The following is a 288,358-nucleotide window of genomic DNA, read 5'->3' on the forward strand; positions in this document are numbered from 1 at the left end:
TCCTCCTTCTCTCTCTCTCTCTCTTTCTCTCTCTCTGTCTCTCTCTGTTTCCCAGTCCCCATGATGTGAACAGACCTCCACCACCACACACTCCCACCATGATGTACTGTGATGCCACAGGCCCAAAGCAACAGGGCCAAGTGACCACGGACTGAAAGTTCTGAAACCATGAGCCAAAACAAATCTTTCCTCCTCATGAGTTTATCATTTCTGTTATTTTGTCATAGTAATGGAAAGATGACTAACACAGAGAAGAAGGAAGGCACAAAAAAAGAGCAGTTGGAGAGGAAAGGGATGGGATAGGCACAGAAGGGCCAAGGAACTCCTTGTCTGTGGGAGTAGAATAGGACCAAGTGCTGGGTCCCAAACTTCTATCTCATGCTCTCCTTGAAGAAACTTTTCTCTTTTGGAACCATTTCTAATCATGCCTAAGATTTGGACTCAAAGCCAAAGGAGCATTAAACTGTCAAAACTCAAGAAGTATTAGTTTAGCACTTACCTTTCCAGAAAGGCCTGGGTGGAATGGGGTATGGATGCATTTCCCAGTGGATCCCAGATGAAAAGTAAACAGGAATGAGCTTGTGGTCATCCCTGTTACCTGATCAGTTAATGTACAAGTGGTGTGGTAAGAGCACTGTGCCTGTACTCTGTCCCTGGCTCTTAGGCCATTGTATTAGAATCCTTCCATTCCCCTATTCCAACTCAAGGTCCTTCTCTACTGTGGGTCCCTTCCCACCAGGACTGATCTCTTTCTCTAATGTTTACTTGCACTGTGTCCCCTTCTGGGCTGATAGTTATTTTAGTGCACACCCAAGGCCAGGACTAGACCTGGTTAATTTTTCATTTCCCACGGAACTTGGTGAAGAAAGGTGTTGAATAATAAGACTTCGGAAGTTACTAATACGAGCTACACATTAGGACCATGGGAGGGCAGGAATTGCTCCAACCACTCTGCATGTGTTCAAATCCCAGAGCAGCCCTGGGAGGAGCTACTATAGTTTTCCATGTTTTAGGAATAAGGCATCTGGAGTCCAGTGTTTGAACATCTTGTCCAAAGTTATAAGTAGTAGAGCTGGGATTTGAACCCCAGGCATATGGGGCTGGACATTGTCTGTTCAACCATGATACTAAATCCCCTGAAAGCCACAGTTGGTACCTAGAGTCCAATTTGAACACTTAAGTCAACATTTTTGACTGTTCAATAGTCCAAATATACGAACATTTATTCGCCTTAAAATGCTTTTGTTTGTTTTTGCCATGTTTACACTGTGCCTACTGCACACCATCTTTTCCTACCTTCCCTGCTTGGAATTGTACAATGTGCCAGCCCTCTAAGATTCAAATGTAGTCTGCTAGATCCAGCACCCTTTTTTCTTACTGAACCATGTGGACATGGAGTCAGAACAGCACAGGAAAGATCAGAGTTCCAATCTTGTCACTTGTCTGTTTTGCAGGGTTATTAAGAATCAAATGGGATGATAATGTAATATCCTTGCAACAGGCTGGTATCAAGCTATGCACGATGCCATCAATGTAACAGCATTATAAGGCCATTGTGATTGGCATCTGTCTGAGATCTTTAAGCCCTGCTGTCTCCATGGGCCTTCCATGACCACTCCAGCTCCAGAAGACCCCCCCTCTCTTCTGCAGGTGTTCTGCACTACACAGCCCAATAGTACAGGTACCTTTTGTAAAGGACCCATAAGCAGGGACAGCCAGTGGAGGTAGATTATCGAGGTGGTAAAGCTTTTCTGTCTTTAGTCAGCCACCATGACTGTGTACAGCCTGTCTTGAGACCTACACATCTACAGGGGGCACCATATTCACCACTACAGTGTGAGTAGACTCTCTGGAGTCCAACTCCCAGTAATCCTCAGTCAGACAGACCCACCTTCACTTCTTGGACATACCCCCCCTGTTACTATGTGATCTTAGACAACTGGTGGGCCTCTGATCCCTGTGCTCCAATGGTAGATGGGTAGTTGGTCCTGTCTCACAGGATTGCTGTGCAGGTAAAAGGAGACACAGGCAGGTTTAAGTGGCTAAGCACAGAGACTGCAGTGGCAAGAGCTCAATATGTCAATTATTACTTTTTGAGCCTGAACAGAGGGGTAGGCACAGAGGAGGTGTTCAACAGATGTTCATTGATCGACAAGTTGCTCCCCTATAAAGCTTGGACTTGTGGCTCTTCCTCCAAAGAATTCTGCTTGAATGAGCAGAACCTTCCTGGAGCAGTAGGTGGAATGTGGCAGTCATCAGTATGGCTTAAGGAGATGAGATGAGACAGAAGGGACTGTGAGAGACTGCCTTGCCCAGGGTGAGACTGGGAATGAGCCCTTGCTGGGGATAGGGCTGCCTCCTGATTTGCCCCTGCCTTGCACAAAGTGCAGAAGGCACAGTAGTCAGCGACCTTATTGATGCTGCTTCTCATGCACCAGGCACTCTGGGGTCCACATTCCCAGCCTTGTCATTCATTATCAACCAAGAACGATGCATGTGCCATCTGCAGCAATAGAAATAGCCCTGTCAGAAACTCGGCTGCCTTGAGTTCTGGTCTGATCCTAGGACCATGTGACCTTGGACACTCCCAGCTTCCATCAGACTGTGGTTACTTGTCTCTACACAAGAATGGCTAGCAAATTGTCTGCCTTATGGGATTGCTAGGAATCTCAAATGGCATAATTGGAAGAACTTTAAAAGGTAGACAGTTGTCCTTTGTATCTGCAGGGGATCCCTACAGATACCAGAATCTACAGATGCTCAAGTCTCAAATACTACGGCATGGTGTTTACATTTAACCCATCACATCCTCTGACATACTTTAAATCATCTCTAGATCACTCACAATACTGAATGCAATGTCCATGCTATGTAAATAGTTATTCTACTGCATTGTTGAGAGAATAATGACAAGAAGAGTCTGTACATGTTGAGCACAGATGCAATTGTTTCTTTGAATCCTTTCAATCTGTGGTTGGTTGGATCTGCAGATGCAGAACCTGTGGATCCAGAGGGCTGACTGTATTGAACTACTCAAAAGCTAAGGCAAAAGATTACACACATAATAATCCTTAATTTACCACCATACCCACCAACATCGGTGGGCCTTTTATTGCTCATAAACTTCCCCAGGTAAGAGTATATGTAAGCTGACACAGAAAGGCTTTGAGTAGTGACCACTGTGAAAGCCTTTTTAAAAAGAAGTATCCCAAGCAGAGGGAAAGGTATGTGCAAAGCCCCTGTGGTAGGGAGGAGCTTTGAATGCTCTAGAAATTGGCAGAAGACCACTATGGCTGAAACATAGTGAACAGGGTACAGTGATACATAGAAGATATATAGAACCAATATGTAGAATATGCTCAGTAACATTTGGTAAGTGAACAGATGGATTGGGGCTACTAGACAGCTCTTGAAATCCTGTGCCTTTGACCCTTTTGTTGGGATGCATACCTGTGCAGCACCACTGAGTGTTTCTGGCTATCTTATCCTGGACTCTGTGGAGTTGCCTGCTCTACTGGCAAAGACCCCCTCCCTCAGAGCTCCACCAGCTCACCTGGCCATCAGATGCCAGCTGGAGGCTCTGGCATTTCCACTTGGCTGACCCTATCTGTCCTGCCCACTGTGAGAGCCTCCTCCTTCACTCCTGCTCTGGTGCCCCTGGGGGACCACACTGCCTATGTTTATGAAAACTGAACATGTCATTCAAACCGGCACCTCTGGCCTCCTGACACCAAGGATCAGCAGCCACTATTTTACCTTTTCCTTCTGTCACTGGACTTTACAAGTGAAGGCTGGTCTCCCCGTTGGCTGTTCCCAGAACCTTGCAGACAGTAATGAGTCCGGGGTTGGTGTTAAGCTCAGATGTCAAACAGAGTGGCCAGGGCCTCCTGAAACGCCGAGAGAGCTGCGAGCTTCTCCCTCTACAAGGTCAGCTTGTGTGTAACACTTCATTAAATTGCTCAAACACTCAGCCGTGTCTTTAACCAATACCTTTAATGTCATTTTCTGCAGACTTAATAGAAGAGCATTAGCATAGCTGTCAAGTCTTCCCATTTAAACTTGGAAGCAACTGAAGTTTAAAGTTCCTCCCTCAGCCCACTGTGGATTTAGCTTCAAACTTTGGTTTAGGGAAAAAAAAAAAAAAAGAAAGCAAAGGAGGGGGAATCCCCTGTGGGGTTGTGTGAGGAAAGGAGGGAGCCAATGTGTTATCTCTGTTGCAGCCTCCTTCCCAGACTCTCTTCTGGCCTCCAGGAAGTGGACACAAGTTCAGAACAGTGAGAGTCAGGTCTCTGTGTTGACTGTGAAGTGATCTTTCTGTATCTCCAATTCACGGATTGGAACAGAGCCCCGAGAGTTCAATTAGCACATCCAGCATGTGTGCTGTGCCTAACAGGACAGTGAGCCATTCTGGCTGGAGATAAAGACCAGGCCAAGGAAGAGATTATGAATGTTTGTGTCCCCCCGCCCCCACACACAACATTTAGTTGTGGACACCTACCCACTAATGTGATGGTGTTAGGAAGGGGGCTGTTGGGGGTGATGAGGTCATAAACCCTCTTGAATGGATTAGTGCCCTTATAAAGGAGACCCCAGGGCTCTCCTCTTCCCACCCCCCACCATGAGAAGATTCATTGAGAGGGAGCCCTTTCCAATGTAGAGGACCAAGCCCTAGCCAGGCACTTGAATCCACTGGAGCCTTGATCTTGGACTTCCGCCTCTAAAGGTGTAAGGAATAAATTTCAGTTGTCTATAAGCCACTATGTCTGTGGTATCTTTGCTACAGCAGTTGGAGCAGACTCAGGGGTTTTGGGGAGATACATTCCTGGTAATATAGTCCATATGGATCATTTAGGGACAGAGTCTGAAGCTCATTCTTTCTGAGTGGCAGGAACTATAAAAGTGGGTGTGCACAACTCATCTACAGACCACTGCCCAGCTCTGTTCTTGGCCATGCTGGAGTGAGGAAAGGGACGTGGAGCAGAAGAGGAAGCCATCAGTCAGGTGCCTGTGAGAGGGTGTGCAAAGGCTGCCAAGCTTTGGAAGAGAGTGCCGAGTCACAGAGCCTTGCTCACTGGCCTGGGAACCCCATATAGGGAAGGGGGTGTCTCAGTCTGTTCAGGCTGCTATATAACAAAACATCATAGATGAGGTGGCCAACATTTATTGCTCACAGTTCTGGAGGCTGGGATGTACAAGATCAAGGCACTGGCAGTTTTGGTGGCTAGTGAAAGCCTTCCACCTGGCTCATAGATGGTGTCTTCTCTGTGTCCTCACACAGTGGAAGGGGGAGCTTGCTCTCTGTGCTCTCTTTGATAAGTACATAATCCCAATCATGATGGCTCTGACCTATGATCAAATAAACTTCCAAGGCCTCAGCTCCTACCATCACTGTGAGGGTTCAGATTTCAACACTCACTTTAGAGGGACACAAACATTCAGACCATAATACAAAGGTTTATGAGGAACAAGGTGACCAGAAGGTTTTCCTCTTCTGTTGGGAGTAGGAAGACTCCATCTTGATTCTTTATTATCTGTTGTCCAGGGAGGGCAAGTCCAGAATTGTACTTTGGTATTATGGATAGATCATTGAGCAGGCATTCAGCCCGAGCCCACCCCAGCTGTGAAATGGGTGCAGCTGTCAGTAGTAAGTCAACACTCACAGAGGTGGTGGTAGTGTGAGCCATGAGTACCTGGCATGAAAGCCTTGGTGGGTTTGGGAAACAGGATAATGACTGTACTTCTGTCATTAAACCACTAATCGTTAATTATCCCCCTAGACATCAATAATATGCTACCCAAGCAAAAATAAAATTGCTTGAACTTTTCCACCAAGTTCTAGTTTCAAACAAATTACTCGCGTCAAAACTATTTACCAAAGTGAGTAATTTTAGACATTTATCAGACTTCATAACATGCTTTAATTAGCGCCAGCTAATAAAGTCCTCATGTAATTAAGCATACATACATCCTTGTTGTTTCTTTATTTTAAATTTTTTGCTCACCATGATTTTTTTTAAATGATTTGAAGTGTGGCTTCCAGAATATGCACACAGGCGTGGAGGTGTGTGCCTTTGTGTGAATATTTCCAATGTCATCTGCCATGTAATTAAAGCATCCACTTAATTATTAATGCTGCAACTGAGTCGAGAAGGGGGAGTTTTTACCCCCAAAAGTGGAAACTTGATCTCTGGCTCCCACTGCAGTGGGAGCTGGTACAGACTGATGTTCTTGCCCTCTCCGTCCCAGGGGGCAGAGCAGGCGATGTGACTTGTGCCTGAATGCCCTTAGGGACAAGCAGGTCTATAAGGAGCCTGCTGGTTTCCCTGACATGCTCCTCCTGAGTCACTCCACAGTAAGAATGGCAGCAATGACAGTTCCCAGAAAACTGTCACAGAAAGATCAGCATTTTAACTACCCCCTGCCCCTCAAGGAAAAAAAAAAAAAGGACACCTTAATTTACCCTTCTGTGTGGCTTGAGAGCTGTCAGAGTGACAACCTTTCTCTGGCTGAAAGGGACCTGGTGTTAGTTCCTGGGTAGGCATTGTGTGCATTATATGGTTGGCTGGCTCCCAGGAATGGCAGTGCTAAGAGAACTACACTCACCCTGAACTCTGCTTTCCCCAGGTTTTGCCTCCAGAGTCACTGGCCATGAAGGTTGGTGACCCCTGGGACCAGATGAGCCGTATTTCCAGTTTGAGGCTGGCCCCCATGACTTTTCTTTCCCTGACCTTTGTGTAGCCAATGGATGTTGCAGGGCATAGGGGCAACATGGTCAACAAGGTTACCTGCTGCCCTGTGGGTTTAGAGGAGACATGGCTGGCTCAGACATCTGAGTACGTCCAGGGTGAACTGTTGTCCTACCTAAAGCCTGAGGTGTCATTTAACCTCCATATAAGGCTATGCAGTTCTTGGTCTCTCAGAAAATGAGTTTGCTAATTTACATCATGATGACAACAATATCATCTGAGAAGTGATTCTTTCCCAAAGGGCTAAGTATATTCTGTAGTCTTTGTAAATCACGCTCATTTTTAGTAAACATAAAAGAAGCCCCAGGCCCCTTAAGACTACCAGAAATCCTAATATGCCTCCCACCTCATGTATGACTGACAGTCTGTCCTCAGTGTGTTCTCACTAAGATTTTTGTCAAAGTTTACTCTCTGTGTTTCCTAAGCATATCATAGTATTTATTTGCTTCTTCAAAATACACATACCCTCCCCTAAGCTCTGAATGCTTCCCTAGGCAGTGTGAATAAGTCTCTGTACCCACACATCTCAATTTCGAGCATTTACAATATGGCAGCCACTGGCCACACAGTCACTGAGCACTTAAAATGCAGCCAGTGAACACTGAGTTGTGCAGTATGTGTGAAACACATTCAGAGACTTGGTGTGAAACAGGAAATGTAAGATGTCTCAATAAAGTCTGTATTGATTGTTTATTAAAAGGATAATTTTGTTTATGTTTGGTTATATAAGATATATTATTAAAAATAATTTAACTCAGTTCCTTTTACTTTTTAAGTGTGGCCATTAGAAAGTTTAAAACTAGCTAAGTGACTCTCACTATTTCTCTATTGGCCAGCACAGATCTCAAGGATGGGCACAGTTTTTAACACCTATGGAAGCTGAGGATAGATGGTGGAAAGAGTTCTGGTCCTGACCTGGGTTTGGTCCAGCTCTGCCATTCATTGGCTGTGTCACTTTAGGCATGTCCATCTATAGGCCAGAAAACATTGACGTGTATGACTTTTGAGACCTGATCCAGTTGTAACTCTCAGTGATTATACAAATGGGAATGTCATCTCTCTGGAGAACTTAAAGGAGTAGACAAAGTTCCTTAGCTGGCTTTAGACAGAAGCCATCCCAGCAGGAGAGAATAGGGTTACAGCGACCTATGACTGGCTCTCAGTGACTTTGTATCTTCTCTTTCTAGTCATCCTGGGAATTACTTCCTAAAGGTGTGGTCATATAAATGCTGACCTTGGTTTCCCCATTCCACTTTGCCAAGCCAAACAGCACCTGAGGAGGGGCACACCTGTCCTGTTCTTTAACCCATGGTGATATGTCACTGATCAGCACAATTGGCTCTAATAGTTCCCCAGGTGGATTCCAGAGAGCAATGAGCCGAACATAAAAATCCCTTTATTATTGCCATTTCGCTTTTATATACCCATCAAGCTTTCATATTTAATCTCCTACATCACAATAGCTGATCATTTTTAACATTTGACATTGATAGAGTGCCCACTGCTATTATTCTGACATACTATAAAACATTACACCCATTTGCAATAGAAAAGGCCAAGAATCAATACCCAGCCCCATTTTCCACAGTGGTTGTAAATCATGAAGCACCTAACAAATTGGTTTAAGTAGAAGAAACTTCAGAACCAATGAATGGCCTGACCAATCCCACCCTCTGTGAGAGCTGACAGGGACCTGGAGGCCTGAGGGTTGGGGGATGGGACCTAGAAAGGACTGATGAGGAGTCAGCCTGCTCCACAGGCAACCCAGATTCTCTAGGGACAAGACTGTTCACCTAATCAGGCCCTTGGGCCACCCACTGAAAAAAAGGGCACCTTTATCCTATTAACATCTGCTTTAGCTCTTGTCTTACAGCAAGTAACCCTACATTGGGTAAGCTGGTGACTTCCTGCTTATACCCCATCTTTCTAAGGCTCAAGATTATTGGTCCATTTTGTTGGAACAAGATCTTAACCTGAGTTTATTGGCTATTCAATCAAACTGACTTTTAGATTAATTAATTGATCAGGCTGCTCAAAATGGCCAAAGTCAGGAGCTAAGAAAAAATACTGATTTAGTCATTACTTAAAATATTTAGGGTAAAGAGTTGGGCTAAGTATTCAGTCATTATCCTTGGATTTGAAGTGAATGACACTGAAAAATCTAGGAGTTTAGAAAATTAGGAGGTAAGCATGATCCACAGTACCATATATACATGTACAATAATGTCATATGAAACCCAGGACTTTGTACAACGACTCTACATTAATAATAAAAAAGAAAATTGTGATCACTTCTCATTCCTGGGCATAATCTAGATTCAGCCCGAGGCGATGACTTGCTGGACTCCTTTTAATGCTTCTTACAGCCCAAGTGGCCAAGTTGAAAATACAGGAGCTCATGGTCTGACTGAGGACAGATGCTGGAATGCTAGAAGACTCTAAGAGCATGGGAAGCTGGCTCTCGGACAACAGAAGAGAAAAACAGCTTATTTGCTAATTTAGTCTCAGTTCAGGACTGGATTTCTTATGAAAATCTGGAATATGAGTATACAAGTAGACCTGACTCCTATGATAGATTTACTCCTAATATTCACATATAAACCAGATTTTTGTAGAGCAAATCCTTTTTTTCCTATCAACTTACAATATGAATTCAGAGATCATTTCCTGCACTTCAATTAGCAGTGAGTATTTCTTTACATTATCTGTCTTACTCAGCCTCTTAACAATCCTTCATAAAATGAAGAGCTTTTGTCAAAAGGGAGTCTTTGATAAAAACAAAAAACAAAAACACACCTCTACCAGAGATTTGTGGAGGATTCCAGTCATTCTGACTCACGCCTTTGGAATGGTATATATAGTAGAATGCCGACTTGTGGGTTGTTCTGAAAGCTTGGTATCGTACTCAGAGAGCAGATTGTGACACAGGAGTCTCATCTTTGCTATTTCCCAATTGTGGGATTGCAGGATAGATGAGATATTTGACCTCTTTATGCATTAAGTTTTTCATTTGCAATGAGGATAATAATTCTCTATCTCTTTCATGAGATCCCTAATGAGGAAATGAGATAATGTGAGTAAAAGCATTTACTATTATTGTTATTACTGATAATATAATAATACTAATAAAATATGATGAAAGAAGAAACAAAGCAAGCCATTCTTATACCAGATCTGTTTTATGCCATTTATTTCCAGTTTATAAAGTTTCATTTATTCATTGTCAACTCACTAGAAAGCACAAAATTCTCAAAGATAGGTCTCTCAATTTTAGACTATGAGAACTGAGAATCAAAGACAATTAGGTACAAGTGGATCTTGGAAGAACTCTAAATCCTAAAAACCTTTTGACTTTTGCAATGCATTGCTTTTTTCATTGAGAATATTGGGATATATTTTAATGACTTCATTTATTCACTCAACAAACATTTCTTGAGTGTCCATTCTGTGCTAGGCACTGTGTTCCATCCCAAATGTGTATCAAAAATTGACAAGATCAGGTCCCACGTGGAATGTCTACTTATGAAGTTCTCAAGCTTTCTAGAGCATCAGAATCACTTTCCAGGCCCTAACCCCTAAACCTTCAAAGTCAGAATTTCTCGTGGTGAAAGTTAAGTGCCTATATTTTGACAACTTCCCTAGGTAGTTCCAACATTTGGGCCCACTGGCCTATGTGATAACACATCAGCAGCCAGAAGATACCAGGACCAGGAACCAACCTCCTGTAGCTACCTGTAATTTTAAGGAAGTGAGATTTCTGATTTCTGGTTTTTCTAAAATAGGGACACTTCTAGAAACTTATGTGTGCCCACCTCAGGGATGTGGAAATGGGCCAAGTCCTTTGTTATTAGCCTACAGTTCTGCTGCTCACTCAGTCCAAAATAAACTGATTTATTTGGCATGCTGGACTGCAGACTTCCAGAAGTCCCATTGTTCCTTTATCACCAAGAATAGGATGGTTCTTTTTGGTCTAAGTCTCCATATAGAGTGTGAGGAAGGAGAAAGCCTGTACAAAAGCCAAGGAGGGCTAATTCAGCTCCCTATGGACTCCTCCACATTGTTCTCAGAACTAAAGCCACACCCCAGTACTTCCCACTTTACAGACCTACAAAATACCTCTTCCAGACCAGTTTTCCATGAGTCATCTCCTGTGAATGAGCCTTGGCAGCTCTGAGAAGGTGTCATGACTTAGGCTCGATAGATGATGGCGTTGAAGTTGCAGTGACTTCCCCAAGTCCGACAGGCACATGATCACTGCGGATGAAGGCAGTATTGATCCCGACCATCTTTGTAGTTCTAAGAATATAGTAAATCCTTATAAGAATCATATTTGTTAAACAAATAAATGAATGAATGAAGAAATAATGAAAGAATGGATAAGCAAGTGAGAAAAGAAAGCCAATAAATTAGAGCAACATGACTCTCTTCTAAGCCAGGGACCTGTGACACAGAGCTCTTAAGCTGCACCAGAGAGGAGAGAACTGACCCCCATTGCCCCTGTTAAAATCTCATCATTTTCAATACACATGTAGTTTCAAAGGTTGCTCGCTAGTGCCTGCTGTAGTCCTCTCATTGTGGACCCCGAGGGGCTCTTTCATTGCCTTTTTATCTGTTGCTCGAGCCGTAGTGAGTCTGGCCAGCAAACTTTCATTTTGCCTGTGGTCCCTCCTTCTCTGGATGGGGAGCTATTCTTGGCTTATAACTACTGCTGCTGCTGATTTTGCAATATCATGACTTCAGAGGAATGGAAATACGTCCTATTGCCACAGAACTGCCCAAAGCCCTTTGACAAGAGCTGATTTGGGTGAACACAGTGTTGAGATGAGAAGTAACAGTGCTTCCCAATGAAAAGTCTTAGAAGTAGAGGGCTGGGAGCCTACCAGAAGTCACCTGCTCCTTCCCTGCTGTGGACCCCCTCAGCCCAGCCAAGTGAGCACTGCCATGCAGCCGCCCTTGACTGGGAGCTTTTACTTAGCACCAAGTTCATTTCTTGAGCAGAAATATAAGTTGCATTTCATCTTGTTCAATCCCCAGTGGCTTTGGAGAACCTGCCAATCATTTAAGTCCAGGATGCTGGAATACACAACCAAGAAAATTTGTAGAGTCTTTCCTTAGTGTGTTGGAAGGAAAGATGAGAAAGCTTTGACTCCTAGAGGTGAGTGAGGCACAGGACTGCTCAGAGGCAGGGGCTACAGCCTGTGGGCTCCTGGGTATCCTTGGTTATATCTGGTTTTGTGGGATACAAATCTATTTCTAGCAGCAAGTTTCAGAGGATAAGAAGACATGGGAGCTTAGATCTTATTCTGGCAAATAAGGAGAACAAATAAGTTGTAGTCATGAAGTTATGCACCCCTTACAACAAAGAAGCCAAGGGGGCAAGTAGTACCAAAAATTCTGTTTTTAGACCCATTTAAACACCCTAGTCTCCCCTCACTTCCTCCTTCCTCTTGGTGCAGGTAGCCAGGACCCAAGCTGTCTTTTGTTCCATCAAAAGTGACCCTTTGATATCTGATCTCCCATCTGCTGGACTAGGCATGTGGAAGAGACAGCTGGCACAGCCCCTCCCAAGGGACTGCAATTAGGGGATATTTAATCCTGTCACCTGGTTCATTTGCAGTGATGGATTTGGGCTGGAGTGCTGAGTGGCGCCAAGAGGATATTGGATTACCAAGGCCCATCCTCTTCACCCCTCAAATAGAGCTGGCCCACCCTCACCCTGCTCCTGACTTCCTGGCCCTAAGGTGAGCCTCCTGGCAAATATGAATTAAGAGCAAGTACTTGCTGTTAACCTCCGTCCTCCCTCAATATTTCACCTGAAGTTTCCTGTAGATATGAAAACACTGGGGAGATTTTTACACACCCCCGTCACTGTTCCCTGTCCCCACATATTTCATAGGTTCTGAGTTATAGATTCTGTAGCTTGAGAGTCCTAAGGATTCACCATCACTCTATTTTACATTTTCCAGACTCTCCATGCTTGGAATTTTTCATTGGCTATTTAATGTGGGAGTCTTTCCCTGAATCCTAGTGGCAGTATAGCCAAGCACACTGAAAAGAAATAAGACAGGGACCTGAAGACCTGGATCTGTGTTTTTTATCAAGTCCCTTCCCCTCTTTGGATCTCAGCTCACCCATCTATAAACTGAACAAATGGATCAGATGTACTCCATGGCACTTTCTAGATCATTTATTGGTAGGGGAAAGTTCGGCTACGTAACAAGATGAAGAGTTGAACTAGACAAATGGAAAAATCCCTAAGGGAACAGCCAACAGAACAAGATGCTTGCTAGAGAGTCTTAGCATGTGGCAAAAGCACTGGTGTGTCTGGAATAATTTCAAGATGGCCTTGATGATTTGTGGAATAGCATTTTAACCCATCTTCTATCTACTCATCAGCCTGAGCTTTCAAAATCTCACAAGAAAAAAATGCTCTTGATGTTCAGAGATTTCCAGTTCTACATATTTAAAGCAGCCTTCGAGAACGATGGCCAGTAGAGATTGCAGAGCCCTTGCAACATGGCGAGTTTCATGTTTCAGGGAAGGTGAGGGGTCCAGGTCACACAGGGAGTTCACTGCTCTTAAGATTGCACACCTGCTGCCACTGCCCCCAAGACAAGCTTGGGGCTCCAGCTCTTCCTGAAGGTTGTGTGCAGGGTGGTGTGACATCATTCCCCTGCTTCAAATGGTTCAATGGCATCCCGTTGTCTGCAGAATAAACTCCCACAGGTTGCTAAGCTTCATGATTGTGCCTTACTGTCTTCTGTCTTGATTCTCCCCTTACTCTCCTAGTCCCTTTGCTTAGGCCAGTGTGTGTGTGTGTGCCTGTATGCTCGTGATGTGCATGGGTGAGCAAGCACATGTACATGCCTTAGAGTCTCCAAACTTGTCCCTACCTCAGCAGCTTTGCATTCCCTAAACTACCCTTTTCTTTGTACTTGGTGTGGCTATTCTTCACTGTCCTTCAATTGGGTCTTGGTGCAAGGGGTCTTGACCCCTCTCTATGATACCACTGTTTATTTTCTTCATACTGGCTACATATTACTTTGCATACAATGAACTTGCTGATTTTCTTCTTGCTCTCATTTGAATATAATCTCCATGAAACTAGTCAACTTGTTTCTCTTGTTTGCAGTTATACTCCCAGCATCTAGAATAACCAGCAGTACATCATAGAAGTACAATAAATATTTGTTGAATGAATGAACATAGAATTCCCATTGTAGGATGAGCTTGAAGCAGTATTTTGGATTTTGTTTGAGGGCAGATTGTGGGTTAAGTGGAGAGTCTTCTCATCACCCCATCCAGCACAGTAACCCCCAAAACTGGTGCCTGGAATTTCCTACTACAACCTTAAGACAGGTAAGCAGTTACCAGCCTGGCTCTGACCTACTCAAATGACCTGTTTCTAAGATGATCAAAGGACTGGAACAAAGAATCCTAATTGAGGGAGAGTTCTGTATTACATCCCAGAGATGGAGGCATTTGCAGAGCAGGTCCAGGCCTGAGAGAGAGCTCTTGAGAGCTGCAGAGCTACTACCTTCAAAGGGTCAATGAGAAAGCAAACTAAGAAGCACTTGAGGAGAGAGGATTTCTCTCCAGAGAGGGGAAGCACTTCAAGCCCATCACCCAGCCTCTAGCCATAGAGAAGAGTGTGTGTATTTGTGTGTGTGTGTGTGTGTGTGTACTCGAGTGTGTACACATTAGGTGAACTTCTCCAACACAGGGACAGAACATCTCTTACAAGCATTGTGAGCACTTGAAACTCCCAAGCACCCTTGCAAATAGCCAGTGACCCACTGCCCCTCTTCTCCATCACAGAGGGCAAACTCATGAGTTTTGTTTATCTTCTACTGACTCTCATGTAATTCCATTTCTTCAAGAAGCAGCACCCCCAAGCCCACCCTGCCCCAATGGCCTTTCTGAAATCCACTGACATCTGGGTCAAAGTTTGAACATGCAACCATTTCTAGGTAATTGATAAATCATCACTAGGTATTTTCATATGTATGTGCTCTGCTACTTGTCCCATTTTTGAGATCCTTCAGGGCAAAATCTATACACATTTTTTTTTCAGTTGTAACTCACTCCACACGGTTCTTAAGACAGACTTTTTATCGGTGTGCTTATTGTCTGAACATATTTTTGTAGTCTGAGAACACTTGGATGCTGACATTATTTCATTCATTAATTTGTTTAAAATATTTACTGAGTTCCATTATGTGACAGGCACTGGCTAAGTGCTGGGGATTCTGTTTGGAAGCTCACAGTCTGGGGCAAAGATGGAAACACACACAAATGACTATAATGCAGTGTGGTGGGTGATATAATATAGGTACTGTATGCTCAGCATGTGCTAGATCTCAGGAGGGAGCTTAGGGAATAATTTAGTTAATGTTCCAATGTCTACATATGAATGTTTAAATAACGCCTTTCCTTTATAAGTGCTTCCTGCTCCCACAGCTATTCTCATGTCTATTATCTTATTTGATGCTTCTAGAGATCCTGTTAATAAGCTTTTGTTTCACAAACTCTCCTTTACACACAGTAGGTACTCAAGAAGTAACTACCAAAAGACAGAGTAAGTGAATGGAGAATCTATGTAGTTTATAATTACTAAACTGAATGTCACAGTGTTTTGCCAATGGCCATAAACAAGAACCCAGGTAATCAGTATAAACACATATTAATATGTGAGGATAGCTCTCTGCAATGCTACTGCAGGTACACAGGTGTAAGACATGTTCTTCTCTCCTGGACTTCTAGTTTCATTGGTAAAATGTGATATAAACCACAGATAGTTAAATGATGATATAGGAAGCAGAGAACAGTTCAGGACAACAGCATAAGGTGGTCCATGGTTAACCACCTAATGAATATTCTAGACCAGAAGGACCATAGCAGGAAGGAGAGGTCAATGTTGATTAGGATAGTCAGGAAAGACCTCAAAGGGGAAGTGGAATTTGAGCTGGATCATTAAAGATGGGTTGATGAAAGCTGAAGTGTAGAAGAAGAAGAAAAGAAGAGGTATAAAATAAAGGATATACTCAAAGGAAATGAGATCCAGTGACCCCTGTTCATCTTTTCCTCAGTCTTACCCACTGGCCTTTCCAAATTCTCTCCATATGACTCTGCATCTACCATCCTACCTGCCAACTGACATCCTACTGTGTTCTTTCTTTTCCCAAGTCAGACTCATTGGGTTGCTAAAAAAAAAAAAATACTGTATGCTCAACTTCATCCCTTCTCTACATCTGTGGGCCCTAATCTCTGTACCACCCCCCTCCTCCAAAAACACTTCCAGGTCAAGGCGTCTTGTAAAGTTCTCTCTTGAGAGGCTCTACTCCTCTCACTTATCTTGGGTTATCCAGACAAGGCATGGATTTAGGAGTCAACTTTGGAGAATCATTTCTGTTTGAGGATCATTATTCTTCTTCTCATGACAAAATGCCTTGACACAATGAGAGGCTCACAACATCTGAAACCCCCGTTATTACCTACCAAACCCCTGGGCAATCTGTGAGAAATGATGCCAAGGCTAACAATTCTGCTTGGGATGTAGGAACTATTTTGAGAACTACCTTCCTCACCCTCAGTCTTCCTGTTCTTTCACCACTGCTTGACATAGGAGCATGGTCCAGAAACTATGCTTATATTATGTGGCCCTGCTCCCTTATCCATAGGTGAGAGAACCAAGGTAGACTTATGACCCAGGAGACCAATCTTACTCTTTCCTCAAGAAGTAGACAAGGAGAACAAGAGATTAGTCAGCCTGAGCTAGTCCCTGAACTGCAGTAATGATGAACTGAAAACCCATGGAGGAGCCATATTTGTCATGTGCATGCAGAGCAGAAAAAGCCAATCTGAAGGAAGATAGAGAAGAAAAAGACAGATGTGCGGGGAAGTGTGAGGCCAGACATCTTGAGAGAGCCTCATGTGGGCACCTGTCAGCTTTTCAATCTATTATGGGACTACACTTCCCCTTCTTTATGTCCTTAAGACTCTCCTATGTTCATCAAATAATCTACCCCCTCTCAGTTTATGTACTTTTAGTTCAAATCTTGTTTGTTTTTAAAACTCACAACCAAAAAACCACTTGGATAAAAAATAAAATTGGATCAATGAACCCAACTGTCACCACCATTTGAAGTGTGCAATGATAGAAATGGCTCAATTAAATAAAGAGGAGTTCTCTGCTTTCATCTGGTTACCTATATATGGGAACAGTCATTAAGAAAGCAGAGTTAAGGTTTGTGGTTGTGGGAACTTGCAAATCTTCCCACTAGAATCACCTAGGAATGTTTATTATTTAAGCAAAAACCATCTTGTTGTTTTATCTCTTGTTTTCTTTCTCAAGAAAGAAATGGCAAAATGAAAGAAGAAACTAGGGCCCAGGGACTAATTTGATACTGTAAATGCCCTAGATTGGGTGAAGTGGAAGAGATTTTTGTCTGGTAACCTTGCATCCACACAAGGCAGAGTGTGAGATCTGTGCAGAAAGCCAAGGCCAGATCAAAATGCATATTCAGTGAAGATATGACATCAGGGAAAGGAAGGAACCTATGGGCACAGGGCAACCATAAAGAGGGCTGTTTGTCTCTGCCTATGCAATGAGTGATAAAGGAAAATGTTCTCTGTGAAATAGAAACCCTGGGCCTGCATATTACATAGTTCAAATTTATAATGACCCTGTTGCCTGGAAAATCTAAACTAGTAAATTAACATAAAAATGGTATCTTGTTTAGTAAAGCCCTGGAAATTGTTGGTGAGTGCAAATGTTAATATTCTTTGCTCCCACAGCTGATCTTCAGTGGATTTTTCACAAGAGGAGAGAAAAAGCCCACTCAAGATGAGCTCACAGGATAGGTAAGACACCTAAAAAACTAGCTAGCATTTGTTGCCCTTAACACAGAGAAACTAAAGCAGATACCTTAAAGCAACTGAGGCCAATAGGAAAAGGGGGACAGGTACTAGAGAAAAGGTTAGATCAAAAAGAATTAACCTAGAAGGTAACACCCACGCACAGGAAATCAATGTGAGTCAATGCCCTGTATAGCTATCCTTATCTCAACCAGCAAAAACCCTTGTTCCTTCCTATTATTGCTTATACTCTCTCTACAACAAAATTAGAAATAAGGGCAAAATAGTTTCTGCTGGGTATTGAGGGGGTGGGGGGGAGAGGGAGGGGGCGGAGTGGGTGGTAAGGGAGGGGGTGGGGGCAGGGGGGAGAAATGAACTAAGCCTTGTATACACATATGAATAATAAAAGAAAAATGAAAAAAAAAAAAAAGATGAGCTCACAGTCAAAAACTGGCAGAACACACATGAAAATGCTCTACCATGAGGGACAATCAGCATATATAAGTAATAGGAAGATTTAGGCATCAAATACTTGACATACTAGAGGGACAATCTAAAAAGTCATGTAAAATAAGTGTGTTTAAAATGAATAAAGATCTTTTAAAAGTAATGTAGGTTCTATAGGGTGAATAAAACAGAATAAGCGGGCATTAAGGTAAACCTAATAGAAATTTAAAACACAGACTTTGAAACTCAAAGCTCAGTGGAAACCTGCTGGAAATAGAGGAAAGGTACTGAATGAACGAGAAGGTTCAAGAGACTTTAACCAAAGGATCACAAGACTTTGACAAAAGTAGAGTTCGATGTGTGACAAAAGACAGAAAATGTGAACACAGAAAAGCAGGGGTTGAAATGATAAATCCTCAGTAAGTGCCCAATAGGACTTTCAGAAAGAAAGAACCAAGATATTGCCTAATAGGCAAAGCTGTCCAGAATTGAAGATGAATTTGATTAATCACATTTTAAAAAGCACAGTGGTCTGGCAAGACAAAAAAACATAAATCCTAACTACACACATAATAGTGAAACTTTCAATGCCAAAGACAAAAGAGAAAACCTGCACAGGAAACAGAAGAGAGCTTACTAGAAACAAATGACAGTCATTTGTGACTTTTCAACAGCAGTATTAAGGCCAGAGGACAATGTAATATGTCATTAAAACCCTAAAAGGAAATAATTGCTAAGCAAAAACTATTTCTGCCAACCAAATATAATTGCCAATCCTAAACTATGGTTTGAAAAGTAAAGGATAAATAGATATACTCAGACAGGTAAAGATTTAAAAAGATTATAACTCAAAATCCCATACGGAGAAAAAGAGAGGAATTGAAAGAAAAGATTAAGATGAAAATATAATGGTGAACATAACATAAGCAACTATTGATTCTATAAGATAATAATCCTGACAACACTTAGCTTGGGGTTTACAAAACCAGGTGGAAAATAAAATAGTAGGTGACAATACCAAGTAAAATCATTAAGGCATAATGGTTGGGAGTTAAAATGTTCCAACTTTCTTATTTTGTTCAGGGTAGAGATATTGATTAACTTTACATTTTTCAAGTCAGCACTCATGTTAAGAATTTAGAGCTAACCACATGCACATAAAAAGCTAAGAATACAATGCATAGAGGAAAGAAATTAAAAAGAAATGCAATCAATCAAAGCTAATGCAGGAATGTCTGAACAAAGCATAGAAAAGTAAATCCAAAGAGCAGAAACACAATGAATATACCTCATCGGGTGTTGTTATGCACCCTAACTATATCCTGGGACTGTCTGGGGTAGATAAGATTATAGGCACCATTATAAAGCATCTAAGAGTGGGGAAATTATATTCAAAAACTTATAAAAAGAAAAATACTCATTCTTTTTTCTGTCTGTACTGGGATTTGAACTCAGGGTCTTGTCCTTCCTAGGCAGGTGTTCTACCACTTGAGCCATACCCCCAGCCCTTTCTGCTTTAGTTATTTTTCAGATAGAGTGCTTTGTGGTATTGCCAGGGGCAGACCTTGGATCATGATCCTCCTACCTACTCCTCCCCTTAGCTGGGATCACAGATGTGAGCCACTGCACCTGGCCAAACAAAACAAAACAAAAACCTCATTCTTACTAATAACTAGGAAGTGCAAAATTTAAAAATCAGAAAAGGGGTGGGTATGGTGGCTCACTCCTATGATCTCAGCTACTTGGAAGGTAGAGATCTGGAAGATCATGCATGGTTCAATGCCAGCCTGGGCAAAAAGTCAGCAGGAGTCCTCAACCAACACGTTGGGCCTGATGGTGTGTGCCTGTTATCCCAGCTACACAGGAGAGAAACAGGAGGATCACAGTCTAGGCTTGCCTGGACAAACACATAAGACCCTATTCAAAAGATAACTAAAGCAAAAGAGCTGGAGGGATGGCTCAAGAGATAGAACACTTGCCTAGCAAGCATGAGGCTCTGAACTGAAAACCTTGTACCCTAAAAAAAAAATCAGATGTTACTTGACACCTATTTGACTTACAAAAATAAGTATTGGTGAGGAATGAAGGAAATCTTAAACATGGCTGGGGGACTGCAGACAGCAGTAACTGGGAAACACACCTAGTGAGGTAGAAGATGAGCATCTAATAAGGTAGTTTCCACTCTGGTGCTGAAGAAGTAACAAAGTCCACAGGGACCCTCTAGTATTGACAACTGGAAAGCTGGACAACAAAAATGAAATGGCACTTTTCAAACCTTGAATAAGAGGCATTCAGGACTATAGTCCCCGAGAGAAGGAGAACAAACCTAGTGAATCCTGCAATCACTCTGACTTTCCTCATAGAAGCGAGTCCTGGCCTGTGCAGAGCAGAACCCCAATATTTACAATCTCACTAAGTTGAGAATTTAGATATCAGAGCCCAGCAAGACTGAAGTGGCAAGAACCAGTGAGGCTGAGTACTGGAGAGGGAGCTATACAGAGAAAGAGCTATAGAAAATAGTGTAGGAGTTCCCTTGAGTCATTGGCTGAAAGCTACACTCCACATGCATAGGGCAAAACTCCATGAGAGTGGATAAAGAACACTTAACAGAAGATACAAGTTAAGCAAAAATTATGAATTTTTTGAGGAATGATTTGAGTCCCTCTAGCAAGAATGGGGAGACTTTGTTGATTATACAAAGAATGTAGTGAAGATGCAAAAAAGATCATCCTTTACCCTGAAGTAAACTAACCTTAAAAGGAATTCTCTAGACCTGCCCCATAATAGCTTAAAAAACAAGACTTGAAATGATCAAATTGATCCACAAGTAACGTAACATCCTTCCAAAGAAATATTAATATTTTTTAAGTGAACACAACAAAATCTAGCACCAACATCACAAAATTCATAATTTCTGGCATCTGATGAAACACTGTAGACGTGAAGAAGGAGAAAATCTAGCTGTAAATGGCAAGAGAAACATACCCAGAAAAGAAATGCTGGTAGATGAAAACTTACACGGACTTACATAAAGAAATGCAAAGTGCTAGGAAGATCAAATATAAAAGCAAATATAAAAGATATTTTTTGCTCATTTATTTAAAAGATTATTATTTGTAAAATAATAGATTATTGTGGGTTTTATAACATGGAAAGGTAACATATGTACAATTAGACGTAAAGAATGAAATGAGAAAAGGATGTATAAGATTCTTAGATATATGTGAAGTAGTGTAATTCAATTGCAGTGGATTATGATAAGTTAAAGGTGTATATAATAAACATGGAACAACCATTAGAAAGAAAAAAGAGCAATATAGTGAACATTCCACATAAGTAGGTAAAGTGGAATCACATAAAGTACTCAATGAAACACAAAAAGTTTTAAAGACCCTCAAAGTAGAAGAAAAGAAAAAGAGCAGAAAGGATAAATTGAAAACAAATAACATGTTAGATTTAAAAATCCATCAGATAGCTGGGTCTGGTAGCATATGTCTGTAATCCAAGCTACCTGGGAGGTACAGATTGGGAGGATCGTGGTTCAGAAAGTTAGTAAGATTCCACCTCTGCCAATAAGTCAGGCATGGTGGATGATGGTGCACATCTGTGAACCCAGCTATATGGGAGGCAAAGTAGGAGGATTGCAGTCTGAGGCTGGCCCCAGGATAAAACACAAATCTGTATCCGAAAAATAACTAAAACCAAAAAGGGCTGGGGGCTTGGCTCAAGAGGTAGAATGCCCCAGCAAGCCAAGGCCCTGAGTTCAAACCTCAGTATTGCCCCCCAAAATAAAATAAATTGAACAGATAAATACATTAAAAGATAATGATTTATATACTCTAATTAAAAGGTAGAGAACATAAAAGTGGATAAAAACTATGATAAAACTATATACATTTATGAGAAACCCAAATTAAGTAGAAAAGCACAGATAAGCTAAACTGAATAATCTTTATGAAAATAATTATCATAAGAAAGCTGGAATGTATTAATATTAGGAAAAGTAGACTTCAGAAAAAGGAACATATCCAGGAATTAATAAAGTCATTTCATGATGATGACAGGATCAATTTATCAAGAAGACATAACAATTCTAAATGTTTATGCACCCAATAATACATTTTAAAATACATGAAACAAAAACTGGTGGAACTTATAAGCGAGAGAAATCCATTATTATAGTAGATGACTTCAGTTGCTCTCTCATTAGTTAATAGAACAAGTAGACAGAAAATCAGTAACAAGACATGCCTTAGACATCATTAACAAACATAGCCCAAATGACATTTATACAGCACCCTACCCAACAAGAGGATACAGTTTCTCAGGTGTGCATGGAATGTTTATCAAAATAAATCATATTCCAGATCACAAAGATAATAAAAACAAAAAATTTAAGATAATTCATATTGAGTATATTCTCTGGCCACAATGGAATTGAAATAGAAATCTATAAAAGAATAATATCTGAGAACATCCCTCCAAAATATGGAGATTACACAATATACTTCTAAATAACTAATGGATCACAAAAGAAGACACAAGGAAAATTAATAATCAATTTTGATTTAACAAAAATGAAAACATAATTTGTGGAATGCAGATGAAGTAAGTTCTTAGAGGTAATAATAATAATTTAATAACACTAAATATTTGTAATAGACAATAAGAAAGGTTTCAAACAAATTGGTTAAGTTTTTCCTTTATAAAATGAGGGAAAAAATGAACAAAGCAAACATCAGAAAAGTAACAATACTTGTAAGAGCAAGAATAAATAAATTGGAAACAGTAAAACAATAGAGAAAAAATAAAATCAAGGTTTTTCTTTAAAATCAGTAAAATTGGTAAATCTGTAGCCAGACTTGATCAACAAGAAAGATAAGAATGAATGATATCACAAATTAAAAAGAAAATAAAGGAATTTTTAACAATGTTGTGCCATGTGCCACATATAAGAAGTCAACATAGATTTTTAATAAATATGTTTCTTGAGAATTCCAAGATGGCGGCTAGAGGTAGGAAGCAGAAAGCGACCCTCCTATAGTGAAATCTTGGAGAGACGCTGGAGACACACTTTGCAGGCATAATCACCGAGAAAAGGCATAACTTTGACTCCTCCACACCTCCAGCCGGCGCAGAGAATCTCCACTTCACGTTAAACGGAGAACCGAGGAGGCCCCCGGGCCGCCAGTGGCCGGCGCCCATACGGCTTGGGAAGACGCGGACCAGCTTACTGTCGATTAGTACACTAACACTCCCTGTTTATACCTTTGAAACTCTCTTGTCTGATACCTTGTTCTGCTTTCTCCCTCTTGTCTGTATATTTGTTTTCCCCTTTTCTTTAACTTCTTGCTTTCCATCTCAGCTCACTCTTCCATTCTCAATATTACCATTGTTATTATTACAAGCTAGAAAATACTTAATTACACACAGTACAGGGACAGTAACAACACCAAGGACAATGACAGGAAGACAGAAAAAACAAGGAAACCAGTTTCCCCACAGCAAAAAATTAGTACAGGAACCAGAGGGGAATGAAGAGAACAGAAACTCAGAGCCAGACTCCAACAAAATGAAGATAAACTATGCCAAAGGACCCAATGAAGCCTACAAGAATAATTTAAAAGAAGACATACTACAAGTACTCAATGAGAATTTTATAGAGATGATACTGGATAGGGTCAACCAAAATGTACAGGAGACACTCAAGAAATTCCAAGACAATAAAAATAGAGAATTGGAAAAAGCAAAAGAAGAAATAAAGGAAACCATAGAAGCACTGTATAAACACCAAAATGAAAGAGAGAACACAATGAATAAATGGATAAATGAACTCAGGACAAAAATAGACAACAATAAAGAAGAAAACAGCCAGGATATGGAAAACCTCAGAAAAAAGAACGAAACAGAACTGCAAAACAAAACGGAAGGCCAATCCAGCAGAATAGAACAAACAGAAGACAGAATCTCAGAACTTGAAGATGAAATGGTAATTAAAGGAAAAACTGAAGAACTACTAATTAAACAACTCAAGACCTGTGAAAAGAAAATGCAAGAACTCACCGACTCCATCAAAAGACCAAACTTGAGAATCATGGGCATCGAAGAAGGAGAAGAGGTGCAAGCGAAGGGAATGCGTAATATATTCAACAAAATAATAACGGAAAATTTCCCAAATCTAGAGAAAGATATTCCCATACAAATGCAAGAGGCCTCCAGGACACCAAACAGACCAGATCAAAATAGAACTACTCCTCGACATATCATCATTAAAACAACAAGTTCAGAAACTAAGGAAAGAATATTGAAGGCTGCAAGAGAGAAAAAACAAGTAACATACAAAGGTAAACCCATCAAAATCACAGCAGACTTCTCAACAGAAACATTAAAAGCAAAAAGAGCGTGGGGTGAGATCTTCCGGGCACTGAATGAAAATAACTTCAACCCCAGGATACTCTACCCAGCAAAGCTATCATTCAAAATAGATGGAGCAATAAAAGTCTTCCATGATAAGCAGAAACTAAAACAATATGTGACCACAAAGCCACCATTACAAAAGATTCTGCAAGGGATCCTGCACACAGAAAGTGACACCCAACTTAACCATGAAAAGGCAGGCAGCACCAAACCACAGGATAAGAAAAAGCAAGACAGTAGAGAGTAACATCAAGTTAGGTACACACAATCAAACCTTCAAACAACTAAGATAACTAAATGGCAGGAATCACCACATACCTATCAGTACTAACACTTAATGTTAATGGACTTAATTCACCCATCAAAAGACACCGTTTGACAAAATGGATTAAAAAAGAAGATCCAACAATTTGTTGCTTACAGGAGACTCATCTCACGGACAGAAATAAGCATATGCTTAGGATGAAAGGCTGGAAGAAGATTTACCAAGCCAATGGCCCCCGAAAACAAGCAGGAGTAGCAATACTTATCTCTGACAAAGTAGACTTCAAACCTACATTGATCAAACGAGATAAAGAAGGACATTCCATACTAATAAAAGGGGAAATAGACCAAAAGGAAATAATAATCATCAATCTGTACGCACCCAATGTCAACGCACCCAATTTCATCAAACATACCCTGAAAGACCTAAAAGCATATATAAACGCCAACACAGTGGTTGTGGGAGACTTTAACACTCCATTATCATCAATAGATAGGTCATCCAAACAAAAACTCAATAAAGAAATCCAAGATCTAAAATATGCAATAGATCAAGTGGACCTAGTAGATGTCTACAGAACATTTCATCCAACCTCTACACAATATACATTCTTCTCAGCAGCCCATGGAACCTTCTCCAAAATAGATCATATCCTAGGGCACAAAGCAAGCCTCAGCAAATATAAGAAAATAGAAATAATACCATGCATACTATCTGACCACAATGCAGTAAAAGTAGAACTCAACAACAAAAGTAAAGACAAAAAACATGCAAACAGCTGGAAACTAAATAACTCATTACTTAATGAAGAATGGATCATCGATGCAATAAAAGAGGAAATTAAAAAGTTCCTAGAAGTCAATGAAAATGAAAACACAACCTACCGGAACCTATGGGACACAGCTAAGGCAGTCTTGAGAGGAAAGTTTATAGCCATGAGTGCATATATTAAAAAGATTGAAAGATCCCAAATCAATGACCTAATGATACGTCTCAAACTCCTAGAAAAACAAGAACAAGCAAATCCCAAAACAAATAGAAGGAGAGAAATAATAAAAATAAGAGCTGAAATCAATGAAATAGAAACCAAAAAAACCATACAAAGAATTAATGAAACAAAAAGTTGGTTCTTTGAAAAAATAAACAAGATCGATAGACCCCTGGCAAACCTGACTAAAATGAGGAGAGAAAAAACCCAAATTAGTAGAATCAGGAATGCAAAAGGGGAGATAACAACAAACACCATGGAAGTCCAGGAAATCATCAGAGACTACTTTGAGAACCTATATTCAAATAAATTTGAAAATCTAAAAGAAATGGACAGATTTCTAGATACATATGATCATCCAAAACTGAACCAAGAGGAAATTAATCACCTGAATAGACCTATAACACAAAATGAAATTGAAGCAGCAATCAAGAGTCTCCCCAAAAAGAAAAGTCCAGGACCTGATGGATTCTCTGCTGAATTCTATCAGACCTTTAAAGAAGAACTGATACCAACCCTCCTTAAACTGTTCCATGAAATAGAAAGGGAAGGAAAACTGCCAAACACATTTTATGAAGCCACTATTACACTTATCCCAAAACCAGGCAAAGACACCTCCAAAAAGGAGAACTATAGGCCAATCTCCTTAATGAACATTGATGCAAAAATCCTCAACAAAATAATGACAAATCGAATTCAGCAACACATCAAAAAGATTATTCACCATGACCAGGTAGGCTTCATCCCAGGGATGCAGGGGTGGTTCAACATACGAAAATCAATAAACGTAATAAACCACATTAACAGAAGCAAAGACAAAAACCACTTGATCATCTCAATAGATGCAGAAAAAGCCTTTGATAAGATCCAACATCATTTCATGATAAAAGCTCTAAGAAAACTAGGAATAGAAGGAAAGTTCCTCAACATTATAAAAGCTATATATGACAAACCTACAGCCAGCATTATACTTAACGGAGAAAAATTAAAACCATTCCCTCTAAAATCAGGAACCAGACAAGGATGCCCACTATCTCCACTCCTATTCAACATAGTACTGGAATTCCTAGCCAGAGCAATTAGGCAAGAAGAAGGAATAAAAGGAATACAAATAGGTAAAGAAACTGTCAAAATATCCCTATTTGCAGACGACATGATCCTATACCTTAAAGACCCAAAAAACTCTACTCAGAAGCTCTAGACATCATCAATAGCTATAGCAAGGTAGCAGGATATAAAATCAACATAGAAAAATCATTAGCATTTCTATACACTAACAATGAGCAAACGGAAAAAGAATGTATGAAAACAATTCCATTTACAATAGCCTCAAAAAAAATCAAATACCTAGGTGTAAACCTAACAAAAGATGTGAAAGACCTCTACAAGGAAAACTATACACTTCTGAAGAAAGAGATTGAGGAAGACTATAGAAAGTGGAGAGATCTCCCATGCTCATGGATTGGTAGAATCAACATAGTAAAAATGTCTATACTCCCAAAAGTAATCTACATGTTTAATGCAATTCCCATCAAAATTCCAATGACATTCATCAAAGAGATTGAAAAATCTACTGTTAAATTTATATGGAAACACAAGAGGCCACGAATAGCCAAGGCAATACTCAGTCAAAAGAACAATGCAGGAGGTATCACAATACCTGACTTCAAACTATATTACAAAGCAATAATAATAAAAACAGCATGGTACTGGCACAAAAACAGACATGAAGACCAGTGGAACAGAATAGAGGATCCAGATATGAAGCCACACAACTATGAGCAACTTATCTTTGACAAAGGAGCTAAAAATATACGATGGAGAAATAGCAGCCTCTTCAACAAAAACTGCTGGGAAAACTGGTTAGCAGTCTGCAAAAAACTGAAACTAGATCCATGTATATCACCCTATACCAAGATTAACTCAAAATGGATCAAGGATCTTAATATCAGACCCCAAACTCTTAAGTTGATACAAGAAAGTTAGGGTTTCTCAATGAAACCCCAGCAGCACAGCAACTAAGAGATAGCATAGATAAATGGGACCTCATAAAACTAAAAAGCTTCTGTTCATCAAAAGAAATGGTCTCTAAACTGAAGAGAACACCCACAGAGTGGGAGAAAATATTTGCCAACTATACATCAGACAAAGGACTGATAACCAGAATATACAGAGAACTTAAAAAACTAAATTCTCCCAAAACTAATGAACCAATAAAGAAATGGGCAAGTGAACTAGACAGAACTTTCTCAAAAGAAGAAATTCAAATGGCCAGAAAACACATGAAAAAATGCTCACCATCTCTAGCAATAAAGGAAATGCAAATTAAAACCACACTAAGATTCCACCTCACCCCTGTTAGAATAGCCATCATCAGCAACACCACCAACAACAGGTGTTGGCGAGGATGTGGGGAAAAAGGAACCCTCTTACACTGTTGGTGGGAATGTAGACTAGTACAACCACTCTGGAAAAAAATTTGGAGGATACTTAAAAAGCTGGACATCGATCTACCATTTGATCCAGCAATACCACTCTTGGGGATATACCCAAAAGACTGTTACTCCAGAGGCACCTGCACATCCATGTTTATTGCGGCACTATTCACAATAGCCAAGTTATGGAAACAGCCAAGATGCCCCAGCACTGACGAATGGATTAAGAAAATGTGGTATCTATACACAATGGAATTTTATGCAGCCATGAAGAAGAACGAAATGTTATCATTCGCTGGTAAATGGATGGAATTGGAGAACATCATTCTGAGTGAGGTTAGCCTGGCTCAAAAGACCAAAAATCGTATGTTCTCCCTCATATGTGGACATTAGATCAAGGGCAAACACAACAAGGGGATTGGACTATGAGCACATGATAAAAGCGAGAGCACACAAGGGAGGGGTGAGGATAGGTAAGACACCTAAAAAACTAGCTAGCATTTGTTGCCCTTAATGCAGAGAAACTAAAGCAGATACCTTAAAGCAACTGAGGCCAATAGGAAAAGGAGACCAGGAACTAGAGAAAAGGTTAGATTAAAAAGAATTAACCTAGAAGGTAACACCCACGCACAGGAAATCAATGTGAGTCAATGCCCTGTATAGCTATCCTTATCTCAACCAGCAAAACCCCTTGTTCCTTCCTATTATTGCTTATACTCTCTCTACAACAAAATTAGAGATAAGGGCAAAATAGTTTCTGCTGGGTATTGAGGGGGGGAGCGGGATGGGGTGGAGTGGGTGGTAAGGGAGGGGGTGGGGGCAGGGAGGAGAAATAAACCAAGCCTTGTATGCACATATGAATAATAAAAGAAAAATGAAAAAAAAAAAGAAGTCAACATATTCCACAATAGTCACAAACATAGAAAAGCTTACTCAAAAGGAAATATATTATCTGAATAGCTCAGATAATCTGAATAGTTCTATATTTATTAAGGAGATAGAGTTTGTATAGTCACGAATCACGTAACATTTTGGTCAACAACAGACTGCATATGTGAAGGTGGTCAAATAGATTCTATCGCCTAGTGATTTCACAGCTCTCTTAATCTAGGTAAGAACAGTATATGATATTTGTGCAGTGACAAAAGTGTCTCATGACTATATTTATGAAATATAAAGAAAGAAAAATTCTAGGACCAGATGATATTGCTATTAAATTCTGTCACTCATTTATGAAAAAGAGAATATCAATTCTATACAATTGTGTTCTCTTACCTGTCTTCCAAAAACATTGTGCTGGAGGTCCTCAACAATGCAATAAGACAAGAAAAAAAATAAACAAGAAAAGCATATCAATTAGAATGAATGAGGTAAAACTTTTGTAATTCTCAGAGAGTGTGGTTGTTTATATAGAGCATCCCAAAGAACCTCACAAAAAGGCTACTAGAATTAATAAGTGAGTTTAGCAAATTTGTTGGTGTCAAGTTAAAAAAAACAGTTGTAGCAATGAACAGTTAGAAAATTATGTTATCAACAATTATGCAACAGGAAATATGAAGTCATAAGAGATAAATCTAGCAAAATATATAAAAGATTATTATGCCAAAAGTTATAAAACATTGATGAAAGTAATAGACCATAAGACTTAATATTTCTACACATAAATCTGTGTAAGTTGATATATAGATTTAATGGAGTTCCAAACAATACCACAAGATTTTTTTTCGAGTGTGGCAGTGGTAGAAATCAACAAGTTTGTTCTGAAGTTTATATGTATAGGCAAAGGATGTATTGTAGTAATATGTTCCCAAGATGATGCTCTCCAACGATGCCAGAAATAATGATTCTCTTTCCCTCTCCCTCTCTCACACATACACACACTATGAAGGATGCCAGCTTCCGTATTGTAAGCAGCCTAAGAGGGCAGACACTGAAGCCCTTGTCTAACAGCCACTTAAGTAAACTTGGAAATGAATTCTTTAACCCAGTCAAGCCTTCAGATGACTATAGTTCTGGCTAACATCTTTTTTTGCAACTGATATAGTAATCTTATCCAGAAAATCCAACTCACAGAAATTGTGAAATAATGTTTATTGTTTATTATTATTTTAACCCTCTAAATTTTGGGCCAACTGTCATGCAGCCATAGAAAACTAATATATTTAAGATTAACAAAAATACTCTCAAAAGAGAACGAAGTTGGAGGACTCGCCATAAGGCTCACTATTAATAGCTAGAGTAATAAAGACCACGTGATATTGGTCAAAATTAAGAAAAATCTTGACACATTTGATCACACTGGAGAATCTAAAAATAGAACACAAATATATAGCCAATTGCTTTTGACAAAGCTCCAATGTCATGCAATGGTACAAGAATAGTCTTTTCTACAAATGGTGCTGGAATAGTTGGACAGCAATATGCAAAACCAAAGCAACCTTCAACCTACTCTTCACACTACTTATAGAAATTTACTTGAAATCTATCTTATGACCAAATATAAAACCTAAAACTATAAAATTACTAGAGGAAAACAGGTGAGTATCTTCATAAACTTTAGTTAGGTAGAAATTTCTTAGAACACCAAAAGTATAAACTTAAAAAGTTTTAAAATTATACTTCAGCAAAATAAAAATATTTATTCTTAGAAAGAGATTATTAAGGATATGAAAATAAAAGTCTCTAGGTCAGATGAAAAATTCTGGCAGTCAGATTATATAACAGGTTATTACAGGTCAATTTCAAGAAACCAAGCAACTCAATAAAATCAGAAAATATTTAAACAGACACTATACCCAAGAAGAGATGTGAATGGCAAAGAAGCAGATGAAAATATGCCCACCATTGATTAAAACTCATAAAGAAGTACCACTGTGCATCTATTGAAGCAGCTAAAATTAAAACCTGAAGCCAGAGCCTGACATACCAAGAGAATATGGGGTAACTGGGTTTCTCATAATTGGTGACAGGCATGTAAAATGGTATGACCAGTTTGGAAAATAGTTTGCATTTTTGTGTTGAATTAAACAGATACTTACCATATGAGCCAGCAATTTTATTTCTAGAGATCTTCCTAGCAATCCAGTGAGAGCCTCTCAGGGACCTGGAAAAGGCCACATCCATCCATGCTCAGGTGACAAGTCTGCCATCTGTAGGTCCTTAAGCAGATTTTCATCTGAGAACATGTATGGACCACGTTCCTAGAGACAGTCCATCCATGGACCACATTTGGTAAAGGATATACCAGCCATGGACCCACCGTGGACCTAGCAACACCACATGACTTGGATCCAGCTCCACTCAACCACCATCCTAGAGGAAATTTCCACCAGCTGGGAGAAAGACTTAACCTGTTGAAACCAGTCTTTAAAGACTAGATTAGTCTTCTTCTAGTGTTCCTGAAAATGCAGACATCAACACAAGACTACCCAGATAATGAAGAGTCAGACAAAAAAATGACACTTCCAAAGGAAACTAATAAAGCTCTGGTAACTGACCCCAAGAAATGGAGATGTACGTATTCCTTGAATAATAATTCAAGCAATCACCTTAAAGAAGTTTAATGAAATGCAATAGCATACACATGGGCAACCAAATGAAATTAGGAAAACAATTTATGACAAAATTTGATTAATAAATAGAAGCCACCAAAAAGAACCAAATGAGAATCCTGAAATTAAAAAATACAATGACAGAACTGCAAAAATTCCATAGAGCTTAACACAGCAGACTCAATCAGGAAGAAGAAAGACTTACCAGTTTCAAAGGTAGGTCATTTGACATAATTAAATTAGAGGAATGAAAAGAAAAAGATTTAAAAAGAGTAAAGAAAGTGTAAGGAACCTATGGGACACCATCCTTCCCAGAAAAAGAAAGACAGAACGAGTGAGAAACTTTTTAAAAAGAATACTGTGGGAGGTGTAGATAAGAAGATCAAAGTCTAAGGCCAGCCAGGGCAAAAATCACAAAAACCAGTATGAAAATAACTAAAGCAAAAAGTGATAGAGCCACAAGTTCCCATACTCGCCCACAAAAAATACTGGCTAAAAATGTCCAAAATCATGAAAAGGATATGGATATCTATTTTCATGCAACTCAAAGGATCTCAAGAAAGATAACCTAATGAAGAATACTCCAAGACACATTACAATCAAATCATCAAAAGTTGAAGACAGAGAATCTTTGGAGCTTTTTTCCAGGCTCCAAAGAATTGAACTCAGGGCTTCACAAGTGCTGTCCCACTAAGCTACATTCCCATCCCTCAAAGAGAGCATCTTGAGAGCAGCAAAAAATAAGACACTGATCACATACCTGGGAACACCAGCAAGACTGTTGTGGATTTCTCTACAGAAATGTTGCACACCAGGAGAGAGTTGGAATTTATATTCAAAGTGTTGAAAAAAACCAAAACAACAAAAACCTGACAAATAAGAATGTTATACTCAGCAAAGTTGCCCTTCAGAAATTAAGGAGGGACAGATATTTTAAGAAAATCAAAAGCTTAAGGACACAAATGTAGCTCAAAATGAATAAAAGACCTACATGTAAGATATGAACCATAAAGCCTGTAAGTGAACACAGAAGAAAAGATGATTGACATTGGCTTTGGGGGATGACGTCTGTGATATCACACTAATATATGAAGCTATAAATAAATACAACAGCATCAAACTCAAAAACTTCTCAGCAAAGGAAATAATCAACAAAATGTAAAAGCAACTTACAGACTAGAAAAAAATATTTACGAAGACACATATGTAAAAAGGGGTTAAACCCCCAATTCATAAAACAAGCTTTTACAATTCAAAAGGCAGAACAATAACCTGACTAAGAAATAGGTAAAAGACATGAATAGACATTTCTCCAAAGAATGCATAAAAATGGCCAACAGATATATGAAAAGACATTCAACATCACAAGTCATCAGGGACAGGCATAACTTTCAAGGTATTAATTATCAAAAAGATGAGTAATAAATGCTGTCAAGGATTTAGAGAAAGGGAACCCCTCAAACACTTTTGGTAGGAATGAAGATTCAGGCAGCCATTGTAGAAAAATGGCACAAGGGTTTAAAAATGTTTTTAAAAATAGAACTACTATATGACTCATCAGTTCCTTTTCTGGATATGTACCCAAAGGAAATGAAATCACTACCGCATAAAGATATTTGCATTCTTGTGTTTATTGGGGCATTATTCACAATAGCCAAAAATGGAAGTGACCAAAGTGTCAGTCGATAGATGAATGCATAAAGAAAATGTGAGATATATATATATATATATACACACATATATATATATACATCAAAATCAAAAGAAGCCTACCATTTTCCACAACATGAATAGGCTTGAAGGACATTATGCTAAGTGAAATAAGCCAGTCACAGACAGAAACTCATTACTCAATCTCACTTTTACATGGAAACTTTACTTTAAAAGGTAAAATATACAGAGCTAGAGAATGACGTGGTTTCAGGGGCAAGGGAAGGGAGATGTAGGTCAAAGAATACAAAGTAGCAGATACACAGAATAAACAAATCTGGAAATCTATCTGAGAACTATAGCTAATAAAATCGAATTGAATTAGGGATTTTTGCTAAACAAAAAGATTTTATGTGCTCTTGTCATAAAAAGTAACTATGTTATGTGATTTATATGTTAATGTGCTTTGCTGGAGTAACTTTTACAACATATGTATTCCATAATATCATCTTATAAACTTTAAATATGTTGAGGTATTTCTTTACCACTAGACCTTGCTTATAAGAAATGCTAAAGGAAGTTCTTTGAGTTGAAATGAAAGAATGCTATGTAACAACAGGAAAATATATGAAAATATAAAATCCACTGGAAAAAGATAAATATATAGTCAAATCCACAATGCTCTGATACTGTCAGGATCATGTGCAAATCACTTAAGTGTAATGGAAAAATTGAAAGACAAAAATTTCTTAAATATCATTTATAAAATAATGACTGAATAAACATATAAAATGTACAGCCAGGTGTGAAGGATCACTCCAATAATCCCAGATCCTAGAAGCAGAGATAGGAGGATCATGGTCTGAGGTTGGCACTTGGAAAAAAATGAAACCCTACCTGAAAAATAAACTAAAGTAAAAAGAGCTGGAGGCATGGTCAAGTGGTACAACACTTGTCCAGGACCTGAGTTCAAACAATTTTTAAAAGAAAAATACAACACATGACATCAGTAGCATAAAATATGTGTGTGGGAGGGGAGGGAAGTAAAAGTATAAAGATTCTGAATGTAACCAGAGTTATTTTTAGCTTAAAATAAAATATATTATAACTATATAATATTGCTGCATAATACATTGCTTATAAAAATCTGTTTTATGTAAACCCCAATGTTACCACAAAGAAAACTCAAGTAGGTAAACAAAAGATTAAACAGAAAGGAATCAAAGCATACCATTATAAAAAGTCTACAAATCACAAAAAAAGATAGCAATATAGGAAGAAAAGCATAAAGAAACCACAAGAGTCAGGAAACAATTGACAAAATGACAATTCTAAGTTTTTACCTATTGAGAATTACTTTAACTATAAATGATTTACTTATCCAATCAACATCTCTAACAAAAGTCATAGAGGGACTGAATGGATTTTTTAAAAAACACGATCCAATGATACACTGCCTACAAGACACACACAGACAAAAAACAAGGGATGAGAAAAGATATTCCATGTAAATGTTACCTGAAAGAGGGCAAAGATGGCTATAATTGCATCAGAAAAAATAGACTTTCAGTCAAAATGTGTCATATGCTACTAAGAAAATGACTATGAGATGATAAAATGTCAGTTCATCAAGAAGATATAACCATTGTAAATATATATGTAACCACTCCCAGACCACCTAAATAAAAGAAATATCAATAGAACTGAAGGAAGATAGCAACACAATAGTCATGGGGGATTTCAAAACCCCATTTCCAACAACAGGTAGGTTATCCAGACAGAAAGTCAAGAAGGAAACAGCCCGCTTGAATAACACCATACACCAAATAAGAAAATCAGACACATACAGGATGCAGCATCTCACAGCAGTGGTAACATATTCTTTCCAACAGTGCCTGGAACAGTCTCCAGGATAGATCTTATGTGGAAACACAAATCTTACCAAGTGAAAGAAGCTTGAAAGAATCTCCATTATCTTTTATGATCACAGTGGAATAAAAGTAGAAATCAAAGCAGGAGAAATTACGGAAGATTCATAAACATGTGGAAATTAAACAGCACTAACTAGTAACCCAAAGATGAAATCAAAGGAGATGTTTAAAAATGTTTAAAACAAAAGAAAATGGAAACACAGCATGTCAACATGTATGGAATCCAGTGAAAATCAGGATAAGGGAAACGCTTATAGTGAATGCTTAAATTAATAATAAAAAAAGAAAGATCTCAACCTAATTTCACACCTCAGTGGACTAAAAAAAGTAAGGAAAGTAATAATAAAGATTAGAGCTGAAATAAATAAAATAGAGACTAGAAAGAAAATAGAAAAAAATCAATGAACCTGAGCTACTTCTTTGAAGAGAAACAAATTTGACAAACCTTTACCTAGACTTATGAAGAAAAAAGAAGGAAGAAGGTAACATTAGAATTGATATTACAGAAACATAACAGATCGCAAGAGGCTGTGAGGGATAATTATGTGCCCATAAATTAGATAACTTACAACTGGTTAGATTTCTAGACAAATACAAAATACCAAGAATGAATCATGAGGAAAGAAGAAGTCTGAACAGACCAATAACAAGTGTGGAGACTGAATCAATAATCAAAAACCTGCCAACATAGACCATTACAGGACCAGATGGTTTCACATGTGAATTCTACCAATGGGGTTGGAACTCAGGGCTTTGTTTGCAAATCAGGCTCTCTATAACTTGAGCCACACCTCCAGTCCATTTTGCTCTGATTATTTTGGAGATATAGTCTCTGAACTATTTGCCTGGGCTGGCCTTGATCTGGGATCCTTCTGATTTCAACCTCCCAAGTGGCTAGGATTGCAGGCATGAGCCACTGACACCCAGCTCTACAACCATTTAACCAAGAGGAATTAATGCCAAACCTCTCAAACATTCCAAAAAAACTGAAGAAGAGGAGGAAGTATTAACCTCACTTGATGAATCCAGCATGATCTTCACATCAAAACCAGAGGCTACTATAAAAAATTATGAGGTCATATCCCTGATGAATATAGATGCAAAAATCCTCAACAAAATGCTAACAAGCTGAATTTAAAAACATATTGAGAAAATGATGCTCCATGATCAAAAGGGATTTATCTATGGGATGCAAGGATGGTTTGACATACTCAAATCAATAAATGTGCCATATCACATGAATAAACTTAAGGATAAAAATCATATGATCATCTAAACAGATGCAGAAAAAAGCACTTGACAAAATTCAACATACTTTAATAATAATAAAAACACTCAAAAAATTAGGTATAGAAGGACTATACCTCAACATAATAAAGGCTACATATGACAAGCTTATAGCTAACCCTATACTTAATAGAGAAAAGCTGAACACTTCTTATTTCAGATTAGGAACAAGACAAGGGTTCCCTCTCTCACCCACTTCTATTTAACGTAATACCAGAAGCCCTAGCAGAGCAACTAGATATGGAAAAGAAAATGCATCCATGGATGAAGTGAAATTTTCTCCGCTTTCAGGTGACATTATCTTATGTATAAGAAACCATAGCATAAATAGCAATAAAAACAGCATGGAACTGGCACAAAAACAGACATGAAGATCAGTGGAACAGAATTGAGTACCCAGATATGAATCCATACATCTATGCCCACCTTATTTTTGACAAAGGCACTAAAAATATACAATGGAGAAAAGACAGCCTCTTCAACAAATGTTGCTGGGAAAAGTGGTTATCTGCCTGCAAAAAAAAATGAAACTAGATTCATGTTTATCACCCTATACTAGTATCTAATCAAAATGGATCAAGAACCTTAATATCAGACCCAAAACTCTGAAGTTAGTTCAGGAAAGAGCAGAAAACATTCTGGAAGTAACAGGTTTAGGCAAGAACTTCCTCAATAGAACCCCAGCAGCTCAGCAACTAAGAGACTATGAACAAATGGGATTTCATAAAACTAAAAAGCTTCTGCACAACAAAAGAAATGGTTTCTAAACTGAAGAGACCACCCACAGAGTGGGAGAAAATATTTGCCAGCTATACATTAGACAAAGGACTGATAACCAGAATATACAGGGAACTCAAAAAACTAAACTCTCCCCAAATCAATGAACCAATAAATAGGCAACTGAACTAAACAGAACTTTCTCAAAAGAAGAAATTCAAATGGCCAAAAAAACACATGAAAAAATGCTCATCATCTCTAGCCATAAAGGAAATGCAAATCAAAACCACACTAAGATTCCACCTCACCCCTGTTAGAATAGCCATCATCAAAAACACCACTAACAAACAACAGGTATTAGTGAGGATGTAGGGAAAAAGGAACCCTTTTACACTGCTGGTAGGAATGCAAACTAGTGCAACAACTCTGGAAAAAAATTTGGAGGCTTCTTAAAAATCTAAACATAGATCTGCCATATGATCCAGCAATCCCACTCCTGGGGATATACCCAAAGCAACATCACACAGGTTACTCTAGAGGCACCTCCACACCCATGTTTATTGCAGCTCTAGTCACAATAGCCAAATTATGGAAACAACCAAGATGCCCCCCCACTGACAAATGGATTAAGAAAATGTGGTATTTATACACAATGGAATTTTTCTCAGCCATGAAGAAGAATGAAATCTTATCATTCGCAAGTAAAATGGATGGAACTGGAGAACATCATTCTGAGTGAATTTAGCCAGGCTCAGAAGACCAAAAATTGTATGTTCTCCCTCATATATGGACTTTAGCTCTAGGGCAACTACAGTAATGTGGTTGGAGTTGGGTCACATGATAAAGGATGAATACACACAAGAGGTATGGAGATAGATAAGAAACCCAAAATATGATAGTATTTTATGTCCCCACTGCAGAGGAACTAATACAGAAACCTTTAAAGTGACAGAGGTCAATATGCGAAGGGGATCAGGAACTAGTGAAAAGGTCAAGTAGAGATGAATCAACTTGGCATGTAACACATTTATACATGGAAGCAATGTGAGGAATCTCTCTGTATAGCTATCCTTATCTCAACTAGCAAAAACACTTTGTCTTTCTTATTATTGTTTATACTCTCTCTTCAACAAAATTAGAGATAAGGGCAAAACAGGTTCTGCCTGGAAGTGAAGGGGTGGGGGGAGAGGGAGAGGGTGGAGGATGAGGGGGAAGAAATGGCCCAAACAATGTATGCACACATGAATAAACGAATATAAAAAAAGAAAAAGAAACTATAGCATAAACAAAACCCTAACAACTTTACAAAAAAAAAATACTCATTGAAACTAAACAAATTCAGTAAATTTGCATATCTAAAATCAACATATGAATCAATTGTGTTTTTCTAAACAAACTATACCAAAAGAAAATTGAGAGAATGATCCTATTTACAATGGTATGAAAAGATAACTTATTAGAAATAAATTTAACCAAAGAGGTGAAATAAAAGTTATAAGACACTGACAATGGAGATTAAAGAAGATACAAAACAGGAAAGATTTTGCATGTCCATAGATTGGAAGAATTAACATCACTAATAAGCCCATATTACCTAAAATGATATACAAATTCAATTGAATATGTATCAAAACTCCAGTGTTATTTTTTCACAAAAACCCCCTACAATTTGTATGAAGCCATAGGAGACTCTCAAAATACAAAGACATCTAGATAAAGAAAACAAACCTGGAGGCATGACATTCCTAATCTTCCTATACTACAAACCTATAGTAACCAAAATAGTTTGGTATCAGCATAAAAACAGATACATAGGCAAATGGAACAAAATAGAGGGCCTGGAAGAAAACCCATATATGTGGCAACCTCATCATCGACAACCTAATCCCTTTGACAACAGGGAAAGGAAAGTCTTTTAAAAAAATTGTTTTGGGAAAACTAGATAGTTATATGTAAATGAATTAAATTTGATTCCTGTCTTTTGTCATACACAAAAATTAACTTGAAGTGGATTAAAGACTTAAATGCAATATCTGAAATTATAAATCTCCTAGAAGAAAATATATGGTAAAATCTCTTTGATACTGGCCTTGGAAATTATTCTTTTTGGATATGAGACAAAAAGTATATGGAGCAAAAGCAAAAATATACAAGTGAGACTACATCAAACTAAAAAAGTTTCTAGAAAGCAAAGGGGATACTCAAAAATAAAAAGGGGACTTAAAACTGAAAGATATTTATGGGCTATACCTGGCAAAGGGTTAGTATCCAAAATATGTAAAGAATATACGCAACTCAATAGCACAAAAACAAAACAAAAAAAAAAATAAACCCATTGAGATGAACAAAGGAACTGAACAGACATTTTTTTTGTAAAGAAGACATCAAACTCACCAACAGGTGTATGAAAAGTTGCCCCACATCATTAATCACCAGAAAAATGCAAATCAGTCATCGTGAGATATGTCTCATGCCTGTTAAGATGGTTATTCAAAAAGGTAAGAGATAAGTGTCATATGTCATAGGTTATCAGTTGTATGTTATCAAATATTTGCTTTAGTTATACAAAACTCCAGATAATGCAAACTGGTTTTCAGTGATGGAAAGCAGATTGGAAGCTGCCTGTGGGATGGTAATGGGAGGAGGGCAAAGGGGCACAAGAAGACTTCTGATCTTGTTGGACATGCTTGTTATTTTGATTTTGGCCATGGTATAAATATGTCATAAGTTATCAAGTTGTATGCTTTAAACAGGTATAATTTATTTTATGCTATTTATACCTCAATAAAACTTTTTAAAGGATATGGATGACTAAGAGGTACATGAAAAAGTGCTCAGAACCACCAATTGTCTCACAACCACCATTGGATATTACCTCACACTTGTTAGGATGGCTATTCAAAAAGATAACAGGTGGGAAATGGTGGTGAGGGTATGAAGAAAAAGGAAATCTTATACACTGTGGAAGAGAAGCCATATGGAAGTTCCTTAAAAAATTAAAAGCATAACTACCATGTGATCCAGTGATCCCACTTCTGGATACATATTCAAAGGAAACAAAATCATTATCTTAAGACATCTGCATTCTTTGTTCACTGCAACATTATTCACAATAAAGATATAGAAACAACCTAAATACCCATCAATGGACGAGAGGCTGAAGAAAATGTCACCACACACACACACACACACACACACACACACACACACACACACACACTACTCGTCTACAAAAAAGAAGAAATTCCTACCATTTGGAAAAAACATGGTTGAACCTGAGCAGAATAGTAAGAGCAGAATACTAGGTCAAATAAGCACCTCCCAAACCAAATGCTGTAGGTATCGCAGGTGGAATCTAAAACAAAGTCAAGCTGACAGAAGCAGAGAGTAGAATGGTGGTTGCCCAGGGCTGTAAGGTGGGGAAATGAGGACACATTGGTCATGGGCTACAAACGTTTAGCTATGAGTATGTTTTGAGGATTTAACATACAGCATGGTGATAACTTTAACAAAATGTGAAGTGGTGGATGTGGTAACTTGGTTGTGTATAAATATACCAAATCATACATTGTACACTTTAAATATATACATTTTTACTTGTTAATTCTACCCCTGTAAAGCTGAACTTTTTATATTCAAGAACAAAGAGAACAAAGAGAAAAAAGAGACTCAATGTCGTCAGCCACAAGGAAAAGGCAAATTAAAACCATACCCACTAGGATGGCTATAATAAAAAAAAGATAGAAAATTGCAAGTATTGGTAAGAATGTGAAGAAACTGAAATCCTTGAGCATTGCAGGTGGAAATGTAAAATTGTGCTGCTGTTGTAGAAAGCAGTTTGGCCATTCCTCAAAAACTTAAACATAGAGTTTCCATGTGGCCCAGCTATTCTCCTCTTAGGAATATATAATCCAATTAATTGAAAGCAAACAATCAAACAAACACAAACACATAACTGTTGGTAGCAGCACTGTTCTCAGTAGCCAAAATGTGGAAACAATGTGTACGTCTATGAATGGAAGAGCAAGTAGATAAATTGTGACACACAAACACACACAATGGAATGAAATACTAATACATGTTGCAATGTGGATGAAGTTTAGAAAAATTATGTTAGGTGAAAGAAGTTAGGTACAAAAGGCTACATGTTTCATGATTCCATTTGCATAAAATACCCATAATTTGTAAATTCATAGAGGTAGAAATGAGATTAGTGGTTGTCAGGAGCTGGGGAAGAGGACAAGTGGGGTTTTGGAAATGGGGATAATTGCTTAATGGGTAAAAGCTTATTTTTGGGGATTGATGAAAATGTTTCAGAACTGGATATAGGTAGTGTTTGCACAACTTTGTGAAAATACTAATAATGCCACTAAGTATCTTTTAAGGAGTTAAATTATATGTTATGTGAATTTTAATTCAATTAAAATAAATAACTAGAATAATGGTTTTAAAAATAAATAAAGGCATACAGATTGAAATAAAGGGAGTAAGTTATGGTTTATTTTCAGATGATGTAGTGTGTATAGAAAATTCTAAGGAATATATAATAAAAGCTATAGAGCAAGTGACTTTAACAAGTTTATAGGATACAATGGCTATGTACAAATATTGCTTGTATTTTTATATGTTAGCAATAAACATTTTGAAAGTGAAATAAAAAATTATATCACCTATATTAGAATAAAATATGAAAATATGTAGATTTATAATAAAATATATGCAAGATTGCTACCTAAAAACCATGAAACATTGCTGAGATGAAATTTAAGATCTACCTCAATACCATGATACACCATGCTTATGGGTCAAAAACTCAATATCGTTAAGATGTCAGTTGTTTTTAATTTAATCTATAGATTCAAGGATTCAAAGTCCCAATAGGATATTTTTAGACATTGGAAAGATGATTCTAGAATTTATATGAAATGCAATAAATCTGGACTAGTAAAATATATTTTAAAATAACAGGGGTGAAAGATTTATAGTGCCTAATATCCTGACTTCTATAAAACTGTAGTAATATAGGACTATTCAAATATACTATTCTAAGTATATAGGATTAATAGAATAGAATAGGGGGTCCAAAAATAAACTTTCCTATATATATATATATATATATATATATATATATATATATATATATATGTGCGTGTGTGTGTGTGTGCTGGATTATTTTTCAAAAAGTAACAAGGTAAATCAATGAAGAAAAGCTCTCTCAACAATGATGTGGAATAACTATATAGAAAAGTAAGAGTCAACTCTTACCTCATGATGTACACAAAAATTAACTAAAAAATGGATCATACACCTGAATATAGAAGCTAAAATTACTAAACTTCTAGACTGAAGTATAGGAGAAAATCTTCATGACTTTGAAGTAGGCAAAGATTTGGATAAGATTAAATGAAAAGAAAGCAAAAGACATAAAGGAAAAAAATGGTTAAAATTTTAAACTTCTGCTTTCCAAAATATTCCATCTGGAAAATGAAAAGATAAGCCACAGACTTGAAGAAAACCTTCTCAATTCATGTATTTTACAATATTACAGAGAATTTTAATCCAGAGTATGTAAAGAACTTACATCAGCTTAGTAAGAAAGGTAATAACCCAATAAAATAGGTTAGCAAAAAAATTAACAGACACTTCACAAAGAATGTATACAAATGGCCAGCAGTCATCTAAAAAGATACTCAACATCACTAACCATCAGAAAAAGGCAAATTTACGCCACACTGTAAGAAACTCTTATACCAATTAGAATGACTGTACTAAGACAGACATAATACCAGGTGTTGGTTAGGGTGTGGAGCTACAGGAACTCTCATATCACACATTGTAGGGAAGATAACAAAATTTTGCATGGCTCAAGTAGTTAGAGCACCTGCCTACCAAGAATGAGGCCCTGAGTTCAAAATCCAGCACTGAAAAATAATAGGCAAATACTTTGGAAAACAGTTTATTCATTTCTCACAAACATAAACATGCCATTATCATGCACAAAATACTACATCATCCTTTCTAGAGTCTATCCTGTAGACACCTTAGACATTGCTGTGCACAGCAGACATGCACAAGGAAACAAGGTCAAAGGTTCTCACTACAGCACTACTTGTAACAGTGAGTAAATGGAAACCAACTGTTCCTCAAACTGCACCATAAATGTTAGGAGTTTGCTCCACAAACTGTGGTTTATTAATATATTGAATTATTATAGAATAATTACACAAATGGACTAGAGCCACATATATCAAGATGCATAAATCTCAAAAGCTAAGTTGAGTGAAAAAAAAACTAGGCATAATAGGGTATGTATTATTTACAGATAAAACCATAAATAGTAAAGGTACAGAACACAAATGGAAATTACACCAAATTCAAGTTATCAAGATATTATGGGGTAGACAGATGGGGGAAGGTTGCATATGGGCATTACTAGTATCTGCAATGGTTTATTTCTTATAAAAAGAAGATCTGAAGCAAATATGGCAACATGTTAATTTCTGTTTAATTTTAGTTATGGAAACACGGGGTATATTATATTTAGGAAATTTCTCTTTATTTACATATGATGGCATAAAACAGGTAGATTCTGGACTGTTCTAATAGAGAGAGTACAGGCAGTCACAGAAAGTGGTTTGCTTGTCTCCATTGTTAGGAATGCAAGGAAAATAAAATTCCATGCAGCTTCTATTTGTGCTTCCAGAAAGGAGACAAAAAATACATAGTAGAGACCATGCCAAGGGTGAATGGTGTATGAGTCTCGAAACTGCAGCTTCCTGTGTTTGGTACCTGTCACTTCCACTTCAGTTTCTGACAGCAATCAGCAATAAAACTCTCTGAACCAAAAGGGCTTACTGGCTTGTCTCCAGGAACAGTAGGTACATGAGAATTAGGAAAGCCAAGTTTCACTCCATCCAGTTTTGGAGACAGAGTCCAAGAAATAAAATGGCTCTGATCTCTGTTATAGAGGCAAAGAAAGCAGAGTATAGCCCTGCTGTGGGGAAAAAGAGGTGAGCTGAGTGAGGCTGGAAGGGACTGCAATTCTACATTGATCTCAGAATGCCCTAAAACATAGTCACATTTCCATAGGAACTCACAGTCTTCCCTGCATCCCTCCCCCAATAAAATAGCTTGTAAGTTTCTTTTCCTTCTCAATCCAACTGAACATTGCTTCCCCTCTTATATGACCACATCCTACCTACTGCTTATCATCTGCTTCTTCCCTTAGTGTGAAAACTTCAGTTCTGTTGTCTCCCCAGCCAAAACAGCTCTGTTACTTCGAATTCCCATCACCCTTGCTCTTCAATCCCACCGATGTCTCTTGCCTCTTGATTTCCCCATCTTCCATTCATCTGTCAACTACCTTTTCTGTCTCTTCTAATCAACTATAAAAACCACAATTGATAACTTGAATTATTCACTTGCAATAAACTTTTTTGCTTCTACTTTTTTGCATGCACTCTTTCCAAATCCATTCTTCAATTTCCATCTCCTGCCCCCAAACATGTATGACTGAGTAGAGCTGAAGGGAAGTGTACAACCATGAAGACTGACATTATTTGAAAGCTGCAATTTCCAATATGAGCGGGACTTTCAATTTTGTTTAGCAAACTTTTCCTTTGGTTCTTCAAGAATTCACTCCTCCCAATATTTCAAACCAATCTTTCCATTAGTTGTGCTTTCTTGTGCCTCTTGCTTTCTACTTCACAAAGGAATAAGAATACTATTAAGTGTGAATGAAGTAAACTTATGTCTACACACATGGGAAATTTGGTAATATCTATAATTATATGACCATTCTGTTCAAGATTTGTTATTCATGGGGGGGTGGAGGTGGGTACAAGATGTAGCTCCCAAGAGTACACCCTGCAACTAGGTCCTCCTGCAACTCATTCCCTGCAACTAGGTCCTACTTCCTAAGTCTCCATCACCTCCCAATAGCCCATCAGCTTATAAACCCCCAATGGAGAAAAAAATTTGGAGGCTACTTAAAAAGCTAAACATTGATCTACCATATGATCCAGCAATACCACTCTTGGGGATATACCCAAAAGACTGTGACATAGGTTACTCCAGAGGCACCTGCACACCCATGTTTATTGCAGCACTATTCACAATAGCCAAGTTATGGAAACAGCCAAGATGCCCCACCACTGACGAATGGATTAAGAAAATGTGGTATCTATACAAAATGGAATTTTATGCAGCTATGAAGAAGAACGAAATGTTATCATTCACTGGTAAATGGATGGAACTGGAGAACATCATTCTGAGTGAGGTTAGTCTGGCCCAAAAGACCAAAAATCGTATGTTCTCCCTCATATGTGGACATTAGATCAATGGCAAACACAACAAGGGGATTGGACTTTGAGCACATGATAAAGTGAGAACACACAAGGGAGGTATGGGGATAGGTAAGACACCTAAAAAACTAGATAGCATTTGTTGCCCTCAACACAGAGAAACTAAAGCAGATACCTTAAAAGCAACTGAGGTCAATAGGAAAAGGGGACCAGGAACTAGAGAAAAGGTTAGTTCAAGAAGAATTAACTTAGAAGGTAACACACATGCACAGGAAATCAATGCGAGTCAACTCCCTGTATAGCTATCCTTATCTCAACTAGCAAAAACCCTTGGTCCTTCCTATTATTGCTTATACTCTCTCTTCAACAAAATTAGAGATAAGGGCAAAATAGTTTCTGCCGGGTAGTGAGGGGGTGGGGGGGAGAGGGAGGGGGCGGGGGGGTAAGGGAGGGGGTGGGGGAAGAGGGGAGAAATGACCCAAACATTGTATGCACATATGAATTAAAAAAAGTAATAAAATAAAATAAAATAACCCCCCCGCAAAAAAACCCAATGTACTCATCCATTGATGGGGTCAGAGCCCCCATAATCCACATTCCCAAAGCCCTCCCTCTGAATGTCACTGCACTGGGGACCAAGCCTCCAACATGTGAGCCTCTGGGGGACATTTCAGATCCAAACCATAACACCTGGTATAGAGTAGATGCTCAAGAATCATTTCTTTAATGAAAAAGTAGATTAATAAACGGGTGCATGAATGAATAAACTTGGATGGAAGGGAATACTCAGATCAGAGGAGAGCTTGGAGAAATATCAACATTGCCTCATTTTGAAGGATAGTTCAAGCCAGCTCTGGACTTCTCATAGAAAATGAAGAACACTTGAAGTTTTTCTGACAAGGGAAGTGACCTGTAATACTCATGTTTATCATGGTTAACATGACAGCAGTCAGTGTTCAGGACGGACTTGAGAAAAGAGGAAGCAAATACAAAGAAACTGGTCAAGAGGATCAGAGGTGCAGACCAAGAGGCAGAGGAAGGAAGGTGGGCTCAGCAAAGGCACACCTACCCCCACTCGCATCTTGGGATGTGTCTAAGGGAGAATGATTGTGATACTGAGATGCCCAGAAATAGTAGGAAGAATTTGCTTTGCTTGCCCTGAAGCCGAGAAAACACAGGGACACATTGATGGCTTTCTTCAAATCTTTGACAATCACTCTCAAGGGAACAGGAATTAGTCAATTTATTTCTGTATTCTGAACTGCCTAGAGGTCAGATCTAAGACAAATATAAGGGAGAATTTTATATCCACTAGCCATGCCTAAAAATGGAACAAACAACCTAAAGTAACAGTGGGTGCCTTGTCACAGGAAATGATAAGCAGGTACTTGGTGCAATTGTTATAAAGGGAATTTAAGAGTTTGACCAGATAATTTTTCGTGCACTTGAGATTCTGTTATTTTCTGATGGGTTTAGTCCCTGTGAGTTTGCGATAACACGTGTGACTTTTAGGTACAATGTCCAGAGTTAGAATATGTGACATAAAGCCGGGAGGAATTCTGGCGGTCAGAATGTGGTCCTGAGTATTGGGCAAACCCAAGGCTGCTTGCATTGCTCCACAGTTACTCCAAAGAAGTACAGCCAGTGCCAGAAGTGGCTACTGTACGTTAAGAAGTTTCTGGACCCTTCCTAACCACAAAAGGGTCCATTAATTCCACATTAATGGAATATGGAAGGATGTCAGGAGGTGACTGAGAAAACATCCACAGTAACTTACCTTCTCCCTTTCCTTCTCAATCTGTTGGCTCTATAGATGCCCCTCTTAACATCGGAAGATAATCTCAAGGTTTCCTCACCCAACAATAGGATGTTCCTGAAATTCTTCTGTCTTTGGCTCAGAATGTCTTCTGCCTTTTCACCCTCATAGGCTCTGTTTTGCTATGACATATACCCTGCACATGTGTCCTTGACCTCATATCCCTTCTTCCCCTTCTGGACCTTGCTTCATTTTTCTTGACACCCAATCTTTCTTTTTTACTAGCCTCAAACATTTACAATTATTCTTATCCTGAAACAAAAATGTCCCTAAAATTACTACTCAACCTTTCTTTACCATATCAATTTTTAAAGCAAGTGCTTGACCTTTGCTGCTGTTGAGTTTGACTTCTTGTTTGTACCTCACTCCTTTCTAGCAGTCCCGTGCTGGCTCCAGGTGCTCTCTTGAGAGATACTGTATATTATGACAGAAATATGATAAGATTTGGATTCACAAGATTTGGGTTCAGGCTCTTGATTAGTCATATGATATTTGAACCTCACTTCTTTATCAGATTTGTTATGAGCAATAGATGAACTAATGGATAAGAAAGACATAGCTAGGTATGGTCACACACTACTGTAATCACAGCTACTCCAGAGGTGGAGGCAGGAAGACTGAGAGTTTGAGGGCAGCCCAGGCAAAGTTAGGGAGACCCTATCTGAAAAAGCAAAATGCAAAACAAAAGGTCTGGGGGCGTGGCTCAAGTGATAGAATACTTACCTGGCAAGCACAAGGCACTGAGTTCAACTCCCAGTACTGCAAAAAAGAAAAAGTTGTGTTCATTCCCTTCAAACTGAAAAGTACTTTACAGATTTGAGTGCTTAGTGTTACTGAAACTGTTGCCACTAAACTGCTGAGTGACACCTTTGGTCACCTGCCTCAATGTCTTTTTCTCAGTCCCCAGTCTTATAACTTCTTAGCCACATTTAAACCTTCTGGCTGCGCTCTGCTTTGTGAAACTCTTTATTCCCAAGGTTTTCTCTTCATTTGTTTCTAAGAAATAAGCATCTCTTTCCAGTTCCCTCTCTGAGTTCTCTTTTTGCACCAATGTCAACATTCCAAAAAGTTCTCTTTGCATCTCTGCTGTTACTTTTTCACTTAGAAGTAAAGGAGTGATTTCTGTCCCCAAGGATCCAACTGTCTCTTCCAGTAGTATAACCAGTCCAGAGATGTCTCCAAGCTTTGGTCCCACCTTTACAGTCCTGTTGGATTTCTCCTCCGGTTTTCCTGCCTGGATCTCAGACTCTTTATTGTTGTCACAAGGTAAATCAGTACATCTTTGTAGAGCCTCCAACAGGATGGTCCAAAAAGGCCAGACACTGAAAGATTATTGGCCAGCCTTGCAAAAGAGTACATTTATCACTGGAGACCATCTCCTCAACTGTCAATCAGAGAGAACAATCCCTTTTATTTAAGCCTCATGTTGTAATTTATAGCAAATGCATGCAAAGTAGAAGGTGGGTACACTCCCACAGGTCTCAGTATTGTTAAAACATTTCATGGATTGACAACCTCCTGATATTACCTCTTTTTGAGTTCTAGAGTTTTGGCTTTTGAAGGTGCTAATGGCAAAATTGCAAGTTAGCCTTAAGGATGACAATAAGTCATCTTTAATAGACAAACAATATGGTCTTCAAAAGAGAAACAAGTCACTTCTACTTCTTTTGAGAACCATTCAATTCATTTGCCCACTTATTAATTGGATTATTTGTTCTTTTGGTGTTTAATTTTCTTTGAGTTCTTTATATATTCTGGATATTAGTCCCTTGTCAGATGAATAGCTGGCAAAGATTTTTTTCTCATTCTATAGTCTGTTTCTTCATCCTGGTGGTTGTTTCTTTGCTGTGCAGAAGCTTTTTGATTTGATGCAATTTAACTTGTCAATTCTTGCTCTTATTTCCTGAGCTTTTAAAGTCCTATTCAGAAAATCATTGAGTATGCCTTTGTCTTGAAGTGTTTTCACTATTTTCTTGTAGTTGTTTCAGTGTTCAGTGTCCTTAGCAACAAAGGCAAAGCAAATCAAAACAACACAGAGATTTACTGCATCTGATCCCAGTCAGAATGGCTATCACCAAGAACACAAACAACAACAAATGCTGAGGATGCAGGAAAAGGAAATTCTTATATATGGTAGGTGGGAATGTAAATTAGTTCATCCATTATGGAAATCAGTATGGAGGGTCCTCAAAAGAAAGAAAAATGGAACTACCGTATGATCCTGCTATATACCACTTCTAGGAATATACCGATAGAAATTTAAGTCAGAATAGTAAAAATACCTGGACACCCATGTTTATTACGACATAATTCACACTAGCCAAGTCATGGAATCAGTCCATTGACAAATAAATGGATTAAGAAAATGTGGTATACATATGGAGTATTAGTCATAAAAAGAATGAAATGATGTCATTTTCAGGAAAAATGATAAAACTGGAGATCATCATGTTAAGTGGAATAAGCCAGAGACAGAATGACAAATATCATATGTTTTCTCTCATATATAGAATCTATGTTAAAGAAAAAAAGACATGAAAGTAGGAGGGGGTAATGGGAGGTGGCAAGGGGCAAGAGAGGGTGATGGGGGATGAATGTTATCAAAATATATAATATGCCAGCATGAAAATGTCATAATGAAGCTCACTATTTTGTTAATTATTATTATTAATAATAAAAGTAATAGGAACAATTCTCATCTAATGTGTGTTTCCTGTCCTCAACCAAAGAAAACCATTATCCGGTCAATGTGGTTTGATTCAGAAATTCTGTCCTTGGAATTCTGAGTCACATCAAACATGAGCGATTCATTTCTAGCACAGCAAATACACATGTTCTCCCACCTGGTGTCTCCAAGTTACATTAGTGGTAGGGATGTAATAAATATTACATCCTTTCCTCTTCCCTTTTCTCTACCAGACTGTCAGAGCCATGAGGACAAGGACTCTGCATTTCTCACTTTTATATCCCCAGCACATGCCTTACCCACCCATCCTTGAATACACATATACACAAATAATAAATTGTACTTACTGCATTAAGTAGAAAATAACTACAAAGGTGCTGTGAAGCATGAAATTTTAAATGAAATTAAGAAGGATCAGGAATGGTGTCCTTTGCATTGAAAGGGTGAGATGTGTAATCCACATGTGTGTGGTTGTTGCATCTGATCCCTAACCTGTTAGCCCCAGAGAGTTCTTTATGGCCCCATCAGTCTGGTTATCTGACCCCTTAGCATTAATCAAGACCCCTTCCCTGCTTGCCCCTTGGTATGGCCAGGTAACTGCCATGCAGTGGTAAGCTGGAGGTGGCATGCACAGGCTAGCAAGAATCTATTGCATACACCTCTCTTCCAGAGCCTGTGCTCAGTGAGATCAGGTTGGCAGCTTTAAATTGGCATTGTGGGAGTATTTACACCATGGAGACTGGCAATCACTACAAATCAGGGCTTTCTATTCCCCAGAGAGCCAGCTGTAAAATATTTACCAGCACACCACTATTGCCAACAGTGTTCCTCTTTATCTTTTTGCACGACTGGCTTCTTCTAACCCATAAATTTCAGCTTCGATATGTCTTCTGAGAGACATTTTTATCTGAAGTTACCCCCACTCCACTCACTTGCTATTTCACCCACTCTTTCCTTCAGAGCATTTATTTCAATCTGTAATAACCCTTTACATGTATTTCATGTACTGGTTTATGGTTCCTCTTCCTCCTTAGAAACCTTGTCTTGTCTCATTCATTGCTGTATTCCCAGCATCTAATACAGGCCCAGGCACATAACTGATGCTTCATAAATCTCTGTGTGAAGAATGAATTAAAAAGTAAATGTTCCAAGAGCTCAGACATCAGAAATGCAAGGAACAATAGTTTATAGGTTGCTTGTATCTTCTAATACACTCTGAGTGGTTTTTTTTTCATTGCATTATAAGGATCTAGTACAGGGCTTAGAACATAGTAGATGTTCACTAAATTCTTAGGATGAATATAGTGTAAAACCAGGGACCACCCAATTCATTAAAGTTTCCTTTGAACAGCAGAGTCCTCCATTCCTTAACCCCCATCAACAACACAAAAGCACCACTGTTTCATTCTGACACACAAAGCATCTAAGGCAGAAGTTTGTCATCACCAGGAATGCTGGAAAGACTAGAGTGGTATCAATTTATCTCATCCAACCTGTATTTTTCTTCTCTGACTAGGTCAAAGAAATTCATTATGTCACCCTCAGGCAAGTCACCAAGTGGGAATAAGAGAGGCCATGGCCCCCTTCCCTTCCAGCGGCTGCAGCATAGATAGCTTTCCTTGCATGGATGAATAGCTGTAAGGCACCTTTGCCCCAGCCTCCTGAAGAAGGCAGAAGAAGTTTTCTAAATGTTTTCCTGCCATGAGGATCACTGAATTATGAATGAGGCCAAACTTAGGGAATAGCAAATCACAGTGGGGATGGAGGGAAGGGTTCATTCAGAAAGGGAAATCAAAGCCTAACTTGCCTTCTCCTTGTCATGGGCTCCCTCAATTGATAACTAGTGTTATATTATCCCATGTCTTTAACAGATTATCGAGGTGTTGGCAGTGATATCATTCTGATGTCTAGATAATTCTTTCTTTTTAGTATGCTGCACTCACTACACTTGAACCAAGCAACTTGGACGCAGGGCCTGGCTGATCCAACTCAAATCAATGAGATCCACTACTCTCTGGGCATTGACATGCAGAGTGAAAGAACGGATGCATATTCATGATTTGTCTCCAGTGCAGGCTTAGGGAAGTCTGTGGGTGTGTTTTGATGATGCAGCTGAGAGCTTCCTTCTCACATCATCTTTGGGTAGAAGATGTCACACGTCCTGTGGTCGTGGCCTTCACTCTCACCAGAGCTGTGCTGCCAGCCAAAGGCAAGGGGAGGCACATCTAACTGAAGAGTGGGAGAGGCCATCTTCGTTTTGTTTGTCCAAATCCTTCTGTGAATTTTTCTCCCTTTTCTGGTTCCTTTGCTCATGGGCAGCAGTGCTCCAGCCATTTCATAAGGTCAATGAGCTTCTACTGTTAAATTAGACCATTAGGAGCAGAGCAGGGGGAAATCTGAAGTCTTTTGATGTGGATCTTGGGTAGGCCATAAAATCCCTAAGCCAAGGGGACCCCACTGAGGTCAGCTGTGTGAATCTCAGAAATCCCAATAAACTTGTGAAGAGGCTGAGGAGTGGCAATAAGTGAATATCTACCAGCAAGACTTCAATCCTTCAGGAGAGCATGGTCTTGCAGTAAGAGACACTTTCTCTGGAAACTTCCAACCTTGCCACTCACCTGCTATGTAAAGGAATGAGTACTGGTATTAAAGTTTAAAAACCAGATTTGAATTGAGTCCTGGATTGGCCATTGTTAAAACTATGTGAACTTGGTTAAGTTACTTAGTTTCTCTGAGCCCCATTTCTCCCACCAGTAAAATGGGAACAATTATAAACAACCTACACTCTTCACAGAATTTTGTTTTGTTTTTGTTTTCAATTTTTTTTTATTATCATATTATTGTTGTTTTGAGGAACAAATAAAATGTGATGATACCTATAAGAGTCATTTGTAGACAAGTGCTTTATGAACTCCAGGGAATGACCTTATCCCTTTTTGTAGGAAGTGTCCCCATTTTCTTTGAAATGTCTCTTCCTCCAAATGAACCATGTGGTTTGAATAAAGGCTGCCATGTTGATACTTTGTGTGTGGGTATGTTTCCAAAATAGGCCCAACATGGCAATCCCTCTCCCATGGCTGCCATAGTTGATTGAGATGGTTCTTAGGTTCTTAGGTCCTTCCCCCAAGGGCTTTAATCTTACAATGAGAAAGAGTGTGAAGCAATTCTCTCTGAGGACAGAAACTGTTAGATGCAAGGCAAGGAGGTTGGTGGTAGTTTTGTTCCCTAATGTGTGGAGGAGGCCTACCTACTGAGAGAGAAAATAAAGCCACACAAAAATGGAGGCGGGTATGAAATACAGAGAGCTGTGACAATATATCTAGTTCAGCTTTTCCTGTGGGTCCAAACGAATCCTTTCTTTTCCTATGGCTTGGAAGGACATTATTTCAATATTCTTCCAGTACATTCTTCTTTTTGCCCAAGCCAGTTTCAGTCCTATTTCTGTCACTTACAACCAAAAGAGCCTCAAGAAGGAGGTTGCCATTCATTATTCTGGTTCCCAGCTCTGGCTTTAGTTTGGATTTCATATTCTGATGTTTTTGCCTTCCTGTCCACAGGCCTCTTTCTCCAGGGCCATTTTATTTGCCTTGTTCTTCATTCACACCACAATCAATTTGTGTTTTTCCCCGGTGCCAGGCACCCTCTTGAGCCTCAGTGCTCTGCATATAAACTAAGGAAGACATTTGGATGTTATCCCGAGGAAACTCACACAAGCATGTGCCTTAGAGGCTCCCAGTGAAAAGGTCAAGTCCAAGTATTTACTCAGATAGGCTAAGCTATGTATTTTATTTTTCTGTAGCATGTGTTTATGGAGGATTCTTCAAATCCTTGGTGAAATGGGATAGGTAAGGTTATAACTCTAAAAATTTCTGAGTGCCTACTGTTGGCTGGTAGTAACTGAACTATTGGGGGAAAAAAGAAAGAAAGAGAGAGAGGGGGAGAGGTGGCCTCACCTTTGAAAGGCATACAGTCTTCCTGAGCAAAGAATGCAAATCTGGAGGAGGAAAAGGCAGAAAAATTGAACCTGGGAAGTCATGGGGCTCAGACGGTGAGCTTCCTATGATCAGAGAAGGTAAGTTCTTGATAGACTAGGGTGTTTAGGGTAAAACTGATATAACCTGTTGGAATTGTTTTATTTGATCTACATAGAATTTATTTTTTTTTAATGAGTGCTCACCACTTGAAAATCAGGAGATTACTTACTTTAAAAAAAAAGAAACATAGATGTCTGGCTTCTTATGATATATTAGGAGATTTGGCCACAATTCCTACCAGCTGGAGTGGAGTAACTGCTGTCTCTTTTGGCAGAGCAGCCATACTCCAATTATCACCTACCTGGTTCAGAACTTGGGGAATTTTGGTTCCTCAGCCTGGTTCCAAAAGGCATTTGGTTTTGCTACCTGAGGTTCAAGTTGGAACTCAAATAATCCCAGCTCCCCAGAAGCTTGGAAGTGGGGTTTTAGGACCAATTTGTATCTAGGGTTGACACCTACTTGGCAGGGATCCCATCCAGCATTTCAAAGAATCGTTGACCAAAGCACCCACCACCAGCTGATATAGTCTGCATCCACCCACCAAGCTACAGGTGAACTGAAGCGAGCACCTGCTTCTCTGAAGGAACAGAAAGTTGCAGAAGCCTTCGTTGGAGTCAGCAACTACCAAACACCCACCACTTGGAGCCTCAGATTTTCTTCAAAGCATCTTCTTTCTTGTCCTTCTATCTTGTGTCCACATGTTTTCCCTTTGTCTCAGTTGAATACAGATGATACAGAATGCAATTCCTTTGGCGGCTGTATGTGTGGGAGTGTGGCACAAGTATTTATGAATCTTCAATCAAGCTGGCAACAGAGCCAAGGAACTCCAGCAGAGCTGGAGTGTGTGCCCACCAGAGTCTGATCTCTTACATGGGAAGCTGCGTTTGATATCTCATTTGTTGGCTGTGTTCCTTGCAAAGCCGAGCTCTGTTTAACCCACTTTGCCATAACAGAAGAAGATGCAGAAGAAGCTGGCTGGGCAAGAGGAAGATGATGCCACCCACAAAACCACACAGGGATTGGGAAGCGCTGGGGCCATGTATAAAGTGCTACCACCCTCTGATTGGGCATGGCACTGCACCCTCCTGGACCGTGTGGGCACCCCCTGAAGGGGCCTCCCCTGCCTTGGCCCTAAAATCCCAGAATTGCAGGTGAGTCTGGACTGGTTTGGCTTTTATTTGTGTTCTTAGACAAAGATGTGATTTTCTTGCTTTTCAAGGCACAAAGAACCGGTGGGGCAAACTCAGATCCCCCCCTCCAACCTTGGGCTAGGAGTGACACAGCATGTCGCCATGGCTGAATCTGCCTCTTTCTGCTAGATATTCTGCCCACGCATGACAGAGACTTTGGCAAAATGCTAGCAATCAGAGAGCTGCTCTTCGTAGACATAAAAGAGTCGGTACATAGGTCTCCCCAATAATGATAGTCTACATGCATTAGCATACATTTTCTTGAGAAGTGAACTACCAGACTAGGTCCCTGAAAGCAATTCATTCTATTTACAGCTTTTCTGAAACCCCCAAGAGGGAATCATCTTGGAGCCCTGCAGACACCACACTGAAAATAGTGAAAAACATTCAATTTGGAAACAATTTTACCTTGATTTTTCTCTTTTCTCTCTCTCTTTTTTCCCCCCTTCCTTGGTGAGTCAGCCCACAGCTTCTGCTCCTCCTCCTTCCTGAAAGTGGTCCCTGGTTTGCCTTCTCCTGGGGTCACAAAGACAGGAATGGTGTGATCAGTAACACCTGATCTTTCCTCCTGGTGAGAACACCTCATTCTCCAAACTGAGGAAGGGTGGCCAAGGAGGCAGAGAACAAGGATTGATGCTGCAGCATCAGCCATGTTATCACTCCAATACATAGATCATTCTCCAGAAGGCAACTGCAGCTCTTTACAACAGTGGCAATGCCAGTGTCCTGTCCTATTACTCCATCCTTGGGGCTAATAATAAGAGTTTGTAACCATGTCAACAGCAAGAGAAAGGGAGCAAGAAAGTATCCCTTTGATTACATAAAACATCCAGACACTTAGCACAGCCTTGTAAGTCACTCAACTCCCAGCATGCACTGCCTGAGAAAGGCTAAGGGAAGGGCAGGCTTTGCATCTCCAGCAATGCCAAGGTTGGACCTGACACTGGACTAGGTAAGAGGTAATCACCTACTGTGTGCTCACTAACAATACTCTAAACAGGGAATATAACAGGATAAATAAATTACAAAGACAAATTCAGAGATAAGCCATACCTGAGTATGGGCTGTCACTGCTCTAGATTCAGACTTAGGAGACAGGAGGTGGGAGTCTCCCTCTCCCTTGGTAAGAGGCTCCATGAACCTCAGGTTCCCTAGCTCCAAAGTTGGTGACAGTTCCTAATCTTACATGCTCACAAGCTTCCTGTGAAGATAAAATAAAAAAATGCAGTGATTTTCAAATCAATAGTGGAATCCTTTTTAAACAGAAAAATCGTACATGTAACTCTTAAGATAACACAGATCAGAGACAAACTACTGCAATTGGAGGGGGGTAGGAGTGAAGTTTAACCCACCTCTTCAGTTTTGCCTTGTCCGCAGAGTGGCTTCTGAGGCACCCACAAGTACTCTCTTGCACTGAGCAGTGTAATGTGAAGATCAGAGAAAAAAATGCTTTGAAATTGCATGTTATTATTTTTATTAATAATAATAATAATAATACAAACTGTCCATTAATGGAGGTAATTGTAGGAATCGAGAGAAGGGATTGATCAATGTAAGCCTAAGTGTTCAAGTGGCAGGAGGAACATGCCAATTCTTGAAAGACAGGCGAGGACCAGGAGAGGATTCCAGGTGAGGGTGCACATGTGAGTCAAGGCAGAGGTGAGAAAAAGCACTCCCTGCAGGCACGAGGGGGCAACAACCTAGGTTAGAGTGGAGCCTGCGTGGGCAGTAGCGGTGGGGGTTGGTGAATGGTTGTTTGCCATCTTTGAAATATGTTACAGTTGGGACCTTGCTGGCAGGTCCCATGGGACTCCCAAATCAGGAAGGAGCAGGACATCTGGTAGGGGATGTCCAATTCTAGTTGGGCTAATTCCTTGGCTTGAACTCTTACCAATGTGTTGGAGTCATATTTTCCTTATTCTTTGATTAGAAGTGATAGTCTTCACTTCAGACTCTGATGGCAATTTCCAATTATCCCTCACAACTCAACTGTGTGACCTGCTCTCCTCTGTATCTAAGTGATGTATAAGGAGTGTTAGTCTGCAACATCCATGTAAGCATGCCCCAAGAAGTTACTCAGGACTTCTGGTTTATTTAGTCCCCCACATGCTCATGGAGCATGTACGTGGCCTGGGTACTTCTTTTGGCCCTTGCACCTCTGGGAAGGGCTGTCTCTGCTTTGCCTTCTCCCCTGCAGTCCCTTGGCCTCCAAGGATGCCTGACCTTCCCTACTTGTCTCAGACCACCTTGTTGTCTTGCCATCTTTGAAATGTCTGACAACAGCAAATGCTTGGGTCTAAAAGCAAAATAATGAAATCAAATGAAAGCTCCCCAATTGCACAACTGCTTGTCCTTGGTCCAGTGTGATGCACAGCATGCATTGTTCAGGGAGGAGCAACTGTATCACCTGAAGCACAAATGCTGTTTTTCAGGCACCAGTATGGAGGGGTGGCTGTAGTGGAGCCAAGGGCCCTGCCTTGGAGCCTGTGGGCTTTAGGGGTGTAGGATGGTCCATCTTTAGCATAAGATGTGATAGGTCATTCAAGTTGCTTAGTCTGATGGGAAAGGTCACTTCAGTGAGCCCAGTGGGAGAAGAAAGTCCTGGTGGGTAGGGCAGAGATGAAGGAGTCCACAGGAGAAGTGAAAGGGGGAAGAACACAGACAACCTGGATAGAAGGGCACCAGCTACACAGAAGACACCAAAGATATGATCTATACTAAAAATCATCCTCCACGGAATGCACCAATACATGAAGAAAATAGAACTTTTCCTTAAGAAAATGCTCTGTAAATCCATGCAGGTGTGTATGGAGTGAGAAGAGAGGACCAGACCCCAAAATGGTGGGGTGTATTGTTCCACATACTCCCTCCCTCCCCCATAAGAGCATTATGCATTTTGCTGTTTCCCTGTGACATTTGGTGGCCTTTAGAAAATGGAGCATCCACACTTGCCCCTGTGCAACATCTCCCCATTGTCAGATAGACCATGTGACTTTATTGGATTAATGGAATGCAAGCCAGTTAAGAAGCTACAAAAAGTATGGCAGACTTGGCCAGTTCTCTTGTTTGGTTCTTTCTATCATCAGAGCAGCAGTTCCCAAATGAAGAGCTATCCTTTCAGTCGAAGTTCCTGAATGAGAAGACTTGTGAACATGTCCCCAGCTGCCAACATGATCTATGTACAAGAAATAAATGCATGTGGTTATTAGCCACTAAGATTTTAGGGTGCTTGTTACCATAGCAAAGCTGGCTAATATAGTTAATGTCAATCAGTGATGAGGAAATTAATCACGTCTGCCTTGAGTTAAGCTTTTTTAAACTTGACTTGTTTATTTAATTGATTGTTGTCATCTTCACTTGGGGTGAATAGCATTGATAAATACAGGGTTGTTTACTTTAATGAATCCATGGAAGAATGTGGTTGATTTTTACAGAATCCACATATTAAGATTTGACAAGTTCTATGGCTGAGATTCTTGCTGGGTTTCCTCTCATTAGTTGTTGACTAGGTCTAAACATACTATAGAGTTGTCCATTTGTCATCCACCTGTTGGGAATGTGTTCCCACTGGCCCCTCCCAGGATGTCAACCCTCCTTCAACTCTGACTCAAAGGACTTGTACTGAGCTCTCACTGTGCCCTGGGTCCTGGGAGTACACACCCATTATCTCATTGGGTTCTCCCACCAATATTTTAATAGTAGGTATTGTTGTCCTAGTCCATTTGAGCTGGTGTAAAAAATTACAGAATGTGTGGCTTATAAACACGAGGAATTTATTTCTCACAGGTTTTTGAGACTGGGAAGTATCAAGGTATCAGCACATTCAGTGTCTGGTGAGGGCCCATTTTATTGTTCATAGATGGTGCCTTCTCACAAGTAAAAGGGGTTTGTAAGCTCTCTCAGATCTCTTTTTCAAAAGCACTAATCCCAGTTGCCAGGGCTCTGCCTCATGACCTTATTACCTCCCAAAGTCTGCTTTTCCTAATGATATTATCTCCTAATACCATCATTTGGGGGGATAGAATTTCAACATTTGAATTCCTCAGAATACAAACATTCAGACCATAGTAATTGTTAGGTACCTTTTGAAGAAATCAAGAGTCCAAAGGATTTTCCAAGGGCCCAAAGCCAGTGAGGGGCAGATCAAGATTTCAACCTAGCTTGCTTCCTTCTTGGCTAAGGGCTTTCATCATCACACCAAGCTTCATGAATTTAGCATACTTTGTATAAGGTTAATGTTTATGATCCAGTTTTCTAAAGGCCCAGGAACATGGGCCCATAAGCTGATGGCAGGAAGGTGAAGTGGAAGATAAGTCTCCTTACACTTTAAACGTTTATATTACAATTTATATTTTATTCTCAGACATAAATTCTTTTTATGTTACATTCCTAGAATGAGTCTAACAAGCTTTGAGCTTCTGACCTCTGGGTAGGTACCATCTGCCTTTTTGGGTGGGACCTCTATGAAGAAAAGTGCTACTGGAATAAATAATTGGTACTTCTTCAAGAGGGCCAGACTTCAAGGGGGCTGTAGTCTTAGAAGAATATTCTTGCTGTCAATTCTCTAAGAGTGGCAAGGATTTCAAATTATTACTAACAACAACAACAATAATAATAGAAAAATAGCTTCAGTGTCAACAAATATTTTACAAAACACTTTCACATAAATTGCCTGTCTGCTGCTTGAGAAAGCCTCCAAGAGACACTTGAATTTACCCTGTCACCAGACTGTTGACTGCCATCTGTCCAGGACTCAATAATGTGAAGAGTTATGACGCTGACCTCATCCACACTGTGGCAGTACAGATAGGCAGAAAGAGGCAGAAAGGCAGGTGATGAAGAGGTGATTTCAAGGGTAGATGTGCCTGTTCTTGCATTCCCATTCTTTTTCTTTTTTGCCATACAGGAGTTTGAACGCAGGGACTTGTGCTTGCTAGGCAGATGCTTCACCACTTGGTCATACTCCAAGCCTTTTTGGCTTAAGTTATTTTTCAGATAGGATCTCACATTTTTGCCTGGGGTCAGCCTCAGTGATTCTCCTACATACGCCTCCCATGTAGCTGGGCTTTCAGGCATGCACCAACTTGTTAGTTTAAAAAGGGTCTCACTAACTTTTTGTCTGGGCTGATCTCAGACAACCACAATCCTCCCAGTCTCCACCTCCCAGGTATCTGGGATTACACATGTGAACTACTATGCCTGACCCTGCATTTCCATTCTTAGTTTGAGGATTGAGCAATTCTCTCCATGAGTTTAAAAGATGAGAGTTGAGTAGAAGAATCCACCAATACAGTAATGATAAGATCCGAGTATAAGAGGCAGACCTTCAACATACTGGTGAAGCTGAGCTGGTTTGATTGCACAAAGTCAGAGACACCCTGTCCTGATCCCAAGATCCCTCTGGCTCCTTACAGATAGAAACCAATGGGGGCCAGGCCTGGCAGGGCTTTGTGGAGTCATTTAGTACCTCTCTTGGCTCCAGGAAAATACTCCCCCTCAATGATCTGGGAAGCCTAGCAGCAGCTTAAGAGCCATTCCCCATTCCAAGCGCCATCAGTTGATTGGACTAGAGACTTGCTTTGGCTTCTCATAGGGAGAAAAAGGTAGCAGTCGCTACATTCCCTGCATTTGGCTCCCATACAATTTTAGCTCTCAGGTGGAAGTTCTTGTGGGACCCACTACCTTCTCCCTAGCCAGGTGAATTGTTAATACACCTTCTAAGAGCAAAGGGGTCCAACAAGACAGAAAGAATGGCTCAGACGCATCTATGGGTGTCAGGCTATTAATTCTCCCCAGTGAGTTCTGGCTGATCTGGATGGTGATGAACCACATGGGTCACACTCTTCCTCAGACCTTTGGATGCAAGAGATACAGAGTCAGCAGGTAAGGTCATCAGTGGAGGGAGGAGCCAATGAAGCCTAAGTTGCTTGGTCTCTGTAATATAGGAACTCTAGGTCAGGGTTAGTGCGTGCTCCTATGGGCTTGGTCTGGTGACCCTACCACAAATGGTGGGTTGGTGAGGGACTCCAGGCCTCTTTTCACAAAGCCTTATGAAAACAACCTCAGCTATTCAAGTATATTCCTTTTTTTTCTTTCTTTCTTTCTTTTTTTTTTTTTTTGGTGGTACTAGGGTTTGAACTTAGGGCCTACACCTTGAGCCACTACACCAACCCTTTTTAGAAATGGGGTTCTTTTGATATAGAGTCTCACAAACTATTTGCCTGGGTTGGCTTCAGACCATGATCTTCCTGATCTCAGTCCCCGGGCAGCCAGGATTACACGTATTTCTTTTTCTTGAACCTAAAACATACAAAGAAAGCATATTTGAGAGCCCTGGCTGTAAAAGGCAAAGCCACATGACTCTTCTCCAGGGCTTCTTTGGATCTGTTCTTGCCATGTTTGACATAATTCAGAGGCTGTCTGAGAAGCCCATCTGCATGAGGCTAAGAGGTGCCTGTAGTTCTGCACCTGGGAATAATTGTCTTTGGGAGGCCTGGAGGACTCTGGGTAAAGATGCTCTGCCTCTGTTCTGGCAGAGTGGCTCAGAGAAAGGAGGAATGGATCAGGCCCCCATCCAAGAAGGTCTCCTTTTCCCCTTCTCCAGACACTGAGCAGAGGGACGGGAGTGATGAGTAGCAAAGTGCAGGTGGTGGTAGAGGTGGTGGATGAGAAAGGGAACAGATCTCAGTCCCCAAGGTCTCCAGCTCCTGGCTGGAGCCCAGACAGACAGTGGGGAGATGAACTGGGCAGATGCTGATGTCTGGACTGTCCTTCTTGCCTCTGAGTTTGGCTTCTAGTCTGATGTCCTCATTTCACCTTCTCTGCAGCCAAAACTGAGCCTCCCTGCTCCCAGGAAGCAGGGGAAAACTAGCTCTGTGTGCACAGCAAATGGAGAGGTAGATGACTTTGGAAGCCCACCTCTTCCAGGAAGTTTTCTCTGCTTAATCCCAGCTGGACACAGTCTCTATTCAAAGTCCTACCACTAGGGAATGTGAGAGATAGACTGTTCCAGCAGGAAGACAGGAACCCGTAAGAAATGTGCTGAATGTGTAACATACACTTGACCTAGAGAGGGAGCTCAGCAAACATTTACAGAAGGAAGAAAAGAAAGGGAAGAAGGAAGGAAGGGGAGGAAAGAAAGAGGGGAGGAAGGGAGAGAGGGAGGGAGGGAGGAGAAGGATATTTCTTTTTTTAAAAGCCAAAGTGCCTTCATCAAAATGCCAGCATATGAAAGTAGGAAACGATGGCAGAGGGTTCAGAACTCCGCATCCCAGGATCCCTTTGAGCCTCTGCAATTGTCCCTGAGGAAGATGTCTGCATCTTTTAAAATTCAGAGGGAAACTCACCTTATTTTCCCAATGAATAAGCTGAGGTCGCTAAAGAAGACATGGCTTGTTTAAGCCAGAACAGATACCTGGTCTCTGACCCTCAGGCTACAGTTGGTGTGCTCCAGCTAGAGCATCCTAACTCATACACACTAGGTGCACAGCAAGCGAGTGCTGGGTGCACAAAGCGTTGAGAGTAGGAGAGAGGGACTTGTCAATTCCCAGTTTGTGTTAGCCTGGCAAGAGTCGTGAGCCATGACAAAAGATGCCGCACCAAAATAAAATGTATTGTATTTAAATATTCCCTAAGTCATTTTGTGTATTTAAGTCTTAATTCATCTCCTCTAAATCTCTCCCGCTACATTAATGTGACGACTTTGACAGGAAGAAGAATCACATTATTAAAGAAGCTTGTGAGCAAATTTCACTCATAAAAATCCCTCATTCACTCACTGCGCTCTGCTGTTCCTGCTCCGTGTTCTGTTCCTGTTGACTTCACAGATTCCACCCCTCCGAGCCTCAGGTTGCTGGGGGAGGGTGGTGCATGGGAAGTTCAGCAGAGGGAGGAGGATATGCACTTCACACCCACACCTAAATCTTCCGCTTTCATTCAGAAGTAAAGAGAATCACTTAAGGCAAACTTCAAGTGTGGTTAAGATTCACACTGGAGAAAAGAAGGGAAAGTAGACCCCCCCTTCCTCTTTGAGAAAATCTTCTTAGCAGGATGGGGAGAAAACGTGGCCAGTGACCAGGCAGGGTGTCCATCTTTGGGTGCACATCTCAGGAGAGGCGGGACCCTAACTGCAGAACTCACCTCTGCGGATTCCTTCAAACTGACTTTTCGTGATGCTGGTGTGGCCCAGCTGGAGGCAGCCCTGGAAGCTGCCATCGTATCCTGGTCATCCTCTCAGATCCCTGCTCAGGCTGGCTGGCTGGGGATTTATGCTGTCTTCGCCAAGCTACTCTGATGAATCGCTTCCAGGATGGCAGCAGAGTTAGTGGTATTCATCTCACCGACGTCTCAACCTTCTCCTTTAAATCATTGCTCATGTTGGTAGTCATTTGTTCACTCCTGACAGCCTGGCTTGGGTCTGGCTGCTCCATTAGAGAGCCTTCCAGCCAAGGAAGGGCCTGCAGGTTCCACCTTGGCAGGGGCCAGCAGAGCCTCTGCAACTTTTCCTTCACACACTGTCCCCTGCCCACCTAAACAAGCCTCTGGGAAGCCAATCCTGGAGCTCCAAAAGGTTCCCTTGTTAGACAGGCCTCTGACCTAGAACTTACAGAAGCGCATAAAACTCATCTGTTAGTGTTTCTGTCAGGCTAAGAGCACTTACAGGCCATGGATGTACCCATGTTGGTATTTCCAACATCTATGGAGTGCCTCGTTCCCTATAGGAACTCAACTTTTACAGTGTGGAGTGGAGGATACAACCTCTTTGGAAAGTTGTTTGTCAGTGATTAGTAAAGCTGAGCATATATAAACTCTGTGATACACCTGTGTGTAGATCCATCAGATCTATAAAGACACATTCAGCCAGGTGTCCGGTGGCTCTGCCTGCAATCCTAGCTACTTAGGAGGCTGAGATCAAAAGAATTACAGTTCCTGGCCAGCCTGGGGAAATAGTTTGGGATTTTCTACCTCACGCAATAGCTTGGCATAGTGGTGTGCCATCTGTCATCCCAAGGTATGTGGGAGGTTGAGATCAGGAGGACTGCAGTTCCAGACCAGCCCAAGTGGGGGAAAAACATTCATGAGACCCCATCTTAACAGAGAATAGCTGAGCATGGAGGCACACAGCAGTCATCCCAGCTATGGATGGCAGGAAGCTTAAAATAGGAGGATTATAATCCAGGCCAGCCTGACCAAAAGTGAGACCCTATCTCCAAAATAACCAAAATACAAAGGGCTGTAGGTGTAATTCAAATGGTAGAGCACCTAGCAGGCACGAAACCCTGAGCTCAAACCTTAGTACCACCAAAAAACAAAACACAAAAGCATACATGTATAAAAGAATGTTTATGGCAGCCTTATTCCTATTATGAATAAGGCTGGAAACAATTCAAATGTCTAACAGTAAAACAGGCAAATAAACCACAGTGTATTTATATAGATATTATTGTATGGGCACCGTGCAGGAATGAGAAGAATGCATTACTACTCACACAATAAGATGGATGAATCTCACAGAAACTGTGTTGAACAAAAGAAGCCAAACACAATTGAATATACTGTAGGATTACATTTGTCTGACATTCCAACACATACAAAAAACTTACCAATGCTAAGCAGAGGTCAGCAAAATGCTGATCTCAGAGGGCTGCTGATGATGGTGGCCACTGGCTGGGAGGAGATGCAAGAAAGCCCCTAGGGTATAGAAAATATTCTAAATCCTGATCTGGAAGGTGGTTACATATGTAAAAATTCATTGGGCTATGTACCTATATACTTTACTATATGTAAGTTAAACTTGATTCAAAATAGTAAAGAAAATGTGGAGTGGTTCTCAAACTTTTTATAGTCTGTGCCTCAATAGATTCTCACGGCAAAATTATTATATTGGGATTTTCCTGTACTTTGTAATATAAAAATTGATATATTGCACATGCATTTTCTGTCTTCTTGGGAGCATACTCCCCAACACCATGAGTGAAAATCATTGCATTAAAGTATATTTACCTCTTAGCATAGAACAGTTTCAGCTGGGGGCGGGGGCACGTGACTATTATCCCAGCACTCAAGAGGTGGAGGCAGGAGGATCACGAGTTCCAGGCTAGCTTGGCCTACACAGCGAGACTCTATCAGAGAGAAAGAGAGAGACAGAGAGACACAGAGATGACGTATTCATTGCTTTCCATGACCGAGTCTCATTAGAGTGGGATGGCACATAGTAGAGAAGATGAGAAGCTCCCAAGGAAGTGTTATGGGGAATTTTCATAAAGCAAAAACAAGTGTGTGTGTGTGTGTGTGTGTGTGTGTGTGTGTGTGTGGAGGGTTGTGTCCAAGAACCTTGATGGCATTGAGAAGCCCAAATTCAAGGACATTCTTTCAAGAGCAAATGGCATAGAATATCCCTTACTTTATCTCAGTTCAATTCCCTGAAAACTAATCTGGGTGTGCCCTGTGAATTCATTTGTGCCTGGGCATACATGAGGCTCACAGCTTGAACCACTAAAATTAGTTTGGACATAGAGAGAAGCTGTGTAAGGACATGAGAGGCAAGGAGTCAAAGCTGACTCTCAAGAATGAGAAGTGACCCACATGGGTCAGTTACAAGTGGCCCAATAGTTCACTACTAGCTTCCAAGATCTTTTGCTACTGCCCCAAGAAGAGACCCACAGGGGACATCTTGGACTAGTTTATGAAAGTATAGGTCAGCTTTGATTGAAAATAGCAGAACATAACTGGAACTACCTTAAACAAAATGGTAATTGTGACTAATTGTTCCTGAGACTAATTGTCTCACATGGTAAACAAACAAACAAAAACACTCTGCAACCGAGTTGCTGGTGGTTCATTGGCTTTAAAACTTCTGCCTGGGTGTGAAATTCCAAAAATCTCAAGAAAGAGATCTGGTTGGCCCAGGCTGAGCCCACTGACTATCTGTAGACCTATCAGCTGAGACAAGGGAGGTAGACTAGGTGTATTAAATGGCTAATACTGCATTAAACATGGGGACAGCAGATGCTACGAACTAGTGAATGGGCAGTGCCCTGAAAGATGGGGCCAGTTGGAGACAATATCATAAATATCCCCTGTGAGGAGCATGAAGATAAGTGGTCCTTTCCTTAAGCTATCATTGGAGTCGGAATTAGACAAACAGTGTTTTCTCCTAACCTGTGCCTATTCTCGGCTGATATAACCTATTCTTGTTCCCATATGGTAAGAATTTGTTTATGGTTTAACCTTACTTGACTCCCCAGTTGTTCAGTTTGTTATTTGACACCATGATTCTTCTCTTTTTTTTTTTTTTGTGGTGCTGGGGTGTGGTGCTTCATCTGTAAAACAAGGTATGGGTCTAATGTTCCCTAGGCAGGTGCTCCACCACTGAGCCATATCCCTAGAGCCTTTGCTTTAGCTATTTTTGAGGATAAGGCTTCATATTTTTGCCCCACTGATCCTCCTATTTATGCCTCCTGTCACTTCTGTCCAGTCAGGAGGAGCAATCATGGGACCAGAAGGAACCTGGCATACCACATCTTGAAGTCAGGGAGTGAGTTTCTCTGACCACATGGGGAAAATAAAGAAACTTTTAAGAATTAGGGGACGGGGACCGGGTTAGAATCCTGGACCTATATTAGTTGGTGACTTTGAGTGGGTAAGTGACATTCTCTGACTTAGAACATAAAAACAGGAAAACATGGGTCTAGAGCTCTCAGTCCATTGCCTGGCATTTGATGGGCACTCCTTCCCACCCCAGGTGGTAATTAGTGTTTGTCACAGTGGAGACATAGGAATGTCTGGGACATCCCTGTCCATAAACTTCTAGGAAGGGTCTTGTGTCTGCTCCCCACCTCTGTCCTTCAGAAGGACGAACCTTGCTGAACCTTTCGCATGCCTGGATCTGAAATCTGAAGAGATTCTTTCTCTTCTATCCCACAAACTAGTGGGATATGCCAAACAGAGCAGAAATTGCACTGAAATCAGAGCCAGTTGAACTAGACTTTAGATAATTCACTCAGTACACTGAGCTCCAGTTGCTTTATCTATAAAATGAGGAAGACACTATTTGAAAGGGTAGTTGGGAGAGCTAAACTAGGTATCATTTGTACAAACTGATGGTCAGTGCTAGCTGAATTTGCAGTGACTCTATAGGGGTGGCCTGTCTTTGCCTCCATACCTCAAACCTCCATGCATCTCCTTATCAGCAAAGCTATTCCTGCCTCGACACAGTACACGCTTGGTTCTGCTCAGGAAGCCTTGGCCCCTGCATGCATATGTGCACACACCACACACACACACACACACACACACACACACACACACACACACGAGATTGTTGTCATGTGGAGAAATAGCAGCAGGAAGAAATCCCCTATTCTCTCGCCCCATGTCACTTTGTTCTGCTTTCACAGGCAACAAATTAAAACAAGAACCCCCCTATTGCCCAGAGTTGCCTGGGCTTCTGCCACACCAGCTCTAATAATAGCCGAGCAGAAAGGCCCCCCTGTCCATCAGGCTCCAGAGTGAAGAGGCAGTGCTTTTCATTCACATCTAGAGAAGTGGCTGGGAGCTTTTGCTATGTTTACTTGGTGTGACTTTGGGGCGATTATATATTGTTTCTTGTCCCCTGTCTAAGTGCTTCATCAGAGATGGGGGGGGACAAGGGGTGAAGGGGCAGGAGTGGAAAGAAAAGCAAAAAAGAAATTTCAACTTCCTCGGGAAAACACACCCGGTGCGCTCAGTCAATGCCGGCACCAGCACACAGCAAAATTGAACTTTCCCTGCCTCACAGTGGTCTTTGAAAGCATTCAATTATCTGTCTGCACCTATAGAAAATGTTAGGGATTGCTTCCAGAAGCCTTTAAAAGGGTCTATACATAACAGAGGCGCACGCTCTCAGCGGCGGGCTGAAAAACAACAACAGTCTATTCATTTACCTTTGAAAAAGCCAAAAAGATATAAATTCAGCCCAGAAATCAATCTCCCACTCTTTCTTTCTTTGTCTTTTGCTACATCCCTTCTCTAACCTCTCACCCCATCTCGTGTTTATTTATTTATTTTTCAGCGAAGGCCACAGAAGTAGCCAAAGAAGGCGACATTAATGCAGAGGAAAGAGGTAAGAGTTTATTTTGATAGCATGTTGGCTCCACTCAGGCAAAACAGAGGCCGTGCAGGCTGGCTCCCTGGGGACCTCCCGTTCCAATGGGATGCATTTTCATGAATACCCACTACGTGCAGGCCGTAGCACTTAGCGCTTTAATGGAGGCTACCTTATGGGACTCTCCAGATAAATCCTTGGAGTGGATTACTCCTCCCCTTTGCAAATGAGAAAAGAGAGGTGCAGCTGGAGCATCTATGTATTAACCACAGCACTGGAGCCAGCTCAGATGGTCTGCCTTCAATCCTGACCTCTTCTAACCATACCATTTCTGCCTCCCTCCTGGCCTGTTATGCTGTGAATCACTACACTGTGGGCTCAACAGATCATATCCAAAGTTACCAACAGCCACAAAGAGAAGCTGGCTTAGCAGACAGTCTGCACTAAAGGCAGAGAGGTATGAAAATAATGATGAGACTGGAGAAGATGGTGATGATGTGGACTTGGGAGGAGAGAGCTCTAGGTACTCATCTCAGTTTTACTACATAGAGCTGTGCAACTCAGCCAACAGTTACTTCACCTCTCTGTGACTCCAAGAGGTTGGACTGGATCGATGGTTTTTCCAACTGGGCTCAGCAGAGTTTGGTCTCTAAGGACCCTCCCTTTGAGGGGTTGCTTGGGAAATGGGAAGAGGTCAGGAGTCTGCTTCTACCAGACAAGCCTCCACGTTTTTTTTTAAAAAGGTAGTTGAAATATTATAGTTCTGCGTGATGTTTCATTAGAAGAAAGGATCTTACTATTGATGGATCCAAAGGCTCTTCCAGCTAGAACATTCCATGTCATGATGATGTTATGACATTCAGAATCCAAGCAGCACACTTCTTCTCTTGGGGTCTTAACACATAGAAGGCAATGGCAGAAATGACTGGTGCCTGGATGCACAGCTCTGTGGTGGGCACATGACCTCTTATCACTCCTGATGTAGGCTGGTAAGGTGAACTCAAAACAGAAGTCTTGAGAGAAAGCAGGGAGTCTGAGACTGGAAAGACCAAAAGAAACACAGGCCAGGCAGGATAGAACTGGGGATCTGGATCAAAACGGGGGCTAGCAGGACAGGAACAAGAGGTGTGGAATCTTTGTTGTACACATCAAGAACATGACCTCACCTTTATGAGTAAGTAGAGTCCATGTGTCTGGCTTAGGAAGGCAGTTCCATGATGGACAGAACTCGACAGCATAGTCACTTTTCACCAGTGCCCCACTGTTCTCTGGGACAGAACCCTGGGTGGAGCTGAGCATTCTCTGTTCCCAAGTATGTCTCTTAGGTGTTTAATGAACCAGTTGATTCCAAATCTGAGTGGAATTCAAAGCATTGTGTCTGTATGGTCAAAAGCACAGGTTTGCAGCATGTGGAATCAGACATCTTATAGACCAGTTAGCACAGCTCTTCCACTATCCAACATCAGGGCTGGATTTTAAGATCAGCTTGCAGTTCAGAGAAGATGGGCAGGGAAAGACAGACTGTATATCAAGATGGGTCCAGTGCCTGGGAATGACTACCTGAAAGCAATGCTTATAGCTCTGAGTTTGGTCTCAACCCATTTTATTCATACTATGTTCATAAGATTGCTGAGATAGTGGGTTGTAAGCCACTCTGTTCACATCTACATACCTCTCAGGGACTTAAAGAAAGCATATTGTTTCCTAAAGGTATGCCTAAAACGTCAAACCACTTACAAGTTTTCAAAGAGTTCTCTTATCTGTTGTGTCTAATGTACCAAAATGTCTATCAGTAAGTGTCATCTGTTCCATTTTGTAGATGAATAAACTGAGATGCAGAGGGCCAGGTGACCTAGTCAGGGATATCCAGTGAGTCCAGAGCAAAACTGGGGCTGGAATGAAGTCCTTCCTTACCATACACCCACCTTCCTCCCTGCCAGCCCACTCCTCCCCAGGACCCCAATCTTCTCATCTGTGGAGCTCCCTAGTGAGTGTTTTCCTGACTCCTGGAGGCCCAGCTTTAAGCACTTAGGGGTTGAAGGTAAATCAAAGAGTGACTTTGCCATGGTGTGTGACTTGTCAACCAATTTGAAGAGCATTTCTTGGCCAGCGTTCTAATCCCAATGCTTGACTAATGCCCTGAGCCCACATCGATCGGGATCTGGGAAATTCTGACCCAACCACAGCACATTGTAATGGCCTCTGCCCGGCTGACCTTCTCCCTGTCAGAAAATACATCTTTTCTGCAAGTCCCCAGCCAGCAAGCATCACCCACAGCCAGCTTAGCCCAGACAAAGGCCTTTGAAATGGTCCGGATAATGCCTCGAGAGGAGAACTGTTTTCCAAGTGTGTAACTCGTTCACTTATTAACCTGCTGCTGCAAGCATGGCTATGCCTTCTATTCCCTTTTCCAGCCAGGGCCACTCCTGTCCTGTGATGGGATGCATGGCACATGGTGGTAGATAAGGAGGTGGGGCTTGTCATATTTTCTGAATGCTAATGACCTCCTAGCTAGCTCATTGACATCCTGTTGGCCGTCTGGCTGCACGGCAGGCCTGACCCACCGTGGAACTTGTCTGAGGCTTGGTTCTACCACTGCAGTTGTCCTGGTGTTCAGCTGAGTGGCATGAGAAGGGAGCTGGAATCCCTGGCCATCTGGACCTGTGTGTTCAGGGTGGGACTTGATACAAGAACAGGTGAAGTCTTCTCATTTTTACCTTGGAAGGAGGACTCATCTCTGGGTTGAGTCCTGCTGGATGGCATTGTGAGACTGTGCCTTTGGGAAAAGCATTTTCCCCTGTGGGGGCTTTCTCTTATTATCTATAAAACAACTGAGCAAAGTAACTGGATGTAGATTCTCTGGATTCTTGTTTTTTCCATATAAATCTATGTATTGTATTAAGTTGTAAGTAGAACCATTTTTAAAAGATGGTGGAAGAAGAGGAGGGAAAGAAGAATGTTGCTGATATGGGTAGATTTTCAGCCCTAAGCACCACAATATGCCAAGTGTGAGGTAAGAAAGAGGGATGATTTCCATAACTATCCACTTTTTATCCCTTTTTTTTCATCATTATTTCCATCTTAGAAAGTATTCTGACCTCCACTCTAACACTCCCCCTACTACCAAGCTATGCTGGATGTGGGGTTTGAAGAATCAGGTAAAGAGAGCTCCAAGACAGGTCCCAACTCCCACAGGTTAGTAACTAACAGGTTAGTTACTGGAGTGTGCTCACCAGGTGATGGTGGTTCAGAGAGGCACAGAGAGACCCAGGCAAAGGGATAAAGAGCAGGTGTCAGAGGTGAAGCAAAGGTTTGACAGCATCGGGTGAACAAGGCAGGAGGAGGTGGTGGAGGATGCATCAGGTGAGATTTTCAAAAGCAACGTGAGTTCGGGGTGGGGAGGAGCTCAGATGAATATCTAGGCAATTCAATGACTATAGTTTTGAACAAGGAATTCCCAACCACTGGCAAATTTTCAATATTTAGCCAGCTAATGTCTGGCCTGAGGCTAGGGATCTGTTTAATATAATAACCCCAGAAATCCTAAACCATAGGAAAGAATCCTCTTTGTTAATTTTTTTTCCAGGCCTCAAATAAAAGATAAAAATTAGAAAAGCAAAACTGTACCCACATCCTCAAAGGAGTGTGTCTTCTCCAGGCTTTGGTTTTCAAATGGCAGATGATTCACCTGTAGAGTTTCTGTAAAACACAGCGTCTGGGCCTCATTCCAGACCTAATGAGTCAGAGATGAGGCCTCCCTGTGCGCACCTTGGTTTCCCCTGCCTGTTGAGCCCTGGTAACCCGGATACCAACCACTCATAAAACAACAGCAATAACAAGTACGGGACGAAAAACAACTGCTGGAGAATTGAGTGCAATCAGGCCAGCTGTTTGTTCTGCTAAATGTTAAATATTTGTTGAATAAATATTTCAGGACCAGACTCTGAGTTCCACTAGCTTCTGCAATCTTTGAGTGCAGGAATTGTGTCTAAGCCATCCTTGTGTCTCTAGTGCCTGGTATACAGTAGACACCCAATGCATGAGTATATAAATAAAGCAATGAATGAATACACAAATATGGAGTGACAATTCCTATTGGAATAGCCCAAGTTTTGACACTAGAAACCTTTGTTCAAATTGTTATTGCAAGCCTTTCTTTTTTTTTTTTGGCAGTACTGGGGTTTGAACTCAGAGTCTCATACTTGCTAGGAGGTACTCTACCACTTGAGCCGCTCCACCAGCCCCAAGCATGGCTTTTCTAATAAGGACTCTTCCAGTAAGTTGCATTGCCCCTCTGAGTCTCAGTTTCCACATTGGGACTAATACCAGGTATTTCATAGACCGAATGAGCTCAATTACATGAACAGGCATATGTAACAGTTCAAAGCAGTGGATTCAATTAATGTGGTTAGAACCAAGATCCACCTGGGACTCCGTTGCAGATGTCAGCTCCACTTCTTTTTTTTTTTTCTTTTATTATTCATATGTGCATACAAGGCTTGGTTCATTTCTCCCCCCTGCCCCCACCCCCTTCCTTACCACCCACTCCGCCCCCTCCCTCTCCCCACCTCAATACCCAGCAGAAACTATTTTGCCCTTATTTCTAATTTTGTTGTAGAGAGAGTATAAGCAATAATAGGAAGGAACAAGGGTTTTTGCTAGTTGAGGTAAGGATAGCTATACAGGGCATTGACTCACATTGATTTCCACTTCTTAATGTTCATCAGTTGCTGGTCACTTCAGACCCCACAGCTGAGAGAGGTGCAGAAAGGGTCAGGGACAGTGGAGGTGATATAAGCTCCCTCAAGTACTTGGGAGTCTTCAAATATGACTACAGCCCAACCTATGTTTGATTTTAAGTCACTTAGATAAAAATGAGTCATTTTCCTTTAAATTCATCATCACACAAAATCCCCTTCTCCCAGAGCCGTACAGGAGTTTGGGTTGACATGACACACCAACGTAGCAAGACAACATAATTTAAAGGAGCCCCGTGGCTTTTACATTTGAGGCTGACTGTTTCCCAGTATTTGAGCCAATGCTCAGAGAACAGCTGAGAGATTAGGTACTAACGAAAAGGAAATGATTTGAAATATCCACGCTATGCTCCCTGCAAATCACAGCGCTGTGACTTGGCAAGCTTCATCTTTCCTCCCCAGCCCTGCCGCCCCCATTGAAATGTCTCCATACGGGGCTGTCTGCAGAGCCGCTCTGAGGTGTTTACAGCTCTCTCACACTTGGCTTCCTGGGACGTTTGTGTGATAAAGGTTTGGCTTTGTTGTATCAAGCAAAATTACAGGGCTAGATGTTTCCCCTTCTGCCTAAGAAATACTGCAAACATTATTATTATCAGTATTTGAGTCCTATAATTCATCTCCCCTATAGCTACATCTTCTAGGGACTGTAGTGGGAAAGAGAGAGGTGGCTACAGGAGGCTATGCCACATCACCTGGTCCAGTCCTCTGTCTCTGGGCAAGAAAATTTCTCTGAATTGTTCTAAGTAGAGCTACCTGGCCTCTGGGGGCTTTTCCCTACTTGTTCAATTGAGATTGAATCTCTTGATCATCCAAAAGGCTTCTTCTCAGTCAAATCAATTCTCCCCACTTTTGTTTTTCTGAAGTCCCTTGGACTTTTTTCCTTTGGTCTACTTAATACCAATGTCAGTCTTCTTCACTAGTCTTCCTCTTGAGACAACTAGAATTGAGGAAAGAGCTGGTGTTCTTCTCCACTAACTTTCTCAAGGATCATATCCACTGAGATCTTCCTACCTCATAAAGCAGCCTAGTTTCACCCTCCCAGGCTGGTATAAATGATATGTAGGCAGATAGTAATGAGAGCTTCATGGCTATTGGGGAAGGTTGGGGACTGAGAAAAAGGTTCTCTGTCTGATTAGGGTTTGATTCTGGACAGTAATGCTGAGCTGTGGCAGGAAAGGAGGGAATTCGTTTCCCAAATATTTTGGAGCCTCTCCAGACATTGGCCATCAGTATAGCCCTTCTACCTTCCCCAGTTCTTCACTTTTCCCATCACCCTAGTTTCTAATACAGAAGACATGTGCAAAGCAAACAGGGAGTGTTGGGAAGAAGACTGGGGAGGGGAAACTGGGAAGACTCAGGCTCTTCCTGTTGTTCCTATTGCATATGCTTCTCTAACTAGCGTACTTGTACCCCTGGAGGAATGTTGTGGCAAGCTAGTCGCTATAGAGGCACAGAATAAACAAGCTGTACCTTCCTGGGGCATCAATTTTATCTGAAGATTCAGGGTGAAGGCAGGCTTATATTAAAACAAACAGCTATGCATTATGAAATGGAACACAAAATTCACATGAATTCCTGAGATAAGACTTCAAAGAATTGTTGTGGTGAGGCAGGGCTGCTTCAGGCTGTACCCCCAGCCCCCCTAAAGGGACACTGTGGTCTCTTCTGATAGAGGGAACTCTGGTGGGTGGAGGTAGTGGAAAGTTGCTGGTGTATCCCACTGTCGAGACCTGGCCAGTTCCCCTGCAGAGCAGTGCAAGGTGTCTCTCGCTCTGAAGTTCATCTAGATTGAGTGGGGACCAGGGAACAATCTAGAAGGGGGTGTTCCTAAGAGCAGAGGGACCTGACAGGCTGCCACAGGACAGCTCTGAGAGCTTGCTATGAAGTGAGGAAAGGACTGAAATAGCTGATCTCTCCCAGTCAGGACCATGCATCACCCCTGGAGGCCTGTCATTTCCTTGGAAGAAGTGCGATGGATTATGGTTATCAGGAAAGAAGCAACTAACTCACTGTACTGCTAGAGAACTTAGTCCCCAGGTGCTCCCAGGGGACAGACACACTCACATACACCTACACACACAGAGGCTCCACACATTTGCCTGCTGTCCTCAGAACCAGCCAGAGAGAGGAGAGAGCAAATGTGATTAATGGGGCCACCCCAGGGGACTCGCTGGATGGCAAGCAAACCTGCAGGTACCACAGAGCCAATTTCAGTAACAGGTTTAAGGGAGCCCTGAGATGGGAGAAAAACAGCTGACTCAGCCATTCCAGCCCCTCTGTGTCCAGAGGGAGGCTCAGGAGCAAAGCAGCTGGCAACTGCTGCAAAAAACAGTGCCAGGGAAGCCGAGCCTGCACCCACCCGCAGTGGGGCTGACTGGGGAAATGTAGGCATGGCAGGGGAGAGGGGACCTCTTCCATGCAAAGAAGCTCCATTTCTGTCTCGACGAGTGTCCAAAAAAAACCCATTGTTAAATATTTCTACAGTGCTTCATGGTTTTCAAAGTCTTTTCATGAATATTATCCAATTTAATCTTCATGACAATTTTGTGAAGAGACCTAGGAGGGTTGGTTTGTTTGTTTGTTTGCCAGAAGGCCATAGAATCAGGAATAGAAACTTGGACTTGGTCTTGGGGTTGCTGTCCTTTCCCCCATTTCATGTTGCCATTAGAGGTGAATGTCAGCCCTTAAGATTGCAGGACATTGAAACAGGAAACTTGGGAGAAGGTCAGAGGACAAAGAAGCTCTGAGGCCAGAAGTTCCAGGGCTTTGTTTTGGGCTTCCCTCCGGAGCCAGTTCTTTAACTCTCTGGGGTTTTGTAAAATGGGGATATCATGCATACATCACAAGAATTAATACAATATCTCATGTAATGTGTTTGGTACAGTACCTGGCACATACTAAGTTTTCAATAAAACAAGACATTATTACTACCACTTTTTTGAGACAGGATCTCACTATGTAGCCCAGGCTGTGCTCAAACTCTCTATCCTCCCATCTCTGCCTCCTGAGTGCTGGGATTACAGGTGTGTACCACCAGGCCCAGGTGTCATGATTTTTTGAGAGTAGAAAAACAAATTACTAGTTGGGAACAAGAAAGTCTCTCCAGCACCTGGTCTGTCAGAAATTTTCAGAAGACACTGTTAATCCAAAGAAAGCAGCAGAAAAAAAAAAAATCTAAGACCCAGAATGAGTTGTCGATAAAGCTGTATTTGAACAAGCAAAGACATTTTCTCTGCAGCCTGCACCTTGGGTGCCCCGTCACTATAGATGGGGAAGAGAATCTTCAAGAATAAGCAGGGGGATCCCAGCGGATATGGACATGAGGATGAGGTGGGGATAGGGTGGGTTCTCAAGTCTCCCTGTCCAGTTGTGGCTTCTTCCAATCTGGCAAAGGTGTGCGTGGTCTATCTTCAGAACCCAGGCAGGAGCAAGTGAGATGCTGTTTGGGAAAGTGTTTCCCTTTCCCTCCCACCAGGAGAGTCCCAATCTCAGATTGTTCCTTGGAAACCTTTGAGAACCAGGATGAGGAGTGACACCTCCTTTTACAAACAAGGAAGCAGAGGCCCACAGAGAGGAAGCGATTTACCCTGGAGCTGCACAGCGATTTCTCAACTGTCTGGCGACCACATGGACTTCCCGGGGTGCTATCCACAGATACTAAAAATCCCTGCAAGCTGCAGGTACAGGGCCGGAGGTCAGGACACATCTGCTGTGCAGTTTCCCTGGCTCCAGGCTCAGGGCCAGCCTGGAAAAATGTGTGTCTTCAGAGGCTCCCTGAGTCCTTGACCAGGACTCAGGCACAATGCAAACAGGAGAACAATGGAGAGAGTGTGAGGGAGCCCAGCCTGAGAGGGTATTGATCATGTTTAAAAAAAGAAACACACAGAGGAGCACAGAAAAACCTTACCAACGCACCAGCTGGCTTAGCTAATTAGCGCGGGTGAGCCGAGTCAGCCGCCAGCTCAGAGCCAGGAAACAAACAATTCGCTCAACAAACAGAACATCTAAGGAGGAACAAAAAGAAAACAGCCACTGTCCCCTCACCTCCTGAGACTTCTGGCACTCCAGGGAAGGGGGATGTGACAGGACTGAAGTGGGGAGCACAGAGAGAAGATAAGGATTCTCTAAGGTGGCCCTCACTGTGGGGTGCTGAGCAGGTGGATCCAGTCACGAGAAGGGTGCCATTGTACCCAGTGCTTAGCTCCCCTTTCCTCCCACAAAGGGGACCTTGCTGACCTTAGATGTGCAGGCTCGGGGCTTGTCTCTGTTTGGTGGGTCTTTGTCATCTTGCACTAGGATTCCTGCCCTGGGAAGTTCACAGTCAAAGTAGGGAAAGTAGGAATAGACTCTGGTTAGAGCCTAGAGGCCTGGAATTGGAAAGAAGGCCTGATGCACCAAAAGGCCAATCATGTAGGTTGAGGGTCTGATCTGAACAGTTAGTACTGCTGGGTGAGAGGATGGACATGGGCCCTAGGTGGGAATGGGTGTGGTGAGTGCCAGACAGGGGACCTGGGTGTGACCTACAGGTCTGGTTGTGAGAGCTGTCATCTCCAGCCTGCACAGCCTGGGTCATGAGAGTGGATGGAGTGGGGAGGAAAGGGATGGGGACAAGGAGGAGGGGCCATTGCACAGTTCAGGTCCCTGGAGTAAAGGAATTCAGGCTGTTTGGGTTCAAAGTACCAAATAATGCAAAAATACAGAAGAGAATGATGGTAGAAGGAAGAAAGGGAGAGAAAGGGGAAAGGAAGGAGGAAGAGAGAAAGAAAGGGGGAGGGAGGGAGTGAAGACCTTCTGTGTATCAGGTACTTCAGCTAGCCCCGCAGTGTCTCTGTGAGGTCACTATTATCTGTCACTTCTTTTCTAAAGACAAGGAAATGGAGCCCAATAGGGCCACATAGGGAGTGAGTAAATGGTACAGGTGGACTTGATGGTGTGGCCTACCCAAGCCCAGGGTTTGCTGCCCACTCCCCTGGACCCTGCAGACAGGGCGAGTACAACTTGGGTGAGCGATGGTTGTCCCCCCCCCATAGTGCACCCACCTCTCTGCCGGTGCCTCCTCTCCCCACAGTTAGGCTCCAGCGTTCTTCTTCATACAGACTGGGACCCTGTGACCATCAGGCAGCCTAGCTCATAAGGCAACTCACCTTATATCTCAGCATCCTCCAGGAGGTGAAGTGATAGAGTAGGAAGGAGGCTGGGACCGAATTCATGAGGCCATGACCGAGTCTCTGCTATCCTACTTCCCAATGGTGTGTTGCTCAGTGTGGTACCTTACTCCCGTGGACCCCGGTCTCTTCATCTGTAAAATGGGGTCAGTAACATTCCCTTACAAGTTCATTGTGCAAATTATATATGACATTAATTACATGTGTCAAAAAATAATCCCCTTTGAAGCATTCAGCACAAATGTTATACTTCAGTATCATATTACCAAAAGAAAATTTCAGGGCACTGAATATGTTTTTCTGTTTTTAAAATTATGCAATGGGTAGATCTTTAATGGTGATATTTCCAGCAGTAAGGTACAATGATCAATGAAATATACTATCTCAGGGTTTTCCTTGTCCCTTAAATCACATCGTCTGGTCATATCTTTCTTTTCCTCCTCCCATGCATGAGGGATTCTGGGTGCTGGCAATGAGCTAGGAGGCCACTTTGTGGAGTCTCTCTCCCTGTGAGAATGGACTTGATCATGTTTGTAAATGTACATGTGAGTATGCCCACATTTGTCCCCATCCATTTTTTGCTTTTATGTCTCCGTCGATAGTTTTTGGCAATGCCTTTGCAACACCATGGACTGCAGACAGGAAATAAGGCCCATCCATTTGTGCTGGTACAAGCTAAAGATTTTCTATAAAGTGCCCACATTTCCAGGCTGGGGGAATGGATTTCACTGCAGGAAAAAAAAATATTGTGAGGTGAGAGAAGTGCAGCAAAGGAAAATATTGGCCACTTTAATGATTTACAGAAGCATAAAAAACCTCCTGGCCTGCTGAGATCTCATAGTTCCCCTCCTGCCAGTAAGGGAGCCGGGGTAGGTGGGCTGATTCGAGCTGTTATGTGAGGAGGCATGAAAAAACCAGGCTGGCCCCTTCCTGAAGATTCTGGGATCCACATTTGGGGCACTGTTTGACGCTAAGAGAAAGGGCTGAGGCCTGTGGGGGAGGGATGGGAAAATGAAGAAAGAGGATGCTAGGTGTTGTAGGGTTCATTTGCAGAGGTGACTCCATTTTGGATAAGAGAGGCACTTTAGGAGCAGACATGTAAAATGGATGTGGGAAACAACAGGTTTCTCACAAAAACAACAAGCATCTCACTAAAATAACAAAATGCAGCTGCACAATGTGGGTAGTGGGACCCAAGGCCAGGATGAACTGAACAGACCTTCTTGGAATGCTCAGTTCCCTAAGGAGTGGGATGGACAGGTGGCCGAGCTCAGTGAGAAGCTGACTTGGCACTAACCAATCACAAATATAGTTTCAAGGCAGAACAGTTAGATCTAAGCCAGTTAGTGCCCTATATCACTCCTAGATTTCAGCCATGGTTTGGCCTAGCTCTTTCACTAAGTCCCACCCTTCAGGGTACTTTGCTATCCTTATCTCCTGGTCCCGCATCTTCAGTTATTGACTTGGTCAGGATAGGAGCTCGGGATCAACAATCCATTACCAGTGTAGCTACCTGTTGTACAAATGGCCCAATGATGCTAACTCTGGCTGAGAAGCTAAGACAGGCTGCTTCCTCATTTTGTAGACAGGAAAACTGAGAGATCAGAGGTGCAAAGTGTCTTTCACATTATCACCTTTCTAGTTTGTAGGCAAACTGGAACACAGCCCAGACCTTCCAACAGCCAGCCCCAAGTAACTCCTACCCATTATCAATATTATTACTGCTATTGTTATTACAATTTCTGTAGCAAAAAGACTCCTAAGTGCCAGAAATTGTCCTAACAATGTTACATACTTCATCGTGTTTAATTTTCATAACCACTCCACAAGAAACGTTAGGAAACAATGGGGCTCAGAGAGATTCAATACTTAACAAGACCATGGATTTGAATCCAAACCGTGTGACTTAAGAATCCCTGCCCAAATCATTTACCTGGGAGTGTTTCTAAAAAATAGGAAATGTAGGGACAGAGTAAGAACTGCTGCTTCCCAGGAAAGCTGCCCAAAGTCATCAACAAAGTAGCACAGTGAAAAAATAACTGGCTCGAACTCACTCGAGCAGTTCAAAGAATGGAGGCTTGAGTGCAAAGCCCAAGATGGTTAGATGTAGATGGGAAGTAAATGGGAAGCAGCCTCTGTCCTGTACAGTTGCTGTAATTTGAATGGCTTGCAGTAGTGAGTAGTGGGAATTGGGCCATTAACAAAGGGAGCCAGCAGAATGATTTACAATCAGGCATTAATATGGAGATTTTCATAAACACAATAATTCACACCCAAGCAGAGTCATAAATGTAAAGTTGCATTAACTATTCTAGTTGCCATGGAATGTCACACGCAGTGTGAAATTGAACATTCCATTGTACTGTAATAATGGACTAATGGAAAAATCTTTCTTGGGGGAAAGGAAGAAAGGAAGGGTAGGGAAGTGGAGGATTGGATACTTTATATTTCAAACTTGTTTATTCCTCAAAAGCACGAAGCCATGGATCTTTCCTAAAAAAAAAAAAAACAAAGCTTTTTATATTGGAGTAATTTTAGATTTTCATAAAAGTTACAAAGATAGTACAGAGAGAGTACATCCTTCACCCATTATGCCCTATTTTAGCATTTGATGTGTCTGTGGTATATTTGTCAAAACTAAGAAATTAACATTGATAGAATACTGTGAACTAAATTCCAGATTTTATTCAGAACTCACTGATTTTTCTAGTCTGTTCTTTTTTGTTTTGGGATGCCATCCAGAAGACACATGGCATTTAGTCACCATGTCTCCTTAGTTGCCATCTGAGACAGTTTCTCAGTGTTTCCTTGTTTTTCATGACCTTGACAGTTTTAAAGGGTACTAGTCAGGTATTTTTTTACAATGTCTCTCGTTTGAAATTTTCTGATGTTTTTCTCATATTTAGGCTGGGGTTATGGGTTTTGGGAAAGACTACCACAGAGCTGAATTGCCCTTCTCATCACAGCATATCAGGGGGCATATTATGTCCATGTGACTTATCGCTGCTAATATGACCTTCAACACTTGCTGAAGGCAGGTGGTGTTTGCCAAGCTTCTCATCTGTAAAGTTACTATTTTCTTCTTTTTCCATATTCTCTTTAGAAGTCAGTCACTAAATCCATTCCAAACTCAGAGTTGGGGTAGCAAGAAGTAAAATCCATCTCCAGGAGGGGAAAGTATCTACCTATATCCTTTGCCATATACCTTTTAAGCATTAATTTTAGGTTCAAGTCTCCAAATTTTATCTTAAAATTTTCTACTTTTTTAGATTATTTTGAACACAATTTGACTTTCTTTTGATCATTTCCTGTCATAAGTAAACTCCAGTCCCTTAAATTTTGTGACCTTTCTCTACTTCCTTGATCTCCCTGCAGAAATTGACATGGTTGGCCACTGTTTCTTATGGAAAAAATGCCTTCCTCCCACAGCCCTTCCATTATTCTCTTCTGCCTTCTCTTTCTCCTTAACATCTCACCATTCCATGTTATCTGCATTTCAGTCTCACTCTCTGTTCCTTTTCTTCCTCCCTCCCTCCACCAAAGCAAGGTGACAGAGTAAAACTTTCCAGTGTTTGCCCCTTGCAGAAACATCAATTTGACCAATAATGCATGGAATAATAACATCACAAGAGCTAAGGAAACCAGTTGGGAGACTGTACCACCCAGGTTTAACACAGAAATTTTAAAAGAACCATTGAAGAGGATAGAAAATACAGTTTCATACTATCTGAGTCTTACCCCCACCTACTCAATACTGGGCAGCACAGAGTGATACCCTGTGTCTGAGGAAAGGATATTGAAACTAGCAGTGGACTTTGCCTCAGATTCCAACATTTGGGCCATCCTAGCAAAACCAAGATTCCAACATTTGGGCCATCCTAGCAAAACCAAGCCCTAGACTCTTGGCCAGGACCCATGCACCAGGTTCCAGCTACATCTCAGCATCAGGCCAGTAACTATAAGCTCCAGGTCCAGGTCAGTCTTTACTGTCCAGGTCTGTCCTAGTATCAGCCAGCTTTTGCAGCCCCAAACTCTAGATCATTATCCACAGATCTAGCCTCCAGGCCTGCCCAAACTCCAGGCTGCCCCCACAACCCTACGCTTCAGGCCTACTCCAGTAGCTGGTTGACACCTGCAGACCCCAGCTCCATCTTGTCCCCCATGACTGCAGGCATTTATGCCAGAATACCCAGTCTCCAGCCTGGCCTTGGCCCTGTGGAAACAGATTCCAGGCCTACCCAATGCCAGGCCATGCTCTGTGGCCCCAGGCTGGCTTCCACAGCTCCAGTCTTTAGTCAGCATCCAGAGACCCAGTCCCAAGTTGGCCAGGTTGGTACTCTTATGTCCCAGGTACCAGGCAACTATCAGCCTGGTAATCTATTCCCTGTGATTCCATGCTCAAAGAGACCCAAGGTCCAGACCCTAGCTCCAAATCTGTCCAGCATTGAGCTGCTAACACATACAGGGTCCAGGTTCTGCCATGTGGAGCCAGGTTCTATGTTTGCCCCTAGAACCCCAGAACCAAGGCCTAACCCCCATGGACTCAGGTTCTAGCCTGGTAAAATGATAGATAGGTACCTATGGACTTAAGATTCAGACTAGTTTCCAAAGATCCAGGCTCCAAGACCATTCTAGTATCTGGTTAGCCCTGCAGACTCAATCTCAAGGTCTACTCCAACGCCAGGTTAGCCCCTATGGACCTAGGCTTAGTTCAAAGCCCATTCTTATGAACCCAAGCTCCAGTCCCAACTCAGTAGACCCAAGCTCTATGCCTGTCACAGATCTAGATTCCAAGAACAACCCCATGGACCCAGGTATCAGGCCTGCCATTGTTCACCCAGGCACCAAACAAGCCTGCCTGAAGATTCCATAGCAAACCCACCTAGAAATCATGTCAGATGGTCTGCCAAGGATCTCTGAACAGGATGATTGATGAAGGTTTCCTTGCTGAAGTCAGTCTGTAAAAACTGAGTAAGTGCCTATTTCTTCAAATGCGCTGATATAAATGCATGTCTTCAAAGATCACAGACAATCAGACAACATGACATCACCAAAGGAACAAAACAAAGCACTAGTAACTGACTCCCAACAATGTAAATTTATAGGCTGCATGACAAAGAATTCAAAATAATAGTCTTAAAGAAACTCACCAATCTATAAGAGAATACAAATAGATAACTGAACAAAAACAGAAAAGCAATGTATAATCAAAACTGACAGGAACCACAAACAAAAGAAGAAGAAGAAGAAAGGAAAAATAAAAGCTGAGAAAAGAAAAGAAAAAGGACAAATTCTGGACTAATGAATGCAATGACTGACCTAAAAAATCCCATAGAGAGCTTCAACAGCAGACTTGATGCAGCAGAAGAAAGAATTGGTGAACTTGAACACCAGTCACTTGAAACTGCCCAGTCAAAGGAACAGAAAGAAAAATGAGTGATGACAGGTGAAGTTATGGAAATTATACTATCAGGCTAACTAATACATATATTATGAGTATTCCAGAAGCAGAGAAAGAGAAGATGAAGAAATTTTATTTTCTAAAACAATAACAGAAAAAAGTCCCTAAGTTCAGAGAAAGAAACAAATACCCTAATCTATGAAGCCCAAAGAACCTCAAATAGTTAAATATAAAGAGATTTTCATTGAGTCACATGATCATCAAACTCTCAAAATCAGACAAAGAGCATTCTGGAAATAAGAAAAGCAACTCATCACATACAAGAAGACTATGGGCAGATGCCTCAGCAGAAACCTTTGCAGACCAGGAGAGAGTGAGAGGATGGGGAAAAAAATGCCAACCAACCGCAGTATACTCTCTTAGGCAAACAAAAGCTATGACTGATCATCACCACTAGCTCTGCCCCTGTACAAAATGGACCCTTACATGTTCTCATTCTAAGATATATAAGTGGATTCTTAAAGCTGTACTAAAAGGTCACTAATTTGTAACATAATAGATACATGCAAGTATGTTTCTTTTCCCCCCAGAATTCCAGAATTATTCTTTACCAGAATTCACTGGAAAAATTCAATTTCATTGTAACAACAAACTTTAATAGCAAAAAATAAAAATTCTCAAAACAACTCCATAAGATAAATGATAATTATAACTGTTATACAAATGAGGGCTGGAGATCTGAGGAGTAGATAGCCCTCAACTTTTATGGTTAGAATGTGACAAAGCCAAGCTTTGATCTCAAGCCTGAGTGAATTTAGAGTCTGTGTTTTTATTCCTAGGCTAACTACATCACTTTATATTACATGGCCTTCTATCAGCTCATGGCACAATCTTAAGCATCTTTCAAGATTTCCTTGAATGCCGCTTCTTCCAAGAGACTGCATGGAAACACCCAGTTGGAACTTAGCCCTCTTGTCTACATCCCGTAGCCACATTTCTACGTAGATCTTTTACCAGCACTTAGCATCTCCTACCTCATAGTGACTTAGAGACATGTCGTAATTTCTCTAGCTTGGATCCTTAACTCCAGGAGGTTGAAATGACAAGTCAACATAGGACTTTCCCCCCACGAAATAGAGCATTTATTACCTTGCCTCAGCCTCTGTGTGTAAATATAGCATCAAAACATTTTTCAAATCTAACTCTTCTTTCCCATCTCTGTTACTGCTTCTCCCATTCAGGTCCTTAGCATGTTTCTCCTGGACCACTTATTGTCCTCTAACTTACATACCTGACCCACTCTTCACTTTCGTCTCCACAAGGTTGCCAGGGCGGTCAGCCCCCTCAGTATCTTCCATTGGCCAGTGCTATGCACTGTGAGCACCTTATCCTGGTATAGAAGATTGTCAGTGATGGTAACCATACTCATCTCTTATAATCTGGAAATATTGTGTATACTATGCAACGTTTCACACATCTATGCCTTTCTCAGGCTATTTTATCTTTCTGAAAATTCTTTCCCATCTTTCTTTGTTAATCCTTATATCAAGATTTATCTTGAGCAAGGTGACCTTCAAAAAATAAAAACATTTTCTAAATTCCACTTTGGGCTCTCTGCTCATCTTTTCTATTATAGTCTGTTCATATCTCACCATGTTCACGTGCATACCTCTCAAATTAAAGGAAATTATCTATTTTTGTGTATATCTCATCCATCTGCATGGACCATTTTGGATATCAGGAACCAAGCCTCAGTCACCTTTGTCTTTCATGCATCTAGACCAGAACATATATTGGATATTCAAATGTAATCACTTGTTGAATAAATCATAAAAATGAATTGTATTATACCTTAATGCAGTGATACCACCAGGGTTCAGTAAAGTTATAGGGATTATTGTCTATGTTAAATGACCCCCATCTTGCTATTTTCCCCTGAAGTCCGTCTGTTGTCATTTCACATTGCAGTTAGGATTTGTTCCTATATCCAATGACTCTCCCAGTGGGATTGTATTGAAAGACCTTCTAAGAAAGGACTTTGGCTATAAATCAGAAAACCAAGATGGCTACAATAGTATTAGAAAAAAGAGTATGGTGCTTCTGTCTGGGTTTCACAAGAGCTTTTCTGTCAGCAAATTTTGAGAATTTTATAATGTAGCAGAAATACCTGGTATTTTTTCTGATTATTTTTGGTCCTGTTTACAGTTTGCAGTATGTTCTGAGGAGATGTGGCTCCACGATTCAGATAAGAAAGCCAGACCCATCTGGGACACACCATTCTGCTGGAGGTTTTTTTCAGTAGGATAATTATAGTTTGACTAGGACAATTCTAGACATATGCTCTTTGCATTCATGCATTTTATCTCATTTGATCCCCATAAGATCCCTTCGCAGCTGACATATTATCTGAATTTTACAGATAAAGAAGGAGATGCATAGAGGTTAATGGGCACAGCTAAGGTCACACAGTCAGTCAGTAACTGAGTCACGCTGTAAATCAGGCGTCCTCACTCCGTACCCAGTGTTCTTTCCTCCATCCCACACTTAGCTCCATATAATTTTCCTGTGGGGAAAATATTATCTAAGTCAATGCTTTTTCAAGTTATAGTTTGAAGCCTACTAGTTGGCCATAAAATAAATTCAGTAAGTGTCAAGCATTCTTCTGAATAAAAAGCAGAATAGAATAGGCTAGGCTAGGCTAGGCTAGGACAGGAGAGAATAGGATAAACTTGAAATATGGGAGAACAAGTATTATTTCATGAAACTTTTGTCCCACATCACAATGTAAAATATTTTTCTTAATGTGGGTCACAGGTAGAAAGAAAAACTGAAATGGCCTAAGTGACTTGGTCATTGCCCAATCTGTAGACATGCTTTAATTTTGGACTGCTCAGTGGCATTTGATCTACTTTCAACCATCACAAAATGCTGTCTCCTCTGGCCTCTGAGACCTCCTTTGTCCTGGCACTTCTTCCTCTCTAATAGTCTCCTTTCTAGTACCTACACATTGGCATTCTTTGGAGTTCTGCATGGCCTCTTTTCTTCCTGCTCTTTCCTCTACTTCTACCATCATCTCCAAGCCAATGATCCCTGAATGGATGTATCTCACCCTCTATCCTCTCCCAAGTTCCCAACTCATGTTTTAACTATTTGCTGAACATCTTCTCCTCGATGTCCAGGGGCCTCTTAGAATCAAGAAGTCCAAATGAATCTGTAAATGTTCCTTCAAACCCCCTGCCTTTCTTGTGTCAGTGAGGAACATCCCATCTACCCAGTCATCTAAGACAATACCTGGGGGTCCTTCTAAAGCCCTGTCTAGTACTCATGCTCCCACATCTAACCAACTGCCACCTCCTGCCAATTCTGCCTCCACTATGCCTCTGGAAGTTATCCGCTCTGCTGCTTTCATAGTTCACAGCCTCATTATCTCTCATTGAGCCTCTGCCTTTGTCCCCTTTCTCCCTCAGCCAATCTTCTGCATTGCTGTTGCAATGTCAAAAGCACAAATCTGAACCAGATTGGATCTCTGTGTAAATCATCACAAGGTCCACTCAAGAGTGGATGGGACCAAGATGCATGATTCCCAGCAATACCGATAAGGCACTCCACTCGCTCCTGCCTCCTGACCACCTCCCTCTGTCTCTCACCTGCCTCCTCCAGTACCCTCAGAGCTGCAGGAAACACAACAAGCTCATTTGACCCTCTTGAAGAATGCTCCCACCTTCCCCTTAACCTGAAATACCCCTGTCCTGCCTCACCCTTACCCATTCGCCAAAATTCTACTGCTGCTTCCTCTGAAGGTTCCTCTTCATCAGACTCAGAGGGCGTGGATACTCCTGGTACACCCATGGCTTTAGGACATTCTCTAAAGACTTTCTGTCTCCCAGGTCACATGAAACTATAATTGATTATTGGCACTCCACTGTGAACATTTTGAGACTAGAATTATGTCTTATCTACTTTCTTATGCCCCAGGCACTGGCGTGTAGTAAGTGTTCAATAATGTTTGCAAAATAAATGAAGGCTCAGATCTGTTGTTTGCTAGCTGTTACTTTGAGCAACTCCCTTATATAACCTGTTATATTTCCTTTTCTTCTTTTGTAAGTGGATAGAACAAATGATCAGCCAGCACTTCTATGCATATGGCCCAACAACGTGAGTCTTTACATAAGCTGTTTAATAAGCCTTAGGAATAGATAGGATTCCCTTTCTTATGGATAAGAAAAAGGAGACTGAGAGAAATGAAGCAACTAGTCTGTGGTTGGATAGCCAGTGGGAGTCAGAGCCAGGATTCGAACTTAAGTCTGTCTGACACCAGAGTTCTTTCTGCTACACTTAAGCTGCCAATAAAATGGAGAAGGGACTATCGACCTCCCACGATTAAATGTGATAATGTATGTGAAAGCACTTTGTAAACTGTTAAACGCCATTAAAATGTGAGATGATATTATTGTCATTAAGAGCTTCCATGGTCTGCATATCATGGTCAGGATTCTCAGTAAGTGAATATTGGAAATCATTCCATTGTAGCTGGCTGCAAAGGCCTGTGGGAATTGGATACCTCTCTGGGGCTACTTCTGTAGAATACCTGCTCCCCTGCTTGTGGATGCAGATACATAGGAGCAATGCAACAGGAGCCTTCATGGAGCTCAAGGATGCTGCACTGGAGAGAAATGACAATGGGTGTGCTTGTCAGTTACGGGTTACAGCACCCTATGGATGTCCAGTTGACACCATTGTGTTTTAGAATCTTCAGGCAGCTTTGTTGTTGCAACACCCCATTTAGAATCTTGGCACTGTACTTAGGGTCACGAACTGTGCTGCTTTTAGCTGCTGCCACCAGTTTGTGAATCATCCTGTTTACAATCTTTCGGATGCTTTCCAGGTGGCATGCCTGCAGAGCGGCAGTGATATATGGCTCTGCCTCCATCGGGGAGGTATCAGGGAACCATGGAGAGAGGCAAGATTCACAGTCAAAATGTACTGCACTCAGCTGACCACTTAGTCACCCAAAGCCATCAAGAGGGTCCTGAAAGGATGGGCAGCTAAGGACATGTGACAGCCGTTGGCTTCTGGCCCACCAGAAGAGAGTTACTTTCTCCTGTTGGTGGGAAATGCAGCCTTATATTTTCACTGACCAGGTAACCTACCCAGACAGTGCAAGGTTCACTCCTTAATTTCCCCTTTCGTTGTTTCAATGCTACTTAATTCCATCTTACATCATTGCTTGTTAATGTCTCTTGTTTTTTATTGCCACAAAGAAACGTGCTCTAAACAATCTGGACAGCCATGGACACATCTGTAATTTAATGTCTGCTGACCTCAGTTTGTGACATTTTTCTTCAAGCACATTTTCCAGAGGTCTGTAAACCCTTCATTGTGTCTCTCCAACATCCCTTTCCAAACTCGATTCATTTTCTTCTTATGTCAATGTTACAAAAAGGGAGAGACTTTACAATGACGCTCTGAAAAGGCTGTGGAGAGAGACCCCACTGGATACAGAATCAAATTTTGGAAAAGTTTGCCTTATTTTTTAGACACACTGAAATGTAGTTTCTTGTAATGAATGACAACTAGTTCAACCCTGAGAGCTAATGCAAATTCTTCCCAATTTTATGGTTCCAAAGACACATTTCTCCAAATGCTCTCAGCTTTTCCTCAGAAATAGTAGCCTATGATCAAGTTTGGATAAGGGCTAAATCAATTGATCTTAATATGATAAATTCCCTGTTCCAGCTCTCCACACTGGCCCAAGCTGCTTCCCGACACACTGTAGGGAGTTAGTATTTAGTTTTGTCTGGCCTCCATCTTTGACAAACAGTTCTGGTGTCTCTGAAAGCTAACTGCACCTGTAAGGAACCAAATCTTGTAAACCCAGTTCTTGAGTTGTGGCCTTAGAATGCTTAACTGCACAGATAACAGCAGAATTTGCTGGCTCACTTTGGAAAATTCCTAATACACGGAGGAGTGCTAAGATGCTTACAGTAGTCTGGCTTGTTTACCACAAGTAAATAATGAGTCATCCTGGTGTTAAGACATCAAATTACTTTAAATGTTTTTTTTGGAGCAGGGGTATACATTAAATGCCTTTCCTGTCTTTCTCCATAAGGGAATGGTGGATTACAGATCCCCTGCTGGGCATGTTGTTACTCCTTACAGAATGGTCAGAGGAAATGTCAGATCACATGGTAGAATATACTCAATTGTTATCACTTATATCTTAAGAACTTAACATCTCAGCTCACAAGACTTTTGTATTTAATATGGAGGGACTGAACACATACATGTCATCATTTTTTTTTCCTTTAGCAGTACTGGGATTTGAACACAGGGTCTTGCTTTTGCAAGATAGGTGCTCTACCACTGGAGTGCTACTCCTGTCCTTTTTGCTTTGGGTTATTTTTTTTTAGATAGGATCTCACTTTTCTCTTGGGGAGGCCTGGGACCATGATCCTCCTACCTATGCCTTCTGCATAGCTAGGATTATAGGCATGAGTGACCATGCATGGCCCTACATGTCTCCATTTTAAAGACAGCAGAAGCGAGTCCTGAAACACTGAGTGCTTTTTCATAGGCTGCACACTTAGTAAGACTGAGAATAAAACTCACTGCTCTAAATTCCCTATTCCAGCTCTCTACACTGGCCCAAGCTGTTTCCAGACACACTAGAGGGAGTGAATATTTAGGTTTGTCGGGCCTTTTTCCCTCCTTCTTTACAAGCCTTTCTGGTTCTCTGGGAGCTAAGGTCACCTGATGGAACCAAATCTGATAAACCCAGGGCCTGAGTTGTGGCCCTAAGATGCTTAACTGCACAGATAACACCTTGAGCTGAAGCTAATAACTCAGCATGGCTCACGGCGGTGTTCCAAGCTTACCTACAGACTCACTGTGGTGTTACTTATGGAAATGACAGATTTACTGTAGCTCAACTTAATAAAATAACATTTATGAACTATCTGCACAATTAGAGCATGCTTCAGGTCATAAATATACCCTAGCCAGTCTCATCACACCCATTTCCTACGTTTGGACATGGTTGCTCTTTGAAGGTCAATAGGAACTCCAGCAAGTAATAAGCAGCTGGGATACACAGAAGATGTCCTGAAAAGGGTTAGTAGAAGATTCCCAGTTCTTAAGAGGCAAGTCTACTTCATGTCCTATTCGTCTGACTATTTCTATCACAAGTGCTGAAATTGTACCCAGGTGTCTTGGTTTATGAGCCCTGTCACTGAAGACTGGTAGGCCCAATTGAACTTGGCCAAGGAAACATTCATCTTTTACTCATGGGATCCTTTGCACATCTCCTACCTCCCTGGGCTTCCCTTTCCTCATCTCTAAAATCTGGGAATTGGGTTAATGATCTTCAGAAGGCTAGAATTAGAAGTTCCTTTTCTAGAATACTTGCTTAGCAAGCATGAAGCCCTGATCTCAAACTCCAGTACTGCCAAAAAATAAATAAATAAATAAATAAATAAATAAATAAAATGATGAGAAGTTCCTTTCTTTGAGCCATTCACTCAACAATCTTGGATAAGTAAAAACATTTAGTCAGCATGACTTGGGGGATTGTCTCTGGATTCCACCATTTTGCACTCACCTAACCCATCTCTGCCTCCCACCCTACTAGTAGTCCCTAGACCAAATGCAATAGAAGTGGAATGGCACCCTCAAAGTCTATGGTAATTTTTGATGCTCCTCCCCCCACAAAACATCACAAGAACAGAAATACCACAGAGGCAGACAGTGACTGCTTGATTCCACTGAGTAACTCTCCAGATGGTTTTAGAGCTATGTAGATACCATCCAGGTCAAAACTGTTAAAAGCAGGCAAGCCCAGCCTCACTCAGTGTCACAGTGACCAGCTGGAAAGTGAAAAATGTAACCAAACAATGGACAGCTTTCTTTTCATCATGCCAAATAACCAGTTGTACTGATTTTCCTTTCCCACTGACTTCATTGTTTTCTCAACTGATGTGACTCACTCTGCAAATTGCTTCCAATCTCACAGGCACAGCCCAAGTAGCTGAGTGTTGTGGTGCCTTGTCCCTGGACCCTAGTGAGGTGGGAGTGGAGTAGCCTACTGACTCACCACAGGCTACCAGCTGCGCGACAATGCATCATCACAACCTCTTCTGGGATCAGGGTACTTTGCTGTAGCCATGGAAATAAACAGAGGCAGTGAGATGACAATGACAACAATAATACGCACACACACGTACACACATACACACCCCTATACAGTACACACACATAGCATATTTGCCATATCACAAAAGTGTGGTCATGACACAAGGAAGCTCACAGCGGGCATCTTGAAATTTTGCAAATAGCCATTAACCCAAGACAAATTGGGCCCATTAATAAAGAAAAATGCCGATTTCATTGATTTGCCTGTCTTACAGTTCACTTGCTTCTCTTCTCGGGATGCCATGCTCTGCTTCTGACTCTCCTGCTCTTCCTAACAGAGAGGCCAGAAGCCAGGGCTGGCTTGAATGAAGATGTGGAGCCCAAACCAGAATACTTTCCACTCCATTCTGCAGCATGGGGGTGGGAATGAAGACAAGAGTTTAACCAGGGGCCAGATGTGGTACAGCATACTTATAATCCCAGCTACTCAGGAGGTAGAGGCAGGAAAACTGTGGTCCAAAGATAGCTTGGGCAAAAGTGTGAGACTCTATCTGAAAAACAGACTAAAACAGAAAGGGCTCAAGTGGTACAGTGCTTGCCTAGCAAGGGCAAAACCCTGAGTTCAATTCCTAGTACTGCCAAAGGAAAAAATAGAGAAGGAGTTTAACTGAGCAGAACAAAAGTGTTCAACAAGTCCTGGAAGCATCTCTAATGGGGTCATCACTGCAAGAGAGGACCTGAAATCACAAGAAGTCAGCATCCATATGCACTAGGCAAAGAGAGAATGAATACAGGAAGTCAAATATTGAACCAGACACGCAGGAACCTGGCCTCCCAGAATGTCCAAGACAGGCAGCCATGATAGCGACTAGTTTTTTATCACTTCTGGGCCTTGTGGCATGGTGGATGAGTCCCGTGGTATTGAGCTGAGACATTGCACAACCATTTTGTAACACCCTCTCCATTATAAACTGTTTCTACTAAAGCTGAAAATACCCATGCCCACTGATTCTAGCAGTTCTACTCCTGTTCTATAGAAATGCTGTGTATATACACCGGAAGACCTGTCAGAGTGATGAAAACAGCATTACTCAAAATGACCTAAATCTAGAAACAACCAAATGTCTGTCAACAATGGAACAGACAGTTCTGATTTACTCATAAATGAGATAGTATACAGCAATCAAAAATAAATAAATGCTAGCTGCTTACAAACATATTTTGACAAAAAGAACCATACATGGCTTGCGTTCTGTTATCATTCCACTTGTATAAAGTTCCCAAAAAGTCAAAATGAGTCTATGGTGATTAAAGTCATGTGGACACTTTGGAGAGGAAGGTAGGAGTTAGTGACTAGGGTGGGACTGAGGGAAGCTTCCAGAACATTGGGAATTTACTATTTCTTGATCTAGGACTGAGTTGCACCTGTGTTTAGTTTTTGTGTATATGTTACTTAAATAAAAATATTTATAAGAATGACAGGTTGTAAAAGGGGGCAGGCAAGGTAGAGAGGAGGGTATGAGAGTCCTCTGCCATGGGAAAAGCACGATCATATGTATAGATGATGCGTGTTCCACCTGCCTGGTGTCTGAGGGTGTCCAGCCTGTGTGATGGTCTGAGAGCCTGGTGGGACTGAAGACTGGGAGAGGGCCATCCACATCCCCACGCCCTCCACCTAGAGGGGATGACGATGAAGGCGAAGGCTGTGTTCAGAGACCAGGAGGAGCAGGAAGGGGTGTGGCGAGGAGAAGGACAGACAACTGGCCCCTCACATCTGGTCTCTGAAGCCACCATCTTAACACAACGCCCCTCAGAAGCACCCATGCTACTCACCACCAGCTGACACCCCCAGCCACATCTGCAACATCCCGGCTAATCACTGCCTACGATTGCCTACACCTGTCTTCCTGGCCCGCCGACCCCCACCACCTGCCTGCCTGCCACTTTCAGTCCTCACCCTAAGTCCATAACAAAGACCTCCCAGGACTGCCTCGCTTCTAGGCTGATGCCCCCTCCCCTCCAAACCCGCCACCCCTCCCTTCCCAGGCCGCATCCATCTGCCCAAGTTCAGATCTGCTTTGGCAGGACTGGCAGGCCGGATGTCGTTGCATACAGCAGCTGCCAACACAGCAGTTTAAGAATCACCATGACTCAGGAAAGTCCGTTAAAAGACAGTAACAATGTATATTGTGCAGTGACCCTGGGGGCATCCAATTCCACCTTGCTAATGATCTCTTTGAAATAGCCAAGGTGATGGAGAAAGACATGGTTCAGAGGTCCCCAGGACGATGTTGATAGGACACAGCTGCATTTGTTATGTTTGAACAACATTCAGGAATCACTTTCATGCTAATGGGGGCAGGTCCTCAGCGACCCACTCAGCCAATTAAAATGCCTTTTGGGAGAGTGCTGAATGTCCAGTCACTGGGCAGATCAGCTAATATTTAGCCTAGCAAGGAGAAATCTAAAAATCTGGCCAACTGTTCCACAGTGGGGACCGAATGCTGTAACAGCGAGTCTCATAGCTGTTTCTCCCAATCAGTCTGGACACTTAGCTAAAAGTTACACTCTTAAAATACACCTGTTGCCTTAACAGAGGTTATACACAACCCCCTGTGACCCGGCTGTGACTCTACCCTTGGCTCTCCTGCTCAAGACAGGAAACTGAAATGCAAGTAAAGCAAGAGAGATACGATTAGAATTCTTCTTCTCTATTTCACAAATAAATCCTTCCCACACCCAGTGCCTTATTATTGGTAACCAATTCCTTGCAATGGATTTCAAAACAAAGAGACAAACCAATGAGTTTTGACACCCTGGCTTAGAACTGCCACCAGAGAACAGGAACCAATAGCTACCCGCACTCTGAGACATGTCGGTGGCAGGATATAAAGAAAGCTCCAAGTAGAAGACTTGTTTGGTGTCTAATGACAACAAACATTTAATGAGTGCCCACTTGGTACCAGGATCTCTGTGAGGTACAGGGCTTGGTTGGCTATTGCAAGAGTAGTGGGAATCTATGAATATCTTGAAGAATGATTTAGAAAATCACCTAAAGCAGAGAATTGACAGAAAATGGGCAGGGCTCATGAGACTCTGGGATATTTCATTTTATTTCCTGCTATTCTTCTCAAGCCCGTGGTGATGATTTTGTGACTAATCTGCCCAGGCCTCAGGACTACAGAATGTGAGAGTCTATGAAGCAACCCTAGCATGTGGCTTGTCCCCTCACCTGCCCACACTTGGTGACTGTGTTCTGCTAACCCATAGGCCCTTAAATCTGTCCCTCCGTGAAGGATTGTGGTTCAAGTCCAGCCCAGGCAAAAAGTTTGCCAGACTTCACCTCAACCAATAAAAAGCAAAGCATGGTGGTACACACCTGTCATTGCAGCTACACCAGAAATTATAAATAGGAAGATTATGGTCTCTACCAGCCAGGACACCAAGCAAGATATCATCTGAAAAATGACCAAAGCAAAAAGGGATGAGGGTGTGTCTCAGGTGGTATAGCGCCTACCTAGCAAGCACGTGTTTAAACCCCAGTACCACCAAAAAAAACCCCAAAACAAAAATGCATCCTTCCGTGGACATCAGTGCCCACCACCTTGACCTTGCCAGTATGAGCAGTGTTGTAAGGGGTCCCAAATCAGAAGTCAAGAGATATAGGTTCTAACCCCACAAAAACTTGACAATGTCAGACAAGACATTGTCAGCCCAAGGCCTCGTGTGTCCATCCTTTAAAAAGATACATAGTTCTCCATGACAGCCAAGGAGGGGCCACAAGTCAGAACTCTGAGCTCTTCAGAAGAACACAGCTGTTCAAATGCAGAGCCCTAGAGGCTGGGGAACCTCTTTCCCTAACTCTTCCTGTGGAACTCTCTCACTGTTTGATCCTAGAGTCTTCTTGTGACATGACGAAATCTTGTCCACTATTTTTACACCATGAGCACACCTGTAAGCCACTCTACTTCTGTGAACACACAAACGCCTTCCACCCCTCATCTCCCATTCCAGAGTCCTCCTTAATTTCCTAGAGCATTTATCCCCTCTGACCTCACTGTCTAACCCAGCCTAGGCCCTTGGCAGCTACTTCATCTGCTCAGGGTCACTCTGAAAGTTCCCATTCTCCTGACTCATGAGTCTGTAGGTGCTAGAACCCAAACACAGCCCAGTGTCATACTGCTGCCCTAGCAAGCAAAGAAGTAGACAAAAAAAAAAAAATGGACCCACCCTTACTTAGCTGGGTCAACTTATGTAGCCTTAATTCACATCAGCACCATGGCTCTTCCAAAGCATTCTCACTCTCCTCCATCTCTTGTGTCTGTTGACCTCTCTTCATCCTGACTATATTAGTTTTCTTGGGTACAGCAACAAATACAACAAACTGGGCTGAGGTTGGGGTGGAGGCCTAAACAACTGAAATTTGTTTCCCCACAGTTGTAGAGATTAGAAGTTCAAGATCAACAAGTCAAGAGTTGGTTTCTTCTGAGGCCTCTGTCCTTGGTTTGTAGACAGCTGTCCTCTAGTGTGTGTTTGTGTCTGGGTCTCTTCTTAGAAGGACTCATATGGGATCAGGGTTCACCCAGTTGACCTCACTTTACCTCAATCTCTCTTTAAAGAGCTTACCTCCAAATAAAGTCACATTCTGAAATATAGGGAGTTAGAAATTCAACATAGGAATTTTTCAGAAGTGGGGTACATAATTCAACCCATAACACCCTCAACACAGACACAAAGTCATGGACAACTGAAAAGACAACCTTGCTTTCTGTGGATTGGAAGACCAGAGCCCTCTGAATTACTTTGCTCAACTGCCCTCCTCTTGACTCCTGTTCCCAGTCTTAGCACATCTGTCTTTTCCTAAGCTACTTTGAATCTAGCTTTTCTGGGAAGTTTCCTTAGTCTTCTGGACAGAGCCAAACATTCCTTCCTTTGTGCACCATTCTGTTTTGCAAGCCCCCTCCTCCCAGATAAAAGAAACTGAGTTTCCAGAAGACTTGCTGTGTGCTCATTTCTTTGTGGAACACTTTAGCACAATATTCTCACTGGGTTATGTGACCAGTGGAGAAGTGGTCAAAGAAGAGCAAAATGAGTTCTGGCAAGTTACTGCCTGGTGGACTTGAGGGCAGAGGTGCTGTTCACACTGGGTTTCTTTCTTTCACAACCTAAATGCTTCTATTCTAGAACATAACAAGTTCTAGTGCTTGTTTCTTTCTACCTCCTTCCTTCCTAGAGGCGAACAGCTGTGCCTTGCCCTCCTCTTTATGCCAAGTGCACTGGTGGATAGGAATCTGGTCTGTTTCTGTTGAGTGGAGGATAAATGGATTCTCTGTATGAAGTTAAACTCTCCTGCCTACACTGGTGTTCTCATTTCCTTCTCTTCCACTGAGTCCTTCTCTGTATGTTGTTCCCCTTTTCCTGCATCTTTCCTTTCTACTGCTTAACTCTCTCTGTCTGGGATACATCTCCTCTACCTCTCTTACTCTCAATGACACTGTTCTCCCAACCCTGATGCCCCAAACTGTCAGACTATGACCTTTTCTCTCCTCTCTAACTGGGAGAGAAGCCCCCCTCCTTCCTTAAAGATTCCAGTTCAGCTTATCTATGTGACATATTGATATTTTTAAAAGTACCCCAAGTGTCAGATTTAGGGAACCTCCAAATTGTGCTCTGGGCCTCCACTTCTTAACACTTAATATTTACTTTTTCTGTCACCAACAAGGCCACTTCTCAAGGTCATGAAGGACTTCTGAAATGCCTCATCTTCCTTGAGCCTCTGCAGCATTTGTCTTTGAGAGCCACGCTCACAGTCTCTTCAGTTCTGCCATACTTACCACCTTGGTCCTCTTCTTTTCTCTGTTTCCTCTGCTGCTTGTTCTCCTATCCACCAGATGGACAATTCCCCAAGGTCTGGTTTCCTTCCCTTCTCTAGTGTTTTCACCATATTCTGTCTTTGGATCATTGCATTCACTACCCTGATTTACATCACCATGTCTATGCTGATGACTTCTAACTTCACATCTCAAACCCCAGCTCTCTCTCTAGAGTTCTGGACTCACATTTACGTTTGTCTTAGGAAAAGCTCCACCTGTATGTCCACCCTATGAAGCCAAAATAATAGTTTATTCCTTCTCTCCTGAACTCCAAACCCTTAGTCTCTTCTGGCATTTATCTTGTTTTCCTTTTCTCTTTTATTGTAGTATGATTATTTCAATCTTGCCTTCTTTCCATGTAGAATGTAACAGGTCCTTGAGGGTGGGGTTTATAGCCACACCATATTTGGCATCCAGGCTAATGTCATGTGCAGTCAATGAAGACGGAAAAGAAGGCAGGAAACAGGATGAGGAGGGAGAGTAAATCTGGTCCCATACTGAGAAACAAGCTGCATAGGAGAACAAATGCTAGAAGCCAAGTAAGGCCTGACATATGCTAACTCATGAAAGCCTTCAACAGGTTCCTACCTCCTTCAAGAGGATTTCCTCGTTGCTCATTACCTTAACCTGCCCTTGCTGCAGAGTGCCCACCTGGAGTCAAGCGCCTTCTGTCTGAAACAACTGTTCCTGATGTATGGGTAAAGGTTGTGTAGACTTCAGCTGGGGAGAACTGGCGGGAGGAAGACGCCTTTCCTAGTTACTGATGGCAAAGGTGAGAAAGAAATAGAGGAACACACATGCCAACTGTTCTCAAACCACTGTATCAGCTGTGTCATGTCCACGACAGCCCAGTGGAAAAAAAGAGATAGTCGATCAAACATTGTTTTGACCATTTAATGTCAATACTTGGTATCACTGAAGTTGTAGCTACCCCAGACTGTCAAGTTAAGTGAAATAACTGGATAATTTGTCTCTATATTGAATGGTTTTAACCAAATTACCAGTGTCTTCTAGCACCATAGTAGTACCTTTTGCTAATAAGTCTTCAGATATCCCAAATGATGGTCTGATTTGGATAAACCTGGGGCTGAACTCAACTATCAATGACATGACCACGTCACTTGTTACTTTGGCTCTGTGCCAAGTCAGTCTGTGCCACAGCTCAGCCACGCTTAATTAAATCAACAGTCAGAAAGAGTCTGTTGCTCCTCTGTTTCTTACCCACATGAATGGTAGAAGGCCAGAAATAGGACCTGTGGGATTTTTCATGAACTGTGGCAAATCACAACCACGTACCTTTTCCTCCTGCCTCATGTTCCCATTAGGTTGGAGAAAGGCTTTGATTTTTATTGCTCTCAACATGCTTTGCTTAAAAACCAACTAGCTCCAGCACTGGCCTGGGAAGAAATAGAAAGGAATGGAAATTATCTTAAGGACTTCCTACCTTTTCCTTCTATGCCATCCTCCTTCATTTTGGAGTGCACATTCCAGTCTTCTGTCTCCCCAAAACAGTGCCATTTGCTCTTGTGTTTATTTCACAACTGAACCTCATTCCTTTCCTGCTCCTCTTCTCTCATTAAAACCTACAACTCTGCATTATCATGCATTCATCTTTCATTTCTCCATTCAACAAATAGATACCTAGCATTGTTATGTTCTCAGATGGTGCCCCAATGTGTTGGGACAGATATGAATGTGACAATATGATCCTTTTATAAATGATACTTTAACATAAATGGTTGAGATTATAGGTTCCATGGCAGACCCATGACTGAGTCACTATGCAGGGGCATATAAGACCTCAATGATTCTCTGAAATCAAAAAAAGGAGGCAATCTGTCTTCTTTCTTGGTTGAAAGCCTGGATTCTCTTGCCATGCACACAAAACTGTGTAACATAAAGAAGACTAAACTCCCTCAAGAACATTATGACTGATGGGGTTCTGTGCCTTACTCACCATATAAACTTGAATGAAGGACAGGACCATACAGAAAGCACACTGGGCTCATCTCTCCCTCCTAGGAAAAGTAAAAATGCAGCTCTGCTCAGGCCAGCAGTCTCAGCCACAGCATCTGTTCATGGTGTCCTATCTGTCTCGGAACCCAACAAGTCCACCACGTGACTGATGCTGTTCCACTTGACAGGGGATGGAACAAAAAATGATTTGTCATTCACCATAAAATATTGCTATTTCATCTGTTCCCATTCCCCAGGACACGGAGCTGGCTCTTTGCTCTATGCATCAATTTATAGTTTATCCTAAGACTAATGATGCTGCATTTAAGAGGCAAGGTGGGGCTTTGTTTTTGTGTTCTACCAGCAGAGGATTACATTACTGATTGATCGTACATGGTTGTCTGAAGCAAAAACATTTTGAATTGATACCTGGATTTGGACTACAATCAACTTCCTTGACAATTGCCTCTTAGTGCTGAATAGATCAAGAAGCTACAGCTTTCTAATAGGGCCTTAAGGAGATTTTGACAATCCCCATTAGAAGTAAGCAGTTTGTTGTGGTGGATGGGAGGCAAATGGATCATCCAAAGGGCTGGCTTGTAGCATTCAGGAGCCTGAGGACATGCTCCAAGACTGACATGGGCTGAACAGTGGAGGGGAACATTCCCTTCTTTTGTGAGGGTGAGGAACATCTAATTTGTAGCATTGCCAATATCTCTGGTGTAAATACTCCTACCATGGCCAATTTGTGCTACCTTGTGATGTCTCTGAACCCAAATTTGGGAAGAGAAACACAGCCATCAGCTCTCATGAGCTGGTAGAGCAGGTTCCAACACTTCACTGGGCAATGAGTACTGCATATAATTCATTATATACTGTCCTGTTCTAGGAATATTTAATTTCTGATGACAAAATGGAGACCCAGAGAAGGCATATAACTTTCCCAAGATCACACAGCTGTAAAGTTGAGCCATTTTAGCCAAAGTTTGCATGTTTTTCATGATCTCCAATAGTCCAAGGCATAGAGCTAGCATGTAATAGGACCAGCTTATTAATCCCAGGCTCCATCTGATTCCAAGGCTGATGTTTTTCAGCACTTTAGGCTGCTGCTACAAAGGAGAGTGGAATCCAAGGTTGATTTCCTTCAGTCTAGACTTTTGCTGTTTCAGTCTTAGTCTGGTCTTTACCTCCTAATTTGCTTTGGTGGGGAAATTCAGATCAGCCTCTGAACTCTTTTGCCAATTTCTCTCAGCCCCAATAACTTTAAGGAAAAGTGTACAAGCTTTCAGGGTGACTCCAGCCTGGAGGCTGAGGAAGAGCCAAGATGACCCCTGGGAGATCCAATCATAACAGCCCAAGAAGCCAATTCAACAACCAATTTGGCTGAAAGATTAAATCACTTCCCACTTGGATTTGTTTTCTCCCCTTCTAATTTTCTACCCACTGTCTTTACTAGTTCATTTCCTCCCTGAAATTCTGAAGCAAATGAAGCAGTGCCTGCGTGTGTGGTAGTGGTGGCACTGGGGGTGAGCTGAGCAGGGGCCAGCAGTGACCTGCCCCTGGTGCTCTGTCTGGAAGTCTCTGGTGCAGTGCAAAACAGCAGGACATTAATGGCTATTAATACCCACAGAGGAAGGGCTGAAAGACCAACACCATAATTACCATTTACTTATTCATCATACCAACTGGTCTTCAGCTCCTTCCAGCAGCATGTCATACTGTCCTGAAGTGGAAAATTTGGGAGGATGGGAGAATACTGAGGGGAATTTGGAGACCCTCTTCCCTCCCTCCCCTCTTCTCCTGCTGTGATGAGACAAGGACACCAGGGCCTGATGGTTTCTATGGCTTTCTGAGCACAGAGGCTAAGCAGGAAGCTGCAAGGCTCAGTCTGAACAGTAGCTATGGTCAGGGAGGGTGGTGCCAACCTCAGGCACCATGCCAGGCTGTCGTCCCACCATTGCCTCTTTCCCTAAATGTTGAGCACCATGCTGCAGAGTCTACATGAGGCAGGCAGAGAAGGATGACACGGAGATAGTGCTGGCCACTTCCAGTTCCTGAGAACTGGGCTACCCAAGAGACCAAGTAATTACCTGAGGAGACAGAGAAAGGAGGTGACCCTTCCTTCCTTTTTGGCACCCATACTTTATATCCATGGGGCACCCTGCTGCTGAAACCTACCCTGAGAGAATGGAGTAGTTTGGCTTCTGGGGATTCCAGATCTGGACAGGGATGGGGGGAAGAGATTAGTGTGTTTTTTTTTTTTCCTTTCCCCCTGGTACCAGTTTGACTGGCAGCCTGGGCAAAGAAGAGCCCATTCTAAATGCTCCCCGGGGTCCAGAATGGAACTCATTACATCAAACCTGCCGGTAGCCAGCAGCTCTGCTTTGTGAGCTGTGAAACAAATGTTTATCCACCACTCAGTGCGGTTCAAAGCTATTTAAGGAGCTCAGGGTGTTGAGCTTCAGGCAAGAGCTGTGTGTGCAAGGCCAGCACTGGCACAGAGCAGGGCAGACAGATCTAGGGCCTAAATCATCCAGCCTGCCTGGCTCCAGGACTCAGCCAAGGGCAGAACGATTGCGACAAGACTAGGCTCTTTCTCCATGTTACATTTTGCCCCTCTCTCTTTCTTCTTTATTTGCTTTCTCTCTTATTCTCTTTCCTCTCTTCCTTCTATTTTTCTTTCTTTTCTTCCTTTGCCTTTCCTTCCTTTCTTCATTCTATTCTCCCTTCTCTTTCATTTTCAACCCCTTCTGATCCTGTGCAGGGGCCTGTGGCTCCATCGTTAAACTCTAATAATGTGCATTGTTTTATGTCTCCATGATGAAATCCACAAAACGAATCGAAGAATAAAACCAAGCTAAGGCCTTTACCCTTTGCAAAACTTATAGTCTAAGGAAAACTCAGCACAGTGGGACGCCAATGGAGAGCCCAAGGTCAGCAACAGAGTATGCTCTGTTCTGTGGGCCTCTCTGGAATGACATGGGTACCAATAGTTCTCTGACTATGTACGTGCACTGCCCTCCACCCACTAGGATCACTCACAACACTTTTGTTTCTGAAAGGGCTGTGGGAATCATGAGCTAACATGAGAAAGCCGCAATCCATGGCCTTGGTTTTCATAGTTTTATTAAGGTGGCTGTTCAGTTCAGGTATGGGTAGCTTTTGTTTTGAGACAAGGTCTTGGTGAGGACACCCAGAGTGCTGATGGAGAAGAGATGGGAGGTGGCATTCCTTGCCCTGGATTTGACATGTGCATTCTCAACTATTCCCAACAACTATTGCAAAGTGAGTACCGTGATCAAGTACTACCAAATAACAAACCACTTAAAACAGTAGCTTACAACAATAGCCATCATTTATTCTGCTCACAGATCTGGGGGTTGTCTGGGCTTGGAGAGGCAGCTCCTATGGGGGGGTTCTCTTTTATAGTTGTAATCAGAGGGCATCTGGACAGGGGTCATCTTAAAGGCATCCTTAATATACATGTCTGAAGCTGGGCTAGGAAAACACAGACAGACAGGGCTCTTGGGCATCTCTCCCCTTTTTGTAGTCTTACCACACAATAGCATCAGGGTGGCCAGGCTCTTACACGTGTCCTAGGAGAGATGGAGAGACCAGCAGAAGTCTTTCCTAACCTGCCTTCAAAATCACATAAACTCATGGTCACTGCAACTTAATGCTTTAAGGCCATTACAAAATCTATCTAGGACTTTCAACAGGGGGAGACCTAATTCCTGCCTTTTGATGGAGGCGTATCAAAGAATTAGCAGACAGAATTTCTACCACCACAGTGTTAAACAGTTTCTTATGTTCAGGTGGTGATTCTGCCTTGTTGAGAAGTATCATGGTGATTTAAGCAAGAATGTTGAGGTGAGACTCAAATCGCATATTTGTTATGCATTGAGTTACTTAATATTCCAAGTCTCAGTTTTCTTATCTGTTAAATCGGGATAATATTCTTGACTCAGAAGATTGTGATAGACTCTGTCATCTTGCTATCATTCCATAAATATTAACTTTCATTATCATCCCCATTCTATGGATGAGAAAGTGGAGGGGCCTGGAGTAAGGGTTGGGTTTTGTCACATAGCTAGGATTTGAACATTGTTTCAATAGGTTCCAAAGCAAAACTCTCCCCTGAGTTCTTGATGATAGCATCTCTTCCCTCTGATGCAGCACTTCTAATCTCAAAATCCTTCTCAGGATGGAAATTTGTAACTTAGGTGCCTAAGGCCATAGCAGATGGTCTCACTCAAGAGCTGTGCTCTGGACTTGTGACTCCCCTCCACCTTGACCATGTAAGCAAGCCTCAAAATCCATGAAAGGGGAAAGCCAGACCCCTAGTCAGGCAGGCCCTGCACACTTCTGACCCATAGGAGTTGACAGGGAAGAGATGTAAGTGGAGATGGTCCAAAAATGGAGGGAATGGTACTCAGTGGCATTTTTGGACAAAGGAAATAATACTGGTTTCTGACTTCAAAAGACAGAGCCTGTGAGATCCCAGTCTGATTTCTGTTTCTATGAAGAGAACTGCTGTGTAAACTGCACAGGAATTTTTTTGTGAGGATCACATGAGAACCATAGGTGAGAGTCCCTGGTGAGCTGCTAGGTCTCACATCAGTCAGAAATTCAACAGCAGAAAACAAGGAGTTGGCCTTGAACTAGTGCTCCATGTGAGAGCCTGCTTGAGATGAGAAGTGGTCAACACACCCCAACATAGAGAAAAGGCTGTCATTTCTACTGATGTGGCACGGGTTGGTGGCTAATTGTGGTTTAAGACCGCCATATGCCTTTTTTGACAGGACTGTACACTCACGCATTCTGAAATGCATAGATGTGAAAGCATGTGGTCCATAGGCTGATAAATGTGTCTGCCATATGCATACACACACACACACACATATGCACACTCCTTGCCTGATGCAGAGACTCCACTCCATGAAGAGACACTTCAGATAAACACCTGTTGGCCCTTTGGCCAAGCTGAGGCACACAGATGCCCTGACTTTCACCCCTGAGAGTACTGCCCGAGGTCTCCAAGGCTCCCGTTGGAAGACAAACTGTCTTGTTTGGCTCCTAGAACAATCATTTCTGCTCAGAAGCAGCCAAGCAAGCAGCCTCCATGAGCGTCCAGCTCCTGGGTACACTGCGTGCACTTAAACACCTTTTCTTGATCCCTTGTAATCTCTTGGCTTTTCCTCCTGTCTTTCTTTTCTACTTCCTCAGCTCCTTCTTTTCATCCTCAGCTGCTGTCTCTCCATGAAAGCCTTCAGACAGGCATGTAAGCCCTTCCCAAGGCCCTTGAGGCAGGAACCCCACTGTCTCCATGGAAGGGGACAAGGAACAAAAGAAGGTAGGGTGAAGGTCTCTGGGTCTGGCACATGAGCAAACACCTGAACCAGAAGGGTATCCTGCTTCCCAATTCCAAATCCCAAGAAGACCAACTGAAAATACTGGAAAGCAGCTGGCAGAGACGTTTGAAAGGCAGCAACATGGACACGGTATCTGGTCCCAGGTCCCATCCTATGGCTACTCCCCGCAGGGGAGCAAGGCTGAGTTTGGACTCCCAGGCCCCCAGCCACAGTGCAGCTGTATCTCTACCAGGAGGGAGATGTGTTTCTCACTAGGTGAGAATCTGCTTCTGCAGTGGGCATGGAGCTGTGGCTTGGCCACCAGGGTGGCCATCTGCTGGATAGAAGAGCAGAAGTGAACATAGGTACAGAAAGGCACTCACATGGCCCAATGCCACAGCAGTCCTGGGGCGAGCTGGAACACACAAAGACTGGGAACATCTCAGGCTTTTCAAATCAATTTGATTCTGTGAGCTGCATAGGACAAGAACCACCATCCCTCTTTTTAGACAGGAAATTGAGACACAAAACTCAGAAGGTTCACTACAAAGTCCCACCAGTCTGAGGTAGAGAGATAGTGGCCATTTACTGGTCACCAGAATTCTCCTTTGGCACTAACTTCTCATACAATTCCAACCTCTTCTTCTTGGATCTTCTGATCAGAGGAGATGAGCTGCTTTGGAAAACCCAGAGCAACAAGGAACAGCACAGAAGGCCACACTGTATCTTCCTGGATCCACACCTCCAGGGCTCTTGTGACCTTACTCTAATGAAATCACCTCCCTCATGGAGGGCACATATAGCCCACAAGGTGCTTTTACATTCTTGAGTCAGATGCAGAATTGATTCTGTCGTTGTTGTAGTTACTATTACTCTTATCGCTACAATGCCTCAGGAGAAGAGGGCCCACTTAGTGTAAGCAGCCTTCTCAGACTCTGGAGACAGGTGAGTGGCTGTGTTGGCCATTGACTGATGGCCTCAAAGAACAGGACCCCCACCACATTGCTGCTGTTCTACTCTGGTCACTGCTCAAGTCACAAACCAAAAGACCTCTCTCAAGATTTCCAAAATTCTAGAAGCAGGTCATTGCCTCTTTAGGATGCCTGGGAAGGAACTGTAGGGGGAGCTGAAAGAGGGGAGGGGAGGGGAGAGGAAGGGAAGCAAAGAACCTCCCCCTGCCTACTTGCTGCCCTTTGCAGCTGGAACTTGGTTGGGGGAGGGTAGTAAGGTCCGGCCACAAAGAGGTATCTGCTAAATACTCGGACTGTAGCAAACTCCTAACACTTACTACTTATGTGAAAATAATGTAATTTATTTTTAAAATCTCTCATTTTTCTTTAACTATATTTTTATGACAAAATAATATGTCATGGAAAATTTAGATATGAAAAATAATAAATTATCCACATCCAAATAAGAATTGTTAAACCCTTTGCAGCAAATAGTTGGGTTTTAGTTCTTTGTAAGTATAAATGTCCATAGCCATATAGCTAAGTACAATGAATTTTTTTGGCGGTACCGGGATTTGAACTCAGGGCCTCAATGCTTGGTGGGCAGGCACTATACCAAAACTTGGGCCACTCTGTCAGCCCTTTCTTGTGTTGGCTATTTTCCAGATAGGCTCTCACAAACTATTTGCCCAGGCTGGTGTAGAACCAAGAGTCTTCTGATCTCTGCCTCCCAAGAAGTTAGAATTACAGGCATGAGCCACTGGCACCTAGCCTATCATGAATTTTTTTAAAGTAGAATAATACACACACACACACACACATTAATCTATTATTATAATCTATCTATCTATATATTAATTCAGATAAAATACATATAACATCAAGTTTACCATTAAAGCATTTTCAGGTATACAGGTCAGAGGTATTAAGTACATTTGTACCATTTTGAAACAGATGTCCAGAAAGTTTTCATCTTGCAGAACCAAATCTCTATATTCAAATAAATATATGCCCCCAGTTTCCTGGAAACTACCATCTAATTTGTGTCTATGAACTTGACCACTCTCAGTTCCTGACATAAGAAGAGTCATCCTGTGTTTGTCTTTTTGTGACTGGCTCATTTCCCTTAGCATAATGCCTCAAGGTCCATCCACGTTGTAACATGGGTACAACTTTCCTTCCTTTTTATGCTGAATCCTTTTCCACTGTATATAGTTGAACAGGTGCTTTCAAGTTCTCTGAACCTCAGCTTCTCCATCTGTAAAATGTTGAAAGCCGTGGCAGTAGCATCACGGGGTTGTCCTTATTTGTTCATAAATGTAAAATTCCTCGAAAACTTGGTACATCATTAGCTTTTCATAATTGTTAGCTGCTACCATTGTTATTAGTCTTGTATTCCGTTTCTCCAGAATGACAGAACTTTCTGGACTTAGTAATAATACTGACTATTTATTGAGCAATTTATATGTTCCAAGCATGGGCCAAGTACTGTACATTAATGATCTTAATTAATCCTCTGCAACTGTATGATGCAGTCTTATTATTTCCATGTTCCAGGGAGGAGTTCATTGAGACTCAGACAACTTACAGTCTGGGTTCAAAGTCAGGGTCTTTTGATTCCAAAACCCACATACAATCACTGCACTATACCACTTCCCAGAGGCAATGTTGGGTAGGTATATGTCATCATCTTAGATGGAAGAACTCTCATGAATGAGATTAGTGTTCCTTTAAAAGGCCCCCAGGGCTGGGGTGTAGTGCAGTAGTACAGCAGAAAGAAAGAAAGAGATAGGTAAGACACCTAAAAAACTAGATAGCATTTGTTGCCCTCAACACAGAGAAACTAAAGCAGATACTTTAAAGCAACTGAGGCCAATAGGAGAAGGGGACCAGGAACTAGAGAAAAGGTTAGATCAAGAAGAAAAAAAAAAAAGAGAGAGAGAGGGAGGGAGTGGGGAGGGAGGAGTGGGGATGCAAGGAAGGAAGGGAGGGAAGGAGGGAGGAAGGGAGGGAGAAATGAAAGGAGGGAGGGAGGAATGAAAGGGGGAAGGAAGGAAAAGTACCCCAGAGAGTGCTTTCTCTCTTCACTATGTAAGGACACAATGAGAAGACAGCCATAGATAAACCAGGAATTAGACCCTCACCAGACACTGGATCTCCCAGCACCTTGATCTTGGAATTGTCAACCTCCAGAACTGTAAGCAGTAGATATCCATAATGTTCTGTTAGACCAACCCAACTATGTCTCCAACCTGAGCACCTGGCTCCACCAGGATTTAGGATAGCAAAAAGTCATCCCACAGGGAGGTTGAATCTAGAAGAAGGGAGACTTAGCAAGAAGTCAAGACCAAGGACAGCCGTCAGTCAGAATCTGGGTCTAGATGGGAAGGAAACAGGATTGGTCCCTTACAGATATCAGTTGTGTGCTGTGCACCTGAAGAACAGACCCAGGAGGAGCAGATCAGTCTCAGAGGCACAGGAAGGCATACTGTGATGCACTGCCAAGGTCTGATTGACATTAGGGAATGAGCACAGGAATAGTTTCAACCAAAGGAACTGGAGCTGTGGACAATGCTGATGGGCTAGAGCAGGCTTCCTTCAGGGGGCAGGAGAAGAGGACAACCCTGTAACACTGGGGAGAAAGGGTCAAATAAGGAACAGACACCTTTTGTCTACCCCAAAGAAGCATCCCTACACACAGAGTATCAAAGCTGAGCTCTGAATCCTGTTGGTTCAGGTGGGAGAATGGTTGTATGTTGCCTGACATCCTGGGAGAGGTACTGATACTGTTGGGATAACCAGCACTCGTTAGAAGACACTGCCATGGAGCCTAGCCAAGACCAGGCCTGAGACAGATACCAATCACTCCCTTCCTCTCTTGGGGGTCAGGCACATCTAGCTGGGGTTGGGTTTGGGAGACTCAGGTCTTCCATTTGGGCATTCACTGGGGTGTGGCCTTTGGAGAGAGTAGGAAACACAGGGAGCTAGGGCACGGAGCTAAGGAGGGTTCAGAGCATAAAATTGAGGGAGGGACTGTGCTTGGCTTGTGCCTGGTTCCTCCAGCACCCTGGGGTGGCCAAACGAAGAGTATGAGCTACAAGCTAGACTGCCCCGTGGGGAGGATGGCTCAACTAGTCACAGTTTCCTGAGGTTAGAAAGCTCCTCCATGTCTCTGCTCTTACTGCTGCTGTAAGGTGGGGAAACTATCTTCTTGGCTATCACAAGGCATAAATGAAATTGTGGGTATAAATGATCAAACATCTGGCTGGTATCTAGCAGACACTCAAATAAATTTAAGCACCCTGCTCAACAGGTAGCCCCTTCTTTTTCATGCCTCCAGCTACTCTTCCTGCATTTCCCCCAGAAATAGGCTGTGAGCAGAAAGCCACTGGCTTGCAGGAGCTTGGGAAGATATGTAACAAAAATATTCCCCTCATCATGAACATAATTAAGCCTGGTGGGAAGGGCTCAAGTAAAGCCCTGCAGGCTTTGTCCCTAACTGAGAGACAGGGAGGCCTTTTGTGGAGGAAAGGCGGGCTAGGGAGGCAGAAAGATGGATCACATGACCTCACAGAGCATATCTCCTTCCTTTACTCTGTTCAAAGCCAAAGCGGCACTCCTCTCTCTTCCCTCCCCCACTGCATCCTGACCATGTAGGCGCTTTATTCTACCCACGCTGGGCTGGCCCTTGGAGAATTGGCATTGTTACTCCAACCTCACCTTGGCTGGAAATATGGAATAAATAAGTGAAACTGTCTCTTTGAAGTTTAAAACAATATAGAGCAGGCCCCTTCACCTGCCCCAGAAACCCCAGACCTTGGTTCCCTCACCCATCCCCACTCCCGCTGCTGTCTTCAGCACAGATTAAAATTCCTCTCCAAGGGATGCTGGAGAGGCAGGATGGCAGGGCCAGTGATATAATAACAGACAGCAGGACCCCTGGGCAGGAGCTTCTGATAGTCTATACACCGAGAAAGGCTCACTGAGAGAGCCTTTCTACCAGCCAGAGCCTGACTAATTGCCACCGGGGAGAAGGGCAGAGTTCATGCAGGTAACAGGTGTGCCTTGTCTTAATGAAGACTGACTTGTTTGCCCAGAGCTGCCTGCAGAGGTAAGAAGAGGAGGAAGAGGGGCATGGTCTGTTTTGGCTCAGTGCTAGACTCCACCAAATTAGAGGAGTTGGCTTTGTCCCCTTCACAACCCACCCTGGGGTAGGACTTGTGGGAAGAGGAGGAGATAAATGGAATCCCCCAAACAGTGCTCACCTAAGAGAATGGTGGCAACTCCATTACTGACAGGTGATGGATTCACTTTTCATGGCCTCACTGGCCTTGCTACTGGCCAGAAAAATTCAATTAAAGGACAGAAAGGACAGTGATGGGACAAAGGAGAAGAAGAGGGCTAGAAGGAGGGACCGTGAGCCTGCTGTGGGAAGGGAGAAGGGGAACAAGAGAGCTGGGGCAGGCACAACTCCACATACAATTCAACAACAAGGGTTTATTAATTGTCTATTGTCTGTCTGGCACTATACTGGGCACTGGGGACATGAGGAAGAATAAGCACAGTCCCTGCCCTAAATCAGGCAGGGGAGGCTGCCATGTAAACAGAAAATCGCAAGACAATGGGAGGTTGTAGCTGACATTTATGCTGTGTGTCCTGGGAACAGGGAAGGGGGAGACAGGTGGAGGAGGAATTTGGAAGTGACATGCAAAGAGCAGAGATGCTTTTTTACTTGCTTGTTTTGCAAATAAAAAGAGTTTGAACTCAGGACCTCATGCTTGGTAGACAGAAGCTCTACCACTTGAACCATACACCCCCAGACCTCTTTTGCTTTAGTTATTTTTCAGATATAGTCTCACTTTGTTTGCCCTAGGGCCAGCCTGGACTGTGATCCTCCTACCTATGCCTCCTAAGTAGCTGAGATGAAAAATGAGTACTACCATTGCTGGTTGAGATGGGATCTCATTGTTTGCTTGGACTGGTCCCAAGCAGCCTCTTCCTTCCTTTTGAGGATGAACTGGAGTTCATCTGGTAGGCGGTGCTGGGGGGAGAGGGGTTGAAGGAGTTCATTTCAAGAAGAGAAGATAGTCAAAGATTGAGGGAGCCCAGCACATTCCAGGCAGAGTGGGTGGTCCCCAGAGTGAGAGAGGGGAGCAGAGAGAATGTGGTAGATGCACCCCAAGAGGTAAGACCCCTGCCAGGAGGCACCAGCCATTACTGAGCAGACCTGTGGGTGATCCATACCTATAGAACCATGTTCTCTCCTCCAGAGCCTCAGGTCATCAGGAGTGGGCAGCAACAATTGGGCTCATGTTTCTTCAATAGACTTTGAGCACTTCGGCTTCATACCCTTCTGCTAAGAGGCAGCAATAGTATCTCCAATCAGGGCACAACAGATGGAGCCAAAAGCACAGAAAGATCAGGGGCTTGGTCAACGGAGCTCAGGGTGGGCCTACCTGCCCTGTCCCCTTCCTGACCCAGCCTTCCACAGTCCAGATTAAGCTGATGTAAATCACTCATCTTTGAGAAGCTCAGCACAATGGTACAAAGTGGGTATTGCTTTCTTATGAGGTGACTAATGCTAGAAAAGTTAAGTAACAACCTTATCATCACGCAGCTAGTGACAGATGGAGCTGGCATTTGAAGCAGGCCTACTTGACCTTGTACTTGTTCCGTGTACCATTGCTTCTCAGAGCAGTGAAATTAGGGGAAAGATTGGAGATGGGAATGGGTGGAGATGTATCTCAGAATTGATCCGACGCGAAGGACTTGAATCTTAGTTAATTCCACCCTCTGATTTACTAGTTAGAAACAAGGGGAGGGAAGGGGACATGCAGTTGTGTTAGTTTTGTGTTGTGATTTTTTTTAAATCTCTGAGATGTCCCATAATGTTTACTTTGTAAATTTGTTCAGCGAGAGGTGGGTAAACAAGCATTCAGAATGTTAACAGCATCATCCATCCCAAACGCCTGGCAGGTTTGCAGAGGTAGATGAAAAACTCTGCAAATGCACTGGAGCAATGAGACCTCCCGGAGCAGGAAGTACAGCCTCAGTGTGGAGCCTGAAAACCCTCAATAGCATGGTGGGCTGAAGAGGAGGAGCAGACACCAGGCTGTCTAGCTAACCCTTGGGGTCCACCCCTCAGGAGGGCGAGGCTGTGCAGGTCCCAGAACATGCATTTCAAGCCTCATTGCATGTGATGAAATGCCAGCTCTGCAGGTCAGCCTTTCACACTCCACCATCCCAGCGCCCCTGCTTAGTAGCAAATCATTAACTGAGCCCTCCCTCCATCAAACGTGCCCACATGGGTAGCTACAGACAGAAAGTTCAAGACCTGTGGAGGTAACCTTGTGTGCTACACAAGAGTCCAATGGGAACCTTGGGTGCAAGTGAGCACCTCGTCACTTGTGAGCATCCAGGAAGACACTGGATGGCATCTGCATTGGCCAGCATACTTGCCAGAGTCACGCTGGTCTGCATTGGTGGAACATCCCTAATCTAAAAATCTGATGCTCCAAAATCTGATGTTTTCTGAGTGCTGATGTGACACAAGTGGAAAATTCCACATTTGACCTTGTGACAGTCACAGTCAAAATGCAGGTGTGCAACACACAGTTGTATAAAATTATCTTCAGACTTTGTATATAAAGTGAATGTGAAGCATAAATGAATTTTGTGTTTAGACTTGGATCTCAACCAGGTCCAAAATATCTTCTTAAGTATAGGCAATGTTCCACACATTGAAAACATCCAAAATCTGTTACACTTCTGGTCCTATGTATTCTAGATAAGGGGTACTCAGCTTCTATGGACTCAATACTCTTCAGCCTCAATTTACCCATCAGAAGTGGAGGGGCTGGTGGAGTGGCTCAAGTGGTAGAATGCCTGCTTAGTAAGTGTGAGGACCTGAGTAGTTCAAACCCCAGTACCACCAAAGAAAGAAAGAAACGAAAGGGCTGATACTGGTATCTCTCTCACAGTGGGGTTTTGTTGTTGTTGTGAAGAGAAGATAATGCAGGATGAGGGCTTAGCCCAGTGCCTACAACTTAGATGTGCTTCATAAATGGTAGTGGTAAAGGATGAGGGTGAAGTTGGTGGAGATAGCAGTAGGGAGGATGATTGGGAGGAGAGAAGAAGTATCCAGGATTCTGAAGGGAGTTTAGGGAGGAGTACACAACTTTAACAGTCCAGTTTCTGTCCCAATCACTAAACAGAAGACACTGTGAGGAAGTTACCCCACAATAAAACTCACTCTACACCTCCTACTCTTATTTTGAAGCAGATATGTCCAGCCATCCCTAACCCTACTTATGTTCTTTCTTGTGGACAGTAGGATGTAGTTCAGCCACTTGGAGCACTGCTTAATCTTTAGCATGTCGTAAACCACTGCCTTTTTGGGTAGGAGGACAATGATATCAAAAAGACCCCCTGGTGACTTCACAGTTGGAGAAAATGGATGTTCTTAAGACATCCCCTCTGTCCTCCTTCAAGTATCAAGCCCCTCTCCCCAGGGGAAATTCCTCTATTCATTTGCTCTAAAGTGACTTCTGCTGAAGCGCGTGTTTTTGAAGTGGAAAATTGAAAGTACACGATTCATTTCCAAAGAAAACTGTTAGTTCACAGCTGAGAAATCACTTTGCCATTGGTCCAAAAGGGTTGCTTCTGGGGGCAGGTGCAGCTGCTTTCTTCCTACCCACATCCACCAACATTTTTTTTTAGTGATAGATTCAGAGTCAGAGAAATGGATATGAAAACACTCCCTTTATTACTGATGATTTCAAAAGGGGGGGATATGCTTCTTGTCTGACCACATGACTTGCTCTCCTACCCGTGAATTGATCTGATACTCCAAAAACTTTAGGCTTTCCCAATGGGGAGGGAGCTTCTGCACTCATCTTGTTACATGGTGGCCTACAGAGATTGTGTGTCCTTTGTAAGCAGGAACATCCCAAAAAGAAAGAGGGAAGGAGGAAGGAAGAGACGGGTCACACAAATCATAAGTGACAAATCATTTCTCACTGGGTGGGGAAGAAAGTAGAGAGTCATAGAGAGAGAGTAGGGAAAATTGAAAAGCCGGGGTGAAGTATTCCCCAGCTTTTTATTTTCTTAACCAATCAGGCTTAACTTTTAGCCCTTGGCCAACAGGGTATGTGGTCAGCTGCTCCAGGAAAGAACCAACAATCTGAAATGTCCTGCCTCCCTGACATGAGGCTGGTCCTCAGACCAACCTCCCCAATCCTGCCTGCATTTTCCCAGGACCATCATAAGACATGGTTGATTTTGCTCCCATAAGGCTCTGTAATGGGCCAGAACAGTACATTAATGAAATCAACTTCAAAGCTATGCTGTGCCCAAGGCTGAAAGTTCAGAGCCTATTCTATTTCCAATCCAAATTTATGTCCAGCCACATGGCCCAATAAACTCATCAGAGGTTCTGTAATGAGATTTAATAGCAGTGTGAAGATACTTCAATAATAACGTGCATAAAGAGCTAATAAAAATGCACAAAGATTCTTCAATAATAAATGCCAAAATAAGATGCTCCCAATTTGGATATAAACCTTTTCCATTACCAAATTCCTAGGGAAAATTTAGAGATTAAAATCCCAAAGAGATTAAAGTCCAAAATCAAACTATTTAGTCCTTGTGAATTAAAACCCAAAGAAAGTCCAATGTGTCCAAGTTAAACTCGAGTTCAAAGAAATGGAAGTGCTCCCCAGATTCTCACTTTGCTGGGTGTCAGGCCCATTCTGAGTGTCTGAGTGGAGCTGCAGATTCCTTGAGTGGTCACATTCTGAGTGGCCTTTTACTGGAGTGCATATGTGTCCTTCCCAGAGCCTTAAAAATGAGACAGTTCAACTCCAAGTCTATCATGCACTCACTTGTTTAAGATTCCAGTAGCTTAATAGAATAAGTAAAGATTGTCAAAGTTCTGTCTCCATACCAAAAATATTTAGAGAGCAGGACAATTTGAAACCTCATGAACAGCTATCCCAGGGAAAATTATGCTCTTAGCAGCCATGCTCAGTGTTGCCAAAGACCATAGAAGAGTATCATGGTACCTGAAGGAAGAAGGAGACCAGAGATGGTTTTAGGCAGCTACACAGGATTCCCATCAGTGAATGCCAAGAGCCCAGAGTCTTGGACTTTGTGCTCCAGTATATAAGGTTAATTGTGGCACTGTTCTATCAACACACCTCCTTCTCCATCACATCTCCAGATGTTCCTATCTCTGAATCTCCCAAACAGAAGTAACCTTGTCCTTCTCTGACCTCCCAAGTCAGGGTCCAGAACCTAAGATATAGAGTATTGGATAGTCAAGCAAGGAGTCAGGCTAGGATGCAAAGTTTGAAGGAAATATCCAGAAACTTGTTTCACAACCCTAAAACCTCCACACCTCTTTAAGGTTATGAGAACAAGAGTGCTGAACACCAATGGGTCACACCTGTAATCCTAGCTACATGGGAGGCTGAGATCAGGAGGATTATGGTTCAAGGCCAGCACAGGAAAATAGTGTGAGTGACCTGATTGCCAAAATAAACAGAGCAAAATGGACTGGAGGTGTGGCTCAAGTGGTAGAGCATTTGCTAGCAAGCACAAAGCCCTGAGTTCAATCCCCAATCCCACCAAAAAAAAAAAAAGAACAAGTGTGTGGTGTATTATAGATTGAGGGTAGGGTATTTGTGAAAAAGAATTTCTTTAGAGAGAGTTGAACTGTGAGTTCTACCTCCCTAAGGGAGAGAGGTGTGTATGACTCACTTTGAACTTGCTAGTAGTCTTCAATGGGCCCACTCAGAGAGAAGAGTCTATGACCCCTGTAGTATCAGGGAGTCAGTGTCTGGAATTGACTTTTGTCTGGTAAATCTGTCTGAGTGACAGAGGGAGTATCAAGGTAGAAAGGAAAGCAGAGCAAGCTTTAGCAAGAGGACTTGGGTAAGTTGCACTCTGAGAATCTGTTCTTGCATAGACACAGGAGTGTTTCTGCATGTGGGTCTTGTAAGCAAGAGAGCTGGGATGATTCTGTATTGGGCTGTGTCCACGAGGCCACATGCAAACATGGGACCTCAGCAAATACATGGAAGCTGACTGTTCAACCCCTGGCTAGATGAAGGAGGCCCAAGCTGGGGAGAGGGGAAGTAGCCATAATTGTGTAAGAAGTTGGAAGCTTTGACTATTGCCTAGAATTAGGCATTCTAAATATGGGTTCAGTCCAAATGTAATTTGTCGTTGAACTTTTTATTACCAAAAATGGTTCATAGAAGTCATGAATTTGCCCAAGAATATATCCATGGGTAGAATTTTCTTCCTTGGATGAATGTAAATGGACAGTGGGAAACCAAAGAAAGTTGCTTTGTGATTTCATACTACACATCAAGGTTCTCAAAAACCCTTCAAAATCATATGTGTTCTTTCATATATAGAAGATAGATCCAATACAAATACAAGCATTATCATATATATATCATATATAAATGATACATACATACACACATATACAAATATACAGAACATACATACGCATAAACATGTATATGTATAGATACAGAACGTATTTCCAAAAGTAGGACTGTTGGAGGAGACTGGGAGGAGGAAAGGAAGAAAAGAATGAGAGAGTGTGAATGACAATGAAATACACATTCATCTGTGTAGGAACATAACACAGTGAAACACACTGAAAACTGTTGAACAATACAGGGTGGGGGAAAGGGTGAGGAAGAGTAGTGGAGGGGGCTAGACTGATTTAAGGCACAATGTATTTACAGATGAAATATCAAGGCAAAATCCCCACTGAATAAACAGACACTTCGAATGAAGAACAGGAATGTAAAAGTGGACATGCCAAGGGGAGGGCACTGGTAGGAGGGGAGAGTAAATGCAGAGGGTAAAGGAGGGTGAATATGATCAAGGTACTTTCTATACATGTATGAATGTGGAACACTGAAACATGCTGAAGCTATTTTAAGGGGAATGGAGAAGGAGGGAGAATAAGGAAGGGGATGAACCAAACCAGGGTATAATATATCTATATATAGAAATGTCACAACAAACCCCTGTATAACTATCATATCTTAATACAAATAAACTAATAAAATGTTTAAGATTAATAAATAAATGCCTCACCACAACCCTCTAGCAAACAAGACTGGACAGGTCTTTGAAAAAATAAACATTTCTAAATTCCCTGGCCAGCGTAGATATAGGCAGGGAACTACAGTCTTAGGGACTAGCCCTAAGACTTTTGGCTGAGCCAGGAGTCTGTGAGGTCAAAAATTCCCCCTGCCACATTTAGTTAACAACACAGGAGGTATAGAAGTTAACAAAACAAAAAATCCCTTCCAGTCCTATAGCCCTTGATCTGTGCCTCTCTGTGGATTCTCCTCTACCTACCCTATAGTAAGGCTGTCTGTGGGCATATCACATTTCTGGGCAGCAGACTGAACTTCTCACAGACAGATGTCTTCTTTATTTATCTCTTACAACTTCTATTTGAGTGTCGGGATACAATAGGTATTCTGTAAATATTTCAGGATAAAAGGCAGTAAAGAAGGGGAGACAAAATATATATATATATTTTATTTATATATATATTTAGAGAGAGAGAGAGAGACAGAGAAGAGAGAAGAGAGAAGGAAGGGGGGCAAAAGGAAGGAAGAAGGCAGGGAGGGAATAAGGAAGGGAGGGAAGGAAGGAGGGAGGGAAGGAATAAGAAAGGAAGGGAAAGAAGGAGGGAGGGAGGGAAGGAACGAAGGCAAAGAGAGAACTCTGAGCATCCCTGAGACACTCATATGCAGCAATAATGTAGTCACTGCTGGCACCAGAGAACTGCGAGAGTAGAGACTGAAGGGCAGCTTCCCCACACCATGCAATTGTTTTTGGGTTTTGAAGCCTTTGTCAAGGATTACTCTTTGGACCTGCTCACAGCCTCCAACTGCTGGCTACTAGTCACTTTAGTCCAGTGAGTAGGAGAACTGCCAGGCTAAGGGAGAGATGATTGGGTCCCAAGGGAGTCCAGAGTTCCTATAATGAGGTCTGGGTATGCCTACTGGCGCTCTTCATGTGGCCTCATCTAGTCAGGAGGGGTTGCAATGTCTTCCCAGCAAAGTTCTCAGGATTGTTATGGAGAGTACATGGAAAGGACAGGGGTCAGCATGAACCCAAGGCTTCAGGAGATTCGAAAGCCTCTCACAGCCCAAAGTGGCTGAGCTCTTCATCTTGGTCCTGAGGGGCATCCCACTTGATCCCATGGCTGGGATTAAGACACCATGCTGTAAATACTGCTCCTTGTCTACTCTCCTGAGAGCAGAAAACAAGCTGTTCATAGAAACAGAAAGTTGGGGTTTCACTTTTGTGATGCTGCTCTGTGTCCTCCGCCTTCACACTCCCTTGTAGAAAAGGGACTCAGAGTGTGCACTGAGAGGCATGGCATTAAATGTCACTCCAGCTTACAGTTGGTTATGAAGTAGTATAAAAGTCTCTCTTGATGTGTCTTCTCTAATCTGCATATGAAATAAGAGAGAGAGAGAGAGAGAGAGAGAGAGAGAGAATGAAGAACGGGGTGGGGGTGTTGTTAAGGGGAGGCAAGAGGGAGCAGAGAAGAAGGGGAGAGGAAAAAGAGAGATACTAACCAATACACCATCTCTCTATAGTTTTAATTACATAAATAATACATGCCCATCAGAGCAAATCAAATAATTAATAGATATGTTTTTAAGCACATAGTCCCACCTTTCTTCTCTTCTATCTTGAAGTTTGGTGACAACCCTGAAATCTCATGAACCCCAGTGTATTCATTTGACCCTCAACCCTCCCACATCCTGCCCTTCTCACCTAACCTTCCCCTTCTCAGACTTCTATACACCCCCCCCCATTATCTCATCTCTGTCCCAGCCACATGTGTCCCATCCCCTCCTACAGGCACAGCCCAACAGCACCCCAGTTGCTAGTCTACACTAGAATTCATGACCTGTTTGGCCCTGCACTTAGGAGAATCCTGATGCTGCCAGAGTAAACTCCACTGGCTGCACATCCTCCCTTTAGTCTCCTCCCAAAGAGGAGGAGCCTCCTCCTGCAGGCTCTGTTAGGAAGGCTGCAGAAGTGATCACGAAGGGGCCAGTGCAATACTAACATCAGTGAAATGCGTCTGAACATTTCCAGGGCTGAGCAAACCATATGTCTTCATAATTTGATTGTGTCCTGGTCCCAGAGGCCCCCTCCCCAGCTCTATTGAACGCCGAAGGAGTTATTTAGAATCATAAATAATATTATCAGAGAGGGTCCATTGGGTAAACAGAGTCAGTGTGTAAATTGTCAGAGTGTGATATTGATTATTCTTCACTAACTAATGAATTATTCTGTTTAAGAGCCCACAGAAGTAGTGCATAGCATTTCAAGGCAATGGGGCCTTTGAAGAATTTTCTTGAAAAGCAGCTTCTGTCTGATGGTGTTGACTGCTGAAGCCAAAGAAAGTGTTTCATCAGCCACGGTGCTGTCATGGGAAAATTACAGGTAACCCCATGAACAGGGACCCCAGCCAGGGTCATAGGGTCAAGGGAGCATGACAAATGGAGGTAACTGTCGAATCCAACCAAATTCAGGCTCTGGCTGCTGCAGCTTCATGTCTCCACGAAAAGGCACCCAACATATGGGCTCTGGATGGGGGTTATTGGCATATGACTTTGCATATTTCCCATGACTTACTCACTTCATGCACTTTCCCCCAGCCACCTGCTAGAGGCAGAGGAGACCCACACACTTCATGTAAGACTATTGGAGGGCTTTACAAAAGGTGGGTGTTTTAGCTAATCTCTGCACCTGCCCCTCCTCTTTTAAGTACAGTCTTCTGCTAACTCATCTATGTCTGGTCCCTCTCCTTACTGTGCCTCTAAGCTGCGCAGTTCCCACCGGCTCTTGACCCTTGGTTCATATTTGTCCTCTTTACCACAGAATGTCTTTTCATGATTTTACCCCTCTACCTAACATTGGACTGTTCATCTTTTTCTTCATGATGTTTCTGAATTCTTCGTATTTGGTATACTGATCTTTTACTGAATCTATTTGCTGCAAATAGATTGTCTTTTCCCTTTGTTTTTGCCATTGTTTTGGTGAACACACATTCTTACTTTTCATGTAGTTACATTTACTAGGTTTTGAATTTATTATCAATGCTTTTCATGTTTTGTTTAAGAAATCTTCCACTGCTCACAGTTACAAAGATACCCTCCCCTATTTGCTTCTAAAAGCTTTACAGTCTGGTCTTTTGAAGTTTTTAGTTTGTCAAGCAATGATCTTTATGACAATATGCATTAGGACTCAGTCTCACTGGATCTCCCACTTGTTTCTTAGAACAATTGTTCCAGCTCCAGTGTTAATATCTCCCTCATCTCCCAGTGAACTGCAAGGACATCTGTCACATATTAAATTTCCACATATGAGTGGGTCCATTGCTAGATCTCAATTCTGATTCAGTGGTCAATTGATCTTTCCCTATGCTGATACCACAGTCTTAAAACATTCACATGAAAAATCTCCTTCTGTTCACTGACTCCTCCCCAATGACTCTCTGATCCATCCAGTCCTCAACCTTAAGACTTACCACTTCCCTGATCTCCTCTATCCACCAGTTCTCTCTCTCTCTTTCTCTCTCTCTCTCTCCTTTGATTTTGTACCTCTACCATTTACTTACAGTTTACTCTCTAGCGTCACATGTATATGTCTTTATGTCTCACACACTAACTCCTGAGAACAGGGATTATTTCTATTACATCTTTTTTCCTTGCTCTGCCCCCAGCCCATTCCTAACACCTTCCTAGTACTAGACTCCCAGTGGACTCAATGAGTACCTATTAAAAGGATCCAAAGATCAACCTCAGCTTAGGTCTTGATGTCTCAATGCATCTGACCATCCTGGGTAAAGCAACAATACAAGTCCTTCAGGACACACTACATCTTAACCACAAGTTAAGTTTTCTGACCCTATCCAAGCAAACTTGGTGGAGTTGGTAAGACTGGAGAAACACTGTGGGGGAATGGAAACCACTTACATGGCTTTCCCATGGTGATCTAAGACTCAGGCCACATGTTTCAAGAACAAATACCCCCAAGCTTAAAGGTGATCCTCACATCCATTCTGTGGCCCAGGGAGAGCAAAGCTGCATGGTCAGCTCAGGAGACTGAAATCCTTTGCCAACCCACAGAGAATCCTTGGAGATTCTTGTACTTGCTGTCCCCACACAAATAATAAATCCACTTCAGTCTTCCCAGTCAGATATGCAGCTAGAAATAAAACAGACACCGTAAACTAGTCTCGAAAAGTCCTTTAAGTGAAGGAAACTTCCAGTCTCCAGCTAAAACCTGTAGTGCTGCAATATAGGTTCCAACCAGGTGAGGGAAGTAGAGGTTTGTACTGGTATAAACTGGTCCAGGAAAGGAAGTGGGAAGCAGGAAGAATAAGGAATGCACTTGGTGGTTGAAAGAGAATTGGCCACACCTCATCATTCAATCAACTAATATTTTTAAAGGACCCACTTGCTATAGATTGGGGGCTCTGCTGACTGCTGAAGAATGAAGCAGATCCTGTTTCTATTCATTCAGAAGCTCACAGCATTGAGCTTCTAAGCACACCTCCTGGTTTTAGGGCAGCCTCCTTGGTTTCCTTGGTGTCCAAGAAGATTGAGAACAGCTAGATTCTCTGCCCCCAATTAGCAAATCTGAAAACAACCATTGGTATTCCCACATGGTGTTGCCACTGGAACAGCAGTGGCTGTGAAACAAATGGCCTCGCCCTGAGTCATTGCCTTGTTTTCTGAGTTCAATCTTCAAGTTAATTCAGAGCACAAGACAGTTACTTAAATCCAGATATTTTATCTTAATGTAGGTAATTCCCATAATATCATACATTAAGATGTCTGATTTCAGCTGCCACCCAACAGGCGGCTGGGATGTCGTTTCAGATCTGTTTTATCGCTGCATGTACATATGTTTCTGTTTTGTTTATGGCACATGAGAAGCTGTCACCAAATTGTTCTCACATTCAAGTGGGGAAATAGAAGCAGATAGATCCTGACCTTTCCATAAGGTATGAGCTTCATGCACCAAGTGTGTACATGTGTGTGAATGTGCGTGTGCGCGTGTGAATGTGTGCGTGTTTATGGCTGCAAAGAAGAAGGAAGCAAGGCAGTGGAAAAAATTCCCATTCCCCACAGAGGACCCATGTAGTTCACATATACTAACAGCAGCTGGAAAAGCCAGACCTCAAGGAACCAATGGCCCATTGCATCTCAAAAGCCCCAAAGAGGCAAACCCAGTGGCTCTCAGCCAAACCCAGTTCATCAACAGTAAGAAGGTAGATTGCAAGGAGGGCACTTTCTGCTCCCAGCCCTCCTCACCCCACTCAGCCAGCCCAGCCAAATTAGCGACGCTTTGTGGAGCTGTTTGTTTGGGGCTGGCTGATTGTACTGCCTGTGCTCTGTTGTTCACCAAGATAGGCTGGGTCGTTGCCAAACGATTAAGTGATCATGGTTAGCCTGTTACTCGAACTGCTTTCTTCTGGAATATTAAAAGTTTTATAGCCTCAAGCAGTGCACTTTGGCTCCTAGTAATTAATACCGATTTTGCCATAATATCTTATTTTTATGGGCATTATCTTATTTTTCATGAGCTGAAAAAAATCACTGCAGCTTATGAAATACGTTATAATATCTCACTTCGCACAATCATATTTGTGTCATTATCTGGGCCCTGGAGCTACAGGATACAGAGAAATATTTATTTTCCTGCTGATAATTTGAGGGGTACTCTTTCTATCATAGGGCACAGATGGGCAAGTCTAACTTTGGTCACAAATACATCCTTCAAGTCTAGCCCAGGCCATCTCTTCTGAGTGCTCCATCACTTTAACTTTGAAAACATATATTCCCATTGTATCTTTTAATGCATTATATTGTCGTTCTACATTCTACATAAGACCACCAGCTTTTTGAGAGAAACAATGTCTTTTCACCCCTGTGGTTTGGTCCCTATTTTAGAGTCTAACACATTGGATATGCTCAGTAAATATTTCTTGAATGATTGGCCGTGATCTTGACCTTGTTTAACATATTAAATAAGTTCATAGAGGCAAGGATCTTAGTAGAGGACTTGGCACAAAGCAAATACTCAATACAGACCAATTGGTATTTTTATAGTAATTAGGTGAAGCCAAACTCTCTCCCTGTAATTTGTACCTGTTGGTTCTATTTCCACCCCTTGGGTTATGAGCCAGTGTTGGTAAGCCTAAAAATGCTGCTCTCAGCAGTAATGAGCTCAGCTTTGGTCTTCTTCTGCCAGCAGCTGGGGTATGAACACCAGGCTCTGGAAAATGGTTTTTTTTAATTGTTTTATTATTCATATGTGCATACAAGGCTTGGGTCATTTCTCCCCCCTGCCCCTACCCCCTCCCTTACCACCCACTCTGCCCCCTCCCTCTCCCCCCCACCCCCTAAATACCCAGCAGAAACTATTTTGCCCTTATCTCTAATTTTGTTGAAGAGAGAGTATAAGCAATAATAGGAAGGAACAAGGGGTTTTGCTGGTTGAGATAAGGATAGCTATACAGGGCATTGACTCACATTGATTTCCTGTGCGTGTGTGTTACCTTCTAGGTTAATTCTTTTTGATCTCACCTTTTCTCTAGTTCCTGGTCCCCTATTCCTATTGGCCTCAGTTGCTTTTAAGGTATCTACTTTAGTTTCTCTGTGTTAAGGGCAACAAACGCTAGCTAATTTTTTAGGTGTCTTACCTATCCTCACCCCTCCCTTGTGTGCTCTCGCTTTTATCATGTGCTCAAAGTCCAGTCCCGTTGTTGTGTTTGCCCTTGATCTAATGTCCACATATGAGGGAGAACATATGATTTTTGGTCTTTTGGGCCAGGCTAACCTCACTCAGAATGATGTTCTCCAATTTGATGAAAATGGTTTTTTTTACTTTTGTTATTGAGGATGTCTCTTCATATCTTCCTGCCCCAGGGAAAATACTCATATTTGTACCTTATATACACATTTCCAAGGAATTTTCATAAGTGCTATTTTATATTTGTTCTTCCTAAAAACCTGGTGGTAGCTGGGAGCATATCATCTTATCTCCATTTTCTGGAGTCCTGCCCAAGACCATATCTGCTATGAAACATTGAAGTGGGACTTGAATCCAGGATTTCTGACTCAACTTCAGAAGCCTGCAGGCCAGTATATTCCCTAGGGTCCTTTGAAGTAACTTCAAAAGATAAGTGGCATCAATAGACCTGGGGACCCAGAGCAGCAATACCTGGCTTGACTCAATGCAAAAAAGGCTGCCCTTGCTACCCCTTCTAGAAAACCGAGGCAGAGAACTTATCTGCCAACCCAGTCTGTGCCTTTACTTTGTACCTTTAGTTTTGGCTATGGCCCAAAGTCTCCCCCATGCTGTCTTCTCTTGACACCTTAATACATTTATGGAGTTGATAAGCATAACGAAGTTAGAGCCTCCTCCCACTGTCAGCTGATTGGACCGTGGGCCCAGTAGGTCATGCCATACTAGTGATCTGGAGAGATGTCTGGTGCTGGCAACCCAGAGGGTCTTGGGAGGATTGCATTCTTTGATACCCCCACCCATGGGTGACGGGAGCCTCTCAGTGTACAGAGAAAGGATTCTTAGTCCTCCCACAGATGCCTAGGGTGCAGCATGGGGTGTTGAGGAAAAGCATGCTCCAGTTCTACCACTGGTCGATTGTGTTGGCCTGAGCAAATGACAATCCCACCAAAGAGTAGGTAGCCTCTTCAATAAAATGGGTGGAGAAAAATCAGTACCTTAAGAGAGCCAAAGAGATAATGTACGAGAAAAATATTTTGGAAACCGAGGTCCACATAATGAAATGGATTATTCTGCATGAAGTTAATGTCTATGTGCTTTTGAGGAAGATCTCCAACCTCAAGTTTATCCTAGCTGTGGTTTTAACACACTCCTTCTATTTTTAGCAGCAGAACCACAGCAATTCAGCAGAGGTGAGGCACACAAGAGAGTGACCTGCTCTTCAGGGTGGCTATCAGCAGAGGCCAAGGCCAGCTTGGATCAGAGCTGCTCATGACTCCACTCTGTAGAAGTCATGGATGGTGCAGCATCTGACCCAGTGTTGTGGAGACTGCTCTGAACCCAGGACAGTTCAAAGATCAACTAGCTTCCACATAAAGCACACTCTTCATAAAACCCTCACCACTGAAAGGATTTAACTTTGAAGTCTCAATAATACCAGGTTTTATGCAGCATAGAAACCATCTGCAATCAGCACTTAAATCATGGTACCATAGAATCTCAGAATTAAGAAACTTCAGAGGCTACCTTTCTCACTCAGTTGTTCTGGTTGGGCACACCTTCTCCACGACATAAACATGTTTTGACCTTCTCTGATGGTGGAAGATGTTTCTTGTCCATCTTTGTGTCTCCCATAAAGTGACTTTATATCTCCCATCACAGTGGCTTGCATGTAGTCAATGTTAAATAGCTGGTTTTTGAATGAATGAATAAATAATTAAATGAATGGAGAACACATGAATAAAGGAATGAACTTTCCTTGCATAGTTAATGTGCATTTCAGTTCAACTAGTACAGAAGCTGCCTTACTTGTTAATAGGGACTTGAAATCAATTCACTCAGTCATCAAATTTGCCCATCCAATCATTCACTGAATAAATATTTATTGGGTGGCTCCTATCTGTCAAACACTGTTCTAGGCACTGAGCACATATCAATCGAGAAAATAGATAAAATCAGCCCTCATAGAGTGAGTTAATCTTTTAATGAAAGACAAACAAATAGTCAATCCAATTGATCGAAGCTTAGCGGAATAAAGTAATTGAATATTTCACCACTGATCTTGCTATTTTAGCAACATTTAGTTACAACTTTTTAAAAATAATTTGTTGACATTTACTACACTCTTCTAGGCATTTAGGGAGAGCAAGATTGATTCTATACATAAAGGCATCAAAATGTATGCAATGTGAATGAACAGTGTAATAGTCACAAACTTTAGTACATCTGTTTGAAAAAACTATTTACAGACTTTTTTTTCTACCATACCAATGACCTGGGTTATTAAAGTTTTATATTCCACAAGGACTTCATGAAGACAGTGTGTCTATGTATGAGTACCCAGATTTGTATTTATCTGTCATTTATTTTAGAGAGTGGTGGTTCTACAATAATTGTTATTTGTGTGTGCGGCCCTGGCTGAAAAGACCATCCTGGGACCAACTGTCCTTTCCACACTGTGCACATAAGAAGATTACTCATTGGTTTGGGAAAGCACACACTGTTTGCAAAGTCAATGATTGTTTACTGCTCAGCTTGGATTCTCAGTTTGGGAAAGTCATTGCTTCAGAAGGGCCTGTGGTGCCCCCTGGCCTCCCACTCCCTTTCCTTAACACTGAGCCCTCCACTGCCTTGTTCCTGGTGTTCCTCTGTTGCAGATACTTCTTGGCCTTCAATGGCTTACTTTCAGGCTTGGTTCCGAAGGTGTCTCTTCTGCTGTGGCATGGGTCTCCTAAAGCCATCTATGTAGAGATGCACTAAGTACACAGGACATTTCTGTTCCTTCCCAAACCAACTGTTTGTTTTAATGTAGAAAACCACCCACAGATCAAGTGGATTTGTGTTTTACAAAGAATAGAGCAGATTTTTGTGATTTATTTGACACATGTGGAAGCATAAAGGTACGTTTGCAGAATTAATATAGCTGGAATATGATGCATAATAATAATGAATATCATATAACAATATATAAATTCTTCCCTTATTTTATAGCTTTTAAAAAGCATTTTACCTCATCTATTAGTTGTCTGCCAAACTTATGACTCACTGAAGTATAAGACTATAGGATGAAGCCAAGGCTTATATTCATCCTTTTATTCCTTTCAGGTAAAACAGTTCTCTGCACATGGTGGGTTTTCATTGTATATTTATTGAACAATAAATAAGTTTTAAAAAGAATAAATAATCATGTTATTTTTTAAAATGGGTTCAGAGAGGTGTTTGAAAATCTTCTGAAATCCCATCATACTTATAAACAAAATATCATAATTTTGACCAGTTATCAAAGATAATAATATAATACTTTAATCTTTATAACTGTACTTTAAAACAGGCAAGGCTAGCTTTTCTACCTCTTGTGACAGATAAAGAAACTAAGGCTACAAAGATGAATTCATTTGTCCAATGTCACACAGCCAGCAGGAGACAGAGAAGCCTGGGCTGTGACCCAGATGTTTCCTGCTTACCAGGCCATATCTTAAGAACAGAACACAGGTTAAACACAGTGCCTAATGAACACAGTGTTTAATGAGCATCTTTTTGTCCTAAGCAACATACAAGGATCTTTGGGAGCAGTAAAAATTTAAGACAGGGTCCCTGTGTTCATGGACCTTATAACCTAGCTAGAAAGATCTGAAATCCACAAATGTTTAAATAGCCAGAGTGTTTCAAGGCAGAGAGTGAGAAGGGCCAAAATAAACATGAGAGGCCCTGGGTGGTATGGCATTCAGAGAGAAGGGAGGCCAGCATGTGTGGCAGTAGGCAGGGTTGATGCCAGCACATCTCAAAGTAGTCCAGAGTACTGATGGCAGCGCTGCCAGTGGACCAGGCTGCAGGACTGCTGAGCCATGTCTGATACCTGGAAAGAGGGCATCTTTGGGGCCACAGCTCCTCACTTCCTCTTATCCCTGTTGGGCAGAAAGACAAGTGGAGCAGCCAGCTGAGGAGCAAGGGAGGCCATGCTCTCCTGAGTGACCCCATTCTAGGCACAAATGCTGTTTCTGTGGGCAGTAGTGGTTGGGGAGCATCTATTAATGGGGGCCCCATGGATCAGGGCGTAAATCCCTGGAGGAGTACAGGGAGAAGAGGTTTAAGGGGCAGACTCCCTTATTCCCAGAAAGTTGCCCAGACCCTTTAATTAGTGTCCCCGCTTGTTACATCTGCCACTGTTTTCCCCCATGGGATACAGCCGGGTCTCACTTGTGCTGACTGTTATCTTTCAAGAGCTCAGAGCAGAGTGCTTTTTCAGTAACCTCATCAAAGGATAAGCTAGGATTCAGATAAGCTTTTCAAGGAGGAAGTCAGGGTTATAATTTTCAGAGACTTCTGAATGTCACCTCCAATTTTCAACTCTTCAGTTCAAATGCCAGTTTGGGGGAGTTGGGCTGCCTCAGATATTGAAATGGCGACCTCTGACCTCGGTCCTTCTACATTTCTGGTCATCTTAGAGCCCGGCAGATCCAAGAGTTGAAAGCGCTGGAGATGTCTGACTTTATAATAATTCTGCTTTTCAGTAGTGCAAATTACACAGGAATTGGTGCTAAACTCTCCATTAACTACAGAGTCCAAGGAACCTTTAGTTTCTCAAATTACCTGTCAGTTTCTTGGTGTCGCCATATAATTCTGTCGTTTGGGGGGGAAATGGTTGTAATTTGAAATTTCAGGGAAATTTCTAATTGGATCTGTATTTAATTTGGAAGATTTGCTGTTCCTCCACTTCAGCAGTGGATTGGGTCACATAAGAAATCTCTATCACATGTGCTAAAATCTACAGTCCTTTACCCTACCCCAGGCAGGCCTGCCTGTTATGGCAGCTTCAGCAGTTCATATTTCCTCATATCATCTTCATCGGAAACAAGACCTTCAGAGATCACCTCCTCCATCCCCATCTCAGTGCTGGGAGGGAGAAAAGCAGAGGAAGTGAGAACCAAGCTCAAATAAGGTTTAAAAAATAATTGCTTCCCCTTTAAAAAACATCTCATAAATGATCATACACCATGGTTATTCTTAGTAACGAATTCTGTAACTCATTTTCATCCCAGTGATCATGTTATAGAATATTTTGATTTTGTGGTTTTTAACCTTTCTCCACTAGGAAACTTTGGAGTAGACATGGTGCCTGGGGAGGGGGGCTTTAATTTATTTTCTAGCCTCATTTCAACCAGAAGAGCTAGTTAAACATAATTAATTAATATCATTAAAAGTAGAGCTCTTCTGGTTGAAATTATCTCTTTGATTTCTGCTTAAATATATATTCACTTAAAGAAAACATTCCCTAGTGTTAGGAGAAATTATGTTTAAAATCCACTGAACGTATACTATATTAAAGCTGGGGAAAGTTGTCAGACAGACAACTTGGTGTCTAATCCAATCCTTTGCTCATTCATTCCACAGATATTTACTGATGTTTCTACATGTCAGGCACATTCTAGGTAGAGGAGTAGAGCACTGAACAAATAAGCACTTGCCTTCATGAAGTTTATATCCTAGTGGGAGGAGACAAGCAATAAACCAGGACTCAATGTCATGCAGTGATAAATGATATTGGGAAAAATAAAATGAGTAAGCAGGAGGGGGCAGAGTTTGGGGTGCAAGAAAAGGTGTGCTGTTTTGTATACAATGGCCAAGTAAGGCCCTATGATGAGGTAACATAAGAAGACCTGCAGGAAGTGAGTCAGTGAGCTATGCAGAAAACCAGGAAGAAGCCTTCCAGTAGGGGAAGCATCCACCAGAAAAGGCTCTTGCCTAGTATGCTCCAGGGGGAGTGAGAACTGTGGTTGAAGTTGGTGAGCAAAGGGGAATGGTCAGGGGAAGCAGAGGGGCCTGATCCTCTAGGATGTTGTAGACTGTTGTGGGTCATGCGGACTTTATTCAGAGCAAGCTGGGAGCCATTGGAGGATTTTAAGCAGAGGGTTGGAATGAAAAAATTCATTTCCTCAAGGATTGCTCTGGCTCCTGGAAAGAGAATAGACTATAGTAGAGCAATGATGGAAATCAGCAGATAGGTGAAGAAGATATGGCAATGATCCAGGCAAGAGATTACACAATGTAAACCAGGGTGGTAGCAGTTGGAGTGATTAAAAATACCTAAGGTCAGGTCCTGGATATTTTCTGAAGCTTGAGTCACAACAATTTGTTGATGACTGGGATTTGGAGCAGGAGAGGAAAATAAAATGACACCAAGATTTTAAGGATTGAGCAACTGGAAGAATGCAATTGCCATCTTGTGAGATGAAGAGTAAAGGAGAAACAGATCTGGATGGGAAAATAAGGTTTTTGCTTTGTACATCTGACAGTTACAATGCCTGTTAAGCATTGATTAGTCTTCAAACAAGAACAAAAAATTCAACAAATACCAAAAATCATTCTACCTTTCTGGAGAAATACAAGGGTAAAGGAAACTCAAAAATTTCATATATCACCTTGTTGGTATAAAGTAGCTCATTCATAAATGGAATGGCCTATTAATTTTCCTTTCATTGAATAATATATGCAAAGGAATACAATCTCATTTTAACAATAGTCTATGCAAAGCAGTAGTCTGTTGAAACTTGACCATCACACATGTCTGCCTAAATCACGTAGAAAGCTTGCTTATCAAAGTTGCAGATGGCACCCAGCTGGGAGGAACAGCTAATAACTCTGGATGATAAGATCTAGATTTAAAAGGCAGACCAGAAGGATGGAATAGAATAGACAATATAAAATTTTTCAGAGATATACTTAAGGTCCCACTCTTAGTTCCAAAATGAATTGTGTAAATAAAGAGTGGAGAAGTCTTAGTTTTCCAGAAATTCATATAAAACAAAGCCATAAGGGATTAAGCTCATTATGAAATAGCACAGTACATGACTTTCAACAAAACTAATGTAACATTAATAGAAATGTAGTATACTGAATAAGAAAGTTAATAATCCCAACCTAGTGTGCACTGAACTGTCTGTACACATCAGGATAATTGTGCTCATTTCCAGGGCCATGTCTGAAATAATAGTGAGCTTCAACAGGGAGGTGGTCAGAACATATGTGCTTGAAATTTATGACTTTCAGAATGTATATCTAGTTATTCTTTGGGGCTATTAGAATACAGAGAACTGATTTTATATCTCTCAAGCTAGGACACTATCTGCTGGTAGCTATTCCTTACTTTTGAGTCTTTCAATTGAGGGTATTGGTGTATTCTTATCCTAAAACCAAAGATAGGAGCTACCCGTGACACTTTCTTAGTGCCTACTAGCCTACTTTTCTTCTTTAAAGGACATTGGATCCCATAGACATTTAAGTGGTTCTTGTGTAAATGGATCTGTCCAAGACCATGGAGGAGAAAGGGAAGGGATGGAAAAGAAAAGGGAAATATAGTGAAGGTTCTTCTAAGCTTATCTGGTCTCTAGCACCACACAGGAAAGCAGTACCCTCCACATCTCTCATGGGGAACCTAACTTGCCTGCACTCACCTCTTCACTCACCTTCTTTCCAATAGTCTTTGTCCTTTCATTCCTCCCCCATCTGGCCTTTCTGTCCCACATGCCTATCTTAGAGGCCAGAGTAAAAAAGGGTCAGTCCCTGCTTCATTCCGGCTCTCAAATTCTGCTGTCTCAGACATTCTTCTGTGCTCAGTTTCTGCTGTCTCTACAAGGTGGAGAGAAAGATAAACTCTATACTGCAACTTTGGTGGGAGAAAGCAAGGAAGAAGTCCCTAAATGAAATAGAAGGTATCACAGAGATGATTTCCTTCCAAAGACCTCCTGTGTCACTTTCAAATGCACATTACTCTTACTACCACGAACTTGGCCCTTGGCCCTTCTAATAGCAGATAACTAGCTTCTATACTGGAAATGTGATGATGCAAATAACTCCAACCGTGGACAAGAATTTCTTAGCCTCTCTTGGAGATAGAAAGGGCCATGTGATTGGAATTCCTGTCAATGGAATGTGAGCAGAAATAATGTACACCACTTTCAAGACATGGCGCTTAAGAAGTAGGTGCACCTCCTTCACTCTCTCATTCCATCTACCAGCTGAATGTGCAGGATTTCACAGCTCATGGTGAAAATACAGAGACAATACTGAAGAGTGGCTGGACCCTAACTGCCATCCAAAGGGCCTTTCGGCAGTGAACTACTAGGTGAATGTGGAAACATGTATCCATTGTGTTAAGCCAGTTTTGTGTGCGTGTGTGTGTAGTGCTTATTTGTTATACCAGCTAGTGTTGCTCTATTTTATTATTTCTTTGGAAAGAGTAACTCTGGAGCCATATGAATATTGTTTGCCTCTATCTTTAGGGGATGGTGAAAGTGAGGAAAGACACTTTGTTCATCCCAACTCACATATAAGGAACAGTTGAAGAAAGCTGGGATTGGGAAGCGTTCAGATAGAGCTTTCTAAATCTGATCCCAAGGGATGGTCCATGGAGGTGGCCTCCCATTTGTCTGGTGCACTGTTATATCCTAGGAAAACACAGGATGGTTGGTAAAATAATTGGAAAGCCACAATATTTGTTAAATACATATTTAAATATAATTTTTTAAAAACGCTTTGTGTCTCTTCCAACAATGAAACATTGTTGTGAGAAAGTGATGTTTTCCATTTGTGCAAGTTCTGTGAGCAGCCATGATGAGGGCTGGACCAGATAAGCAGATCTCCCCCTCCTTTCAGTATTCAAACTTTCAACACTTTTTTCCCCATCCATTTTCTTTTTTGATGCTTAGAAGACTTCTTATTGAATGTGTATGGCGATAAGTACTTTATATACATTTCCTCAATGATCACAAGCACTCTGCAAAATAGGTACTATGATTAATCCATTCTATAGCAAGAATCAAGCAAGAGTAAGTTTCTATAGACCAAAGTCTTCAGATCTTAGATTTAATCCCATTTCTCTCCTCCAAGCCTATATACCCATCACCAGGCCACAGCTCCCTACCAGATACAGAAGAAAGCAACACAGGCCCAAGAGTTGAAGAAAACCTTCACTGGGCAGATGGAACTTGAGCTGCAGGCTGGTGGTGTAGGGCCCACTAGAGTGTCATGTCATGGGTCTGGGCACAAAATTACCCTAGAAAACAATTATTCAGATCTATTTCCTTGTGCCTTTGACTTTGTTGATGATGCCCCAAGAAACCCAGAAAGGAGACAAGATCAGGAGAGAATGGAAAATTTATCTACCCATATCTTTCTGGGTGGTCCCCATCGGCAAAAGAACTCCATCCACTAAGGAAAAAGAAATCGTAGTGGGACTTAGAACTTGGCAGTTGGGGAAAAAAATCTCAGCAGAGACAGCCAGGGCTGCCTTTGATGGCTTGTAGGGAAGGACTGAACTTTGAAGACTACAGAGTAGACCCTTAAGGTGACAGAACTAGACTACCTGCATGGACAGCAAACCTTAGAAAAATTTCCAGTTACAGTTCCCAATGCTTCATCCCCATGATTGTGCTTTGCCACTGTCCCTAACCCCTGCTGCTCCTTCTCTGCCCCCCACCAAACAATTCTTGTTTTCATGGCAGCGATGTCCCCTTCTCCCTAAGCAATGATTGAATCTCACATCTGATTTTTCCCTGGGAGTTTTAATCGTGAACATTTTACCAAAAGAGAAAAACAATCGTATTGAGTAGGGAGGACCTATCTTCAGCTGTAACCCCTGCCCCTGCCCCCTACGTTCCTAGACCAGCCCACCATTACTGTAACTTATTTTCTTCTTTGTCAGATTTAGGGCTCTTCTCTCAAATACTGTGTCCCATCCATTCTGGTTAAGCGACACTAACTACATTGTAAGTAATAGCCCGCCCGCAGCAATGTCGCTAACAGGTCTGTCTGTGCCTGGGTTATGAATGGGCCCGTCCTCAGCTGCAGTCACACTGCTCTGGGCTGGGAGCTCATCCCATCTTGCAAGGTCAGACCTCATTGGTTTTTTGGGCAGTGGGGAAATCGCCTAGAAAAACCTGAGATGCAGCCAAATGGGGCATTCCATAGGTGGTTCTCTCTCCTTTAAGGCAGTGTCTTTTCTTTCTTCCAGCCTGGAGTCACCAGGGAAGTCAAATAGCACATTTTTTAGACACTGGTATGGAGAACTCAGGATAAACCCCAATTGCCACTTCCTTACTTAGTATGTATAGGGAAACATGTGAAGGTGCCTTTACTTGCTAAAACTTGTGAATATGGACATTTTTTGGTGGTACTGGGTTTGAACTCAGAGCCTTACACTTGCTAGGCAGGTACTCTACCACTTGAGCTACACCACCAGCCCTTTTTGCTTTATTTATTTTTCAAATAGGGTCTTGTGTTTTTTCCTGGGCTAGCCTGCACCATGATCCTTCTATTTATTCTTCCTACATAGCTAGGATGACAAGTGCACACCACCATGCTCAGCTATTATTGGTTGAGATGGGGTCTCAGTAACTTGCCTGGGCTAGGCTCAAACCACAGTCCTCCTAATGAGCTAGGATTATAGGCTCGAGTCACTTATTCTTCATGTCCATCTCATCCAGCAAAGCACAGGGCACAGGTGGCAGCTGGAAAGTATTTGTTGACACTTACCACTGATGATTGCTTTATTTTATTGGGTGCCAAAGGCCATACTAAGTATACATAACAGAGCATTTTATTTAATGTTATTTTATTTAAGCTCCTAGTAAGCCTGTGCATTAGGTGATGTGACTCTACTGGTAGAGTAGAGGAAAGCACAGCTCCTGCAGTTTCCTCACCTCAGGTCGCATGCTACTAAGAGGTGGAACCAGCAACATGGACAGTCTGACTCCAAATCATGGTGCTCTGAAGCACTATATTGTATGACTTCTTTAAAGGAAGAAAATTGTTCTGAACACCAGATGGTTTTGATGTGACTGGCATTTTCACACCTGATTCTAAAAGTCTGATCCATGTAGTCCACGTATAACTATGTGTGATTTTGTGTGTGTATGTGTCTGTCTGTGTGCAAATAAACACACATCTGATTCACACTAAGGGAGAGGGAGTGATGTGGGTAACAAAGCGGCCATGTTCCCTCCTTAGTTCTGCTTTATTAAACTCCTGACTTAGCCACACAACATGGAAGCCTGCCACAAGGACCCCAGACCTCTGACCTGGACCTGCCTGACACTCTGCTCACCCTCACCCTGAACCTCTTCCTTCTCAGCTGTTCAGCTATGGCCTTTGCCTGTTTTGTTCCAAACTGGATTTTCTCATTGTAGATTTGACTTTCCCCAGTTTTGGACCCTTGGCATTCTCCAAACCAAAGCCTGGCACAGTCCTTCCAGCTTCATACTGACCTACAGATTCCTGCATGGTTATCATTTACCCATCAGATGGACACCTATGTACCTCTGCTAAGCCCTGAGAACACATTGGTGAATGACCAATATGAAGCCAGCCTTCATGTTGCTTCCTAGCTGCTAGAGAGAGGGAACAATAGGTAAATCAGTGAGTAGGCAAAAATTATAGGTGGTAGGGGGAAGAAATAACTTGTGTTAAAGCTTGAGGCAGAACTCCTGAAATTGGAAAGCTGTCTTCTATTCAGCAATCCACCTTGATGGACCATAAGGGATAAAAAGGCCCCAGAGCAGGGCCTACCAGGAGGGGGACTGAATCAAGGAATTGCTCTGTAGTATAGAGAAGAACTTTTAGTCTACTCAGGTATTCCTTTTGGGAAAAGTCAAGAGGCAAGAACGGAAATAAATAGGGGAAACCAAGGGTATTGGGTGAAAAGAGAGAATCTATTTACCAGGAAGAGGCAAATGTCAGAGAAGGACTCTTAAAAACAAGCTAATGATCATTTTAAGTTCTTTGCCATATGCTACCACTCTGCCCTGCCCTGTATCCCTTCAGTAAAATATTTTACACAAAACAGCCTTTGTGGATAGTTTTATAGAAATTATTGGACAGGACAAAAAAGAAAAACACCATGTTTTTCACACCACTTCTCTGTAGGAAACAGAGTGACAGTAGAACATGGCATCAAGATGGTGTAACCCTGGACTTCTAGTTAGTTTTGGAAATGGCAGGAGTGGAAGCTCAAAGAAAGCTGATGGGAAAGAAGGAAGTCACTATAGAGGTGTATGCAGGCATGTATGTAGACACACACACACACACACACACACACACACACACACACCTCTGCCCAAAGAGACTAGACTTGCCATGGTTCAGCCCAGACTCCCCATTACCCCATTAGAGTCATCTGAGTGCTTTAAGATATATGGACAGTTAAGGCCCAGGCATCATATTTTTTGAACCCCAGGGCATGATCCTTGAAGGGAAATAAGACAATGTCCCGGGAAAGGGAGCAGCAGAACCCAGAGCATGAGTTCATACTGGGCATGGAGCTCAGTAAGCCAAGGACTTGGTGTATGTGTCTGTGTATGGGGAGGGGAGGAGATAGGGATGCAGGGAGGTGGGAATTAGTGATAAGAAGTATAACCAAAAGATGATGTGTCCAAATCATGAAGAATCCTGTGTAATAAATAAAGCAGATTCCTCCTAACACCCTTGAATCTGGTAGGCAAGACCTCCCACCCTCACCCTTTCAATCTCTGCATCACTTAACTATGCTGCACAGAAAACTATCCCAAAAGCTTAAAGCAATCAACAAGTATCATCTCACAATCCTGCAAGCCTGCAAGCCTGCTGGGAAGTTCTGTGACTGGTCTTGACTAAGCTCCTTCCTGTGAGAATGGTCAGCTGGTGGGTAGGCCAAAGTCTGGCTGGTCCTGGATGTCTCACTCCCACACCTGGTGTGATTGTGTGTTGGCTGTGACAACAGAGTAATGGGGCCACATATCTCCCATCATCCAGTAGGCTAGCTCAGGCTTTCCACATGGTGACACCTCCAGAAGAGAGAGCAAAAGTGCACAAAAGCTCTTTGGTTCTAGGCTTGAAAGTGACGCACTATCATTTCTGCTGCATTTTATTGGCTAAACCAAGTAAAAGAAAATCAGTTCATATTTAGAGGATAGAAAGTCTCCTCTTTCTGTTGGGGGCAGCTGCAAAGTCACAGTGTAAGAGGCATGGGCCCAGGGTGGCAAAACATTATGCAGCCATTTTTCCAGTCAACTAACCAGCACCACTCCCATAACCCTGATCACTTCCATAGAGTCTTCTTATGGTTTGGAAATGGGAGGGGGTTCAGGAATATCTCCCTCTTCCATGAGGGGAGAAAATACACCCAGCCACAAGCAACTACATTTTACCCAACCAGCCACAAGCGAGAGCCAGGGTCCCAACCCTGATTGCTCTGCCGGTCTTTACACATCATTGATTTCCTGTTTTCCATGCTCTGACTCTCCCATGTTGTTTTCCTTAACACCACAAACTGCCATTTGCTTTGTGCATCCCTCGGGCCTCTCTGGGCATTTCCTCTTATATCAGCACACAAAGAAGTTACAGTACACCCCCTGGGCAGCCAAGGTGAAGGTGTAGGCAAAGTCAGTGATCACAGGCCCTGCTGGAGAGGTGACAAGAAGTAGGGATTCCCAAAAAGAAGCTGGGTCCTCGCATGCTTCTTTCTGAAAAACAGAATGCTGCCTCTGAGTCTCCCCAAGCCACTTTCCTCCTCTACAGGCCTGTGTGATAAAGTCAGCAAATGAGCCTCCCAGGCTCACACAGCCACAGCACTCTTCAAACCAGACATGGACAACATGTATGGCCAGTGTCCCTTTAGACACCATGTCCTGTCTGGACTCCGTGCTTGAAGAATAATAGAAAGGAAAGCAAAGAACAATATGAAAGGGAAATAGTGCCTTGGAGGACTGAGTAAAGGAAAAACACTCACTTAGAAGAAAGAGAGAAAGGGCTTGAGGGAGTTTGGACATTGGCTTCATGTTTTAGAAGGACCTGTACTGGTGGGAAAGTGACTCATGTCAATCTTTTCTGAAAAAAGAGTAGGGAATACAAGGATTAAAATTCAGCAGGAGGAAATCAGGTTAGATGAAATGTAGAACTGTTTTCAAGAGCTGTAGTAAATGGGATACATGACAGGAGTTAGTCCTGTTTCTGCCCTGGAGAAGTTTCCAGTATTGTTCCAAAATGATGTGTATAAGCTACTAAAGAAGATTCACCAAAGCAACCTCACTGTATACATGCAAGCAGTCTAGTAGTGACTCTAATTGAAATGCAATTTTAAAAAGGAGTAATAGCTAGGTAAATCTTCATAGAAACAGTAGGATTTGAGCTAAGAAAGATTTGTATAGACAGAAGCAAGAAAGTCATAATCCAGATTGAAGGAGTTCTGAGAACAAAGGAAGTAGGGAACACAACTCATTCCAATTTGCGTATAATCTCCTCAGCCTTGGGCAAACTGGCATGCTGGTCTCTTCAAATGGTAAAGAACCGTGGATCAGCATCATTTGTGAGACCATTAAGGTAATCATTTTGACTAGGATTTAGGTCAAGGTAGGGAAAGAGTGGACTATACGTCTCCTTTGACTTGCTAATTCTATCACCTCTGTCTTCAGAAGACTTAAACTTCCTGAACTTTGGTTGTAATATCTCCCCAAGCATATATTGGTCATAAATACTTGACATATTTTTGTCCTGTTATATGACTCAGAAGGCTGTGTCTTCCCTCAGGGAGCTTGTATAAAGACTTTCCTTAACACCACAATTCTACATGAGAGTACTGACTTTCAATATCTTGCATATGCTAGTACTTCAATGGATAGATGGAAGGATGGATGGATAATGGAAGAATGAGTGGATAATGGAAGGATGGGTGAATGGAAAGACGATGGATGGACAGATAAATAGATGATGGATGGATGATGCAAGGAGGGATGTATGGATAGAAGGATGGAGGAAGGGAAGAATGGATAGATAATGGAAGGATAGATAGATGAAAAGATGAAATGATAGATAAGTTGAATGGTTGCTTGGTAGGTGAGTGGATAAATAAAGGTAAGTAATGGTTAAAATAATCACCATGTAAAAGGAAAATATTAAAATATGGATAGCAAAAATAGATATACAATAAAGTTGCATTTTAAATACATTTTTGAGTCTGACATTCTAACATTGTCTTCCTCAGTCACATCATACAATCATACCATTCTCCCCACCACACACACACAATTATTAACATTCCCTCCTCCCAGGCACCTCTATTCTTTTTCCTCTCCCCCCAAAAAATTATTTTTAGGTGAAACCGACTTTTAATTCTATCACCCCAATAATGCCACGTGTGCTAAGTTCACTATCTGTGTTATTGAAAAAACTGAAGAAATACAAGACAGCATGGGAGTGATATTTTGAGAGTATCTAAAATTTCCAGGTTGGGCCCAAATGTAAAAATCTAATACCTCCAAGACATAAAATGACATGGCCACTTTTTCTTCATGTGAGAAAGACACAGGAGGTTAGAAAGACACCTGGTGGAGGCTCCCTTCTTGGCGCCAGCCACAGGGCCTCTGCCCAGCCCTCCCTGGAGAAATGAACTGGAGAAAGAGGAAGGGCTTCCGCCATTGCCTTCAGTCTGGCTCCATGTGGCTGGTGTGAGGTTGCACATTTTGCAGCTGAAGGCAGTGGGCTCCCCAGGATAATAGCAGCTGTTCAAGTGCATATTAGCACTTGAGATGCTTGATAAGAGGAATTAGAGTACCACCCGGTTTCTTTATTTTTTATTTTTTGCCTGGCTGAATCAATAATTAAGTGTATTCTAATAGTGCAGTTTTGCTTGGGATTCTCATTTGGCTCAGGCATTAGGTCTAAATGAAATATTTAGTTGACAGGATACAGTTATAAAGCAAAACCACATTTCTGTCTGTATACTTTAATTTTTTTAATGATGAGAAACCACAGTCTGTCTTCCAACCCCGGCTGCTGTGGCTTTCCTGTCATTCTCTCTTCCAGAGACAAGATAAAAATCCCTGTTCCCCAGCAAGAAAAATGAGAATGTCAGATCCTGGTGACCACCATCAGATGGGGCCCGGAGCAATGAGAAAACCCTACTTCTACCCATTTTGTCCTAATACGCATAGACTCATCAGTAAGGCATGCTGGGACCTTTGCTTCAGGCAGTAGGAAAAGAGAAAAGGCTGAGAATTGGGAGCCCTGAATGATGATATGGAAGCCACTAGAATCTTAGCTTAGAGGATGAGGGGACATATGTGCATAAGGTGATGCCGGACTGGGATGTGCAGCATCAATCAGGGGGGCCAGACCATGGCAATGCTTCAAGTTGGAAGATAGGTAGCTTTTGACCTTCTTTTCAGAGCATAGTCAGCTCCTGTCCAGAAGGCACAAGAGATGAAGGCCTAGCTGGGCAGTCTACAACTCAGGATACTCCTGCAATGCTAGCTTCTCTCCTGCATTATTGTGTCACACAAGGAAAGCCCCTTCACCTCTCTGGGCCTTGTTTCCTCAACAGTTGGTAAAGTACCTAAGGGATACCATCAATCATTGGGTCATGGAAAGACCACCTCAAGCATGGCCCTGCCTCAAGACGACCTTCCCGTCACTTGTAGGCTACAGCTTGACCCAAAGCACTTTGCTCAACTTGCTACATTCCCCATCAGGAAGCAATTCATTGGTGTTCATTAGTTCTTTTCTTTCAGGTTCAGATAGGATTCACTGTACAATGTCTTCTCACACCTAATCAAAACCCACCCACAGATCCCTGACTCTCGTTTGAGAAAGTGAGTGGTTCTGTGCCTTCTGGGGTCCTCAGTCTCCAGTGCTTTGCTCACACTTTTCCATGCCACCACTGGTGGAAGGGGTGCAAGAGCTGTGAATATCACCATCTTTGAACCACAGTAGCACCATGAGTCTTCCCCAGGTGTTTCTGAGTCACAGGCCAGGTTGAGACCAACACAGGTTCCAATCACAGAATAAAAGAGAGTGGTGTCACCCACATCAGGCACACATGACTGTAGACCATTAATTATTTGCACAGCTTGCTTTCTGAGTGCCTCTATTTTAAATAAATATTTTGTATACATTTACTCTAGAAATTAGAAAAGGAGGGAGGGGTGGAAAGGAAAGAAAGGCAAGAGATGTTGATCTTGAATCCAGGCTGGCTGGTTCGCTCTTGTAGTGTTTGAAAAGTCAATCCATTCATCTCCAGCAGAGTGGGCATTGCAGAAAATGATATTTGTCTAATATTTGCTCAGCCTATTGTGTCTTGCTGTGTATTCCCAGGTGCACAGGCTTTCGAAGAAAGTTAATCACTGTGCCTTAAGACCTCTTTAGCTGTGCCATTTCTGAGCAAAAGGTGCAGACTTAAAAAAAAAATCTATATATTTTTCTTTCTTTTTTGATTGTAACTGGGCAGGTTGCTGCTTGTTACCCGAGCCAGAGCACTAAGAGTCAGGGCAGGGGTAGAAAACAAAAGAGCAGGGCTGTGACCAAGGAGGGTTCTCTCTTGAGCATTTCCATGGATCAGAGACAAGGAGGTGCCCTGTGAGGAGAGGTATCAGAGAAAGGGGCTGTGGAGGAAAAGTTCTTCAAGGTTGGATGTCTATAATAGTGGGTATCACTGGATCTATCTTCTGTAGTATTTAGAGTTTGTGATGTTTTTTTCCACAACAGTGCTGTGTTTTGATCTCCACAGAGACCCTGGAGGTGAATAAAGCAGTTGGTGCTATGCCTGGCTTACAGACACACCAGCTGAGACCCAAGATGATGAAGTGCATTCCTGAGGATGGCACAGTGACTTCTCTAAGTCACAAGAGAGTTTCCCAGGTACTAGTAGGGAAAATTAGGAATGAATTACTTCAGAGTTTCCAAATGTTTGTTAAAATGTATTTCAGGAAGGGAACAAAAACAAAACCACACCACATGGCCTTTTCACACCTACTCTGCATAGGGCTGTGTCCTGGGTACTCCACAGTGCCACCTCCACCCTTTAAAACATTCTTTATGCCAGTATTTGCTTGTGACTTAAAGGGAACACAGGCCTTGCTCCTTATGCTTCCTCTAAGAGGAGGGGTGTTAATAACATAACACATCCAGCCCCACTTCAGTCCTACCCACTTTTTCCCAGAGAAGAGCACTGCAGTCCCCAGAGTCCCACAAGGGTGGAACTGGCTCTGGGAAGCACAGCCCCTCCCTCTCCTTTCTTGATTCATTAGTTGGCCCTCTGCCTTGAGCTCAGCAGGAAGAGACTTCACCCTAGGGACCAATGGAGAACGTCACCCAGCTCTGCTCAAGACTGATGACCAAGTCTCTGTGATTCCAGCTCAGTGTCTGGAAGTCTATTGTTGTTACATGTTTAAATCATGTCCTCAAATACAGTACAAGCTTTTGGAATTGTCACAATATACCCCCAGTACAACAACAATATGATAGTAAGAGTAAAAAAAAGACCCTAGCCCTTATCAACCACATTGATAATGTTGACCTCTGTGTTCTGCAAGAAGGAAGAAAGGAGGAAAAGAGGGAGGGAGGAAAAGTGAGGGAAGGAAGAAGGAAGCAGTGAGGGAGGAAAGAAGGAAGGGAAACAAGGAGGGAGGAAGAGAGGAAAGGAGGAAGCAAGGGAAGGAAGGGAAGATGAGAGGGAGATAAGTAGAGAGGAAGGGAAGGGAGGGAGGGAGAGAGGGAAGGAGGGAGGAAGGAAGGAAGGAAGGAAGGAAGGAAGGAAGGAAGGAAGGAAAGAAAGAAAGGAGGGAAGAAAGGAAGGGTGAAAACTGAAAAAGGAGCCAGGTCTGTTGGAGTCTTATCTCCTTCCATTGTCTGTGACCAACAGTCAGGGATGAGCCATCCATCAGAAGGTCTGCTAGTCCCAGTTGTTAGTGGCTGTTTCTTCTGACACCACATTTTCCTCTGACTTGACATCTATGACCTGACTTAATCCATCAGAATGAGTTCCATGATGTATAACTGCTTCCTCAATCTCCCTGACATCTTATGAAAATGCCCCAGTAAGTCTGACAGAAGGATGACTTGACATTTTGAATGTGTATAACTTTATGAGATAAAATCCCAGGACAAAGTATTATTGGGATTTCATACAAGCTCCAGATTAGGAGAAGACAGGACCCAATTTTGAGGCCCTGTTCAGCACAGGGGATGCCTCTCTTATATCTCATCACAAAAAGCTTTTGAAGATGGATGTCTGTGATTTATAGTTACCCTCATGACATGAAGGTGGAAAAGATAATGCTCTCAGATCCATCTGACTTTTGGGCTTCCTCCCACTGCACCTCCATAGCAAGCTCTGCAGACTCTGCTCTTCCCAAGGTTTTGGGATCACACAGACATGGGTTCAGTTTCTAGCTCTGCTTTGCTACCATGTGTGATCTTCAGAAAATGATATAAGCTCCCTGGAACCTCAGTTTCCTCTCTGGGAAGACAGGAAAAATTACAACTACCTCCTTCTGCCATTTTAATGATTCAGTAAAACGTGGTAATTTACTTCAAATGGTTTATCTTATCCTTTCCAAAGGCTATCAGATTTTTTTTCTTACTTTATTGGAGATTTCTTCCCTTTACTTCACAAATCTTTCATTGGCCATTATGGCTTTATCTTTCAAGAGCCCTTTCTTGTTTTCTCCTTCTAGTCTTTGTTCCTTGAATGCAAATCTTCTCTTATTTCTCCAGAGATTTTGTAGGGATTTTTCTTTCTCATGTTTTCTCCTGCTCTTGCTCTCCATGTTGGTTTTCTTTCTTCTGAATTTTCCTCCCTGATAGTTTGGGCACTGCTTTCATGCTTTCTTGAAATGTCTGGGGATCTTTTAGAATGAGACACAGAGCCCAGCTGGAAATGCCACATAAGAGCTTGTCAACTGATGGCATCAATAGGCCAGGAGGACATGGCCCAGCCATTGCCATGGGCATCTTCAAGGGTCAGGACCTGTAGGTCTTTTCTCTGTGACCTTCTACTCTGTAGAACAACCATTCAACCTTCTGCTGGGGGAGATAAGACCGACAGGCACAACTGAGGAAGTGGAGAAGAATGGTAGTAATGGGAGGAGTTCACCTGATATCTTTTCCCCAGCATCTCCTTACCTCATCCTCACTTGGACCTGATGTTCCTGGGTAAAGACCTCCCCTCACTCAGTTTTTCTCCAGAAAACAAACATCCCTGCCAGGTGGTAGGGAGTAGTCCTTTGACTGATTCTCACTCGCACCGTATATTAATTACACAAAGTACTAGGTTTCATTATGACATTTTTATACATGAATATAAGGTACTTTGTATTTACCCTTCCCGTTCCCCACACTTATCCCCCTTCTCTCTTTCCCATTGGTCACTATTCCTTAATAGCTCCCCCTTCAACTTTCCTGTCTTATTTATTTATCTAATTCCTCACATGAGAGAAAACACACTTGTCTCATGTGAGAGAAAGATGAATTCAGATTATCTTTCTGAGTTCGGCTTGTTTGGCTTAACATGATAATCTTCAGTTCCATGGATTTTCCAGTAAACGTCCTGATTTCATTCTTCTTAATGGTAGAATAATACTCCACTATGTATGTACACATGAAATTTTCTTTCTTCATTCATCCATTGATGGGTACAGATGATTGCATAGCTTGGCTATTGTGAATAATGCTGTAATAAACATGGGAATGCAGGTGGCTCTAATGTATGTTGACTTAGACCCTTTGGGTGTTTACCCAGGAGCATTATATAGCATGGCCACATGGTAGATCCAGTCTTCTTTTTTTGAGTACTCTCCATGCTGATTTCCATAGCAGCCAGACTGATCTCTATTCCACCAACAGTGTATAAGAGTTCCCTTTCCCCACATTTGCTCCAGGATTTCTTGTTTGTTTTCCTGATGATAGTCATTCTGACTGGGGTGAGATGTAATCCTGATTTTGATTTTGATTTCCCTGATGGCTAAAGATGGTGAACATTTGAGTTTTTAGGATAGAAAAGATGGTCTGGGAGTCAAAGTGGTCTTTCAACACATTCCCCACCAGTCTATCTGTTTGTAGCCTCACTCCTAATCCATGCCACAGAAGAGCCTTCCAGGGTGTGCCCCTTACACCTTATTGTCAAACCTTCCTAAGGGCCTCTAATTTCAGCTATGTTTAGTCTGTGCCTCATTAACACTCCAATCTGCTCTCCATCCTCCAAAGAATTGCTGACGTCTCTCATCCTTTGTTGTCTTCTGTTCCACTCCTGGTAACTTCATGAATTGACTATTTGATGGTCAGTTGAGTGTGGTGGAAGGGGCAGAGAAAGCAGCAGGTAGAAAAGCACCTGTCTAACTTAAAGTGAAAATAACTTTCCCAAAGGGCAGCATGATGCTGCATACCTTTCTCCTCCGTTCCTTCCTTACTGCAAGGAATGTATTGCAGTATGGATCTGTGGCTACACAAGAGTGGTTTGAGAGCCATAAAGTGCCTTCCCTAAAACCCAGAGCATCACCCATGGGTGCCCAGCATTCACTGACAAAGTCACTTCAGACAATGTCAACAGGTCTGCAAGCATGAACTATAGTGGAGTAGGAAAGATTGTATTCTTGGCCCTGAGACTCACTTATAACAGAAAAATAGATCTTATTTCTCCTTTTGCAGTGATCCCACCGAGGAGGAGTGCAATGGTATTGGGCTGGTGTGCATGACTTGCCTGACCCAATGGCAAAGGAGATGATCAGGGAGACCTCAAGGGGCAGGAGAGAACAGGCTTGTCCTCATAGTTCCTGTGATCCAACATCAGAAAAGCATCCTCAGGAAAAGGATGGGCTCCAGAATGAAACCATGTGGAGCAGCCAAAGTTTAACCTAAACTCTGGAGTCCAGATGAGTCTGGAGAAGCTGAGCCAAGATCATCCCCTAGCATCCTTGAGCCCAAATAAGTTTATTCAAGGTCTAGGGCCAGGATCAGTAGCTCACACCTGTAATCCCACCTACACAGGAGGCAGAGATCAAGAGGACTGCAGTTTGAGGCAAGTCTGGGCAAAAAGTTCATGACATCCACCCCCCTATCTCAACAAATATATCATGCATGGTGGCACACACCTGTGATCCCAGTTACATGCGAGGCATAGGTAAGGGGATCAAGGTCCCAAACCAGACCAGACAAAAAAGCAAAACCCTATCTGAAAAACAACCTAACAAAAGAGGACTGGGGGACAAGGCTCAAGTGGCAGAGAGCTTGCCTAGCAAGAGCAAGGCCCTGAATTCAACCCCAGTACTGAAAGATTTTTAAAATGAGCTTGGATTCGATCCAAAGGAACTTGAAGTTACATTAGCCTCAAAAGATCAAGAGCCTTGCTTCCTACTGTGGATGCTCAGCTCAGCAGGGAGACCTCCCCAGGGACTTCAAACCACAGTGGAAACCAAAGCCAAGTTCCTTCCATGGCCCCCATGGCCGGTCTCTTGGCCCACTTTCCTGTGGCCTACCCTCTGACCTTCCTTCTCTGCCTCACCATGTTAAGCCATCCCCACTAGAGCTCTGTACTTACTATTCTTTCTGATGGGACGGCTCTTCTGAAATCTAAATCCATAGCACCCAGATCTTGTGTCAGGTCACCTCCTGGAAAGGCTGGCCCATCCTTCCCTATGCCTGGAGCCACAATTGGGCTATGATGACCATGGAAGATCCATCACCTCTTTTGATGGCATTATTATTAATCCATTAGAATTAAAGCCCCTGGAAGTCATGGAGTTTGTCAGCCTTGTTGATTCCTGAGTTGCAACATCTAAAACAATGCCTGATATTTGATAGGCAGTGTATTTACCATCCAAATGACTAAAAGATGATCAGAAGACAACAATGGAAATGCAAGTTAAGCCCATACTCATAGGACACAGGTGACAAAATGAGGAGTCTGAACTGTGTTTGGTCAGCAACAGGGAGCCCTGTGGAAGGCATTTGGGTTGAGGGGTGGAGTCATCTGAGGGGTGGGGTCTGTGAGCTTGCAGTAAGAAAACGAAGTGGAGACCATGAGACCAGATAAGTCCACAGTGTCAGGAGAGAGAGATGCTGAGAACCATTCAAGATGGTGGGCATGGTTGCTATTGAAGGATGGACAGAAAAAATTCCCCATCTGCTTCACAGTTTCAGGGCCTTGAGCTTGCTAGGAAAGCACTGTATCACACCTCCAGTCCTTTTTTGTTTTAGTTGTTTTTCAGGTAGAGTCTCCAGCTCTTGACTGGGGCTGGCCTTGGACCAAGATCCTTCCAGCTCCACCTCCACAATGACTGGAATTATAGGCATGCACCATCATGACCAGCATGATGCTTAAGTGCTTTTCTCCTTGGCCACTGCCTTGGCTTGATTTCTGATCAAGGAGGGAACATAGCTTCTTTCTTCCATGGTTGCTTTTAAACTTGGGGTTTGTGAGTTCTGGCTGCATGGCTGCAACAGTTGTTTTCCATTCCCCAAGGCAAATGTAGAGCCAATTGTTGAGTTAAGGCAGACAGAGGGGAGCCCTGCACAGGTTTTGCCTTCACTAATAAGTCTTCTTGACAGCAGAAGGAAGCCTTTCCAGTCACTTCTTTGTAGTCATTCCATATCGTCATCCTCCCGTTGTTAATATTGTTGTTAAACTACCGATGCCGTACTGAGTGGAAAGCTAATTATAATAATTAACAGAGAACTCCTGAACTTGTCAAACTGGTAATTATAAACCACGGGGACTTTTATCATTAATAGATGCCACAGAAAGTGAAGGCACAGGGGTGCTGGCAGGGACAGGCGCACAGGAGATGTTCCGGTCCAGAGCCAAATCCGAGTGGCACCAGGATGCAAAGACATGACTTCCCCTGGCTCTGTGCCTGACATGGCTGCCTCTGCCTTCCTGCAAGCTAGCTCTGAGTTTCCCAACACACCATCTGAGAAGACCTCACCTTCTCCTCTCTCTCTTCTCTCTGAAACACATCTGAGTAGGATCATTTTCCTTTTAAGGGGGCTTTAGACTAGCTCATTCAGTCATGCATCAAGATTTCATTGAGTATCTACAAAGTAGCAGTTGCTTACTCTATCTCTGTACCAGAGACAAAATTATGAATCAGACAAATGCGGAAGCTCTTCAGTTCCATGCAATCCTATTTGTCTATTTTTGTTTTCATTGCCTGTGCTTTAGGGGTCATATCTAAGAAATTTACCCAGACCGATGTGGAACTTTCCGCCATGTTTTCTTCTAGTAGTTTTATAATTTCAGATCTTATGTTTAAGCCTTTAATCCATATTGAGTTGATTCTTATATAAGAGAGTGGGATTAGCATCTATTTCATTCTTCTGTAAGAAGATATTCACTTTTCCCAAACTGCAGCATTATTCAAAATGACAATACATGAAAACAACCCAAGTGTCCATCCTCAGAAAAATGGATTGAAAAATGTGGTACACATCCACAATGAGATACTATTCAGACTTTAAAAAACCAGGAAATTCTGTCATTGGTGACAACATGGATGAACCTAGAGACTTTACATGAAGTGAAATGAGCCAGAAAAAAACAGCCAAATATGGTCTGAACTGGTAGAATGCCTGCCTAGTAAGCATGAGGTCCTGAGTTCAAGCTCCAGTACCAATTTAAAAAAAGCCAAATACCACAAGATCTCTCTTACATGTGGAATCTGAAATAGCTGAACTCATAAAAGTAGAGAAGAGAGTAAGATGATTACCAGAGGATGGGGGTTGCGGTGTGCATGGGGACATGGCCAATGGGTACGAAGATGGTTATGAGGAACGTGTTCTGGCACTCTATTGCACAGCAGGTAACTAGAGTTAATAATGTATTGCATATTTCAATAACTAAAAGAGAGGATTTTAAAGGTTCTTATTACAAAGAAATGATAAATATTTGAAGTGATGAATACACAAATTGTCCTGATTTAACCATTCCACAATGTACACCTGTAATGCAACATCACATTGTACTCCACAAATGTTTGCAATTATTATTTGTCAATTTAAATATAATTTTTTAAAAGGCACAATACTTGTCTTCAAAGAGCTTATAAACTAGTGAATAATGGGGGAAAATGTTTTCAAGTGTCCTTTATAATACGACAGGATTGTAGCCATACAATGTGAGAAAAAGAAGGAGTTCTTTTTTTTTTTTTTCAAGTTTGAGAATCTATTTTTTTATTCATATGTACATACAAGGCTTGGGTCATTTCTCCCCCCTGCCCCCACCCCCTCCCTTACCACCCACTCCTCCCTCCCTCTCCCCCCCACCCCCTCAGTACCCAGCAGAAACTATTTTGCCCTTATCTCTAATTTTGTTGAAGAGAGAGTATAAGCAATAATAGGAAGGAACAAGGGGTTTTGCTGGTTGAGATAAGGATAGCTATACAGGGAATTGACTCACATTGATTTCCTGTGCGTGGGTGTTACCTTCTAGGTTAATTCTTTTTGATCTCACCTTTTCTCTAGTTCCTGGTCCCCTTCTCCTATTGGCCTCAGTTGCTAAGGTATCTGCTTTAGTTTCTCTGCATTAAGGGCAACAAATGCTAGCTAATTTTTTAGGTGTCTTACCTATCCTCACCCCTCCCTTGTGTGCTCTCGCTTTATCATGTGCTCAAAGTCCAATCCCCTTGTTGTGTTTGCCCTTGATCTAATGTCCACATATGAGGGAGAACATACGATTTTTGGTCTTTTGGGCCAGGCTAACCTCACTCAGAATGATGTTCTAAAGAAGGAGTTCTTAAAGGTGCCAAGAAGGAGAATAATTCTGCTATCAGAACAGCACAGAACCAGATCTGAAATCCTATCTTTAAAAGTGGTGCTTTGCAAACATACTATAATTCCTAAATGTCTTAAAGAGTTGGGTGAAAGTCATGATCTTTCATTCATTCCAGGAACAAGCTCCCTCATGCATATGGACAAAATTATTACTGGAATTTCAACAGTTCTCAGTCCATAGAGATCCCAAAGTTCTCCATACTATCTCTAAGGGAAATTTATAGACCTCTAAGCTAGAGAATTCTTGTGGGCTGGCAGGTGGCATACAGCAGCACTCGAGAGGGTGAGGCAGGAGGATTTCAAGTTCAAGGCCAACCTGGGCTACATAACAAGACTGTTTCAAAAATCCAAAAGAAAAAAAAAAGAATTCTCATATTTTACCTGGCACATAGTAAGTACTCAATAAGAGATAGCTTATATTATTAGTACCTCACCTTCTCAGATAAGGTATGCACTTCTTAACTCCAAAGAATGAGATGTGTGTCAGTTACTGTGGTTAACAGACACTGATTGATGGGGCCTGGGCACTGTCTTGTCTGTGCACAGGAAGGAAGTGCTTTCAGAGTTGTGGGCCTGTGTGGCTTCCACTCCTGAATCACCAATGCAGAGGGATCCTCCATTTCCCCTCAAAGAAATTTCTTTATCTCCTTCTTCAAGGCTGGCCTTGGGGGGAGGGGGGTGTCACAGGCCACCTCAGGCTGGGAGAACCCAAGCTGTTCCCCAAGGAACCCTCAACAATCATCTGCCTTACTCTCCTTGCCAGACTGTAGGGAGAATGAATTCTGCTCTCATGTGTGGTACCTCATCCCTGCCACAGATGTGTTCATTGTTAGTAGAAATAACCATGGAAGGATGAACCCCACCCTGTCTCCAGCAGGTGTACCCTCCAGGCCACCCCAATTAAACCTGCATTCTAAGTAACAACCCTCATGTTCTGCAGATACATTCTCAAGATAAGGTCCCCAGGACTGCCTTGTAACTAGTTACTTCTCCCAAGTCCCTTCTGAGTATAAACTTGGGATACGCCAAGAAAAGCAAGTTGGCTTACACTGCACCAGCAGCACGGGCCCTGGGGAATGCAAGGGAACATGGGGCCATCCAAGAGACCCATGGTGACCTGGCACCAGGGGCAGCAACTGCCTGGCTGGCACTCTTTGAAATTTGGGGGCTTTTACTGGCAGACTGAGAAGGGTCAAACCAGTTCAAGTAAGGGCAACACTTGGTCCTGTTTCAAAGGCCCTGGCCAATTCTTATTTTTAGCCTAAGTTCAAAAATGATCAGAAAAACCTCAGAGGCCACCATCCCAATAGCAGCTTTTGGTTTTGGGTGGAACAAAAAAGAGGCAACCACAGGCCCCAGAGGTGCGCCAAGAGGTGACTCAGGCCAGTCACCAGGATGTTCTGGAGCCTCCCTCTGTAGAGGGGCACTGGAAGGTCTAATAACTTCCCTACTTGCAAACAAACTCTGCATCTCCTTTGCAAGAGGGGACAGGGTCAGGCCCAGCTAGCTTTATCTGTCTTGCTTCTTGCTAGAACCACAAAAGACCAATTTCATCCGTGAGAGCTTTTGTCTTCAGAAGGGGCTGCAGCTCATCCCAGGAGAAGCCATTGTTGCTGCAGAGGATTTTTAGATCAGCTGCTGGCTTCTGGCGCCCTTCTCCTGCGAGTTCTCCCTTCTCTTTGTGCTGCTCTGCTTTCCTGGACACAAACAACAAATGGTCCTTTTCACCCTGGAGATAAGATTGTGCTTCTCCCAAAGTCACCGCTGTCCTCTCCAGCTTCTGGAACTGTTTGAATAATGAGGCTCCTAGAGAATTTGTGTTGTTTCATCCCTTCCTTCTCAGAGATTGGAGATTCCCTAGGCGGGCCAAGTGGGCAGTGCCTACAGGGGCTTACCCAGGGTGGCTCACACCAGGCAGCAGCCCAAGAGAGCTTTTTCTTTGCTTCATTGGTCTGGGCTCTAAGGAGCTTTGGAAAATGTTTATATATACTGATTTCTCTTCCTTTTATTTTTAATTATTTTTTCCTGCCAAGGCAAACAATGGTTCTTATGCAAAGAATTCCCCACCCTCCAGACATGGTGGAAACCTTCAGCCTGTGATTTTTTTCCACCTCCTAGAAGCTACTATGGCTCCTGTAGACTTGCAAGGGAAATGGAAAGGATGTCTGCCGGAGTCAGAAGCAAATAATAAGGCAGCTTATTATTTCAAATCCCTTCGTCTTCAGGGATCCTGTTCTCCCTGCCCTCCCCTGCTGGACTTAGGGCTGGAAGACCTGGATTTCAGCTACAGCTGTGCCATTTCCTAAGCCTGTGACCTTAGGCAAGACACTTTAATCCTCAAACTTCACTTTCTTAATCAGTTTGAGTTGGTGGATAATTCTACCAGTTTCCTGTTTGTGATGAGACTGGAGGATCATAATGGATGGGGAACTGCTGTGTGAGCTCACTCATTTTATATAAATGTCAAGGGCTGTGCTCATTGTGTTACTGAAATCATCCTAATGGATGTCATCATTATCACTATTACAATAATCTGTGGGTAGTCTGTTTAATGGTAAAGAACCAAGGTGTTGTGTTTTGTTGTTTTTGTTTTTCAGACTTAGCTATGTGACCTTACGCAAATTATGAAATTTCTCTTATTTTCCTCACTCACTGAAATGGGAATAATAAAAACACTACCTAGTTCATAGGACTGTGGACTGGTTTAAGAGAGAGCACATAGGGAAAGTGCCTGGTCTATAGCAAGTTCTTAACCAGTGCCAGCTCCCTTTTCTTTATACCTTGTATTAATTTCTCCTGTCCCTCCAATGTTTATTAAGCACCTATGACAGAGCTTGTAACAAGTGCTTAGATGCATGAGAAAGGTTTGAGAAATGCATTGTATGGCTAGGGTGAGAACAGGCAACAGTTCAACAGGCTAAGTGATTTGTACAACAAACCAGGAGAGAACAGATTAAGTTCTGTCTAGGAGCTCAGGATGGCACTTGAACCAGACCTTGAAAATATGCACAGGATTTTTCAGGCAAAGAAGCCAAGTGAGAGCATTTCAAGCAGAGAGGTTTTTTGTTGTCATTGTTGTGCGCTGGGAATTGAACTCAGGGCCTCTTGTTTGCTAGGCAAGTGTTCTGCCTCTTGAGCCATGCCCGTAGGCCTTTTGCTTTTAAGTTTGTTTTTCATATGGGATCTTATACTAACTTTGCATGGGCTGGCCTCAAACTGAAATTCTCCTTACTCTGCCTCTCAAGTAGCTAGGATTACAGGTATGTACCACCAGGCCGGGCCCTCAAGCAGAAACATTTTGAACAAAGGCTCTGAAGCACAGAAGTCTATAATCTATGGATGGCAGGAGATATGACTGAAAGATTAAGAGGACCACGCAAACTATGTGAGGGGTTGGGCCTCATTTGAGAGCATTGGGAAGCCCCTGGGGGATTGTGGGCAGGAACTGGCCTACTTAGATGTACATTCGAGAAAGGCTGCTGTGGTCTGAAGACTGGGCAGCACTGGAGCAGGAGGAATGGGGAGATAAGAACAGAGGCAGGAGAACCAGCAAAGAGGGATGGAAATAATGAAGAAGACTGATAAAGCCCAAATTAGGCAACTGCATTACGAGGAAGACATTCTAAACTCTGGAAATTTCACCATGTGAAGTAAGGACTAGGAGTTTACTTGAGTGTTGCTTCAGGAAAGAAGGGGATGTGACAATGTCACCAACCTGGAAAGGGTTGTGCCACCACAGTGGCACAAATGATCCATCTTCAGCTATGCCTTCTTCCGGATACAAAGAAGTCAGAAATAGGGTCTGCCTTAACACCCTGATGACCAGAGGAGATTAAGGGAAAATGTTCTCAACTCACTTGAAGGTTGAAACTAAAAAGGACGTCCTTCATTTAGGGAGGGCCCTAAATGAAACAAGGGCCACTGTCATAGTTTTGGGTGGTAACACTGTACTATTTTAAAACTACTTTACAGCTGAAATTATCATCTGGAAGATATAGTATGGTAGAAATAGAAACAGTCAGTGATTTAAATATTAATGGAACCATAGGTGATTTTTATTTTGTTTCTATACTCTTTTATGTTTTCCAAATCTTATGTCCTGAACACACACTATTTTATGATAACAAAAAAACATATTAGCCTAATAAAATAAAACAGGCAAAAGACTTGAATAAACACAGAACACAATATCCAGGTATTCAATATATGAAGAAATGCACAACTGCATCAGACATCAGGAAAATGCTTTGTAAAGTCACAATACTACATACACAGCCAAGTGGTGAAATGAAAAAGATGGAAAATGTCAAGCACTGGCATGGACGTAGGACAAACAAAACCCTCACACATTGCTAGTAAGAAGTACAAATGCCTAGAATCATGTTGTAAAGCTTCTTGTTGGGCTATGTGATTTGTACTATGAACACCATGCATAGTATAAATGTAAACACTATGAACTAGCAACACCACTGCTAAGTAGACATCTGTGAGAAACACACACACGCACGCTAAGCAAAAGATACATGTTAGAGTGTTCGTGGTAGAACAATTTGCAATCTTACCAATATGGAAGCTATACCAATACACAGTAGTAGAATAGATAAATGATATACTAACACAATGCATCGTAATACAGCATTCTATAACTATATGTAATAGTACAAATGATTCTCAAAGACATACTTTTGAGTGAAAGGAGATAGATATTCATATGAAGAAAAGCCAATCATTACCTTGTGGGAAATATTGATAGAAGGCAACATGAGTTAGTCCTACTAATGTTTAGTTTCTTAGTATGTGTGCTGGTTTACCCAGGTGTGTTTCTGAGCACTATGATATGTTGTATACACATTATACTTCAATAAGAAGTTAAATTCATAAATGCTAGTCTAAAAATTAAAGTAGAGTAGAACTAAGGGATTGGAGGTGGTAGCAGTAATACTAAGGAGACTGTCTTTCCTAGTCTAGAGTTGGTGTCCAAAGGTGTTGGTAAGAGACAAAAATAGGTACTAGAAATAGTAACACATAAATAGAAAAATTCATCCACACCAACATTTCCACAACCATTAAGCCCCAAGGTCTGAAATAGAAGATAAGCTTCTTCTGATTGAACAAGTATCCAATATTAAGAATTAGAAGATGGTATTACTGCAGACCTTACAGAACTTAAAAGAATGTGAAGATATTATACACTTAATACCAATGCTTTGAAACTGTGTGTAAAATGACTATTTTCCTAAAAACACAACTGACCAAATTAGGCACCAGAAGAGATACTCTAAATAGTGCTACATCTAACATAGAAATCAAAGCTACAGATGAAAGTGTCCAGACATTCACAAAAACTTCAGGCCTCAATGCCTCCGGTTGTGAAATCTACCAGATTTTAGTTGAAATAGTAACAATTTTACAAAAACTTTTCCAGATACTTTAAAAGGAGGGAACTGCGCTCAATTCATTTAAAAAGTTAGGAAAAGTTGATAACAAAGAACAGTATGAGAAGAAAATTGTACAGATCAACTTCACCAACAATACCTAGATACAAAAGTCTCAAATATGATTTCCCTGAATGGAACTCAAGAATATATATAAAAGGCCATTAAGACTAAGAAGTTTTTTTTTTTTTACAAACTTTCAGGTTGGTTTAATATTATAAAACAATGTAATTTGTAGCATTATCAGAATAAAAAGATAACTAATATGATCCTCTCAACTGAAACAGGAAAAACAATGAATAAAACCTAACATCTACTCATGGAAAAAGCTCCAAGCAAAATAGAAGGGAATTGTTTAATAAGAAAAGGTAGCTGTAAAAAAATAGTAAAGATAATTCTTAATACAAAATATTGAAATCTCTCCCTTTGAAACCTTTGAAGAGGGAAAAAAGTCAAGGATGAGCTTTTGTTCAAAAATGTACTAGAATCAGGGCAATAGTAAAAAAAAGAATAAAAGAATAACAATTATAAAGAGACAACTTAAACTGTCAATATTTGCATATGATATTTTGTACATAGAAAACCCAAAACAACCTTCAGATAAGTAATCACAGTGTTTAACTTTATTTAGCAAGGTTGCTAGATACAAGGTCAATATACAAAAATTAAGTAGACATTTATATAATGTTAACAGAGTTAGAATATGAATTACTCTTTAGATTATGACAGCCCATTCATAATCAACATTAGCAAATATAAAATACTTAGGAATAATGTATAAAGCTGATTAGGTAATGCAGAGGCTATCCCTAAATTTAGCTATATATTCACTTCAATCTCAAGAACTTCCCCTCTATTTTCTTTTTGAAATTGAAAATATTATTCTAAAATTCATATAGATGTACAGAGGGTCAAGAAACTAAGACATTGTTGAAGAAGATGGAAAAGGAAGAAGGACATATAAATAGTTAAGACTGTGGCAGTAGAATGCAGATATTCAAATAGATCAAAGGAAAAGAAGTCAGTAAAAATAACGTTACATATAGAAAGGCACTGGTTTTTGGCATTAAGGAATAGTAGAAATAGGACCAGTTTTTCCATAAATGGTGTTGTAACACTCAGATATCTACATGGAAAAAATAAAACTTGACCTTTGCACTGTACAAAACTGACCTTTTTGCCTTTGTGGCATGAAGCATAAACAAAAACTAATTTTATGTGGTTTCCATGTCTTAAAACAAAAGGCTACTCCATAAAGGTTTACATGAGTATGACGTATTATTACTATGGACTTAGGGGAAAAAAAGAATTCTTTACAAGGACATGAAAGTACTGACCATGAAAGAGAAGACTGATAAATTGGACTACACTAAAATTAAGAACTTCTACTTATCAAAGAACATTAAGATGGGGAAATCAAATCAGAGAATTTATTTTCATTCCATGTAGAGTGACAAAGGACTCAATCCAAAAATTTTAAAAAGCTCCTACAAATCAATAAAAGACGATCCTATAGAAAAATGAGTTTGAAAGGTAGTTCAGAAAAGAAGATATTTCAGTGGCCAGTAAACTGAAAATGTTCAGCCTTATAGGTCATCAGGGAAATGACAGAAAACAAAAACCACAATGAAATGTTGTCACACACCCACCAAAATTACTAAAATTAACAAGACTGGCAATAATAAGTGTTGGCGAGGATGCGCACCATGTTCATAAAGCCCTCATGAATTGCTGGTGGAAGTGTACTTTGGTTCAATCACTTGAAAAATAGTGTGGTATTATTATGCAATGTACAAATATGCTATGATCAGTCAGTTTCAACCCCAAGTATACATCTAGAAGAAATATGTACATATATACATATGTACAAAGACGCTCATAGCAACACTATACATAATAGCCCCAAACTGGAAGCAATCTAAATTCTACCAACAGTGGAACAAATAAACGAATGTGGTATATTTTACAGAGAAACACTATACAGCATCAGAACTAAACTACAGTTACATTATTCTGGGTGATGCTCTTATGTGTAATAGTGATCAAAATAAATCAGATGCAAAATAATATATGAGTCCAATGTATAAAGTCCCAAACTAGACAAATCTAATCTATAACATCAAAAACCAAAATAAGAGAAATCTCTGGGTAGAAGTAGGCTTCAGGAAGGAGAGAGAAGGTAGTGACAAGGAGGGGACAAGAGGGACAGCTGGAAGGCTAGAAATGTTTTATTTCCCAGTCTGGGTAATGGTTCCACAGGTGTTTCTTTTATGATAATTTATGGAGCTATAAATAGTGTCATGTTTGCGCATATTTTTGTATGCATGTTATACATCAATAAAAATGTTTTTTAAAGAAAAATAAGGATAAATGTCCATAGTACATTAGAAATGGTTTGAGCCCTGTACTATCCAGGTAGATTGAGAAGGAAAGGTCAATGAGGCTTTGTGAAGGGAGATAAATTAACAAAAATAGGAGAGGAGTGCAAATAGCAAATTTGCAGAAAATGAAACTCCCTTTTTTTACAAAGTCAACATTCAACTTCCTTTTTTTTTTAAATCTTCATAAATCATGCAAAGCAGACTGTGTGCCTTGGCAGTTTCATACTAAAATTACTCCATGCACAGATTCTTGCGTCCTCCCCACCATGGGAGGGTAAACAAGCCCCGGCCAAGGAAAAATTGTAGAAGATCATGGGCGATTTCTTCTGTCTCCAGTTTCTCTCTGCGGCACTGATGCATTTTAACACTCACTAGGCTTATAGTCAGAACTTCAGCTGCAAGTACAGACTAAAGAACTGCGGTTTAATATCGCTGGTCCCGGGAATGGTTACTTGATATCTCTGAGCCTCATTTCCTCTTAGGCACAACAGGGAGAACACAAATGCCTGCCTTCCAGGGTTGTGAGCAGTAAGGAACGCAAAGAGCTCTCACTCTCTCTCTCTCTCTCTCCAAATCTCAAGGTGCTCTGTACCCCCCTCTGCTCCATCGCTCCCATCTCCTAGGCAACCCCCATTTCAGGTGTCAATATCACCCTGCTCTTTCAACCCTCCTCCCTCCATCATACTAGGAAAGAATCTGATATCAGTAATTTATATTCCAAGGACTGATTGATTATTCTCCAACTGGAGCTCAGCCAGGCGTTTGCATTTTATGCCTTTTATCCCTAATTGTGGCATGAAAGACTTTTTTCCCTTGTTAAAAGAATTTGAGACATCAGCAAGAAGGTGGAGAGCTTAGGGGAGGGAAGGGGGAGCTTGAAATCACATTAACCAGATTCTGCTGGCTCTGAAGGTGAATTTGATTTAGCCATTTTTTAAGTACCTTTTGTTTTGCTGGGGATGGCCTGTAGGCAGAAGGACACCCCCCACTAAATGGCCCCTAGAAGGGAGCAGGGAGAAGGCCAACAGCCATCTGAGGCTGTTGAAGTCCAAGCCAGGGAAAGGATAAAAGTGGATCCATCCACAATTATTTTGGAAACCCAAAGAAGCCTTCCAGACTCTAGGAGGTAAGTCACAGTCCTGCCTGCTGGCCTCCTCTGAGACCCCTTCCATTTTGACTTCAGTTCAGCCATCTCTTCCAGTTGTCATAACCTTGACCTAATCTCTGTACCTTTCCCCTGTGTCCCAACACACCCTGAGGTCTTTCAGATTCATTTTATTTTGCCTTTTTTTGTTTTAGCCGTGTTAGGGTTTGAACTCAAGACCTCATACTTGCTAGGCAGGAGCTTTACTGCTGGGACCTCACTTTACCCTCCAACCTCAGCCCTTTTTGCTTTAGTTATTTTTCAGATAGAGCCTAGAGTTTTTGCCCTGGTTGTCTTTGGACCACAATCCTCCTGCCTATGCCTCCTACATAGCTGGAATTACAGCTTATGAGCCACCAGGCCTTAGCTCCCAGCACGTGGTACTCTGGCATTTATTCCTAGCCCTCATTCATTAATTCTACACCTGGCCCCAACATTTAAAAAAAAATATGTTTTGTAACATTTCTTTTTAGTTAACAAAGATGTTACTGTCCTGAATATGTTTAAAGAAGAAGGAAAGTGAGAGCGATACAAGAAACAGAAGAGAAACAGGGAGGATGAATTGGTGCAAATTATTAATACATGACAGCAGAAAGAACAAATTGTCTGACTAGAAAATCCAACCAGGGCGGGAAGAGGGGAACTCCTAAGATCTTGTCTAGCTCAACAGAAAGTACCTGATGCTGTGACCTTGATAAATACGTTATGGGCTGAAACCAAGGGAAAGCAGTCTTTGAGATGTGATTCAGGCAGTTGCCCAGGGAGCCACTGGGCCCTGCATTGAGAGGTGGGAAGAACTGAGTTAACCAGTGACCCAACTAAAGGAAAGTAGGTGTGAAACAGTGGGGAGGAACTTGCTGAGTGTGTGGTTTCAGAAATGAGCCCAGCCCTGTACCTGATCCATCTGACTGGCTGGATCTGGAGAAATCACTTCGCTTTGTAAGTAGCTGGCCAGGCCTGAGGAGACCTGGAGGCGAGCAGAGGCCTGGAGCCTCTAGGTCAAAGGACGTGAGAGACAGAGCCTAGGAGTCGAGTGAAGCAGACAGAGAGCACCCTGTGTTGATGGAGAAGGTGGGTGTTTATTGTCCTGGGAGGGTCTGCTCATCCCAGAATTGCCCCTGGAAGTTTGCATTTTCTCTGCAATGCACATATTCTCCTTTCTCTTCTCCTTCCCTTCTCAACACAGATCTGACCTCCCAGGCCTGGCATTCTCTCAGGATGCAAGAATTAGAGGCTCTGTTCCCAAGTTATCCCGCTGGACAGACATGAGTTTCTTGTGCATTCACATTAAAAATCTGAAGATGAGGAAGGGAAAAAAGAGGAGAGAAAAAAAGTAGCTAAATTAGCAATGTTCACGCAGCATGATTTTGCCTAATCCAGGCCTGTGAGCTTGACAGGGCTCAGAATAAACACAAGCAGATGTGTCCATCACGCCAGCAGATATATTACCGCTAATCCTGGGCAAGGTGACAAAAACACATCATGCCTGGGCCTCATACTGTTTCAGCCTTAATCCGCCTCTAATTGCGCTGGGCATACGGCCTGTGCACCTCCGTCCTGCCATGCTCTTGGTTCCCACTCTGTGGGCCTGTGCAGAGTTAGGAACATCCTGGCATCTGGGCTTTGTGTGTGTCTGGAAGAAGAGGGGATGCAGCCATCATGGTAGGAACAGGATTCAGTCAAGGGTCAGGCAGGTCCTGGCAGTGGGCTGTCACCCCTGGCAGAGGAAGCAGTAGAGGAGAACATTTGGGTTCAGGCTAACACTAGAATCTGTAAAACTCAACACACACCTCCTTCTCCCAAAATAGCTTTCTTTTATTGACTACCTGCTTTGTGTCATGCACACTTTCTAGTGCTTTTTTTTAAAAAAAGTGTATGTAAGTAATGCATGCTAGCTATTAAAACTAAATTCTAACAGTACGGAAATTTATAATTACAAAGTAAAGATCTCCTTTCTGTACAAACCTCCCCCCAAATACCACTCCTCAGGGATAATCCTTTATTAAAAGAATCGTATCTATATGCACATACACAAAAATGTGACTTTAGCAATACATAAATAAGGTTATGTAATAGATGATACCGGTATATGTTGTATAGAGCTTTTTACTTGTTCATATATGTACATGTCTATGTGTGTATATACACAGAGTGCATTTATATGCACACATACATGTTATATTGGGATAATTAGCATTATATTATACATGCTGTTTCCAGCAACTTTTTCAGAATTTGGAGTAAAGCCAGCACAACGGCACACTGCTGTAATCCCAACACTTAGGGGTGACTAAGGCAACAGGGTTTGAATTGGAGGCCAGTCTGCAGTACATAGTGAGATCCTGTTTAAAAAAAAATTTTTTTATTGTTTTATTATTCATATGTGCATACAAGGCTTGGGTCATTTCTCCTCCGTGCCCCCACCCCTTCCCTTACCACCCACTCCGCCCCCTCCCTCTCCCCTCCACCCCCTCAATATCCAGCAGAAACTATTTTGCCCTTATCTCTAATTTTGTTGTAGAGACAGTATAAGCAATAATAGGAAGGACCAAGGGTTTTTGCTGGTTGAGACAAGGATAGCTATACAGGGCATTGACTCACATTGATTTCCTGTGCGTGGGTGTTACCTTCTAAGTTAATTCTTTTTGATTTCACCTTTTCTCTAGTTCCTGGTCCCCTTTTCCTATTGGCCTCAGTTGCTTTTAAGGTATCTGCTTTAGTTTCTCTGCGTTAAGGGCAACAAATGCTAGCTAATTTTTTAGGTGTCTTACCTATCCTCATACTTTCCTTGTATGCTTTCGCTTTATCGTGTGATCAAAGTCCAATCCCCTTGTTGTGTTTGCCCTTGATCTAATGTCCGCATATGAGGGAGAACATACGATTTTTGGTCTTTTGGGCCAGGCTAACCTCACTCAGAATGATGTTCTCCAATTCCATCCATTTACCAGCAAATGATAACATTTTGTTCTTCTTCATGGCTGCATAAAATTCCATTGTGTATAGATACCACATTTTCTTAATCCATTCGTCAGTGGTGGGGCATCTTGGCTGTTTCCATAACTTGGCTATTGTGAATAGTGCCGCAATAAACATGGGTGTGCAGGTGCCTCTGGAGTAACCTGTGTCACAGTCTTTTGGGTATATCCCCAAGAGTGGTATTGCTGGATCAAATGGTAGATCAATGTCTAGCTTTTTAAGTAGCCTCCAAATTCTTTATTGGGGCTAATGCTACAACTCTAGGGGCAGCGCAGGAGAGTGTCTCCCCGGTGATAAACATACGTTTATACATGTGTGTGTGTATATAAATATATAAGATATACATAGGTATGTGTGTATATCAATATAGCAGCCTGACTATATAGCCAGAAAGGGCCATTGTAATTTGCACCAATTGCAACATAGCTTCCAGTTTCAGGAAACAACTATTTAAAATCTTACCAACACATATTATTTTTGCTTAGTTTTAAGTGTCACATTAACTAGAATCAAAAGTATATAGTCTTATTGTGCCTGAATTCTATAACTCAACATACGACTTACTTTAACTTACTCTGTCTATAATACTTATCCATGGTGTGTGTATCAGTAGTTAGGTTTTTTGTAGCCAGGTAATATTCTGTTGTGTGAACGTACAGTCACTTGATGGGAATACATTGTAACAGCTGCATGATTAGCTGCTATCATATAATGTATTTCCACAAATCTAGAAGGTGTATCCTACCACACACCTAGGCTATGTGTCAAGTCTGCAGTCTGCTTTGACAGAAATGTCATTATGGAGCATGTAAACTATGGAACATTTGACTGTTGGGTATTTGTCCAAGAGACAAAGGAATTTTATTTGGATTTTTGAAACCCCTCTACAGTTCCCATCTCAGCTGTGACCCAATCCAATTACTAATTCTCTTGAACAGCCCAAATCTCTGTTGTGTCTGTTCTCCCTGGATAGATTTCCATTCTCTGCTTGGGTTCCTACACTTACTTTAGTTTAAGCAATGTCTTCCGGAAGAAAGTGAGAATAGGTATGGGGCTCACCTTGTGTGTATTCCTTCTTCCTGGATTGTATTTACATTCTGGTTCTCCACTGCCTACAAACAAAAGATTTTATGTTTTTGCCTAATTTTTATGGCAGAGAGAAAGCTACTTCATCATGATTGGAACTAGGTGTGAATTTTTTCTACTCACATTTAAGGAGTAAACAGAACTTATCACAGAAGAAACAGAGATAATTAAGAGAATGGAAAAATGAATAGGTAAAATGAGGCCAGGCATGGTGGTATATATCTGTAACACCAGCCCTCAGGAGGCAGAGGCTGGAGGATCACAAGTTCAAGGCCAGCCTAGCCTGCGTAGTAAGACCCTGTCTCAACAAATAAAAAAATTTAAAAAAAAAAAGAGGAAGGATGAGAAGGAAGCAGGGGAGGAGAGGCAAACTTGGAAATATAAACATAATTGACAGTACATGTCTTTTGTTTTAGCTTTGTAAACTACTCTTCCATTATCTTTGATTATCTCTCCTCCTTTCGCAAACTCTTTTATTCAAACACTAGATTTTATTCACCACATCTCAAACGTTTCTATGAGAGTTCCCATCTTTTACTTTTTGCTCTTCTAGATTATACTTTTCTTGATTTTTTATTCAATAACCCAACTTTGTCTCCAGTCTTGTCCTTTTTATTATTCATTGATTCATAGATCTTTAAAAAGTTAATAGCAATAATGTAAATTTCTGGGTACTCTGTGTGTTTTTATTGCATCTTTTTATGTTTGCAGTGATCTCTCAAATGTGTTTAAAGTTCTATTTTGCTCCCTTTTTCATCTCTGTTTCATTTGTGGTCAGTTCTGCTTGTTTACTTCACACCCCCCCTCACCGGGTTTTACTCAGGTACCAAGTGATTTGTCAATTCATGTTAATGAATGGAGAACTCTGCCTATTAGTTTAGTAAGCTAGAATGGGTTTCATAAGCCCAACTTTCATACCTGAAATTGGAGGCACTAGAAAATCATTCAATTAGATGTTCACCAACAGAGTTTCTTACAGAGTATGTGATAAAGAACAAGAAAGTAGGCATGCTGGATATAGTGGAACTTTCCAGAAGAAGGGGGTCTCTACTCTGGAGATAGAGTCCTTAGGGGAGAGGGCTCTCTCTCTTAAATGAAGCTACCTTTCTTTCTACTCATGATTTGCTCTGTTTTATATTCAAGTTCAAATATGCTGACCAGGAAGCAAAAGTCCAAAGTTTGAGTCCACAGTTGTTCATATCATCTCCTCACAAGTAAATTTTCTGTGCTCCCCTGAATTTACTCCTGAGGACAACAGGACCAGAGCTGGGAGCAGCCATGGGTGTTAGGCAAGAACTGTCCAAAGCAATGGTAGAAAAAAAACAAAGCATGCAGAGTCTTCTCAATTATTTTCCTATTTTATCTGTTCACAACCTCACTTGACTTTCCATCATGATGTTCTTTTTATAGTGTTTCATGGAGTAATAGAAAGAGAGTGCAAAAAGGATAAGCAGTCAGCCTACTTTGACCTTTTGGACAACCCAAAGTTTCTTAAGAGACAGTTGCTGACTGTAATGCATCAGATTTTATCTAAAAGCCATAGGCTGAGTTCAGTGGTTTTGGCATTTGGCTGGGGCTACTGTGATTGTGGGTAACCAATACCACAAGAGGGTGTGAGAAATAGCTCCAAGCTTAGAATAGTCTAGGGTGTGTCTTTGCAAGGTCATTGGAAAAATAGCTTCACCAAATGAACAGAGCCTAGAACTTGCATCTAGCCTATTGTGTGTCAGGGACAGGTCAGAGGACATTGGTTAGTTTACCTCTCCTTTGGAAGTCAGTGCAATGGAAATGCAGGAGATGCAGACCCATGGGGAAACTGAGCAGTATCTATTTCCTGCTTCCTTGTCTATTGGGACACAAATTAGGCTATAGGGTCACAATTTCTTTATATCTTTTTAAGGCAACTATTTTGTGAGATTCCCTCATTGTATTTAGTCTCATGGTGAAGCTGGGCTTCACCTCCCTCCCACTAAGGAAGCCAAAAATGCCCACTCCTCCCTTTCCCTGTGCCTTGGCAGACACAGCACAGGGAGGTGTTGAGGCTCAGCAAATAAGAGGCTCCTGCTTTGAACCTTGACATTTGAATGAGTGGCAGCATGGTGGTGTAGTGGTAAAGATTCCATCATAAAGTCAGAAGTGATGGTAGCAGTCGTGATGAGAACAATGTCCCGGTCAGTTTGTTTCCCCTATAGAAAGCATAACCTGGCTATTAGAGTCACCACAGGTTCTATTAGTCACCCAAGACTGCTATACTAGTCTGCTTCTGCCAATTCTGACAGCTTTCTGATAAAACACCATTTTGTTAGGAATCAGAAATAGATTCTGCTACTTGCAAACAAAAGCATGCCAACTGATTGGTATTCACTTTCAAATTGAGAGGCAGCATAGCACAGTGGTTAAAACACAGACTCAGGAGCCAAACAGCCTGGATTTGAATCTCCAGCTTTGCCAATTACAGCAATATGAACTCACTTATATATGGGTCCATTCTCATTCTTAAGTGTGGGTTATTACAACACCATTTTCATTGGGTTATTTTAATTCTTAAAGAGTAGGTATATAAAAACCCCTCAGAACAGTGTATGAAATACAGTAAGCACATTGTAATGAACAGATCTCTAGTAAAATATGGGAAACCTGAGATTGGCTATTTGGCCTAGATAAGGCAGAATGCAATGAACATTACATTACTACTCCAGGATAGAATTCTAGTTTATGGTGCACAGTAACAAATTGGTTAGTCAAATTATTACCTTTGGTCATCTGGAATAAAGTGCCCATTTAGGGAAAACTTGGAGACTGTTGTTGCTTACAGGGTAAAGGAGCTCCTTGTCTTCACTTTGAATAATTTTTAAAAGAAAATGATACACTTAAATGTCCAATTCTTAGATTTTCTATGAATAGTATGAAAGAATCTGTTTTTGGTACACATCTTTAGGATTAAAATAACTGAAAACCAATTTACCAGGGATTTTTTTTCCCTACAGATTGCCAAATTGTGACATCTGTTGAAATAATCAACTTATGATGTCTTTTCAGTTGGACTCTTACTTAGGAAGGAAGAGAACATTGAGACATTGGCTTAGGTGCATATGCTAGGGGTTGGAGCCAGTTTGGTTTCTGGATTTCCTGTCCTTTGCTAACCTTCCTGAGCTCTTGGAAGCAACCTGAGGGAATCACCATAAAAGAACAAGCCAGTTTCTCATTCGATCCACCTTCCTCTATCTCTATTCCAAACTCCCCCCACCACCTTTCTTTTTTTCACTAAACCAGTAATTGAATTAGATCCCATTTTACTCCAAGGAGAAAACAATAAATCAAATCAAGGAAGAGAGGATTTTATTCCCAAAGAATTTCAGGGCTTGTTAATGTGCAAAAGTTCTTGGAATGTGTGTGAGAATTAGAGGAAGAAATGTAACTTTAAATTGGACTGAATTTATCAATATGGATAAACTTTCCAGAAACCCCAGTTTTTCTGTGCTTGCTGGAATGGGCTATAATAGTTTGTATAACTAGTTAATGTATGTGTGCAGTCAGTGCTGACCCTTGCTAAATAAAACTATATCAGAAATATTTTAATATAATGTAGAGAGAAATTTTCATTTTAGAAGATCACATAAACTTACTCATTCTTGAAGTCCCTGGGGAGGGCACAGAAATATCGACAGATATTGGTAAAGGGAGTAGAAGCATGTTTGAGAGACACTCTGGTGGCTACTCTGTATCATCCGGGCTTGTAGCTGGAAGGTGCTGCAATTAAAAATGGGCTCCCTGACTTAATATTATGAAAGGATTCTGGGATGGAAAAAGACCAAGCAGAGAAATTTAGCAGAAGCAGAACGAGCTTAACTAACATAAGTGTGATCGTGGCAGATAGAACCCAGGAAATCACTGGTGGTGGTTGATTGCTCATAGGGTCCTTTGACTGTAAGATGGGTTTCCCACTAAATTAATCAGGATTGACTGGCATATGTAGTTCTAGTAAATGATCCCCAAGTCTCAGTGGCTTAGCACTTAAAAGTTTAGTTCTCATTTACACAAAGTCTAAGTGTCTATCTAGGGCTATTGATCACGCAGTAACTTAGCGACCTAAGTTTTGTGATCTGAATCACTGTTGCCATGGTAGGGGAAGAGACCACATAGGAACTCATTCCTGCTCTTCTGTGCTTCAATCCAGAAGTGACACATTATTTCCTCCAATAGCCCATTGAGCAGAGTTTGTCACAAGGCACCATTTAACTATAAGGGGCTAGGGAACTGGATGGGTCATGTGGAATATTTGTGAATATTGCTTTTCCCACCAAACCTATTGAGACCCCACTTGATTTATACAACTGAATAAGCAAAGCCTGACTTCAATTGCCACTGTTGCAGTGGTCATGGCTCCTCACCCAATTTTGAGACCCAAGTTGAAAGACACAGAAACCTTTGAATGACAGAAAGATGGGTACGCTTGAGGAAAGATCTTCATAAATACCCACGTAACAGACTTGGAATCTAAGGTGATTTTGGTATTTACCCTCAGAATGGTAAATGTCTAAATCTTTTATGTATGTTGGACATCAGTTCTAAAGTGATACTTGTGCTGGGGTACCCAGAACACTGCAGTTATCTAATTGTCAGATGAAGGTTTATGCTAATAGGTGACAAATGGAGTATCGACCTAAGTTATTTAATGGTGGTAGACCAATGAAACTCCCACTCATGTCTTTCATGTGTGTGTATGTGTGGTCCTGGGATTTGAACTCAGGGCCTCAAGCTTGTTAAGCAGGTACTCTACCTTTTGAGCCACTCCACCAGCCCACCAACTCATGTCTTAATTAATATAATAAATATACCTAGGAAATTCTTCAATGGAAGGAGGGATATCATGGTAGGAAAGGACAAGAGGAAACTTTCTGATTCCTACTGAAGTAATAAATCAAAATAGAAAAAGCAGCCTATAAGAATCATGGAAAATGGTGTCACCATCGTTTTTCCAAATGCCTGGAAAAATGCTGGGGTTAGGATTTCAGTTCAGTCCTGTTTTGTTGTTTGGTTTGGCCACTGCCACAGGGAGATGAGCCTTGGAAAATGGCAATGTATTGTTGTGTGTTTAATAATGTATGACTATCTGCAGGTGCCTTTTGTCTATAGTCTCCTTATTAGAACAAATCAGTACAGCCCTTGATATTGAATGTGGAGTTATCAATCTGACAAATTCTTTTTCCCCTCTCAATTTCCAACAAATGGAGTATACCAGAAGTAATTTTCTTTCACTCAATGAGCCAAGTATACACTTTTATAGATTTCTCAGAAATATCCTAACTCTCCTTTGACCAGTATAATTGTCTTCTACTTTAGCTGGAAAGAATGATGACCTGAGTTATGGACCTAAGTGGTTGGTTTAGCCAAATGGTTAGGGAGTTCAAAGGAACAAAATTTGAAGGTCAGTATGATAATATTGTATCCTCTATGGATAATCATGGAAAATTTCCTACTGCAGAAAATTGGGTGGCCATGAGTCAGCCTTCTTCTCCAGCCATTGCAGTGCTCACTTGTGGTAGACAGAATTAACAGCTCTCCGGAGATATCTATGCCTTAATTCCCAAGCCTGTAAATATTAGGTTACTTGCCAAAGGAACTTTGCAGATGCCATAAAACTTATGGATCTTGAGATGGGAAGATTATCTTGTACTATTCTGGTGGATCCAATCTCATCACATGAGTCCTTAAAAGTAGGGAAACTTTCCTGGCAAAAGAGGCAAAGTGATGCAAACTAGAGCCAAGACAGATTCCAAGTGTGGAAGGAACTCAACATACAATTGCTGGCTTTGAAGATAAACAGGGGGAACTATGAGCTCAGGAATGCAGGGGACTCTAAATACTGAGAACAACTCTCACTTAACAACCAGCAAAGAAGTGAAGACCTCAGTCCAACAATCTTCAAGAAGCTGAATCTATTGAGAGGAAGAAAATATTGTCCTTGGATCCTCTGAGGGGAAAAAGCAGCCCTGTCAACACTTTGATTTTAGCTAGATGAGACCCATATCAGATTTCTGTGAGGTACTAAATTTGTTTTATTTTAAGACACCAAAGTTTTGGCAATTTCTTTATGGTAGCAATAAAAAACTACAACATTAATGGGCTGGATGTATGACTCAAGTGATAGAGTACCTGCCTTATAAGTACGAGCCCTGAGTTCAAACCCCTGTATTGCCCTCTCCCCGCAAAAAGAAAAGAAAACTACAACATTGCTTAGTGGTCTCATGAACACAACTAAGTTTGTGCTGGTATTCTACTCTTCAGAATGCAGTCTATGTTCTGAATAAGTGAACAACAGGCAGTGCTATTTTACAAATGCAGCACCAAAGCCCTCTAACCAAGAGCTGACAGAATGGAGGTTAAGAATAAGGATTTTTCCTCATCAATTTGTAGAAACAACAGCTAACACTCTGAGCCCCTGTTACAGTATCACATTCTAAGATGAGCAGCCAGCTCCCTGGTGGCAAGGTTCATTACACCAAAGGACAATGATTTGCCCTTTAGCAGACAAAAATATTCTACACTAGAATTTTCTTTGTTTTCTAACCTAATTTTGTCATATATCACCTGTTGTCTAAATCAAGAGTTTTATACATCATTACAACAGCCCACACAATATTATTTCTTATTAAATAATTAACTTTGCAGAAAATAATTAAGACAATGGGATTCATTGTATCATGTGCCCATCATCTAGAAATAAGTGACCTTATACAATAAGGATATGGACCTTTATAAAAACTCAGGGCAGTTGTTGGATAATCTTGTGAGATTACTATATTATCCTACATTGTGTAGAGTAAATTATATGCTTTGAATAAGCAAAAAACCTGTGATGCTATTTCTCCTACTAACTGAATCCCCAGATTCAATAATGAAGATGCAAAGTGATGGAGGGCACATGGGGGTGTGGCAAGGAGTTGTGCGAGGCTCACAGCTGGATCCAGTGATTGGGTTCTTGATTGTTTGTTTGTTTCCTGTCCTAACTGTGCTCTGCTTATTTAACACTTGGTGATAATACCTAATATTCAGCAGGCACATATGCGCTGGGTGCTGTTCTGTATTACTTACCTGTAATAATCTGGTCACCGTAATTGTAAATAAATTGAAGAACTGTATAGCCCACATTTTGCAGATTAGGAAGTTGAGTTCAGAGATCTGGTGAATGGTGGAGCTGGACTTTGAACTTTAAGTCCAGGGTCCTATGTGCCCTAACCATTATACTCCATTGCCTCTCAGTGAATGTGACACAAAACCTATTCCACTGAACTGCAAGTTGTAAGTGTCTCCTGGGTGTTTGGGTTTTCTCAAACATCTCTCTTCCTGTATAACATGCAAAAAAAAAAAAGATTTTGTAGTACATTAGATGAGACATGGAGTTACTGCTGCAAAGGAGAGTGGGGAAGAGAAAGGAATAAATTAAGGGGCTCCCTGACCTACCTCCTTGTGGTGTCATTCACAGTTCATAGACTTCTCAGCAGGATTATTTTCAGCTCAGTTCCCTAGGCACGAAGGGTTGGGTGTGCACCCTCTCCACCAGAAAAGAATCCCAACCAGTTAAAGTGCTACCTAAAAGTAAAAGGAAGCAGAAATGGGTAACAGAGAAAGGAAGCCAGAAAAATTAACCACAGTGTCATAACCAGCTGTAGGAAGAAAATGGATATGGCCTCTCTGTGTGCTTCTTCCCTTGTAGGATCATAAATTTCTCTTTGTTTTTCTTTTCATTTTGTCATGATTTTATATAATGTGCTTTGGTGGTGTTGATACCATATTTACAGAAGAGTGTGTGGGTGTGGGCCATCCAAAAAGATGGACTACAGTAGAAATTTTCCTTTTCCCCATTTCTTTCCAATGTCTAAGTCCTCTTTCTATTATGGGAAAAATCACCTATTATATATTATTACTGCCAACACTGTTGACACTGAATACTAGCAGGCAAATCACAGGAACAATCCTGAGCTTGGCCAGGGTGCTCCCAATCATCCCTCACCTTAGACCATAAGTCTTGAATGTGTGATGCAAAGGTGTAGGATAGATGAGGGGCGGGACGGATTCATTTACATCATTGACAATGTGTTCTTTTAGAAGACATTATTCATTTACATCATTGGTGACAGCATCCAGAAACTGTCTTTAACAATGCAAACTGAAGGCCCTAATATTTTTTCAAAGAACTAGGGTGGCATGACATCTGCTTTTCCCAGGAAAAGGGCAGTGGGTGGTGAGGGGCTGTGTTTTGCCCAACTTAGGAATCTTTGGGAGGGGAAAGACAAAAGCCAAGGATGCCAACTTATTGAGGGTGCTGACTGGCCATTGGAGAGGAACCTCCCTAACATCAAGATTTTACCAAAATCCTTTTTTCTAACAAGACTAGGGATAAATTCAAAGTCATAAGTGATTTTCTGTGTATTCATATGATTTCTTTACATAAAATGATGACAAAAATTAAAAGGTTTTGGCTGGAGGCATAGCTCAAGTGGTTGAGCACCTGCCTGGCAAGTGTGAGGCCTTGAGCTCAAACCCCAGCACCATTAAGAAAAAAAAAAAAGATTTTTATTTTACCCTTAATTTCCACAGTTAAAAAATTGACTTAGCAACTAGTACATCAGAACCAAAGAATCATGGGAAACACTTGCAATAAATGTAGAAATCCTGGTATCCAAGCTTTTTTTTTTTTCTCTTGGAACTGGGGTTTGAACACAGGGCCTCATGCTTGCTAAGCAGGTGCTCTTACCACTTGAGCCACTCCACCAGCTGGTGTCCTAATTACATCCAAATATGTAGTCACAAACCACAAACAGGTAGGAGTCATACTGGAGGAAAACAGGGTAAACTAATTGGCTATAAGGATCCTGAAAATGTAAGCACCATGAAATGCCACTGAGCAACCAGTGGAATATGGAGGCCCTTCCTGAAAACAGGAACCCAAAATCAGAAGGGCTCATTTTGGCCGAGTGCAAAGTGTCAGTGGCACACTAATGGCAGAAGGCTCTGAGTCAGTTCTGGACCCTAAAGCCCCTTGTAAGTAACCAACTGATCCTCATTTCTAAGGAAAAAAAGAATTACATGGAAGAGAAACATCCAAAATTTGGCAGAACAGAGACAAGAGGAGCTGCAGAGAAAACACTCTCAGAAAACCAAAGCTTTTTAAAAACCCTCTGTAAAAGAAGAGAGAAGGAAAGTCTAGTGCTCTGAAAAGCGATCTTGCCTCCCTGCTAAGTCCTGTGTCACATATGCACGGCTCACAAGTCCATCCATACTCTGCTTGCACAGCAGACAGCCCAGAAGCCATGGTAAGGAATTAGAGCTTCATGCTGCAAGAAAATAAGAAGCATTGAATGGTTTTAAACAGGAAGATGGCAGGAGTGGATTTACAACATTGAAATCCATCAAGTTGTGATGGAGATGAAAAATGTGGTAGGCAGGTGCCCACGTCCATTGCGTGCCTTTCCTGGAGTGCCTTTCTTTACTGTCCATGCTGGGAAAGATAAAACCTAGATCTCTCAGGCTCTTTCAGCTGGGTTTCCAGATTCATTTTTGTATGTATTTTATTGGCATATAATAATTGTAATTGTGATATTTATAAATGAGCTTAGAATATATGCAATACATATGTAACATGTATGTAAGACACACATAATATGTCTACATTAGATTTATCCCCTCCCTTCGCCCTCATTCCCCTCCCCCTTCTTAGAACAATTTCAACAGGTTTCATTCTTCTATTTTCATATGTGAATATAAAATACGCCCATCATATTCATCCTCATTTACCCTTTGCTTATGCCCACTCCCTCCCACTGGTACCCACTCTGGAAAAGACCTATTTTATCCTCCCGTCCTTCATTTTTTTAAGTGCATATTGATGGTCCAAGGAGGTTTCACCTTGGTAATTCAGGCCTGTATATATCTATTGTGCTTTAATCAAATTACTCCCCCCCCCAATTACTTACTCTGGATTTTGAGATTTAGGTTAAGGCAAGCAGGTCCACTTGTGCAAGATTTGGAAGGCAGAGGTGGAGCTACCTTTCAGACAGCTGCTGTTTTAAGCTGGCAGCCATGAGCTGAGCAGGGGAGCAGAGAACTCCAGATCCACTCATAGCCTCTTGACTGCCAGGCACAGGACACCTCTTTTTTTTTTTTTTTTTTTTCTCAACTGTGACCTAGCAGGAATGAGGTGATTCTTTAGATACAGTGTTGGCATATAGTGTTGGGAGTGTCCTGATCCCTGGACTTTGCCTAAAAACAAGTGTCCTGGATTTTTTTTCCTGATTCCTTGCCTTTCTGATTGAGCATAAGGAACACTAATTCTCCCAGGAATTAGTTCTGTGGTACTTTGTGAGTCTTTCTAGAAGCCCAGCCTAAAGCATGCTCCTTGAGATTTTCCAGTACTACCCAAAAGATGTCCTGGTTTTTGTTATCTGAAACTAACTCAAGATTTCTAGAAAGTCAGGAATTGAAGAGTCTGGGAGAAGGGGTCAGAGTAATCAGGGAAGACTCCATATTCTACAAGGATTTATACCATCTTTTTCTTATTTTTGGCAGTGCTAGGGTTTACACTCAGGTCCTTGCAATTGCTAGGCAAGCACTCTCCCACTTGCGCTGACACCCACTCCTTTTCTGCCTTAATTATTTTTCAGATAGGGTCTCACATTTTTGCCTGGGGCTGGCTAGAAGCAAGCCTCCTACATCTGCCTCCCATTTACCCGGATAACAGATGTGAACCACCACTTTCAGCTTGCATTTTGTGATGGGTGTTTTTGCCCAGGCAGGCCTCAAATCGTGATCCTTCCATTTCCACCTCCCACCTAGTTGGGATTACAGACATGAGCCACCACACCTGACTTGGAAATTTTCAGTGGTTGCTGGGTATCCCAAGAAAGCTAATTCTTTTTGCTTCTATGGAAGAGTTAGACAATAGAAGGCTCCCAAGCCACCCCCTATCACCCTCCTCAGTGGCAGACAGCTCCCACCAAACATGACTCAGTCATGAAATCAGATTCAGTCTCAGAATACTTGACACAGCTCTGAGCAGTCATTTACAATCAATAAGACTTGGCACAAGAACTAAAATCCACTGGTTGCATCCAGTATAATGAATGCTGTTCTAGCAAATCCTACCAATTACAATAAAATATTAATGTACTTTATTTATTTATTCACATATTTTATTGTAAACACAATTAACAATCTCATTCTTCTCAGACACAACAATAATGTTTTCAGCAATTGAACTCTTCAGAGAGAAACATATACTTGTTCGTGACAAATACAGGTTTCAGAAGCCATAAGCAGGTTGTGTCAATAGTCTATCTCAGTGATGGACTCTGAAGCGCCTGTAATTCTTATAAAACATTTCCACATGTTGTATTAAGTTCAAAGTAAGTGACATGTGCTTAACATTCCATGTTGTAGAAATTCTAAGATTAATTTCAGAGATCAAATAAACAGAGATGCATGTAATTCTTATAAACATTCATTTTGTTCTCATCACCTGTCACTGTCAACATTAATAAATGAACTAACTAGAGGCTTGCAAGATCATTGGCTGGAGTGATCCCATGAAAACCAGCCCCACTCAAAGTTGAGAAAACCATAATTCACCATGTCGATATAACCACCTTGTCATGTTAGCCTAGGCTTCAGTTTGGGAGATGATAGGTGATAAACTACTTTTAATGGTCTTTAGAGTCAGACTGACTTGATTCTGGGTGTGAGGGCTCATAGGTCATGTGAAGGGTTATGGAGTGCAGAAGTGGACCTTCTAAATTTCTTTAGTAAAAGAGTATTCACTGCAGATACTGAAGCATGCAGAGAATTCCCAGGGAGTAAAAGCACAGTGATATTTCCCCTCAAAATATCCCAGAAAGAATTGAATACAGGGGTTGGAGCTCAGCAGAGTGTTAATACATGGGTCTGAGTATCTTCTCTGGAAGTTTAGTGTGAAACTATGTGACCAAACTCTCTAAAGGAAACAGTGTATACAGAGAAAGGAGCTTTGGGGGATCAGTGACTGTCACCTCCTCTCCATCTCCACCTCCATGATTCTAGATCAGGTCAACCTCATCTCTCCAGTGGCTTCCTACTTGTCCCTTCTTGCCCCGCTGCAAAGTATTTTCAACACAGAAGCCAGAAGGTAGACCATTCCTCTCAAGGGTCTCAGACAGTTTCTGTGTCATTTGTTGCAATATTTTGCAAACTAAGTGTGCATCAGAGACACCTAGAAAGCCTGGTAAAATACAGCTTGCTGGCCCCACTTATTGAGGGTTTTTTTTTTTTTTTGGTGGTACCAGGGGTTTGAACTCAGGACTTTGTGATTTGCAAGGCAGGTGGTCTACAGCTTGAGCCAGGCCTCCAGCCATTAACTGAGTTTCTAATTCAGAGGTTACGGGTCAAGGCTTAGCAACTAGCATTTCTAATACTCTCCCAGAGAATGCTGATGCTCGTAGCTGGACACCACACTTGGAGACCACTGATGCAGAATAAAAGTTTACAATGGTCCACAAGTCTTGTACCATACACACTCTTGTCTTATTAGCACTCTGACCACATTTCCTATTACTCCTTCCTTCACTCTGTCACATTGGCCCCTTGCCTGTCCTTGAATTCCATGTGGTCTTTCTCTGCTCCCCCTCCTTCTGAGCTCTCACCCAGATAGTCTCATGGCACCTCTTCACCTACTTCAATCCTTTGCTCAGAAGACTTCTCCATGAAAATTCCCTAACCATCCTATTTACAGTTGTATTCTTGGTCGACCCTCACCATCCTTACTCTCCTTCCTGGATTAAATTTTTCCCATAACACTCGTAGTCACTATACTACAAACTATATGTTACTTACACATTTCGGGGGGTGCTGTCCGGGGGCTTGTTTCAGGCCCTTGTGCTTGCTAGGCAGACACTCTACTACTTGAGTCATATCCCCAGCCTGAACTTACACATTTTGAAATATGTTTACTACTTTATCCCACACCTCAAAGACTTAGTGGCTCCTAATAGGTGCTTAAGGAAATATTTATTTTAAAAGTGTACAAATAAATCCGAGTAGGATTAATTTTAGTTACATTTAAATGCCATAAAAGCCAAGTGAGAAAAGAATTTCAAAATGAGAGTTCAGGACAAACAATAACGAGTGCTACAGGGGCTTTGAATAGGATTTAAAACTGAGGAAATGCCATTTATATTTAAGGGTTTTATGTATCTTGGGTATTTTTTTTTACCTTGAGGTCATAAGCGTGTTGTATTTTATTGTCCACAAGTAATATTTTTAAAATATCTTTATTTTTAAATAATTATAGGATCACAAGATGATGCTTTAAACTGTACAGGGAGGTCCCCTGTGTTCTGCATTCAGCCTTTCCCACTCATAGGCATAGCTATATAGTACAATAATACCACATCAGGAAGTTGATATTGGAACAATCCATTGAGCACATTCAGATTTCACCAGTTATCCATGCAGTCATGTGCATACATTTGAACTTTATGGAGGCACCACCTTGACCAATATGCTTCACTGTGCCATTATCAAAGACTTCCTCATGCTGCTCTTTAAAACCACCTCCATTTCCTTCAGTCCTTATCTCTGGGCAACAATAATTTGTTCTCCATTTTCACAATTAATACCATTTCATGAGCACTACATAAATGAAGCCGTGTCACATGTATCTTTTTGACAATGACTTTTTTTTTTAGCTCAGCAGAATTTCCTTAAGTTTCACCCAAGTTGAATCATCAATAATTCCCTCCTTTTTATTACTGAGTACTGCTATGATCTGAATATACCATAGTTTATTTAATCTTCATCCTACTGAAGGACATTTGGGTACTTTCTAGTTTTATTTTTACAAATAAAACTGCTATGAATATTCTTCTTCAGTGTGAAAATGTGTTTTCATTCCTCTGGGATAAACGCCTATGTACGTAGGGCATCTGGGTCAATTGGTGAGTCCATTTTTCCATTTAAACCAAATGCCAAGTTATTGTCCACAGTGGGTGTACCATTTTACATTCCCACCAGCAATGTATAAATGACTCAGTTTCTCCACATTCTCACCAGCATTTGGTGTTATCACTGTTTTTTTTAATTTTGCTGTTCTGATTGCTGTGGTGGTATTATATCATTGTAGTTCTCTCTTGCATTTCTCTGATGGCTAAGAGCACTGAATACCACACACTTATCATCTGTATGTCCTCTGAAGTGAGTATCTGTGTGTTTTTTGCCATTTTCTAATTGCAGTTTGTTGTTGTTGTGCTGGGTCGGAGTTCATTGTAACGTTTACAAAATTTCTTACAATATATCAAATATATCATACTTGAATTCACCATAATTGTGTTTTTTTAATGTGGAATTTTGGAATTATAAGGCCTTTGTTAAGTGTGTGGCTTGTAAGTATTTTCTTCTTGCCTGTATTTGCCCTTTTGTCTACCTAGTAGGATTGTAGAGCAAAAGTTTTTTAAATTTTGATAATTTCCAATTATTTTTTTCCTTTTATGGGTCATGCTTTTGGTGTCAGGTCTAAGGTCACTTTGTAAGTCTGTCAACTGAAAAGGTATTTTCTTATGCTTTTGTCCTAAAATTTGGTCCATAATCCATTTTGAGTTAAAATTTGTGTGTAAGAGGGTAGTTTAGATAGAGTCCCAGTTTATGCCTGTACTATAGCTCCATTTATTGACAATACTTTTCCTTCTCCATGAAAATTTGTTTGGCACCTTTGGGTATAATTTGTGTGGATCTGTTTCTGGGTTCTCTGCTCTGTGGCACAGGTCTTTGAGTCTCTCCCTCCACACTTTCTTAAACACACTGGCTGTATAGCCTTGCCTATGTGTTAAGTGGATAGCTGCCTACCATCAAAAGAGTTGAGGTCTCCTAGTTTATTCTATTTTCTTCTTCAAAATTGTTTTGACTATTGTAGCGCCTTCCTCTACAATATTTTCATAAATATTTTTAGATAAACTTTAAAAGTCTTGCTGAAATTTTGACAGGAATCATATTAAACTTGTGCATCAGTTTAGGAAAATCGCATCATGAATCATTTGATTCATGAACATGGTATGTCTCTTAAAGTACTTACACCTTTAATTTTTCATCAACATTTTATAATTTCTATCATTCAGATTCTGTGCACATTTTAGAGTTAAACCTAAGTGTTTTGTTTTGCTTTGGAGCAATTATAAATGATTTTGAATTTTTATATTTTGAGTTCCACTGGTTCATTGTCAGTATGAGAAATGCAATGATTTCTGCTGATCTTACACCATATGACCTTAGTAGATGTGCTTATTAGTTTTAGGATTTTTTATGAGGCTTTTAATGTTATTGCTAGTCCCTTGGAATTTTTACACATAACCAATCATGTCTTCTGCAAGTACAGCTTCTTTTCCAATCTGTATTCCTTTTAGCTCTTTTATTTGTCTTACTGCCAAAATTTTCAGTTCTTTGTTGGATAAGAGGGTGAAAGTGAAAACTCTTGCCTTGTTCTGCTGAGAGAGGAAAACATTCATTCTTACCACTACTAAGATGTTAGCTGTAGGTTTTTGCTGAGATGGTGAGGAGGCTCCCTTCTATTCCTAGTGTAATGAGAGCTGGGTTAGTAACGTACAGTACATGCAAACTTACACGCACCTGTCTCACCTCACTTACCCATTCTCCCCTCTAGACAGGAGGGTAACTTCCGTCAGCTGTGAACAATGTGCTGAGAGACGTGCCCATCTCTGTTAGTTTCTTTTTTCCTTTGGCTTTATTTTACTTTTTCTAGTTCCTTGAGGTAAAAAACATAGACTATTGGAGATTTTCTTTCTTAATGTAAGCTTTTAGTGCTAATATTTGCCCTCTTCATGCTGTTTGAACTATATCCCGAACATTTTGATATGTTCAAATTTTCATCTGCATTTAGTTCATTGTATTTTAAATTTTCCTTGAGACTTCTTTGATGCATAGATTATTTAAAAGTGTATTACTAACTTCCAAGTGTTTGGATATTTTGTTTTTATTTTTCTATTATTCATTTATACTTTGATTCCATGTGGTTGAAGGTCATACTACATGATTTCAACCATCTTTTTACTTCTTTTATTTTCTTTTTTCTCATTTTTATTGCCATACATTAACTGTACAGGGGAAATTCATTCGTTTACTTTCAGTCTACCTATGTTAGTGGTTTGATGTCAGTTTGCATAAATGGTATATAGTCTGACTGTGTTATGATGTGGCTATGTTTTATCCACTCTAACAGTCTGTCTTTTGATTGGTGTATTTAGAAATTTACATTTAAACTAATTATTGATATATATTGAGGCCTAAGTCTATTGTTTTATTACTTGTTTTCTGTTTCTTCCCTCTGTTTCTACCTCCACTGTTTCTTTTTTCTATCTTCTTGTAAATTACTTAAGCATTTATAAGTGTTGCATATTGGTTTATTTATAAAGATTTAAAGTATATCACTTTGTGTGGTTTTATTAGTGGTTGCTCCAAGTAGTGCTCCAGATAGATGAATGGGTAGGTAGATAGGTAGACAGATGGATGATAAATTGTAGACAGATAGATAGATGATCAATAGATGATAGATGATAGATAGATGATTGATTGATAGATAGATAGATGATAGACAGATGATAGATAGAGATAGACCATCACAGTTTACTAGTGTCAAGATTTCAAGTATAGAAATCTTAATTCCATAAGTACTGTTCCCCTCCCCAATTCTAAAAACACAATTGTCTTAAGTGGTTTTCTACTACATTGAGTTCACAGCATAGACCATCATTACTTTTATGACTACAGAAATCATGGTGTATTGTGTTTATTTCTATTTTTACCTATTCTGTTGTTTTTATTTTCTTTCTGAAGACCCAAGCCTTTTATTATTATTTTCTTATGTTTGGGGAGCCTTCTTTATTCCTTAAGGATAAGTCTTCTAGCAACAGATTCTCTTGATTTTCCTTCATATTAGATTTCTTTATTTTCCCTTAATTTCTGAAAGGAATTTTGTTAATTTTGGTGTCGGTTTCACCAAGATTCAGGGTTGACACTTGTATTCTTTTTCAGAACTAAAAAAATGTTGTTTTTCTGGCCATGTGGTTTCAGATAAGAAATCATCTGTCATTCAACTGGGTGGTTTTTTTATAGACTATGTATCATTTCTCCCTGGCTGTTTTTAAGATTTTTTTCTTTAACATTAGTTTTTGTACATTTCAATTGTGTTTCTTGGTATGGATTTGTTTTGGCTTACATTATTTGGGGTTCACTCACTTTTATGTATCTATAAGTTTTGTCTTTCACTAATTTTGAAAGTTTTTAATCATGATTCATTCTGGGACTCCAAAGATATGAATGCTAGATATTTGTTATATAAATCCTGGAGACCATCTTGAAGTCTATTTTCTCTCTATTGTTCAGATTGAATAAATTCTATTGATTTGTCTTCAACTTCATGGATTCTGTGCTCTGTCATCTCCACTCTGCTGTTAATTCCATCCAACAAGCTTTATTATTATTATTATTTAAGTTATTGTATTTTTGAGGTCTGTAATTTCTGCTTGGTTCATTTTTATAACATCTATTTATTTGCTGAGATTATCTATCTTTTCAGAATTTCAAGAGAATTTGTAATTGATTATTGGATCATTTTATGAAAGAGGCTTTAAAATTCTTGTGAGATGTATTTCCAACATCCGATTCATTTCAGCATTGGCATCTGCTGATTGTCTTTTCTCTTTCAAATTGTTTTTCTTTTTTTCTGGTTCTTAGGATGAAGAAGGATTCCTTTTATTGTATCCTGGATATTTTGGTTATTATGGTGAGAGATTCTTGATCTTCTCTGAATTTATTTAGCAGGAAGTTGCCCTTTTTAAAGTTAGCACATAGGTTCTGCCCTACTTTTGTGGCTTTAGTTGTAATGAAACTTCTGTCTTCTGAGCCACTGAAATATTTTTCTGGCCTGCTTCTCTTTTTGGTGCTGCTGTGACCCCTTGATCGATGACTGCTAGCACTTCCTGCAGTACACAATACTTCTTCAGGCCACTTGCTGTCACTGGGAGACCTTTAGTGGAGAAGAGGAGAAGAACACTTGGCCTGAGACTCCCTATGCCACAGGGTGGATGGCAGAAAGACACAGCGTCGTCATGGTTTCTGCAGTCAGTACTAGGGACTTGAACAGCCAAGGGCTTCACTGCTGGCAGTGATCACATCTGAATCTGGCTTATGGAACACAGGCTGCATGGTCTAGGACTTTCTTGCCACTGCAGCCACCACCACAAGCAGATCAGAGCTTCCAATAGGAGGACTCCAGCCTTGAAGCAAGGGTCAAGGTGACTGGGTCTTCATTACTGTTGCTATTGTCAATGGATGAGTCCCCAGTTATGGAGATGGGATTGCCTGTTCCCTCTAAGGCCCTGTTGTCCTTGTTGGGGTTCCCTCTCTTGGGCCTTTGGCCAGAGAGAAGGCTTTTCTTTCATTGTTTCTGTTTCTATACCTATTGGCTTTTGATTATGTGCCTCTCCAGTGCTAGTTCAATGGACTAGAGGAGATTTAAAAATATTTTAGAAACAGGAAACTCACCTATTGTCATTCCTCACTCTGGAGGTCTCTATCCAGTCTGTCTTTTGGTTTCCACCTTCAGAGTCCTTTCATTATTATTTATTAATAATTATAGAGTGTTTAACTATATTTAGAGAGGAAGAGCAAGGACAAAGGAAACTATACCATCTTTCTCTGGAACTGAAATTCCAGAAAGCAATATAATTTTAACTTCACAATCAGGTCTTTAATCCATCTGAAATTGATTTTACTAGATGATGTGAGACAGAAATCTAATTTCTTTTTTTTTCCCATATGGATATCAAATTGTCTTGGCACCATTTTTGAAAAGTCTGCCTCTTCTCCAGTATTTTACAGGACTCACTCTGTATTGTATCAAGAGTTTATTGCTTGGCTTAATAGTCTATTATAATTTCTCTATGTTACAATTCTTGCACCAATACAATACTTATTATCTTATCTTTATAGTAAATCCTGATATGGTGTTATAAATATTCACACAAATGTTTTTATGTTTGTTTTATACCCAGTGCACTTATTAAAACTCTCTTATTAAATTTAAAAATGTATCTGTAGAATCTTTTCAATTTTTCCATATGCACATATGTATCTTTTTCCTGTTAATAAAATATACTGTTCTAAAACTAGTCCAAAGGAAACTCAAGTGCTCATGTTAGCATCAAACAAAATAGATTTCAAAATAATATTACCATGGCTAAAGACCTTTATGTCATAATGATTAAGGAGTCAATTCATCAATAGGATAAACTAATTCTAAATATTTATGTACCTAATAATAGAGCTTTAAAATACATGAAGCTAAGACAGATAGAATGCAGATGAGAAATAGTAAATTCACTAGACTACTTGGGGATTTCAAAGCCCTTATCTTAGTACTTGATTAACAAGTAACAGAAAATCAGTAATGATGTAAAAGACTTAATAGGACTATCAAGGAACTGGACCTAACTGGTATCTGTAGACCATTCCACTCAGCTGCAGCAGGACACATACTCTTTCCATATGCATAAAGAATATTTACCAAGATAAACCATATTCATTGTCACTATTGTTATTGTCTAATTTGTTAGACCGTAAAATAAGTTTAACAAATTTTAAAAAATTCAAGTCATACAAAGTATTTTTTTTTTTACCAAAATTGAAGTAAATAAAGATTGCAGGAAATTTCTCAAAGATTAGGAAACTAAATAACATATGTTAAAAAACTGGTGAAACAAAGAAGAAATAAATGAGAAAATCAAAAGCATTTTGAAATAAATGAAAACAAAAATACAATATATCAAAATTGTGGGATACTACTGCAGCAATACCTAGATACAAATCTATACCACTAAGTGCCATTTTAGAAAAGAACGTGCATATCTATGATCTCACTTTCAATCTCGAGAAATTTTGCCAAAAAAAAACCAACAGAAGAAAGGAAATAAAATGGATCAGAAGACCAGAGTAGAAATCAAATACAAAATATTTTTTTAAATCAATGAAAATAGTAGCTTCTTTCATTATATGTTTGTAGTAATATTATTTAGTAATGGTTATATTTATAAGGTCAGGCTTGTTAAGCAGAAATATAAACATAGACAAGTTACCAATATCAGCCATTAAAAAGTGACACTGCTTCAGAGTCTATAGACATCCAGAGGTAATGGGGCTATTGGTAACCACTATGGTAATAAATTTGATAGCATAGATGAAATGTAAAATTCCTTGAACATCACAAGCTATCAAAGTTCATCCAAAAATAAATAACCTGAATAACCCCATATCTATTACAGAAATTGAATTTGAAAATAAAAACCTTCCAACAAGCAAAACTCTAGCTCAAATGAGTGTATCTATGAGTCTGCCAGTCACTAAAGGAGAGATAAATTCTATTTAATCTCTTCCAGAAGATTAAAAAGGAAGGCATACTTCCCAACTCACTTTATAAAGTTAATAGAACCATGATACTGAATCTAAAACATTACAAGAAATGAAAATTACAGAATGACATCCCTCATGACCATAGATGTCATAATTATAAGCATTTTAACAAATCAATAATAAAATATTCAGCCCAAATAGGATTTATCTCGAGTGCAGTGATTTTAGCATTTTAAAGGAATCAATTGAAATAGATAATTATCTCAATCAGATAAAGGGAATCTACAAAAATCTCCATTCAAAATCATAATAATGGAAGACTGAAGTCTTTCACTCCCTAGGATCAGGAATAAGACAAAGATGTTCACTTTTACATCTTCCATTCAACACTGCACTGGAATTTTTAGCCAGTTCAATAAAGCAAGATAAAGAAATAAAAGCATTCATATTGCTAAGGAAGTAGAACTATCTTTGTTCATATACAATGTGATTATCTATGCTCAAAATTGTATGCAATCTACCAAAAACAGAGCTAGAACTAATAAGTGAGTTTATATATTAACAACTAACAAACAATATATGTGAAATATTTAAGAATAAAACAGGCATGAAATATGCAAATATGCTACTGAAAGCTAAAAATATTGTCAAAATAATAAATACCACACATAGATTAAAAGGCTCTATTTTGTGACTGGCAATTATCTTCAAATAGATTCAATACAATCCTTATTTAAAGCCCTGGAAGGTGTTTTTTGGAGGTGTAGGCAAGCTGACTGTAAATGTCATATGGAAATATAAAGGATGTGAAAAAATTGAGATGAATTTTGTAAAGAACAAAGTTGCAGAGCAAACACTGTTTCAAGACTCAACAGAAAGCTACAGTAACCAAGTATGCTATTGGCATTGGAATAGAAAAACAGAGTGCATTAATGGGACATAGTAAGGAGTCTAAAATAACACACACACACATACATAATTGATATTTGGCTAAGGTGCAAAGACAATTTGGGGCAAAAGGATAGAAGGGGGATACCTTATCATCAAATGGTAAATAGTGTGGAAACAATTGAATACTGATATAATAATTAATTGTAAATCTACATGCAAATTTAACTCCAAATGGAGTGCAGACCTAAATGTAAAACCTTAAACTATAGAAGTTCTAGAAGAAAACAGTGGGAAATCTAATTCTTTGGATGATACATTGTATTTATTCTTTTGAACTGGATCATGTTTTTTGGTAATTGTGTTTAATTTCCACCTCTCTGTGCTCTTCTTTTTATGTTAGAATCTGGAAACTCCATTTCTCAGACTCAGTAAATCAGATCTTGAAATGCAAATTATGTTCTGTCAATGAATTTTGCTCATGTGTGATCTGGAAAGCAGGAAAGAAGAAATGACCTTTTTTTAACCTTGACAGTAGTGATGACTGGTGTGTGGTTTGTGGATGTCGCAGGACACTGCATTCCACTGCCAGTCACCAGGTCAATATGTGGAACAGCTGTCATATCACCATTAACTTCCTCCAGGTCTCTCTCCCTCTCTCTCTCTCTCTCTCTCTCTCTCTCTCTCTGTAGCAATGGCAGCCTATGACCTTAGGACTGCCGCTGTGATGATGCAGGTAAAAGCTTAGTAGTTGCCCTCTGGCCTTTGCTTCTACAGTTTTCCCAATAATTTTGTATGCTTCCAGTTCCCTGTATTTAATTATTTTCATCTCAAAGTTCTTCTTGTTATTTTCTTGCACTGAATAATGACTGATGCATTCTAAAATTAGAATAACAAAAGGTATTTATTAAAGTTAAATGCCAATACTTTTTCCTTCCCAGCAGACAGTGAAGACCATAGAGCACTTCAAATCCATTAGTTATACTTTTAAATTTAAACCTCAGACCTTAATATTATTGTTTTGTGTAGTCATTGTTCATTTGGATTTACCCACTTACAAGCTTTCTTTCTCTTGATTTATTTCTGTATTTCAAACCTTCCATCTAGAATCATTCTCTTTCTGCTTAAAACACATCATTTACAATTTCTTTTACTGAGGTTCTTTCTGTTGATGACAAATTCTGCTTTGTTTACATAAAATTGTCTTTTGTCCTCATTACTGAAAACATTTTCACTGGGCATGGAATGATTCATCAGCTTCTAACTTTTGTCAACATGTTGAAGACATTATTCCTCTGCCTTCTGGCTTTCTTGAATATTAAGTCAGCAATTCATCTCTCATTTAAAGACAATCCAATCTGTCTTTCTCTTGTGACTACTACTATTAAAATTTCTTGTCTTTTTTGTTCTCTGTTCTCATTATGATCTGTTTTCTTCATACTGAGTGAGATTTATAAGGCTTCTTGATCTTATAGATTTGTGCCATTCATTGGTCCTGAAAAATTCTTATCCACTCATTTCTTTAAGTATTCTCCTCCCTGTTTTCTCTCTGCTTTCTTCAGAGTCTGAACAAATACACGTTAGGCTTTCTCACTCTATCCTGTACTCCACTTAACTCTTCTACATTTTCTACCCTGCTGTCTCTTCATGACATATAGATTAATTTCTCCTTTGGCATATCTTCCAGTTTACAAATCCTTTCTTCAACTGTATTTAATCTGCGTTAAATTCATTTTTTTATGTTGTTAAATTTTAGTAATTGGAGCTTTTATTTTCATAAGTTCTATCTTTTATAAATCTAAAGTGTCAATCTTGATAGCTTTTTTTCCACCTCATTTCCTTAAACATAGCACAGGAATCCTGAGCTGCACCGTCCTTCTGCCTTTTAGGAATCAGAGGTTTACTTACTCATTGATAAGCATGTCGCCATCTGACAGGCTCTTTGGAACGAAGAGGATTAACCAATTTTGATTTCTGTCACCCTGTTTGTAAGTACAAAAATCAAAGTTCAAAACTCTCCAAATTGAACAATACCATTAGGGCTAAAATGTCTTCTTAGTTGCCTTTATGTCTTGTGCTTTCCCTTAATTTTCCTGGTAATTCTATACTATCTTGTCATCTACTTGATATTTTTAAGAGGACTTACAGTTTTCTTTTCTTCAGTGGATCCAGATAGGCCTAAGCCACCTACCTCATGCACATATTTTTGTAGCATGAATTATGCAAAAGTGGCAAGAAAGGAATCAGATTACTAGAATCCTGCAGTGGCTAGTGGGGTTTGCTTTATTCAGACCTTCCTTATGGCTCAGAAGAAAAAAGTTCCAGGATGATGAATGACGTCTGCCATGGCCACAGGAAGGGTCTGCTACAGAAGGAGAATTTCTTGGACCAGATCTTTTGAAAATCTCTTCCAATTGTATGGGCCTCAGAATTTATGAAATCAAGAGCCATTTACCCTTAGACATCAGCCAGTCTCCTAACTTAGCCCAAATTTAAAGCTCTTCATGATCTTGTCCTCTATTCCACAGCCCCCCACCGCCCACACACGCACACTGCATCACGGGCACCACGGCCATAGCCAACCAGAGTGTCTCCCCCCGAACATCCTCCAAAATGCCCCTCTCCAGCTGCTTGGCTCTGGGTTTCACAAAAATTTACATACACAGTAATTTCTGTATGCAGAAATTCTAGACATCCTTCCAGCCTCACTCAGATGCTTTCTCTGTCTCCTTATTGTATTCCTCCTTCCTTTGATCTTGAAGAGCATCTTAAGACTTTCTAGCAACTTTGTCTTATCTCTCTCTTTTTTCTGTTATTTGAGTCTTTGTTTCATTTCTTGTCCTATCCTGTTAGGTGCAAGGCCACGCCTTATCTTTGTACCTAACATAGTTGGGTACTCAGTAAGCATCCCTTCCCAGAGGAAAAGTCTATGATGAAAGGGAAAGTCTTACTCCTTGGTGATGTTTGTCCTTCAAACTCAGGCAACAGGGGCTGCTCAAATTCCAAGGAAGAGCTGTAATGTCTAAACTGCACCCACTCCTCCCCAGAGTTCCAGGACAGCCATTTAAAGGCCTCATACTGAAGCATAGAAGGTAGGACCAGGAGTCACATCCTTGGTTTCCAACACAGAGTTAAGTGCAGGGCATGCCTGGGTTGCTGTTGTCCACCAGCAGCAGAGCTGGCCAGGCTAAGCAAGTTGAGCATTTAAAATACATTAAAGGCCTACTCCCTTTGAAGTTGGAAACTATCTCTATTTAATCAGAGAGAAACAATTTTTCAAAAGATTTTTTTCCCCTCTTTTTTACCTTCAGCTTGCTGGCTTCTCCTGTGGTTAGTAGCATGAATAAAACATGCATATCCCAATTAAATCTTGATTTAATTTCACTTCTTTGCAAAGCTGATGAACTCGAGTGCTTTCATAAAGACACTGAGCATTAGCATTCTTTTGTTATGCACAATCCATTCGGAGGAACAAGGGTCTAAAAATAATCAGCTGCCTCTCTCCTGGCCTCGCCAAGCTCTCAGTGCGTTAGGGAGAAAGGAAAACACAGGCGCGTGCACACACACGTCTCCAGCCAGCCTGATCCTCCCTGCAGAGACCCCCTGGTAATTGTAGGACATGAGACCACATTTGACCACAAATAACATCTTTCAGTTGGATGGCAAGCAGCCTGCAAAAAGGACACCTTCTTGGGTGATTCTTGGCACTTCACCTGGACAGCCTGCCTCCCAAGGTGATCTGAGGGCCCCTCCCTCCCCTGCTCCCAAGGTGGCAGCAGGAGCAAGAAGAGGCTCTTGGTCAAAGCTATGACTTCCCAGAGGGCTGACTGAGCTGCTGGTCCTTCGCTTCAAAGTTTGAAAAGTACAAATTTCCCCCTACAAGTTTACTTTCATCTTTCAAAAAGTAAATATTTATTGATGATGAGAAGGAAATACATGAATATGTTTCTCGGTAGTTGTTCCTGGATGCTAGGATTATGGATGGTTTTTATGTTATCTCTAATGCTTCCCAGTAGTATAAATAAGTTCTGTAATCAGAAAAATTTATTTCTGAAAGATGCATTTATTAAGCCCCTTTACTATATTCAGGAGGGAAAATTATCTAAGACAGGGTCCCTAACTTCATAGTTTTTAATCTACATAGAGTAGTTAATAATAGATAACTTACTACAGCTTTTAATCTACATAGAGTAACAAGGTAACTAATAATAAAGACTAAATATAAAGGTCCAAGTTCTAAGTCATCCAGAAAAATAAATATTTCTTAAGACAGCGATGGATAAAGGCAGCCTTGCAGAGGAGGTAAAACTACAAAGGCTCAGATCTGTAGGTTTGAGGGACCTGGGCAGTCACTCAGACCAAGCCTAGGCTTCTGCTTAAATCTCATCTTCATCAGCCCCAGAAAGTGGCCCACTCACTGGTTGAATTTTCGCCACGCTTTGACTGGAAACTTGGTAGTGGCCAAGTCGGTCTATTCCATATTCAAGTTTCTCTTACTGCTTGGAGGTTCTATAACCAGAGTCTTAGACCAGAGGCCCAACTCCAGGGATTCCAACATGTTAGGTCCATCACCTTGCACCAATACCTCAATTAAAGAACTGAGACGTGGTGGAGGGCAGAGAAAGGAGGTTTATTTAACACTGCAGCTCTCAGGAAGAAGGAGAGTAAGCATTTCAGCCTGTCTTCAGGGCACTGACAGAAGTTTTAGATTTAAATAGAGGAATACTTGGGGCAGGGGCCAAGAAGTGTGCATAATTAAGCAGTCCTGGTCGAAGTATCTCCTGGTTGATGATTATCTCAGTTCTGGTCCTGCAAAGTGGTTTGAAAATCTAGATCCCATGATATGATTGCACCTGTTTGGGGGGTGATCTCTTCATGGGCTGATATATCTGTGAGGCTCTTCCTGGATCCCAAGATGACTGAAGGTTTAGGATAAAGACTGGAGACTTTGAAGTGCCCTTCTAGGGGTCTGGAACAGGACATTGTAAAAGCTGACAATAAAATACCTTTGATACTTTGTTTTTTGGTGGTACTGGGGTTTAAACTCAGGACCTTAAGCTTGTGAGGCAAGCACTCTACCATTTGAGCCATTCCTCTAGTCCTTTGCTTTACTTTCAGTTATTTTTCAGATAGGGTCCTTCACTTTTTGTCCTGGCCTGTCTTAGACCATGATCCTCCTGCCTATGTTTCAAGAGTAGCTAGTATTACAGGAATGAACCACCATGCCGTTTGTTTGTTGTTGCTGTTGAGGTGGGGTCTCATTCATTTTTCACCTGGATGGACTCAAACTGTGATCCTCCAGATCTCCGTCTCCCAAGTAGCTAGTATTATAGACACGCACCATCACACCTGACCCAGCTTTGTTACACTTGTCTTTGAGCGTTCAGCCCTAAGCGGGGGATGAGATATTTTCAGACAGATACTCCTTGAATGATTAACATGCCTTTGTGCAGAGTTAAGCAGGAGTCTGACCCAAAGTTTTAAGGCAAAGGAGACAGATGCAAAATGGTGGCAAAGAGGCCAGGCTTTCATTCTGCTTTTAGTTAACTTGTGGGTCCAAGCGAGGAGCTGGTGATTTTTAGCAAAAGCAGTTTCTAAATACCTATTGTATTTCTTTCTCACACTGGGCCAAACTCAGTTTCCCTGGTGGCTCTGGTTTGCCTCCTTGGGGCCAAATACCCCAAATCTGTTGCCTCTCCTACATGATAGCAATTCAAGTCAGCTTTGACACCTTTCTTCCTTTTTGTCTTTCTTTTCCTAAGTAAGCAACTATAGTTCCTTCAACAGCACTTCAAATGTCCCAACAAGGACTTGGGAAAATGGATAAAACTTACACAAAATGGGAGAGCTAGGATGGATAGTCTCAGTGGGGCAAATGGTATAAGTAAGACACAGATTTTGAGCGAAGCCAACTGTGTGGATTGACCAAGAAAGCAACCAGTCCAGCTGGGGCTGAGTTAGCCTGGGGAATTGGAGGGAGATGCAGGTGGAGAAAGAGGAGGAGGCCACCTGAGAGGTCTTTGATCTGCAGGCTGTAAATGACTGTGTCTCCACACCCACACACTTAGCAATCCCTTTCATCCTGTGAGTAGCCTGATCTAGGATTTTAAGGGGGCCTTGTAGCCAAGTATTACTGCTCCATGACAGCCCAGGTCCTGTGGATCCTGTTGTGGGTGGGGAGGAAGGGGCAGATGCAGAGAAGCACGCAACAGGAAGGGATTCAGTGTTCAAGTACTGAAGAAGGTCTTCCCTGTGATCTGACCAGCACATAATACGTACCAGCCTGTGGCACAAGAGTCTTCTGTGTCTTTGGGATTTGTTTTCAGCTAATCTGTTTTAGCTAACCTGGAAGTGGAGTGGTAGGAGCAAGGTTCAGAGAGCCTGACCCTGAGATAAGTGGATTTCACAGTTTCTGTGGTGAGGAGCTGGGAAAGAGGAGGGACCACAGGAACATATTGGTCGGGAAAAGATGGTGTCAGGGCCGCCTGGGCATGGTGACCACCTGTGAATTCTCCCACATCCTCAGACTCCTCCAGTCTCATGGAGCAGTTATGAATATCAAAGCAGAGAATGGCTGCGATAGTAACCTTGCAGAGGTGGTACACACTAAGGACATGGATGTGAAAATGTCAAGTATGGTACTTGTGGGCCCTGCAGCAAGAAAGCAGGCAACAGGACAGGGAACTACCCACCTTCTCTTCTCACACCTGCTGCTGTCCTACCTGACAAGAGTTCCTGCACAGGTGCACGCAAGTGCCGCAGACCGCTTGTCTAAGCTCCACTCACTTGCTCTGCCTTCAGAATGCTACCCTTTGTCCAGCCCTCCAGTCTAGAAGTAGACACCGGACCCTGGGAAGAGGACCATGTGAACCTTGAAAGTGGGTGCAGGGTCATTTAAGGAGGAAATCTGGGGGCATTAAGGACCAAGAATTTGACCTTAAAGAAGGGTGTGAGATCCAAGCGGTCATGTGCTGTGGGCACCTAAAATGTAGGGAGGGGCAGGACAGAAGAAAGGCCAGTTCTGGGACTCTCAAAGTATGGATCCCAGAACAAAGACCCTGGTGGCATGGGGATGACAGTACTGATGATAGGTCACGTGATCCTGAGACAGTGCAGCAGAAGGAACACAGACTTTGGAACCACACAGGCAACTTAAACGCTTTGCCAGTCATTGACCTCTGTAGCCTCAGGTTTCTCCTGCACAAATCTGAATTACACACCCCCCTTGTAGAGTGGCCACTAGATGGTATTACACCTCTGTGATCTCCAGCCAGTGGTCATCATTGCCTTTAACAGGAGGTCACCTGTCAAGGAAGAGTAGCGACAGGCCAGGGCAGACCCTGGGGAGAGGGAGGAGTAGTCCAGGGCAGTCAGGGCAGTGAGGAAGAAGAGTGAGGGTTCTCTTGGACCATTTTGGTAGGCATGAATCAGTCTACCCTGACTCTCCAACCACAGCTTACAGGCCTTGCAAATCATTTTCTGTTATTTCATTTGAGTGGATTCCCACCTACTGTTCAGGGAAATTGTCTGCTATTTTTTTCAAATTTCCCAGACTGCCCATCACCCTCCACTTGGCAGAAATCTAGACCATACTGGAGCTTTCTCCCACACAGGCTGCTCACACCAATAAACAGGGCCTCAAGACCCAGGCGGTACACACTGTAGGAAATTTACACACTCGTAAAGAGAACACGCTTGCTAATATGTTTACAGGTCGGGGGTCTTTCTACCCAATGCAGACGAGATATTGCTGCAGTAAAAGGGGAAATTGCTCAAGCCTATCTTCCAGGCACGGAGGCGGAGGGATCCCCAAGACTTGGCTGGCGCACTCATAAATCTCCTGCGTTTCTGTTTGTCCTAACTCTCATCATTTCAAGCAACATGTGGGATTGTCAAAATTTAAGAAAATAAATCAAATTAAATTATAGATTCACCTTGTGATCCTGATGTTCAGATTACATGTTATTACATTATGGATCTCACACCCCTCAATGCATTTGCACCACAGTACGATTATTGGATTTTGATGTATTGCTAACATCAAACCTTAATAAATATTTTTCTTCACTAAGTAATGCTGGGAAGGAAGGCACTTCTTAACCATAAAGTCTATTTAGGTGGTTTAGTAAGAAGTGAAAGCAGCATGAAGAAGAATAACTTTGTTGACTCTGGTCTTCCTGTCAGGTCACGTAAGTCTAGTTCCCAAACAAAAGTCGAAGAAATAGAGACAGAGACCGGAAGGAAGCCTGGAGCCTATGGCCTGCTCAGTGTGGTCGCTGCATTCACTCAGCAGGTGTTACCCAACACCCTTCCTGTGCCAGGCACTGTTCTGGGTATCCAAGGTTGGACAGTTTAAAAAAAATAAAACCTGACCTCTTCGACCTTGCATCCCTGTAAGGGGAAAGAGAAAATAAGTAAATAAGGACAATATATAGCATATCAGGGTGAATGACTTTTGACAAAAGCCCCAAAGGAAGTAAAGCAGCAAATCCTGGAAGATTATGCACATCCTGAAGGGATGTGCATTTCAGTGGATGGAACAGCAATGCAGGGCCCTTGAGGCGGTAGTGGGCCTGGAAAGACAGCAGAAAGTGGGAGTAAGAGAGGGGGAGCAAAGAACAATGGGGCAGGAGTGAGGCCAAAGGGTCAGGGACTTGGCCAAAGTGAAAAGGCTTTGTAGATTACTGAAATAACTTTTCATCACTCTAGGTCTGCTATACAGTAATGCATAAAACAAATATTGCCCCTGCATTTTTAGTTTATATGATGAGTGAATATAAAGACATAAGGACCACTGTATACAGATTAAGAAGTGCTTGCTGGGGTGGAAAGGGCAGGACAGTTGAGAGGAGGGATGTGTGAGTCAGCTCAAGTCTTCTTCCAGTCCACTACAGCACCTTCCCTCCTGAAAACTCTCTCCTGATGGCTTTAGTTATCTGAGGGCAGCACTCAGAAAGTGGTTCTTAGGAGACAGCCTGGGAGGCCAAGGTCTAGTTAGAGATGGACATGATGAAGAGGGAAGAGACAAGAAGTTCTGTTCTGAGACTCTCAGAGGACCTTCTGAATGTGTTTCACCTCTAGTTTCTACTGGAAATGCCAATTAGAAAGGCAAGAAGGTGGACTATGAAAGAGGCAGGGTAAAAGCGGGAGATTGCAAACACCAAAACTGTAAATATGGTCCAGTGGGATGGAGGAATGGCCTTTCTTGAAGAAATTCAGCAGTCAAAGCCAGCAAGAGAAGGCTTACAGTCCCTGTGGTTCAAAGCATGGCGGGTCAGCCCATGGGATTGTACTGCACAAGGGCTGTACTTATTATGAAGCAGAATAACCTGGAGCAGGATGTAAACAGGCAAGACCCAGGTGCTGGGATCCTGTGTGTAAATGCCAGCTGTGTAGGTTATCTGACAGTGCCAACTGTGAACACCTGGAGACCTTGCACAAAGGTAGATTTGAGCTTCTGGGAGAAGGGGACCCAGTCCCATCAGAAACTGGGTTGAAACCCCATCCTTCTGCTAAGGAAAGGGACGTCTTTTCCTTAGTCCATCCATCACCAGGCAACCGACATTTAGGAGATCACTGTCCCTAACGTCCCTGGCAAACTGCTTTTCTCTCTGGTTGGGGTGAGGATAGGTCCTGATCAAAGATTAATAAGTCAACTGTAGTAGAAAAACCAGGTAACCTTATAATGGAAGACAATTTAGAAAGCTTGTGTACAGGAGAGGAAAATGCAGTGGCTCGAGAGACACTGATTTTAGCCTAGAACTTGTTTGAGGACCTTGAAAAAATCATTTAATTCTCTGACCATCATTCTCCTTTGCCTTTAAAGTAAGGCTTTTTGAGCTCCTGTTCTAGAATCAAAGGAGGTATCCCACAAGCCACTGTTGTGTGAAAGGGGGGCTTCACAGGTGCCCATTTGCAAAAACATTGGAGACAAGACCTCGCTCCTTCCAGAGCAACACTGCTTCATATTTTACTTCTATGAAAAGTTTTCTTCTGGAAAGAAAATTATACTGGATTGTTTTTTAACTTGGAAAACCAAGTTAAAATATGCTGTCCAACCTTTAACTTCCTAGCCAGTGCCAACACGTCAGTGCAGAGCGCTCCCTCATCTGTCCCATTCTTTTGCTGGACATCCTCAAGAACAAAACTTCTTCATTTGTCTGTGTGGCTAGTTCCATTGCTTCTCTGTCTGGTCCATCCACAGTTCAATCTACATCTCATGCTACGTGGATGCTAACATTTGCTCAAAAACAGCCATCCCTTTTGTCTAGAATACTTTACTCCCCCCCTTCCATCTTCACTGACTCACTTCTCATTCTCCAACTCACAGCAGATCTGTCACTTCCTCCCTTGGCTCTCTCCTCTTGTCCCTACCCAGGGACTCCAGGTGCTTCTCTAGAACCATCTTTTTCCTTGGACTTCCCTTACTAGATCATGACCTTTAGTATGATCTGCCCCCAAGGCCTAGTCCATGAGCAGTTTGTCACTTGCTATAAGCCTACCAGTTGTTAGATGCTGACATATGCCAGGCACTGGGCTAGGCATGTAACACATATTGCTTCACTGTGTTCTCACAGCAAACTTTGAGGGCAGGTGTCACTTTCTAGATAAAGAAACTGGGTTCAGGAGGCTTTTATGGATCCCCAAGGTCACAAATGAATGATAATCATCATCTACATGTTGACTTTTAAGAGCTCTGAGAGTAAGACTTATTTGTCCCTTCATCCTTCCATTCTACAAGGTACAAAAATTAGGCTAGAAGTGGTCCATGCTTAGGTGAGAGGATAGAGTAAAGGCTGACCCTCTTCCTCTGATGTATGAATGCGGATGAGATTTTAGTTTGCAGGTTCCCTATTCTCTAAAAAATAAAGAAGTGGAATAGAGAAATCCTTTAGGAGTTCAAAATGCACATATAAAACACACTAAATAGCCTTGAGAACATTCCCAGACCCATATAGCAACAATCACCCTTAGCTCACATTAGAACATTCGAACCTGACAGAATATATACACTTAAATTGGGTTAAACCATTGAAATATGTGAAAACATGTCTTTTAACACAAAAGTCACCGAGGAATTATTCAATTAAATAAACATTCCCTAAGGCTCCTCTATGTGCGAGGCACCTTGCTCCACATTACAGTGTTGGAAAGAGGTGGAGACTACAGAGTCCTCCTTGCTCCCTCCCCCTCCAACTCTTCATGAAGGCCCCAGCTCTTCACCAACATGCTGAGTGAAGTTGTATCTGTCTGTGCCTCTTCTTCATTCTGCAAGGCAGGATCCTGTCTCGTGTGCCTCTGTATCCCCAGGTCCAACAGTGAGTGGTCCCGCACCAAGCATGTTGGGATCTCCATCCCAACGCTAGCAAAAAGAGACAAAATATAGATAAAGTTTCTAATTTGGGGCCAAGATTGTCTGCCAGTAGAGCTGGAGTGTTCTCTGAAGTCCAGGTGAAAGGCAAACAGATTCTGGTAGGGAAAATGAGAGGAGAGCAACGGGTGGCCACTGTTTATCAGAGAGAGCACACAGAGCAAGGACATCACAGCAGGGGAGAAGAGAGAGAAAGCAGTGGTCTCAGAGAATGGACATGGATATTGAGGACAGACCCAAGGGACAGGGCAGCCAGAACAAGGAGGCTGGGCAGCACCTGTGGCTTCCCCTGCTTCCTGCACATCCCAGGCTCACCATCACCTAGGAGGTTCCATCTGCTTAAATGCACTTTGCCCAGATGTCTCCAGGTTTTATTGCTTTACTTCCTACTGGGCTTTTGTCAAATGCCACTGTCACCAAGGTCATTTCTGACCACCCAATTAAAGTGAAGTGAGGGGGAGCATGGTGTGTGGAAGACAGGCTTTAGGAGGGTCACTCTGGAAGCAGCTAGAAGTGTGGGCACAATGTGAGGTAGCTAAGTAGGTACACCAGTGGGTGAGACATAATTGCAGAGAAGGGGAAGAAGGAAAGGTGAAGAGACATGGGAATAACAAGAAGACTGGAACTGTGAGTAAATCAGCAGTACTGGACAATCACCGAGTGGGCAGGGCAGGAAATAAAGGAGTGGGGAGAGAAAAACAGCGGTCTAAGGTTTAGCTCTGCCCATTAATTTCGAAAGTCATGGCATGACAAATTTGGTTTTAGGTACATTGAGTCTGAGTTGCTAGTAAGCCATCATCATTTACAAGCCATATTAACTTTATTTCTCTATGCCTCAGTTTCTCTATACCTCAGATCTTTTATCTGCTACGTGGGGATAGCATAGAACCTATATCATAGGTCTTTGGGGGAAATATATACATATACACAGATGCACACACACAGAATAAATTTAGGCCTGGCACACGATAAGTGGCTAATCAATGCTACTAGCATCATTTTTACCTACATGGAAATGTCCAATAGGAACTGTCAAGCAAGAGACAGAACTGCCAGTCTCTTGCTTGGGACATAGCAATTCTTTGCAAAGGGAATCTATCCTAAGATTGCTTTAAATAGAAACTGTACCACTGCTTTTAAAAGAGAATTTCTTTTTTTTTTTTTTCATTTTACTTGCAACCTTTCAGAAACCTATTTAGTGTGTTAAGTGAGGCACCCCTGTAGTTCAAATGAAACCTCTTCAGTGCCTCAATGAAGACATTCTTTGAGATTAATCTCCTCTTGAAAAAATGAGCTCTGGAGAAAGGTGTCCTTCCCAAGGTTGGTGGCTGGGGGAGAGGTGACTCAGAGGGGATGAGCTGTGGAGAAGTAGATAAAAGCCCTTTTTTGGCAATTAGGAGGAACTGTCTATACCTGTGGGCAGTCAGATGAGAGTCCATTCCAAGATAAAGTTCAGTATACCTGGCTGCTTCTCACTTCACCAGGACTCAGCAGTCTCTGTGTCCACACACAATCATGAAGCCACTCCTAAAACACCAGAGACTCCTCTGATGACATCATCTGCTGCTTCTTGTTTGTTATCTGCTAATAGAAATGCAAATATGTTCACTAATATATGCAATTAGTTAGGGAAGACTGCTTGGAGGAGGTGACTTCCTGAAGAAATTGAGGCAGGAAGAGAGGGAGCAGGGTGAAAAATCTGGGGTGTTTCAAGAACGTCAAACACAGGATGAAAGAGCTCACCCTGAGCAAAAAGTAGCAGAAGTCCAAGACATGAGAGCAGCATAAGACTCCCGTGCCTCCTGGGGTCAGCTCCAGACATGCTAAGGGTTAATACCAAAATGAGAGTCCAGCCCAGGCCCACCAGCAGGGCATGGAGAATTGTGGGCTCCCCCTGAGAGCCATACCGGAAATTGCCTCATAAACCAGCTCCAGAATCTCTCTCTAGTTGCATATTTTATTGACTTGAAACTTTTTTTCTTAAAATCATTGTACTCTCAAAGCCAGATAGGCTATAAAATAAATAAATAAAAAGAATCCAAGGCTACATGAGGAACAAATCACTCCTGAGCGCGCCTCATCCTCCCCCACTCCCACCCCTTCCATTATCTCTGGTGACTGCCCAACAGTCTCAGCGGTACCCTGCCCTTTTCACTACCAGCCTTCCCACCCCAGGTCTCATCAGGTCTGATCGACCAAGAAGGGTTCTAAATGCGAGACTTACGGGAAGAGAGTGACGATTCGCACGAGAAAAGTTTCCATGTGAGATGGGTATGATTTATAAGTTTGTTTTTCAAAAAATAACCACAGAGACCCTTGTAAATAGCAGATTTATATATTAGCTCTCTGGTGCAGCCTCATACCTGTGAATGAGCGAACAACATTAAGTTCCCATTTAGGAAACAAGAGCCTAAACCCACTGCATTAAGGTCCCTGATTTATCAAATTCAGCAGCTCCATAAATCAGAATCCAACCCCAGACCCAGTGGCAGTGCGACGATCCACGCTGCTCTGAGGTTCCTCTTTGTGTGGTATCTCTTGTCTTCATCTTTATTTATTTAAAAAAAAAAAAATGTTGCGACTGATTGAACTGACTGATTGATATGTCAGTGCCAAGATTTATGAGCCTGGGCCCAGCTTCCAGAGCTGCCTCCTTTATTCTGTCTTCATTCTGATGTAAACTTGGCCCCTCACAAAGGATTTGCATATGCTGTGTTAATTCTGTTCACCCTCTAAGCTGCTAGGTCTCTGGCCAAATCCTCTCTCCCCTGGGTCATTACCTGAGGAGAGTCCCAGACCATCCCTCCAAAGGTTTTACCCTGTGTTATAAATGATGGCTCTGAGAGGCTTAGAGGCAGAGAATCAGACCCAGAAAGGAGCTGAAGGGACTCCTGATTTTTACAAGAGCTGCAGCCCAGAGAGATAGAGATGCTTGCTCAAAGTCACAGGAGTTGTCATGGACAGTGGTAACAGGAAATGCTTATTAATTTTGCATCCAAGGCTCTTTCTACCCCACTGTGATTCATCATGAAGCATTTGTTTCAGGGCCAAGAAGACACCTGGGCTCCTTAGAAGTTTCTCCAAATGAGGGCAAGAGGAAGAAGTTGGAATGTGGCCTGGGCTGTTGGGAATTGCCATTGACCACAGTGGTGTCTTTCTTCTGCCCTCCACCCTGACCCCTGGAAGGATGGGTGGGGATGGTAAAAGTCCTCAAAATGCTAAGGAATTTCACTGCAGGGGTCCCTCTTCTTGTTCATGCCATTTAAGGGGTTCTTCTCTATCTCTCCTTTCCATATCTCCTGATTCCACCCTCCCTTCTTGGTCTTGCTCTAGCTCAAGGTCCTGAGCTAGAAATACTGCTTAAACAAGGATGGCTGTGCCCTTTTTCTTCCCTTACTTTCCCCTTTTCTAATCTCCCATAGCACCTGTCTATACCCCTCAGTAGATGACTTAATCACAAATTCTCATATATAGTATCGGTCCTGCTATGAATCACTTAATTAAATGGTTGCTTGTAAAATCTTCTGTACTGTTCATGCGGAAGACACTGTGCTCATCAAACAGCTTTGTGCCAGCCCATACTCTAAGCCTCTCTTAGCTAGTTTTGGCCTACAGACTAGCCAAGGCAGTGAGGAGCTGGCATACCTCCTCCATCTCTATCTATGCCACCTTTCTGGTGGTCTTGGTCTTGGAGGCCATGGGGTTCAGATGAGGTAGCTGAAGAATAGAGCAGGTCCAGCTGACCTGTATCAAAATTTTCATTAATAGCAAATAATATCTATTGTGTCAAGCCATTGAGATTTGAGATTTGGGGGCATATGGGTGATTGTAGCATGTGCCCTCACCTGTGACAAAATTATTTACTGTTGCTAATCTCAGGCCTTCTATTAATTGGTAAAGAGTCATTTTCTCACTACTGGAACTCAGCTTCTTCATTTTCAAAAAGTGGCCATTAGATTAGATGATAAAAAGTACAACAACTGTGTATTTTTTCAGCATGTTCTATTCCAGGTAACAAGCTAAGTGACTTATAAATACACATTGAATCTGACAACTGCTCTATGAGATAGATTTCATTATCCCCTTAGAATAAGGAGCCTTAGTTATGGTGAGGAAGGGTAGGAAGTGTGAAGCAACTCTTCCCAGGTCACATAGCTACTAAGTGGTGGTCTGGAGTTTGGACACAGGTAATCTGACCCCAAAGTTCCATATTACAACTGCTTTGTTTTATGATCACTCAAAATCCCTCAAGCACAAGTCTTTCAAAGCACTCATATTGACCTCTAACTCTCTGTATGCATGTGTATCTTCCAAATCAATTGGTAAATTATTTGAGGATAGAAGTGATGGCTTGCTGCTACACATAACTCCCCCTTCTCTCTGACTCCAAAGTCTACAACAAAGTGAATATTGAATAGTTGTTTCATAAATCCTTCTTGAATTGAATTGTACAGCCCTGAAGCTAACTCCCATAAACATATCCCCTGTTTGGCAAATCTGACTCAAACAGTCAAATCTGAGGTTGAGTTATGACTTAGATGATAAAAACCAGTCATTCATCCTAATGATCTGATGTGTGTTCTTCACTCCTTCAGCTTGTGGTCAACATGCAACAGCTATATGAAAGCCCTGGTGGTGGAGACTGCTGGCCATAGCCTCTGCTATCTGGGAAATTGCAGTCCTATCTATGAGCAAGCTGAACTTAAAAGTCCCTAAAGGCAAGGGTACAATAATTGTTACCTAAGATCTGTGCTGGTTAATATGGAACAACTGACAAGAGGCTCTCGGTAGAGGTGGGGGGCATGATTTACAGTGTTTGCCAATTTCCATGGTGTAAATATTCATACCAGGCTAGTTGTAGGGTACCAGTGTGATATCGCTGAACCCACAGCTGTGAAAGAGATGTGCCATTAGCTCTGGAGAAGCCCATTTGAGCAGGCGCTAGCATTTCCTTGCATATAACACATCACAGGTTCTTCCCTCCACCTCTGTGAAAAACAAATAAGAGAACCACTGGGAGCCAGAGGCATCAGGAGGAGCTCCAAGGAGAACTGTCTCCAGTTGAGGAATATTAGATACTAAGGGCATACATGAAATGTCTTTCTGAGAGTGAAGGTTTTTGAAGGCTGAAAAAGAGGACAGATTCTCTTCTGTCCAGGGTGGTTTATGTCCAGGCCTGCCTGTAGGCAAATGAGTGGACCAGGTGACTGCTAAATGTCACACTGAGCCTAAGGATTCTGTGATGCAGACAGGATTTGCTCCCAGCTTTCTTTTGCCACTAGGGACATGTCAGGCTTTCTGTGGGCTGGAGTCAACAGTAGCAGGATGCCCTATAGCATGCTACCTGCACACAGCCTCTGCAAAGCTGCTGACCTAGTATTGCCCAGGTTAATTGTTGCCAGTGGGATGCTCAGGTGCCTGGGGAATTTCTAAGACTCTTCGCTCCACAGCTCTGGAGAATGCAGACATACAAATGACAGCTGCTAACTGTGTACTGGGCCCCTCACCAAGGGTGCTCAGGCCTGAGAAGCACCTCCATCAGGCCCTGGCACATCCTGCTCTACATAGCTGGTCCAGCCCAGTCCATCATGCCAGCACTGCAGCTCCCCTGTCTGGCACACTGTCTCTTGCTGCGTGGTCATCATTCTCGGGCTTCACAACTGTGGCCCAGAGCCTCTCCTGGGAGTTGGCAGGTAATGTCACAGGCCCCCAGAGCCTCACAGAGAGGGCAGGGTTCAGCCCGACAAGGAGCAGGAGAGTGTGGATGGAAGCTGTGCATTTCCCTTACACAGGAAGCATGGGAGAGAAGGAAGATTCCGTCCTGAGCCCAGTTCCCACTCTGAGGAAGTGCTTCCTACACTAGGAGGGGCAGGCAGCCAACAAGGGGCTCTGTCTAGGCCTGCATTCAATAACCTAATTGCATTCATGGGGGTAGTCTTGAAATGTCCAAGGGTTGCTTCTGTTCCTAAGGATACAATGCCTGCACTCAGAGCTAATCAGTCTGAGTTAACTGAGGAGAAAAGGGCTGGGCTCATTTTCCTCTGGTTGAATCTCAGGCACAAGGTAAGGGACAGATCCCTGCACAATGGCCCGGCAAGCACGCTCATTGCAGGGGCAGATGGAGAATTAGACTCTCAAGTCCACCAGCAAGTTGCTTGTGAAGGCAGAATTAGGCATCAGACGTCTGATCCTTGGCTTACTGCTTACACAGGCCCCAGTAAATAATACAAATGGTGATCCATGAGAAACACAGCTTTTCATGGAACTAATTCAGTGGCAAAAGAAAGCTAGACTCAGCACTCATTGGGCATTCACTTTGATTCTCTCCCCTGCCCAAAGATTAGCATGACACAGAGTTAAATTTGCCCTTGTAAGTGACCCTCTACTTCCCCCTGACCCATCATTTCCCCTGAAACCTCAGTTTCTCCTAGACTCCTCAGTTCTACCACCTATCCAGATCTGTCCACCCATCCTTCCATTTATCCCTCACTCATCCATAAATCGAGTAGCTGATTTAGTTACCATTTGCTTAAAGCCCATGGTGTACTGTGAGAACTGGGAATGCCCCAGCTATCACAGTGGTTAAAAGAAACTGCATCCACACTAAATCAAGTGCAAGCCCAGGCTCAACACTTTCTGGCTGTGTGACCTTGAACCCATTCCTAACCTCTCTAAGCCCCAGTTTCCCTGGCTGTAACATGGGAAAAGTAATATTCCCTATTTGGGGTTGTACTGAATAGTCAATTAGATTTAAATGCATATGAAATAGCAGTGGGTTGGGCAGGAGGTGATTGAGTTCCAACAGGCTGTCACTCTTCTGTGGTCACCTCCCTTTGGTAATACATAACTTCTGGCCACGTAACTGTTCCACCTTCCCCTGGACCCTCCCTCACCACCAGCCCCAGACTCCTAGACCAGTGTGACTTCAGTTCCATGATGAAGGGTGCTAATTTCACTGGCAGAACCCTGGTGAAGGCTAAAGGTGGTGAGAACTGTTACAGGTTCTGTCTGCCCTTGCGGGTTCCAGCTCTTCTTAGGGGATCTGTTCACCCACGGTCTCCCAGGACAAGAAAGGTCTTTTCTTCTCTTCTTGACTGTCTTCCTTGTGGACTTCAGGCATCAGTGTCAGATGAAAGATGACAGATAGCCTCTCAAATTCTGTTTAAGTGGTCCCCACAATTGTGTATGGTCCAATTCCTGCAGCAAGTCACTTAGGGAGGCAGAAAGACAGTGTGCAGACATAAATGTACATGTATGGATATATGTAGGTGACAATTGTCCCTCACTATCCATGGAGACACCCCTGGAATGCCAAAATCCGAGGATGCCCAAACCCCTTATATAAAATGATGTGACATTTGCATATAACCTATGCACATCCTGCCCTGTATTTTAAATCATCCCTAGATTAATTACGATACCCAACAGAACGTAAATGCTGTACAAATAATTGTTATAATGTATCCTTTAAGAAAAATGACAAGAAAGAAAAAGCCTGTACATGTTCAATTCAGACACAATTCTATTTGTTTTTGCTGCTGCTGTTGGTTTTTTTTGCTTTTTTGACACAGGTCTGTCTATGTAGCCCAGGCTGGCCTTAAACTCATGATCTTTCTGCTTCAGCCTCCCAAGTGCCAGGATTGAAGGTGGTCACCAACCATGCCGAGCTCCAGACATGATATTTTTAAAAATAATTTTAATTCATTCACAAAGGCAGTGGTCCTGTGACTTAAACACCTCCCATTAGGCCCAACCTCCTCACACGGCCACCTTGGGGATCAAATTTCCAACACATGAACTTTGGAGGACACATTCAAACCACAGCACCAACTGGTCTCCTCATTTCCTGTGTCTCCCCATTCTTGCCCTTCCTGTTTGCAAGTAAGTCCTCCTGAAGGCTAACTCTTATCTTACTGTTCCCCTGCTCAAAAGCCGTTCTTACTGAGTTATTTAAAATCTCCTTATGTCGGCAATCAAGGCCTTTTACGACTTGGTCCCCAGCTGCCCTGCAGCCTCATTTGCCTTTTCTCCCCACTAGGCACCCAGAACTCCCCCTCAACTGGACTGTGTGCCACACCTTGAAATTGTCTCCCACCTCCCACTCTCTGCTCCTGCCCTTACCACCCCCCCATCACTTCCACATTTCCTTTCTGTCTATAAAATCTGGCCTGTTTTTCAAAGTTCATCTCTATGCCTGTCTTCTCAAAGAAATCTTATTGGAACTGTCATTTGGCCCCCGTAACATTTTGTCTTTCTCCAGTAGTACCCACCCCAACCTAATTCGCTATGTCCTTGTCTCATCTCACCATAGCACTATGCAGCCTCATGAACTCCTTGAAAGTCAGCACCACTCTGTACCTCCACCATGCCCAGTACAGTCACTTGCACATAAATACCTGTTAATTCAACCAAGCTGCTTCCCCCACCAACCCTATTCCCACTCAATCTCACTTCATGTGTCAAGGTTGTTGATTTTATTACCAAGAAATCATCTGCATATTCCTGCCTGCTTTGCTCACCATGCTTGATATCGCAGATTTAAAGGTAAGTTAGACTTCAGACTGGCTTTTAAATATCCCCAGCTGATTCTACTACTGCAGCTGATGCCTGTAACATTTATTTATAACTTTGCAAAATTGGCCAGTGGTTAAGATATATAAACCCAAAGGGGGCTCGTGCATTTCCAATACATTAAGGTATATTTAAAGCATGCTGTGTCTTATCAGAGACTTTAAAATATACATTACAGCAGGAACCAGGCGGACGGGAGCAAGGTAATTGACTAATGAGAATTCTGAACAGTGACTGGAAATATGGCAGAACTGCCCTTTGAGAACTGTGCTCACACCTATTAATGAACTTTATCCACAGCTCTAAAACACAGCCCTGTGTTTCAAACACAAGCCCAGGAGGCTCTGCTATTGGAAGGCCATTGTGTTAATTCACACCTAGTTATGGTGACTGGCACCAGCCTTCAACACTGGTCAGAAGAAAGCTGCTGCACGGCTCTAGAATAATTACTATGGCTGGGTTTATTTTATACCAGGTACCAGGTGTTAATAGGGAAGGACATGTTTTTCTAACTTAAAGCATGTGCATTGACTAGGCAGATGAGGGGGATGTATTTGTTTGCGTGTTCACAGTCATATCTGACTGTGATTGCATGTGACTACATTCATGCCCATAATCAGCCATTTAGGAAGGACTAGCACATAGTAAAAAGAGGAATGATATAGGAAATTCAGTAATCTTGAGACCCAGGACAGAAGTCTAAATTCAGCTAGGATCTGCCATGATGCATAGCCCCTAAGTAAACATTCAGATTAAGAAGGGTTCACTTCTAAGCCAGTGAAGACTGTACAGTTGGCAAACAGTTGACCTTGTATCCCAAAGAACAGCCATTCTCTTTGAAGTGGGAGGAAGAAGGAAGCTTCTGTCAAGCCTCTACGTGGTGCTCTCCTGAACTAGGACTCTCCAGCTAGATTGCCCAGCCGTGGCTGCCTTGTTTTGGGCTGTTTGTTCAGTTTTCAGTGACTTCTTTAAATACTTTCCATCGTCTGTATGGGTGAACACCCAAAAGCCATGTTTATACATCTTTCTCTCCAGTACTTTGGTCACAGATAACCGGATTGGGATGGACACAAGGACCAATTTGTTCAACTGGTTTCCATTGTTGTAACTCCTGCCTCTTGGCTGATAATCCTCACATCCTATCTGTTGGCTATCTCTCTCCCTCCAAGTTCAAACTTGTATATCCATTTGCCCCTGGACAAATGTTTCATACAAGTCCAAATGTAACTTATTCTTATCCTTTACCTCCCAGATCTGGACATCTAGTTCTGCCAAGTTTACCTTCCCAGTACCACTCAATCTATTCCTTCCTTCAACTCTGAGTCTAGGCTCTTGGCTTGAACTCCTTCCACAACCTCGTAGCTGACCCCTCTGTCTCCAGCCTTGTCTCTCACAATGGATTTAGGACAATTGAGTCTAAAGGATCAGGGGCCTTGCCCTGGGATTTTGTATCCTAAGCATTAAAATTCATTCTCCTCCTCAATGGGCCCCTAGCATTTGCAAGCCCCTTTTCAAGCTTCTGCCAGGTCTTCCCACTGCCCACTGCTTGTGCTTCCACTCCCCGAGTACTGAACTGTCTGCACTTCTCTGCAGAGGACACACAGCTCTCTATTTTCATGCTAGTTCTTCTCCCCTTTTCTACTTGGCTAGCTCATTGCAGCCTTTAAAACCCTACTCAGTTATTCTCTCCCAAGAGCCTTGTCTGATTCTCCACCCCCACCCCCAGAAACAGAACACCCTTTCCTGTGTTCTTGTGACAGTCTGGTCACATGTCTATCACTGCATTGAGTATATTGTAATGTAATGATTTCTTAAGCTTGTTTCAGCCAATAGAGTGCCAGGAACTTGAGAATAACAGAATATATATCTTTTTTTGCATTGTCAATACTTGATAAAATATTTTTGAGAGAATGTATGAACTAGTGAGTGAATAATGTATGTGTATTCATTGTGTCATACTTATAAGAGCAGAAAAACGAGTAGAAAATTTTGAGGGTATCAGGCGTCTTTCTATGTTTGCATCTGCATTCAGAGGCCCCCCAAAATGCTTGTATAGCTCAATTGGTCTCACTTTAGTGTTAGCAGTTTCCTGGCTCTATTTAATCAAGCCATCTTCCTTCTGTTCCCAGTGCTAATAGCAGCCATAGGGTTATTCTCTTTACTTTATAGGCAAGGATACTGATGACCAAAGAGATTTGGTGAGAGAGCACCAAATGTTTGAAAAGAATAGAAGGGCACAATGTTCTTGAATTTTGCTTTATATAGAGATGCTGAAACCTCTGACTGTTCACCATAAAGTCCATGAGGAATACTGTTCCATACATGGTGTTGGTCAAGCTGCATAGTTTCCTCACTCTGTTAAGGTACAGAGAGCCATGTGTGAAATTGGCAATAGTAGAGGACTTATGGTAAGATGACACAGGTTCTATCACTATTTCTGCCACCATGCTTTGCAAAGTTAATTATTAGGAAGACTTTGAGTTTCAGTGTCCTCATTTCAAAGGCAAATCACCCAGGACTGAGGATTGAGTTGATGGGCATGAAACTCTGAGAGCAGTGCTCAGCCCCTGCAAACATTTAATAAGTGATGGGTGTCGTGAAGAATAGACACCAATCCTAAAAGTCACCAGCTCTTCCTCTGATCATCTGGATGCTCTTATACTAGAATTTCTCAACATGATGTACATTTTCGGCTAAATTATTCTGTATCATGGGAGGCTGTGCATTCCAAGTTTAGCAGAAACCCTGACCTCTACCCTTAGATACCAGAGAACCTACCCCCTTCCCAGTTGTGACAACAAAACTGTCTCCAAATGGGCCAAATGTCCCCTAGAGGGCAAAATTGTCTTTCCTCATGAAAGGGAGGTAACCTCTTATTGTTTTGACTTTTTCATCAACAAAATGGGAAGAATGAAACATTTTCCTGACTGACATTTGAAACCATTATTTGACTCAGGCATGATAATGGACGGACGTGTTGTTGTTTGGAAAGCATCAAAACACTATTCAAATTCAGGCTGTTTTGACAGACTTCACCAACTTAAACACTTAACAGAAAAGACTGGGTATCACCCTGGAGCTACCACCCTCCCCCAGTTGTCCCAGAACCTCTGAGACACTGAGGCTGTTGGGCCAGCCAGGCTCTCTAAGGTCTCTTGCAGCACTAGAATGTGAGATCATTCCACCAGCATCATGGCTACCCAAGAGGTCACAGCTACAGACCAGTCTTGCACCATCCCATGGACATGAGACCACAGTGGTACCTGCAGAGTAGCATTTCAGAATTCTCCCTAAGACTTGGGAAGATTTGGTGGCCTGGAACTTACTTACTTACTGCAACTCCAGGCAGCTTTGCACATCTAACATGGCTATTGCTACTGCTGAAGTTTGCACTGGCAGTAAAAATGTCAAGTAGTTATTTTTAACCTCAGCTTTATTAAGATCACATGACAGGAGTCACTAGCAACCAGAACTTCAAAATGAGTACCAAGGATCTGTTAAGTTCAATGCTCAAGTCCCATTGCCACAAAGGCATTAGTGACCTTCATCAAGCCAGTTCTTAATCTGTAGTAAGAAGGCACAAAATGTTTGACATGAAGTATGCAACAGTATTTGCATTTTGTTGAAATTTCTTTCCATAAAGCTTATCAAGAAAGGGACATTATACAACAGAAACATTTAGACAAATACCCGAGTGATGAATGTCACATTATAAACCATTTTTAGAAGACCTTGGGTCCTAATAGTGGTCTCTTTTAGTTAATTCTTAGATGCCGGACCCTTAGTCCTAGCACATGTATATCACCAGGCAAGGATAATGGATAGCCAACCCAGGAACTCAGGAGCCTGGATCACTGGTTCATGCCGCCTTCTTCTTTGGTATGTTCCCATTATGTGTTATGTCAGGTTGACTTTGCACAGGACCATTCTGTACACCTGGTCCCCAACTTTGAATCTTAAGAGAGTTTGGGGCCTCCCAAAAAATTGGCCCAGTCTCTCTCCAGAGAGCTACAGGCAGACAGTCTGAGAAAGATTTGTTTTTATCAAGCCATTCACACACACACACACACACACAAATATGTTGTGCTCTCCCAAAATAAATTTTTGTGCAATATTTGCAAAACAAAAATAAAATCATGCAGTAATCCCACCCATGGTGAAAATATTCTCCCTGTGACTTTATCAATTAATAGACTTGGAAGTGGCTAACATTGTCTTTAAACCCCTTCCTCACTGCATCTTCCACCTGTAAGGTAGCTTTATAATTCACTTGATGATGTCACAACCCATATTCAGAGATTCCATCATCAGAGCCAGAAGAAAGGCTTTCAGCCAGGCAGATAATCTCTTTGGTCCTCAGTTTCCCTGCCTGTAAAGTAAAAAGAAAACCCCATGGCAGCTTTTAACGTGGGGAACAGAAGGAAAATGGCTTTATTAAATAGAGCCAGGGAAATGTCTATAATAAAGCAAGAGCAGCTGGGCTATATAAAAGCATTTTGGGGGGCCTCTGGACATAGATGCAAAGACAGAAAAATGCAAGGCAGGGAATTGGTAACAAAACTCTAGGTAACTCAGCTTTTTAATTAGATAAACCTACAGTCAGCACAGAGCTCTTCCACCAGACAAGCCAGGGGCCTGAAAGGCAGCGATGCAGGCTCCGATGGTTTCAGTTGGTAGTAACGGGGGTACAGTAAGGCCTCCCGCTCCATGCAGCATCATCCATTAGAAAACAAAAAAGGTACAGTAAGTGCCACAGAGCTCCTCCATTAATTGCTAAGTAAGGGGAAAAAAAGAGAAGAATAAAGTGCTTTTACCTGCTTGGCTGGATAATTAAAAGCTGCCTGAAGCACTGCTCACCTTTTTTCATTATGGCAGTGTTCATTATAAAGCCAGAAAGAATTAACTACACTGCATTATCAGATATCGAAAAATATTAATAGCAAAAGTGAGAAAGGGAAAGGAGGAATTTTGGGCGAGTTAATTAAACCACACGTCCTCGATGACTTATTAAGTGACTGGTGGAGCTTCCTGGAGCTCGCTGAGTCCCAGAGAGCAAGGCAACGGGCTCCTGCTCCTCAGGAAATGAGTTTTCAGTCCATGGAACTGTGTTTTTGCTTCTCTCTATTGCAAATTTTTCTTTTTCTTTCTTTTCAAATATAGCCAACTAAGTAAAGTCCTGGCTGGGACTGTCTTGGAGGATGTATACATGGAAAGTTGCCGAGGCTCTGAAAGGTCACTGCTGAGAAATTACTTGGGAAGCAAGTCCTTACTATTGTTCAGCAAAACTCTTTCAGTGCTTCTGTGGAGGAAAAGGTGACGACATCGTATATAATGAGGTCTCTTTGCAGCTTCGGTAACCACAGCCCATGAATGAGTTCCCATGGGCCCACCTCCCCTTTCAGACTCCCTTCCATGAGACCTGCAACTCCAGCCTCCACAGGGCATGGGGTTGGGGGTGCACTCTCGGGGCCTTGAGAGCTGTGTGGAATAAGTCTCCATCAACCAGAGCAGCCAAGGGTGACACAAAGCATGCTGACAACTTGCTACTGCAGCAGGAAAGCCTGCCGGGTGAGGCCTGTTGTTCTGCAAATATTTGGTTAACCGAGATGTCCTCCTTTGCAATACTTTCAAGTCCTTAGTGCAAAGGGGCCATATGTACAACTCTGACCTCCAGAAAGCTCCTTGCATGAGTTCAACAGTCACCCCTGGATGGGGAAAAAGAGAGGAAGGTGGAGAGAAGTAACGTCTTCCATGCAGAGCAGAACAAGAGACGGAATTCAAGCATTTTCATTTAGCAAAAAGCAAAATTGATGACAAAGAAAATGTATTATTGATTTCTTTTTTCTTCCTGCTGGCACTGGAACTTTAAATGAAGTCATAGAGCAACTGAGACTCCCACGTTGATTGGTTATGTTTCAGCCTAATCTCATTTTGAGAGTCTAGTTTGCATGATTGGTGGTGACATGCGCAGGTTTCTCTTTAGGCAGAGTAAAATGATCAATTTTCCAACATGCCATCGTGACAACCAGACATTGTTCTGGAGAGCTCCCATTCTGCACTTGTCACCAGACTTCTTCCCGAGCCATACTGTATTCCAAGTAACAGCTCTGCTATCTCAGAAACTCAACCAGTTGCATCATTTGCCTAAGAAGGATCTTCCAGGTAATGGGTGTGAGTGATGCTTCAGCCAGTCACAACCTACAGGAAGTTAATGAAAAGGGGACACGAAGGCTTGGCTGGTGTGGGGAAGAATGCCAAAATGCTTGTCAAGGCAGGGAGGGGAGGTTGGACAGAATAAAGTAATTAAAATGGGCCCCGTGATTATGTTTCTCCATGACCATTAAAAGAAGCTGTGCTTGCACGCATAGCTTCTTACATTTTTGCCAGTCTGTTACTTCCATGCTGCAGTCAATGAGAGCTCAATTGTCACTGTGATTTCTTTCTTAACTGAGTTATGCATGTAAAGCAAAGGATTTAGAAAAGCGTCTGGTTTTAGTAGGCACTCAATAAATGCTATTGATTCTTCAGCATCTTGCATCTTTATCTGGAACTTTTCATGAGCTCTCAATATCTTGAGATGCCCTGAAAGGGAAAATCTAGAGATAATAGAGAGGAAGATGTGAACATTGAATGTTGAATATTTCTTTTAGAGGTAGACTGGCACATTGAATGACAGAAAGAATTTTTCTCAAATTTGGCAATTCCTGACTTTCTGACTTTTAATCTACCCTTCTGAGAATGAGGGAGAGGTAAGAATTGGTGTTTTATGTACTTTCCAGACCAGGGTTTGAGTGGGACACAGTCACCTCACAGAGTCAAACCTCTCTGCAGAGGGTCCGACAACTTTATTCTTAGGGATAGGCATCAAGAATGAGTTCCTTTGCCCAAAAGACAAGAAGGCAACCTTGGATTAAGACCATATACAAGAAAATCCTTCAGGGCTTTATAATTGGGAGGTTGAAAAGAAGTAGACAAGGGGTCGCCTATGTGCCTTCATGTACCAGACAAGACTTCCAAATATCTCACGCATGTTCCCACCTCCTTATCTTCACTCAATTTCACCTTACCAACCATTTATTCCTCTTTCGAGTCCTCTAGCATCTTCCAGGTCCCAGTGCAAGGTGCACAACCCCAAGAAATCTTTGAGTAGACCCAGTCCTTACTGAGTGTTTCTTCTCTGAACTTCCACAGTGTTACCTGAAATTCCCAGTTTACCACTCTGGATTGTTCAGTCTAACAGTTTCTTCATCCCAAAGAGTTCGACAGCATCATACTGTAGCTCTCTATTCTGTTGGGTTCTTGAATGATTGGTAAAAAGTATCCCTCTGGTTAGGGCCACTGAGCTTCTTTTGCCTTTTGTTTATGTCCATATTATAGCAAGTAGTTTAACAATGTTTTAGTGAGTTGTTCGTGTTGTTGCCTGTGTTACTCACCTTCCTGTCACCATAGCAAAATAGCTTAGATAAAATTAACTTCTTAACAGAAAAGGTTCATTTGAGCACGTAGTTTTAGAAGCTCTAGTCCATGACTGATTGCCCTAGACCTTGGCTTATGGCAGCACATCAAGCCAGGAGTGTGTGGTAGAGCAAAACCACTCACCTTATAACCTTGGACTAGGGTCCCACAATCCCTTCAAAGGCACATCTTCAATAACCTAAAGTCCTCTCACTAGGCTCCACCTCCTAAAGGTTCCATTACCTCCCAGGAGCATCATGCTGGAGACCACACCTTTAACACATAGGTAGCCCTTTTGGAGATGGCCATCCAAAATTCAAATTAAAGCATTATCCATTCTACTTATGAACACTTGAAGAAAAAGCATCAGTTATTTATATTTTATATATTTATCACGCTTGGAACAAGCACACTTAAACATGTTTGTTGAGTTAAGTTGCATTGAAATGAATTGCACTTATTTTTTACCTATCACAGGACCTAAGCTGATACTAGGCAAGGATTGGGCACTCCCAAAAACACTTCAGCTGAGCCTAATTCAGTCCCCAGCCCCTTCAGCTCCTTTACATTACAGTAATGTTTCTTGACTTTAGAGTGAAGAAATACATGGGTTTCTGGACTTCAATGAGCTTGCTCACCCTAAACCTTCCTGACTACAAAACACAAAACCCTAAGAGGCCAATACCTATCATTACCCCTTCATCTTTTCATCATAACTATGTAGAAAGAAACAACAGCTATTCTGTTCAGGCATTTATATACATATATATGTGTGTGTATCTATATATCTATATATCTATATATCTCTCGATATAGGTATATATATATGAGTTTCTTCAAGTGCTTCATAATCCATATGAAACATGGTAATGATCTAAGTACAGTAGGTACTGCCCATGTAAATTGTGAATTCAGATAAGCTACTGACTTCCCATATCTCTTTTTATAGGATTAAATCAGATCATCTCCAAGGCTACTTTCCTGCTCTAACATGCGCATTCTTCTGATGCCCTGTGAATTAGCTAACTTAGTCATGTCTCCCTCCCTTCTCTCTTGCTCTCTTCCTGCTATTAATGATGGAAATCTAATAAACAAACAAAAGATATATACTTAACTTCCTCAAGTCGCCATACAGTAAGAGTAGCCATATGACCAACTCTGAACAGTAGGGTAATTCTCCTTAAGGGCTTCCGTGGGAAAAACTGCCTTCCAAGCTAATATGGACAGATATACCTTATGACATTTCTATCTTGAGTGAGGTGCTGTTAGACATCTTAATGAAAATGTGGTGGTGTACATGAGGACAAAAGTCCACCCACCAAGGATGGCAATGTGTCTGGCTCCTTGGTGATAACAGATAGCTGTGAGGGCATCCTACTTAAGGAATCATTAGTGTCTTCATGGATTAAAACTACTATTAGGCAAGAATTATGTTAATTGAAGCTGAATGCACCTCTGACACATGCTTTCCAAGATCTAGTTCAAAGGGTAATCACATTCCATTGGATTCACTCCCCGAGTCTAACCCCAACTTGACCAAACTCAGAGGAACACACACAATTTGTAGAGTGCTTTACAAATGTGTATGTAATCACATTTGATCCTTTTATCAACTCTGCAAGATATATAGCATAATTCTCCTTGTGTTATATGAGGAAACTTAGGGTAGGTTCCTAAAATTTTACTGACTCTAAATACAATACACTCATATAACTCATTGACAACTGAGTTCAAAGTTCTACATCTTGTATCTTCAAAAAGGATTCCTTTCATTATTCCAGGGTCCGTAATCTTGGAGAAAGCTCCAATGCCCCTAAAAGTCTTTAAGAAAGTCCTTGTCAGAGATGGGGCTTCTCTTGTCCCTTGTAACTCAGCAACCCTCAATGGGGAGGAAGTGAAGACTGTCCACCAGCCAGGGCCCAGAGCACAGGTAATTAATAGGTGACCATAGAGCTGGACAAATGCAGACTGACGGCAGGCTTACTTTTCTTATAACCTGCACCTCAGCTAACATTAGTTCTACAGCGAAACTCGGGTCTTGTTGACATGTTGTTTCTTTTCATTAATAAATAACTGCCCAAAACAATTACACTTCAGGAATCTAACCTTTTCTCTTTCCCTTTGAAAGGCACCAAAAATTAAAAGCAAAGATGCTTAAATCAGTTGGACCACTTCAGGGCAGATGTTGCCAAGTGCTGTCTGTATAATGGGAAAGAGCTTTGTGGGAAAGGGTAGTCACTGCTCACCACACAGCAGCTCCACTCATCAGCCCACCAGTGTGGTGAAGATAGAACACACTGTCTCTCCAGGAGACTGTCTACCTTCTCACCGAGTATGGCCAGCAAACATGCATCTCCTGGAGTCACAGGTACATGCCAATCTTTTAAAAAAATCAAAGAATCATGAAAAGATCATGATGCAATCTAACTTTGAGTCTGGATTGCCATTTGTTAACTATTTTGCACCATTTATTTAAACATTCTGAATTATTTCTGTTGGAGAGCAAAATACTGCAGAACTTGGCAGCTTAAAAAACACATGTACTGTCATACAATTTGTGTGAGTCATGAATCCATGGCCCTTAGCTGGGTCTTCCACGTGGGAGGTGGGGAGTCCTCACAGGTGGCTATCTAGGTATCAGTGAGGGTTATAATCTTACTCAAAGGGACAAGCTCAGGGAACTGAGCTCACTCACATGAGGGATTGTTGCCAGCATTTGGTTCAGCCCAGGCTTATAGCTAGGAGCCTCCTTCACTTCCTTGCCATATGGGCCTTTCTGTCAAGCAGCTCACACCATGGAAGTAGGCTTCCATCAGTATAAGCCAACAGAAGGACAAGATGGAAGTTATAGCCCTTTTATAACCTGATCTCAAAAGTGACATCCCATTACTTTGTCTTATTCTGTTCATTAGATGCAAGTCACTAGGTCCTGCCCACCTTCCAGGGGACATGAATACCAGGAAGCAAGGTTTAGTGGTGACCATGTTAGTGGCTACTTGCCACAGCTCTGAACTTTGTATTCTTTACCTATATGTGAGCATTACACATGTCACCTTGATGGTTAGGCAGGGAAAAAAACCAATGACAATGTATAGGTTACTGCCTGAAAGAAAGCATGACCCATAGTAGGTGACTTGCAGAAAATAATTGCTCCTGCCCTCCTCCTCTTGTCATGGCATACTGCTAAGTTCAGAGGTCTGCATCCAGAGAAGCTACAAAGCTAATCACCACTTCCAATGAAGAAGCAAACAAGTAGGTCAGAGGGTCCATGGACCAAAAATAATAGCAAGAGGAGAATTTGGGTTCTCTGGACATGCAAAGGCAGAACTGCCCTGAGCAGTAGGTTGGAGTGAGCCTGTTAAGAAAGCTATCTTGGGGTATCATGAGGGTATAAATGAGGACCAACCATCTCAACTTGCTATGATCCACGACCCTTGGCTCTCTATCCTAGACCAACTGCCACCTCTGCAATGGCTTGTAACAGCCCCATGAACATTCTCAGAGGGGTTCCATAAATAATGACGTCTCTTGTTCCCCAAGGTCAGTGGACTGTACAGCCAGGGCTGAGCATTGATCACTTCCACTTTCCTTCTCTAATTCTCACCAGTTCATTAAAGCTTGACCTTCTGGGCTTTCACGGCGACTGTGGATATCCAGCCAGAGAGACCATTATATTTTAAAGGCTGTTAAACTGTCCAATGATATTTTAGCTTCTTTTTTTTATATTTGATAGCAAATCATCAATCACTTTTGTAAACTTCCAAGTAAAAACGAGGGAGAAAAAGATAGAGAATTATATGAAATTATAGTGGAATGAAGCAGTTAAATTTCTCTCTATCAGCCGAGGCAAAGCGAGGTAAGGTGAGATGATGGTCAATTATCTTTTTCCACTCACTGATAAATCGCCAGCACCATTGAGGCTGTCAGCGGCTGACTCATGACAAGCAGAGACGGGCGTCCACATAACAAGAGAACTGGGAACGAGGACCAGCTTTGCAGATGGAGCTGGGGCTCCTCCAACCCAAGCCTTAACTCACTGGCCAGGAATATTAGCAGGGTCTTGACCCTGTCCTGGGCTACCCCCTTCTCTTCTGACCACTGTCCCTACAATATCCCTCCCACCCCCATGCTCAGAAAACAGCTGCATCTGTCTGCAGTCCCCATGCTGTTCTCCAGTATGTCCAAAACTGACCTCATTGTTCTGTCACATTCTTTATCTGAGTTAATAGACCATCATTCACCCAAGTTCTTTAACTAGAAACCTCATCATTATTGTCCCAAACACCTTCCTTTTCCTCACCTCCCCCAACAATTAATTTGTCTCTGAGTGTGGTCTATTGTCTTACACAATTATTTGTCACATCTGTTGCCTCCTCACCATCCTCTCTGCTGATGCCTCTGTCTAGCCCTTATCACTTTTTCTCTAATCAATTGGAAAAGCCTCTTAACTGTTTTTTGTAGCTTTAGTGTTTACCAACACACACACACACACACACACACACACACACATTCATATACTCACACATATACCCACACTTCCACACTCACCCACACCCACTCACATACACTCACTCATACATACACACTCACACTCACTCACATACACTTATACTGTCTCACACACACATACACTCTCACCCATCTCCACTCTTCTGCCTACTTGTCTTTTAAGGCATGCTCACCATTGTCTGTTCTTCCTGTTTGGACTTCAGTAGTTCCCTGTTGCTTTAGAATAAAGCTAAGATGCCTTGCCTGGTGCACCTGCTGTGCAATTCCCCAGAGTCTCCCTGCCCCCATCGCCAGGCAGAGTTTGCATTTCTCCTCCCTGCTCTTTCTCAAGTCCATGACTTTTCTCCTATTTGTCCCTCTGTCAGAATTCCCTTTCCCTGATAATGGGAAGTTGATCTAATTGATCAACTTCTTCCCATTCTTCAAGACTCAGCTATCTCTAGAAGGTAATCAACTTCTTCCCTGAGCTCTCAGGGAACCAAGCCATTTCCTAACTCACTGTATGACAGGATCCCTGATTAAATGCCTTGGCTTTTTCTCTAACATCTTAGCCAACCTGAGCACCAACGTTTTGGTTGTTGAATCCATGATGCCATGGACCCTGGAGAAAGACAAGCCTAGGGTAAAGCATTTCTTTCCCACCTGTGAACTCCACGTCCTCAGCAAGAGTTCTGAGTCTCTGAGCTTCTTATCTATAAAATGAAAATTATTACTATACAAGAAGAGCTTGAAGACAATCAGAATTAGAAAATGATTAACTGTTGGAAGAACAAGAAATGAGCAGGTGATGGAGATGCACCTGAGGTTTTTGGTTGTAACTGGGAAAGTACTAGAAGGAACTGCAAGCCAAGAGAAGGCAGGTTAGATGAGGAATAGTGCAGTAGAGAATCCAACACGTAGTAGGCATTCAACCCTACCTTTGTATGGAGGTCTAGACATTACAGGCTGGAAGGAAATATTGAATACATCCCAAAGTGCTAATCATCGTTTCTTTCAATTGTTACTCTCTTTTAATGACCTGGATAAAGGCCAACACATGTGTTTGGAGGTGAAAACCCCTCTATTTGATACAAGTATCCCTGACAGACTCTAAGACAAACCACCAAGGGATCTAATCTTCCCCCCTGAGCAGTTGCTAACTAGCTTGTCTGGTACCACATGATGTGTACAGACAAATACAGCTGGACATGCAGGTGGGGAATGTATGCCATTGCAAACCAACCTGTGTCAATATGGCCCATGGCCCAAGGCCAACACCCTGCTGTTATAGGGCTGGGCTTAATACTTTCCTCCCCTGGGAAGCAGGTGACAGAGAGATAACAGTTCATCTGGGACCTCCCATTTCTGACCTCACAGGTAGCCCTGCTCCCAGGTTAGAAGTTGCTCCCTGGGACATCAAGAAGCACCAGCTAGGAATGCTGGGCCACAGGGAGAAGGTCTGGATCAGACATAAGCAGCCCCATGAGCCAGAAAAATGGTGTTCAGAGAATTCTGGAAGTGAAGAAAGATGACAAAGGCATATAGCCCAGGGACAGAAAGAAACAAGAAAACCAGAAAATCCTAAGAGCAGAGAGAACCCAGTTGCAGCATGGAGTATTTGGCAAGAAAAAACCCAAATGCAGAATTTGCATGGGTTGAAATGGGGTGGGGAATGCTTACCTGGGGTCCATGTTAACGAGAGTGCTCTAACAATAACCTTTCTTTGCAAATGAAAGGACAAATCCTGACTAAATGGTGATGATCTAGAGGTGTCAGATTAGACAGGAGAAAGGGACAGTACCTCTACTCATGGAGACAGATCCCATTCTTTACAAAGGATGCAGTAAGTAGTGCATGGTGGTCCTCATTCTGAACCCCATGGGCATGAACAGAACAAGCAGCACAAAAGTCTGTAGCAAAGACAGAACTGGAGTTCATGCTTCTAACGGCCAGTAAGAAGTCCTCTCCAGCCTATCAAATAGGTAGCCACAGTCACAGGGAGTCCACGGGAGAATAGAATTTAACTTGTGGGGAAAACTACCCCTTTGTCTGGAAAAATCATGATCAGAAACACTGTACCAGTGCAGATCTAAGGCAAGGACACCCTAAAATTCTTGAAGAACTCCCTTGATCTTTGAGCTTACCCAAATGTTGATACGTCCATTGAACCTTTGAGTTTCCTATTTAATACTAGAAATTTAAGGTAATTTATCCTAACAATTGCCCTACATTGTTTGGTTAGAAATTTTTTTCTCTTTCTTAATGAGTTTCAGAAGAGATGTGTCTGATTTTCGAAAGATGTATCCATGTGTTTGTTGTCTTATCCAATAAAGTGCACTCCCCAAATCACATGTGGAAATGATAAGAAGGGAAGTGTAGACGTTTACTTTGAGATGAGGGATAGAATTAGACTAGATCCCGTGCAACACAATCTATACTGAGCTGTTGATGTCAACATATGACACTATTGATCCGAAATGAGGTGGACTGTAGCTAATACCTTGGAGAACCATTGTATTGATATTTGAGGCTATCTGGACAGACACAACCCTTGCGGTTAAGCTGAGGCTCACCGTGAATGTAATGGTTATTCTTACCAACAATCATCCTAGATAAAGGGACCAAAAAATGGAAGAGCAGAGAAAATGCCTACCTTACCATTTAGAGGATCAGAATTAATGGTCTGGAATTGGGAGAGATGGAAGAGAAATGACACCTTCCATGTGAAAGTAGATCATCAGCTAGGCAGAAACCTAGCCCAGTAAAGGACTCTGAGACTGGTTCATGTTCATGGATCCTAAAGCTAGGCAATGCTAGAAGCAATGCTTTTACATTATATTCGGGGTTTTAATGAAGGCTTATTAAAAGTCATAGTCTGACCTCAGTTGGAATGAAGGGGAATTAGAAAGCACTAAACCTTATGTTTAAGGAGGAGGAGCAAGAGAAGAATGGGTATCCCTCTCCCTGAAGCCAGCTTTGGGGTTATCAGTGTCAGCCTCCAGCCAAAACATAAGGACCAGACAAGCCATGATCTCTGCCAGATCACCAACAACAGGGACAGTAACAGGGCAGGAAGATTAGAGGAACAAAGAGAGCAGACAACAGCAGGAAATACTTGTGTCAGATGAGAAATAGTAGACCTGGGCAATTTTATAGGGGCTAACTTGGGGCAATGAGACTAGTGAGAGAATATATCAAGTATTAAAATACCTTTCTTTGGTTGTAAGAAAGAGCAATCAGTTCTGGCTAGTTTACTAAATTTTTCTTTAAAAAGCAGGGATGATGGTTTTATTGGAAGGGTAGTTAGACATTTTATGGAACAGAAGGAAGAATTGAAAAATCAAAACCCAGAAAGGGAAGAATTCTCAGCCAGGGGTGCTGATGAAACCTCTCTCTGAGGTGCAGACGCTAATATGACTTGTCTCTGATTTCCAATCAACTTTCTTTCTCTCCCTTTCAAAAAATCCAATCAAAAAAAAAAAAAAAGAACTAATGGGAATGGCTTGAGGAGGCAGTGGTTAGGGCAAGGACAACAGAGACCTACCCCTGTGTGTAATTAGGATGACATTTTCTCCCTCTTCCCACAGGGCTCAGATCACAAACTAAAACTGCTTCCTTCCCAGAAACAACACGTCGATTTTCCCAGCATCCTGTGAGCTCTCTTAGCATGGGGGTTTGCTCCATCAACCCAGCAAGAAAGTCATCTCTTGCAGATGGTCCAGTCTCTTTTTTTAAAACCTTTCACCTGATGAAACCCTGCTCAAGATAATCTCTCTTTTGATTAACCCTAAATCAGCCATTTGTAACTTTGCTTACCTCTTCCAAACTCCTTCACCTTTGCCATATTCTATGGATTACAAGCAAGTCGCAGTCCTGCTTAGGGAGAATGCACTATGTAGGACCAGAAGATGAGCTTGAGAACCAGGTCAACCTGGTGTGACTATCACAGAGACTTACAGCCAGTGAGATATCAAGCCAGTAAAGCTCTTATCTACCTGGTGTACCAGGGCTTGAACCCAGGGACTCATGCTTCTTAGGCAAACACCCTACCAATTGAACTATGCCTCTAGCCCTCATGTCTCCATCTAGACATGCACACTCTTCTCCTCTCTTGCTACTGCTTATCTTTCTCATCTGCCTTCACATGGACCACAGCTTTCCTAGTTTCTCCTTCTAGCTCACCAGGGAAGGCAAGCATTCATTCAACCTCTCAGCCATAACCAAATAGGAAACTTCAGTTCCAAAGGGAAAGACAAAAGTCCCATGTCAGCCCCAGATTCAAACCTTGTTTTCCTTAACACCTTAACTACCCATTGCATAGATATTTGGATCCCAACCAACCTGATTCTTCTGCCTATTTGCCAATTACTTCAGAATACAGAGGGGAGAGTTCTGGTTAATCAGCTCCATGAAGAGTAGGGAGGGCTGGTGCCAATGCAGCAAGAACCATTCTTGGCTTTGCAGTCACCCTAAGAGGTGTCCCCTGCATTCCCTAATAATTTGCATGTGGAAGGGAACTGGAAACCATTTGTGGTGCAGGCTTCTGAGGCCTGAGACTATATGTTAGTATAAGGGGAACAAAAGTATATCACATGTTACTTGCCTTAGGAGTTGGAAGAAACTCTCTCAGCCCTACCTTGGGTTTGATAGAATGATACCTTCTATAGCAGACAGCTAGAATGTTCTCTAATGTAAGAAGTCATCTTCCTTCATTCTCTGTGCCACCAGGAACTGGCTCTCCTCTTCCTACAGAGGGGTAAGACTGGAATATGTGTACCCGTGGATGTGCTCTACCACCCCCCCTGCTGCCTGCTCTTCTGCACCTGTGTCTTTGTCATCATCCTGTCCCGCGAAGAACAAACTGGTATAGTCATAGCAGAGCAATCCAGATAAGAAACCACATTTGCTCCACCTTTCTCCAGACCATGACTCAACCAGGGAAGAATCCAAGTCACAAGAGCCATTATTTATGTGTCCAGAGGAAAAGCTAAGACACAGAGAGGGTAACTGGCTTGAGAACACACAAGCGTCAGAAGCCAAAAGGGGCTGTTCACTGTAGCCCCAGGTTATGCTGACCCCTAGAACAGATCTGAGGTGAATTAGCTCCTGAAATCCAAGTCTTCAGAGCAATAAGCTATTGATAAACTGAACCAGGAAACGAGGGGCCCATGGGGGTCAGCTCATGGGGTACCTCAGATGAGTCAGTTAATAACCACAGTAACATAATTTATTACTTAGCACTCAAAAGTTGCTGGCTGTCACTGCAGCCACCTCCACCCAGCCCAGCTTCCTTCATTTGCATAGGTAATGGTCGTGTTATTAACAGCTCATTAGTGTCAGACCCAGGTGATAGAAAGGAAAGACAATTTTATGTTTTGGGGAGCAATCCCTCAAGACTCTTACTTCAGAGTCAGGAAGGGGCCCAGTGATCTAGAAACCAGGGGCCATTAAAAAAATAGTGGTCACAAAATACAACTCTAAAATATTATCAATACACTTAATAAAACTCTCTTAAGGCATGTACCCTTGATATCATGAGATGAAGCTATCACTTCACCTATGTGATCTCTTTTCCAAAACCCAAAACCACAGTTTAAGCAGGAGAAAGACATCAGACAAATTAGTTTGCAGAGTCATTCTACAACATGCCTGGCCAGTATACCTTAGAACTGAAAAGGTCATCAGAAGCAAGGACAGAGAGAGAACTAGTCACTCTTGGGAGGCCCTGAGAAATCAGACATCTAAGAGTGACATGGTGTCCTGAACAGAATCCTGAAGAAGAAAGACATTAGGTAAAAAATGTAAGGAAACCTAAATAAATGATGGCCTTCATAATAATAATTTATCAATATTGGCTCATTAATTGTAGCAAATGGACCATGCTAATATAAAGTGTTAATGATAGAAATAACTGAATACCAGTCATATGAGAACTCTAGGAGCTATTTACACAATTTTCCTATAAATCTAAAACTGATCTAAAATAAATAGCTTAATTTTTCTTTAAAAACAAAGTCTCTTCTGTGAATGTGGCACATTCTAATTGATGCCATATTATTTCACAAACTATTGGTGTGTACATGGTGGGGTAAGAAGAAAATATAACATCATTATACCTGTTTTACAGAGAAAACAACCAAAGTTTTGAAAATGTGATTTGTCCAAGGTCACCCAGCTCCCAAGTCCAGGAACTTAGATTCAAACTCACGTCATCTGGCTCAGAGGCTAGCGTGTTTCATCAAAGCAAATGTTATCACCTCAGACAGGAGAGAGATGAAGAAAGAAGACACTTCTAGTCTCTGGCTAATAGCCAGAGCAGTTGACAGTTGAGGGCTGCTGAAGGGAACAGACAAATGATCAAGGTCAGTCCAAGTCCCTCTGGTCTGATGTGACCTCAAGCCTTAGCATGAAAAAGTAAACAGTCCTCACTCTCTTTCTCACTCATTCCCAAATCTCCCTCCTTTCCTAGATGTGGAAACATAACTCAAAATTCATTTGAAATATTTTTGCCTGCCCAGAAAACCATGATGAATGAAAGACTTACTTTCTTCACCTGACCTCAAAACTGACCCTATAGAAAGTCGGCACCAGCGTGGCCTAGAAGAAAGTGTTTCAGGCCTACACAAACTGAGCCTGCGTGCGATAAGAAAACTGTGTGTAGCTCCACGTCTGCGTCTTGTACTTTCTTTGAGCTCCCGCTGCTTTGGGATCCACCTAGAACCAAATAGGGGAGAAGAGAAAGAACTTTCTATTAAACAGCTTGAACAGTTTGAGAAGAGGGGTGATAGTGTTGATGCCCGTGAAAGAAAATGAAAGGAGATAAGAACAAAACAAAACCCTGTGCATAGAAAATTGCTCTGAGATGCTCCCATTCTAACCCAACCCTGTTATTGCCCCTTTGAGGAGGTTAATTTAATCTCTCTGGGACTCCCTGTCTTCTGAAAAATTAGGGGTTAGGACAAGGTGATCTCTAAGTTCCCACTTCCTCTGAACTTGGGCATACTATGATCTAGTTTACAATCAGTGATAGTGGAAAACAGAGTTCTCATCGACTGGAAGAGAATTGAATGGAACAACAGGACAATTTAGAAACTCAATCAGATATTGAAACAGTGCCTAGAGAAGTTCCTGGTCACTTCTTCACAAGGAGAGAGATGTTCAAATGATCATTTAACTCACCAAGGATTAGTTAGCAAATGCTCACTGGTTTTGCCATCCCCTACTGCATTGTGGGTTAGAGACAAAAAGGATATTTAGGGCATCAAAACATAAGTTTTTAAGAACTTACAAGCTACCACCTCAACTCATATAGTCCTTCCCAACAATTAAAAACACATGTCAACTTGCCCGTTGTGTCCTCTGCATAAACATTATGAAGTGAAGACATACTACGTAGCACACACTTGAATGTACAGATGCATGTGTGTGTGTGTGTGTGTGTGTGTGTGTGTGTGTGTGTGTGTACACATTCCACCTGCAGTAAACCCACCTGGCATCTTCAGCAAAGATCTGGAAGAAGTGGGGTGTGAGGAATGACAATATATCCTCTGGGAAGCACTAAGACCCAGCAGGGCTCCAAAACAGTGGGACTTCTGATCTCAGCCTCAGGAAGAGGAGGTTCTACTCCAGGATCAGCAAGGAGGTCTTGGCCAAGCCTCTCTGCTTTGCTCAATGCCCTCCTGTGTACCATACCTCCCTCTCTTCCTCTTCACCTCCTCACTGCTCCCCGCACTCCACTGATACATTTCTCTCCCACTCTAGGCATGGGCAGACTTGTCCCAGACTCTCCTGAGGGCAGCAAATTACTCCTATCATTTAAAAAATGTAATCAACTGCATTTGATCTAGCAGGTGCTTTTGTCAGGATGGTTTAAAAAAAACAGGTTAAAAAAAAGGTGGATAAAATATAAATTAAAATAGAAGAATGGGTCTGGTTACAATCAATAACCCCAGAATTATTGACTCCGCTCCCCATTACACTCTGATGCTGCTGTAATCTTGCTGGCAGATTCTATAAAGGACGCATCTGTGCAAGATGAGATGCCCATTGTCAAAAGTTATAATTCTCTCTAACATAACTCCCATAACAACAGCCAGGCAGTTTCTGCAGAAAGATCTGGTGTCTGAGAACCACATGACATCACTCTCGGAAACCCATTTTGTGTCTCTGCCCCGGGGCTGTCTCTGTCCTTAGCAAGTTGGCAAGGAGGAAAGGAAGATAAACCAGAAGCTGAACTCCATCCCAGTCTGGTGTCCTGTGTTCAGACTCCTCTTGGCTCTCCCAAACCCCCTTTTGGACAGCTGAACCCCAAAGCAAAGGGCCTACTAGAAACAAATGGATTACTTGCTCCGAGAAAAAGCTGGAGTTAGACTCCATTTTGTCATACAAATTCTCCAGCTGGAATTGGTGCTCCCAGGAATGTTTGGCTGGAAGGCAGAGTTCAGAGATTTCCCAGTTAAGGCTGGGGCAGGTCATAGGCTGACATGAGCTGAGGAAAGTAACTTGTCTGGACAGTCTCCAGGAAGTCAGGCCTGTTGACAGGGGGCCCCAGACCTTCCACGAGTCCAGGAACAACAACTCTAGCTGGGACCTCCCAACACTTGCAGCCAGCAAACTGCTCAAGGAGTCTGTCTGAGCTCACTGCTCAATCTCTAGGAGGTGGTATGGCCAAATGGGAAGGGCACTGGCCTGGGAGCTATGTGACCTTGACAAAGGCCTTTCTTCTTCTTTTCCTCATCATACTCATTTACAGAATGAGAAGGTTAGACTAGGTAACTTCAAGGGGCCTCCCAAATTTATGATGAGTAATGGCTCTCTCTAGCCCTGGGGCGAGGGCTATAACTTCCATCACTTTCAGCCTTTCCAGACATTGCTGGCTAATGCCCCCATCCTGGATCCCAGGAGGAACCCACCTATCCTGGCCCAAAGGTGTTGAGGAGCCTTTCTAACAAAGCAGAAAATCTAGGTGGGCCCTACCTTCAGGGACACTCTATCCAAACCAGAAGCAAAGCCCTGCTGGTTTTGATGATGAAGATTTACAGCCAGGAGTGAGTTTCCTTGGCAATACTGTCTGCCGCCTTTGTGAGCAGCAACTACATAGCATTTGGTACCTGGGAAGGCAAAAGGCGGGAGCCGGAATGGGGAAATGCTCTATCACTCCGAGGAGCACAACGCCTTTGGTAATAAATATTGACGTTCATTAAGACAAAGCCAGAATTCAATCTGTGCTGGGGAATTCTCTGCTTCCGGCCTCAAGAATGGCCCTTATTTACAAGACGTCCCTAAGGGAATGAGACAGGCTGGCTCACCTTGCTCCCCAAGATACATTTTATTCAACCAACTTGTCCTGGGCAAACGTGTGTCTGACAAGCCAATTTGAAAATGAATTTGGAACATTTTTTGAGTTGATTATTTATTCTGAAAATGAATGCCCGTTCTGGTCAGGCTGACAGCTCCAAGGATGAGACAGCTCGGCGCTCCCTCCTAGCTCCTCCTCCCCTAGTAGCAAGGAGACTGTAGGGAGATTTTTCTAGGTATTGGGACTGGATGGAGCCCTCTGTTCTCACCCACCAGTACCCATGCAAGCATTTTCCACTGGTGCTGACCGAAAGCAGAGTGTAGGGAGGGCCTGTGCTGGGGAGTAGAGTGGTGTGAAAGCCAGTGTGATGGGGTCATTCCATCTGCTCTGCTCCCTTGCAGGGTTTGACTGGGCCAGCATTTGACTTCTATAGCCCAGAGTCATCATGAAACTCCAGTAGAGGAGACAGAGCCTGGAGGCAGGTTATGGAGTAGGGAGAAGGCTTCCTACCACATGATTTCTGATCTCCTAGTACCTTGCTTTCGCTATTTCCTATTTCCTGTAAGGTGCTGGATCATATTCATAAGGACTTTCCCATCAAGATACTGTTGCACATTTCACAAAAAGGTAACTCCTTGGAGGAATGTGTTCAGGGAGTGCTTCTCTCTCCCTCACCCCTCCCACAAAAGTGCTTCCACCACAGCCTCTTGGCCTAGAGTCTGTTTTCTGGTATAGTCCTAGAAGGCTTTGTGCAAGAGGAGAACTCCATAGGATTTTGAAGGATAGAGAAATTTTGGAAGGGCAAAGGGAAAAAAAAATCATATTTCTCATGAGAATAACTACAAGAGGGGAGGGAAGGCGATATGGAAGCATGTGTTAGAGATACTGAGTAGCCTTGGGTTAAAAACCTATTGAAAGCAAAGGACCATGGGATGGCCTTACATGTGAAGCTAAGAAGCTTAAATTCTAAATTTACCCCAGAGATTAGATGGGGCATTTTAGACCATGAGATCCTTTCTTCTATTCTTGCCTAGACCCTCAATGTGCAAAGCAGATAAAGAAGGCCAAGCCATTCCAACTACACCCAGGTGAAGGGCCCAGAGACTCAACTTCTTACCCCACCCAGAATCACCTGAGCTGAAAATGCAGCCCCTCTCCTAATCTACTGATCTGTATTCTTGGGAAGCAGTGTCCTGGACACTGGGTTATCTGCCACTCTTGGTGATTGGTAAGGTACACTGAAGTTTGTGGTTCTAGGACATAACAGGGCATAGTGTGAAAACTGATGCCCGTTTTGATTTGCAGGACAATCCTCCATTGGCTTGGCTGTAGGCTGGCCTGTCTTCCCAACCTCCCTGGGGTGTAATCCAGTTGTCCTATGGTGTGTAAGCATTATATGGCTGTCCCTAGTACTGAACCCAGAAGAGTATGAAATCCCCGCCAATTCCAAAACTCCTGTGCTGCACCTAGGGGCTCTGTGTGCTAGAAACCTTGGCTCTGAAGCCAGTGTTTGTAAGCACCTTGGAAACCACACACCCACTCTCAACCATTAATGTGAAAAGGGTCATTCATTTCCCTTCTCAGTTGCAAAACCAGCATGGTTCAGGAGGTTGAAATCAGAAAATCTTAAGTCAAAGATCTTTGGAGTCCTGCTCCTTGCCAAGAGAGTTGGGGGGAGTCCAAGCCCAGGAGGTACTAGAGGTACAGCACGGACTGGGAGCCAGTTTCCACAGCACAAGTTTCAAATCAGCATCTCCCACACCCCTTGAAAGGTCCAGCTTCTGCTAGCTCCAGCATGCCATTATTCCTGCTTGCCAGATAAGACAGTGAGGGGAAGCAGACCTGAGCAATTAAGCGTGTCGCCTAGGGTCACAGATCAGTCAACATGGATCCCCAGAAAGCACCAAGTATTCCTGCCAGACTCAGGCAGCAAATGGGCAACCTGCTCTCAGACTCCTGCCTCAGTGCATCTTCATCTCACCCAGCTCAAAAGCCTGGATGGCTCTTCCCCTACACTCACACACTTCAGCCAGCTCATCACTGTCCTGATCCAAGCCTTCCACCACAGCCCGGGGCCTCTGGAATCAAGAGGCACCTGCACAGGTAAGTAGTGACTGTCACAAAGTAATGCCAGAGGGAAGGAGAGGAAAGCTTTGGAGCTCAGCTTCCATTTCGGCTCTCAGCCCACTAATTTAGGGTAGAGAGGTGAATGTGAGTGGGAGCTATAGGCACAGTCTGGCTGGAATGTCAGAGAAGTTGTTTACTAGGTAGGTGGAGGGTGATTGGGTATCTACAGCCTTGAATTGCCCACACCACTCACTATCATCTACCCTATTCCTCCTTTCTTTGGAAGACTGCTTTTCTGTCATGTCAATCATGTGCTTCTAATGAGATGCCAATCATCCCTGGTAGCAACAGGGGATGTGCCATCCAGGTCTAGCCAATCATTGTTTGTTCCTCATGCCCCTGCCCATAGCAATTGGTCAAAGGATAGGCATGGGACTATGTCTGGCCAATCAAAGTTCTTCCCTGGGATTTTGCATCTGAACAACATGGTGGGGTGAGGCTACAGATGTAAATCTTCCCTGATACCTCGAGAAGGTCTCTCTACAAAAGGAAGCAATGAAGCCAGGAAATGATACACACAGTGTCCACATGAAGAGAAAGAATCCTGATGGTGTCACCTGAGTCCCTTAATTCAGTAGAGGTAAAATTTCCCAGTTACATGTGCTGATACCTTCCCTTTTTTTGCAAAAGAAAATTCAAATTGAGTCTCAGTAACTTACAACTAAATAGTCCCGATAAATATAGAGAGATAGCTATAAGAGAAAATTCTCAGACATAAAACAAGCTGTTCAAACTGGCATTGAACTCAGGGTATGAATGTAAAGGGAATTAGGCCAGAAGGACAGCAGGCAGCAGGCCTAGAAGAAACTGATTCTGGGCTGCATGTCTCCATTACTTGGGTAATGGAATTTCATGGTCATTGATGTTTTACCAAAGGCCAATTAGCTCTTAAGTGTCCTTTCCTGCCATATGGAAGAGGAGGAGGAAGCGGGCAGGTCTAGCCCAGAAGCTGGCAATGGAAGGAACAGGTGGAATTGGCTGGGGGGCGGTTGTGGAGAAAAATTTTAAAAATATGCATATGGATTGAGGATCCCTGGTCTAATATGGCACCTGAGAAATGGAACTGAAACAGCACCCCCATTGCTCATTGTATCAGTCAGATTTCTATGACTATAGCAAAAATACCTGAGGTAATTAACTTGTAAGAGTAAAGGTTTGTTTTGGCTCAGAGTTCTGGAGTTTCCAGTCCAAGATCTCATGGCCCCACTGCTTTGGGCCGCTGGCAAGGCAGCACAGCACACCATGACAGGAGTGCATGGAGGAGAAAACTGCTCATCTTATGAGCCAGGAAACAGATGTAAGACAGGAAGAGACCAGGCTTCTGCCTTCAAGGGCATATTCCCAGTGACCTAGGGGCCTCCCACTAGGCCCCACCTGCTAAAGGTTCCACTACCTCTCAACAGCACCACCCTGGGGACCAAGCTTTAGCACACAGGGCTTTAGGGGACCTCATCCATTTTACCCTACTCTCCTCCCAGCTCAGCAGCAAAGTCTGAATCCCTAGCACCTGCCATGCACTCATCCTTGGTGTCCCCCGCATGGCTGCCACCCAGAGCACTGTTCTTGAGCCTTTCCTTCTTTAACTGCTCCTCTTCCTTCAGTTCTAGACCCTGTCCTAACTTAACTCCCATACTTCTTTGCCAGTCTTGTATCTCCATAAAGGGGTCACTTTTCTTCTCCCAGCACTGAAGTGTGAACACTGCTCAAGGTCATGTACAAGGTTTGCCTCAATACGTTCTGTTCTAGCCTAATTTCCTACAGAAGCCCATGCCTCCCAGACCAAACCTACTAACTTTGAGCTTTCTTGTGAACTCTAACTCACATTTCTAATTCAATTACTTATCATCTTGTACCACGTCCACAGCCTCCTCTAGCCTTGGTACAGCATTGGGTACACGACTGAGGATGAATAATGACTGTATCTTTCCTTCATCTCACACAGCAGTCATCTTGGCCTGTAATGTCTTCTTTATTGGTGTCACAAGCATTCTTCCCCAGTTCTTTATTCCTCATTGTTACTTCTTTAAGTTCTTTATCATCTGGCCCCTAGATTTTCACAAATGGCCTCTTCTTTTTCTATTCAAACCTTTTACTCAACATTTATAAGCTGTCCTTTATGTACTCAACCCTGCACAGTCTTCCTACCCTCTTATACATTCTATATATCGCAACCAAATTAATCTTTCTCAAGTACTGCTTTGATCACATCATTCCAGGACTCTAAAGTCTTCAATGGCTCCCCATTGCCTACTGAGGATAGCTGACACTCATCAACCTAGTATTCAAAGCCCTCTATAATTTGTCCCCAACCTACCTTTCTGGCCTTGTCTCCTACTATTTCCTCTACATAGGCTTTATACTTCAGCAAGTCTGATCTATTTGCCCTGCACTTTTCCACCTCTGAGTTTTTACCTAGTCTATTTCCTCCTGGCTTCCGGTTTATCCTGTGTCTGCTCTTACTCATGTCTCAGAGCTCAGCTCAAACATGACCACCATCTTCTCTCCATATGCCTGCCAGAAGTGATTTCTATCACCTTAGCCTCCTGTAATCCTTTATTTGGAGCACTTATGTGATTTGTACTAGTGATACTTTGCACAGCAGAGGATCAGTGGCCCACGCTACGAATCCCTATCACAATAGTTCTTACCCAAAGAGCCTGTCCCCGAATCCTAGGGGTCTTTGTTTAAAATGCAGGCTCTGGAGCTGTGCCCAGAGCTGTGCATGCATTCTGGCTGATGGCTTTGTGCATTCAGCCCTGTGAGCAGCCATCCCAGGAGAGTGTGAGTTTCTTACATGCAGGGAACATCTTTCATGGCTTTATGGCTATCAGCAACCCATAAATTCAAGTTGAAAGGAAGCCCCAAGATCACTATATTCAAACTTGAATATCCTCTCACCATTCGCAAGAAGCTAAAATTTGCTAAACTTCTAGTTAGGAGGATGTGTGTACAGAGAACACTCTTCTGTAAGAATGCTGTGGCAAATGTATTGGAAGAACCAAGCTCAAGACCTAGAGCCAAAATTTTCCCCCAATCTTGGCATCACAAAAAGCTGCCATTTTCATAGAAATTAAGATCTATTTTTGTCCTGGATACTAAACTTTGTAACTAATCTCATTTCTCTCTGTGTTGACCATGAATGGCCCATAATAAAACCCATGGCTGACACCCACAGGTAGCTAGGACTCTTGACATCCACAGTGCATTCTAACCTCACCTATAGATCCATCACCACCTCCTAGCCTATTTGCCTGTCTTTGCTTCTTTTTTAAAATTTATTTTTAGTTTACTTTCTTTTGCCATGTTGTTTGCCTCCTTATGAATGGTTTTAAGTCTTTTTTTAAGAAGGCAGCAGATTATAAATAAATAAAATAACTTTGTGACTGTGTAGATGTGTGAATGTTTTCTGATCATCATCTTTTATTCTGAAGAGAGAAATTAGTGCAGAAAATTAGTCTTCGGATCAGTAATTCTGAGAGAAATCAGGGCCAGAAAGAACAGATGGAGTAAATGATGCTCTGAGGTCAGAGTTGTTAAAAAAAAAAATAGGACTTGTAGAGAAAACATGGATTCAGAAAGGATGATGAGGTTTTAGAACAGGAAGAAATAAGAATGGTTTTAGAGTGTGGTCATAAAAGGCAGAAAAGCAAGAGAAAGCTTTTAGAGCAGGAAGAAGTCATTAAAACAGGGCCAGTTTGGGGGAATCTAACTTTAGGGTCTTTCCACCCAGCAAAGAGAGGGTCAGATTGAAGTTCTGAGCCTCAAAGCATAAGGACTCTGATGGTATTCAGATGGCTGTTTGGAAAAATAAACCGAGGGCTCAGAACAAAAGGATGGTACTTTCCAGTGGTCAAGGAAAGCAAAGTCGAGCCAGAATGAGAGGTTGAACGGTGGAGTAAATGAGAAAGGGAGCCATCAACAGCCACATCTGCCCTGCACATGAAGTCACGCCAAATGAGTGGAAGGGTATGGGCTGTATACCTGTAACTTACTTAAGTGCATGTCTTTGATATATGGAGGCCTTTCTCAGTGCAGAAATAAACTGTAAAGTATAAATACTACAGCAGAGACGGGGATGGATGGAGCAGAGTGGTTTTAGAAAAAAACTTGAATTCAGAGGGACAGGCAGTGGTAGATTATCAACCAAGGAGCACAGAAAATGGCTAGGCCAGTTGGCTACGTTCTCTGTGACATCAGAAAAGGCACAACACCTTCAGGATGGCGCAACTGAGGTGACAGTGCTCAAGGGGGCATGCCAGTGGGCAGGGTGTGGCCTTCACAACAATCTGATGCCAGTTTAGCACCCAGAGACCCACAATATCATCAAACATAGGAGAACAGAAAGGTGTTTATTGGGTGGTTCTTCACTTATTCATTGAACATTTATTGGATATTTAATGATTTCTGAGCCCTCGGTTGGAGAATGGAGATATGAAGGATACTAACACACACTTATTGTCCTTAAGGAGCTCAAAGCCAAAAAAGAAATCAATAAATGAATAAAGCATTGAAGAATGTGGCATGAGCAATGCTATCACTGAGTCGTGCAAAATGCTACAGTATAGAGAGGGATAGAGCAGTGAACTTTGCCTTGGGGAGGTAGAGAAAAGGGGCATTTCTGACCAGGATTTTGAAAAATAAATGGGAGTTCTACAGGCAGACCAAAGGAACAGTATAAGCATTAAATAACAGTGTATACTCTTGCAACCCTGAGAAGTTTGGAATAATTAGAAGAGATATAAGCAAATGTTTAGGGTCACACTGTGAAGATTCCTGACATGGCATCCTAAAGAGTTGGGACTTTGTTCTTCAAGCACAGCAGTCACTTCAGACATGTTAAAGAAAATAACCAACTTTCTTTAACAAAGCAATCAACACCAACTCAAATTACCATCAGAGCAGCAGGTTTCTGACGTTTCAGTTCTCAGGGACAAGGAAAGGATTAGAGCAGGCACACTAGATGAAAGGTCAACACAACAAAAAAGAAAAGTCTAGAATGAGCACCAGACACACCATTTTGCCTGGCTGGGGACCAGCATGAGCTGAATGCCCCCCACTCTTGGACCTTAAATCCTAGCACCCAGTCACTTCCCACAATGGCAATAGTGAACTTGCATGCCAGGAAAAAAATGAAAGGCCATACTTCTTCTTCTGAATCAAGTTGTTATTGTTCAAATGCATTATTAATGATCAGGACTGCAATCATTTATAACACGGTCATCACAAAAGCAGCTGTTACCATTTACACATAGCTCTGTGTGAGTATGTTATTAAGGTAATATTTTACCATGCGTGCAACAAGCTCAGGGGCTACATGCCTAATGCTCAGCTTTGAACAGGTCTCCCACTCCCTTCTTAGAAATAATCACTCCTTCCCTTTCTCTACAGAGATGCCAAATACCAGAGAAGGGGAGCAGGAAAAGGAGATGAAAACAGGGAGCTATGAAAAATAGAAGCAGAAATGTGAGCTCTATTTTCCCAACCTTTTTTTTTTCTCTTTTTCCTTTATTTTCCTGTTGAATGAAAAAATAAAAATGCAGAAAAGCTCAGGAGGCTCATAACTTTCCAATTTTTATTTAAAAATAAACCTGCTGCCATGGTTGTCACCACGTCTATGTATGGAACACAGCTCCAATTCCACTGCCCAGTATTTATGTACGAAAAGGTAAATGCTCTAAAAAGAAAAAGTAAATCAGGTTAGAGCTTACACAAAGGTGTAGGGAATTTTCCATAAAAAGAGTATTTGGCAGCCAACATAGTCCTTTGAGGACACCACTAGCCAGCAGATCCAGGGGTGGGGACACAGAGGAACATGAGGAGTGTGTGTGGCCTTTTGTTCCCGTGACTTCAGAGCCACCTGTCAGAAGCTATAGCACTGGTGCTTCAAGGAGAAGACCCAGAGCCCTGTATCATGGGTCTTAGCATCCATCTAGAGAGAGCAAAAGGGCAAATTCATGCCCCAGCAACAGGTATCAGACCCATCCCCTCCCTTCCCAAGCTGGGCCAACCTTCTCAGCTTTCTTTCACCAATGTGAGGATCCCAGAAATTACACTGAGGGCTTTAGGTGCACTTGCAAGGACCAGCTATGAAGAGACTATAAGATTCCAGAAGGGACCCAAGAAGCAGGGAAAATCCTAGAGGGATCCCTGGACCTCTGGACAAAATAGGAGCTAAAAATTTTGAGTTCAACTGGAACTTCCACCTGACAACCAAGAGGGGAGTCTCTTCCCCTTCTAGCCAAGAGGAGAGGGACATTGTAGGAGCATCTGAGGACCAGCCCTCAAAGCTGGTGATTGAGTGCTTAACTAAGGAGAAGTTCAAACAAGCAGTGACCAGGGCATTAGGGCCAGTAGCAGAAAGACAATGTGATACAGAAACCTCATCTGATCTGGGAGATCATGGGAAGTTGATGCAAAGAACTTAAGCAATTTAAAAGCTGGAGGGTGAGTTGAAGTTAATTTGGCAGAGGGAACAGGAAAAACAATATTTCACAAGCAGCAGAACATGCAAAACTCCTGAGGCAAGGGGTGTGACTTAAAGAACCAAGGGAAAGCCATATGCTGAAGCTTGGAAAGTGAGGGAAGAAGAGGCCAAGGAAATAGCAGGGCCAAATCATGTTGGGACTTGGAGAGAATAAAGAGCAATGGAAACACCAATGCAGAGTTTCACGAAAGGCATCGAGGCCAGATATGAGTTGCAAAAAGAGCCCCCTGCAGTGAAAACAAACTGGAGGGGCCGGCATGTGCAAAGATAGTTAGGAGGCTGTTACCAGCAGAAGACAGTGTCACTTTGGTCTATGATGATACAGAGACTGAAGGCTAAGGAAGAAAGCCAAGCAATCATTAGGAAATAGAATCAGCAGGGACTTTGTGATCAACTGGAATAAGGGGGCAGAGAGACAGGGAATCGTCCAGGTTTCTAACTTAGACAAATGGAAGGACAGCTTTTCTGTACATGGAGAGAAGGAACAGTGGAAGAGGGCCAAGCCTGAAAGTGCAAATAGTGGGTTTGGTTTTGAAGGCACTTCAAGACAGCAAGGTGGAGATTTCGGATACACTGTTGGAAACACAGCTCTGGAATGTTTAGGAGAGAAAAACAAGGGAGCCATTGACATATGTGTGGTATTTATTTGAGGCCAGTCACATGGGAAGGTCACCTTTGGAGGGAATATAGAATAAGAAGACATGAGGGTCATGTCCTGAGGAATTCCAAATGTACAGATGTCCGGTAGCGAGGAGGATGACCCTTCAAAAGACCCTGGGAAGACACCTCAAACAGAAGAAAGGGATCAGAGAGTGTGCTAGCATAGCAAATGGGTGTGTGTGTTGGGGGAGGCGGGGGGTATTACAACCAGAAAGTGTGGCCAAGAAGGTGAAATATTCTGAGAGGTCATGGGAAACGAGGGTGAAAAATGTCCATTAGACACATCAACATCAAGGTCAACAAGTGACCTAAGCCATTGCGGAACCCATCATGATATTAAAGGGGCTAATAATAGTAAGACACCCCACATGGTGATTGGCACATAGTCAGCCCTGGACAAACGTTGACAAATATTAAATTATTTCTTTAAACTCTACAATTGTAATATCCTCTTATTCTATTTAAGAGGAGAAAAAGGAGACACACAGGCTAACATTTTAACAGGAGAGCATAAAATTAAACCCTGAGAATTTCTCACAAGAAAGACCTGTAAAATGCCCAGAAGGGCTACTAAAGATGACAGAACCCAGGACAAAATCAGGATAAGGACGGACTCCAGTGTGCCTGGGACAAGCTGGATGCAGCCTCTCCAACCTACTCATCAGGGAGGAGCATTTCTTCTCTGGGTGGCCCAGGTCCTACTATCCCCTGTCCTCATGGCGAGGAGAGCTGCCCTGTGAAGGAAAGCATCCTCATTTCAATAGGCTGGGCATCCCAGGTTAACATGAACTGAGCCATCCAGCAGAAACCCAGAGGACAAGCACCGAAAAATATGCTTGAAGGGCCAGCTGAGTGGCCAGGATTACGATGTAATGCCCGGCCTTGGGTCAGTAATGGGGAGGTATTAGTCATCTCTTCAGACCTTGGCTCCATTATTTTTGCCGGAAATGTGAGAACAGCTCTCACTAATAACGTGTGGAATCACTTCCAACTATTTGCCTTTCAAGTCAGCCTCCTCAGGTCGGGTGACATATCTCGTTTAACAGGGGTGCCATTAGAGGGAAGATTTAACGTGCGGCTAAAAGCATTTGTAGCGGGAGCTGTGGGTGGGTTCCTTTTTAAGCTTCTGTGGCTGGTAACTTGCATCTCTTCCCTCCGTGCTGTTGGGTTTTGTTATTGAAGCCTTTTTCTTTTCTGAAGAAGGTTGGTCATTAACTCTCCTCTGTCCAGAGCATCCCCTGGTATGGACAGAGAAGGTGCACAGCTGAATTAGAAATCTTTCCTACACCAACCACAGTCCATAGGAGGCTCAGCAGGCTAGTAGGATGACACTGGCATTTTGCCATTCTTATGAACTGCCCCTCACCCTTCTCAGATAACCTGGTGTCTCCTTATTCTGGTATCTTGTGGAAATTACTACAGTATAGCCTTGCAAAGAGAGCCACAAATCTACCAACCCTGGAATTTGTGTATCTACCAATGATGTGAGTCCTGCATCATTCTACATCTTGAGATGGCCAACAGCCATGCCAGGAGCAGCGAGAAGAAAACAGATGAGGCTGTAGAAGAAGAACTTGTCATTTCATTGAAACTTTTTTTTCTTCTTAACCGAAACTTGACTTTTTTTGCCCTGTATGTTGGGACCCTTTAAGACTCAGTTGAGCTTCCTAAATTTTTGGCCTTGAGGAAGCTTTCCATAGTCTCAAACTCTCTGAGCATAAGATTCTTCATCTGAAAGATGTAATAAGAGCCACCTATCAAACAAGAGGCTACAGTTAAAAGCACTGAGTGCAGGACTTTGCACATAGCAGGGACTCAGTAAGCACCTATCAGTTATGAGTTACAAGTAATAGAAATCCCGGCAAAAGTGCCCAAAGAAAGAAGGTATTTATTGGATTGAATAATCAGCAAATGCAGGGCTAGGCTTGGCTTTAGACTCCTACAAGGAGGCTCAGAAAACTGTCCCAAGGACAAAGTTTTTCTTTCACTGTCCTTTGGCTGGGCTTCATATGTCCTGACACCACCTCATGCATAGTGACAACAATATGGCAGCAGCTGCAACAGGATGACATCTTCATATCTGGAGTCCAATAAAGCACAGAGCTTCTATTCTCTGCCTTGATTCACCTAGGTTCTAAGCAGACACTGATTGGGTGAGTTGGGTCATGTGCTCATCCCATCACCATGCATAGAGTTTGGAATGTGATGATTGGTTTGCAGGGAGTTTCAAACTCCACCTGGAGGGGAAGAATGAAGGAGGCAGGCACTGAGTTGCATGAAGGATGTTTTTCTGAAAGAAACTTATACTACCAATATCAAAAGAAAGGGGAGGCAGTCAGGGAGGAAGTTAGATTACCCCAAAATAGAAATAGCCACTGCAAATAATTTCCCACCCTGCCCATGTGTGAAGTAAGAGTTATTTGAGTGTAATGTGTAATATAGATATGTGACCAAGAAAAGATCCATGAAGTTCCCCCAAAACTTTTCAGCAAAGTCTCCTCTTTCCCATATATTAGTAATACATTAATTGTACCCATTATAGACTTTTTCTCCATCTGCCTTCTGTTAGAGTTATTACTATATGATTCTGCCACTTCCATTGGAATTGAGCTCCTAGAGATCAAAAACCAGGTGATATTAACCTCTATATCCTGCATAGCACCAAGCACATCATGGAAAATCTAGGTACTTCCAGACTCACACTGGCTCTCTGCATCAACTTCAATTCTACTCTTCATTTCCCATTCCTGGACCATTTTATGTGCTTGGGATTAGACAGGCAGTCAAGTCATTCTCAGCTTCTTTTGGGGCTCTCTGTCACAGCTGCAGGGGGGATTGGGGATACTGAACCTGATTCAGAATGTAACTGGTACCCATGGGGAAAGGAGGATAAATTGCTAATGGAAGCTGGCAACAGAGATTTTGTCTATCTTCCTTTGCCATTGCTCTGGACCCTAAGCTCTAGCAGAGCATGACCTTGGTAACATCAGAAAGCCAAGAGGACCAAGCTCAGCTTCCTAGGATAGGGGTGAGAATAGTCAGTACCTCAACAGTGAGACTGTAGCTTGGGGTCTGGAGTGCTAATTAGAAAACCAAGGCAGAGCCCTAGCAGTGTGACTGGGACACCTTCAGTGATGATTAAGGGAAGGGTGCCTGCTGCAGACAGACTGGATCCTGACTCCATGCAGACATCTGAGAACAGCATTTTTACTACCTGCAAGAGGGAGGAGCTAGTGGCCTAGGTAAGGCAGATTCTGTAACTGAGTAGGGCTGAGCTTGTGGAAAAAGACCTCTGTGACTGTGCCTGGGGAAGGCAGGACTGACAGGCTGAGCCATGGGAGCAAGAGTTCCTGGCAGATTCCCGGAACGAGTGTGTATCTAAGGCCAGAGGCTGAGCCACCGCCAGCCCCATGTGCCCTCATAGATCTCCCTCTCCAAGAAGTGCAAGAACAGGAGCTCTGCAAAGAAAACTCAGTATTAGGGGTTAATCCACAGCCTCAGGAGAAGGTGGGTGGGCCTCCTCTGAAGGGCAGAACAAGCGAGTGGGCTGAGACTAAAGCAGAGACACAAGGCTGCCACCCCAGATTAGTTTGGCAGCAGCTCCAAAGAACAGTCCTTCAATGGCCCAGATTGCCTGATCCCTCAAAAGCCAGCTGCCTCCTACCAGCCCAGCTAATGGGTCTGAGTTGTGGGGACCACCACCTCTGTCTGTGGCTGATGATGGTCTGCTGTTCTGAATGTCACTTCCCCAGCATCCAGGGGACAAAGGACTCCTCCTAGTTTATGTACACTATGTCCTGGCATGTTTTCTCAATACCTACTATGTGCACAGCCTCATTCCTTCCCTTCCCTATCAGTATGCTCATTCACTCAGTCTGCTCTTCCGCCTGCTAGTGAATTACACTGTATTATCTAGGCATAATGGCGGTACCCAGGAGTAGGAGCCAGTGGCCAGCAAGTGATTGGCAAGAGAACAGGAAGAGGAGGCCATGCCATGGTCTGGTCTTCCCCAAAGCCCTGCATTTTCCAGCCCTGGGGGGGCGGGGTCACACGATCTGGGCCATGCTTCCACCTGAGAGAACACACAAACACTCATTCACTCAACCAACCCCCCCAGGAGGAAACTGAGACCGAAATGCACCGTTTGCAACCCAGCAGAGCCGGGTCTAGGTTTCTTTGGTTCTTAATCTCAAGAAAGATAGCTTCTTCGTTGCCAGGCGGCGGCATCTCCCACCCCTTCCCACCCTGATCCCTCCAGCGCTTTCCTCCTTCTCTTCTGGGATTCCCTAGGGGGACCAGAAGGACCTTAGCAAATCAGCAAGGCCTGCCGAGCTGAGCCAGGGGAGGCGTGGAGGTGCACGCAGCCAGGGTCCGAGTTTGCAGCAGCTGCTTCCGCGGGTCTCTGCGAACGATCGAGGAGAAGAAGCGCTGGAAACGCAATGGAGACGAGGGCCAGAGAGAAGAGAGTGCGGCGGCTTTTCAGATGCCGGGAATGGGATCTGCAGGCGGCTCCGCGGCGCCCCATATCACCCGCAGCCGCCGCAGCCCGCCATGCCCTGCAACCACTCCCCGGGACCTGTCACCCTGACACTGATTACCCTCGCCAGGCGCGCGCAGGCCATCGGGCCGCTCCTGTCGCCTCGGCTGGTCACCGCTGCTTCCCGCCGTAATGAGCACTCGGCAGAGCCTCCGCCATCTCTTCTGGAGCGGTCGCTGGAGAAGGGAGGGGCGGGGAGAGCCTCCTTCCCGCGCCCGGCCTGCCCTGCCCTTCCCGGCCGCTGCTCCCGCGCAGGTGCGCAGCCCCGCCACGACGGTCACTGCTTTCGTCCAGTCTCCCGACTCTCCACCAGCCCCGGGCGACCCCATGCCTTCCCTCAGGGTCCCAAATGCACTCAGGAAAGAGGCGATCGCAACGCAGAAGCCAAAAGAGCAGGAGGGTGCAAGACAGGAAAAGAGAAATGGAAGGGGACGCGCAGCAAACCCAGAGCCAGCAAGAGCTCAGCCCTAGTCCTCCACAGGTGTCCCTGCCAACGCCAGGCACCACCTGCCACTGGTCATTGAAAAGGCCAATCCGAGTCCCAGAATGGAAGGCTCAGCTCCCTCCTGCCACCTGCCCATCCCAGACCCCAGCCTGCTCCCTTGAACCCCAAATTACAGTAACCCTTCCCCCCCCCCCCCACCGCCAGCTCCTCCGTTTGGCTTTGGGCAGCACCTCTTCTGTCTTTATGGAGAACCATCCCTCTGATCTGAGGATTTGCCTTCTCAATGCTCAGCTCTCTGGTTGGATGCTTAGCTAACCAACCCCCTTCGGACCTGAATGGACACACGTTTTCTCAAGCTAGCATAGAGCACAGCCTCTAAACCTGTCCTTACTGGCATCAATAAAATGCCTCCATGAGCCAGATTTCCCCTGCTTTTCAGAAGGGACCCAGGGCACTCCATCTTTTAACCCCACTGACTTGAGATCTGTAGGTCCCACCCCAGCTACTGGTCCTGCACCACCCCCAGAACTGGTCTGATCACTCCAGTCCACACCAAGTCTCCTCACCTCTGAAAGTGTGCACTTAAAATCTGCTGCCTACATTCCATACTTGCTAGAGTCAGGCTTTGTTCTCCAATAGTTTCAAATGCCTACGTTTGACTCCTTCCACGAAAATAAGGTCATCACAAGCAACAACCACTGCTTTGCTTGTTTTGATTCCCATGGAGCTGAGCATAGATTGATGCAGCATAAGTGCTCAATAAATGCTTGTGAATGTGGCTAATGGATGGACAGCCTTGCAGGGGGTTCGACCTCATCAGGAGAGCAAGGTAGCCTTACTCTTCAGTGCCCTACCTGGGGAAAACCAAGATTCTATGGCCTAGGGGTGTCTCAAAAAAATCAGCAGAGTCCAGCTCTCCCCTCATCATTCCTTGCCTTCATCCTCCTTGGCCTTCTGGATCCCTGTGGGTTTGAAGAGGCTGATGCTCGTGGCTTTTACCAACATCAATTTGCAGTCACCAGGATGCAACTTCACCCTATGCTGCGTTCATAAATTAATCTCCTGGGATTAGATTCTGTGTTTTAGTAACACTCCTGAGGCATTGTATTTACACATTAATAATAAAAGAAAAAAGCGAGACAAGTTCTGACAACTTTCAATAACATTCGGAAATAAAGTGTGAGGCGCGGAAGTGTCCAAAGTTAATTAAGACCATTTGGTGCTGACGGGGGTTGGTGGGTGGTGCCTGCCATTCTCAGACAGGTGCTATTTCTGAAACGCAATTTCCCTGTCCGGAATGTGCCTGATGCCTGCAGAAAAGGAGACACTGAAATAAACTGAACTAGCAGCGTGAGCTTGAACTTGTATTTTGTGTTACAGAACCATGGAGACTTTGCCAGAATTTGTGAAGGTATCCTAGGAAGGAAGAGCCCATTAGGATTGGCCTGCATTGAGCATACCATGTGTCCAGATTGCTCACACTTGCTCCTCACAAGCAGGATCTAGGGGAATTGTAAGGGTGCCCTGTTCCCTGGGGATGGGCTGGCAGCTCACTTTTCCACTAGCAGCTATAAAGGACTTGTAGACATTTACCCGACTAGATCTTCATCCCAGAACTGGGAAGGGCAAGGGCTCTAGAACCAACAGAGTGTCTTCAAGCATGGGGTATATAGTGAATCTGACCTTCTCTGCCCAATCACTAGTATCATTTATTGCACATCTACCTGTATTTGAAGCCTGAAAAAAAATGATCTGCATTTTGGTATTGTCCTTGTTTCCGTTTTAACTTTTACCAATTTTAGAATAGCTACTTGAACAATGCAAACCTTTCTCTAGGGAATTAGAAGACAGGGATGAAGTAATTCCCTTTGTTTCTCTCTTGAGTCCTCATGGATGGCTGTCACACATGACAGGGATGAAGCAGTAAGTTAAGAAGGGAAATTTTGGGTGCTACAGGTGAGGCCCCTCCCGAGTGCATCTAGTCAGAGCTCTTTTCTTAGCATTCCCCAGAGTACTTTGTACTTTGTCTATTTAATGAATCCCTTACCAACTTGAGGGATTTCCTTTGATTTTGATATTGGGAGTAAAGAGATAAAGTCAGTAGTACCAGACTCCTCAGCCACGTCCTAAATCGTATCTAATCTCAGCACATCCCTCTCAATTTTGATTGAGTCTCTACAGCTAAAAAGATGAAAAAGACACAAGGTAAAATGGAAATGGAGAATGAGCTTCCATGTTCCTATCACAGCATGACATTTTCAGGCTGATTAAGATTTTCAGAGGGTGACCCTACATCTCATTTTCTACCTTGGATTTGTTGCCCTTGGCACTGGTAGAGGACTTCCTAGTGGCTAGGCAGACTTCATCTCTTTTGAAGCATGAAGGACAAATGTATTTTCTAAAGAAACCGAGGGTAGACTTAGCCAGGTTGTACCACTCACTCTAACCTTCCAATCAGGAAGAAAATTCAAAATAAAAATAAATACCATATGGTTAAAGCTTTCCTAGTACAACTGATTTGGTTTTGTAATGTGGCCTCATAGAAATTGGTCCTTTTTGGAGCCGGAGCTGTGCCTCAGTGGTATGGCACTTGCTTAGCATGCCCAAGACCCTGGGTTTGATCTCTAACAACTAAAAAAACAAATAGCTGGCATTGTGGTGCATACCTGTAATCCCAGCACTCAGGAGGCTGAGGCAGGAGGATCCTGGGTTTGAGTTCAGCCTAGGCTACCTATCAAGTTCCAGATCAACTTGGGCTGCACAGTGAAGCCTTGCTCCACTCCATACACGCACACACACAAAAAGTGAGATTGATCCCTTTCCTAAATCTTATGGTTGTCACAAAAATTGTACGACTGTTTGTTGTAGATCAGAGTAATCTGAGCTCTTCAGATGTAGCTACTGCTGTTCTTGGTTAATTTGCTGGAGAAAGTATGAGTTCAGGAAATGCCAGGTTAGGGTACAAGAAAAGACTGATCAGCTGAGCGATACCAGCAGCCTTTCTGCCCAGTGGGCTGGCCTGAGGAGCACACCTGACCAAAAAGACCTTGGTTCCTCTTTAGGATCAAGATGAACAAAATAATCACCTTGCTTACCTGGAGTGAACCAGGTTGGAACTTTGAGAAGCCAGACCTGGGTGTTAAGCCAGATGAAGTCATGAGCTGTAACTAAACTCTATACGTAGACTCTTGGTTCTAAGGAGACCACCACGAGGAAAACCCACAAATTCTCAGGATGCAGAGTTCAGCACTGCATTGGAGATATGTGATTCATTTTTCCCCATAATGCTGCTCAAATTCCACCAAAGATGTCACATCTTTCAACAAATCTGAAATTGTTACTGTATTACTGAAATTAAGCACATTAACTTCTACCTTGCTTTTTGGGTACCATTTGCTTTTAGAGAAGCAGAGTGTCACACAATTAAGGGTAGAGAAACAGCAAATTACACAATGATTAAACACAACTGGCCACAGCGTGGGACTGACTGAGGCTTCTCCATATCACTGAGCTGCAGAATGTGCATGTAGGAATTTAAAAGTTTTGTTTTTTTAAATTTCTTTTGATTGCTTGATATTTAACAGCACTTGGTCAAAACTGTGTGTAATAAATTCACAAATAAGGCAGGCTTGCTGGACGTGTAAGTTGCCTGGTAGTTGGAATTGCACCAAGAACTCTCAACAGCTCATAATAAGCATTAGTAGTCTGTGGCCCACTAGTGAGATAGACTTCTGGAAAGAACAGAGGCAGTACTACAGGTCCCGGTTGTTACTTTAGTGTAATGTACACCATCTTTTACCTCTTGAGCAATGAATACAGACACCATGACCACATCATATATTGGAAGCTAGTAAGGTTGACAGTGTGGATGCAGTAAGAGGAGGCTTGGGAGGCCCCAAGATGTCATGGCCCGGGCTCTCCCACTGCTCTGCCACCCTCCTCCAGCATGGCTAGGCCCCCACCTCTCAGAAGCTCACTTCTTAGACATCAGAATAATCATCCCTGCTGCACCTTCCACCTTCAATTATCCTTCGTAAGGTCTGTAAATTTTCCTAGAAGGAAACAAAAAATGGATTTGAGTCCTCTGAATTCTAGAATTCATAAATGGGAGAATTTCTAAACCATTTCTATAAATCATCCCTTGAAAATGGTAGATTTTCTCATTGTTTTCAGTATAATATAGATATTTGGCATGAGGGTCTGGAGGAGACTGTCTGAATTTGACTCTTGTCTCCTTGGACAAGTTAATTGACCTCTCTTCTGTGTGTCAGTTTCCTTATCTGCAAAGTGTGGTTAATAGCAACTGACCTCCCCGAGGTATTGTGAGGTTATTACAATGATTGGATTAGTTGATTCATTAAAAAATGTTTAGAAGAGTGCCCAGCATTGTTATTAAAAGTAATAAGCTTAGATTAAGCCCTGCTAGCTAATAAGGAACTGGACTGAATGGTTCTTGGCCTTCTCATCTCTACACCAGGTGACCTCAACTTTTTCTTTACCTCTGCAAAATGTATACCAGCATGGAATACAGCTGCTAGAACATCTAACAACTGACCCAAAAGACGGAGAAGACAGTGTTTATTCTACCTTACAGGTTTAGATGCCCAAAGCTGTGAACCTCCGCCATCTCCAGTCCTGCCCACCAATGAGTACGGAAGATCATCCTACAAACTCAAACCTGTCACTTCCTGATCCTATCTCCATCAAGCCCAGTCATTTACTGGGGGCTCAAACCCATGTGCAGCTGAGACCCCATAATTGGTCTTCGTTCTATAAGCCGAATATCCAGTGGGCCCAGAGCTAAAGCTAAAATGGCTCTCAGAGGCCTACTAGTGCTACCTAGTCATCCTAGTGAGCAGAGCTGGACTCTGTCCAGCCCTAGACTTGCCCTCTCCTCCTCTCCTGCATTGCCGCCATGATCTAAACCCCTGCATATTTTAGAAACTGTCAACTTATATGCCCATCACCAGTCCCTTTTATAAATAATTTGAATACCATCTTAACACGCAACCCTCCCCACCCCCATCCCTGGTCTGAAATGTTCAAAGCTCCACCACCTGCACCAGGAGAAGCATTGTGTTGCCAACAACCTTACTGTGACTGTCACTGTCACTGGTGTCTCCCTGTGCTGAGCTGGCAGCTTTCTCTGACCACAGGACACCATTACTTGAGAACCAGCTTTGGACTGGGTGGACACTACTGGTCCTTATCCTGTCTGTATCCCTCTGTTTCCCTATTAGCACATAATGTAAGTTGCCACATGCCCTGTAGCCAATGCTTGATGGTTATGACAACTAAAGACCAAGTATTATCTATACAGTTTGAGCTCACAGCCTACTTAATATTTCTACTAGGATGCTTCCAAGATACATCAAACTCAGTAGCCCAAAGCCAAACTTGCAATCAATTTTCTGCCCCAAACCATGCCCCTCTTCCATGATGATGCCCTTCTAATTGGTTTTCCACACTGCAACCAGAGTAATCTTTTCAAAATGCAAATCTGTTCATCATACACATATACACTTAGAACCCGTCATTAGCTTCTCTCTGTTCTTAGGATAAAGACCTGAACCCTTAGCACGGCTCCCAGTCCTGAGTGCCTGGCCCTGGCAGATTTCCAACCTGGCTGGGCTTCACCCTCCCTTAATCTTGCTATCTTCCAGCCATCAGCATCTAGTTAGCCCTTCAGGTACTCTGGAGGGGACTCAATAAAGGTGCCCCTCTGGATAGCCCAGTCAGAAAAAGATGCTCTTTCCTCTAAGTGGATGCAGTGTCTCACAGGACTCTAGCTTGGCAAGGAAGCAGGGCTGGATTTCAGCTCTTAGTCATGCTTTCCCAGCCCAGCTGTGTACCCTGGCTACAGAACAGTCTGTGCTGTGGCCATGTCTGTCACCTGCCTTCTTTGAGGTCCCCCCAAATACACCATGCTTCCTTCTACCTTTTGCTCATACCATTTGCTCAGCCTGGGACACTCCAGCCTTCTTTTCTTATCCAGTGATCTCCTATGGAGCCCTTAAATCCTAGGACGATTGTCTCATACTCAGGAAAGCCTTCCTTATCTTCCAGAGCTCCAATCAGTTTAAATTTCTTATGATACACTTGCATCACTCATTGCTCCCATTTCTCTTTACTAATCTCTTTTTGAAGCCTACACTCACTTGTATAACTAATGTCTAGATCCTTCATTGTATTAGAAGCTCCATTAGAGCAGAGACATACACTCCCTCTCTCTCTTTCTCTCTCTCTCTCTCTCTCTCTACTCCCCACTCCCAGCAATGTAACTCCAGAACTTAACACAGGGTGAGGCACATAACAGTTGATCATCAGCATCTGTTGAGCACTTACTGAGTGCAGGCTGCTACACGGTAGAAGGTAGTTCTGGACTTCATAATCTGAAAAATTTGAGCTTCCCAGAGGCATGATTAAGCACATCGAAGAGGAAAATATTCTGTTCCACTTAATTATGCATTTTTATTTAAAAATAGAAGTCTTTATTAAAACAACAAAGCATAAATATTAAAGAATGTATTTAAATAACTTGGATAATTTACTGCAAGCTTTAAAGGTGCATAAACACCGAAGTGCAATTCAATGTTTTTTTAAATCGCTTTCCACCATTATCTCTACTTTAGCTAATATTGTCTCTTAGAGAGACAGGTTGGAGGAGGACTAATTTATTCTGACTTCCCTAATCTTGTCTCAAAACCTGCTAAGGTTTGTCCACAACTCCAGCATGTCTGGCCTCCCAGACTTCAGATCAGATTGCAGCCAAAGACTTTTATGCACTTTGCATCTTTGCTCCACTGTAGGAGACCTCCTACAGTGTCAAAGGAGAAAGGCATTCTCATAAGAGTAAACATTTTGGATGTATATCACCCTTGTTCTTTGCCTCTCCTCCTGGTACAGTGGGAAAAAGTCAGATTCTTCTGTTATGCAAGAGCATGGTTTCCATACACAATCCCATTAATGACCATTCATTACTCTGTTTCCCAGTAGCTGCCTTTCCTTTGGGTAGCAAAGCCTTCGTGTGCAGGCTTGCTTCTCTGTTGTTAGGATTTATGATCAATAGCTTCATCTAGATACCAGTGAGACACCTTCCTAACAACTACAGCTCCTCAGAGCTTAATATTACAAACAATTATAAAAGAGCTTACAGTGGGGGTCCTGCACAGGTGTGGCCACCTGCCCATTGGGGATAAACAGCTCATCCCACCCAGGCAGATGTGCTTCTGATCTCAAATGTCCCTACAATCTTTTCACATGGCTGTGTGTTTACAGTTGCACCCAGAGAGATGCCTGCATGGTGGTGAGAGCTAGAAAATAAGAAGTCCACCCATTCACAGAGTTGCAAAGAGGCCATTAATGCTAAGCTTCAGCAGAGGCACACAGAAAACGGCATTAAAGGATTTACTTTTCATGACCATAATTCACAGTTAATGTACATTTGATGTTTAATGTATGAACCAGAGGTGACTTCAAACTTGTGGGCCTTTTCTAAATAGTGTTTTAATCTAAGTTTTTTTTTTTTTTAAAGAAAAAGAGGTTCATACACTCAGTCTGTCAGACAAGAGGGAGGGGAAAAAAAGGCAAAGCTAGGTGTGAGAATCCAATGGGGGAGCAGGCTTTTGTTCAGTCCTTTATTGAGGTTTTACCTCTAATCTCTCCCTTTTTGATGCAATTTAAGATTAAGGAAATGAAAGGCAAGGCTGACTGTGAAGGGTTTTACAAACAGGACAGCCAAGGGGCCCTCAGAAGACAGTTTTGTAAGAGGCTTTGGTTTCAGTCCCTAGACAGGATGGAGGTGCGAGTTTGGGTGGTGCCTGTGTGCACAGGATTGTGGGGCATAGGAAGGCCAATCTGTCCACAGGGAAACTGGTGGCCAGGGTTCACATAAGAAGCTGTGGTGGTCACCATAGTTCACCAGGAGTTAGAGTCATGCTCACCAAAAGGTATGATCTTGGGGACCCCAGATTTAACATGCTGGGTCTAGGATCTATTGTATGACTTCAGACAAGTCATTTCACTTCTCAGGGTCCCCTCATCAAGACAGCAAGGCTAAATCAATGACTCCCAAAATGCTCTGCAGAGGGCCTAAGACACAGGTACAGCCTCAGGTGCTATGAGTGACATAGTGAAGTAGGACCCAAGGGGAAAGGCCCCAACCTTCAGCACCTCCTCAACAGCTCCACTGGCTTGTAAATGAGTGTTCTATGTAAGGTTACTTGTAAAGGGAGTTTCATACCCAAAGATAAGAACACTGAAAGGAACAAGACCAGCTGGTCCCTAAGATCCTTACTAAGTCTAGACAGGTAGTAGGCAGAAAAGTCACCCAAACAGACATCCTCAAAGAAATAACTCTATAATGGGCAACAGAAATAGTTGCATCCAACAAGTTTCTAAAGCCACATTTGTGCACATATGCCTGGAATCCCAGCACTCAAGAGGCTGAGGCAGGAGGATGGTGAGTTCAAGGCCAGCCTGAGCTACATAAAATGAGACCCTGTAAAAGAAAAAAAGAAAGGGGGAGGGGGGAGGGAGGGAGGGAGCAAGGAAAGAAGGAAGGAAGGAAAGAAGGAAGGAGTGAAAAGAAGGGGGATAGACAAGAAGGAAAAAAGAAAAGAAAGAAAAAGAAAAGCCACGATTGTAGAGAAAAGCAGGCGGGGCCAGGTGTCTCCTTGGACTTCAATTTATCTCTTTCAAGAAGAAATGATCTTCTTCAGCTTTGGAAAACTGCTGGGTTTTTCCAAGTGTGAATAGTGAAGAGAGTGGGAAAGGGGACAAAAGGGGTTTGCGTGGGAATTGATTTATGGAGGTGAATATGGAAAGAAGCAAAGGAGGCAGGGATTTTAGCAGAGTGGGGAAAAAGGAAGGTTTTTCTCACATCAATAAACTATGGGTGATTTCTGTTTTCTTCATCTCTAACCCCTGTGTGCATGTGTGTTTGTGTGTGTGTGTGTTGTTGTTGTTTCCTCCATTCACTTCACCCCTAGCAGTACTGGGGTTTGAACTCAGGGCTTTGTTTTTGCTAGGCAAGCACTCTATCTTTGAGTCATAACTGCAACCCTTACTGCTTTAGTCATTTTTTTAGTAGGATCTCCCATTTATGCCCAGGCTCTTCTGGATCATGATCCTAGATACGCTTTCTGCACAGCTAGAATGATGGAAGCACACCACCACACCCAGATTTTATTGGTTAAGATGGGGTTTTGCTAACTGTTTACTTGAACTGGCCTCAAACCATGATCCTCCTGATCTCCACCTCCTGAGTAGCTAGGATTACAGGCATGAACCACTGTGCTTGGCCCCCTTTGTGTTTTATGATTCTTTTCTGTCTCTTTACATGGCTAGACAATGGAAGACTGACTGCAGTAGGAGGAAGTCAATTGCAATTAGGCACACATGGAACTGAGCTTCCAAATAGTCTGATAGATAGGACCCATGAACAGCCACCTCACAGCAAGCACTGTGGGGAATTCATTAACTTATTCTTTATTTATCCATCACATTTTTGATGAGTACCTACACTGTACTAGGCACTGTGGATTAAGGATCATTCAGCAGACAAGTAGGCTCTTTATGTCATACATGTTATACAAGTAGATGTCTAGAACAGTCTAGGGGGGAAACCCAGAGACACCCAGTCTGGAAACATGGGGCTTTCTCCCCCTAAGAACACACATGGTTCTGAGGTCAACAGAAGAAGGTTCAAAAGAACTCCCCAACTGATGTTACCACATGTCCTCTAACCCAGAGTGTTTCCCACTCATTTCCTGCCCAACCCCAGCTCTGGCTTCCCTGCTTATCCAAGAGGGAGGAAAGGCTCTAAGGGTGATGAGGACACTGTCTGCTCCCTTTCTGTGAATCCCTCCCCAGCCTTTCTTCCATATGAATTCATCTGAATTCAGTCTCCTACCTACTATACTCCCTCTCCCTTAAAAAGAAATCCCTAACTCTGATTGCATTGACCAAACAACATTGTCTGGAAGAAAGGAGGGGATGACCCTGTTCTACTCTGGTCATCGAACCAGACTTCAGTATTACTGAATGCAGTTCTCATATTCAGAGATCCATAAAACAAGACTCACTCAAAGGAGGGTGATTGGTGGGGGAGGGGTACAAACAAACCTGAATCCATGGATGCAGAAAAACCACAGAGAACTAGAATGTTTTTCCAGAAGACACAGGGTGGCCAGACAACTCTATTCCAAAGCCTGAGCTCTGTCCTAAGAAAGAGGACAAATTCAAATCAGTGTCCAAAAAGGAGAACAATGGGCAATGGGCAAAAGTTAAAGGAGCAGACACTTTTGTCTGGATTTTTTTTTAAATGAATTTTGTAAGAATTGTTGGAAATAGAACGGAGCCTTAGGAGGTTGAGAAGTAGTGCATGCACTATTGGAGAAATGTAAACAGAGGCTCAGCAGCAGCCACTTAGCAGGGATTTTTTTTTTAAAAGGGTCCAAAAATGAGGGAAAGGCTGGCCTAGGTTCTTTAAGAAACTCCCTGCCCCTGACAATGAATGATTCTCTATGCAAGTAAAGTAAGCCACTTTCCTCCCAAACCTCAGTCCTTGTCACACCTCTCTCCCAATTGTCTTGCTAGCCTTCCAGAAACCCCTCAAGACCCCATAGGAAAGGGGGCTTCTCCAGAGAGGAATGCAGGAGCTTCGCTGAGCCCTGGCACTGTGCTCTACCTTCCTGCTCTATAACAAGCTCTCATGATAAGAGCTGGCATGTCTTCTCCAGGCACTCAGGGAGCCCATCACATTGCAGTTTAAGTGCCAAAAAAGAGGAAAAGCCTGGTCTCCAGCTACCTCCTCTTAGTAGTGTGCAAGGGACTCTGCTTCTTATTTCATCTTTCACTTCTCTCTCTAAAGTTCTGCCTCAGCCAGGCATGGTTGTGCATGCCTGTAAGCCCAACACTCTGAGGATGAGGCAGGAGGATAGGAGTTCAAGACCAACCTGGGCTATCTAGTGAGACCTTGTGTAAAAATGAAACAAGGAAGAGGAGGAGGGGAAAGAAGGGAAGGAAAGAGGAGAGGAGAGGAGAGGAGAGGAGAGGGTAGAGGAGGGGAGGAGAGGGGAGAAGAGAAGAGGAGAGGAGAGGGGAGGAGAGGGAAGGGGAGAGGAGGGGAGGAGAGGGCAGGAGAGGAGAAAACAGGAGAGGGGAGGAGAGGGGAAGAGAGGAGAGGAGAGAGAAAGAGAGGAGAGGAGAGGAGAAAAAAATAGGTTCTGCCTCCAACAAGCACTAACTGGCCTCACCAGCATAAGTGTGTCAGCCCTGGAAGTTGATTGTACACCAGTCTGAGGACATGTGTTTCTGAAATGGTTCCCACTCATGTCCCTTCAGTTATGGCTCCCTTGCATGGCATAGCATATGGAAACTTTAAACCGCAAACTTTTCTAAAAATGCAGAAATCAGAATGGATTCCATCCAGAAGAACTAATCCTGCAAAAATCAAAATCTTCCGCATGGGGGTGAGGATAAACAGATGCCTCTCATCTCGACAAATGAAAGGTCACCCACAGACAGTGTGGGGTAATTATTAAATAGCTTCCCCCATTTGTTCAGGATCAGTAGCGACCTCATTACCTGGATCTGAAGACAATATCACTATGTCCTGGGCGTAGATCCAAAAAGGTCATTAATAACAGAAGAGTCCCCAGATTTGCAGGAAAAGGAAAAGCAAATCTAATCATGAAGCCAAGTGTTCCGCCCAGCCCTTTGCAAACCCAGTTTGCCTAGTAAAAACAGTTGGCCTTCCTTGGCCCTCACTTTTTTGCAGCTGCTGGACCAACAGCAGTCATACTTATCAAGTCTTTTCCTCAGCAAAGCCTGTGAGTCTTTGGATGTCACAGACTGGGAACCAAGTTGACTGGAGAGTGATCTTCTTATTGTTACTACTTAGGGCTTCAGGTCAGAGGCCAAGGACTGGAAGCAGAGACTCAGATTCCTGGCCCTTTGCCCAGATAACTTTTAAGAAGAGCCAAGTGAAGAGTCTTTGTGACAAACAACTACATTGTGCTCTGACCTTGGTTTTCCAAGCCCCTCTGAGGGTTGGAGTTAACAGGATAGCCCCTCTACTTCAGCACTGTGAGTTGATGGGCAGTCAACAGATATCTTGAATGGCTTCCTCAAGCTGGGTGCACCGACCTCTAACCAAGACAGCCCGAACCCCTAACGACAGGTTAGATTTTGTTACCTGTCAGAGGACAGCCAAAGTCATAGCAATCTCATTCCCTCTTCTTCTCTACCCATGAAGCAGTATAGTACAGTAGCAAAGACTTTCCATTTAGACTCCAGAGCCAAACAGACCAGTGTAAATCTTGCCACTTACCTGCTAGAACACCTAGGCAAATCTCCAAGCCTCCACTCCTCATCTACAAAATTTGTCATCATCTTTTCCCCGCCTTCCCAAGGGTGTAAACCATCAAAAGGTTCAGAGTAACCAGGATGGAGTTCAGGAGTCTTCCATTTCCTTGACCTCACCCCACTTTCTTTTAGGACTTTCCCCCATCCCTACTCTAAACCCAGTTGTGTTGGCAGGATGGGAGCTACTGGGTTGCTTGGGGTAGCTACCTGTCACTGTGCAATGTGTACATGTGGAACTTGAAAGTCAACAAGTGTCAAGAGACGCTGATGGGAAGCAGGCTGATGGCTAAAAGATCATGGCCTAGTCTCTCTCAGAGTTATAGTGAGTGGATCTGAGGAATCTAATTAGGCACCATTTCCACTCCTCAGCCCTGTGCTCCTGGGGCACCAGGCTGTATCCAGCGTGGCCCCCAAATGTGCCTGATAATTAAAACAATTTCTGCCCTGGCTGAGTGCTCCCCCCTATTACTCTTTCCCATTACTGGAGAAGCAAACAATAAATAATTTAATAACTCAGGTTGAGTAGAATCTGGTTCCAAAACAAAGTGTTTTAATTCTCCAGTGTGCCTGCTTTCAGCATTACTGTAATTTCATTTCCCTTCACTTGACTGGGCCTTTTGCTTTAAGCTTCTCGTATTTCTCCCCAAGTTTTCCCCATGGGGCCCTGACAGCTGCATTATCACAGGGCTGGGCAGCCAGCATGACATCACTCACTGCTCAAGTCAGCAGCCCAGGCAGCACAGCACGTGGACTCATTAGTCCAGTAATGTGCCCCCACCTTGATGGCCATGGAAACTTGTCCACGTGGCTGTGGGCAGGGCTGCGCCTGACCCCTTCCCTTTCCCTCCATCCTTCTCTGTCTCCTGCCTGACTTCCTGTGATTTTTCAGCCCCTGGCAGCCCCAGCTGTGGGGACAAGACTGGAAAGGGTATATACACTGGAGTGAGTGGCAGAAGAATAACCCCTATGCCCTTGTCCTTCACAGTTGGGTCTGATTCATCGTCATGCTTCCATCATGGCTCCCTGCTGGCGTCATGGCTCCCTGACTGTAAGAGAGGCCCAGACCCCACAAGGAGATTAGCTTTTGCTACCTTTCAAAGGAGAATCAAAATCACAACATACTCTCACCGGTGCCAAGAAAAATCTCCCTGCCTGGTCCTCCCACTCCTGCCCCCACCCAGATCCTTCCATCCTTCCAAATAGCAGGCAGAATATGCTGATGTGAGAGTCTGGTGCCCTTGCCTGAAGCCAGGGGGCCTGGGAGCAGCTGCTGAAGGGGAGGAGCAGGGTAAAAGGAAACGCACCAATGAAGCTTTCGTTTAAATAAAGAGCAGGAAAGCATTGTGCTCAATTGATTACAATTTTTTTCCCTGAATGTTGTGACATTTGCAGGAAGGCTAATTTATTCAAGCATGGAGATCTTTAAAAACTTAATTAAGTTATTTCTGTGATTTTCCATGCCTTATTGTTTCGAGTTCACATTTACTTTCATCCTTGTTAATAAAAAAAAAAAATATTTAAAGTGGGGAGGGGGTGGGGAGGAAAGCAAGAGAAGAAATGATCTCACAAAACCTTCCAGACTGTTTCCAGATACTCCATTCTCCAGCATGAGGCCTCAGAGCATGGGACACACAGAGAAAGAAGTGAGAAGGAATGTGTCCTCTGGAGTGGGAATCCAAGTCAGAGTCCCATCTCCATGAAGGTGGACAAGGAATAAACACAAAATCCAGGCCTCAGTCTGTGGGCCTAATGGGTACAAACCATGAGATAGTGCTGATGGCAGGACATGATAGCACTTGTCCAAATGAAACTTGGTATTGCAAGGTGTCTTGGGATGGCAGGATGAGGGGGCATGAAAAAGGCAAGACTGGAATTCAGAGTGCAAGTTCTCATTCTCCAAAAGCCAGATGTCTTCCTGGGCAGCTGTGGTATTTAGAAATAAAAACATGGACAAAGATCGTTGTTTGTTGTTGTTATTGTTCCAGCGTGGGCACCCAATCCCTAGAGGCCACTCTTCTGCAAGCGAGTACAAGGATGCCCACATTGGTTAGCGGCCCTACCTGAGTCCCCAGAGGCTGTGGATGACTCAGATGCTGGGGCAGGTGTGAGACAAAACCAAGAAGAGACGGAAGAGAAACAGGCAGGAATTCCCATTAAAAAAATCTAGTCTGTGCTGGCAGGGAGAAGATGTAGGGCTATTCTGCAGTAAATGCTCATTTGTACAGAGGCACAGATGACAGGTTCTGGGCTGAAAGAAAGGAGGCTCTGGAATTCTGTGTCAGGACGGAGTCTAGCCAGAAGCTGGCTAAGGAAAAGCAACACCTCTAGGCCACTTGTTCAAAAATGCTGGAAAGGTGGGGTAGATGCTTGAGACCCATCAGGCTCCCAGGCTATACTCACTGCCTTCCTCCCTGGCTTTGACTGGGCACTGCAGCCCAGAGCAAATGGGAACCAAAATTTCCTGCTGAGGGTTTCCTTGAGTTTCCTTCCTTGATGCTTTAGTCTTGATCTCAAAACTGCCTCACCAAGAAATGCAGTTCCTATCAACATGTCTTGATTAAACCCTTTGATTACAGAGAAAACATTCCTATTACATCCTGCCCCAGCCTCGAAGTAAATTCTCTAAGTCATGAGACTTGCTACCCTGCTGGGGCCAGAGTCCAGGTCATCTGTATGCTGAAGACATTTGCTCTTATTATTTTTAAGTCATTAGTCTCTGCCTGATATTGTGAGTCAAGAACTTTAATAGGAGAAATTTATGGCTTGTCTCCTCCAATCAACATAATAATTCATGGTTGTGTTGAGTGTGCTACACTAATGGATATTGCTTTCAACTGGGTGTTGGTTTTTTTTTTTCTCTTTTTTTAATCCCCCTCCAATTCATTAGCTAGTTCCTCCTGGTCTATTAACGGGAGAGCAGCTATTTCCCTCCACCCAGGCCGGCTGCTCACACAGTGGATCTCCAAGTGTGGTCCTTAAGAGGCCTCCAGGTGGTCTGCCTACTAAGCCAAATGGAAAGTTATACAAAAGTGCCTTTTCTTAAAGACAATCTCTAGAGCAGATTTGAATCTACATTTAAAAGGCCCAGATTGAATATTTTAAAAACTATAAGCACAGTCATGGTTGTTTTATACTAGCAAAAGTTTCCCTAGACCATTATAAGGTGTTTGTAGTCACACATGATGCAAGTGAGCTGGGGAAGGACTTGGAGCCCAGTTTCTTCTGCTGCTAAGGGCTTGAGGATGGGATATTTGGGGTGCCCTGTATGTATGGGTTTTTTGGGTATCAGCCTTAACTAAGGCAACTGAAATGTCAGGATCCAGAAAGTCCTTCCATCTCTTTCTAGTATCAACAGTGGAAAAAGAAGGAAAATAAAAAGTAAAGAAAATGTTTATGAAGATGGAGGTGACATTCATCAACTAGTGATGTAGAAACAGAGGTCTGGACAGCTGGTGTTATCTACTCACCAACCCTGAGCAGGCTTCTCCTGACCTCAGCAACAGCAGCTCAAAGCTGTATTATGGACTCAGTGCACATCACTCTTTGCATGGGTACACCCTGGATACTCAGCATGGTGACACAGACCTGCCACCTAAGAGCTTGCCTAGGCGGACAGTTTCTGAAGCTCCCTTGGTGAGGGAAGAGGAAAGGACAACATGCATGCAAAAGGCTCTTGGGGCATGTGAGCCCTTAGTTGAATTTCTCCTGTCAACAAGGGAATAAAAATCCACTGAAACCCCAGATCTCTGCAGCTTTTTGACTGCTAGTGTATCTAGAGCACCCCCATGAGCTTCTACATTTTAAGGAAATTTTGATGTACAGTGCACGGGGAGTCTCTCCATTGACCCTTTAACTAGCTGCTTCTTCCTAGGCTCATTAGCCCTCTGCTAACCTGATCTTCCTGGTCTACATGGAGCAGCCAGGATTTAGGGTAGCTCCTCATGCTATCTCACACTCCTCTGACGGGCCTCCTAACTTTCCATGTATTGTCCATTACAGCAAAATCGCCATCCTTCGTTCCCCCTCCCCTCAGGCATATAACCTAGACTCTAGATTTCTGCATCCACTTGATCTTACCTCTTCCATCTCCCCATCCCTCTTCACTAGTGGTTCTCCAACTTTAGAATGCATCCAAACCATGTGAAGGGCATGTGGAAACACAGAATGTTGGATGAGACCCCAGACAGAGTCTCTGACTCAGTGGGTCTGGGGTAGAACCTGAGAAAGTGCCTTTCCAACAAGTCCCCAAGTGATGCAGAGGCTGCTGTCCAGGAACTGTGTGTGCTTTGAGAACTCTATGTGCAGTGAGTCTTACCTACTCCTTCAGCAAAGCCTGGAGCTTCTTTTGAAGGTTTCTTTCTGTGTTGGTAGCCTTGGGATGACCCCAGCAGCCACATTTCTCTTAGCCCTAGTCATGAGATCCAAACAGCTGTACCTTTCTCTTCCCCTTTGAATTTGCTGCAGCTCAGCCCTTAAGGTCCAGCCAGTCCCAAGCTTCTCCCTCCACCCAGGCATGTGGCTTTTTGCCTTTGCTTTCGTCTCACTTCCTGTGTTTCTTCTCATCCATCTCTGTCTGCCAGATTCTCACATCCAGGCTTCCTCTGGCATCTCTCCATCGTCCTCATCCATCTAGCTGTGCAGATATTTACATTTCTAAAGCCCAGTGTGTTTTCATGATTCCTCCTACTTCAGCCAAACAAGGATTTTCCTCTCAAATCTACTCACAAGCTAGGAGGTATGGGAGGGAGGACACTGTACCCATTTGGAGTTCATTCTTCAAGAACAAAGAGTGACTTCAGCAGGGACAGACAACAAACCAGCCAGCACCATACTTTTGACCACTTGTCCCTCTGCTAACCTGATTCTACTCGGGGACAGGCTAGAAAACAAACAGACTGTCTGGTTGGGTCTTATTGATCCTTTTTAATCATATTGAGCTAACTTGAAAACACTTCCCAGAGGCCTTGTCGTGAGTATTTATTTGCAATACTCAAGGACCAAGAGAAAAACATTATATATTCCTCCCTAGAGCATTAACCCTTGATCCCTGGGAAGCAAAATAATGGAGGGTAGTAGCTGGGAGCATAAGCCTTGATCTTAGATTGCCTGGTTTGAACCTCAGCTCTGCCTGACACACAAACTAAATGTGTAATCATGAGCAGACACCATGCCATTCTAAGCTTCAATGCCTCCATCTACAAAATGGTTATGAGAGCCCAGGGCAATGTCCAAAGAATTACCCAATCCTTAACATCTATGGCTCGTGCCATGGATGTTATCGCTTTTAGGTGTGTCATATCCGTGGATCCTCAGAATTTGGGAAACAATATTTAGCAAAGTCACCATGGGTCACCTCTGCCTTGGATAGGATTGGCCCTTACCCAAACCAGAAGACCCTGGAGTTTCTCAGTTAGACAAGTCATTCTCCATTTTACCCTGGGCAGTCGATCCCTCAGCACTTAGGTTAAAAGCTTTGTGCTTTGGTTTTTATCTTGTTTTGCTTTTTTTAAAGAGGAAAAAAAAATCCCATTCTTGTCTGTCCAGTGTTTTTCCAGCAAAACAGCAAGTCAGCACTAAAATTCTTCTGGTCAGCAAAATGCATGTTGCAGTAGGAGAATTTTGGGGAGTTTGAGGAAGCCCTAACAAGAAGAGAAGTGAGGTGTTGGCCAGGCACTGTCAATTTTTCAGACCCTCCAGAGGTTCGGTAGAAATAGCACCTCCTCTTCCCTTTTGCAGCCATTCTGTGCTCCACTGATCTCAGAATCCTCCTGCAAGTCAAGCTAGAGCTCTCAAGAGAAGTCAGAAATGAGAAAAGAAATTTTTCCAGTGACACCTGTAAGTATGATGACCAGAAAGGGGCAACTCTCCCATGGACACTGGGCCATTTCTTTGAGGGACTGTCTTCCAGAACATCTATGCTTGTGACTTTCCACAGCAGGGAAAGTCAAGGTTAAGTTGCCAACCACCTACCATCACCAAGATGCTCTTTGGTATGGTCCTGCTCAAAAGGACCATCTCATCAGCCACAGGGAAGTGTGTGCCAAGCAAGACCTATTGGTTGTTTTTCACCCTAAGCCTGCCTCCCTCTTACCCCTGCTAACATGGCAGTATGCAGTGGACAGACTGAGAAACCCATTATAGCCTATCAGCCAAGGCGGCCAGCTTTCAGAATGGCTGCTGGGTCTAGTCTTTCAGGCCTTTGGATTGTGAGTGCTCCCCATACCCCTCTCAACCTCCAAGCCCCTAAAAATTGCCCTGACACATACAGGCATCATTACGAAGAGAACCAAAGCAGTGGACCAGATAGACCTGATGTAAGAAATGAGTTCTACCACTGGCGAAGGAGACCAGTTAATGTCATTGTGCATCCGTTTTCTCATGTAGGAAATGGGGAACAGGATTCTGACTTCACGGCGTTGTTAGTAAACAGCCAATACTCTATAGGACTTTCCGGTACAACACGGCAGTTATATAAAACAGTTGCAATTCTGGTAAGCTCATAGGATGCCCAAGTCAGGACAAGGTCCTACTCAGCACCCTCAGCACCTTCATCAGGAGCCGGCCCCTGTGTGTTGGAAAACAATTCTCAAGTTGTCCTGGCCACTCCTGCCCTTCCTGGCTAATGCCTAACTGCATTTGTATTCCTTTGCTGCCAGCCAGCCCTGTGCATATGGAATACATTTTCTTTGAGTGTCTCGCCATTAACGTTTTCATTTCTGCTTAGCGTCAGGGACTTTGCACATCACTGGCCTGCCAGAGCGCTAAGCCTGCCTTTGTGTAGGCTTGCTTTGTTCTCTCATTTCCTGATCAGCCAGGAAGCTTTCCTGAGCAAGAGCTCTGGGAGGAGGGGTTTTGCCTGGCAGCTCACTACACTCTAGGTTTTGGAGAAGGATGAATTAAGTATCGTCTTGTACATGGGTCCCTCTCTTCTTCTGTAGTACCTATGGGTGCCTGTGGGTCAAATTCAGTCTTCTTTCCTTCCCAGTTTTTCTGACTCTTGCCATGTGTAGATTTACTAAGCTCTGCCATTAAACACAAAGAACTGAGCCTCCACATTTGAAGCTTATACTATTAGCAAGTTGAGTATGGCTTTGGAAAAAGAACCTTCCACTTGAAAGAAATGAATAGCTCATAGTGCTGGCAAAGATGCAGTGAGATGGGCACTGTCTAATTAATGGAGTGAAAATTGGTCTAACATTTCACATGGTGAGGAGGCAAAGAGGGCAGTTGACCAACATGTAGCAAGAGCCTTTGAAACGATTATTCTACTTTTAATAAAATGTACTAAAATTCTGAATATGGTGGTACATGCCTGTAATCCCACCTTAGGACACTGAGGTAGAAGGATCAAAAGCTTAAGGTCAGCCTGTGCTACATAGTAAGACCCTGTCTAAAAAATCCAAGAAAAGAAATAGAAAATATCCTAAGAAAATAATCAAATTTGTCTTCAAAGATAATTGTGACTCAAAGACAAGTATTTATAATGGTGCAAATTTGCAAATGATCCAAATAGCTAACAACAGAGAATTGATTAAGCAAATGCATATACATCCACAGAATTACTACGAGATTATTTTTAAAAGGTGCTGAGAATGATATTGAAGGATAGAACTAGACTCATGATATATTGCTCAGGTGAAAAAAAGGTAAATCTGCAAATGCAAATATAATAAAACTCTGATTTTATTTTATAATATGTATGCATTAAAAAAAAAAAACCAGATCAGAGGGAATTTCCCTGAAATACTCACAGTGATTACCTTTAGTGGCATTATTGTGAGTGATAATCTACTTTTTCCATAGTTATCCTATCTCTTCGATCACAAACATATATTATAATCAGAGAAGAATGACAACGTGTGAACAAAAGTGATTCCTCTTCAGAGTCCCTGACCACAATAGAAAGCATAGACTTGCTCCAAAGTAAGCCTGTCTTGACCTCTCAGGACATTGCAGAGAAGATGTTGTCTGGTTCTTTCAGCCTGGTGTACTCCCTGGCAACATCCAACCAAATCTGACCAAGCCCGGTTGTCCAGGTAGACAGAGCTGGCCTGGCCATGACCTCCTGCAGCCCTGCACATCCGGGAGCCTTTTCTAAGCCTCCTGTTATCAGGCTCTCCTCCTGTCTATTAGGTCACTGCAGATTGATTCATCTCACTTCGCTGTGGTTTACAATTTGCAGTTCTTGACCCTTACATTCTCCCCTAGTGCTGGAGCCATGTTTCTGCAATACCAACAAACCAATGGCAGCTAGCTGCACATCGGCCACAAAGCTTGCATCCTCATGGCCTCCCCAGCAGGCTCCTTGCCCTTTCACTTCCCTTCTGTCCCCATTCCAGCATCTATACATACAGACTGCTTCTTTATGAACCCTGTGGGGTCCTACCCAAGACAGATGGGAGAAGGGAGGGCAGGCCTGGACCTGGCCAGTGGGAATTCAATGCTACACAACAAAGTCCTTATCTCTTGGCCAGTCAAGAAACAAGAGACTCCATTTGCAGGGTTCGCCAGGTCTGGGATTTTATACTTTGACTTTCAGCATAGAATGTGGAGCTCAGAATTTCTGTCTCCTGTTACCAGGCTGGATGAACTAAAAAGACAGAAAGCCTGAGAGAATGATTTAAGGTGAGGTGTTTGTAAAATAATCCTTTTTACAAATAATGTCAGCAGAAGATGCCCCTCGGTGATGGCATGGCCATCTATCTTACCCCTCCCTTTTGCCAATCATAAATGCCCAATAATTTTACCCACTCAACATCCAGAACCTTTCTCCATCTGGTCCCCACAACCTTCCCTACCCAATTTCTTGCTTCTCCTCAACATGTAAGCCCACTAGCTCTACTTCTATCCTCCAACATCTTTTTCCATTGAGTCTTTCCCTCTCCCTTTCTAACAAAATTATAAGAGCATGTGGAAGCTGAGGAGAAAACCTATTCCCATCCTGGTTAAGCTTAAAATCTTAAGTAGTATTAACCTCCCTGAGCTCCACTTTCCTGATCTGACAGGTAATCTAAGAGTTGAACTCAACAACTAAATACTTTCTAATTGTCACATTCTGCAGCATTTTTCACAACCATATCAGAAGTCTACCTGAGTTGAACCCACCCCAGGGCTGAAGCCTCCAGTTCCCTCGGCAGCCCCATGCACAGATAGAAGAGTTCACCCAAGCTGTTTCCACATTTCCTGTGTTAGTTTTTTCCAGGTTTGTGTTTGGTCTTTTGCTTGTTTGCCTTGTCATGTGCAGATGCAAAATACCTTTGGAACAATGGCTCTGTTTCTTCCCAACCTCCCTACGCCATGTTCAGAACACAGGCAACAGGCAGGGAAGGTTGTTAGTTCTCTGACTAATGCCTTCCCCTCGGGCAGACTGGAAAAGGGACTCATTTAAATTTGGTTTCCCTGCCAGAATTGTCAGGCCTCGGTGGCCTTGGGAAATCACCAAGGAGGAAAATCGCCATTTATCCTAAAAACTCTGCAATCTGCAAGGGCTGCCATCGTCTCCAAACCTCTGCCTGGCCCTCACACAGCAGCGGGAATTGCAAGTCATAGTCCTTCCCAAGGTCATGGTCACTGCTGGAGAAGAGTGGGCTTCTACTCTCTACTAGGTGGACCAGCTGGGGATTGCTGTACGCATTAAAACCCAGAGTCTGCATTCTTCACCACCAAGCTGAAGAGGATATGACCTGGAGGTCAGATGTAGATGTGACAGATGCATGATAATGTGAGAGCTGCAACTCTGCTGTGTGATCCTGAAGAAGTCACTTGACATCTCTGAGTCTCATACTCCATTTCTCTAGAATATAGACCATAACACTTACCCTGCAGGGTTACTGTGAGACTGTTATGGTTTGGAAATGAAGTGTTCCCCCATAAAGGCTCATTTATTGAGGACCTGGTCCCCTATGCAAGTAGTATTCACAGATGGGACTGGGAATTGATTGGGTCATGAGGACTCTGACCATGAATAGATTAATCCATTGATGGATTCATAATTTGATGAATTATTATTTGGAAGGGGGTGGAAACATTAGGAGGTGGTGCCTGGTTGGATAAAAAGTAGGTCTTTGGGGTGAGCCTTTAAAAGATGTTTCTTATCCCCAACCCCTTCTTTTCTGTCTATTCTGTCTGCTTCCATGAGGTGGATTTGCTCTACCACAGACTCTTGCAGCCATGATGTTCTCCTCATGCCAGGTCCACAGCAACGGAGCCAGCTGACCATGAACTGCAACCATGAGCCAAAATAAATCTTACTTCCCTTTAAGTTGTTTTGTCACAGCAATGGGAATCTAACACAGAGACTTAAACAGAATCAACTATTATGAGCCTGTGTTTAAATTTTTGAATATGTTTTATCCTGTACATATTATTTTACTGATATTCAGAAGTTTCTGGCCCAATATTGCCCTTCTTTCTCTCCCATAAAACACCACTTTCTATGAAGCCACTGTCAGGTGAACTACAAGGGTGAGGGAGAAGCCTTGGTCCTGATACAGAGTTGGTGAGCACGATTTTTTATTTCCTACTGAAACAATGACATACATGACATTTGGGGGGTGTCAGAGACTAAAGTGGTCCCTTTTAGTAGGTTAGTTATATGTCATTTGAATAAACTTGAGTTCCCTGAAAATCTTCCCCTACATTTAATGATTTTTCTACCATAGAAAAACATTCTGAATTCATAATAAGTAACTTCCAAGCAAATCTTTGGAACCCTGCCCAACCGTAAGTAGGGTTCTACCTGTGTTAAATCACCTTCGGGTGCAGCTGTTCTGTGCCAACCTGGTGGGCTAATGGCATATTTGCAGATCTCAGCATGCCTGGGATATCACAAACACAGGTGTGGTCTCCTGCCTCCTTCTGCACAGGAAGGAAGGGATGAGAGCAAAGAAAGCACAGAAACTTCCTGGGCCGTCTCTTCTTGCACTTGGTGAGCTCTGCACAGGATCTCAGAGCCTGAGAGCTCTTTTCTGGTAAGACATGTCCACAAAAGACAAATATATTTGAGCAATCTCAAGTGAAAAGTAATCTCAGAGTAGACACTGAGCCAGAAACAGAGAAGTAGATACTGCATCTTAAAAGCAGGCTGGAGGAGTCAAGAAGAAGGGTCCTGGAAGCCCAAGGTCAGAAGCAGATTACTCAGTGCCCTGGTTCAGGCCAAGAGGCTTTGGAGAAAGACCAGCAGCGCTTGGAGATGCTAGCACTCTCTCAGCATGCTCCTCTCCAAGGACACACACCCAACAGCCATGCAACCCACTCTCCTTCCCTCTCCAGAGGCGAAGACCAAAGATGCAGCTTGCCTAGATGTCTGTTATAAGCTACATCCTGTCCCTCCAAAATTCCATTGTTGAAGCTCTAATCCCCAGTATCTCAGAATGTGACTGAATTTGGAGACAGTGTTGACAGAGGTAATTAAGGTAAAATGGGGTTATGAGGGTGGCATCCTTATAAAATCAGCAGATTAGGACATAGACAAGAACACAAGGACAGAAGACCATGTGAGGACAGAGGGAGAAAACAGCCATCTACAGGTGCAGGAGAGAGGCTTCGGAAGAAACAACCCTGACAGCACCTTGATCTTGGTTTCTAGCCTCCAGAACAGTGAGTGCATGTCTATTAGTAAAACCATGCTGTCTGTGGGCCTTTGTTATGGCAGTCCTAAAAAACTAATACACTGCAGAACAACACCAGAGGCAAATCAGAGAGAAAATGAAATGCAGTCTCCCAGTCTCCAGTCACAATACCAGCCAGACTTGGATGGAGGTGATTAAAACACTCCCAGCTCAGAAATATCAACTGTGCTGCAGCCTAATCCCCAACCTCATACTTGCACACAGACCTGAGGCTTCTGCTTCTTTCTTTCATCCTGGCCAGCCCACTGTGACCATCTCCTCGTGCTCCTCAAGGCAGTACCTACCTCCATCACTGCTCCCAGGAGCCATGCTCTACTCACAAAGAGAGTCCGATGCAAGCCAGAAGAGAAGGAAAATAAGATGGCACCAAGTGGAGGCCTCACTATCTGACTTCCCAGGCACCCACTGAGATGGCCCAGCTGTGCAGGGTGGTTTGAGGTTTGGAATTCACTCCATCCACTCAATACCTCTTTCCCACCCTGCTCAGTCCACCAGGCACCCAGATTCTAATTCATAAGGGTCCTGAGAGTCCCACTGACAAATGGACTCTCTTCTAGTGAGTCAAATACCATCAGCCCTTTCCCTTCCTTTCCTGATTACTGCCCCACCCTGTTCTGTCCCCAGTTTTACTGTGTTTTCTGTCAAATGCTTGCAACACTCAGACAATCTCAAAGTTCCCGTTTAATAATGGGTTCCATTTATTGAATGTCTACTAGATGTCTAACTCACATCATTTCTAATCTTCCCGATCACCTTTGCTGAGGGGAATGACCTCTTCCTCTTAAAGATGAGAAAGCAAAGCTTAGCCAGGAGCAGTAAGTCACCACAATGGGGCAGCTAGGTTAAAGCAGAGCCAGGACAGAAAGCTTTGCACTTCCAACTTGACTTTGCACTTTAATCTGTCCCTCAGATAAGAAAATGCCCACTGAAAGCTCACCTACACTGATGTACAATCAAATGCAATACAATGAAAAGCACTACATTTTTTCCAATTCTTATTGTTAATAACTGGGAGACGTGAAAAAAGATAAATTTTCAACAAATATAGGAATCCCGTTATTTCTAAAACCTAGGTCTGATCGCTCAACTTCAAAACCTTCTGCATCTTCATTTTGCCTGAAGAGAAGTCTAAATTCCTTTGGATGCTGGAGCTGCTCCCCAATGTGGTGTGTGCTACACAGCACTCTGCACCTTTGCTTGAGAGCCTCCGGGCCAGTGTGAAGTTATATAATTTGATTGCTTGATTACAGTATCTTTCTGCATGGGACTGAAAGTCTACACGTGGCATGATCATTTAATGTATTGTGTAAACAGGAACACTTGTGAGAGTAAAGGGGAGTGCTAGCAATAATTATTCCAGGACAGGAAGGAAACTGGGACATAAGGTCACCCTCTGTAGGAAGCAGAGACCAACTCTGGTTTGTTTGCCATTAGAGTCCATACTTGGCACATAGTAGATGCTGAATAAATATGTGGGCTGAGTGAGGTGGTACGCACCTGTAATCCCAGCACTCTAGAGGCAGAGGTGGGACAACTGAGAGTTTGAAGCTAGTCTGGGCTGTATAGCAAGACCCTGTCTCAAACAGATGTTGTGTGTGTGTATGTACATGTGTTGACTGATTTAAAAACATGTCTGTTAAATTTTTCTCACTATCTTATCCCACCTTACCTTTCAGGCTTTTCCTGCTGCAACTTCACACAAATCCCAGCCTTAGACACATACAGGGTCTCCACTTAGCCAACCTTGAGCATCCCCTATGCTCTCATGCCTCCAAGCTCTCCTGAAACCATCCCCTTCTGTTCACAGTGTTCTCCCTTCACTCCTCCACCTAGCTAACCTCCCACCTTTAAAAATCTCCTCTCCTCAAATGTCCTTAACGCAGAGAAACTAAAGCAGATACTTTAAAGCAACTGAGGCCAATAGGAAAAGGGGAACAGGTACTAGAGAAAAGGTTAGATCAAAAAGAATTAACCTAGAAGGTAACACCCACGCACAGGAAATCAATGTGAGTCAACGCCCTGTATAGCTATCCTTATCTCAATCAGCAAAAACCCTTGTTCCTTCCTATTATTGCTTATACTCTCTCTACAACAAAATTAGAAATAAGGGCAAAATAGTTTCTGCTGGGTATTGAGGGGGTGGGGGGGAGAGGGAGGGGGCGGAGTGGGTGGTAAGGGAGGGGGTGGGGGCAGGGGGGAGAAATGACCCAAGCCTTGTATGCACATCTGAATAATAAAAGAAAAATGAAAAAAAAATGTCGGAGTACTCTCCACCTCTCTAACAACGTACACCTCATTGCGTCACAGCTAGGTACGCACCTTGTCCCTCACAGGCTGTGAATCCCCCCAGGTTGGAACACAAGTTTCATTTATCTGTCTAAGTCCCATTCTGGTGACACACACACAGAAAGCACAGGAGAAATGCTTACTGAAGGAATCAGAAGAGGTTGGGAGTCCTCTTGGGTGCCAACAGCAGCCAAGCAGGAGTGGACTTAAGCTCTGAAATATGATGTCTGTGTTGCTAGGAGTAGACAGCTGCTCACCTGCTCACAGTGCTGGGCGCATAGCGACCACACCATCAATCCATGGTATTATTATTACTATTCCCGTTATCAATCACTTATTTTGATGCATCTTTTCACCTTGTCCCTCCTGTCTTCTGCAGTTCTAGTGCCAATTCTGTTATTTGTTCAGTCTCAGTTCCCTACCAACATTTTTTTTCTATTGGAACCAACCATCTCCCCTGCCTTCTGTCAGCCTGGATATATCGAGAAGTCCTTCCTGGATAGGCAAGACTTCCTGGCACTTCATGCCATATTCCTCAAACCGCCGCTGATGCTATGGCTGCTTTGGGACTTCTTGGATCCTCCATCTTCCCCTTGGCCAGGCTGTTTGTATTCTTTAAAGACCTTTTGTGAAATGCCTGTGTTAATATTTACATCCCTGCTTAACTAGGCTGGCCTCTGCTGCCCTGGGCATTTCTTCGACTCAAGCAGGATGGAGTTGCAATCTTTCCAAGCTACTCAGTAGCTATTTCCCACTCACAGCACCAAGCATGCTAAGAGCTGGAAGTTGCTTAGTGTGCAGCCTGCCTGGGGGTTGGGACACGTCCAATGAAAGATGTGCTGGTTTTAGCCTAGTTGTGTAGGACATACGGGCTTTGGAACAGACAGTCCTGTGTTTGGAGGAACATTCAGCCACTGATCAACTATGTAACCAGTAAATGATTTAATACCTCCAGAACATTAGTTTCACAGTATAAAAAGGAAGTAATAATATTCTATATGATTGGAACAAGTATTAAATATGACAATATATATATAAAGAGACAGGCACAGAGTAACTGCTCAGTAAGTGGTACCTACTACCATAAAAATCAGTAAAAATGTATTGCACACCCATTATACATAAAGTGTGCATGGTGCTAAACTCTGGGATGGAAGTAAGGGAAATAAAAAATGAAGAAGATATCATTCTTGCCCTCCTCAAGTTCAAAAGCAGAACTTCAAAGTATGATAAGAGCTAAAAGATACAGATAACTGCAGTGGGACAGAAAAAAACACAAGGAGGCTCTGGAAGAGACAGAGCTGAGCTCCAAGCTGGGCCTGGAGGATTGAGAAGAGCCTTGGTTGGCAGCTTGTATGAGAGAAAGCTTCACAGAAGCAATAATTCATGCAAAATGTCAGCGAGAAGCTGGAGATTAACAATAGTGATAACTGATGTTTTAACTGAATGCTTCTTACCAGGCAGGCATGTGCAAAATGTCTTATACCATCTCATTTAATTCTCTGAACAGCCGTGCAAGATGAGGTACAGACTGCTATCATTCTCGTTCTACAGATGACCCTGGGGCTCAGAAAAGGGCAATGATATGTTCAAGTGATTTGAATTCAGATTTATCTGACCCCAGAACCAGAGTTTGTAAGCCCACCATGGTGGCAGGGGAGGGATTTCATATGGGGAAAGCCAGTGCAGCTGGAGAATAGGTAGGACATGTACATACATGTGTGTTTGTATATGTGTATGTACACATGTGCTCACACATGCACTCCATAGAAGCATAGCGCAGTGAAGATGAGTCTTACAGGAAACAGGTAGGAAATCTGTGGAGGAAGATTCTGGAGTCCAGGAGAGGGCCGTTAGCCCTTTTTGAGGCCAGTGTCAGTTCTCACTGGGTACAAACTCTGCTAGGCCCCAAGGATTATTAATAATAGCAGTGATCATGCTAATATTGAGGGTGGTAAATCCCCCAGGAAGGATGGTGAACTGGGGTGTGCACTGTGCTCCCTCTAAGAGGAAACAGCTTCCAATCCCTATTTTGTTGGCCTTCAGAGCCAGACCTGAGCCTCCAAATTGACTCTGACTTCACAAGAGAGCTCAGCAAATCCTGTGAAAGCAAAATACCTGAAGGAATATCTCTCCTTCTCTGGAGTTTTGGCAAACTTATTATCCCAATCAATATCTGAGTAATTACAATCCCCTGTGATCAAAGGGGGGTGTTTTTCCCTTTCTTTGGCCTCTTTACAGGCCTCTCTTATCTGGAAAAAGATTTCTTAATCTACTTCCCCTAAATGCCCCGCAGGTCTGCATGCCACCACAGTCCCAGAATTCCCCGATTACTTTTATTCTCCTTACCTGCTACCTGACCCAGCTCTCTGGCAGCCTTGGTAGGAATTAGCCTCTTAGCTCCCGCCTCCCATTTGGCCCCCAAAGGAAAGAGCTGGTACCCTCTGTTCAGGAGAACAGAGGAGGGCTCCACCTCCCTCTCCATCTAAGAGCAAGCAGGAAGGCTTGGAGGGTGTGATCAGTCTCCCCTCCTCTCCTATCATTTATATGCCACGTGTCCTGCTCCTTGCCAGCCTTCCCATCTCTCTCAAGGCCCCAAAACTGTCAGAGGGTGGGGAAAGGGACAGTTTAGGAAGTAGAAGAAAGTAGGTTGGAGGAGGAATTACAAGGTAGAATGGGATTTTTGTTCAGTCACCCCAATCATCTTTCTTGTCCCATGAACCCCTCACCCTTGAGTCCTGCTGGCAAAGATCATTTGTTCTTTCAGCTTGGAAGACCCCACCCCAAGGCATGAAGACCCGCTTCCTCTCTCAGCCTCCGTGTTCCTGCCAGCTAAGTAACAAATGTTTGCTTGTGTGGATCAGCGCAGGTCTCCATGGAGGAGGCTGTGATGTCATGTATGAGCATAAGGAGGGGTATGCCACTGGCCACAGCCACTGACTAGGGGGACAAAAGGGGCAGTAGAGGGATCTTTAGGCTCAGATTAGCTGATGTATGTTTCTGCTCTCCAGAAACCTAATTACCCCAAAGATTTCCATTCCGTCTTCTCAGCTTTGCTTCTGAAGAGGTCCTTCCAAGAATACCACTGGGTTAGAGTCATTACTTTGCCGACCGCGTGCAGGGCCGTTTATTGTATTTTTATGAGGGGAGTTGCTGTGCAGCCTAATACATTTCCCAGGAAAGCTTCTGTGGAGGGGGCTCCTAGAGCCACAGCTGCTGCTGGGAAGGAAGGACATTGACGTGGATGCATGCACACACGCATGTCTCCATGCAGGAGGCACATGCACCCACAGGAGCACACACAACTGCAGCCAGGTCCTGCACACTTAAAGCCAGACAGATAAGCTGGCTGCACACATGCTACCTGGCCCATTTTGATGAGCATACTAGACCATCCTGTCCAACCCCCTGCCTCCAGGCAGATCGGTTCCAATTTACCCCAGACAGCATGGGTCTCTGCATCTCCCAGGCAGGCAATTTGTCCATTCCAGCAAAAGACTTTTCTAGTGTTTAACAGCCCTCCTCCCATGGAGCACTTTCCTTCTGGAATTAGTGATGTTCAAGCTGGAAGGAAACTTGGAAATCATATAGACAAAGTCTCTCATTTCAGGAATGGCAGGATTCAAGGGTCTCCATTCCCTGAGCACTCACTCTGCCTGTAGGACAGATGCTTACAGCCTAGCAGGAGTCAAACACTCTCAGCTCAGCTCAGAGCCAAGGGGTAGCCTTCTGATGCGGCCAGGTCCTGGTGAGGCTCATCAATTTTTATAAGAGAATGACAACCTTCCCCTAGGGTGGACAGATCTCCACCATGTGTGTGTTTGCACATGGGTCTGTATTTAATTGGCAATCCAATAGTTACACTTCAGGTATTTGGCAAGGAATGGAGTCTTAAACTCACTGGCACACAGTGTCCATCAAATACCCAGCTGGAAGAAACGAAGCGTAGGAAAGATTGCCTGAAGGGTATACGATCCATCCATCTCTCTAGAAAGATTAACAGCTGCCCCAGGATTAGGCCAGGTCGTCAGAATTCTCTACTGGAACAGACCATGTCCCTCTGGTCCCTCTGTGAGCTGTTTTTCTAAGTTGGCCTGTGTCAAAGAATGATGTCACAAGGAGAAGCCTCAAGAAGGGAAGAGTTGTATTTACCACAGAATGTTGTTGAGGACATTGTTCATCACAGGACACAGACCTATCCTGAGGAAGGTCCCTGGAAAAGGCACTTCCTGGCACAGCACGGGGAAAAGTTGGGCTCCTTCTGAACAGTATTTTTTTTTGGTCTTTCTTCCTTCTATTTCCTCCTCATATACTCCTCCTTCATTCCCTCCTTCCCTTTCCTCCTTTTCCTTCCTTTCTATTCCTTCTTTCTCTCACTCTGTTCTTCCCTCCCTTCCTCTTTTCCTCCCTCCTTCCTCCCCTTCTTTCTTTCTCACTCTCTCCCTATTTTCTTCCTTCTCTTTCTTTCTTTCTCTTCTTTCCTTCCTTCCTCTTTCCTTGTTTCTTTATTCTCTCATCTTACATATACTATGAATTGTAAGAATGATTGGTTACTTGGCCTAGGTTAGCTGCCAAAAACTTTAAATTCCAAATTAAGGGCATGCTTCAAGCTCTGCATCCCTGTATCAGTCTCATTTTGGTCCCCTGTGACATTCCCTCCTTTGTTCTTCTACTTACATTTCCCATTTGTTTCTAGTATATATTCTCACACTATGTAAATCACCATAACTCCAGTTTGGCACAAGGCAGGTATAAGGACATACATTAATGAATTAATTATTACAGCTCAAACTGTGCTGCACACAGAGATTATATTTACAAGGAAGTGCATTTACCAAGCTGTTACTGGAAGGCCTCTCAGACAACATGAACCTTGAGCTAAGAGTCTTGAAAGATGTGTAAGATATGAAAAAATAGAAAGAAGTAGAGAAGTAGCCCTGGTCTAAATTCTGCCCCTTGCAGTGTAGTTCTGCATCTTCTCATTCTTCTCTCTACACCAGTAGACTATCTCTAGTAACTTTCCCCAATTAGAAATCTCTTCATGAATTTAAAGACCCCAAATGAGAAAATAAGAATCATAAAATCATAGAAAGTAAGCACCTGAAAGAAGCTGAGAATTTGTCTCATCTGGCCATCTATTTTAAATAAATAAATAAATAAATAAAGGCCAAATAGAGTAAGTCCAGATTCTGGACCACTTAGAGCAAGCTCTGGCTGGAGAATCTAATGCCCCTATTTGCCTGCAAGTCTGTGCCAGTTTACTATACTCCATGAAGGTAACCAGTTGCATTTCCTACCGGGATATACAAGCTCTATGCCTGCATTAGGATGTCTCTACCATCTAGAGAACAGAGAGGCTGTAGGTGGCACTTCCACCTGTGTAATTTAGTTCTTTCAGGGGGCATTGATGGATACATAACTTTGGGTACATTGCTTAACCTCACTGAGCCTCCACTTCTTCCTCTGAAAAATGGAGATGCTAATGTTTCCCTTGGGTTGTTGTGAGTATTGAATGTGAAGATGCCTGTGAAGAACGTGACAAATGGTAAACGCTCACACAGATTTGTGATGGTGGTGGTTGCCATTTCTCCCATTTCCTAGATGAGAAACAACAGCCCAGATGAATGTAGCAATTTGGCCAAGAAAACAAAGCAAAACAATTGGCCTGTTTTCTCCAAAGTCTATACCATCTCTACCTGGAATCATTGGAGGTTCTAAGAGCTTAAACATTTGGATTACCCATTTCCCACTTACTCCATCCCCACTCCACCCTATCTCTGGTCTCCTCTTGCTTCTGCCCACCAACTACTTACCTCTTCACTGATACCATACTCATATGGATACCAAAATGCCTACATGGAGGTGGACACTTCAGATAATAACCAAAGGAGTTTGCACCATGTCTTTTGGTCTCTCCTATATGGGACATCTTATATAAGAACCTGATCTGAACAAGGATGTGGGTTTGGTTTCTAGACAACTTAGAACAAGCTCTGAACTGAGAAGTCAATGCTTATAGCTCAAGTCTGTGCCCTTTGTTGGATTACATGAAGCTAAACAATTAGAGTTCCCATTGAAAAGTATTTTTCTAGGGACCTCTGCAGGCTGAAGTTTTTAATGCTTCCATTTTCTTCTGGCCCAAGCACAGGCATCTAGATCATGTGTTGGTACCCTGGGTAGAACCATGACATTTGTTGCTCTTGCCAAGGCCATTCTTCACAGTCTTGGGGCTTTGCCTTGCATTCCAGCCTAAATCCACTCCTTCTTGGTCTCCTCCATCCTCCTCGGGTCCAGACACCTGCACATGGGAAGAATATAAGTTACCTGGTAAGGCTAGTGGTACAGAGGGAACAGTGACATTACAGGCGTTTCCCAGGTTCTTTTGGTCTTTATAGTCAGGAAAGGAGAGAATGGAGCCAGGGTACTGGCTCTTATGTTTGCTTCCATTGGCCCAGAAACCTGGACAGTATTTGCTTCGACCCTTTCCATCTTACCTGTCAGAAACCCAGCTTTGGTGGTCATCAGCTGTCTTCAGGTGGTCACACCCAAGGACCCAGTGTCCTAGGACAGCTCATTCCTGTCCCAGGATTGTACATGCTATGACCCATGCAGCCCATGTGTCCTACACAACTAGGCTAAACCTAGCACATCTTTCTTTTGACATATCTCAGCTCCCAGGCAGGCTGCATACCATGTAACTTCCAGCTCTTAGCATGATTTGGTGCTGTGAATGGGAAATGGCTACTGAATCTCTTGGAAAGAAAAGCCCAGGGCAGCCACAGCCAACTTAGTTAATTAGGGATGCAAATATTAGCCCAGGTATTTCAAGAAATGTCTTTAAGAATATAAACAGTCTGGCCAAGGGGAAGATGGAGGATTCAAGAAGTCCTGCAGCAATGAGCACATCAGAGGCCCCACCCTTCCTCCACACCATTTATAAAATGTAACTTAAAACTGAACATAAATCTAAATGTGAAACCTAAAGCTATAACTTTCAGAAGGAAATATAAAACTTTCTTGCTGTTACATTAAGTAAATATTTCTTAGCTATGACATCAAAATCACAATCCATAAAAGAAAAATTTAACAAATTGGATTTTACCAACGCTAAGAACTTCTGTTCAAAAGACACTCTTGAAAGAATTAATAGACAATTCACAAACTGGGAGGAAATACTTCCAAAACCATATCTTACAAAGGACTTGAATCCATAATACAAAAAGAACTTTTAAAACCCAATGAAAAGAAAATAACGAATCCATTTTAGAAAAAATAAACCATAGACATTTCACCAAAGAAGATACACAGGTATCCAACGAACACATCAAAAGACGCTCAACATTGTCGGTAATTAAGCAAATATAAATTAAAACTGCAATGAGAGAGCGTGCATATCTATTAGTATGGCTGAAACTAAAAATGAGCAAGTAATAACTGATAATATGAAATCTTGGGGGACAAAGGGAACTCTCTGGCGTAGCAGGTGAGAATGCAATATGATGTAGCATAGCCATTTGGGGAAACAGTTTGGTAGTTTCTTATAAAGTTAAATCCAGATTCATCATACACCCTAGCAATTGCAGTCCGTGTTTACCTTGTGAAATTAACTTATGTTTGCATAAAACCTACATGTGGATATTTATAGAAACTTTATTCATAATCACCAAAAACTAAAAACAACTCCAATGTCCTTCATCTAGTGACTAGATAGACAAACCACAGTACCTCAAACAATTTACTCCTGCTCAGAAATAAAAAGAAAGGAATGACGTATACAACATGAATAAACTTCAAATGTTTTATGCTAAGTGAAAGAAGTCAGGCACAAATGGCCATAGATCTTTCCATCTGTCTATCTATCTATCTATCATGTATAAGTATCTATCAATATATATGTATATATATATTGCATTTATAAGATATTCTGGGAAAGGCAAACTAAAGGAACAGAAAACAAATTAGTTGTTGCAAGGGAATAAGGAGGGGAGAGTTGGTTAATACAAAGGGACACATGGGACTTGGGCTATTGATGGAATTATTCTGTGCCTTCATTATAGTGGCTACATGACTCTGGTTGTCAAAAGTCTTAAAACTATACACAAAATAAGGTTAATTCTACCAATGGTAAATTATACCTCAATTTAGAGGAAAAAAAAGCTTAAAGAGCTCTTTGGTCTTGACAAAAATAACTTATAAGATAAATGCAAAAAACTATTCATACCTTATAGATGAGGGGAGGAATAGAGATTGGGTAACTTACCCATGGTTTCAGAGTTAATAAAAGATAAAGTCATAATTGGAATCTAGTCCTGGAGCTCGGAGCCTATGACCTTAGCCACCAGGCTGAGCTATACTATACTGCCTCTCACATTTGGAACTTCTTAAAATTCTTCAATATTTTTGGCTCATCCATTGTTCTAAATCAAACTGAAAATTCAGTCTAAGTCTTATGACTTAGTTGCTTACACATCTTAGTTGTGTTTCAAACTCATAAAAATTACTTGAATGTACTATATTCTTAAAAACATTCAAACAATAAAAGAGTAGAGAGAATAAAGAATAACAGATACTATCTCTCCTGCTCCCTCTCTTGGAATAATGCTCTCTCTCTCTCTCTCTCTCTCTCTCTCTCTCTCTCTGTGTGTGTGTGTGTGTGTGTGTGTGTGTGTGTGTTGCTGGGGAAAGGACTCAGGGTTTGCACATGTTAAACAAGCACTGTACCACTGAGCTATACCCCCGGCCCTGCTAGGAATAATCCTGCTTACAACTGTCGCTCACTTTCCACTCTTTGTGCATACAAGTGTGTAGTTTCACAGGCACAGTGTATATATTTCCAATCTGACCCACTTCCGGTGCAGGGACTGCTCTGGTCTTGGAAGAGTACTTAACTTGGAAACAAAAGCCACTGGTTCCTACCCTCACTTTGTCACAGACTAGCTGTATGATCCAAGGAAAGTCACTTTTTCATACCAATGTTTAGTTTCTAAAATATAAACAATAATATCTGTTTTAATAAAAATAGACCCCCTTGTCACATAATAATGGTTCAGTAAATGCTGCTTAGTCCAAATGTGTGTATAACTGAATTCTAATACATGACAACTAAGACTGCTGTGTCTACTGAGTCCCTGTTCCATTCATTCAGCCCCGTTGGGTGATTCAAACTCAGGTCTATCTGAATGAATTCAGCACCTATTTTTTTTTAAATCCTCTACTAGACAATCCTAGCAAGTAATTTGGATCCTATGTCACTCAAAGAATGACGGTAGGAATTGAAAGGACAGGAAATACTTAGCCTAGAGAAGCAAAGACTCTTCAGGGATATGAGCCTTGGTTTAAAATATTTGAAGAGCTGTCATATGAGAAGAGAAAGCAGATTTGTTCTCAGTTGCTCCAGGGCAGAGCTGAAATTAAGCTGGATGCAGATTTTGTTATTAGGGAATAAAATTGTCCAACAACTACTTAGCCAGCAAAGGAGGAGTTACCCATGAATCAGTGGGCTTCCCACCACTTCCCAGTAACCAAGCTGAAACTCTACAGTCATTTATCAGGAATGCCAAAGAAAAGCCCCAGGAAGCAGATTTCAGGATCACATGCTTCTCACTACAGAGGTGCACATTCTCAGAACACATGTAGGTATATGGGAATGTTGAAAGAGGCCAGCGTGGCCTATCCATCCTTTATCCTCCCCACTAGTGAGGAAGTTGAGAGACTGATAATGGGGTAAGTGGAATCAGATGCACACAGGAACGAAGGCAATACGAGCTAGATCGTTTCATCAGCTAGTTCTGCATTAAGAAGAAGAGCAAAGGAGAGAATGTCCTGCCCTCCAAAAATGCAGACCTATTTGGATCCTGTCTGAGGTCCCTTGGCAGCTGACACACACACCCATCTGCCATGCTGGCACAGTGCCCCAGCAAGGGGAGCTCTGCTGTCTGCTGGTGGGCAAAAGTGCCAGGTGGTTGCATATGTCTGCAGAGTGAGCCTCTATGCCAAACAGCACAGGGCACTCATAGTTACCATAACTCAGCTCCTGCCCTGCTTACCTAGCCCCACAGCACTGCACCAGGGAGCATGGAGGTGACTTGGAGTTGCAGATAGTAGAAACAGAGAAGATAGGCACTGGAGAGTTTGGGGCTGCCAAATGAACAGGCCTTGACACATTGAGCTGATGGTGGAGCCAAGACCACCCAAGGAACAACCAAATGGACTCTTGGAAGGCAAGGCATAAATAGCACCAACTCAAAGGGCATCACAAGGGGTCTGGGCCCTTGAGAGAGATATGGGATACTGCATGATGCCTTTGGCTCTGTCATTCTCCTCCAAAAATGAGGAGGAACCGATCTGAGGGTACTTATTTTTGTGTATGTCTGTCCTTGGTGAAACTCGTCCACCTCCATTGTTGGACAGGAGAGTCTGAGCCTCTGGCCGTCTCTGTTGAGTGAATAGGAGGGTACCCTCCCTCAATGACTTGTAAGTGTGTCTATGTGTGCATGCCCACGTCTGTATGAGGACTGCAGTAACTGCACATTGCTGATACTGCAAAAGCACATCAAGGCTGGGCAGCTAATCCAATCATTCATGCTTCCCTTGTTCTCCCCTCTTGGATCTGATAGATAAAAATACCCAGGCAAATGACCAGTTTCATGGACTGTTTCCTCTTTTGTCAATACAAGGAATTGTGAGCTGTCATCTTGTCCCTCCTCTCCAGAGAGAGAACTCAAATATTTATGATCAGCTTTTACAACACTAATTGTATTTCTAATTGTTTTTCCCTCTCAGCAGCATTGCTTCCCCTCACCCCAGTGATGATGGCCAGTTCTGGGGTTTATGAAGAGTAGTTTGTCACAAATGAAATTCAGGAGAGGTTTTGCATGAGGCAGCCACATTTTCTGCTCACTGGTCCTCTGTTCTGAAGCAGGGGTTCTGGCTGGAGGCCAAAGTTCTACGTGCCCAACAGTCCTGGCAGAAAGGATGGAACTGGCTCTCCCCTCCCCTCTCCAGAGATCAGGAAGTCAGTCAGGGAAGTGATCAAGGACAGCTCCTTAGGCTGGGTGTCCTTCAACCCAAAGCAAAACAAGTTTCTGCCTCAGTTGCTCCACTTAGAAAATCTCCCCACCTCCTGAACCTCCTTCTTGTGACTTTACTCATCAAAGGACCCATTGGTATTTTTTTAAGATCTGAAAACTGATGTTCCATTTACAGATCAATGCAAGTACAGGAAGCCTAACGGTGTGCAGGGAGGTAAGTTTGACTAGGAAACAGGAAAGCTGAGGTCTTTTCATTCAATTATGCATTCACCCTTTCCTACAACAAACACTTATGAGGGTCCATTATATGAGTAGCCATTGTCCTACATCCTGGGAAAAGAGACATCTCAAATCTTCCCACCTCTCAATCCAGAGCTGGTTCTTTTTATAAGATGGAGGTGGATCTTCAGGTCACCACAGCCCCCAAGAGCATTGCATTTCGAAATTGAACTTTACAATATTTAAAAGGACAGCTTGAGAAACACCTCTGCTCCTCTGAAAAAAGGTCTGGACCAAGACTTCTGGTACTTGAGTTCTACTCCCCAACTCCTGGGAATCTTGCTCAGCTGCTTTCCAGATCATGACCTTGGATAACTCACTTGGACTCTCTAAGACCCATTTTCTTCACTAATAAGACAGAAATAAAGCAATCTTTTACCCCATGTTGATTTTGAGTATTAAATGAGACAGTGTGGGTGAATACTGTCTGTAAACTCCATACGAAAGTCTTAAGTAAGAAGTTACTATAATAATAATCAGTGAGTCCTAGCACTCTCCCCATCTCCCTGTGCAGAGTATAATGAAGGACACTAGGAAATGACATTGGGAAAGAAGGTATCTACTGGCTGCCCCCTTTTCAAAAGAAGAGAAGAAAGCTTCTCCAGAAAAATCTTTGGAAGCTCTCCCTGACTCTCAGACTACACTAACCATCACTCCACAGGGAGAAACTCAATCTCAGTGATGACTAGAATACTCATAGTCACAGAGTTTAACTCCACAATAATCTCACCCTGGGGAACAATCTTTGGCTACTGGTGAAGTAGGTAACCCCAGCTTTGGGGAGCTTTGGGGGTCACATAGCCCTGGATCCAACATACAGAAAGGGCTATAGGGAGCTAAGAGCTGAGCTCTGCAAATGTTCTCTATAGATGAGTTGACAGGAATGGTTGTAAAGATGACTGCCTCTGAAGTATTTTCCCCCAAACCGAGGGATATTCCTGAGTGGGGAGGAGAGCAATAGAACAGAAAAACAATTGAGAAAGCGGCTCCTCTCAGCAATAACCACCTCCCAGGCTCAATATTTCCAGATTCCCCTGCTCTGTCTTCTAGAGGCACTTGCCTTTCATTTGTGACCAAAATGGCATGGGAAAAGGGAATTCTATAAGAAGGTAAGGTTGAGAGCAGGGGGAGAGAAACAGAAGGATCACAGCATGTTTTATGTAAAAAAGATGCCAGCTCAGATATCAGCTATTCCGGATTCCTCACTTGACAAGTATGAAAATAAGACCAAGCAAAGGTGTTGACTCTTCAGACAGAATAATCTGAATGACCCTGGATCAGTCTCTTCTCTAGACCTCAGAATTTACTTTTTAATTGGTAAGATGATAACAATAATAATGGCCATCTCATAGTGTTAGATGACATTAGCTCTGGGCCAGTTCTTCAAGACATGTTATGGCCTTGGAGTTACAGAACATAGATTTAGGATGCTGCTGTTCTAATTACTATGTGGCCTTGTTTAAGTCATTTAATTTCATCTTCCTTGTTTATGAAATGAGAACAATGATAATGATGCCTACCTCAAAGAGTGGTGAATATCAAGTAAAATCCGAACGAAATGTTATCATTCACTGGTAAATGGATGGAATTGGAGAACACCATTCTGAGTGAGGTTAGCCTGGCCCAAAAGACCAAACATCATATGTTCTCCCTCATATGTGGACATTAGATCAAGGGCAAACACAACAAGGGGATTGGACTATGAGCACATGATAAAAGCGAGAGCACACAAGGGAGGGGTGAGGATAGGTAAGACACCTAAAAAATTAGCTAGCATTTGTTGCCCTCAACGCAGAGAAACTAAAGCAGATACCTTAAAAGCAACTGAGGCCAATAGGAAAAGGGGACCAGGAACTAGAGAAAAGGTGAGATCAAAAAGAATTAACCTAGAAGGTAACACCCACGCACAGGAAATCAATGTGAGTCAATGCCCTGTATAGCTATCCTTATCTCAACCAGCAAAACCCCTTGTTCCTTCCTATTATTGCTTATACTCTCTCTACAACAAAATTAGAAATAAGGGCAAAATAGTTTCTGCTGGGTATTGAGGGGGTGGGGGGGAGAGGGAGGGGGCGGAGTGGGTGGTAAGGGAGGGGGTGGGGGCATGGGGGAGAAATGACCCAAGCCTTGTATGCACATATGAATAATAAAAGAAAAAAAAAAAGAAAGAAAGCCCTTGATGGGCTGTGAGTACGTTTTGGTATTGGTGTTTACCACTCTGAAGAAGAGACTAACAGGAAGGCCAGCTGACTTGCCCAAGGCCCAGCAGGGCCCTGGCTTGCAAGAAATCCTCTGTCCACTGTTGCCATCCAAGGAGGAGTCTGGCTTCTGCTCCAAGGTCTGCTGGCAGCTACCTAAGCATGTATGGTGGAAGGAATTTTACATTGATTTGAATGCTGCTGGCTATATTTGCCTTCCCTCAGGAGTTAACTAGAGTTCTTCTAGCATTGATTAGCTCTATCTGGTTTCTTAATGGAGTAAACACAGGGCCCCTTGGATATCGACTGGAATTTAACAAATATACCCCTCCCTACCCCAGAATGGGCCACAGGACACGGCATTTACAAGCACAGGCCACTTTTGCCTGAATTCCCAGCTGGGAGACTTCATGACTTCCCCTTGGGCAGCTGCTTCAGCAGCTCCCTGCTAAACTCATGAATCAGAGAGACTGTTTCCAGTTTTTCCTTTTTAATTTTGAGGCAGGAGTGATTAATTTGAGCCTTATCCAAGCAAGGGACAAATATGTGTTGATCATGGCAAGGTATATGATAGTTGATCCCCTTCCAGGTCTGAGCCACCCAGAGTGGTCTAAATAAGTCAGGCCCCCTTGCAGGCCTCTCTGTACCCACCCCTATGCCAAAAGTCACTGCCTGGAAAATAGATACCTGGAACTGAGACTGAGCCCTTCTATACCTAAACTCTAGTGTCATTCTCTGTGAGTAAACCTGGATCCTCTCTCCCCACTGCCTCCCCACTTAAGCCTTGGGCTATGCTGGGCCCCCATCCAACTTCTCCCAGCACAGCCCTGGTCTGTCTTTCAACTGCTTACTCCAGGCATTGGCCTCCTGAACTCAGCTCAGCTCTCCTAAGAAGATTGAAGCAGGGTAGAGGAAGGTTGAAGGCCAGGGATCAGGCAGGTGGGCCAAGGTGGTCCCTGCCCTAGGCCTGATTGCTTTTAATCTGCCCCACAGGGAAATTCCAGGTTAGACTCTGGGGCATGTGGGCTCTGACCTCCCCAGCTTTCTGAAACCAATCTTTTTTTCATTATGCTTTTGAGGGGTGTGTGTGTGTGTGTGTGTGTGTTTCTTTCTCAGAATAGCAATAAAATCAAGAAAGAAAAAAAAAATGTAGCAGTGGATTGGAAAGAAACTCTAGTTTGATTCATTAACAAAGTATAGCTGGCTAGGAGGTTTTTACCCTTCCCTTCCAGGGCTTCCCCATCCCATTTGGTACAGGATCAAAGGTCAGGGCCAAGCGGTTCAGCATTCTCAAGGGACCCTGGCCTCCTTCTGAAAAGAGGTGCAGCTTGTAGGACCAGGTAGGAGAAGGGGACACCCACACACACTTCTCTGCCTATGCCAACCGCAGCAGGGGTCGCTGGTCTGCTTGGGTTCCATGTCTCCAAGATCCCCAGCAATAATCCACCTCCATGGCTTCCTCAGGAGCTGCACAATAGCTTTATTGAGGGAGCTATAAATTTCAGCAAGGCCAACCCTGGGAGGAGTCAGTTACCTTCCACATGGAGGCTCCCTCTGGACTACCTCCCTCCAGCACAAGGGGGTCTTTCATAACCACTTCATGCAGAGCCAGGAGAGAAGATGACTCATGCATGGGCAGGTGTTCAGCACACTCCTTGGTCCCCTATCTCCCCACCCCCCACCCCCACCTAGACAGCAGCATGGTGGGCAGCCACTGCAGAAGCAAACACTTGGGCTTTCAAAGAGAATATGCAGATGGTGGCCTCTTAGTTTCCCCCAAGTTTTGGCCTCAGCACTAAAGAGGGAAGAATGGAGAAGAATAAATAACTGAATCTTGCAGGCCTTTATAAGGTTATGACACACAGAGAGAAGTGGAGGAGGAGGGGAGAAAGGGAAGAGAGGAAGAGGGCCTTTTTCTTCTTTACTAGGGGGAAATTGCTATATTTTCTAATAACAAGTAAGTAGAAAACAGCTGAACCTTAAAACTTCAAACTTCAATCAATGTCACTCTCAAAAAAGAGTAGGTGGTTTGCAATGGCTAGGAAATAAAAAAAATTTAAAGAACAATTAGCCTGGAATTAATCAAGATATTAATATTAGAAAAGGCAGCAAAAAAACAAGCTGTACCCAAGTTGCTCAGGTGTGAAAAGCCCAAAGTCTTGGACCAAAGTCCATTCTCAATGGACCCAGCCTCTCTCCTTCTGCTGAGAAAGGCTCATACATTAGACTCATGACCTTGAACAGGGCAGAGATCAGAACAGTATCAAACTACCTGAAAGCAGCACAGACACCCACCCACTCCTTCCCATCCACACCTCCTCTCCACAGTGGTAGGCTAGCAGTGTGGTTGGGGACACCTAGCTCCAGGGAAGGTACTCTTGAAGCAGCATTGATTGACAGCTCCAATGACAATGGGACTTGTTTGGTTGGGAAACAGACTCTTGGGCTCCCCATGGCTGTCAAGCCATTCCCCAGCTCTCAGCTCATTTAAACTAAAACCCAAGTATATGTATTTCCTGGTAGGCCTGCTACACCCGAGTGCTCCTGCCAACTTGCTAAGCAACTCTGTACACAGCAGATCAATGTGTGCAATTTAGGAGCAGAGAAATGAAGACTTCTGTGAAGGGGCTGCTGCTCACTGCCCCCCAGTCCCTCTCCTAAAACTCTTGCCTTCCTTCCTCTGTTCCATAGCACATAGAATGTTTTCAGGGGAAAAAGATCTTTCAGCTATGGACACAGAAGCACAGCCCTTCCAAGTGAACCTTAGTGAAGCAAGTAGCTGGCACTATTTGCTCATATGCCTCACGTTCAGAACATGACCATGAATGTAAGTTCACATCAAACGCCATCTGTATCCTCCCCTGAAGGGCATACCTACATCTCCCATGTCTCCACCTCTCCTCTCACCCCAAGGAGTTCCCAATTCCTCAGCAGACATATAGAAACTTGGGGACAGGCTACTTCACGTTGAACAAATACAGATGCTATTTACCTTCTATCCACTCTCCTAGCTATTCTTAGAGGACAGATTAAAAAAAAATGTTTAGTTCAGTGCTATTGTGAAAGGAGGCTGCAGAATTCTCTGTTGTTAAGAAGTGAATTTAGTAGCTTTGGAAGTTCCCTCCCCACCTTCCCACCCACCTTCTCCCATCAAGGAGATGGACTTCACTAGCTGGCATTAACACCACAGACCTGAAATTCATTTGCATAATATTCTCCTGTAAACTCCCTCAACTCCAAAGCAAGGCTTTCACACCCAGCCTGGGGCTGAACATTGCTCTTTTTCCCACCTAAGTTGCCCTTGGTGTTCATTTTCATCTAGTTTTAAGAGAATGGTGATGCCTAGAGCATGGTGAATTTTGCCTCTCACTCCAGTCCCCTGCTAGGAAGGGCATGCATGCCTAGTAGGGTTTAGATGGAGGAAAGTACTGTATGTTGTCACATGCCATCTGATCCCTCTACCAGTATTGTCCTTTCCACTCCCACTAAAATTCCCCAAACTACAATGAGATGCTTAACAACCAACTAGATTAAGCAATTTTGCAGCATGAATAACAACACAAGAACTCAAAATGGGGCTGTCTAACTCCACAGTTACAGCAACAAAAAAGATAAGCCCTGGGCTCAGATGAACCTGGATTAGGATCTGGTCCAAGCACTTGCCAATAGCAGCACCTCAGACAAGCAATCTTTCTGAGAATCAGTTTCCTCATCTGTAACTGCAGAATCTGACACCATGTTATAAAATTGTTGGAAGGATTGTGTGAGTTAGCACCTGCCAGATATCTAGCATGATGACAGGCCTAAAGGAGGTATGGACAGATGTTTCTTCTATTTCTCTTCATTTTTCTCCATTTTGCATGAGAAAAAAATATTATAAGGTACAGGTCATGGAAATTTAAACAGAAGTATACAACTCCATGAATTTCACTGCCTGTTACACGTCCATGGTCCAAGAGACCACCCAAGAAATAGAATGTTTCTACCCCACCCCTCCAGAGGACCCTCCGCTCCTCCCCAGCCACTCTGTCCCTCACGGATCTCCTCTCTGCTGACTTCTAACACTGTAGGTCAGTCGTACCCGCTTCTGAGTTTTATACCAATATATTCATGCAGTCGGTTCCCTGTCATATCTTGTTTCTTTTACTCAACATTTTCTGTGTGAGATTCATCCATGCCACTGCATCTGCTACAGTTCTCTCATTCTCCTTTCAATATAGCATCCTAGTGTACAAATAGGCTCAGTTTGAGCTTTTGGGTATTCTTCAGTATTTGGTTTTTACTAAAATGCTGCTTTGTGTGTGTGAGTGTGCATGTGCGTGTATGTGTGTGTGTGTGTGTGTGTGTGTGTGTGTTGATAAATATGCATATGCTTTTATCTGTTGATGGTAAACTTAGGCAAACAATTGCTGGTTCTAAAATATGTATGTTTTGCATTAGTACACACTACCAAACCATTTTCCAAAATGCCTTTTCCCAATTACTCTCCTACCTAGTATTTGAGAACTCTGATTTTTCTACATTCTGACCAATAGTTGGTATTATCTGTCTTTTCTTTTTTAGCCATTCTGCTGAAAATGTAATGATATATCACTGTGGTTTAATTTGCAAACCTCTGATTACCAAAAATGTTAAGCACATTTTCATGTTTACTGGTCACTTGGAGGTCATCTTTTAAGAAAGTTCAAATCTTTTGGCCCATTTTTCTATTTAGTTACCTGATATTTCCTTATTAATTTGTAAGATTCTTCACATATTATAGATATGAGTTCTTTGATAGCTATACATTTTGCAAATATCTTCTCCCACTCTGTAGCTTGATTTTTTGCTTTTTTATTTTTTGGTTAATTGAAGTTATTAATTTGAATTAGTAACTCAATTAAACAATTTTTGCTTGTGGTTAGGCTCATTGTATCCTCTAGAAGAAATTGTGTCCACCTTAGGTCATGACCTATGTTTTGTTTGTTTGTTTATTTTGTTTATTGTTTTTGGATTTTTTGGAAGTACTGGGGTTTGAACTCAGGGTCTCAAACTTGCTAGACCATGCCAGGCTCTCTACCACTTGAGTCACTCCACCAACCCCCCTGCTATGTTTTTTTTCCAAAAGACTTTATTAAGTTATGCTTCTCATTTACAGCTACAATTTATTTGTTTGATGTGTGATAGGGATTAAAGTTCTTCCCCCATTCCTCTGCCCCTAGATATCCAGTTGACTGAGTGCCAGTTACTGAAACATCATCTTTCCATAATGTTACAAAGTCACCTTTATCATAAATGAGGGAAAAAATATGTGTTTGGGTCTGTTTCTAGACTGTACTGTGTTCAGTTGGTCTATTTGTATATCATTTTACCTGATGACATTGTCTCAATAATTACATGTTCCTATAAGTCTTGAAGATATTTTTTAAAAATCAATGCTAATATCTTCCAACTCCAGGAATTGAAGAAATGTGTGGTCCCTTTTGTATGAGTCAGCTTTTTGTTACTATATCAAAATATCTGACACAAGCCATCTATGATAAGAAGTTTAAATTCACAATTCAGGAGGTTCAAAAAGTCCCAACAGTGCAACACAGGTCCTGTGGTAAAGGCAGCCCTTGGCTATGTCACCTCATGGAAGATAGCAAGGATAGAAAGCAAGCAGTCACATCTTAAGCCAGGAAACAAAGAGAGCTTGGGGAGACTACACTTACTCATTTTATAACTCTGTCTTAACAACTCAAGGAGTCATGTAGTAACTATTTTCCAAAAGCACCCCCTGCCTCAATGACCTAAGGATCTCCCTCTAGGCCCCACTTCTTAAGAGTTCCCCCATCTCCAATATTACCACCTTGGACATGGAGCCTTTAATTACATGAACCATTGTTGGGCAGGGGGACACAATTAAATTGTACTCAAACCATAGCAACTTACTTGCTCCAAGATAGATTATGCTGGTACAAAATCACCTGTCCAACTAGTTGGGTGAGAAGAGGAGAAGTGGTGAGAGGTTAGAAATATGTGTCCTGAAAATTTCATCTTTAGACTGGAGTAAGTTTCCATGGGTTCATGTGAGGAACAACCCAAAGACATAAGAAAGCACAGTGAAAAGAGTTAGGGTCTAAGAGTCAGAATTCCTGAAGTCTAGGCTTACTCGTGCACTAGCTGTGTAATCTTGGACAGCTTGGTTCCTCTCTCTAATCCTCTTTCCCTTTTGTAGAAAGAGAGACTTGAACTAATGTCCTCCAAGATTCCTTCTCTCTCTTAGAATCTATAATTGTGACTACAAGCCAAGGAAAAGAGCAATTGGTTTATGAAATGACCCTCTAATACAATAAAGGCATTTCCTATTAGAGGCAATAAAGCATTTCCCTGTTGTTTTTTATTCCCAATGCAAGAAGTTGTGCATTCTGCTGGATTGAGTGTCTTGCCTGTATTCAGGATGAATTGTTAATGCTAGTAGAAATGCATGGTTTGGGTACCAGAGAGCCAGGGGTTCAAATCCTGGTTCTACAACTGACTCACTATGTGGCTTTGGGAAAATCACTCCACCTCTCTCAACCTCAATTGCTTAATATGTAAAATGAGTCTGAGACTGTTTACCTTCCTCTTGTACTTTCACCAGCCTAGAATGTCGAACAACCTATGTTTATATAGACTTCATGGTGTTGTTACAGTATTGAAACTGTCAGTTGTCTCATCACCTCTCACCTGTTCAGTTGTTTTTCATCCCCATCTGCCATGACCCAGCCAATAAAGCTATCAGGAAATTAATAATTCACCTGGAACCAACCATAAGTAACACACACCTGCTCAGAAGTTACCTGGGTTTACTTTCAGTAAGCGTTCAAGACTCTTTGATCCTGGGAACATGTTTATGTCTGTGAGGTCAGAAGACCCATACACAAGATCTTGGGATTATTGGGGGATTAAATGTGACTAATGTTTCCAAAGCAGTGCCTGGGTGCATGGCAACCATTAGCTAATGATGTCTGCTGATGTTTCTTTTATTTTTATTACACCTTCTGTTCTGAATAAAGTGGCAGTTTACCTCTTCCACTGTTAGAATAACCACAGGATTCCAGTCTCTATGCCAAGGGGACATTTGGTTTAAACAAAACGACTACAGGTTAATCCTTTGACTGGAGGTGGAGAAAAATTATGGATGGATTGGTAGGGAAGAGGTATTCTTTCCATTTTCCTAGTGACTCTAGGGAGCTCCTCCCTTCCCCATAGAAGACAGGTCTCTCCTCTAACCCAGGCTGTCAGCACCAAAGACTGCCAAAGGCCCCTGTAGGAAAAGAGCAGACCTCAGGCTACCAGTCCCTTAATTTCCACAGTGTCAAAGAAAGGGCCACATGTTCTCTCCTGCTCAATCACTGTGCCATAGAGAGGTGACAGCCTGCCACTCCATGATGTCTCTGTGCTGGAATTGTTCCACAAACCCAGACCAGCTGCAGTGTGGGCCCTATCAGATGTTTCAGAGAGGTCTCTTGCTCTTCTGATGATCTCCTCCTGTGTGTCTGGAGGGGAGCAGGCTGGGCACACAGGCCCTCAGCGGGAAATAATAGCAGATCTGTGCCTTGCATGCAGTTCCCAGCACATTTGTTTGATCTGTGTCCAGGTTCTCTTAGCCATTTGTTTCTAAGCCAACAGCTGAACATAAAAGCAGTCCCAAGTGACTGTTTTCAGGTCTTCAACATTGGTTAGCCGCAGTTGGGAAAAGCTTCTCCTTCTTGTGGCCCTGAGTGAATTATCACATATGAGTGAATCAGAGCTTTGGGGTGGCCAATCATAGCTCTGCTGCTCCTCCTCTTATCATCCATCACCCATGGAGAGCATTATTAAGATGTTCTCTATGTGGGAGTGTGCACCAGTCTCTGGCTGTGTCCTTTCAAGGGGGCATGGCAGAGGGGCTACTGGAATTTCTGTCCCCCAGATGTTTGAACCACACACCCCACACCATCTCCTCAGCCCACCACATGATCCTAAGTCCAGTTAGCTCCACCCACACTTACTCCCTCCCTATCACCACCCCCTGCATCTATCTAAGCCTTGTAGGGAACAATTTCTTCCAACTCCAGCCCTGGTCTGCCAGATGAAGCTCTTGCTCAGTGACATACCCTCCACCTTTACCTTGTCCTGCTGAAACCAGGTCATCCTTGTGGCCCTCAGCCTCTGGGCTGAGAGGAGGATTAGATGGCAGATGAATACACAATATTCGCTGGTTCTGAAAGCCTGGAGCAAATCCCCTGAGCTGTTGTTCAGCAGTGCAACATCTTCCATCTCCTCTCCATCGCTGTCCCCAGCTCCTATTACATTTGGGCACCTTTTTTCTGGGATGTACTTGCCCGTGGGTGACTATATTAGAACAATGCCATCAAAGTACAGCACTGAGAGCAAAAACACAGATCCTCAGAAGCAGTCACTTGATGGACAGTGAGGACAGACACCCGATGAAGGGGTCTCTCACTCCTCTCCCTTCACAAGGAGGAGGAAGGAAGTCAGTCCCTTTTTTCCCCACCAGCTCCCTGCCCCACCAGCCCACCAACCCACCTTGAAAGGAAAAACCTCCCAGAGGCTTCACAGGAGCTGCCTACCTTGTGAAGAGCCTGAATTTCAGAAAGGTCCCTCCCTCTGGGGAGAGATACTGTCACTCTTTACATAACCATGGTGGTAGATTCAGGTACATAGATACAGGTCAAATCCTGTCCCACCTCTACCTTAGATTGTGTTTCCTTAGCTGAGTTACTTTACCACTATGTTCCTTATTTTCCTCACCTATGAAATGGGAAATATTAAGTAAGATATTTCCAGATACCTACTAAATATCAACAGAGGTAAATTGCATTTGCCATCATTTCCTCTAGTCATTTTCACTTCCCTTGTCTGGCCAAATTCCAACAGGGATGCTAGGCATGGCAAAAGGATGTGATTAAGAGGGAATATCTAGCTTGTCATCTTTGATGAAGAAGCACTCGTGACCCCTCTCTATGGTCTTTCCTTGGGTCTGAGAAATGCTTGTTAAGTTTATGAATCTCTTTTGCATAACAGGGGCTCTATTAATATATTTACTTCAAGAGAAGAAGGAGACAGGAAAGGGAAGCAGGGAAAAAGAAGTGGGGAAGAAGAGAAAAATCAAGGTGGAGGGAAAGGGAGACCATAGAAGAGACCGCCATGAAAAAACTGAGTCCTTGCAAAACTGAGCTCCTTATGTCTCCTCCTACCCAGCCCCTCAGAGGCTCCCTACACCCCAACTTGCCTCTTTCTATGTGTGGAGTGTTGTTTTCTGTTGGCTAAAACTTTAAACCTAGCATCATCTTCAACTCTTCACTCTTGCTTGTTCCTCTTCCCTGTCCACCCACTGTCTCAGAGTACCTCTTCCTGGGATCCAGCAGACATTTCCTTCCTTTTCTGCCTGCTTTC

At 42.5% G+C, this 288,358-nt stretch overlaps 1 long non-coding RNA gene across 1 annotated transcript; it reads left to right on the top strand.

Annotated features, from left to right (window-relative positions):
* The first annotated feature begins 54,855 nt into the window (after nt 1–54,855).
* LOC141417958 (uncharacterized) lies at nt 54,856–210,197 on the top strand. The gene is made up of 4 exons (XR_012442559.1): nt 54,856–55,281; nt 68,372–68,422; nt 141,335–141,465; nt 208,828–210,197. It is a non-coding gene; the product is annotated as an uncharacterized lncRNA (long non-coding RNA).
* The last annotated feature ends 78,161 nt before the right edge of the window (nt 210,198–288,358 follow it).

The sequence above is a fragment of the Castor canadensis genome, chromosome 2 (genome assembly GCF_047511655.1).
Source record: "Castor canadensis chromosome 2, mCasCan1.hap1v2, whole genome shotgun sequence".
In the NCBI taxonomy this organism is placed as follows: domain Eukaryota; kingdom Metazoa; phylum Chordata; class Mammalia; order Rodentia; family Castoridae; genus Castor; species Castor canadensis.